Source organism: Furipterus horrens, unplaced genomic scaffold (assembly GCF_987537825.1).
Source record: "Furipterus horrens unplaced genomic scaffold, mFurHor1.1.pri manual_scaffold_5, whole genome shotgun sequence".
Classification (NCBI taxonomy): Eukaryota; Metazoa; Chordata; class Mammalia; order Chiroptera; family Furipteridae; genus Furipterus; species Furipterus horrens.
In genome coordinates, this window is record NW_028327175.1 from 80,660,482 (window position 1) to 80,948,839 (window position 288,358).

Sequence of the window (288,358 nt, forward strand, 5' to 3'; positions counted from 1 at the left end):
TTAGATTTCATAGTTTTGATCTTCCTTTTTCTAAACCAGTCCCTTTAACATCTCATATAACAGTGGTTTGGATCTAATGAACTCTTTCAGTTTTATTTTTTCCTGGAAACACTTTCTCTGCCCTTCTATTCTGAATGACAATTTTGCTGGATAGAGTATTTGTGGTTGTAGGTTTTTGCTTTTCATTACTTTGAATATTTCTTGCCAGTCCCTTCTTGCCTGCAGGGTCTCCCTTGAGAAGTCAGCTGAGAGTCTAATTGGGACCCCTTTGTACATGATTCTTTTCTTCTCTCTTGCTGCTTTTAAGATTCTCTCTTTATCTTTAACTTTTGACATTTTGATTATAATGTGTCTTGGAGTGGTTCTCCCTGGGTCCAGTTTTTTTGGAACTCTCTGTATTTCCTGGACCTGTAAGTCTATTTCCTTCCCCAAGTTTGGGAAGTTCTGCTTTATTATATTTTCACTTAATTTTTCAATTTCTAGTTCATCTTCTTCGCCTTCTGGCAAACCAAAAGGTTGGGCCTTTTATAGCTGTCCCAGAGGTTTCTGATCCTCTCATCCTTGCTTCCCGTTTCCTTTCTCTGCACTGGTTGACTGTTTGTTCCTTCTCTATGTTCTGGTTTGTTGATATGAACTCTGGATTTTTTTCCCTCACCATCTGTCTCATATGTGGTTTTGTTCCTTTCAGTATGAGTGTTTTTCGATTTTTTCTCACCTTTTTCCAGATCTTTTGTTAATTCTGTAAGCCACCTGATAACAATGGCCCTGAACTGAGCCTCTGACAGGTTTCTTATTTGTTCGTCTGTCAGATTCCTCATCTGTTGCCTGGTGAGCTGTGCCACCGGGATTTCTATAGTTGTCTGCCTCGTTTTGACAGATGCGTTTTGTTTTCTTGGGCCGGCTATAGGGGGCAGTGCCTGTGTACTCGTCACAACCCAGCGACCGGCGCCTATCCGCAACCTATTTCACAGCCCTGTGGCGCTTTCTTTGGGGGCGGGGGTCCAAGATGGATTCACACAGTTATTCCACTAGGAGACTGGGATCCGTCCTCCCGCCCTCTGGGCCTCACTGTTCAAGGCGATGTGGTGGCTGCTTTCCCCAGCGTTGGGGTTGCAAGCTGCCGGGGGTTCGACTGCAGCCGGGATTGTTCCCCCTGCTGCTGGGATTCTTCTCTCTGCCGCTGTCCCTGATGCGACCGCAAACAGCACCGCCCCCTTTCGCTCTTACCTGCCCAAAAAGCGCTGCTGGTTTATAAGTTCATACGTTGGGCTTCCATGTAGTTTTATTTTCTGGAATTTCTAGTTATCTTTTGTTTTGAAGTAGTTGTATTCCTCTCTAGTTGTAGAGGGAGACTGAGCGTGTCCGTCTAAGCCTCCATCTTGGCCGGAAGTTCTCTTAGATTCTTTTACTGATAGTTTATTATTGGTATATAAAAATGCAATTGGTATATGGATATTTATTTTGTTTCCTACTACTATACTGAATTTATTTACCAGTTCTAGTAGTCTTTTTGTGGAATCTTTAGGGTTCTGTACATACAGTATCATGTTATCTGCCAATAGTGGCAGTTTTACTTCTTCCTTTTTAATTTGGATGCATTTTATTTCTTGTTCTTGTCTGATTGCTGTGGCTAGAACTTCAAGTACTATGTTGAGTAACAGTGGTGAAGGTGGACATACCTGTTTTGTTCTTGATCTTAAGCTAAATGCTTTTAGTTTTGCCCATTGAGTATGATATTGGCTATAGGTTTGCTATATATTGCCTTTATTATGTTGAGGTACATTCCTTCTATTCTCACTTTGCTGAGAGTTTTTATCATAAATGGCTGCTGGATTTTATCAAATGTTTTTTCTGCATCTGTTGATATAATCATGTGATTTCATCTTTCATTTAGTTTATGTGGTGTATCACATTTATTGATTTGCAGATATTGTACAAAACTTGCATCCACAGAATAAATCCCACTTGATTATGGGATATGATCTTTTTAATATTTTAATAGATCCAGTTTGCTAATATTTTGTTGAGGATTTTAGCATGTGTTCATCAAGGATATTGGCCTATAATTTTATTTCTTTGTAGTGTCTGTCTGGTTCCTGAATTAGGATAATACTGGCCTCATAAAATGAGCTTGAGAATCTTCCCTCTTTTTGAATTTTTTTGGAATAGTTTGGGAAGGATAGGTGTTCATTCTTCTTTGCATGTTTGATAAAATTCACCTGTAAAGCATTTCAATCCAGGACTTTTGTGTATTGGGAGTGTTTTTTTTGTTTGTTTGTTTGTTTGTTTTATTACTGCTTTAATTTCACTAGCTGTAATCTATCTATTCAGATTTTCTGATTCTTCCTGATTCAATTTTAGAAGAATGTATGTTTCTAGAAATTTACCAATTTTATCCAGATTGCCAATTTGTTGGCACATCATTGTTGTTCATACTATCTTTTTTACAATCCTTCGTTGTTGTGTGTGTGTGTGTGTGTGTTTTTTTTTTTTCCTTTTTGCTATTAGTTGTTACTTCTCCTCTTTCATTTCTGATTTTATTTATTTGGGTGCTCTCTCTTTTTTTCTTGATGGGTCTGGTTAAAGTTTGCCAATCTTTTTTATCTTTTCAAAGAACCAGCTCTTGGTTTCATTGACCATTTTTATTATTATTTTTTCTCTATTTTCATGCATTTCTGCTCTCATCTTTACTATTTCTTTTCTCCTCATCTTTGGCTTGCTTTGTTGTTCTTTTTCTTGTTCCTTCAAGTGTAAAGTTAGATTGTTTATTTGAGGTTTTTCTTGTTTCTTGAGATAGGCCTCTAATGCCATGAATTTCCCTCTTAGGATTGCTTTCACTGTGTCCCACCGATATTTTTGTGTTCTCATTTCATTGGTTTCAAGGTATTTTGATTTCTTCCTTGATACCATTGTTAAGCATTCATTGTTTAGTAACATGGTATTTAGCTTCCATGTGTTTGCTTTACTATTTTTTTCTTATGATTGATTTTCAGTTTTATACCTTTATGGTCAGAAGAGATGCTTGATTTGATTTTAATCTTCTTAAATTTATTGAGATTTCTCTTGTGACCTAACATGTGGTCTATTTTAGATAATGTTTCTTATGCACTTGAAAAGAATGTATATTCTGCTGCTTTGGGGTGAAATCTTCTGAAGATATCAATTAAATACATCTGCTCTAGTGTCTCATTTAATGCCACTGTTTCTAGTTGATTTTCTGTCTGAAAGATCTATCCATTGATGTCAGTGAAGTAACACTGAGAACCCCTTGATGTCCATCAAGATTTGTTTTATATATAGGTACTCCTATGCTGGGTGCATAAATGTTTACAAGAGTTTTATCCTGTTGTTGGATTTCTTCCTTTATCATTAGGTAGTGTTCTTTTTTAGTCTCTTACTATAGCCTTTGTTTTAAATTGTATTTTGTCTGATATGAGTATTGCTACCCCAGCTTTTGTTTTTCATTTTCAATTGCATGAAATATCTTTTCCTATCCCTTTAATTTAGTCTATGTGCATCTTTTATTCTGAGGTAGGTCTCTTGTAGACAGCATGTGTATGGATGATGTTTTCTTATCCATTCAACTATCTTATGTCTTTTGATTGGAGCATTTAAGCCGTTTAGATTTAAAGTGATTAATGATAGATATGTATTTATTATTGCCATCTTATTCTTTATTACTCTAGTTTTTTATTTTCTTTTTCTTCTTCTTCATGTTAAAGAATACCCTGTAACATTTTTTTGTATTACTAGCTTGGTGGTAACAAACTCCTTTAGCTTTGTCTTCTTTGGGAAACTCTTTATTTTTCCTTCATTTCTTGGTAAAGTAGTCTTGGTTGGGGTTTCTTGTTTCTCATCACTTTGAATATTTCATGCCAGTTCCTTATGTCCCGAAATGTTTCTGTTGAGAAATTAGCTGACAGTTTTATGGGAGCTCCCTTGTATAACTGTCTTTCTCTTTCTGCTTTTAAGATTTGCTCTTTGTCTTTAACCTCTGCCATTTTAATTTTGGTGTTGGCCTCTTTGTGTTCATTTTGTTTGGGGCTCTCTGTACTTCCTGGGCATGTGTGTCTTTTTCCTTCTCCAGGTTAAGAAAGCTTTTAGTCATTGTTTCTTCAAATAAGTTCTCGGTCCCTTGTTTTCTCTCTTCTCCTCCTGGTAGCCCTATGATGCTGATTTTGCTACACTCTGTTATTCCAAATATACCTTAAACTAGCCTCATCTTTTTCAATCTTTCTTTTTCCTTTCTGCTGCTCTGATTGGGTGTTTTCTGCTACCTTGTTTTCCAAATCGCTGATTCGATCTTCTGCTTCATCCTCCTATTGTTTACTTCTTCTAGTGTAGTCTTCATTTCAGGTATGTAGTATTTATTTCTGATTGACTTTTTAATGGTTTATTTGTCCTTTATATGCTTGCTATCTTTTTATTGAAGTTGTCACTAAGTTTCTTGAGCATCCTTATAACCATTTTCTCAAACTGTATATGTGGTAAATTGCTTGCCTGCATTTCATTTAGCTCTTTTTCTGGAGATTGCCACTGTTCTTACATCTGGGGCATGTTTCTTTGCTTTCCCATTTTGGCTACCTCTTTGTGTTTGTTTCTATGTATCAGGTAGATCTGCTAGGACTTCCAGTTTTGGTAGGGTGGCCTTATGATGTAAGTGTCCTGGGGGACCCGTTGAAACAGTCTCCTTGATCACCTGAGCTGGGTGCTCCAGGGATTATTCTTGTGTGGGTTATGTGGGCCCTCTTGTTGTACTTGAGTCTAGATTTCTCTCGGCCTTTTCACGTGTGGTGTTGACCTTCAGGCTGACTGACTGTAAGAATTTACTTATACCTCAGTGAACAAGCTGCTCTGTAGGTGCCAACCACACAAAGCAGAATTTGCCTCAGGAGGGTCTGGTGCCTGTTGAGATCTTCCTTTGGACATGCTGCACTTGAAGCTAATTGTATTCTGTTCTGATGTTGTTTGAAGCTGGTCCCTTCGTATGTTGGTTCTGGTCCCTTCGTATGTTGGTTCTGGGGCCTCTTGGGGTTGGCTCTGGTGGAGACAAATGTCAGATGCTGCCTGTGACCGGCATTGGACAACCTGTTTGAAGCTACAAAGTGATCCAGAGTTTGTGGCTGCTTCTGCTTGATCTGGGTGTATGTGAGAAGGTCCAACCTGTGTGCCAAGGACAGCTTTTACCACCTCCTGGCCTGTGGGCAGGTTAGCAGAAGTCCCAAGTCACCCCACATCCACCTCTACCTGCCTCCATATATCTGCCTTCTGTTAGGTTGTCACTGAAAGAGCCTCTGATGATTTTTGAGTAGGTTCTCAGTGAGTCACCAGGTAGGGGTAAGTGGTGTTCACCAAATTGATATAGGTTCAAACTCAATGCCACTCAGCAAATGTCCCAGGATATATATGAAGTCTAGCTGTCACTTGCACACCTTTGTGGTGTGGTGGGATCTCAGGGATTGGTCCGGGTGAGGCCAGCAGAGTTTATCAGTACCAAGCAGACCAAGATTTAACTATGTGAAGGTAGGTCTCTGTACTGCCTAGGTCTATGTGAGGGGAAAATGACCCCTGTCCTAGAGCCACACAACTCAGTCTTTCCAAGATTCTGCCCAGAGCCTGATCTCAGCAGGGTGGGGCAATGGAAATCAGGAGGATGGGGCTAGTAGATCTCCCATCAGGGGGAGTTGCTGGTCAGGCTTGGAAAAAGGTAGAAGGAATGGTCCTGGCCCCAGAGCCACGCATCTCAGTCTGTCCTGGATTTTGCCTCGATCTTATCAAGGTGGAGCCACCAGATTCAGGACTGTTGGGCCACTGGCAGCTTGGAGAGTGGGAGCAGCAGATCTCCTGTGTGGGCAGGTGCTAGTCAGGTTTAAGGGAAAGTGGGGGAATGGCCCCCACCCCAAAGTTACACAACTCAGTTACTGCCACCCCCTGAGTCTGCCCAAAGCTCTACACTCTGGTGCAGGCCACTGGCTCCTCATCAAGGCACAAGCTCTGAATGGTGGTATTATAGGGATTCCAGGTGGTGGAGCTATTGCATTCCCCCAGGCTGATGCCATATGGAGGGGTGTGCTCCACCCAAGAAAGATGGTGTCTGTACTGTGGGAGAGGCACTCAGCTCAGGGATTCTGGCAGCTCTCTTCCTGGAGCCACAAACCCCAGTCTCTCCTCCCATGACTCTAATGTGCTCTGCCCTCCCTTCACTGGAGTTCTGGGTGAATGGCTGTGAATGAGGTTTGTGTGTGGCCCCTTAAGCAGGCACGCCTGTGTCTCTAGTGGACTCCTGTTTCCCCCTGGTAGTCTGAATCCCTGCTAATTTTCACAGCCCCATGTTATGTGGGCAACTTTCTCCAGCTCTGGTGCTCTGGCCTGGGGAGTCCAACTTGAGGTTGAGAACCTACCCTCCTCAGGGGAAACCTTTGCAGCTGAGATATTCCTCTGGAATCTCACCTGCCACCTTTGAAGTGAGGTCAGCCCTTTTTGTGTCCCTGACCAGTCTTGATGTGACTTCTTCTATAAATCTTTGGTCATAAGACTTCTCTTCAGCTAGTCTTCAGTTGGTTATTCAGGTTGATTGCTCTGTATTTTAGTTATAGTTCCAGTTTTGTCCTGGGAGTAAGTGATTGTAACATCCACCCAGTCTGCCACCATCTTGAATCTCTCCTATTTATTATGTGTTGTATTATTGTATATATTAACAACTGTAAACCTGCTTTTTCCCACCCATTTATTAGCCTATATATTTTTGGGCCACTCAGTTTACTTTCTTTTAAATCCTTCAAAAGAGTGTTCCCTTCCCTCATGACATGTGTGCTATGTGTTCAAAATTAGTTATCAGGATTGATTGAAGCATCTTCATTACTTGTCTTCCTGATTAGCTCCATTTACTTTAGAATTATAAATATCTCTAGAGACTTTTGAAAATTTGCACAAACACTCTAGAAAGCCATTCTAACAAGATTTGCTTCTTCAAATCAGGGCTTTGACAGAGAGTGTAAACTTCAGTTGGCAGTGTTCTGCATCGGAGCCTTGATGGAGCCCACACTCCTAGGGTAGTGAGTAGTTCTGAAATGTCCCACAGCACCAAAGCAGAAGACTGTGTGCACTTGGGCTCTCTCTGTGATTTGACACATTTTCCCTGGGCTTCTTCAGTTAAGAACTGTGGAAGGGCCTTTTCTCCCTTGTCCCTCTCCACCCTAAAGCACTAATTCTGACTTTCATCGCCTTGATATTTGAGAGGCCAACTAGTGTTTTGCAGGTATAAAAAGAATTCTGTTTTTATCTCGTTTTTATGTTTTTATTAGACAAGTTTTATATTGTAGATATTTTTTTGTTGTTGTTCAGAAAAAATGACCTAAACTGAGGAAACTTACATCATTTTTTGAAACTTAATCAGATGAAACTAGTTCTTTCTCCAGCTAACAGTATCTATCCTTTCATGCCATTGTAGTAAAAGTTACAGAAAATTTATTTTAATACAATATGAAACAGATGAAATTTTCCAATTCTTACTACTAATACACTTCATTTGTTTCATAGCAACAGATAGAGCGGCAGTTAAGATGCCTGGCATTTCAAAACCCTGGACCACAGGTAGCAGAGTTTAATCCTGAAACACGACAGGAGAAAAAGAGAGCACGGATGTCACAGATGAATGGGTATTTTTCTGTAAAATACAAGTAAGATCCCCATTTATTATATTTTATCTGTGGGATAATAAAATACATGCATTTTCCTCAACAAAGCAAAGTAATTAAAGATTGTCTCTTGTTTATAATTGAAAAATATGTTTTGTAATGTACAATATCACCCCATGGTCTGGAAGTTAATAACTTTAAGAAATAGGCTAGAATCCCAAACTAGAAATCTTTATTTTTTTTAAAGGCTGCAGAAAAGAAAAGAAAAAAAGAAATGCTGCAGAAGCTGTTGGATTAGAGTAACAACTTTGGCAAGAAATATGATAAAAGTAAGAAAGCTATGTCATTTGAAGGAGAAATAATACAACCATGGGAGTAGATTCAGGTGTCAACTGGACATGAAGTATCATAAGTACAGGGATTGCTACTGCATCAAGTATAAATTAAGTAAACCATAAAGAAAAAGGTTGATAAATTCTACTACCTTAAAATTAAGAATTATAACCATTAAGCCCTGGCTGATGTGGCTCAGTGGACTGAGCACCGGCCTGCAAACCAAAGGGCCACTGGTTTGAATCCCAGTCAGGGCACATGCCTGGGTTGTGGGCCAGGTCCCCAGTTGGGGGCAAGGAAGAGGCAACCACACATTGATGTTTCTCTCCCTCTCTTCCTCCCTCCCTTCCCCTCTCTCTAAAAATAAATAAAATCTTTAAAAAAAGAATTATACCCATTAAAAGACATCCTAAAAATAATAAGACACAAGTCACAAGGTAGGAGAAGTTACTAATAATTTAAAAGGTTAGTATCTGAAATATAGAGAGAATTCTACAAGTCAATAAAAAATAAATAAATTTCCTCTGAGAACAATGACCTGAACAATAAACAGGCATTTTATAGAAGAAATGGCTCATAAACACTCAGGATACTGAACCTCATCAGTAGCATATGGAGAAGTTCCCCACTCCCCAGACAGACAAAGAGTTTAGTATAATGATATTAATGTTGATGAAACTATGGGACATGAATTGATTATAATGTGGTACAACCACTATTTAAAAACAGCTTTTTATTACCTATATCACTTATGACCTAACATCTTTACTCCTGGGTATATATCCTGGAAAAACTGCTACACGTGTATTGTACAATAGGAGACATGGTCAAGAAGTTTCATAGCATCCCTGCAATGGCAAAGAAAATAAAGTAGTAATAATCCAAATGCCCATTTATAGTAGAAAAGATAAGTAAGTTATATATTCATACAATAGAATACATAGAAAAGTAAAAATATTTGAATATAGCTACATGCACCATCAGAGAGTAATCTCAAGCCATGCAATAGAATAAATAATCAAATTACAGAAAGAAAAATGTAATATGCTTGGGTATATGTATACATGTGGCATAACTGAAAGCAAAACAAGATGATTTTTATAATATTGAGGTGTGGTTCCTCTTGGAGGGCTGGATAGAGGGATGTGATACGTGGAGCATAAAGAGGACTTTGAAGGTACGATAGTCTTTTATTAAGCTGGGCAGTGAGCACACAAGTTTGTTTTATTTTTCTTTTTTATCTGTGTATGTATGTTTTGTATACTTTTGTATGTATGATAGTTCAGAATTTTACATAAGGTAGCATCAGTGGGCTGGAAACAATAAAATCTGTCTTGATGTCTGAGTTAAGACAAGGGTGTATTTGGGTTAAGGCCAAGGGAGAAGGGCAGAATCTGATCTCTTTTGGCTTTATGGCCACCTGCTCCCATCATTCCCATAATAGATTTTATATTCAACTGACATCTGAATTTCCTGGTGGGCTTGGGAGGGGGTGGGGGAGCTTCCATTCCACAGAAGAAATGCTTCAAATGTAAATCCTCAGTGGACGGCATCCCACTAAAGTGTGATAATCAGGCTGCAAGTATACATGATCCTCAACCTTTCCTGCTTTATTAGGAGAGGGAAGAGGATAGAACAGCATTACTTAACTAAGCAGGAAGAGAGGAGGTGTTATGCCTGCTTGGGAACCCAGGGTGCAGAAGTTCATAATTTCACAGCCTTTTTTGACTTCATCTGGTAATAATGAATACAGGCTGTACAGGCACTTTTGTTATTTTAAGACTTTCGAGTACTCAGTTTTCAAAATGGTTTGGTTTTGAGAGGGTGGTGGAGTTCTTGTGAAACCCTTTTCCTCCTGGGCGTGTTTTAAAGGCTGACAGAGAAAGTGTTGGAACATGAAGCAAGGCGTAGACTGTGGTGCTCTCATCTGGTACAGAAATTCTTACCTCCAATCAGAGCTTCCCGCAGACCCACTGTCTAGCGACCTGTTTTCTTCGCCCTGGGTAAAAAGCAGCATCAGAAAGGGGCAGAAGCAAAGGCACTGTTAGCTAAGGAGTTGTTTTATTTATTTACTTTTTTAATCATGATGGTGTAATAACTGAGTAAGTTTTAATGCCTGACATTAAAAACTAATTGTATTCAAAATAGGGAATTTTTCTTAATAAAGGAAAAAAGTGTGATTTACTAGGGAAAATTCCATGAAGAAAGCTTATATTTTAAAGGGAAAAAATGGGGCATCTGTAGAAGGAGACTTTCATCAGCTATTCTTCATAATTTGCTTAGATGGAGTAAGTGAAATACTTATTATTTTTGGTGACAAGACCGCCTGCATTTGAAATTGGTCATACATTGGCTGAATTTCCCAGAACATTACTGCCATATAGCATCCTAAAGTGTTGCTGGGTAATCTCTAGGGTGGTATTTCCTCGACAAAACAGGATTACATTGATGAAATTCGCTGCATAATAATTTATCCTCAATGTTGAGGAAAATTTCACTGTCATGTTAAAGTCATTTCTTTTCTTTGTAGCGTTATAAAGAAGTATGACAAAAGTGGCAGGCTGATCTGTAACAATGCTGATCTGTGCGACTGCCTGGAGAAGAACTGCCTGGGCTGCTTCTACCCCTGCCCCAAGTGCAACTCCAACAAGTGTGGGCCGGAGTGCCGCTGCAACCGGAAGTGGGTGTACGAAGAGCTCCTCAATGAATGTGGAGAGGTCATCAGCACTCTGCCATTTCATGTCCCCGAGTAGGAGCTGTTACAGATTAACTGATTTGTTTCTTCTTTACATTTAAGTAAACCCCTTTCTTTTGGTGAATTCTAGGGCTTGGGGGGAGATGTTGGACAAACATACTTAGATTCATGTTCTCCAAAGCTGTTAAACAGTGTAGAATGGGAAGTCATTCTAACCTCCTTACTGTGTCCTCCCGCATTCCTTCACTTGGAACCGAAGCGTGTGACAGTGAATGGATCTCAGTTTCTCTCATCAATACTCCCATCTCCACTCTGCCCTCAAGTTAAAAATTTCTTTCCTCTTTGTTGGTAGCTGAAAAAATTAATTTTAAGATTTTCAGAATTCTGTAGCTGAGAGATTTTTTTAAATAGAACTATAAATGTATGATATCTAGTTACCCTGAGAATCATACACATCACAAATTCTAAATCAGAATTGCTATTTGAATTTAAAAAAAAAAAACACCCAAAACTTGTGATTTTGCATTGTATATTCAGTCTCATTTTACAGTTATTGTAGTCTATTAAAATTAAGTTTGGTAATACTTGGTAATGTTTTTATTAAAAATTTATATTTCACTTGTAAAATTGAGGAATTAGGGCTTGCATATCCTAAAAACCAATGGTTTATATTGTTTTTATTTCAAGCTCAGTATTTCAGAAATTTTTTTCAAAAGAAGACAACTTATACAAAAATGTGTTTGTTGTATATGCTTGCTAGTGTTTTGCTATGCAGTTGAATAGATACATGATTTCTTTTTCATATCTGGTACATTGTAGGTTTCAACAATAGAAAGTTGAACTCGGTCTTCTTGGAATTTGTTTCTATAATTCCATTTACCGTAAGTCAGTGGTTCTCTTACTTCAGTGTGCATCAGGATCACCTGGACACTTGTAGTATGGATTTTATCATCCCACACCCAAGTTTCATTAGGTCTGAAGCAGGGCTCGTGAATTTGCATTTCCGAGGTGATGTTGATGCTGCTGGTATGGGGACCACACTTTGGGAACCACTTCTTTAAGTTATGTTAGATACTTAATATTGGAAGGGTTTAAGTAGATACTTTAATAAAAATTTTAAAAAATTAAATTAACCGTATTTAATTTTTTTATCGTTATAAAATGTCTGCTTATCTTCAATAATGCCTCTTTCCTCTAAGTACTTTTTTTTTTCTATTATTATTTGGTTTTTCAATTACAGTTGTCCCATTTTTCCCCCATTGCTCCCCCCCACCCAGCCCACCCCTTCTCCCACAATCATATCCCTCCGCGTTGTCCATGTCCATGAGTCATTTATACACGTTCCTTGACTAGTCCCTTCCCTTACTTATCCTCCTTCTCTCCCTCCCCCCTCCCCTCTATTGACTGCTATTCTACTCTATGTCGTATTTAGTTCATTTGTTTGTGTTGTTCTTTAGTTTCCTGTATTAGGTGATATCATATGGTATTTTTCTTTCTTTGCCTGGTTTATTTCACTAAGCATAATTCTCTCTAGTTCCATCCATGTCGTTGCAAATGGCAGGAGTTCCTTCTTTCTCTCTGCTGCACAGTATTCCATTGTGTAAATGTACCACAGTTTTTTGATCCACTCATCTACAGATGGGCACTTAGGCTGTTTCCAGTACTTAGCTATTGTAAACACGGCTGCTATGAACATAGGGGTGCATAAGTTCTTTTGAATTAGGGTTTTAGGATTTTTCGGGTATAATCCTAGCAGTGGAATTGCTGGTTCAAAAGGCAGTTCCATTTTTAGTTTTTGGAGGTAATTCCATACTGTTTTCCATAGTGGCTGCACTAGTCTGCATTCCCACCAACAGTGCAGTAGGGTTCCCGTTTCACCACATCCTCGCCAGCATTTGTTGTTTGTTAATTTGTTGATGATGGCCAATCTGACAGGTGTAAAGTGGTATCTCATTGTGGTTTTTATTTGCATCTCTCTGATGGCCAATGATGTTGAGCATTTTTTCATGTGTCTATGAACCTTCTCTATGTCCTCTTTAGAGAAGTGTTTGTTCAGGTCCTTTGCCCATTTTTTAATTGGGTTGTCTGTTTTCTTGATGTTGAGTCGTATAAGCTTTTTGTATATTTTGGAGATCAATCCCCTGTCTGTGATATCATTGGCAAATACGTTTTCCTATATGGTTGGTTTCCTTTTCATCTTGCTGATGTTTCTTTTGCTGAGCAGAAACTCTTTAGTTTGATGTAGTCCCATTTGTTTATTTTTTCCTTTATTTCTCTTGCCTTAGGAGAGTATCCGTGAAGATATTGTTAGGTGGGATATCTGAAATTTTCCTGCCTATGTTTTCCTCTAGGACTTTTATGGTGTCACAGCTTACATTTAAGTCTTTGATCCATCTTGAGTTTATTCTTGTGTGTGGTGTAAGTTGGTAGTCTAGTTTCATTTTTTTGCATGGCCCTGTCCAGTTCTCCCAGCACCATTTTTTAAAGAGGTTCTTCTCACTCCATTTTATATTCCTTCCTCCTTTATCAAATATTAGTTGACCATAGAGGCCTGGGTTTATTTCTGGGCCCTCTATTCTGTTCCACTGATCTATATTATATGTCTGTTCTTATCCAGTACCAGACTGTTTTGATCACAGTGGCTTTGTAGTATTGTTTGATGTCTGGTATTGTGATTCCTCCTGCTGTGTTCCTCTGTTTCAAGATTGCTTCTGCTATTCAGGATCTTTTTTGGTTCCATATGAATTTTTGGTGTATTTGTTCTAGGTCTGTGAAATATGTCATTGGTATTTTAATAGGGATTGCATTGAATCTGTAAATTGCTTTGGGTAATATGGCCATTTTGATGATGTTGATTCTTCCCATCCAAGAACATGGTATTTGCTTCCATTTATTTGTATCTTCCTTAATTTCTTTCTTCAATGTTGCATAATTTTCAGTGTACAGGTCTTTTATCTCTTTGGTTAAGTTTACTCCTAGGTACTTTATTTTTCTTGTTGCTATAGTAAATGGTATTTTATTTTTTGTCTCTGTCTCTGATATTTTATTGTTGGTGTACAGAAATGCCTTAGATTTCTGTATATTTATTTTGTACCCTGCTATTTTGCCAAATTCACTTATTATATCGAGTAGTCTTTTAGTGGAGTTTATAGGGTTTTCTAGGTATACTATCATGTCATCTGCATATAGTGATAGTTTTATTTCTTCTTTCCCAATTTGGATGCTTTTTATTTCTTTTTCTTGTCTAATTGCTGTGGCTAGGACTTCCAACACTATGTTGAATAGAAGTGGAGAGAGTGGACAACCTTGTCTAGTTCCTGATTTCAGGGGGAATGCTTTCAGTTTTTGTCCATTGAGTATGATGTTGGCTTCAGGTCTCTCATATATGGCCTTTATTATGTTGAGGTATGCTCCCTCTATTCCCATCTTGCCGAGAGTTTTTATCATAAATGGCTGTTGTACTTTATCAAATGCTTTTTCTGCATCTATTGATATTACCATGTGGTTTTTGTCTTTCATTTTGTTTATGTGGTGTATTACGTTTATTGATCTGCAAATATTAAACCATCCTTGCATCCCTGGGACGAATTCCACCGGATCGTGGTGTATGATCCTTCCAATGTGTTGCTGGATCCTGTTTGCCAATATTTTGTTGAGGATTTTAGCATCTATGTTCATCAGCGGTATTGGCCTGTAGTTTTCTTTCTTTGTTGTGTCTTGACCTGGTTTTGGAATCAGGATTATACTGGCTTCATAGAATGAGTTTGGCAGTCTTCTCTCTTCTTGTATCTTTTGGAATAGTCTGAGGAGGATAGGAGTTAGTTCTTTCCTAAATGTTTTGTAGAATTCTCTTGTGAAGCCATCCGGTCCAGGGCTTTTGTGTGCTGGGAGTTTTTTGATTACTGCTTCAATTTCACTAGCTGTTATTGGTCTATTCAGACTTTCTGCTTCTAGGTTTCTAGGAATTTGTCCATTTCCTCTAGGTTGTCAAATTTCTTGCCATACAGTTGTTCGTAATAATTTCTTATAATCCTTTGTATTTCTGTGGTATCAGTTGTGATTTCTCCTCTTTCGTTTCTGATTTTATTTATTTGGTTCCTCTCTCTTTTTTTCTTGATGAGCCTGGTTAAAGGCTTGTCAATTTTGTTTATCTTTTCAAAGAACCAGCTCCTACTTTTCTTGATCTTTTGAATTGTTAGTTTAGACTCTATGTCATTTAATTCTGCCCTGATCTTGATGATTTCCTTTCTTCTACTTGATCTGGGCTTTGCTTGTTGTTCTTCCTCTAGTTCTTGTAGCTGTAGGGTTAAATTTTTTATTAGATATTCTTCTAGCTTTTTTAGGTAGGCCTGTATTGCTATGAACTTTCCTCTTAGGACTGCTTTCGCTGTATCCCATAGGTTTTGGGCTGTTGTGTGTTCATTATCATTAGTTTCCAGAAACTTTTTGATTTCTTCCTTGATGTCATTGTTAACCCATTCATTATTTAATAGCAGGTTATTCATTCTCCATGAGTTTGAATGTTTTTGAGTTTTTTCCTTGAGGTTGATTTCCAATTTTAAGCCATTGTGATCTGAGAAGATGCTTGATATAATTTCAATTTTCTTGAATTTGTTAAGACTTGTTTTGTGTCCTACCATGTGGTCTATCTTTGAAAATGTTCCATGTGCACTTGAGAAGTATGTATATTTTGCTTCTTTGGGATCAAAACTTCTATATATATCGACTAAGTCCATTTGATCTAGAGTGTTGTTCAGTGCCTCAATATCTTTGGTGTTTCTTTGCTTCGAAGATCTGTCCATTGTTGACAATGGGGTGTTAAAGTCCCCTACTATGAGTGTGTTACTGTCTATATCTTTCTTGGAGTCTTTCAAAATTTTCCTTATATATTTGGGTGCTCCTAAGTTGGGTGCATATATATTTATAAGGGTTATATCTTCTTGATGGATTTTTCCCTTAAGTATTATGAAATGCCCTTCTTTGTCTCTTTTTATGGAATTTGCTGTGAAATCTGTTTTGTCTGATACAAGTATTGCTACCCCGGCTTTTTTTTCATGTCCATTTGCTTGAAATACTTTTTACCATCCCTTTACTTTCAGTCTGTGTAGATCTTTTGTTCTAAGGTGGGTCTCTTGTAGACAGCATATATGTGGGTCATTCTTTCTAATCCATTCAGCTACCCTATGTCTTTTAATTGGAGCATTTAATCCATTTACATTTAAGGTTATTACCGATAAGTACTTATTCATTGTTATTTTCCCCCTTTGTACTCGTGTTCTTCTCTGTCTCTCTCTGTTTCTTTATCTTCTTAGAGCAGACCCTTTAGCATCTCTTGCATTGCTGGTTTGGTGGAGATGTATTCTTTTAGCCTTCTTTTGTCTTGGAAGCTCCTTATTTCACCCTCCATTTTGAATGAGAGCTTTTCTGGGTATAGTATTCTAGGTTGTAGGCCTTTGTTTTTCTTTTTTTTTTTTTTTAATGTTTTTTATTGATTATATTGTTACAACAGTTCCAATTTTCTCCCCCTTGTTCCCCTCCCCCCAGCACCCCCCTCCCCCAGCGATCCCCCCCAAGTCCATACCCCTGGTTCGTAAAAATTAACTATCCCCCCCCTCTCAAATATTAGGACCCTTTGTAATCTTGTAAAGGACAATGGGCGAAGGTCTCAAGCTCCTCTAGCTGCTTCAAGCTGGACATGGTCGTCGTCCTACCTACCCTTGGGTCCAGAAAACCCTAATATGAGTGGGGGTGTGGAGGGGAGGGTGGCCTTCCCACATGGGGAAGGATCGTGCAGACTCCAGGTCAGTTGGCTGCCTCCGGTCAACGGCGTGCTTGGTTCAACAGGCTGGTGTCCTTGTTGTGTTCTGAGGGCAACAGATTTGGCGAAAAGGGTTAAAAGACATCATTCAATCCATAACTACTAGATGACAAAAGGCAGGGATTAATTTTTCAATGTTCCATATTAGGGAAAAAAAAAAAGTTTCTTTGTAAGAAGGTGTGCTAGGCACATCTCGCCTGTCCAAAACCCTTTTGCCCATTATACTTAGTTTGGGCTGAGGTAAATAGTTTAGGTTTTTCCCCCTCTTAGACCTCTGGGCCCTTTCTGTCCAAGCCATTAGGATAGAAAAGAGAAACCCGTTTTAAAGTGAAGCCCACAGACCACCCCATTCTTCCCCAACCCAGCCATTTAGTTCAGCCAAACCGTTGAGTCTCAGGAGGCAGCGCTGCAGAGAGGATTAAGTGAGGCTTATGCGTACAGATAATCACTCAGGTAATGCGATCATAGGCTTATGTCCTTTGAAAACAAAAAACACGTGTTAATTTATGTAACATAACCCGCAAACAAGTCTCTAAATCTGGAGAAGAAACTTTTAAGACGGTTAGTTGCCCTGTTTTATACTCTACTACTGATCATTGTGATTTTCCTTGAATAATAATCTTTCTCCCTAAGGTTACCCTCCTTGTCTTTAAAGGGACTACATTAAGTCCATTTTTAATTTATCCTGTTCGTTTGCATAAACATAACAAGAGCAGCAAATGATCACTTATGATCTTTAGTTCTGCTTTGCTGGAACTTACCCAAGGAATATTTGGGGTGACCTTCAGTCTGTTCTTCAGGGCACAGAAGCTGTGCCACATATCTGGTATTCATCCTTGCCTGTACACACCTGTTTTTTCCAAGTCTTTCTGGTCTTTCCTTGTGCCTTAAGGTCCCTTCTAGCCATCTTTCAGGAAAACAACCTTCGTTCCTTCCCTGGAAAGATTGCTGTGGACCGCACAACCAACCATGGTACCAGGCCTTTTATCTCACGGGCTTTTATTACCTTTGAAAGTCATTCCCAGTTCCTCAGGGCTTTCTGGTAACAATCTGAGCCCAAGTATGTTTCCTTTAGGCTTGACATTCCAGTCAAAGACTTGGTCAAAAAAAAAAAAAAAAGAACCTCTGTTGACAACTGGTCTTATTAGTTCTATGCAAAGGAACTTATGTCATTACTTACTTGTTTAGAATGCCAAACTCTGGAGGGATCAAATAGGGAGAAAAATATACAACGTGAAGGAAAATCTTTGTCCTAATATTCACTGAACTGGCATTTCCATTCTTCATATTTTCATTTTTTCCCCCACTAAAAAATTTTGATTTGTTTTTCCATTACAGTTGTCTCACTTTTTTAGCCCTCTTGTTTCCCTGCACCCTGTCCCTCCCCTCCCCCACATTTAGTCCCCATTCAGTTGCACCTGTCTGTGGGTCATTCATATATATATATATTTTTTAACTTGACCCATCCCCTTACACCTTTCTTTTCCTCCCCCCCGCCCCCCTTGTTACTGTTAGTCTACTTCTTGTTTACATACCTCTGGTTCAATTTTGCTCATTTGTTTGTGTTTTTCATTAGTTTCCTGTAATAGGTGACAGCATAAGGTATTTTTCTTTTGTTGCCTGGCTTATTTCACTAAGCATAATTTTCTCTAGTTCCATCCATGTTGTTGCAAATGGTAGAAGTTCCTTCTTTCTTTCTGCTACATAGAATTCCATTGTGTAAATGTACCACAGTTTTTTGATCCACTCATCTACAGATGGGCACTTAGGTTGTTTCCAGCACTTGGCTATTGTAAATAGTGCTGCTGTGAACATTGGAGTGCATAGGTTCTTTTGAATTGGTGTTTCGGGATTTTTTGGATATAATCCTAGCAATGGAATTGCTGGTTCAAAAGGCAGTTCCATTTTTAGTTTTTTAAGGAAATTCCAAACTGTTTTCCACAGTGGCTGCACCAATCTGCATTCCCACCAGCAATGCACCAGGGTTCCCGTTTCTCCGCATCCTCTCCAGCACAAGTTGTTTGTTGATTTGTTGATGATTGCCATTTTGACTGGTGTGAGGTGGTATCTCATTGTGGTTTTAATTTGCATCTCTCTGATGGCTAGTGATGTTGAGCATACTTTCATATGTCTATGGGCCCTCTGTATGTCTTCTTTGGAGAAGTGTTAGGCCTTTGTTTTTCATTGCTTGGAATATTTTTTGCCATTCCCTTCTGGCTTGTAGTGTTTCTGCTGAGAAATCTGATGATAGCCTTATTGGAGCTCCCTTGTATGTTATTAGTTGTTTCTCTCTTGCTGCTTTTAGGATCCTCTCTTTGTCTTTGAATGTTGCCATTTTAATTATGATGTGTCTTGAGGTGGGCCTGTTGGGGTTCATCTTCATTGGGACCCTCTGTGCTTCCTGGACTTGTGTGACTTTCTCTCCTCATGTGAGGGAAGTTTTCTGCCATTAGTTTTTCAAAGAGGTTTTCTATCCCTTGCTCTTCTTCTTCTCCTTCTGGAATTCCTATGATATGGATATTATTACGTTTCATGTTGTCCTGCAGCTGTCTTAGAACCTCTTCAGTCTTGTTCAGTCTTTTTTCATTTTGTTGCATTGTCTGGGAGTTTTTGTGTACGTTGTCCTCCAGCTCGCTGATCCGATCTTCTGCTTCCTCTAGCCTGTTTTTAATTCCTTCTACTGTGTTTTTCAATTCAGAGATCGTATTCTTCATTTCCTCCTGGCTCTTATTGATAGCTTCTATGTCCTTTTTCATGCTCGTGTAATTCTCTGTGAGTTCCTTGTAGTTTTTCTGGAGTTCCTTGTAGTTTCCCTGGAGCTCTTTGTAGTTTCTGCTGAGCTCATTCAGCTTCTCCATAATCCATGTTTTGAATTCCATATCTGATAGTTCGCTCCCCTCTATTTCATTTAGCACTCTTTCTGGGGACTCTACCTTTCCTTTCGATGGGGGGTTGTTTCTCTGTCTCCCCATTTTTGTGACTCCTATTGTTTGTTGGTGCTTCTTAGAATGATCTGCACTTCCTGGATCTGCCTCTGGTGGCGTCAGATCCTGTACCAGTCTGGGCCTAGGCAGCCTGTTGGAGACTTCCAGGGATCTACTGCCTTTGTCTGACTTCTTTAGTTGTTAATCTATTCAATCTGTGATTAGCTGTCAGGCTTAAGGACCGTGGCTGTGGCAGCTTAATTCCTGTAGGCAGGGCTTTTGCTTCCCCTCAGGCTGACGCCACTTGGAAGGGAATGGTCTACCTGCAGTACTGGGGATGAGTCAGCACTGGGACCCAGTTGGCTGCTCCTCCAGTTCTCCCCTCAAAGCCACCGTGCCAAACTCTCCCCAAGTGTCTCCAGTCCTCTCTGCCTTCCCTCTGCTTGAGCCCAGGGTAAGTGTTGGCCAAAATATTTTCGTATGTGATCCACTTAACAGTTCTTTTTCTCCTGCTGTTTCTCTCCAGCTAGCAAGAAACCCTGTGGCTTTTTGCTTTTCACGGCTGATACTATTTTACTTTCCACTCTGTTGCTGTAGGCTGGGAAGCCCAGCTGGGGGTTTAGACCCTGCCCTTCTCAGGGGGAACCCACGGCTGCTGAGCTGTTTCTCAGTCCCTTCAGCTGCCACCCGTGGGAGCCCAGCCAGCCCTTCCGCGTTTCCGCACTCCCTACCGGTCAAGTTGTGATGTAGCGGCCTTTTCTGTCTCTCCGTGGTTATAAGACTTCTTTCCAGCTAGTGTTTGATTGGTTGTTCCGGATGGTTTCTCCAGAATTAAGTTGTAAATCCAGACTAGTTCTGGGAGGAGGTTAGTGTAACTTCCACTTACTCCTCCGCCATCTTGTATCTCAAGTATCCTTTCAATAAATTCCTTTTCCCCCTTAAGTTAGTCAAAGCTGGATTCTTTTGCTTACCAAATGCAAGTATAACGCAGAAAACAGAGAGATGCTTACATTTAGTTGCAGCCAATTCCTTTTCAACAAAATTCTACAAGAAACGAGTTCCTTTCCTTTCTTAAGGGGTACATACCTAAGGATTGATTCAAGAGGTCTGAGCTAGAGGCCCTTCTTCTTTTCGGCACAACCAGAACCAGTATGAACCAATATGCTCCGGGCAATAGGAACTGAAGTGTTGATACAGCTCACAGAATGTTTCCACTGAAGTAGAATACAAATTACCTAGCTTGGTGGGAGTTACTCCAAACAAGTCCCAGAGAGAGAATGAGAAGAAGGAATTGAGGGAGGAATGCTTCTTCTTTTTACTACTTAAGATTCAGAATTCCATTTCAGCTTTAAGGTTTTCTATGCATTACTTGGAAGCAGAGTAGCATTAAATTCTATGATTTCTATGATTTCTACATATGTTCTTGGAAGATGAGTTTTGTTTGCATTTTGTAGTTTTTAAATCTACTTTCCTAAAAGCAATGTAGAAGTGTCCATGCATGGTTTTGGCTCCCTCTGCTGACCATTAGTATGTACTTTAAGTTTTACACAGAGGAACAAAAAGCAAGACATCACTGTTGAAATAGATTTGGTACCTTTTTTTGCTACAAAATAATAACTGAAAACAAAGGATACATTTAGAAAAAAAATACAGCTTAGGAAGTGCTTCAGATAAAATACATGACTTCCACTGCCTCCTTCTCAAGTTCTCTGTGGTGAAGGCACTCAGCTATACAGACTGATGCTCTCTCAGCTATTCCCACGGCCATGCCTCCCGTGGTTCAGTCAGCTCCTCAGCCATCCTCCACAGCAGTTACTAGAATCTTTAGCCTCTCTAACTCACCACCTCTTTATCATCTCAGCAAGGTTTCTTCCTTCTTAGAAATGTCAACACAGTCATTTTGACATACTTATTTTCTCCCCTGCCCCAAATCCTCATACAAATCTTTATACACCCCTCTTCTGGCCTTTATTCTTCTAGGATAATAGACTGTCAAAGGCCAGTCTATTGGAATGACCCCTGGATCTCATTTCCCCTAATTCTTCAAGAGCTCCACTGTATCAATCATAGTTATTTCTCATCTTCCTTTTTCATATATTTGCACTATTACTCTGTTGGGTTTTCATGATCAGGATATAGACATGCTTATGTCATGTAGGGTGTTTATGTGCAAACAGCTCTGGCTAATTTAACCCAAGAAAGGAAAACGTCCACCACATGTAAGAAAAATGTTGAATCAGCCTTGGGAAGAACAGGTGCCAGAGCAGCTCAGTGGAGCTGGGTACCATTGCATCATGGGCAGTGTTATCCAGGTCCCAGTCTCAGGAGCTCAGCTGAGCTGGGAGAGATTAAGAGCAGAGGTGTCAGGTGACAAAGTATCCAATTAAAGCAAAGAACCAGAAGGAAAGAGGCCTTTAATCACTTACTGTAATGGTATAAGCAAGAGGCTAAAACTAGACAAAGTGCAAACTCCCCTGGTTCTATTTCCCCTCATGGACCAGGCACTGGATGAGGGTAAGTGGATCAGCACCGACAAGCAGGCCATCTCACTGTCTAGGAGCCCTGAGCTAAAGGCTGCTGCAGGTTAATGCACCCTGGATGGGGGAGCCAGGACTGATAAGGGCTAGAAGTGGAAAAGTAGTGGGTATTGAGTCTGAGTGGGAAAAGGTGTCTTCAAATTTTCTTCTTCTTCCCAATAAGGACTCAGGGGTGCCTGAAGAAAACTTCTGCTCAAGGCCTCAGTTAAGAGACTAAGGAATAAAGTCACAGGGGCTAAGAATGCAAATATACTAAAAGCAGGAGCCCAAGGGACCCGAGGCCTTGACTGTACTATCCCCAGACTGCAATGCATGGGCTGTGCCCTAAGCTGGTGTGGTGAGGGCAGCTTTTCCCCATGAGGCCTTCCAGGTAAGGCTTTGCCTAGGATCAGGACTGAACAATCATACATAGGTTTTATAACCAGAGCTGGGTAAATCAATTTTAACCTTTTCTTTTTTTGCCTGGTGTCAATCATTCAAGTTTTGAAGTCCCTGGGGAGAGTGTCAGGCGGTCCTGGGGTAGGTGAGGAAACTGCTCTCGCCAGTTAGCAGTTCCACCTAAACAGCATTGAGGAAGAGGAGAGGATTGCCCCAAATAGAAATCAGGGGCTGTTACAAAAAAAGGTGGAAGAGAAGCGAGGTAGGTCAACTCAACAACCATGTTGCTATGCATGTTCAAGCCTTTCTCTTCTTAGGAAAACCAAAGCAAAACCAATTGTAGAAGTTTCTCTTTGACCTGGGATCTTATGATGACCCTTATCTGAACAGCCAGGCTTCCAGAAATAATAGTCCACATTCGCTGTGTTTGTTTCTCTGTCACTTATTTATTCGTTTCCTGGCTTCTCTTACCAAGATTCCCAAGGACCTCACTTTGGTTAAAGCCCAAGGACCTTTCTCTCTCTATTCTGGTTGACCTCCTCTCCATGTGTGATTCTTCAGGCCACACTCTGCCTTTTGAAACAATCTCAACTCTTGATTCTTCTCCCTCCTCTCTGACTTTCCCGTCACAGGCTCTTTTTTCATCATTTTGTTATGAAGTTTCTGTCTTCAGTCCACTTGCACACTCCTTGTTATAGCCAGTCTCTTAGCAGCACAGTGGTTAAGGGTGCTGGGTCTTGAGTTAGCACATGGTGTTCAAATCCTGGCTTTCCCCATCACTCACTCCTTGGGTGACCGTGGGAAAGCTACTCACACTCTCATGTGAGTTTACTTATCGGTTACAGTGGAACTACTCACAGGATTGTTGTGAGGTTTAATGAAATAATGCTTGTAAGGCATTTAAAACAATGCTGGACACACAGTTAGCAGGGCCTGATAAACGGTGGCTATCACTGCGTATTCAGAGCCCCTGACCTTCTTGTGCTCACATCAATCACAGCACTGTTTTCTAAACTTTGTATTGTCTTTTTCTTTTTTTTTCTCTTGGCCTCACATTAGTTTATAAGTTCCTTATAGGAAAGTACTCTATTGTTAAAATACCAGGTCCCTAGCACAGAGCTTGGCATAGAGTAGATAATAAATACGTATTGAGTGAAGGTGGGAGACATCATGGATTGCATGTTGAGGGGAAAATGAGCGAAGAAGGTCTGCTGGGTTTCCTAGGTAGTAACATTATTTTTTTTAATTTAAATATTTAATTGTCATTTTTATTTTTTCCTTCCCACTTGACAAATATCTTGAGCCCTTGTTCAAATAAAATTCAAGAGACTCAGAAAAAAAATTTTCCTTTCCTTTATTATCCCATCTCTACCAGTGCTACCATCATCATCACCATCATCCTTGTCTTCAAGTACCGTATACAATCATTGAATAAAAACCTTATTGAGCAGCTGGTCCAAGAAAAAAAAAACCCTTTTGGAGGTTAGGTTCCATAGGAAGCAGAATCTGAGCTGACATTAGTATGCAGGAAGTTAGTTAAAGGGTTCTCTTGAGTTCAGAACCTGGGAAAGAAGCTGGATTCTGTAGAGGAAGGGAGTGGGCTGCAATGCAGTCATACGAAGCACTCAGCTGGCCTCACAGGAAGCTCTGGAGTTGAAATGCCTCTTCGATGTTGTCCCAGATTGACTTCAGGAAGACCCAGTGGTGTGCTGGAGCTGGCTCCAACCAGCTTGGGAAAAGCAATTGTATGCATCTCTTCTCAAATGTGCACTTACTGATTAAACATTAGTAGCTTGAAATGGGCTGAGGTAGGAGTATTTATACTAGAAATTGGCAAATGCTACAGATTAAGGCTTTTCTTTTTCCTTCAGAGAGCTGTAGTTAACATAACCAATCATTGGAGACAGGCTGCCCTGAGAGGTCGGTATGACCTTGGACTAGGCGATGCTCTTCAGATGAAGCAATTCCTAAAGAAGACAGACAGCTTAGAGCTGTTGGTCAGCAACCTGCCCAGCAGCTAGGGCAACATTTCCCTCCTTCCTGGAGGGGGGTATGGGTGAGACAGAACAGCATCCACATCTACACAGTCCCCATGATCTCTTTGTGCTGCTTTGAGAAAGCACGGAGATGATGGTATTTCTAAGTTTTAAATGTGTCATCTTGACAGCAGTATTTCCTTTATAATTCAAAAAGTTCCACATAATTTTTAAATAAACTTTATTTTTAGAACAGTTTTAGAAAACAGAAAGATTGCAAAGATAGTACAAAGAGTTCCCATAACCCCCAGTTTCCCCTATTATTAACATATTAGATTAACATGGCATTTCTTACAATTAATGAACCAATAGTGATACATTACTATCTAAAATCAATACTGCATTCAGCTATAGTAGATTTTTTCCCTCATGTCCTTTTTTCTGTCTGAGAGTATATCACAAAGGAGAAGCTGCTCGGCTCCAAACACAGAACTGGCACTGGGTTGACATGTTGTCGGAATAATGAGGAAATGGGGGAAGAGTCAACAAATCTGCATAGTTACCTGTGGCTCTGATGAGGCAGATTATGACCTCTCTGGCTATTTGACTTGTCAGAAGCACCCCTTTATCTTTAATAATTCTATGCTTACTCTGGCTGGAGGAAAGTTACTATGCCCATCTTGTCAATTTACTAATCTAAGCAAAGATTAATGAGAAAAATGTTTTAAAACCCTGTCTAAACAAAAGATAGTTATACTGAAGAGATAAATGAGTACATTCTTTCCAAATGCAACAGTATTAATAATTTATTTTGGACCTTTCTTTCCTTTAACACACAAAAAATAAATTTTGTCAATGATTAATAAATTAATATCATTTACAAATTACCATGAGAGTGGTGCTAATATTTGGATCACCTGAAGTATTTTCATTGATACTTAACCTCTTTTAGCACTGAATTTTAAAAAGTTTGAACACATAACTAATTTACTTTGTGTTTATTATATTTTGAGTAATGACTTCACTGTTTCATAGAAAAAAAAGACATTCTCATTATCGGAAATCCAAGCAATACAGAGAAGTACAAGGTAGAATGTAAATAATATAGAAAATCTTATCAACCAGAAGGAACACTGCGAACATCAGCCAAACCAAATTCTAGTAATCTCTATATGGATATGTGTATCTAGATCTTAATCTATGTGGGACATATGTGACCTACATATATTTATTGAAATTATTTTATTAAACCATATAAGAGAAGGAAAAGAAACTGAAGAAACTTTTATTTTAGATGTTTCTTTAATAAATATATGTGTTCCTAAAATATTCCTCTAAAGCAAAGGTCGCAAATTCAAGTTCCTTCAGGAACAGTGACAATATGATTCACGAAGCAAGCTGTAGATATTAAGTTGCTAGTATTGTTTTCAAAATAAATATCTCTGATCATATTTTCTATATTATCATTGAGTAGGTCAAATAAATTGGGAAAAATATTTCCACAGTACACAAACCATTTTCAGGCTATAGGTCTGCAGATTGTTACCCTTCCAAAAATTTTAAAAGGATTAAGAAGTTACAGTCAATTTATTTTTTGTGATGTATTTACTTTAAGGTAGCATGAAAGATTAAGAAATTAGTACTCAAAACTTTATTTCACTTATTTTGTCCATTTTTAAATTAGTTCTCTTAGCATATATTAATTTTACATTATCAAATATTAAAATATGTATTTAATTTCATAAACATAATTTCTATTTTAACTAAATATTAATTCTATATGGATTTGATGTTCACTACATGGCATAGCACTTCCATTCCTGGGTTTTTTGTTTTCATTAATCTCTTAGTTAGCTTGTTTATAACTGTCAGTTTCCCCAAAAAAGAACTCATGAAAATTATGAATGCAATCATATTTGAGAATATCTGGCTTTTGCTTAATAATTGAATAACATCTTGGCTGGATATACTGCTTTTTTCTTAAATATTTGGAGAAGTCTGAGGCTTGTGATTTTTTTCTTTTTGTAAGTGACTTATGTTTTTAACCTGGATGGCTGAATAATTTTTTCTCTATCCTGGAATTGGATAATTTTTTTCAGAATTTGTCCCAGCATCATCATTCTATATCAGGGTCTTCCAGAAAACAATATGCTCTTTCAGTTTTTCCAACATTATAGGGAAATTGTCTTCTAGTAGATAGCTGTTGTGATCATGCCATAGAAGTGAGATGACTTCCCACCCAAGTTTGGTTTGGTGTTGAGTCTTATGATGCCACACACAAACCAAGAAGGTATGAAAAGGTTTATTACTCACAGAATGAGGCTTTCTGGGACAAGTAGGAAAGGCTCCCAAGCAGGTTCAAAAATGGCTCGAGAGAGCTGGGAAGGTTGCCTTGCTCAGTGGTTAGGGAGTGTAGCCAGGATGAGGATTCTCTCTTGTAGTCAGGGGCTTGTGTGGTTTGAACTCTTGCGTGTGCCAAAGGAGGGAGGGCTTCCTTATCAGATTCTCAAATGTGGAGAGGAAGGGGAGAGGGAGTGATGGGGACTTGAACCATGTCAGAAGTCAAACATCAAAAATGGAGTCAGGTTTTCTTTGCCTTTCTTTTTCCTAAGCTCCAAGGGCCCTTCTTGTGCAATTTTAACTTGTTTCCTGAGCCCAGGCAGCCCAGCTGGCTCACTTCTTCCAGGGATTACTTCTACCACTGTGACTTTCTAAATAAACTTTTGCTTGTATTTGAAAAAAAATGGAGTCAGACTACTTGTTATAGTATTTGACTGTATTTTTGTGTCTATCTGTTGGGTTCTTTGCCTTTGGAACAGAGTTATCTTTAGGTTGGTTTTTCTTTGTTCTCAGTATCTACTTTGTGTTTGTCTCTTTCCTTTGCATTCACTTTGAATAACCCTTCCTTTCCGTCAGTAATTCAATTTGCAATTGCGTCATTTGTTTCTAACTTAAGCATTAGTTAGGAAATGGTGTGATTTTAGACCTCAGTTTCTTTCCTTGATTTCTCAATGGCTTTTACATCTAATTTTGTTGTTTTATCAAATTGTCTTTTAGCTCTTGTTCCACTGAATTTATTCTTATTAAGTTCTATCACAAGGAGCATTCACATGGGATTTTCTTTTGTCTCTTAGGTTATATTTTATTCCAGATTGAATTTTTAAGTTATTTTTTGCATGCTGTTTACTTTTCTTTCATATATTTTTCTGTAGGATGATCGCATAGTTGTCATGCCCTTTCTTCTCACCCTACTGTGTTTAGCATGGACAGCTCTGCCCAGACCTCTGTTTTCTCTGATGCAGTGCCAGAGTCTCCTTAGTTCCACTGCCTTTTAATGTGAAATCTCTTTTTCCATCCAGGACACTGGCTTGATAGCCCAATATGGCATTTCTATCTACTTTTCTATAAAAGTTTAGGGGAAGCTGTGGCTGAAGGTCATATTTGTGGGTGGATTTAATTTTCACTTTCTCAACTCTGAGATTTAGTTAACTGTCCTGTATCACGATTCACTTTACTGGGCCGGGGCACGTCCAGTCCCTGAGGGCGGGTAGATACTCCACACCTCAGCTGAGCCCTTGGTTAAATGTGGCACCCAGAGCCTCTGACTCCTCCTGAGTCAGCCCTGGTTGTTCACTTCCCTATTTCAGCCTTTCGTTTCCACTTAGTGTGGGGCAGGACTAGAGGGCCTGTGGGTTTCAGCCAGTGTTCCATCAACCATGAGTTGGGGAGGCCAAGGACAGGCTTATTTCACTATGGCTTCAAGGTAATCTTTTCTGCAAGCTTTTTGCTTCAGAATTTCTTTTATCTTAATGTTCTCTTCTCAAATTTCTAGATCCTTATCATCATGTGAGATATATATATATATAGTTTTGTTTTTTCTGCCTACTGCTCTACTTTTCCCCTTACCCAAGAGCACCAAAGGAGCAACACCTGGAGGTTCCTCTGGCCTCCACTGCATCCTGCATTGTCTATCACAGATTTCTGTTCTCCAGGGATTCCCCAAAACTTCCCCCAGGCCTACTATTTACCTCCCATTCTGCTCCTCTCCAAACTGAGGGCTCAATAGAGTTCTCATGGCCCCGTGGACAACCTGCAACAGGTTGGGAATAATCACCTTAGACTCCAGCTTAGCCAGTAAGATAGATGAAGTTTCTTCTCTTGGCAGGCACTTTTTCAAGTGTGTTACCAAGTCATGCTTCTTTCCTGGTTTGTCTGCTGTTGATGGATGGATTTTTCATTTTCTATTGTCAATTTGTGTTGTTTACTATTTTTATTTCCTTAAGTAATCATTGGGTAAAAGAGGATCTGTAATCTTGCCTCACTTGATATATCTCTATGGAAGCACCATTTAATTCTTTTCAAACTGTGTTCGTTGGTGAAAATTACTAAAGAAACCATTCAATATCTCTCACATCATATGTGTAAATACCTGTCCTGTTAATGACACAGGCCCCTGGGGGTAGAATAGAGGGAACGTAGGTGCAAATTAAAATGGAGGGGTGATAATTCATGGTGGTTTTCAACTTTAAGTTTGAGAATAGATTAGAAAGGGATCTTTTCATATATCACAGAGTATATTTTTGGTACATTTTAATAAAAATTTACCTCCCATACACTTCCCCATCCTCTATTTGGTTAAGGTAGGCGAACATAAATAATGTTTTTTATGAGCAGAGATGGTCTGAAACTTTAATACTATTATTTCTTTTATTTCCCCTGAGCTTCTTGCTTCCTTTCCACATCACAGCCTGGTGTGTAAATATTCAAAGGATAGATTATATTCATGCATTCTTTATTCTTGATATAGCTTACATTAAATAGAAACAGTTACATAACCAGCTCATAAATAAAAATATGTTATTTTAAAACTTCGTTCCCCTGAGGCTCTGGAGAGAAAATGTAGAACAAACAATTACATACTAACCATTTAAAAGGACATTCTTTGTTTATATCCCAAATGATTCTGTCACACCTATGAGGGAAGTGCTGGCTGCAGAGCTAAAAACAGGCTAAACACTGACTGAGCGATGGTGTGGAGAGTGGGAGGGGTGTGTTGGCCTGGTGGTAAGGAGGAAAACTCGGCCAGTGGCTTCTGTAAGTTAATGCGACAACGCAACTGAATATTAATTTTGTGTTTGATAGTCATCTGGGGAGAGGATATGGGTGGCAGGTAGTTCTAGTCCTCTGTCAGTGTGTGACTCTAAACTACCTTTGATAAATGCACCTGAGAAACTCAAGGTGCATTGTAAGACTACAGACTTTTACAATGTTAAGGACCTGGGCCAGGTACCTATCTAAACCACTGCCAGAAATACCTGGGGTACATAATGAAATGCCTATACCCCTACTTTGACAATCTATATCAAAAGCTTACTTAAAAGGTCATTTCAGCTGGATTGAGTTTCTGGGGCTTAGATGTTGTTCTGGTGGGTAAATAGGTGTTACCCTTCCTCCAAAGATATCATTTTCGTTTGTGGCTGAAATGTTGAAGGATGGATTTGGGCAGGGCTTCTTGGTGTACTCAGGGTTTACTTAAGGGTTGGAGGAGACTTCTGGGGTAAAAAGGCTTAGACCTTGGTCTACTTCATGGAGTGTTGAAGATATAAATCATGCCTGGGGCAAGGAGAGTCTAATTGAGGCTATATTGCAGGAGACTATGTAGAGCCCTTGAGGAGAAACTCACCAAAAGGGAGGGGGTTTAAACAGGACCAAGGTCACATCCAGAAGGGAGTGTCAACTCTTCTGACATAGTGGAGGGCTGTCACCAACCTCACTCCAACCTGTGCTGTGACAGACTTTAGTAAAACAACTAGGCATATGTGAACTGAAAAGCTACATCATTGAAGAGGTGAAGCACTCTGGACCCAAAGAACTCTTGTGTTGAGATTCCACTCAAGAAGTAAAACTGTCTCCAAGTTATGTACCTCCCCAGATATGCTCAGCTTCACTGCATCCCAGGCTTCAGAGGGTTGCTTCACTTTCCCAAAAAAGAGGCTCCTGGGAAAGAATTATGAACTCTTCCCACAGTCTTAAAGCCCCTGCCACTTGCTGCCACCTTTGGGAGAGGGGAGGAAAGGAGACATCTGGAGGTGGATATGGTATCCACCATAGGTATTAGGCCATGGACTCCTCCTATGGCTCCAGAACTTGGTTCCTACTTTACCAGCCTCAAATCATGGAAACTCTAGATTTTCCAGTGCTTGGTTAGAGGCACCAGGTGACACACCCCAGAAGTACAGGGAGGAATGAGCCATAGGACAAATTTTGACCAACAAGAGAGAGAAGATATGAAAGAGTCTGCAGACAAATTTCCTTCCTTCACTCCTACCTCTTGGCTGTTCCAAGACACAATGACTCAACATAGTCTTTCTGGAAATATCCCACAGTATTGAGAAATGAGCTTGGTTTAAAAGTTATAGCCAGCTGAATAACATATGACCTTTTATTTGCCTGCCTTCCTTCCTTCCTTCCTTCCTTCCTTCCTTCCTTCCTTCCTTCCTTCCTTCCTTCCTTCCTTCCTTCCTTTCCCTTTTGCCCTCACTCATATTTCTCTACATTTATAGTGCCCAGTGAAGCACCAACATGTGATCAGGTTGTTTTCTAGAGAACCCGGGCTAACACAGAATTTTTTTAAAAAGGTGCATTTGGTGGAAGTTTAAAATGAAGGCAAGAATATGAAAGAAGCTTTGGGGGCATTCAGCTTGTTTAATAGCCATAATAGATCAGGGGCAGCAGATCTGAGTTCTAAATCCATTATAAAAATGGGCTGACAAGTTTGGGGGTTAGGGATAAAGTGTGATCATGGAATTATATCTCTAGGAGGTACATTTCCTGTTTTCTAGCAGGTAACAAAAGGTAGACAATTATAAGGACTTTTTCATGGCTATATATGCCTATATTCCAGAGACCACAGAAATATTTTGGGTGAGGGTCTCATTTAAGGTGTAAAATTATTTACTGCATCAAGCCTTTATAGCAAGTGTCAATAAGACATGATCACCCCATAGTGAAAAATAGAATGAGAGGCCTCTGTATCCACTGGAGGCTCTCTTTTTCTAAAACCTCAGAAGCCCGTGCTTTGCTTTATAAGGGATGATCGAGTGTTTCTTGTACATATACATCACATTACTTAATTGTCACCACAGTGTAGAAGAGCAGACAGTGTTCTCACCCCCATTTTGCAGATCAGAAATGGGAAACAGTAGAGTTAAATGCTTTGTTCCAGATTATATTGATCCAGGACCCACATAAACTAGCTGCTCTTTCGCTCAAAATCCTAGCTATGGTTTTGAAAGCAACTGAGGAAGATGGGAACCTCACTAGAGATTCAAAGGGTTTTAGCTGGTTAGTGCCTCTACTTCAGGCAGTGAATCAAGACAAATGGGGAATGATTCAAAAGGTGATTGGATTGGGACTCTTAAAGTTTGCCAGGTAGGGTAATGTATTTGTATCAGAACCTATAATTTATGTAGATTCACATACATCTTTTTTTACATATTGCAGCATTTGGAGAGTATGTGGAGTGTTGTGAAACTAAATATATTTGTATAATTGACTCAATTATCCATGTGGGTATTATTGACTTTTAATTTGCAATCTGGCTTCTCCTTTTAGTTAGGATGTTTTTGGGCTGCTCTAAGAATGCCAACTAATTTAAATAATAATTTAAGTAAAACATAATTAGGTAGGGAAATTAACTTCAATCTTTTGCCAGCTCCTGAAGATTCTACAGCTGAGATGTAACTCTAATCTATCCACTATCTTTTTATTCTCCAATGCCATTTTACTACCACAGGATGTTATTGCTTTCCATAGATTATTGCAAGTTTCCTATCTGGCTTTTTTGTTTACCTCTTTCCAATCCAATCATTATTCTGCCGACAGTAATCTTAAAACAAACAAGCAAGCAAAAACAAACAACCCTGCGCTCATTACAGAAATTTCTTTGCTTCAAAACATTTAATGGCTCTCAACTTTTCACCAGATTAATTAAGTGCACCTGCCACACCACATTACTCAAGGCTTCTTCATGTCACCTGCCCTGATCTTACCTCTGAATTCCCTTAATGCACTACAAGTTTTTCTTTGAGGTAAACCAGGGTATTTGTGAACTCCTGTTGTCTCTCTACTTACTCTCTTGTGAAATCCTTAACAGACATCTTTGTGGTGCTATATCGCTCCCACTATGCAGTACCCAGCTTAGTTCTGGACCCCAAAGAGGGAGCAACAAATATTGTCCATTTGTGCTGCTGGCAAACCCAGAGGGCAGAAAAGTTTGGTATTTTGTATCCCAAGTTCCTAGCACAGCTCCTGGCATGGAGTAGGCGCTCAAAGAGTATTGTTGAACAAATGAAGGTACATACTGCAAGCTCCACCTGGCGCCCCGCAAGGCGTATATATAATATGCATATATATATATACACACCCCTAAATATACGTATGCTTATACACACATACTACATACATAATAACACACATCCACATCCAGGTATACATAATTAATAAATATACAAATACAAATAAATTATTATGCATACAGCCTTAACTCCGAACAGCCTAGAGAGGCAGGGCAGTGGACGGTGACCCTCCCTGGAATCTACAGAACCGCAGACTGGACCCGGCGCGGGGCCGTAGGAGGCCGAAGGCCCGGGAGGCAGCTGCGCGGCTTGGCCCTTCCGTGTTTCCGTCGGCCGCGGCGGCCATTGGTTGTGCTCGGAGCAGCTGACAGGTAGCAGCCCGGCGAGGGAGCTTCAAGGATGGCGGCGTCCGTGGCACTGATCCTGCGGGAGAGCCCCAGGTAGCCGTCCCCTGGGTGGCGCGGACGGGGCAGGCACAAGGATACTCCTGCTGTCTGCCGCCTTGGCACCGTCGCGTGGTCCGCGTCGGGAGGGGTGGGCGCGGGGCTGTCCGAGTCGCAGTGCGGGTCCCGCAAGAGTGCGCGGGACTGTGGTCGCTCCACCTCCCGGTGGTGCAGCTGCGCGGGTCACAGTGCGCCGGGCAGCTGAGGCAGGACTGCCGCTTGTGGCAGCTGTCACTGTTCTGAGTGGCGGCAGCAGCACCCAGGCCTCCCTGGAGTGATGCTGAGTGACGTGGGAAGGTATTCCGTTTCCCTTTTAAATTCTCGTTCAGACCCTCTGATTATGCAAAAGACTCCCGTGGGTGCTGGACGGTCTTTAATCCCTAACACGTGTCAGTATCCCTTTTCCATCAAGATAGAATAGACTTCAGGCCAGGAGTTTTTTGAGTTGGTAACATTATGTCGCCGAAATTTGATAACATTGCTTTTATTTTCGTTTTGTTTATTTTTAGTTAATTTCTGTTTATGGTAGGTAAGGTCTGCTGACCATGGTGGTGAGATGAAGTTCTCTTTTAAAATAAAATTATTTAAGTAAAAATGACTCTATGTAATAAAAAGTAATTAAATCATAATGAGGTGGTGTGTGAATGCGGAAAAAGTGCTGAGCTATTATTGAATTGGCCAAAAAGCCTGTCAGCGTTTTTTCTGTAGAGTGGCTCTCGTAGGGCTTAGTTGCCTTTAACGTCATTCAAAACAATTTTGTTAGATTGTGTTGAGACAGCTGTCATATCAGTGTGCATTTTTAAAAAAATTATCAAAGTTGGTGAATTTTTGTGCAGCCATTTTAATATTGAGGATGAAAGAAAATTATGCAATATTTTCAGCGTATTATGCTTTATTATTTCAAGTAGGTAAAAACTCAACTGAAACCATTTAAAAAAAAAGATTTGTGTAGTGTATGGAGAACGTGCTGTGACTGATCCAATGTGTCAAAGTTTCTTGGTACTATTGACATTTTGGCCAAACAATTCTTGGCTGTGGGGCTGGCTTATGCATTGGAAGATGTTTAGCGGCGCCCCTGGCTTCTACCCACTAGAAGTCAAAAGTGAGAGATAGTTGACACACTCGAAATATCCAAATAAATAAAGTTATTGGTGAAAATGAAAAATGTGTCTTATTTTACGGAAATAACAGTATGACTTTTTGGCCAACTCAATATATAAGCAAATACTTGAAATTGGGAAAGAAAAAAAAAAAACAGAACACCTTTTTTGTGCCTGGATTGGGCAGGAATCTTAAAGAATAGAGTTGTCATTTTAGTTTTTCCTTCTTTCTGGATTCCTTGAGTTCTGACAGCCAGTTCCCAATGTCCTGGGAAACAACACACCACATCAGTAAACCATAATAACACAGTGCAATAGAATTGTTCTTATCACACACCTTAAAGCTAATCATTACAATTGAAGCAAGGTTTTAAAACAACTGGATATTTAGTGACCCCCAAATGATTTTTGTATGTAGGTTTTTAAAAAATTCTATTATCTGCCAGGCAGCATGCTTTTCTTTATATTTTTGATGTAATAGCCACTTCCTCCCAACTCTTTTCAGGATTGCATTTTGGGTTAAGTGGATATTTAAACACCTACTGCTAAATTAATGCTATTCCCCACAGAGTGCAGGCTTCTTCTAGTAGTTGTCCTTGCCCAAAAGAAAGACAAAATTTGCCAAAAAGACCTTTACAACAATAGTGCTTTTTGAAGGCATCTTTTAGGAAATACCCTGCCTCTTTTACTGGCCATCATCTGCTTTTTTATAGTTCACTCAGGCTTACCTAATAGCAATCAGAGTTGTTGAAATGAAAACTTACAGACAGTTGCAGTTATAGACAACTGTACTTACAGCAAATACAATTACACTTGGAAAGCTCACTTAAAAACTTTGTTTTACTAATTTATTTAGCATGAAAAAAGCAGTGTCACTGATAAACGCAATAGATATAGGAAGATTTCCACGGCTGCTCACCCGAATTCTTCAAAAACTTCACCTGAAGGTTTGTACTTTTGCATTTCTCTAACTTATAATACTTTCTTGTGATTCCACTGAAACTCTGTGTTTCTACTTAAAGAACTTTTTGCAAAGTATAGTGCCCCCCAGTGTGTCTTTGAAAACACTAGGTCTTTAGAAAGTTTGATAATGTCCTATGGTCAAAAGTTTGGGAAGCTCTGTCTTCATTAAAGTTAATTTTTTTATTATAGAAATTTTCAGAGTATATTATATGGTAGTGTTTATGGTAAATATTTAAGGGTGAATATAGTGTGCAAAATTTTTCAGATGTGTTTGACCTTTGGAACTGTTTTATCATGATATATATTTTGGGACTAAGGTTCTGTGGAACATGCTTTGGGAAAATTCCAATTTTATGACTTCATTACTATTCTTTAAAATAATTCTGTGGTATGGCTATCAATCAGTATTTAATCTTTCATTGACTCTCACTTTTATTTCAAGGGTGTGATTATTTTGTACATATTGATTGTCAGTAATTCACTGCTTGCTCACCAATCTAAATTAACTATTTTATCAAGTTATAAAAAGTTAATTTCATCCTTCACATGTTTATTGAGCACCCACTAACTGTTCTGTCTGGTTCCAGGCATCACCATTAAACAAGAACTTGGACTCTTATTTACTTTTTTACTGGCCAGGAGTCAGCCCCAAAGCTTTTTCTCCCTCTGAGGTGTCTCTCAAATCCAAGTTCTCTTTATAGTCCTAGTTCAGATTCTTCTTATCCCTTCTTTGGGCACAGTAATTATCTTCCAACTGGTATCTTGAAGCCTTTAGTCTCTCCCTTTCTATTGCTTCTTCATAATGCTATCTTTTTTCCTAAAAAAGAGTTGATCATATCAAAGCCATAAGTGGTTTCGAAAAAGTTCAAAATCCTTAACATCATATTATAATAACATTATAATATGGCCACAACCTATATTCTCCCCACTTTGCAAGTACTCTAGTCACACTGTACTGGGCTCTTTTACTAGAATGTGCCGTGAACTTTTTTCCCTCTCTGTGTGTGTATGTATACTCTTTCCTTTACTTACAATGTACTTTTTCCCTTCTTTAGTGAATAAACTAAGTTTTCATGTTTGAAAGATGTTACAGTCTCACTCTCAGCAGTTGTTCCCTCTTCTCTGCCTCTAAAACACTTGGTGCATTATCGCCTTACTTCAGTGCAGCATCATAAGTATTCTTACATACATCATTTATTCTTCATACTGAGGGAGGATCGAACATTTGCAGGGAAAATTGTGACGTGTAGTTTGCCTGTGACCCTGTCAGTCACCTCTGGAGTTGACAATACGTTAATATTTATCTTAGAGTAACTGAGTAGCTGAAGCATTCCAGTGATGCTGGAATGCTATGCCATTCAAGGTAGGGGAGTGAAGGTCAGAGGTGTGGTTATTGAGAGCTGAAGCAGCTGAGGACAGGAACATGCATATGTGAATATTTGCCTGCTAAGAGAAAGTCTGAAAAGGTGCAATTCCCCCCGCCACCCCCCCTCATAGTTTCAGAGAACGTTCTTCCAGAAAGGCTCCTATTGTGATAAGAACTCTTGTCAAGTAAAGTTTGTAGACACATTCAGGATCTGCCTGCTTTCTTTGTTTACTCTTAGCCTGTCCACTTGGCCTTTGCCTTCCAGGCAGAGCCCTTAGAACAGTGAAACCTGATACAGGTAGACTGATGAGGAGGTTTAGGTATTTGGTTGCTATTCTAAATGATACCAGCTTGGCACATTGATTTTAGCAAGCTTAATCTTTATGGGCAGAGAATCTGTTTTGCCTAGACTGGTTCCTTGGAACTCTGGTAAGAATAAGCATGGGGAAACTAAGACAACTTAGGTATGGGATATGAGCATACCTAAGCGTGGGTCTAGGAGTCCTCTTTGAACTGGCCATCTTCCTGACCAGGGAAATGCGCAGGACAGCCCTGCACAAAGAACTGCCCCGTCCATCATGCTCATAGCATCTGCACTGGGAAATACTGAGGGAAGTCAGACCAACTGCCATAGCTGGGAGCTTAGAAATAAACATTCATGGCTTCTGAGTTTCAAAACTAGGTGTCACAACTTATGCAATTAAGAACAAAAAAACCAAAAAACCTCATATACTCTGCTCCTTGGGAGAGACGTTTAGGCCCTCACACAAAGCTGTTAATGTACCAGTGCAGTATGTCTAGTTCTGAGAGGCCAGGTGTCTGGGTTTCTGGCGTGGTAGCCTAGGAACAGTGAACTGGGGGTGAAAGTGCTGCTCTGGTGAACTGTGAGGCAGTTTCAAGAACTGACTATTGATCATGGAATAAAATGGGAGAATGACTAAAATCAGACAGAAGAAATATAAAAGCACAGAAATCTGAGGGGTGTTCTTACTGAAGTGAAACAGTATAGGTGTATTTTAGAAGTTCTTTAGGATACTTCAGCACAGAACTTTGATGCTCGTAGTTATGACCTGAGTCAGCACAGGAATTAATTTAATCCAATGTATGTTGTTTACAGAATTCTAAAATGGATGCCATACATTTTAAAAATATTTTTCTAAATAAAATATAAGTTCATTTATTTGATAGATTCATTTGTGAGTACCATTGTATTTCCCCATTATGATAGGTAGAGAAGTCTCATTAAAATAAAGGACAATCACATATGTAAATTGCAGTATGTAGAAATGCCTGAGGAATTTTTTGGTTGTTCCATTGTGTGGATAGTGCTGCTGGTATTCAGTGCTCTGGGACATTAAATGTCTTAACGTGTGCAGGACGTCCTTCCAAAAGAAATTGGTCTCACCTATATGGGCAAAAAAGGGTAGCTTACCTGTTTTTTGTGTCTTTTTAACTAGAGTTTGCTATACCTGAGGGCATGAATTGTCTATGTAGCACATAATAGATACTCAATAAATATTTTAAATGAGTAAAGATGGAAATTACTATTTATTATTGTTAACATTTTGAGGTTTTACCTTCTAGCTTTTTTTCTAAATGTCCATTAGTTACAGTTATTTTTCACCTCCATATATATTTAACACATGAACTTTATTTGGCAAGATCCAGATATTGAACTGTGCTGTGATTTTGAAATACTGAAATTTACAGACACATGAGTTTCTTTTACCTAGGATTTACTTTTTCAGGTTTTCATTTCATATATGACTAAATGAATCTTTTGAGTATCTGAGTTTTGAATACCTGAATGTATGCTAACATATTGCTTTTTGTATTGCAGGCTGAGAACAGTTTTAGTGAAGAAGAGGAAGAAAAGCTTCAAGCTGCATTTTCTCTAGAGAAGCAAGATCTTCACCTAGTTCTTGAAACAATATCATTCATTTTAGAACAGGTATTTTTATTGCCCCAAATTTTCTAACCATTGTTGTTTAGTACATGTTTGTATTGCTATGATATATATAATATTTTTTACAAGTGTGCAGATGGAACCTGTAAATATATTTTAATCAAGAATTTCAATGTAATAAAGAACATTTGAATGTTTGATTCTCATCTCCCCCTCCATTGTATTGCATTCTGTAAAACAGTCTTTTTTTTTTTAGTATATTTTATTTATTATGTTGTTAGAGTAGTTCCAATTTTTTCCCCTTTGCTCCCCTCTACCCAGAACGCCCCCCCTTCCCTCTAGCATCCCACCCTCCTTAGTTCATGTCAATGGGTCCTGCATATAAGTTCTTTGGCTTCACCCTTTCCTATGTTATTCTTAATATCCCCCTGTCTATTCTGCACCAACCAATTATGCTTCTTAGTCTCTGTACCATTTCCCCATTTCTCCCCCTCCCCCCTCCCAGCTGCTAACCCTCCAAATGATCCCCATACCTATGATTCTGTTCCTATTCTGGTTTGCTTAGTTGGATTTTGTTTTTATTTTTTAGATTCAGTTGATGATGGTTGTGAGTTTGTTGTCATTTTAGTGTTCGTAGTTTTGATCTTCTTTTTCTTAAGTAAGTCCCTTTGACATTTCATATAATAATGGCTTGGTGATGATGAACTCCTTTAGCTTTACCTTGTCTGGGAAGCACTTCATCTGCCCTTCCATTCCAAATGATAGCCTTGCTGGATAGAGTAATCTTGGTTGTAGGTTGCTTTTCATCACATTGAATACTGCTTGCCAGTCCCTTCCTGCCTGCAAAGTGTCCTCTGAGAAATCAGCTGATAGTCCTATAGGCAGCCCCTGTGGGCAACTCTCTATCTCTCTCTTGCTGCCCCCAGGACTCTGTCTTTATATTTCACCTTTGGCATCTCAGTCATGATGCTTCCTGGTGTGGTCCCCTCTTGTAAAACAGTCTTAATATTGAATAGTGTGAGTAAAGTGTTTTGACAATATGAATCAAGACTTTATTTACTTGAGACATTTATAAATGATTTTAGTTCATTGTTACTTGGTGTAATAACTTGGAAAAATGAATGCTCTTTATTTAAAAATTTGAATACATGATTTTGGGGGATTTGACTGAGATGAAACATTTAGAAAACAAGTAGTTGTCAAAGGACTTTATGTCATACTATTTCTTCATACTGAGCTGTCCTTCTCCACCTCTTCTTTTCATCTAAATTCAGTTTATTTTATAACTTCCCTTGAAGTCACATCTCCTTCCACTGTAGCCTTTAGCTCTTACACTTGCAGCCTTCCCCCTATTTGGATTCCTTTCATCTTTGGCTCATCACAGTAGAGCACATTGTTTGTCTTTCATTATTTCATGGTGTCAGTGATACCTTCTTCACTTTCTTTTGAATTTGTGGGGAGCCAAGATCGTGTGTGTGTGTGTGTGTGTGTGTGTGTGTGTGTGTGTTATAAACCTAGCACATTGCTGGGCTTGAAATAGATTCTTAATAAATTTCTGTAGGTTGATTAAATAGAATACTTGTGAAATTAAGTTTTAAATGGTGCTGTAGCTTCATGAGCATTCTAGTGACAGATATTGTTAAAAGGACAAGCTGCCAGGCAAACTTAAACAGATTACAGGTATTATCCTTGATGGGCCTTCAGTAGAAGAAAAGGATAATCAAATAAGACAGAGCAGCATGGAGTTTATTGAGGAAGTTGTTCCAGAATAATGTAAGTAATAGAACACATATCACTGTTAAAATTTTTACAATATATTATCTAGGAAGTTGATAGAGGAAACATAGTTCTGAGAAAGTGCTTTATGGAAAATGTTAGTTGAGAAACAAAACCATTGTACACTTCTTGGAAATAATTAAGTGAAATAAGGAAATGAAAAAGGTTTTTCTTTCATAATTGAGATTTTATTGGTTGTTTTGAGGATAAGTAAACAGACATTCCAATTTGTACGCAACTCTTAACATATGTGTCAAAAACCTAAAGCCATGTAGTTGTGATTCTTTTCTAAAGAATTATTCTAGTAACTTCCCAGCTTAAAATTTGGAGGCTAATTTTCCTTAAAAGAGTATCAAGTACTATTATCTTCAAAGGTTGATACATCAGAGTCTTGCTAATTCACAATTTACTATTATATATAATATATAATCAAATTTTCAGTCTTCCACAACACATTAACAAAGTTACTAGGAAAACTGCTACTATACCAAAGATGACAGGGAGTGCACAAAATTCTGACAGGGAGCCAAGATCAAAGAGTGGTTTCCTCGAGGAAACAATTCTACCAAAAACATAAGAATAGAAGTAATTAAGAATGTTCAGGACGTATGAAATGTACGACTGACTTCAAATTGCCATTTAATGTGTTTTGTACTGTATCATAGGATATAAAAACTAACCCCATCTATGGAATGTTAAGCTGACACCCAGGACAGTTGAAGATTCTCATATTTAATATCCCACTATTTTCTGGTTGGGCCAAAAATAAACAAATAGCAAATGATTTCACCTCTTAAGAAAACCATTTACTCTTTAAAAAATGAGATGAGGTATAATTCCCTCCTTAAAAATCTTCCTAGAGCTACTAAAAAACTTGCATTTACAAAATAGTTGATAAAAATATTCCTCTGGATTCTACAAGAAGGGGGAGAGGTACAACTGATAAGGCATGGTATATGATATTAATCAGACTCAGCTTCTTTCTCTTCTGCTTCATCGGAGGCTGGACTCTCCTCATTTTTAGACCCTCTGTTTTCTGCAAGTAGATCTTATTTAGGTTCAAGGTTAGCCACTTCGGCCTGTTTTCCCTTTGCTCCCCCTTTCCCTTTTGTTTGTACTTTTTTGTCTGCATATTTATTCTTTCCTGCTGCCTTTTTTGGCTTTCTTTCTACTTTTGGAGGAGCAAGTTTATCTGACAGCCTTGCTGATCTGCTCTTGGGCCCCTCCTTTGCTATACCTTCGAGGGAGCTGACCTTCCTCCTTCCATACCTGGGCTGTCTAGTTGCTGCTGCTTCTCCTGCTGCCCAAGCTGCTTGGACCTGCGATGGGGGTGGTGGGAGAACCCAGGACATAAAATTTTAATTAGGGTACCATTTACATAGCTAAAGCAAAGAACTTTTTTAGTTAGGTGGATTTAGGATTGCTTAAACCTCAGGTAAAACTGAAAAAGTTTAGTCTGAATAATTTAGGCCACTTTATCCTAAATCTTTCAGTCCTTGGAATGGTATATTATTTGCAAAGTAATAGAAATGTTCTGCAATAGAAATATAAAATATTATTTTGATTTAAATTATTTAATATTTATTTTGTGTTTGATAATGGATCAAGATCTCTGTATGAATATTAGAGATATATGTAATTTTTTTCTCTTTAATAGGCAGTATATTACAATGTGAAGCCAGCAGCTTTGCAGCAGCAGTTAGAGAACATTCATCTTAGACAAGACAAAGCAGAAGCATTTGTCAACGCTTGGTCTTCCATGGGTCAAGAAACAGTTGAAAAATTCAGACAGAGGATTCTTGCTCCCCACAAGGTATTGGTTATGGTACATCAAAGGCATTTTTCAGTAATTATGCCATAGATTATTATACCTGAAAGTTTGTTTTTTTTTTATAAATCTTTTCTATGCCTTAGTGAATGAATTATAAACTCCTAAGTTTGGATCAGCTTCCAGCATTTTATCTTCTGTACTTTCTTTTTTTAAAAAATTAATTAATTTATTTATTTTGAGAGAGCGGGGAAAGGAGAAAGAGAGGGAGAGAAACATCAATGTGCAGTTACCTCTCACGCGCCCCCAACTGGGAACCTTATGTGCAACCTAGTCATGTGCCCTGACTGGGAATCGAACCAGCGACACTTGGTTCACAGGCCGACGCTCAGTCCACTGAGCCACAGCAGCCAGGGCCCCTGAAAGTTTTTAAGGTGATAATATTTTGTTAGAGAGGTGGTGTCAGGCAAAAGAAAATATATAGACAATATTCTTGTAAAATTACTTTCATACATGTTTGCTACCACAATGTCATTTAATTTTAATTTACAGTTTAAAATATATCCCTATAACCTTTAGTCACTCTTAATGGAGGTTAAGATGATCATTTTCTGAATAAACATAATTTATTTTCAGATTTTCAGTCAACTTTGTATTCCTGGGTTAAATCCTGGTTATGAGGTATAATCCTTTGTATATGTTACTGTATTTGATTTATTGATAATTTTTTAAGTGTTTTTCTATCTGTGTTCATGAGGAATATTGGTCTCTACCTTTCTAGTGATGTCTTGTTTCTATCATGGTGATACTGGCCGTGTAAAATGAGTTGGAAAGTGGCCCTTGCCCCTTCTGTTTTTGGAAGAATTTGTGAAGGGTTGGTACTATTTTACATTTCAGCAGCATTATATGAGACTCCAGTACAGTAGATCCATATCCTTGTCAGCAGTTGGTATTGTCAGTTGTTTTCATTAAAACCAGTGTATTAGGTTTGTAGTGGTATTTTGTGTTTTTAATTTGCATTTTCCTAATAACAAATTATATCGATGATCTTTTTATGTGCTTATTTGCCATTTATTTATTTATTTTTTGTCATATCTATTCAAACATTTTGTCTTAACTCTATATCCACATTATGACAAAAAAGTCCCATAGTGGTAATATAAAGGATGATTACAAGTGCAAATCCCAGCATATAGAAATGTATGTGCTTCCTTTTGTCTTTTTGGTTATTACAATGTGGAGGGTTTTTGTTTTCTTTTTGTTGAGTTTTGTGAGTTCCTTATATAATCTATGCATGTCCTTTGTCAGATATGTGATTTACAGATGTTTTTCCCTAGTACATAGCTTTTCTTTTCATTTTCTTAAGTGTCTTTTGCAGAGCAAAAGCCTTTAATTCTCTTTTTAAAGTGCTTTATAGGTTTATGTTTTACATTTAAGTCTAAGATCCATTTTGAGACAATTTCTTGTAAGGCATAAGGTGGAGGTCGAAGTTCTCTTTTTCTGCATCTGATGTTCATTTTTTCCCACATAATTTGTTGATAACATCATTTTGTCACTGAATTGCTTTTGCTCCTTTGTAAAAAATCATTTGACATATTTGTGTGGATCTTTTTCTGGACTCTCTATTTGGTTCTATTGATCTATTTGTCTATCTTTATGCCAGTGTTACACTGCCTTAATTACTGTAGCTTTATAAACTTTGTAGTAAGTCTTAAGATCAGGTATTATGAGTCTGCTTTGTCTTTTTCATCATTGTTTTGGTTATTCTAATTTGCATTTTCTTTCTCTTCTTTTTTCTTTTAATCCTCACCTGATGGCATTTTTTCATTGCTTTTAGAGAGAGATGGGGGGGGGGAGAGAAAGAGAGAGAGAGAGAGAGAGAGAGAGAGAAAGAGAGAAAGAGAGAAAGAAACATTTTTGTGAGAGAGAAACATCAGTTGGTTGCCTCCCATATGTGTCCTGACTGGGGATCGAACCTACATCCTAGGTATGCGCCCTGACTGGGAATTGTACCCAAAACCTTTTGATGTACTGCATGATGCTCCAACCAACTGAACCATACCAACCAGGGCTCTTGGTTTTTTCATATAATTTGAAAATGGGCTTTTCTATATTTATAAAAAAAATTCTGCTGGCATTTTGATTGAGATTATGTTTAATTTATAGACCACTTTGTAGAGAAATGACTTCTTAACAGTATGGAGTATGTCCATTTATTTAGGTCCTTTTTTATTTAATATGTCAGTGTTTTACATTCTTCAGCACACAGATCCTGCACATATTTTGTTATATTTGTATCTAAGTATTTTGTGTTTTTTTTGAGTTGTAGATAGTACTGTTTTAAAATTTTGGTTTCTAACTTTTTTTGATAGTATATAGAAACAATTGATTTTTATATATTGATCTTGTGTTCTATGTGCTTGGTCAGCTCACTAATTAGTTATAGCATTTTCTTGTGTGGATTCCTTGTGGTTTTCTTTGTAGACAGTCATATTGCTCATGAATAGAAATGGTTTTATTTCTTTCTTTTCAGTCTTTTCAGCTTTTGTTTTTCTTGCCTTACTGCACTGACTAGGACTTCTAATATGATGTTAGATTAAATAGGAGTGGTACATTCCAAACATCCTGCCTTATTCCCAGTTTTAGAGAGAAAGCATTCATTCTCTCATCATTAAGTAGGATATTAGCTGTAAGTTTTTAGAAAATGCTCCTTTGTTTTCATCCCTTTCCATTTCTTTCTTTTTTTAATTACATTTTAAGAACTCTTGTTCTCCATCACTGTTTCATTTTAAATTTCAGTTTCTACTTTTTCCTATATCCTGTACAGATTTTAAGTTTTCCATTTTGTGTCCCTGAAATTCTTTCTTTTTTCAACCATCTCCATTTAAAAAATGGTGTTTCGAGATTCTTTGGGTATATTCCCAGCAGTGGAATTGCTGGGTCATAAAGCAGATCCATGTTTAGTTTTTTGAAGAAATTCCATACTGTTTTCCACAGTGGCTTCTCCAGTCTTCATTCCCACAAACAGTGCAATAAGGTTCCCTTTTCTCCACATCCTCGCCAGCACTTGTTATCTGTTGATTTAATGATGGCCATTCTGACTGGTGTGAGGTGATATCTCATTGTGGTTTTAATTTGATCGCCCTGATGAATAGTGATGCTGAGCATCCTTTCATATGCCTATGGGCCTGCTGTTTGTCCTTTGGAGAGGTGTCTATTCAAATCTTCTGCCCATTTCTTGATTGGATTGTTTGTCTTCCTAGTGTTGAGTCTTGTGAGTTCTTTATATATTTTGGAGATTAAACCCTTGTCCAAAGTATCATTGGCAAATATATTCTCCTATACGGTGGGTTCCCTTTCCATTTTGATGATGGTTTCTTTAGCAATGCAGAAGCTTTTTAATTTGATGTAATCCCATTTGTTTATTTTATTTTTTCTTTATTTCCCTTGTCCTAGGAGATATATCAGCAAAAATATTGCTCTGTGGGATATCTGAAAGTTTATTGCCTATGTTTTCCTCTAGGATTTTTATGGTATCATGACTTATATTTAAGTCTTTTATCCATTTTGAGTTTATTCTGGTGTATGGTATAAGTTGGTGGTCTAGTTTCATTTTTTGCACATACCATTCCAGTTCTCCCAAAACCATTTATTAAAGAGGCTATTTTTACTCCATTGTATGTTCATGACCCCTTTGTTAAATATTAATTGATCATAGAGACATGGGTTTATCTCTGGGCTCTCTATTCTGTTCCATTGATCTATGTTTCTGTTTTTATGCCAGTACCACACTGTTTTGATTACAGTGGCCTTGCAGTGTAGTTTGATAGTAGGTATTGTGACCTCTCCAACTTTATTCTTCTCTCTCAAGATTGCTCTGGCTATTTGGGGTCTTTTTTGGTTCCATATAAATTGTTGAAGTGTTGTTCTAGATCCGTAGAATATGCCATCGATATTTTAATAGGAGTTGTGTTGAATCTATAGATTGCTTTGTGTATATGGACATTTTAATGGTATTAATTCTTCCTATCCATGAACAGGGTATATGCTCCTGTTTATTTGTATCTTCCTCCATATTTTTCTTCACTCTTCTATAGTTTTCCCAGTACAGGTCTTTTTTACCTCCTTGGTTAAGTTTATTTCTAAGTACTTTATTATTATCTTTTGTTTCTAAAGTAAATGGGATTTTTTCTTAGTTTCTCTTTATGATATTTCATTGTTGGTGTACAAAAAAGCCATCGATTTCTGAATATTGACTTTGTATCCAGCTGCTTTGCCAAATTTACTTAAAAGAAGTTTTTTGGTGGAGCCTATAGGGTTTTCTATGTAGGCTATCCTATAGTCTGCAAGTATTGACTATTAATTCCTCTTTTTCAATTTGAATGCCTTTTATTTCTTCTTCTTGTCTGATCACTGTGGCTAGAACTTCCAGTACCATGTTGAATAGGAGTGGTGAGAGTGCACAGCCTTGTCTAGTTCCTGAGCTTAAGGGAAACATTTTTAGTTTTTGCCTGTCGAGTATGATGTTAGCAGTAGGTTTTTTTGTATATGGATTTTATTATGTTGAGGTATGCTCCCTCTATTCCCACTTTGCTGAGTGTTTTTTTAATCAGAAATGGTGCTGGATTTTATCAAATGCTTTTTCTGCATCTATTGATATGATCATGTAATTTTTGTCTATCATTTTGTTTATGTGATGTATGACATTTATTGATTTGTGAGTATTGTATCATACTTGCATCCCTGGAAAAATCCCACTTGATCATGGTGTATGATCTTTTTAGTGTGTTGTTGGATCTTATTTGCTAGTATTTTGTTGGAAGATTTTCGCATCTATGTTCACCAGTTATATTGGCCTGTGATTTTCTTTCTTTGTATGTCTTTACCTGGTTTAGGGATTAGGATAATACTGGCCTCAAAAAATGAGTTTGGGAGTCTTTCCTCTTCTTGAATTTTTTGGAATAGTTTGTGAAGGATCACTTTTAGTTCTTCTTTGAATGTATTCTCCTGTGAAACCATCTGGTCCAGGGCTTTTGTTTGTCAGTAGTGTTTTGATTACTACTTCAATCTTGCTAGTTGTTACCAGTCTGTTCAGGTTTTCTTCTTTTTCCTGATTCAGTTTTGGAAGATTATATGTGTTTAGAAATTTATCCATTTGCCCAGGTTGTCCAATTTCTTGGCATATAGTTGTTCATAGTAATTTCTTCTAATCCTTTGTATTTCTGTGGTATCAGTTGTTACTTCTCTTTCATTTTTGATTTTATTTATTTGGATCATCTCTCGTTTTTTCTTGATAATTCTGGTTAAAGGCTTGTCAATTTTGTTTGTCTTTTCGAAAAACCAGCTCCTGGATTAATTGATCCTTGAAATCTTTTATTTTTATTTTTTAGTCTCTATGTCCTTTAATTCTGCTCTGTTCTTGATTATTTCCTTTCTTCTACTTACTCTGGGCTTTGTTGTTGTTCCTATAGTTCTTTTAGATGTAGGGTTAGGTTGTTTATTTGAGATTCTTCTATCCCTTTTTAGGTAGGCCTGTATTGCTATGAACTTCTCCCTCCGGACTGCCTTCGCTGTGTCTCATTGGTTTTGGGTTGTTGTGTGTTCATTTTCATTTATTTCCAGATACTATTTGATTTCTCCCTTGATCTCATTGTTAACCCATTCATTATTTAATAATCTGTCATTTGGCCTCCATGTATTTCAGTGTTTTTGAGTTTTGTTTTGTTTTTTTCTTGAGGATGGTTTCTAGTTTCAAGCCATTGGGATCTGAGAAGATGCTTGATATGATTTCAGTTATCTTGAATTTGTTAAGGCTTGTTTTGTGTCTTACCGTGTGGCCTATCTTTGAGAATGATCCATGTGTGTTTGAGAAGAATGTATATTTTTCTTCTATGGGGTGAAGTGTTCTATAAATATCAATTAAGTTCATTTGGTCTCGAGTGTAGTTCAATTCTGCAATATTTTTGTTGATTTTCTGTTTGGATGACCTTTCCATTGTTGACAGTGGGGTGTTAAAATCCCGTATAATGACTGTATTGCTGTCCTTCTCTTTCTTAAAATACTCCAGTATTCTCTTTATATATTCAGGTGCACCTATATTGGGTGCATATATATTTACAAGAGTTATACCTTCTTGTTGGACTACCCCCTTAAGTGTTATGACGTGATCTTCTTTGTCTCTTTTTATTGTTTCTGTTTTGAAGTCTTTTGTCTGATGTAAGTATTGCTACCCCAGCTTTTTTTCCCATGTCCATTTTTGTGTAATATTTTTTCTGTCGCTTCACTTTCAGCCTGTGTATTTCTTTTGTTCTTAGGTGGGTCTCTTGTAGACAGCATATACGAGGGTCATGTTTTGTTATCTATTCAGCTACCCTATGTCTTTTTATTGGAGCATTTGATCCATTTACATTTCAGGTTATTATTGATAGGTATTTATTCATTGCCGTTTCTTCCCTTTGTACCTGTGTTCCTTTCTCCTCCCCCTTCTTTCTTCATTTTCATAAAGCAGTCTCTTTCACATCTCTTGCAGTGTTGGCTTGTGGAGATGTATACTTTTTTAGCCTTCTTTTGTATAGGAAGCTCTTTATTTTGCCTTCCATTTTAAATGAGAGCCTGTCTGGATAGAATAGTCTTGGTTACAGGTCTTTGCTTTTCATTCCTTCAAATATTTTTTGTCAAATCCTTCTGGCTTGTAGAGTTTCTATCGATAAATCAGCTGATAACCTTATCAGAGTTCCCTTGTGTGTTACTACCTGTTTCTCCCTTGCCACCTTTAAGATTCTCTCTTTGTCTTTAAATTTTGCCAGTTTGATTGTAATGTGTCTTGGAGTGGGCCTCTTTGGGTTGATCTTGATTGGGACCCTCTGTGCTTCTTGGACTTGCGTGACATTTTCCCTCACCAAGTTATGGAAATTTTCCAGCATTATTTTTTCAAACAGGTTTTCTATCCCTTGTTTCTTTCCTCCTCCTTCTGGTATCTCTATGATGTGAATATTATTACATTTCATGTTTTCCCAAAGCTCCCTTAGACTAGCCTCATTCTGTTTGAGTCTTTTTTCATTTTTTTGCATTGTGCATTTTTTTTCCCACTTTCCAACTCGCAGATTCAATCCTCTGCTTCATCTAGCCTGCTCTTCATTCCTTCTAGTGTGTTCTTCATTTCATATATTGCATTCTTCATTTCCACCTGGTTCTTGTTCAAGCTTTCTATATCCTTTTTCAAGCTGATGTAGGTCCCACTATGTTCCTATAGTTCTCACTAAGTTCCTTGAGCATCCTTATAGCCATTACTTTGAATTCTTTGGTCTGATAAGTCGCTTGCTTCAGTTTTGCTTAGCACTTTTTCTGGATATTCCTCCGTCTCTTTTGTTTGGGTTTTTTTTCTATGTCTCCCATTTTAGTTGTCTCTTTGTGCTTGTTTTTATGTATTAGATCAATTTTCTCTGACTGTCTTGTGGAGTGGCCTTTTGTGTTAGGAGTCCTGTAGGACCCAGTGGTGCAGACGCCTTGGTCTCCTGATCTGGATGCTCTAGGAATGACTTCTGTGTGGGTTATGTAGACTTTCCTGTTGTCTTTGGGTTCTGATTATTACTGGCCTATTCATTGGTCGGAACTCCCCTCTGTCTGGCTCGCTAAGAGGCTCAAACCCCACCACGTGTTGTATAAGTGCTTGCAGAACAAAGCAAACCAACACCAAAACAAGCAAACCCCCTTGCCCACTACAGCAGTATCAACCACAAGAGAACAAAGAATAATAAAAGTGAAGAGAGAAATGAAATAGTAGGGAAAGGGGAAAAGGAAAAAAAATACGAGAAGACCAAAGGAATGAAAAGTGACTATGAGGGGAGAAAGTAGAAGAGAGCTACTATTCGTAATGAACCAAAATAGGAAAACAGGGAAAAGGAGTACAGTAAAGGTAACAAAAATAATAAATGGAGAGAAGAAGGGGACAGTGGAGTACCCTTAAGAGGAGTAGAATAGATCTGAAAGAAAAATTAGAGCACCAAAAAAATAAAAGAAAAAACATATTAAAAAGTATAAATAAAATGGCTATTAAAAAGGAAAAATAGCTAAGATAATGAAAAAAGAACCAAGTGGATTTGTCCCAGCACAGTTTAGATCTTGCCTTCTGGTTTCTCCCTTTGGATACTGCTCTGATGTCTGAGTCTAGTATAAGCTAATGTCAGCTGCTGTTCATGTCTGGCCCTCAGCCTCCTTTTTGAAGCTAGCTGAGCTACAGTTTGTGGCTGATTCGTCTGGGCTTGGCTGCTCCCAGGTTTGTCCAAGCTGCTCTGCAAAGCTGGCTTTTGTCAGCACTGGGTCCAGGGGTGTGTCAGCAAATCTCCCAAGTCACCACAGGATCCTCTCTGTCTCTGCCTTCTTGGCTGCTGGCCTGCGGTCAGTGTTAGCCTAGTTGTAGACCAGACTGTTTCTGGGAGGGCTCTGGCAAAAACAAGGGGCTGTGATTCCTGGATCTCCCATGGCAGGTGCCTTTCAGACTTCAGGGAAGATGGAGAGTTTGTTTCCCCTCCCCTGAGCCACCAGTCTGAGTCAGTCCAGGATTATCTCCCTGTACTCAGCTGGGTGGGGCCCCTATTAGGGTTCCTGAGCCCAGATTTTGGGTCTGCCGGTCACCAGAAGGGTATTTCTGTGGCTCTTCCATGAGGGGGGAGCACTAGTCTGTTTTCCAGGATAGTCTATGGATTGGCTGCACCCTGCCACCAGCCTTTGAGGACCCCCTGAGTCTGTTTATGTGGCTGTCTCCTCAGCAAGGGTTAAGATGCAGAATGGGAGAGAAGGGGGAAAAAAAGAGAAAAAACAAAACAGAACACCAAGACAGAGCAAAACTGACAAAAGAGAAAAAAAAAAGTAATGAGTGGAGCTAACAGATTTACAGAGGTTGTGGGGAGGGGATTTCCAGAGGGTGAAGGGGGAGCAGTATCCCACAGGGTAAAATGATTGATTTTCCTCTGGGAGGAACTCGCTTTTCTCAAGGGAGATGGTTGACGTGGAGCCCAGGTACCTAGGGCTCGGAAAATCCCACAGCTGCTCCCCCAAGCTCTCCCTAGTGACTCCCACTCTCCCTAGTGACTCCAGACTGCACTACCTTCCCTTCATTGGAGCCCAAGGTGGGTACCCACACACAAAATCTGTGCTTTGACCCTGTAAGGGAGGAAAAAAAGAAACAAAGAAAACAAAGATGGTTTGTCTCCAGGAGTTTTCTCTTCTCCCCAAAGCAGAGAGCCCATTTATTGGTGGCTGGCTAAGAGCTCAGCCCCTGCCCTGCCTGTTTCTGCCTTGAGAGGGCTTCTAGGTGTGGGTTGAATCCCCAGTTGGAGCACTTACAGGAGGCCACCGATCCATACTTCTCTCTCACATGCACGCCTCTTCCCCTCTCCCAAATCAATAAATTATATCCTGTATGCCTCATCTTCTTTCAGGTCTCAGTATCATCCTGATGGGGTGGGGGAAGGAAGGAAAGAGTCCAGCGGCTAAATTATAACACGGGGCTGTGGCAGGGGGTGCTCTCACTGCTTCCCTCCAGTTTGCAGCCTTGGGCTCCTGCTGCGAAGCCACTTTGGCCCACACTGCTCCCAGGGTGGTCTCTGCAGTCAGCCTCATCCTGGCTGCCACTCGGCCCAGCTCCCAGCTGGGTCCTGGCCCCTGGGCTGATCTGCAGCCTCCTTAGACTCTGCCCCATTCATGGTTTCCAAAGGGCTCTGGGTTGAGGAGGTGACAGCTCCCTCCCCAGTAAGTACTGCAGTCCCCTGACCCTGGTACCTGGTGGCAGCGTGGTGCACAACCCTGCCCAGGGCAGAGGACACAGAGACAAGTCTGGGTGCCCAGGTGCGGGCTCTCCAGAAGCTTCTTACTGAGGAGGATATTTTAAATTCCTCAAAATGGCTCCTGTCCCAAATCTGCATCACTAGAGGCACTGAGCTGGGCAGTGGCAGCTATTCCGCCAGGAGACCCAGGCCTCGCTTTCACAGGTGCCCAATGCCCTTGCCTGTGTGCACACACACTCGCCTGTGTCCACGCTCACTCAGTCAGGCTGTCACTCACACTCAGCTGGAGTTTTGAGTTGATTGCTCTGTGGTTTAGCTGCAACGCTGATGCAGGGCTGGGAGCAAGTGGATGGAGCTTACAGCTACTCTGCAGCCATCTTGAAAATCTTCTACTTACTATTTTTAGACATGGCAAAGGGAGGGAGAAAGAAAGGGAAGTAAACATCCATGTGTGAGAGCAACATCGATTGGTTTCCTCTTGTACACGCCCCAACTGGGGATCAAACCTGCAACTCCAATGACCGTTTGCATTGCAGGATGATGGACAACCAGCTGAGTCACACCAGTCAGGGCAGTGCCTAGTTTTGATTCTCTTCACCTTCACCATCATTTCCCATCACCATAAATTATTTTTGTTTGAATTTATCCTTTATTTCTTTTATTGGTAATTCTTTTGTTGCTGAGTAGCATTTCATTGTATGAAAACACTATTATTTTTATCCATATTTTGTAGATGGGGGTTTGAGTTGTTTCCAGTTTCTGGCTATTATAACTATTATAACTATGAACACTTTTGTACAGATGTTTCTGTGGACATATGTTTTTATTTCTTTTGGGTAAATAAGAATGAGATTTCTGACCCCTCAAGCCAAATCTGAAATGTTCTATTTGAGTTTTAGCCACCCCATGCTGTATGGATTGGGAAAAATCATATAGATATGAATCTCTCACCTTGCAAGGGTTTCCTTTTTTTGAATCAAATTCCCTACCTGGAGAATTTAGTCATTCTACAATGCTTTAAAATTACTGTTTTTTTAATATTTGTCTAGAACTTATCATTTTATTTGCAAGGAGGTTTACTATAATGTAAACTACTTCTTGACATTACCAGTTAGGAACTCTAAAAGTGATTCTTTTAAATTGTTAAGTCTTATTTTACCAAAGGCTTTCCATGTCACTTCCAATCTTACAGTTGCCTTTAAGGCCTTACCTGATCTATAATTTTCCTTGGTCCACTGTGTATTATCTTGACCTCCACCTCTTAACATTCCTACACCTGGTTCAGTTTGGATACCTGAATCTCTTTACCACAGAAGTTCTTTTCCTGGATTTTCATATGGCTGACTTCCTTATTTTCATCAGCTCTTTGTTCAAATGTTACATTGAGCAATGAGTCTTGCCCTTATTATCATAACAAAAAGTGCCTCTACCTCTATGGTACTTTCTTACTTCATTTTTCTTTATAACATTTTTTACTTGCCCAGTATATATTTTACTTATTTATTTTTATTGTCTGTCTCCACTACTAAACTATAAGCTCCACGAGTACAGGAATTTTTGTCTTTTTTGTTCACTACTATATTTTCACTGCTTTCAATGGCCATTGAGATATAGCGAGTTCTCAAAAATAGTGGCTAAATGAATAAATGCATGATATCTGTAATTTACAAATTGTGCTGTTTGGAGTTCAGTCTGTTAGGTTTTTTTTTTTTTTTTTTTTTAATTTATTTATTGACGAGAGAGATGGAGATAGAGGCAGAGAGAGACATTAATTTGTTGTTCCACTTATTTATTGGTTGAGTCTTGTATGTGCCCTGACCAGGAATCGAAACTGCAACCTGGGTCAACACTTAAAGCAACTGAGCTATCTTGCCAAAGCTTAGGTTTTCTTACAAAATGGATATTTGTATTTATTGGTAGAGAAAAAAGAAAGAAAAAAAGAAACAGTAAAAAGAGGAGGATATAAACTGTTTTTGTATTCCCTAGTTTAAAAAAAATTTTTGGCTGTACTTCAATCCTTCTATTGGTTCATTTATTTCATGACTCTTGAGTCTTGCTGGAATACTAGACTCAGTTTTACAGTTTTTTCTCTTTAAAAGTAAGAGTATATAGAGAATTGCTTTAGTTTGAAACAAATTCTCTAGGGTAAAAAAGTGACATCATTAGCTGTTGATGCAGCAATCAATTTAAAGTGCTTTAGATCTGAGACACCCTTGATCAGCCTTAGTTGAAACAGAAATGTATTATCTGTTTTATAAATAATTAGCTAAAACCAGAACCATTAACAAATTAAATAAAGGTTTTACTAATGCCAAAGAACTGTGCTGTTAGCAGAATTACTCTTATGTCATAGTATTCAAAGATATGTACTTGCTAAAAAATTTTGATATACCTTTTCAGAGTGTTGCCAATTGCGAGTATTAGTTGAATTACATTAGCTTGTACTATCATCTTCATATATTCTTGGTATGCAGAGAGGTGGCAAACAATTTGAAGGTTGGTTCATTGATGTTTTCCCTGAACACCTTACAACTTGGCTATGAAGACCATGATTAGGTACTTTGGCAAAGTTTCTGGGTTAAGGAGTAAAATTACATTCCATGCCACCCTAGCAGTAAGACTAGGTTGACTTCTGTGGCATCTGAACTTCGGGGTATTTTTAGGGAGTCTCCTTAAGTTGTGATATTTGTAGTGAAGCATTTGTACCTCTTATGATTTAGTATAGCAGCGACATTGAAGAAGGACATTGGTTCAGTTACTTTTGGATTTTTTATGTCCTCTGGAGACTGCCTAATGGGTAGCCCTATGCAGTGTGATTTGTACAGTATACTTTGTGGAGGTAGGCAGTTACCTGGGTGCTAGATAACTCCAATATTGATTAAAGACGTTTATTTGTTTGCAACTATGAGTTATATGGTAATATATACATCTATATAATATGGATACCATATTGCATAATGGTCATCTCTGAGATCATGACATTGTCTTTATATATTTACAGATGTCACAGTAGAGGATTCCTTCTCTAGGACCCAGGTAGTTTGGCCTGGTCTTTGGAGGCTTATTGCCTTCCGTTCTTGCCAATGACTGACTAGAGGATAACAAAGAAGGTGATTAGTAGCAGGCTGATGAAGATATTTTCGTATTGCATGTATACATTCTTCTGTCATAGCCTTTACTATATTGTATCTTTTAAAAAATTATATCCAATTATTTATTTGGTGTAATTAGTATCCTTTTAAATTGTGCATTTCAGTGAATTTTGATAGTTGTATACCCATGAGATCATTACCATAATCAAGATAGAGCATTTTCATAACCCTCCAAAGTTTCCTCATGACCCTGGGCAGTCCCTTCCTCCCCTAATCCTGGTCCCAGGATCTGCTTTCTATCAATATAGATTGTGTTTTTTCTAGGATTTTATAAAAAATTGAATCATAAAAATGTGTTTTATTTCTGTCTGGCTTCTTTGAGTATGATTTTGAGGTTCATACATGTTGTTACATGCATTAACAGTTTGTTCTTTTTTATTGCAGGGTAGTATTTAATCATATGGACATACCACAGCTTGTTTATCCACTCACATTGATGAATATTAGGCTATTTCCAGTTTGCAGCTATTTTGAATAAATCTGTTAACATTCATATACACACTTTGTATGGTTATATGTTTTAATTTCTTTTGGGTAATACTTAGGGTTGGACTGACAGGGTTGTAGGGTAGGTAGGTGTATTTATAAGAAACTGCCAAACAGTTTTCCAAGTGTTTATACTATTTTACATTCTAACCAGCAATTTCTTTACACCCTGGTCAGCACTTGGTATTGTCATTCTTTTAAATTTTAGCCATTCTAATGGGTATATTAGGTAGAGCTTCTTTGACTCCCTGTCTTAGTAGTGTGGCCTATTGTAGAAGAATGGACCTGTAATTATGTGGGGCAGAGACTTAGATGATCACCAGGGCAGGCCAACCTGTTTCACTTCTGTGTGGCTCTGTGTCAGGGGAGGGCTCAGAGAGGGAACAATGCTGTTGTCCAGCTTCTGGAGGCTTGCCTGGGAGGAAGCTGCCTCCCAGAACTTGTCCTGTTGCCAGTCTCCTCACTTTCTCCTCATATGCTGCTTGTGCCCCTCCAGCTGTTGCCCTGATGCTGAATCCTAGAGGGGGTAGGTCTGCATGAGTCCTAAGTCCATGTGGGCACTTTAAGAGAAATCTCCTGATAATCCGGCAGTTTCTTCTGCCACCCCACCCCCACTGGTTTTTACAGCTAGAAGTTATGGGGATTTATCTTCCTGGTGCTGAAAGCCTTGGCTGCTGGATGGTCTGGTTTTGGTCCATTTCTCCTGGGGAATCCCTCTCAATTTTTATCCACCAGTTGTCAATGTGGGGGCCACCAATTCCTCCGCCTCTCTATGCCACTGCCTTGGCTCCATGCCTCTCTAGCCTCTCCACCTCTCTCTGCATCTCCACCCCTCTTACCCCTCTGGATAAATGTGGCTTCTTTAAATCCTTCATTGTTGGACTCCCATACAGCTCAATTTACTAATGGTTCTGGGTGATATTTGTTTTGTAGTCTAGATGTAATTTTTTCTGTAGTTGTGTAAGGTGGTGAAGCATGTTTATCTATGCCTCCATCTTGACTGGAAGTTTCCTTTTTCTTAATGGTGACTTTTGAAGAACAATTTATACTATTGATGAAGTCCAGTTTATATATTTTTTATGGTTCATGATTTTAATGTTCTATCTAAAATCTTTATCCCAAGATCATGAAGATTTTCTTTTTTGTTTTCTTCTAGAAGTTTGATGGCTTTAGTACTCATATTTAGGTCTGTGATACATTTTGAGTTCATTTTTGTGTTTGGTGTTAGGTAGGGTTGTTCATTTTGTTTCTATATAGGTATCTGATCGTTCCAGCATCATTTACCTTGGCATCTTTGTCAGGAGTCAATTGATGACTCTATATATCTGTTGTTTGCCTGTGCCACATTGTCTTTACTGCTGTAGCTTTATAATAAATCTTAGAGTTAGGTAGTGTAGCTTCTCCAACTTTAAAAACAATTGCTTTGGCGTTTTTAGGTCATTTGCATTTCCACTTAAATTTTAGAATCAGCTTGTCCATTTCTCTAAAAAGTGACTGCTGGGAATTTAATTGGATTTTCCTAAATCTATAAATCACTTTTGGAGGAACTGACATCTTAACAGTATTGGGACTTTAAATTCATGAACATGGTATATCTCTCCATTTATTGATATCTTCTTGTAGCACAGGAGCCCCCAAACAGGGAGTTGCCTAAGTGTTCATGATACTCCTAAAAAACCACCTGTAGGATTAGCAGATGTGGATGTTCCATTTATTACTCACATTACAGGGAAGAACACAGAGGGTGGCTGGTCGGTATGAGAGAGACCTCACCTCCACTGGTTTGAGGCTTATTATAAGGGGTCCCAGACAAAGGAGGCACATGTCTTATGTTTGACTGTAAACTACATCACCTCAGTGTGTACGTGCAGAAAGAAAAGGTCAAGAAGCAGTCACTGGACAAGAAGCCACTCCCAAAAGGAGATAAGGAGTGAGTTACAGTCCATTCCTAAAATGATACACATTCCTTCTGGCCAGTCATCACCATGGGTGGTGGGAGAGCCATGTATTGACCCCACACTTCTTTGTTTTATTTCAGTAATGTCTGTAGTTTTTCAGTGACCTGTTTTGCACAGTTTTTATTAAAGTTATCCCTAGGTTAGACTGAATGTTTATGTCTCCCCAAAATCCATATATTGAAACCTAACCTCCAACATGATGGTATTAGGAGATGGGGTTTTTGGGTAGGTGATTAGGTCATGAGGGCAAAACCCTCATGAGTGGAATTAGTACCCTTATATAAGAGGCCCAACAAAGTCCCCTTGCCCCCTTTCAGCATATGAGAATAAAAGAACTTTGTAACTCAGAAGAGAGCCCTCACCCAACCATGTTGACACCCTGATCTTGAAATTCCCAGCCTCCAGAACTATGAGAAATAAATGTTTGTTATTATTAAGCCATGCAGTGTCTGGCATTTTGTTATAGCAGCCTGAATGGACTAAGACATGTATTTGCATGGTTTTGGTTACTACTATAAATGGAATTGCATTTTATGTATTTTCCAGTTGTTTGTTTCTAGTATATTGAAATAGTCTGGCTTTTCATATTAATTGAGTCTACCATACATTTCCTAAAATCACTGTTAGATTTAGTAGCTTTTTTGCAGGTTACTTAGGATTTTCTACATACATCGTGTGTTATATCATGATTATTTTTGTACATGTTTGTCTTCATTACTAGACTTGGAGCTTTTTGGACAGAGATTTTTATGAGGGGGGAACCCAAAAAACCCCAGAATTACCTTATGGAGGGCAAGCCCCTTGTAGTAGAGGCTTCCCCCACTAGGTGGTTCCAGGCACCCAGCTGTATCAGCGTACTATCTGGCATTGTGAGAGGCTGCGTTCGGCTTCAGTGAATTTTTTTGAAGACTCTTTCAGTGTGTTTGCCAATTTCATGATGGGCGCTTTATAAGGACACCTACCAATACCATGCTGAATGTTTAGCAGTATTTGACCAAAAACAGCGTGTCCCCTGTGCCCCATCCTCCCAATTCACCTGATCTTGCCTTGAGTGACTTTTTGTTTGTTTGTTTCTGCAATGAAAAAAGTCCTCAAAGGGAAATGTTTTGCCGATGTGGAAGATGTGAAACAAACAAAGGCAGAAGCACTAAAAGGCATCAAAATCGATGAATTCAAAAACTGTTTGAGCAATGGAAAAAATGTCCTTCTTTTTCTTCTTCCTGCCTCCCTCCCTTCCTCCCTTCCATCCGTCTTTCTTCCTTTCCTTTCTTTCTTCTTCCCTGGCAATCACATCTAGGCATCAGGGTTTCAATACTACTTTTCTCTAGCCAAGATCTGCCTACTTGATAATTTCATTAGCTGTCTAATAGGCATCTCAAATTTAACATTAAAAAAAAAAAATGCTCTTTGGATCATTCATCTTGAAACTGTTCTTGTTTTTTCATATCACTTAAGGGTAACTCATTTTTATTTTTCCATTTGCACAGGCCAGTTTGTATCATTTTGCATTGTTATTTCAAATGACTAGAAAAGTAGTATGAAAGTCTGATTCTACTGATAAATGTAGGTTTCATAACCTTAGTGAAATATACATAAAGGTGGGAATCGTTAGTATCCTGAAAGCACACCAGGCTTTCTCTCAAATTGGATGCTTGGTGCATTAAGGCTGATACCTATGTACACTAAGTCTGTACTTAATGTTGCCAGTAGGTTCTTTTCTTCAGTAACTGTAAGTGTATTTTTTCTTCTTTATGATATTCTTAGTAACATTTTCTTTCTCTAGCTTTTTTTGTTGTAAGAATACATGTAGCATATATAATAAAATGTGTTGACTGTTTATGTTATCAGTAAGGCTTCTGGTCAACAGTAGGCTATCAGTAGTTAAGTTTGGGGGAGTCAAAAGTTATATACAGATTTTTGACTATGTGGGGGTCAGTGCCCCTGGTCACTGCCTCTTCCTAATTGAAGGATCAGCTGTACTTCTTTCCTAAGCTTTTCTTTGTCTTTTAGGACACTGACAATTTTGCAGTGTACGTGCCATTTATTTTATACAATTTTTCTAAATATTTTTGTTATTTCTTTATGATTAAATTTAAGTTATGTTATTTGGGTAGAAAGCTGTGTAAGTGATATTGTGGTCTTTGCAGGATATCACACCTAGAGTCATGTGATATCCATTTGCCACTTTTTGATGATCTTAATTTTGATTTCTTGATAAAGATGCTGTTTGTTTTCTCCCTTGCATAATTACTTTTTCTCTTCTGTAACTTAAAAGCAATTGTGGGTAGATACTTTGTGATTCTGCATTCCAAATCAAATTTCACCAGTTAGGTTTAGTATCCATGGCTGATTCTTACTTAACTCAATTTCTTGTAACGTTTGATTTTGATATAATTTCAAATGTAAAAGAAAAGTTGCAATAATAACATAAGGAGCCTCCCATATACCCTTTACTCCAATTCAATAATTTCTTAATTTTATATTTTAATCTGTAAAGTGGAGAAAATAGGAGTAGCTATCTCAAGTAGTGTTGGTTATGTCTCCCAGTTTCACTAAAAAGAGTTTTTCTTATTGTTCTGTGTATTTGTAAAATATTCTTTTATAACTCCAGGTATTCTTCCTATATTTCTTCTTCACTTAAGGTTTCTGAATACTGATCATTTTTTGTAAATTATTTTGTGGTGTGCATATGTATATATACTTACATATGAGCTTAGCAATGTTATTTACTTTTTAAATTAATCTTTCATGTGGTCTTGGGACACATATTTTTTAAATCACAACATTCAATAGAAAGGCTATGTGATTAAAGAAAGCAAATCCACAAACTTTTCAGTCATGACACTTTTAAAAATTACCTTGTCTTGTGAGTGTTCTTTGATTTATTTTATTTCAATTCAATCTGTATATAAAATGCCTACTCTGTTTAAAAGATACTATAGAAAAAATTTGTTGATCAAAATACTTTATATTTATAATGCTTTGCAGTGTCCAGAACACTTTGAATATGCATACTTTATTTGATGTTGCCAATTACTCAGAAAGGTAGATAGTTCAAATGGATTTATTTCCATTTCATATGAGGGAATTGAGACCTTAGAAGATCGTGACTTAACCAGGGTTACACAGCTAGTGACAGATTAAGCACGAACCAAAGCACAAGCTTTAAGTTCTTCATAATTCTCCCACACCACCTCTATACAGTGACTAAGCATGCATTAATTTATGCAAAGGTCTGACCACAATGGGGGTATGCTTAATTTATTTACTTAAAGCAATATTAATCTTCATCAGTTTTCTTTAGTGCTTACAGGACAGGGATAGAATCAGTTAAATGAGATCAGAACAGTGTCTTATAGGTTCATATAAATTTCTAGAGGTGACATGTATATATGCTTGTGTATATGAGAGTGGTTATGTCATATTTTTTACCTGTTTTATTGGATGGTCTATTTTATGTGACTATTGAAAATAGTGGTGGGCTGGTATTAGAGACTATGCTTACTGTAATCAGTGTTAAAAATCAATACATTAAAAATCCTTACTTAACATGCTGTATTAAATTGATTTTTTACTTGTGGTATTATAGGTTATGTTTCTACAACACCTTTCCCCATCTTAACCATTACTTCTAAAAGCTTCAGCGCCAGAGAGAACAGAACTGTATCTTTATTTTCTCATCACATCGTCTCTCGAATAGATAATACTTCCATTGCTCTCTTTCCAATTTGGCTTTGAGGCACTGCTGTGATTCTAGCTGTTGAACAGGCTTTCAAGTTAGCAATTAGTATTCTGGTTAAGTAAAAATTGTTGTGAGGCTGCCATTCTTACCAATGTAACTAAGGTAGTTCTACTAAATCAATTATTAGTGTCACGTTGTCAGAGGCATATGACAATTGCATTTCACAATACTTCCCTAAATATTGATATGTGAGGTTTACTAGAAATTAAATCTAAAATTTTATACTCATAGTTCTGAGGTTGGTGAAACCAATAATCTTTATAAAGTCCAATAAAGCCACATTTACGCTGCTTTAGTCTGCCTTTACTAATTTTGCCTTAGCTGATTAAAATTTGTTCTGTTAATTAATAAATTCAAAGGAAATGTTCTAATTAGTTCTGTCATAACTGGGAACCATGTTAAGTTAGAGTATTAAGAAAGCACAATGGCCTATTGGATAACACCTGCTAACTAGGAGATAGGAATTCTTTGCCTGGCTCTATTCCAGTCTCACTAACTGTGTCTAAATGTGTGAACCTCTTACCATCTGGGTACTTCAATTTTCCTCTAAATTAAAAACAAAAACAAAAACCCTCTGATTACCTAATACAAGGAATTTTGAAAGATAATGGAAAGTCATTGAAGTGATTATGATCAATATGTACTATTTATTAGTTAAAATTTATAGCTGCTTAAAGTCATTGGCTTTAAAATGTACTATTTTAAAATAGTAATGTACTATTTAAAAACCATTGACTCCCTTAGTGCACTTTATTGCTTAACCTTAGAACTTTTATTTTTAGAACAGATTGTATTTAAAGACCAGTTTTACTGTTGAATTTGACAGGCATGGCATGAAGCCAATATAATGAGCCTAAAGGAAGAATTTGCAGAGTATGCAGGTTCAAGGAGCTCTGGAACTGACTCACCATGAAGTCCAGGCTATCCATGTTCATTCCTGCTGAGTGGAGATTTGTTTAAAGTTGTCTGTTTTCTTCCCTCTGTATCACCTGGTTCTAATATGTACTTGTCTTTTATAGCTAGAGACGGTCGGATGGCAGCTTAACCTTCAGATGGCTCACTCTGCTCAAGCAAAACTGAAATCTCCTCAAGCTGTGTTACAGTTAGGAGTGAGCAATGAAGATTCAAAGGTAAGACATAGTAGCCTATTGAAAGGATTTCTTTTTTTTTATCAAGTCTTGTACTTTATTGTTAGAAATGTCTTTGTTCTCTGTATTGAAATTTTAAACACAATTCAATTAAAATTAAACAAGGCTTGACAAATTGATAAATCTTTATTTGTGACAGGTTTTGATGTCACATTTGCATATCACTTTGTTGTTTATTTGAAGAAATAGCTTATCTTGTAAGGTGCCTTTCTTGCAAGACCATTTCATAATGTCCTCTTTTAAATTCTGCAATGGAAAAAATTGGTAGTAGCTATATAAAATTATGATTTTAAGTGTTAGATATTTGTGGATATTCCTGGGTATTTTGTGGTTTAGGCTGACTACACATGGTAGAGGGAATATTGTTGTTGTTTAGCCAATGCTAGAATATTAAGATGACCTGAGTTGTGTTTGTGCTTTTGTAGTATGTGTGTGCATGTGTTTAAATTCCAGCTCTTACAAAATAGAATTTTGCACTAATTTTGTACTGCAGAGTGATTTCTTCTTTAATATTAATTTTAGAAAACTTGAATGTGTTATCAAAGGTAAAAGAGTTTTATGGAATAGTTTTTCTTACAGTAGCATATAGAGAAATGTATATTTCATACATCAATAAGCTATTTTTTATATTTTTAAATTATAATTATCTTTTTAAAATAGAAAAGGGAGAATGACATTTTTTCCCCTAAACAAACGAGACTTTCTCTCATTTTAAGACATGAAATAGAGGTGAGAATGAGGTAGAAAGGTATGAGGAAGGAGAGATTACTATGGCTGGATGTGATCACAGCATAATGGATGATTTTATTACTTAAAACATTTGAAGGATGTTTAAGGTTGGAAATATTGACTTTTTTGTTAACATTTTTACTATTTATTACAACGGTTCTCAGCCTGTGGGTCGTGACCCCTTTGGGGGTCAAACGACCCTTTCACAGGGGTCGCCTAAGACCATCAGAAAACACATATATAATTACATATAGTTTTTGTGATTAATCACTGTGCTTTAATTATGTTCAATTTGTAACAATGAAAATACATCCTGCATATCAGATATTTACATTACCATTCATAACAGTAGTAAAATTACAGTTATGAAGTAGCAACAAAAATAATTTTATGGTTGGGGGTCACCACAACATGAGGAACTGTATTAAAGGGTCACAGCATTAGGAAGGTTGAGAACCACTGATTTATTATATCATGCACATTTCTGTCTTAAGAACTTGGTCTAGTGCCTAGCTCAGGTTCATGTCAACAAAATTTTAGGCAGTTAAGTTGGGTCCTTTATTAAAAAATATATATATATTGTATTTATTGGGATGACATTGGTTAATAAAATTACATAGGTTTCTGGTGTACAATTCTATAACATATCATCTGTATATTGTATTGTATGTTCACCACCCAAAGTCAAATTTCCTTTCTTCAACATTTATCTCTCCTTTACCCTCTGCTACCTCCCTCCCCTTTTATATCTGGTAATCATCATACCGATGTCTTTATCTATGAGGGGTATTTTGTTATTGTTGCTTAATCCCTTCACCTTTAATTTCACCCAGTACTTGAACACTCCTCTCCTCTTACAACTGTCATTTTTTTCTCTGTATTTGTGTGTCTGTTTATGTTTTGTTTGTTTATTTTGTTCATTTCATTAGATTCCAAATATTAGTGAAATCATATGGTGCTTTTCTTTCTCCGACTGTCTTATTTCACTTAGCATAATATTCTCCAGGTCCATCTATGTTGTTGCATAGGGTAAGATTTTCTTTTTTAGGGCCAAGTAGTCTTCCATTATGTAGATGTACCAGAGCTTTTTAATCCACTAATCTATGTGATGGGCTCTTGGGTTGCTTCTGAATCTTAGCTATTGTAAATAATGCTGCAGTGAACATAGGAGTGCATATATTCTTTAGAATTAGTGTTTCAGGGTTCTTTGGATAAATTTCCAGAAGTGGAATTGCTGGGTCATAAGGCAGTTCCATTTTTAATTTTTTGAAGTGACTCCATACTGCTTTCCACAGTGGTTGCACCAGTCTACATTCCCACCAACAGTGCATGAGGATTCCCTTTTCTCCACATCCTCACCAGCACTTGTTTGTAGACTTATTTTTTTTTTAAGTATATTTTATTGATTATGTTGTTACAGTAGTTCCAATTTTTTCCCCTTTACTCCCCTCCACCCAGTATCTCCCTCCCCCAGCATCCCCCCCCAAGTCCATACCCATGGTTCGTAAAAAATAACTATCCCTCCCTCTCAGATATTAAGACCCTTTGTAATCTTGTAAAGGACAATGGGCGAAGGTCTCAAGCTCCTCTAGCTGCTTCAAGCTGGACATGGTCGTCGTCCTACCTACCCTTGGGTCCAGAAATCCCTAATAAGAGTGGGGGTGTGGAGGGGAGGGTGGCCTTCCCACATGGGGAAGGATTGTGCAGACTCCAGGTCAGTTGGCTGTCTCCGGACAACGGCGTGCTTGGTTTAGCAGGCTGGCATCCTTGTTGTGTTCTGGGGGCAACAGATTTGGCAAAAAGGGTTAAAAAGCATCATTCAATCCATAACTACTAGGTGGCAAAAGGCAGGGATTAATTTTTCAATGTTCCACATTAGGAGAAAAAAAAAAAAAAAAAAAAAAAAGGGCTTCTTTGGAGGAAGGTGTGCTAGGCACATCTCTCCTGTCCAAAACCCTTTTGCCCATTTTATTTAGTTTGGGCTGAGGGAAATAGTTTATGTTTCCCCCCTCTCAGACCTCTGGGCCCTTTCTGTCCAAGCCATTAGGATAGAAAAGAGAATTCAGTTTTAAAGTGAAGCCCACAGACCACCCCATTCTTCACCAACTCAGCCATTTAGTTCAGCCAAACTGTTGAGTCTCTGGAGGCAGCGCTGCAGAGAGGATTAAGTGAGGCTTATGCGTACAGACAATCACTCAGGTAATGCGGTCATAGGCTTATGCCCTTTGAAAACAGAAAACACATGTTAATTTATGTAACATAACCAACAAAAAAGTCTCTAAATCTGTAAGACTGTCTTATTGGGAAGACATACAGTTGCAAGGCACTTGACATTCTACTTGCCTGCAACTTGAATCTCTTTGGTGATATCACAGATATGGTTTAATTTTCAAGTGAAACCATTTTTTAAATGAGAAGAAACTTTAAAGACGGTTAGCTGCCCTACTTTACAGTCTGCCACTGATCATTGTGATTTTCCTTGAATACTGATTTTTCTCCCTAAGATTACTCTCCTTGTCTTTAAAGGGACTACATTAAGTCCATTTTTAATTTATCCTGTTCATTTGCATAAGCATAACAAGAGCAGCAAATGATCACTTATGATCTTTAGTTCTGTTTTGCTGGAACTTACCCAAGGAACATTTAGGGTGGCCCTCAGTCTGCTCTTCAGTGCACAGAAGCTGGGCCACATACCTGGCATTCATCTTTGCCTGTACACACCTGTCCTTTCCAAGTCTTTCTGGTTTTCCATTGTGCCTTAAGGTCCCTTCTAGCCATCTTTCAGGAAAACAACCTTCGTTCCTTCCCTGGACAGATTGCTGTGGACCGCACAACCAACCATGGCAGCAGGCCTTTTATTTCGCGGGCTTTTATTACCTTTGAAAGTCATTCCCAGTTCCTTAGGGCTTTTTGGTAACAACATGAGCCCAAGCATGTCTCCTTTAGGCTTGACATTCCAGTCAAAGGCTTGTTCAGAAAAAGGAACCTCTATTAACAACTGGTCTTATTAGGTCTATGCAAAGAAACTTAAGTCATTACTTACTTGTTTAGAATGCCAAACTCTGGAGAGATCCAATAGGGAGAAAAATATACAACGTGAAGGAAAATCTTTGTCCTAATATTCACTGAACTGGCATTTCCATTCTTCATATTTTCATTTTCCCCCACTAAAAAAAATTTTTTTGTTTGTTTTTCCATTACAGTTGTCTCACTTTTTTTTTTTTTCCCCTCTTGCTTCCCTGTATCCTGCCCCTCCCTTCCCCCACATTCAGTCCCCACTCAGTTGCCCATGTCTGTGGGTCATTTATACATGTTCTTTGATTTTACACTTCCCCTTCTTACCCCCTTTTCTCCCTCCCCCCTCCCCCCTTGTTACTGTTAGTCTACTCCTTGTTTACATACCTCTGGTTCAATTTTGCTCATTTGTTTGTGTTGTTCATTAGTTTCCTGTAATAGGTGACAGCATAACGTATTTTTCTTTCGTTGCCTGGCTTATTTCGCTAAGCATAATTCTCTCTAGTTCCATCCATGTTGTTGCAAATGGTAGAAGTTCCTTCTTTCTTTCTGCTACATAGAACTCCATTGTGTAAATGTACCACAGTTTTTTGATCCACTCATCTACAGATGGGCATTTAGGTTGTTTCCAGCACTTGGCTATTGTAAATAGTGCTGCTATGAACATTGGAGTGCATAGGTTCTTTTGAATTGGTGTTTCAGGATTTTTCGGATATAATCCCAGTAATGGAATTGCTGGTTCAAAAGGCAGTTCCATTTTTAGTTTTTTGAGGAAATTCCAAACTGTTTTCCATAGTGGCTGCACCAGTCTGCATTCCCACCAGCAATGCACCAGGGTTCCCGTTTCTCCGCATCCTCTCCAGCACAAGTTGTTTGTTGATTTGTTGATTATGGCCATTCTGACTGGTGTGAGGTGGTATCTCATTGTGGTTTTTATTTGCATCTCTCTGATGGCTAGTGATGTTGAGCATATTTTCATATGTCTATGGGCCCTCTGTATGTCTTCTTTGGAGAAGTGTTTGTTCAGGTCCTTTGCCCATTTTTTAATTGGGTTGTCTGTCTTCTTGGTGTTGAGTCGTATGAGTTCTTTATATATTTTGGAGATCAATCCCTTGTCTGAGATGTCATTGGCGAATATATTTTCCCATATGGTTGGTTTCCTTTTCATCTTGCTGATGTTTTCTTTAGCTGAGCAGAAACTTTTTAGTTTGATGTAGTCCCATTTGTTTATTCTTTCCTTTATTTCCCTTGCCTTAGGAGATATATCAGTGAAAATGTTGCTACGTGGGATATCTGAAATTTTCCTGCCTATTTTTTCCTCTAGGACTTTTATGGTATCGTAGACAGCATATATGTGGGTCATTCTTTCTAATCCATTCAGCTACCCTATGTCTTTTAATTGGAGCATTTAATCCATTTACATTTAAGGTTATTACCGATAAGTACTTATTCATTGTCATTTTTCCCCTTTGTACTCGTGTTCTTCTCTGTCTCTCTCTATTTCTTTATCTCCTTAGAGCAGACCTTTTAGCATCTCTTGCATTGCTGGTTTGGTGGAGATGTATTCTTTTAGCCTTCTTTTGTCTTGGAAGCTCCTTATTTCACCCTCCATTTTGAATGAGAGCTTTGCTGGGTATAGTATTCTAGGTTGTAGGCCTTTGTTTTTCATTGCTTGGAATACTTTTTGCCATTCCCTTCTGGCTTGTAGTGTTTCTGCTGAGAAATCTGATGATAGCCTTATTGGAGTACCCTTGTATGTTATTAGTTGTTTTTCTCTTGCTGCTTTTAGGATCCTCTCTTTGTCTTTGAATGTTGCCATTTTAATTATGATGTGTCTTGAGGTGGGCCTGTTGGGGTTCATCTTCATTGGGACCCTCTGTGCTTCCTGGACTTGCGTGACTCTTTCTCTCGTCATGTTAGGAAAGTTTTCTGTCATTAGTTTTTCAAAGAGGTTTTCTATCCCTTGCTCTTCTTCTTCTCCTTCTGGAATTCCTATGATACGGATATTATTACGTTTCATGTTGTCCTGCAGCTGTCTTAGAACCTCTTCAGTCTTGTTCAGTCTTTTTTCATTTTGTTGCATTGTCTGGGAGTTTTTGTGTAGGTTGTCCTCCAGCTCGCTGATCCGATCTTCTGCTTCCTCTAGCCTGCTTTTAATTCCTTCTACTGTGTTCTTCAATTCAGAGATCGTATTCTTCATTTCCTCCTGGCTCTTATTGATAGCTTCTATGTCCTTTTTCATGCTCACGTAATTTTCTGTGAGTTCCTTGTAGTTTTTCTGGAGTTCTTTGAAGTTTCCGCTGAGCTCATTCAGCTTCTCCATAATCCATGTTTTGAATTCCATATCTGATAGTTCGCTCCCCTCTATTTCATTTAGCACTCTTTCTGGGGATTCTACCTTTCCTTTTGATGGGAGGTTGTTTCTCTGTCTCCCCATTTTTTTGACTCCTATTGTTTGTTGGTGCTTCTTGGAATGATCTGCACTTCCTGGATCTGCCTCTGGTGGCGTCAGATCATGTACCAGTCTGGCCCTAGGCAGCCTGTTGGAGACTTCCAGGGATCTACTGCTGTTGTCTGTCTTCTTTGATTGTTAATCTATTCAATCTGTGATTAGCTGTCAGGCTTAAGGACTGTGGGTGTGGCAGCTTAATTCCTGTAGGCAGGGCTTTTGCTTCCCCTCAGGCTGACGCCACTTGGAGGGGAATGGTCTACCCGCAGTACTGGGGATGAGTCAGCACTGGGACCCAGTCAGCTGCTCCTCCAGTTCTCCCCTCAAAGCCACCGTGCCAAATTCTCCCCAAGTGTCTCCAGCCCTCTCTGCCTTCCCTCTGCTTGAGCCCAGGGTAAGTGGTGGCCAAAATATTTTCGTATGTGATCCACTTAAGAGCTCTTTTTCTCCTGCTGTTTCTCTCCGGCTAGCAAGAAAGCCTGTGGCTTTTCGCTTTTCACAGCTGATACTATTTTACTTTCCACTCTGTCGCTGTAGGCTGGGAAGCCCAGCTGGGGGTTTAGACCCTGCCCTTCTCAGGGGGAATCCCCGGCTGCTGAGCTGTTTCTCAGTCCCTTCAGCAGCCACCCGTGTGAGCCCAGCCAGCCCTTCCGCGTCTCCGCACTCCCTACCGGTCACGTTGTGATGTAGCGGCCTTTTCTGTCTCTCCGTGGTTATAAGACTTCTTTCCAGCTAGTGTTCCATTGGTTATTCCAGATGATTTCTCCAAAATTAAGTTGTAAATCCAGACTGGTCCTGGGAGGAGGTTAGTGTAGCTTCCACTTACTCCTCCGCCATCTTGGATCTCCTGTTTGTAGACTTATTAATGATAGCCATTGTGACCAGTGTGAGATGATATCTTACTGTGGCTTTTCTTTGATGACTAATGACATTGAGCATGTTTTCATATACTTGTTGGCCATCTGTATGTCCTCTTTGGAGAATTGTCTGTTCAGGGTCTTTGCCCATATTTTAATTGGATTGGTCATTTATTTTTATTTTTATTTTTGGTGTTGAGTTGTGTAAGTTCTTTATAAATTTTGGATATTAATCCCTTATCAGATGAATCATTGGTGACCATATTCTTCCTATTCAGTGGGCTGTCTTTTGATTTTGCTGATGGTTTCCTTTGCTATGCAAAAATGTTTTAGTTTGATGTAGTGCCATTTGTTTATGTTATCTTTTGTTTCCCTTACCTAAGGAGATATATCAAAAAAAGTATTGCAGCAAGAAATGTCTAAGATTTTCCTGCCTGTGTTTTCTTCTAGGATTTTTATGGTTTCAAATCTTATATTTAACTAATACATTTTGAGTTTATTCTTTATGTATGATGTAAGAAGTTGGTCTAGTTTCTTTTTTTACCTGTATCTGTCCAATATTCCCAACTCCATTTATTGAATAGACTACCATTACCCCATTGTATGTTTTTGCCTCCTTTGTCATATATTAATTGACTATAAAGGTGTGCATTTATTTCTTAGTTATCTATTCTGTTTTTATGTCAGTCCCATCCAGTTTCAATTATATGAACTTTGTAGTATAGTTTGATATCAGGTTGCATGATTCTTCCAACTTTGTTCTTCTTTCTCATGATAGCTGTTGTTTTTTGGGGGTCTTTTGTGGTTACATATAAATTTTTGGAATATTAGTTTTAGCTCTGGGAAATGTGCCATTGGTATCTTGATAGGAATTGTGTTGAATATATAAATTGCTTTGGGTAGTATGGGCATTTTAATAATGTTAATTCTTCCTATCTATGATAACTGTTTCAAATTCTTTAGTTATAACTGATCAATTCAGATTTTCTGATTATTCCTGAATCTGTTTTTGAAGATTATATGTTTTTAGGAATTTATCCATTTTGTCCAGATTGTCCAATTTGTTGGCATATAGTTGACATAGTATTTTCTTACAATCCCTTGCATTTCTGTGGAGTCAGTTTACTTCTCCTCTTTCATTTCTTATTTATTTGGGTCCTCTCTTTTTCTCTTGGTTAATCTGGTTAAAGGTTTGTCAATCTTGTTTAACTTTTCTACGAACCAGATCATGGTTTTATTGGTCATTTGTATTGCTTTTTTAGACTCTATTTTGTTTATTTCTGCTCTGTACTTTATTATTTCTTTCCTTCTTGTTTTGGGCTTTGTCTGTTCAAGTTCCATTAAGTATAAAATTTAGATTGTTTATTTGAGATTTTGTTTCTTGAGATAGGTCTATAATGCTATGAGTTTCCCTCTTAGGACAGGTTTTGCTGTGTCCTGTAGAATTGGGTTGTTGATTTTTCATTTTCATTTGTTTCAGGGTATCTTTTGATTTCTTCTTTGATCTCATTGTTAACCCATGCATTTTTTTAAGTAACGTGTTATTTAGGCTTTGTGTCCTTGTGTGTTTTTTTAGTTTTTTTTTCTTGTGATTGATTTCTAGTTTCATACCATTATAGTCAGAGAAGGTACTTGATATGATTTCAATCTTCTTAAGTTTATTGAGACTTATTTTGTGTCCTAATATGTGGACTATCCTAGAAAATGTTCCATGTGCACTTGAGAAGAATGTATGTTCTGCTTTGGGGGTAAAATGTTCTGAAGATATCAACTAAATCTGTCTAGGCTACTGTGTCATTTAAGGACACTGTATACTTATTGATGATCTTTCTGGAAGATCTGTCCATAATGTCAGTGATATGTGAACATCTTTGATTATGACTGTATTACTGTCAACCTCTCCCTTTAAGTCCTTAAGAATTTTTTCATATATTTAGGTGCTTCTGTGTTGGTTGCATAAATGTTACAAGGATTATACCCTTTGTTGTATTGTTCCTTTTAACATTATGTAATGTCCTTCTTTGTCACTTGAAATTAATTTTTCTGATTTTAAATATTGCTATCTCAGTCATATTTCCTTTCCACTTACATGAAATAGCTTTTTCCATTTCTTTAGTTTTAGTCTGTGTGTATTCTTGGTTCTGAGGTGGGTCCCTTGAAGATATTATATATATATGGGTCATGTTTTCTTATTCATTCAGCTATCCTATGTCTTTTTTTTTTTTTCAAAAACCTTACCTGAGGATATGTTTAATGAGTTGACAGAGAGAGGAAGGGAGAGAGAGATATAAACATTGATCTGAGATCCTGTACACGCCCAACAGAGGATCAAACCTACAACCTAGGTATGTGCCCTGACAGGTGATTGAACCCACAGCCTTTTGTTGTATGGGATGATGCTCCAACCAACTGAGCCACCTGGCAAGGGCTTCCCTGTGTCTTTTGATTGGAACATTTAAGCTATTTACATTTAAAGTGATTATTGATACATATGTATTTACTACCATTTTATTCTTTATAATTGTGTTCCTTTCTTTTTCTCCTTTTTCTTAAAGAAGACCCTTTAACAATTCTTGTAATACTGGTTTGGTGGTAATGAACTCCTGTAGCTTATTTCTTTCTATGGAAAGCTCTTTATTTCTCCTTCAATTTAATTTAATTTTATTTTATTTTTTTAATTGAAATTTTTATTGAAATAATTGTAGGTTCATGGAGAGTTATAAGAAATGATACAGAAAGATTCCTTAAACACTTTTCCCAGTTTTTGCCAATGATAACATTTTATGAAACTATAATATATCACAAATATTTCAACATTGATAAAACCCACCAATGTTATTCAAATTTCCTCAGTTTTACTTGTACCAATTTTTTTGTGTGTATTAAGTTCTATACAGGTTTATCACCTTTGTAGTTTTGAGCAGATACCACCATAGTCAATATACTAAACAGTTCAAAAACCACAAAAGTCCCTTGAGTTTTCTTTTTATTTTTTTAAAGTATATTTTATTGATTATGTTGTTACAGTGGTCCCATTTTTTTCCCTTTGCTCCCCTCCACCCAGTACCTCCCTTTCCTCAAGCAATCCCACCCCACCCCCCCTTAGTTCATGTGCATGGGTCATACATATAAGTTCTTTGGCTTCACCCTTTCCTATGTTATTCTTAATTTCACCATGTCTATTTTGTACCAACCAATTATGCTTCTTAGTCCCTGACCATTTCCCCATTCCTGTCCCTTCCCCCTTCCAGCTGATAACCCTCCAAGTGATCCCCATACCTATGATTCTGTTCGTATTCTGGTTTGCTTAGTTGGATTTTGTTTTTATTTTTTTAGGTTCAGTTGTTGATAGTTGTGAGTTTGTTGTCATTTTAATGTTCATAGTTTTGATCTTCTTTTTCTTAAATAAGTCCCTTTAACATTTCATGTAATAATGGCTTGGTGATGATGAACTCCTTTCGCTTTACCTTGTCTGGGAAGCACTTCATCTGCCCTTCCATTCTAAATGATAGCTTTGCTGGATAGAGTACTCTTGGTTGTAGGTCCTTGCTTTTCATCACATTGAATACTTCTTGCCAGTCCCTTCTTGCCTGCAAAGTTTCTTTTGAGAAATCAGCTGATAGTCTTATAGGCACCCTTTTGTAAGTAACTCTGCTTTTCTCATGCTGCTTTTAAGATTCTCTTTATCTTTGGCATTTTAATTATGATATGTCTTGGTATGGTCCTCTTTGGGTCTCGCTTCTTTGAGACTCTCTGTGCTTCCTGGACTTGTATGTCTATTTTCTTCATCAAATTTGGGAAGTTTTCCTTCATTATTTCTTCACAATTTCTTGTTCTTCCTCTTCTTTTTCTCCTTCTGGCGCCCCAGTTTTCTTCCCTTCACCATTAGTTTTGTGTTGATTTTCCTTTGTTTCATTTAGCGTAGCCTTCACTTCTTCCCTTATGTGTCTGCCATACTTAATCATATCTGTCAAGCCTGTGAGCATCTTTATCAACAGTGTTTTGAACTCTTCACCTGTTAGGTTGGCTATCTCCTGGTCACTTAGTTCTCCCACTGCAACCTTGATCTGTTCCCTCTTTTGGGCTATACTTCTCTGTCTCCTCATCTTGACAGGGTCCTGTGTTTATTTGCCTCTGTGTCTTAGGTAGAGCTGTCAAACCTATTACGTTGTAGGGGGCGGAACCTTAGGTATTAGTCAGTATGGGTGACCAGTTTCACCACGTTGTGGCGCTGTATGTGGGGGAAGGGTCTGAGAGGGAACAATGTCGCTTGCTCAGCACTTGTCCCTTTTCCAGGCAATTCTCCCATTTTCGTGTGGAACTGGCAGCTCTCTAGCTGTTGCCCTGGCTGTCGTTCCCAGAGTGTGTGGGTCTGCGGATGTTCTAGGACCGTGGGGGCCCTTTAAACAAGCAGACTCCGCTGAGAGACTGGCAATTTCTTCCTCTGTCCCAACCCCCTCTTGTTAGCACAGTCAGAGCAATGAGACTTTATTTTCCCTGGTGCTGGAACCATGAGCTGTACAGTCTGATCTGGTGCGGGGAGTGCCCCTCTGGTGTCCCTCACTACCTTTTAAAACGTGTGACTGTATTTTCCATTGTCCTGTTGCTGCAGCCACTGCTGCCACCACCACACTGCATCCTCTGCCCTGGCTCCACTCCTCCTACCTGTCTGGATGAGTATTTCTTCTTTATATCTTTGTTTGTTGGACTTCCATGCAGCTCGATTTACTGGAACTTCTGGTTGTTTCTAGTTTTGAGGTAGTTGTATTCCTTCTTAGTTGTGGAGGGAGATGCAGCATGAATGTGTAGCTTGGCTAGAAGTCTCCTTCAATTTTAAATGATAGCCTTGCTAGTAAAATAGTCTTGGTTGTAGTTATTTGCTTTTCATTACTTAAATATTTCATGCCCAGTCCCTTCTGTCCTGAAATGTTTCTGTTGAGAAATCAGCTGACAGTCTTATGGGAACTCCCTTGTCGGTAACTTACTGTCTTTCTCTTGCTGATTTTAAGATTCTTTTTTGGTTCTTAACCTTTGCCATTTTAATTATGATGTGTCTTAATGTGGGTAACTTTGAGTTCATGCTGTTTGGGACTCTTTGCACTTCCTGGACTTGTGTGGTTTTATTTCCACGTTAGGGAAGTTTTCAGTCATCATATCTGCAAATAGGTTCTTGATCCTTTATTCTCTTTGTCTTTTCATTCTGGTAATGTGGATGTTGTTATGCTTTGCTTTGTCCCAAAGGTTCCTTAAACTATCCTTAGTTTTTAAAATTCCTTTTTTTTTTCCTGCTGATTGGGTGTTTTCTGTTACCTTGTCTTCCAATTTGCTGATTTGATTCCCTCCTTCATTGAATCTACTTTTTATTTCTTCTTCTATGTTTTTCATTTCAGATATTGTATTCTTCATTCTAACTGATTCTTTTTTTAATGGTTTCTATATTGTTTTTATGCTTGATGTTTCTTAGTTGAAGTTCTCAGTAAGTTCCTTGAGTTTCCCTATAACAATTTTTTTGAACTCCATACCTGTTAAATCACTTGCCTCTTATTTCATTTAATTCTTTTTCTGGATATTCCTCCTGTCCTTTCATTTGGAATATGTTTCTTTGTCTCCCTATTTTGGCCTCTTCGTGTTTGTTTCTGTGTTTTAGGACGATGCGCTATGGCTTCCAGTCTTGTCAGCATGGCCTTATGTAGTAGGTGCTGTGTGGGACTCAGTGGTGCCATCTCCTTGATTACCTGGTCTGGGTCCTCCAGGACAATCCCTTTTGTGTCCTCCTGTGTGGGGTCAACCCTCAGGCTTGCTGACTGAGGATCCATCCAAACCACAGTATACGAGCTGCTGTGCAAGTACTGACCACATGAAGCAGAATATGCCCCAGCTGTGTCTGGTGCCTGTGATATCTCTCTTTGGCTATACCACTTGTGAAGCTAATTGGATTCTGCTTTGATATTGTCTGAATATGACCACTTGGTGTGTTTGTTTTGGGACATTTCAGGAGGGACTCTGGTGCAGCCTCATTTCCAGTACTGCCTGTAACTGGCCCTGGCACACCTGCTTGGAACTACATTGTGATCCACAGTTTGTGGCTGCCTTTATTTGGCTTGGGTGTACATGGGAAGGACCAAGCTGTGCATAAAGGCTGGCTTTTTCCAGTACTGGGCCTGGGGCCAGGTCAGCGAAAGTCCTAAGGCATCCTGAGATCTGCCTCCACCTTCCTCAGCTTGCCTGCTGCCTAACAGAGTCAGTCACTGAAAGAGCCTATAGCAGTAGTAGAATTGCATGAGGTAGGTTCTCAGTGAGTCACTGGGTAGGGCAAGTGGTGTTCACCAGATTGATACAAGTTCAAACTTGACTCGGTGCCATTACTGGGTCTGAGGTCACTCAGCAAATGTCCCAGGGTGTACCAAGTCTAGTTGCCATTCACTGGGTGCCTCCAGACCTTTGTGGTAGGTCGGCTCTCAGGGATTCATCAGGGTGAGGCCAGCACTGTTCATTAGGCCCAAGCACACCAAGATTTGGATGTGTGAAAGGGGGGCTCTGCACTAGTTGGGCCTACAAGGGAAACAATTGTCCCTGTGCTAGAGCCACACAACTCTACAAGATTCTACCAGGAGTCCAAGGTCAACAGGGCAAGGCTATCGATGTCAGGAAGCTGTAGCTAGTGGATCTCCTGTGAGGGGTAAGTACCACTCAGGCTTAGGGGAAGGCTGGGGAAGTGGTCCTTGCCCTAGAGCCACACAATTTAGTCTGTCCCAGATTTTGCCCAGACCTTGAGGGGGCAGAGCACCAAGAGTGAAGAGGATGGAACCACCTGGAGGGTGGAGGGTGGGGCTAAAGGATCTCCCACGAGGAATAGGTGTCAGTCAAGTTCATGGGAAAGTAGGGGAAATAGCCCCCACCCCAAAGCCACACCACTCAGTCACTGACACCTTCTGTATCTGCCCAGACCTCTATATCTCATCCCAGTCAGCTGACTCCTCAGCACAGGGAAAGCTCCTCAGGGTGAGGTGACAGGGAGTCCAGAGAGTGGAGCTAATGCATTCCCCCAGGCTCATGCCATAAGGAAGGGTGTGCTCCACCTAAGAAAGATGGCATATGCAGTGTTAGAGAGTTACTCCCCACCAGGATCTTAGTAGCTGTTCCTTCAGCTTTCTTTCCAAAGCCACAAACCCGAGTCTTTCCTCAGAATATTCAATTCCACTTTTCCCTCCCTCCTCTGGAGCCCAGAATGAGTGGTTGTGAACAAGGTTTTATAGATTTTGTGCTTTGGCTCTTTAGGAGGGTGCCTGTGTCTCTAGCAGACTTACATCTCTCTCTGACAGACTGAATCCCTGCTAAGTTTTTGTAGCTGGGTATTATGTGGGTGCCTCTTCCTGGCTCTGGTGCTCTGGGTTGGAGACCAGCATGGGTTTGATACCCTACACTCCTCAGGAGGAATCTTTGCAGCTGAGATATCCCTCTGGAATCTCAGCTGTCACACATGGCATTGGGGCCAGTACTTTTTCATGTCTCCAACCTTCCTACCAGTCTTCATGTGGCGTCTTCTATAAATCCTTGGTTATAAGCCTTCTCTTCAGCTAGTCTTCAGTTGGTTATTCAGGTTGATTGTTTTATATTTTAGTAGTAATTCCAGTTTGGTCCTGGCAGGAGGTGAGTGTAACATCCACCTAGTTTGCCACCATCTTGGATCTCAAATTGAGTTGAGTCTTATTAAATATAATTTGTTAATTTATTACTGTGTTTCAGAAGTATTATTTCACACATTTTCACCAGAAAGTAATATGAGCTTAGTAGTAAAGAATCAAACTGACTAGAATGTTAAATAAGCTCTGCAATTTAGTAGCAGCGTAATGTTGGAAGAGTTACTTAATCTTTATGAGTGTCTTGATTTTTCCTCTGTAAATGGGCATATTACCTGTTTCACAGGGTTTTTATGAAGATTAAATACTCAGTATATGTAAAGTGCTTAGTTCAATGCCTGGAATTATGATAAATACTCAATAATTTTGGGCTGCTACGATCTCCATCATCATCAATAAAACTTCATTGGGCAAATAAATAAATAAATAAATCTCTTTGTGTTAAACCAAATCTGTCATTTCTGATGAAATTAATCTTTACTTTTTTTCTTTCCTTGCATTCTTCCTTTTTTTATTTCATATTTTTCATATTTCTTCTTACTTGGAGTTAGGGAGGCAAAGGACAGCCTGGAAGTACTTTTTCTTGTTTTTTTTTTCTCCTGTGAATTAGGGAAGGCATTCCTTTAGGTTTAGGATAATAATCTGGAACTCCCTAGTGTATACTGGAACTATTCCATGAGTAAAAACACATACATACGTACATACATACATACATACATACATGCATTCGTTCTTCAAGTAGCTGTATACCTTCACAGTTGCATTTGTCTTGACTACCATTGAATTAACTAAATGCAATTCATAGGTTGATAGGTTGGAAGAATACTATTTTGACCGTATACTGAATATGCTTTAAGCATCATTACTTTGGCAGTGCTTTAGTTTGGAATGCTTAAGTCCTCCCAGCAACTTTATAATGTCTTCAAGGTATGTCTATGTCTCTGTTATATTTTTAGGTAGTAAGAATAAATGAGTAACGCTTCTCGTAAAAGAGTCCTGTTTTTAATTTGTATTATCCAGGAAATTTATACAGATGTGAGATCCAACTCATTTGAGATTATGGTTTGAGTACATCTAGGTTTTGTATTTTTCTGTGTTGCTTTTCTGACATTTTGAATGGATATTTGGTTACCCTTATAATTTTCAGAGATAAAGAAGCATTTTGATTAATAAATAGATACTCGGGGGAGGGGGAGCAGCAACACACAGATGTAAAGGATATTTTCCTTCTGTGAGTAGATTTAAGTAAACCTCTTTGTCTGTATTGCCTGTCTCCCTTATAGATTGTGTGGATTTGGTCCCTGTTTTTTTCTGTCTCCTAAACAATAGACATGTGATGGAGTGTGCAACCACTATCAACGTGGACAGAAATATACCACCTCCAAGTGATATGCTGTTCCTTAACTGAAAGAAACAGTTCCTCTTAGTGAAATGCCGCCTGGAATTTTAACTTTTTGTTTGTTAGTTTCCATTCTCCCTACTTAGATCGAGTAGTTTATTCTTTGTAGTTTTATTATATCTGGTTCCTGGACATTAATTATTATGTAACTCCTGTTATTATGGACCACAAACTACTTTCTCCTAAACATTTGCTCTTTCCTGCAAATGAGAATGTAGGAATTCTTGACAGATTGGAATATTAGGTAAAAAGAATATGAATATGGAAGATGTTTTAAAAAGAAACTTTGCTAAAGGAAGGGAGAGCTATTATTAAAAGGAAGATTAAAAGTTAATCACTGGTGAGCGTCAGCCTGCGAACCAAGTGTCGCTGGTTCAATTCCCAGTCAGGACACATGACTAGGTTGCACATCAGGTCCCCAGTTGGGGGCAAGAGTGAGAGGCAACCACACAGTGATGTTTCTCCCCCTCTTTTTCACCTTTCCCCTCTCTCTAAAAATAAATAAGTAAATAAAAAAAATTTTTAAAAGAAGTTAATCACTGGTTAGTTTATGATGCAAAGTACCATAAAGTACAAAGTTGTCATACTTGTGAAATTGGTACTTGTTTAAAACAGGAAGCATTAAGTAAAATTATTTTAAAGGTATATTTTACAGGGTAGGTATCTTGAAAATATACATATTTCGAAATTATTCCAAGAGGATTATAGCCAGTGCAAATTTGAGAGAGTATTTTGGTGGCATTTACTTTTGATCTGCTGAACTGAGAACTTACTTTAATTCACTGACGAGTGTGATTTCTAAGAATCTCTTTCTTCTCATGTACTTCCAACATACACATGAAAAGTGTAGCCTGCAGTGAAGCTTTAATTACTATCACATTTGATAACATTGTACTGGTCTCCTTTCTTTTAGGACATTTCTGTCTCAAGGCTTTCCTGTTTTGCTACTAATTTTATCATGGAAACGGGGTGATTGTAGTTTTTCCTACAGTATTTGATATATAGTCTAGTTGTTTTCAGTTAATTGTCTTCATGTTTGCCTATTGCATTTAGCAAAGTAAGATTATTTTCCTGTTCCACAGATACCTCACAAGTTTTCTGGGGTTTTTGTTTTGTTTTGTTTTTGTTTATTTCATTAGGGGGCAGTAGAGTTCTTTGCTTTCCTAACCTCTGGCAGCCACAGTATTTAAAATAACATTCAAAATAATTTGTGAAGTCAGTAGTTGTGGGAAATGCTAAGTGTTTACATTCCTAATCTGTATATAACAATAGAATTTGCTTGTTTCCATCAACAAAATTAATGCCTATTAATCAAATATGTACAGAATAAATGAAATCATCATGATTTCAACGTTTAATTTGTATGTGGCCATTTGCCAAGACAAAATTTATTAAAAGCCTTCTACACTATTGACTTTTTTGTTACATTCTGTCACTTTTATTAATTTCTTTTTGACAAAAGGGAAGAAAAATCGCCAAGATAATTGAATGGCTATATTAGGCTATAGTGTAAGTTCCATGCTGATCATAGACAGTTGAAGTTTCTTTATTTATACAGATAGCAGTTTTATATGTAACAAATGTTGGTAGTTTTGAATGACAACAAAACATTAACTCTGAATATCATAAAAACACTAAAATATTTAAATTTTGCTATTAATTGTGTTTTATTGCCTTTTCCCCAACAAATTTGCTGTTCAGGACAATTATGTTTTGTTAGTATGTGATTCTAAATTTTTTTGTACATTATTTAAGAAAGTCCTGTGTTTCACTGGTTTTTTTCTTCAACTGGGATGAAATCACCTTAACATGAGAACTTTCATTTATATTAATGTTAATGTAGATTATGCTCAGTTTGCAGAAAGTACTTTATACATGGGTAATTATAATTTCAAATGAAATTAGGGTTGTCAACACTGCTTTTCTGAGATAAATTATTTATTTAAAAAAATTTTTATGACAAATTCTATGTAGAGTGAGAAAAAATGGTGGAGGGAGTTTTTTTTTTTCTTTTCTTTTTTTAGTGCTTACTTTGTGCTAGACATGGTATTGCCTCCTTTAATATTTAAAACATCTCTATCAGGTATGAACACTTATTTCTTGCTCTATAGATAGATGGAGAAATGGAAACACATAGAGGTGATTTTCTTGTTATATTTTTTACCAATTCCTCTACTATTAATTAATGTTTTTTCCAGTATTCTTATTATATCATGATAAACATCTTTGTATAAATTGTAGGCGCTCAATAAATGGTTATTGAATAAATGAATGAGTGAATGAATGAATGAGTGAATGAAGACTCTTTGGTGTATAGGTTATTCCCCAGGAGTAGTTATTGGGTGAAAGGGTGTAAGGGCTTAGTTTGATAAATGGCTTTCCATAGTCATTTTGGGAACACACACTGAAATTCAAAGTTTATGTTCAAAGGACTTAAGAACCTCTGGAGAAAGGTGTAACACAGATCTCAAAAATAGAACCCTCACGCTAAGATGGAGGCATAGGTAGACATTGCATCTCCCTCACAACTAAGAAGGAACTTACAACCACTTCAAAACAAAAAACAAAATACCCAGAAGATCCAGAAAAATCAAACTACATAAAAGTTCAACAAAGAAATAAAGAAGAAAATTAGGAGGGGTGGAGTCCAGACAGAGAGGAGGAGAAGTGGGGCTGCCACGGCTGCGGGGGCGGGGGGTTGAAGAGCTTGGCAGTGGCAGCAGGGCTGGCGACAGCAGCAGCAGCACAGGGATGGTAGCTACAGTGAAAAGCAAAGTCATACATTTTAAACCTGCGAAGTCATCCCAATCCCATCCCACACCCATCCCAGACCCAAATAAGACCCTGCAGCACACAGTTCCAGCATTGGGAAAAATAGAGACACATTGCTTCTGACTGTGAAAGCCAGTGGGGGTTAGGGTGGAGGAAGAAACTGCCGGTCTCCCTAAGGAGGCAGCTTGTTTAGTACAGGAAGGGGGAGAAGTTCCTGGAAAAGTGGCAGTGACCGTCACTGCTCCCTCTCAGACCCCTCCCCCACATACAGCACCACAGCATGGTGAAACGGGTCACCAGCACTAATGAATACCTACCTAGGCTCCACCTTTTTACCACATAACATGAGGGACAGCTCTGCTTAAAACACAGAAGTAAACACAGAAAGCTGTCAAAATGAGGAGACAGAGAAGTATGGCCCAAAAAGGGGGGCAGATCAAGGTTCCAGTGGGAGAACTGAGCAACGAGGAAGTAGCCAACCTCACAGACAATGAGACAGCCAGCCTAACAGACGCACAGTTTAAAGCACTGGTGATAAAGATGTTCACAGACTTGACAAAAGATTAAGCAGGAGAGGGAAGAAATGAAAGCTACACTAAGCGAAATGAAGGAAAATCCACATGAAACTAGTGGTGAAGGAAAGGAAACCAGGGTTCAAATTAACAAATTGGAACATAAGGAAAAAATAAACAGCCAACTAGAACAGAAGGAGGAAACGAATTGAAAAAAATGAGGAGAGGCTTAGAAACCTCTGGGATAGCTTTAAACTACCAACATCTTAATCATAGGGGTGGCAGAAGGAGAAGAGGAAGAGAAGAAATTGAAAAAATTATGTGAAAAAATAATGAAGGAAAACTTCTCTAAATTGGGGAAGGAAATGAACATACAGGTCCAGGGAGCACAGAGAGTCCCAGAAAAACTAGACCCAGGGAAGACTATACCAAGACACATTATAATTAAGATGCTAAAGACTAAGGATAAAGAGAGAATCTTAACAGCAGCAAGAGATAAGAGAGTTACATATAAAGGGGTACCTATTAGACTATCACCTGATTTCTCAAAAGAAACTTTGCAGGCAAGAAAGGACTGGCCAGAAGTATTCAATGTGATGAAAAGCGAGGACCTACAATCAAGATTACTCTACCCAGCAAAGCTATCATTTAGAATGGAAGGGCAGAGAGAGTGCTTCCCAGACAAGGTAAAGCTAAAGGATTACATCATCACCAAGCCATTATTATATGAAATGTTAAAGGGACTTATTTAAGAAAAAGATCAAAACTGTGAACATTAAAATCACAACAAAATTGCAACTATCAACAGAATCTGAAAAAATAAAAACAAAAACAACTTAAGCAGACAACCAAAGTGGAAAGAGAATCAAATGTATGGGGAACAGGTACAGGAGTGTCAGCTTGGAGTGGGATGGGGGGAGAAGGAGCGAAATGATGCAGGAATTAAGAAGCATAGTAGGAGGGTGCAGAATAGACAGGGATGTTAAGAATAGTATAGGAAAGGGTAAAGTCAAGGAACTTATATGCATGAACCATGAACACGAACTAAGGCGGGAGTAGACTGCTGGAGGGAGAGGAGGTGCTGGACAGAGGGGAGCAAAGGGAAAAGAAATTGGGACAACTGTAACAGCATAATCAAAACATACAGAAAAAAATCGCAAAATTAGGTTCTTTGATAACTAGTTAACTAATTTGGGTAATTTTAGGAGGCCAGTTAAAAGCCCAGCTATTTTTATAATATTATATAACCCTCCTTTTTATAATTTTTTATTCCTTTAGTGTATATATTAAACAAGCTTTTGTTAAATGTGCTCACTATATTACAGAACATGCAGAAGTAATCTGATCAAATATTCTGGCAGTTAGAAAAAAATAGAAATAGCACTTTTAGATAATTACCCAGCTAATTTGAAAACAAAGCCTGAATCTTTGGAATCAGATATATTTAAATATTCCTCAGACTTTGTGGCTCTATTTTCCAATTCTTAATTTTGTTTTGTATTTTTTTCCATTATGATCTATTTTTCAATGATAGTGTCCTTCAAGGTGTTATGTTTTCTAACTAAGAGCAATACAAAAATGTCATTTCTCAATATAGTATATTTTTTTAGATATATATGACTTTCCAAGAGACCTTATGTATTCAAGTATACCGAAATGTTCAAATCATATTGTATAACTCCTTAATATCGCAAAGTGAACTGAGCCTTCTTGTATGTGTGAGTGTGTGTGTGTGTGTGTGTGTGTGTGTAGGTAAGCTTTTTTTTATATTTTAGGCTGCCTAACAGTATATATTGATCCATAATAAGACTTTATTAACAAAAATATTGCTTCAGACACTATTTAACTTTGATGAGTAAAAACAAACAAAATATTAATATACATTTAGAATGAATTAGAGTTTAATATTTATGTGGAGATAATGAAAAAAGAGTCTCCAAGGAGAACATTCTTTAAAGAAATACTCCAGAAAGTTTATGCATTTCACAATTTTAAAATCTTTTTGCTAAAAGTATCTTAAATTTTTTTGTGGAATTCCAAAGTAAAAAAATAAATAATATTACCCTCTCCTGTCCTTCCTAGCTTCTGAGTTTTTAAAATTTTTGAAATCCAGAGGCAATTAGTAATTATAGAAATATTTTTTAATCATTAACTATGCATGAAGTACTAGACAAGGTATTAGTGATATAGACAGGTTTTATTTTCCATCATGGGCAAAAGTTGGTTTACATTTGTGAGCATACAAAAGAGTTTATGCTTGGACTTCCAGAGGTGAAGGTAAACACTGCTTGCCTCCTCACAGAACTGCATCAAAATTACAACTAAACTATAGAGTAACTATTATTCAGAACCATTAGAAATTGAGCTGGATGGAAGTCCTACAACTATAGAACAACAGACAAAACTACATCGTGACTGGTAGGAGGAGTGGAGACGTGGAATGGGCTGGTCCCACGCCCATGTCTGGTGTATAAAATTCAGGAGGGATATCTAAGGAGCGAAGGATCCCAGCCACACACCAGGTCCCCTAGCCCAGGATTCCAGTGCCAGGAGGAGAAAACACCATAACTTCTGAATATAAAAACCAGTGGGGATTGAGGTTGTAGAACACATGAAAGGTTGGACTCCCTGGCAGTTCTTCATAAAGGGCCAGTGCACAGACTTACTCAGACTTACTCCCTCTGAGCTCCAGCATGGAGGGCAGCAGATTGAAAGACATCAGAGGCATATAAGGAGGAACTGAATTGTCTGGCATCAGGGTGAGAGCTATGGGGCAACTTTCTCCCAGACAGAAGTGCTAGAAGAGGTCACTGTTTCTTTTCTGGGCTCTCTCTCATAGAGACCCAGAGCCAGCAGGCGGGAGCCATATCTGAGACTCCATTAGCCTGGCTCACATGGTCTTCCCCCGACCCCAGCCTAGTGATTCCCTTATGCCCTGCCCCACCCGACGTTTGAGCCCACCCAAGCTATTGCCAGGGACTTTTCCATATGAATGGCTTGTCTTGGCTCATGCTTCACATTTTCCTAAATTTTTTCAAACAAGGAGCATCTGGTTTCAGCAAGCCCTATACCTCTCACTAAGTTGCCCCAGGCCGGTGTTAGCAGCAGCCGACCTGTTTCACAGATTGGCTTCACCTGGTACTTCCAAGCTGAGCACAAGTAGCAGCCATCTGCAGATCACTTTGTAGCTTCCACTGTGTGACCCTGGACAGAACACAAGTGATGGCTGACCTTGCACTGGCTAATAGCAATTAAGGCTGAACTATAACATGAGGGTGTACACAGCCCACACAGTGGGTGCGCCAAAGTGCCCAGTTTGGATAATAGGGGGGACTGTGCCACTGGACACTTCAGGACACCTACTGTATATTAGGCCATTCTACCAAGCCTGGGATATGTAGCAGCTTTACCTAATATATAGAAAAAAACACAGGGAGGCTGCCAAAAGGAGAAGACAAAGAAACATGGCCCAAATGAAAGAACAGAACAAAACTCCAGAAAAAGAACTAAACAAAATAGAGACAAGCAAGATACTAAATGTGGAACACAAAACACTGGTTTTAAGGATGCTTAGTCAACTTAGTGAGAAATTTAAACAGCATATAAAAGGGCATGGAAACTATAAAAAAGAACCAGTTAGATATGAAGAATATACTCATTAAAATAAAGAACAATATACAGGGAATCAGCAGTAGAGTGGATGAAGCCTAGAATCAAACCAGCGATATGGAATATAAGAAAGCAAAAAACACCCAATCAGAACTGGAAGAAAAAAATAATCCCAAAAAATGATGACAGTGTAAGGAGCCTTTGGGACAACTTCTAGTATACCAATATTCATATCATGGGGGTTCTGGAAGGAGAAGAGGGAGAGCAAGAAATAGGAAAATCTTTAAAAAAAAAAAAATGACAGAAAACTTCCCTAACTTGGTGAAGGAAATAGACATACAAGTCCAGGAAGCACAGAGTCCTAAACAAGATAATGCAAGGAGGCCCACTCCAAAACACATCATAATTAAAATGCCAAAGATTAAAGATAAAGAGAGAATCTTAAAAGCAGCAAGAGAAAAGCCATTAGTTACCTACATGGGAGTTCCCATAAGACTGTTAGCTCATATCTCAAAAGGAACTTGGCGATTTAGAAGGGATTGGCAATAAATATTCAAAGTTATGAAAAGCAAGGACCTACAACCAAGGTTACTTTACCCAGAAAAGCTACCATTTAGAATCAAAGTACAGATGAAGTGCTTCCCAGACAAAAAGCTAAAGGAGTACATCACCACCATACCAGCATTATATGAAATGTCAAAGTGTCTTCTTTAAGAAGAAGATAAAAAATAACACAATAAAGTGGCAACAAATACATATCTATCAACAATTGAACCTAAAAAACAAAATAAGCAAGCAGAACAGAAACAGTATCATAGATGCAGAGAACATTTTGATAGGTGCCAGGTGGGATGGGGATCAGGGGGACAGGTGATAAAGGTGAAAGGATTAAGAAACACAAATAGGTAGTTACAGAATGGTCATGGGGATGTACGGTACAGCACAGAAAATAGAGTAGCCGAAGAACACATACACATTACCCATGGACATGGACCATGGTGCGGGGAGTGCCTGAGGGAGTGGGGGCTTGCTGGCTGGAGGGGGGCAAAGGGAGGAAAGTTGGGACAACTGTAATAGCATAATCAATAAATATAATTTAAAAATAAAATTACTATATTATTTCCCATATGAGCAACTGTAAATCTACTTTTGCCTACTCCGGTATGTTATGCCAATAAATATAAGCTTAGTGACTTAAGAAAGAGGAAATATATGGAACTATGGAAACTGACAGCAAGGAATCAGAGACTGGGAGGGGCAGATTAGTTTCAGATGGAGGAAAGATTGCATGAAAATATGTAGAGACATATTTTGAGTATGTTGACTATGAAGTAGCTGATATATCTAGGTGAAGATTAATTGGCAGTCTGGACTTTGGAAAAAATTATAGACTAAAATTGAGATTTTAATATTATTGAAGTTTTGATTAAAATGTTAGTCATGAGAATGGAATAGATCGGTTACTTAGGGAGAGAGTGTAGAACCTAAATGAACTCCCAAATGAAAAAGGGAAGTACATTTGGAGGAGCTTATGATAGTGATGGGAAAGAGCATCCAAAGGCCAAAGGAAAAGAGCATTTCTTGGAGGACAAATTATGTCACATGCTGCTAAGTAAAAAAAAAGGGGGGGGATATTTATGCCTCACAACTATGAAATAGGTACTAATATTTTCCCTAGTTTGTAGATCAAGATGTAAAGGCTCAGTGGTTAAGTATCTTGTCCTAAATTAGATAGTAGAAAATGATGGAGCCAAGATTTGAATGCAGGTCCATTCTGACTCAATAGCCTGAACTTATAATCACTATATAGTGGTAAAAAGATAAATTTAGTGACATGAAGGTGATCACTGTGTGGGGCAAGAGGAGACATTTTAAGATTGAGGGCAGTATTGAATGTTATTGAGAAGTTAGGAAAGAGAACTCATGTGTCTTTTGGATTTGGTAGATGGACTTCTCTAATGACCTTGACATAGAGTAACCTCAATTACAATTGAGTGGAAAAAGAAACCTGACTGATTAAACTACATAAAGAATATGAGGAGAGAAAGTAAGAGCAACCATATTGGTTACTATTTCAAGAAAAAATGAATAGGGTAGCCAGTGTAGCAGAATGTGAGTTCAGTGACTGGAGATATTAGAGAAGGTTTGTATTCTGATACCACAGATCCATTGGGGGAGAAATTGATGATGCAGGACAGAGAGGGATATAAGTTTCTTGAGAAAGTGAGAAGAGAATGCAGTCCAAAGCACAAACGGGAGGTTGAATTTTGATGGGAATTGGAACTTATCATTTGTTTTAATAGGAAAGAAGGAAGAATACAGATTAGGTAGATCATTTTGGTAGTGGGAAAAGATAGTTGTGTCTGATTGCATATATTTTCTCAATGCAGTCATTAGTTGGGGGAGTGGGTAAGTCTATGAAGTTTGAGAACAGAGGCGAAAGTACGAAGCAGTTATTTTAGATATTGGGAAGAGGAACAAACTAGGTGTTTGAGGATAGTTCACGGTTACTAACCAGTGATGATTGCCCATTTCATATTTGTGACTATGAATGTGAAATGAGGGTTGCTGGAAATTTGTACACTTGTCTTCATTTATTTTTAGTCGCTCTAATGCAGACATGGAGAAGGTGGATAATTGGGTTTAATCAGGGTTTCCTCTTTGCTAGGTATATTGGATGAAGAGAGAAAGGGACAAAGGATTAGCTATGTACACAAGGGAGTGATTTTAGTGTTTGACCATGGATTCCAAATTGGGTCATGTGGAAAGTGAAGATAGTGTGTGTTGGGAATGAGGGTGTGATGGAGAATGAGAAACTGACTCAGAAAAGGTAGAACTGGATTAGCCACAGCCACCCTTGAGCACTGTGTGGTACAGTGCAGCCTCAGACAGACAGATTAGTTCCAGGATCACTGAAGGATGTTTTGAGTCTTCAAACATCTGTGTACAGGTATATAGAATATCTTTTAAGATGGAGAAGTAGATGCAAATAAAAGCTAATATCTGTATGTTTTGAATTTCTACATCAGATTGGAAACTTAAGTGGTCTACATAAGTGAAGATTTGTTTTTCATATCCTAGGATTTTTCAATGTACGGCCAGTGGCTTCTTGATCTCTTCTTTCCTTGGTTGATAATACACCAGCATCTGCACCCCCTCCCAATAAATAAATAAATAAATAATAAAAATTTTTTCACAAAGATACTATAGACAGAAATCAGTTAAAATGTGAACATTTTTAAATCTCATTTGAATGTATTAACGTTGAACATTATTGGTGATTTTCTGAACTGGTTTTGTGAATTTAATATTGTGATTTGGACATGGTACTATAAATTTTAGATTCAAGATAAAATGGCTCATTTAAGTTTTCTCATGAATACAGTGCATTGATCAATATTGAATTCAATCCCAAAAATTTGGTCAAAGTGAATTGACAAACACTTTTCTGGCCTAGTTTAAATGAGATTTTGAGCATGTCTAGAATTAAGTAGCATAGTAATGCTTAAATATATATTAATTGGATTCTTCCAATTATGTTTCTTTCACACTTTGACATTTTTCTTTCCTTTATATGAAAATTACTTAGAGTAAAATTAAACATATGAAGAAAAGGAATCACTTTTACTATCTACATAATGCATTTCTCTTCTTAGAACAAATTATTGGGCACTGTTGGCTGTTTTTATGGTATTGGGAAAAGAAAATATTTTTCTAATAAGTTCACACACAAAATATTTGTGTGGTTTTGGTTTTCTTTTCCTTTCCTCCCTTTCTTTCTTTCTTTTTTTTTTTTTTTGAGCTTTTCAACTGTCTTTAATATTAATGACCCAAAATTTTGTAATCTTTTAAAAATTTTTGTCTCTGTATAAAGTGTTTTATGGGTTTAGTCAGATCTTCAAGTCTTGCATCACCTGACTTCCTAGTTGGGCTTGTGGCCATCCTAAGATGCCTAAGAATTGTGAGTCTGGTTTGGCTATTTACTTGTTTGTATTTAACATGAGCTCAGCATCTTTACTTCTGTGCTTTCTGTCTGTATGTAGATATATGTTTAAGGGTCTGATGATAGCTATTCAGTTAGTACACAGAGAATTGTGTATTTCAATCACCTTATCATATAGGGGGTAATGATATCCTTAGACAGTGGGAACATATCATAACTAGGATCTAGATGAACAGAAGGATAGAAATAGGGTTGATGAAGCAGTGTTGTTCTTATCTTACCACTTATTTGACCCCTTGCTACTAACAAAAATAACAGAGCTAATATAATTAATTTTTACAAACCCTGATAACTTCTTGATACAAAAAGTTTTAATCCCTAAGTCTACTTAATGAAACAACAAACTATAAACAACTTTTTAAATGTCATATTTTAAGTTTTGAAAAATTCTTTTGTTGCAGATGACATGATACTATATATAGAAAACTCTAAAAATTCCATCAAAAGTTAGTGGAACTGATGAATGAATTCAGGAAAGTAGCAGAATACAAAATAAATATCCAGAAATTAGTTGCATTTATATACACCAACAACGAACTGTTTGGAAGGTAAACTAAGAAAACAATCCGATTTACAATTGCATTAAAAAAAAAAAAAACCCGACTTCCGGCCAAGATGGAGGCTTAGACGGACACGCTTGGTCTCCCTCTACAACTAGAGAGGAATACAACTACTTCAAAACAAAAGATAACTAGAAATTCCAGAAAATAAAACTACACGGAAGCCCAACATACAAAGATATAAACCAGCAGCACTCTTTGGGCAGGTAGGACGAGCGAAAGTGGGCGGTGCTGTTTGCGGTCGCACCAGGGACAGCAGCAGGGAGAACAATCCTGGCTGCAGTCGAACCACGGTGGCTCGTGACCCCAACGCTGGGAAAAGCAGCCACCACATTGCCTTGAACAGTGAGGCCCAGGGGGGCGGGAGGGCGGATCCCGGTCTCCTAGCGGAATAACTGCGGGAATCCATCTTGGACCCCCACCCCCACACAAAGCGCCACAGCGCAGCAAAATAGGTTGCGGATCGCCACCGGTCGCTGGGCAGTGACGACAAAGGGCCACAGCGCGGCGAAAAAGGTTGCGGATCGGTGCCAGATCGCCTCCGGTCGCTGGGTTGTGACGAATACACAGGCACTGCCCCCTATAGCTGGCCCAAGAAAACAAAACGCATCTGTCAAAATGAGGCAGACAACTATAGAAATCCTGGTGGTGCAGCTCACCAGGCAACAGATGAAGAATCTGACAGATGAACAAATAAGAAACCTGTCAGAGGCTCAGTTCAGGGCCATTGTTACCAGGTGGCTTACTGAATTAACAAAAGATCTGGAAAAAGATGAGAAAGAATCGAAAAACATTCATACTGAAAGGAACAAAACCACATACAAGACAGATAGTGAGGAAATAAAATCCAGAGTTCAAATCAACAAACCAGAACACAGAGAAGGAGCAAACAGTCAACCAGTGCAGAGAGAGGAAACAGGAAGCAAAGAAAATGATGAGAGTATCAGAAACCTCTGGGACAGCTATAAAAGGCCCAACATAAGAATCATTGGTTTGCCAGAGGGCGAAGAAGATGAACTAGAAATTGAAAAATTAAGTGAAAATATAATAAAGCAGAACTTCCCGAACTTGGGGAAGGAAATAGACGTACAGGTCCAGGAAGCACAGAGAGTTCCAAAACAACTGGACCCAGGGAGAACCACTCCAAGACACATTATAATCAAAATGTCAAAAGTTAAAGATAGAATCTTAAAAGCAGCAAGAGAGAAGAAAAGAATCATGTACAAAGGGGTCCCAATTAGACTAGCAGCTGACTTCTCAAGGGAGACCCTGCAGGCAAGAAGGGACTGGCAAGAAATATTCAAAGTAATGAAAATCCAAAACCTACAACCACGAATACTCTATCCAGCGAAATTGTCATTCAGAATAGAAGGGCAGAGAAAGTATTTCCAGGACAAAATAAAACTGAAAGAGTTCATTAGATCCAGACCACTATTATATGAGATGTTAAAGGGACTGGTTTAGAAAAAGGAGGATCAAAACTATGAACACTAAAATGAAAACTGTATCACAAGAAACAACAACAGAAGCTAGGGAATTGAAACAAAGGCAAACTAAACAGGCAACGAGAGTGGAAAAAGAACTATAGGTATGGGGAGCATATTGGGGGGAGGTCAGCAGGGAGGGGGAAGGGGAAGAGGGAGGGAGATGATATAGGAATTAAGGAGCATAGTAGGAGGGAATGGAATAGACAGAGAGGTTGAGAAGAACTATATGCACAACCAATGAACATGGACTAAAAGGGGGGGACAACTGGAGGGAGGGGGGCCACCGGGTGGAGGGGAGCAGAGGGAAGGGAAATTGGGACAAACGTAATACTATAATCAATAAAACACATTTAAAAAATTAAAAAAAAAAAAAAGCAACAACCTTGGAATAAATTTGACCAAGGATGTAAGAGACATGTACTCGGAAAATTACAAGACACTGAAGAAAGAAGTTGAGGAAGATACAAATAAGCGGAAGCATATGCTGTGTTCATGGATAGAGAGAATTAACATTGTTAAAATGTCCATATTTCCCAAAGCAATCTGTAGAGTCAATGCAATTCCTATTAAGGTACTGATGATGTATTTCAGAACTAGAACATATATTCCAAAAATTTATATGAAACCACAAAAAACTCAGAATAGCCACAACAATCTTCAGAAAGAAGAACAAAGTTGGAATAATCATGCTACCTGATATTAAACTATGCTACAAGGCCATAGAAATTACAACAGCATGGTACCGGCATAAAAACAGCCATATAGATCAATGGAATAGAGTAGACATCTCAGAAATAAGTCCATTCCATTATGGTCAATTAATATTTGACAAAGGAGGCAAGAACACACAATGGGGTAAAGAGAGTCTATTCAGCAAATGGTGTTGGAAAAATTAGATATGTGCACAAAAATGAAACTATCCCACCTTCTTACACCACACACAAGAGTAAATTCAAAATAGGTTAAAGACTCGAATGGTAGACTCAAAACCATATAAATCTTAGAAGAAAAACATAGGCAGTAAAATCTCAGACATCTCTCATAGCAATATTTTTTCTGATATGTCTCTTCAGGCAAGGGAAACAAAAGAAAATGTAAACAAATGGGACTTCATCAAACTAAAAAATTTTTGCACAGCCAAGGAAACCATCAACAAAATGAAAAACAACCCACCAAATGGGAGAACATATTCGCCAATGATACAGCTCATAAGGGATTAATATCCAAAATTTATAAAGAACTTACACAACTCAACACTAAAAACCACAATGATCCAATTAAAAAATGGCTAAATGACCTGAGCAGACACTTCTCTCAAGGGGACATAGATATTGCCAATAGACAGATAAAAAGATGCTCAATATTGCCCTGACTGGTGTGGCACAATGTGGTGGGCATCCTCCCACAAAACGAAAAATTATCAGTTTGATTCTGGGTCAGAGCACACATGTGGGTTGTGGACCAGGTCCCTGGTTGGGATCGTGCAAGAGGTAGCCAATCGATATTTCTCTCACACATTGATGTCTCTCTCCCTTTCTTTCTCTCTCCCTCCCCTTCTTTTCCTAATAAATAAATAAATAAATAAATATTTAAAAGATACTCAGTGTCACTAATCATCAGAGAAATGCAAGTTAAAACCACAGTGAGATACCACCACCCACCTGTCAGAATGGCCATCATCAATAAATCAATAAACAACAAGCTCTGGTGAGGAAATGGAGGAAAGGAAATCCTTGTGCACTGTTGGTGGGAATGCAGATTGATGCAACCACTGTGGAAAACAGTATGGAGTTTCAGTGATGCCACTTCTAGGTATATATCCAAAGAACCCCAAAACACTAATTCAAAGTATATATGCACTTTATGTTCATAGCAGTGTTATTTACAATTGCCAGGATTTGGAAGCAGCCCAAGTGCCCATCAGTAGATAGATGAGTGTATAAGACAGCTGTGGTACATTTACCCAATGGCATACTACTCAGCCATAAAAAAAGAAGAAAATGTTACTTTTTGCAACAGCATAGATGGACCTGGAGAGTATTATGCTAAGTGGAATAATCCAGAGAAAGATAAATATCATATGATTTCAATTATATGTGGAACCTAATGATCAAAATAAACTAACAAAATAGAAACAGACTCATGGATACAGAGAACAGATTAACAACTGTCATAGGGGAGGAGTTTGAAGGGCTGGGTATAAAAGGTGAAGGGATTAAGCAAAACAAAAAACAAAAAACCCTCATCAACACAGACAACAGTGTAGTAATTACCAGAGGGAAAGGGGAGTCAGGGGAGGTGAAGAGGGGATAAATGGCGAATGAAAGAGACTTGACTTTGGGAGGTGAACACAATACAATACACAGACCATGTATTATAGAATTGTACACCTGAAACTTACATAATTTTATTAGCCAGTGTTACTCCAATATATTCAATAAAAAATTGTTTTGTTGGTATTATCTGGAATAAATATAAAATTTGCTTATACTCAATTACTGTACTGTTACGTCAGTAAAATGCTCTATATATTGGGTTGGCCCAAAAGTCTGTTACATTTTTTCCATAAAAAGACACATTTTTCATTTTCACCAATAACTTTATTGATTGGGGTACTTTGAGTATGTCGGTTATCTCCCACTATTGGGTAGAGGCCAGGAGTGCTGCTAAACATCTTCCAGTAGCCCTATATCAAAGAATTATTTGGCGTAAAGATCAATAATACCAAGAAACGTCACAAACCACTTTTGACATGTTTGATCAGTCGCAGCACCTTCTCTATACACTGCACAAATCTTTTTTTGAGTTTCAGTTGCGTTTTTACCTTTCTTGAAATAATGCATAATATACTAAAATGTATATTTTCTCCCATTTCCAGTATTAAAATAGCTGCACAGAATTTCACCAATTTTGATAAATTTTTAAAAATGCACGCGGTTACAACAGCCATCACAGTACAATCTAACAAAATAGTTTTGAATGATGTTAAAGACAGCTACGCACTGCTGGAATCATCATATGGTAAAAACCAAATGAACTTTTTGGCCAACCCAATATTTTTTTTCTTATTGTTATGGTTAATTAATCGAAACATATAGGTGACAAATTGCATCTACTGGGTGAAGAAGAAACATCATAATAAGTGAATGTGTAGAAATAAATTCTTGTTTATAAATTTCACTTTTAAGAGTTGGTGTTATCTCTTTTACAAAATTAAGTTTTGCAGTTTTCTAGATTTACCCAAGTAATTTATATTATAGAGAAAGCAGAAAATGTGAGAAAATAGAATTCACCTATAATTCTACCTAAAGATGATAACTTTGATTGACATATTTAATCAGTATATAGTTTTTCAATTCTATCTATTATGAGTTTTTTCTCCCATAGAGCATTACATTGTAAAACACCTTTTATAATCAATAAACAAAGTTCTGTTCAGCAATATTAAATGGCTGTATTCTGTTCTTTGTATGTAAATTTATTATTATTATTATTATTATTATTTTGTAAGAATGGTTTATTTTTCTAGTAATCCTTCAACAATACCTTTGCTTTTAAATTAAAGCCATATTTATGAGGGTGGACTCAAAACAAACCCTGGAATTTATTTATAAAAAATCGTGTACTTATTCTTACATGTTTGAACTTCAGTCACCTCCATTTGATGCAATACACCTGTTGAGACTTTTTTCCACTGCTCAAAAACAGTTTTTGAACTTGTCGATATTGATGCCTTTTAGTGCTTCTGCCGTTTTTTGTTTTACCTCTTCTACATTGGCAAAATGTTTCCCTTTTAGGACTCTTTTCATCCGTGGAAACAAAAATAGTCAACTCGGGGTGAAATCAGGTGAATAAGGAGGGTGGGGCATGGGATCATGCCATTTTTGGTCAAAAACTGTTGAACACCCAGCGCAATATGGGCAAGTGCGCTCGTAAATCACCCATCATGAAATGGGCAACAATGTTGAAAGAGTCTTCAAAAAAATTCACTGAAGCCCTGGCTGCTGTGGCTTAGTGGATTGAGTGTTGGCCTGCGATCCAAGTGTCACTGGTTTGATTCCCAGTCAGGGCACATGACTAGGTTGCGCATCAGGTCCCCAGTTGGGGGCACAAGTGAGAGGCAACCACACAGTGATGTTTCTCTCCCTCTCTTTTTCCTTTCCCCTCTCTCTAAAAATGAATAAATAAACATAAATAAGTAATTTAAAAAAAATTCACTGAAGTTGAACGCAACCTCTCACAACAGCACCAGCTGGTACACTGATAACAGATGGGTTCCTAGAACACTCATCTAGCAGGGGGTAGCCTGTACTACAAGGGGCCTGCCCTACAGAAGATAATTCTGGGTTTTTTGGGTCCCCCCTCATAAACCGTTTGATAGATACTAACATATTGCCTAGTTAAAGTGAGGGAAATAGATCTTAGAAAGAGAATTCTAGTACTGTGAAGTATTGAATTTTATTGCAGGGTAAACTATCTTTTCTAGTAATTAACCTGTTTTTGACATATAGTTTGGAATATCTTTATAAATTGTGTGTATATGTTTATTAATTTGGGATTCTCAAACAGAGAATTTGCTCCCTACCTTTTGTTTGTCTTCCCTCTCTCTTTTCCCTTCTTCCTTTTTTCTTTATGATGATGAATATAGATCTTTGAGAGAGAACCCATTTTATCTTAAGGAGTTACAACCCATGTGTCTTAAAAGGGTAATTTTATTCAAACTTAAAAGTGCTTCTATTTCCTTGGTAAAGGCAATATAATAAATACTCCAAAATAACCCTTTTGTAATTCTCAGCTTTATCTAGATACAATTTTATTCGTGAAATGAGCAAAGAGTAATAGAATTTTTTCAGCAAAAAGAGATCTTAGATGGGTTTCGCAATGAATTCTTAGGTATGACATCAAAAGCACGAACAACAAAAGAAAATAAATTGGACTTAATAAAATTTAAAAATTTTGTGCATCAAAGGATATTATGAAGAAAATGAAAAGGTAACCTAAAGAAGGGGAGAAAATATTTGTAAATCATATATCTGATAAGGGATTTGTATCTAGAATATGTAAGAACCACAACTCAACAACAGAAAGACAACTCAAATACAAATTGGGCAAAAGCCTTCGATAGACTTTTCTTCAAAGAAGGTATGCAAATAGCCCAGAAGCACATAAAAATGTACTCAACGTGATTAGTCATAAGGGAAATGCAAATCAAAACCACAATGAGTTATCACTTCACACTCAGTGGGATAGCTGTAATTCTTTTAGAAAAAGGAAAATAAGTGTTGGTGAGTATACAGAGAAATTACAACCTTTATACATTGCTGGTGGGCATGTAAAATGGTTCTGCCACTACTGTGGGAAATAGTTTGGCAGTTCCTTAGAATTTTCAAATATAGAATTATCTGATTTAGCAATTATACTTCCAGATATATACCCAGAAGAATTGAAAATGAGGACTTAAACAAGTATGTGTACCTTATAGCAATACCAGTTACAATAGTGAAAAGGTAGAAGCAACTCAAGTATTCAATAGTAGATGAATGGTTAAACAAATTATGGAATAATACGTGCAATAGAATATTATTGAATCATAAAAAGGAAAGACGTGTACTGATGCATGATATCTTGTGGGTGAACCTCAAAAGCATTTTGCTTAATAAAAGGAAGTGGGTACAGACATTCACATATTATATGATTCCATTTATATAAATGACCAGATTAGGCAAAGCCATAGAAACAGCAAGCAGGTTAGTAGTTGCCAGGGCCCTGGTATGTGGGGCGGTGGGAAGAAAATGGGGAGTGACAGCTTAAATGTTAGGAGTTTCTTTTTGGGATAATGAAGATGTTCTGGAATTAGTGGTGATAGTTCCAATGTATTCGAAGCAACTGAATTGTATACTTTAAGATGATTAAAAAAGTAAATTTTAGAGAGTGATGGAGGTCAAGAGAGAGAATGGGAAAGACTGACTTTAGGAATATTTCAACCCTCTTAAGTTTAGTGATGGGAATATTCAGGCCCAGTGAGGTGAAATGATTTTAGTTGATTATTAGCACAGTCAGAGAGACCATAATTTGACACAATGGAGGGAACATTGGAAATAAAGTGAGAATACTAATTTTAAATTCTTAGACTGTGGTCAAGAATCTGAATCTTTCCATGAAAAATTTCCCAATTTGAAAAAATGGCTAATGATACCTGCCTCTTAGGATTATTGATAGAATTAAATGATATAATATCTGTAACATGCTTACTGTAATGACTCTTACATAGTAGGCACTTAATGTTAATTGAACTTGAATTTGCAATGCTGTAATTTAACCTTGTGTTAGGAACATAAATTGCTCAGGAAGATAGTTTTAGGAATATACTATCTTAGACAGTAGTTGAGTACTGACTTGGTGGCTTGTATAATAGTTTGCTCTTTAAAAAAATATTCAGTGTTATAATATTCTACTTTGTAACTGGGCTATTAGAATTGAGATTGAATTGTCTGAGCCATCGATTTTTAACAAATCATTTTACCTTTTCTCTTAATTAGTAGAAATGACTCCCAAGTAAATACAGAGGAAGAGTACCACATCCTTCATTACTAGTATTGTATTGTAAGCTACTTGATTTCCCTGTGGGACTTCCTTTTTCACCCTCAGTGACCTTTCATAAAATATGTGCTCTAAAAGAACAAACCCAGAGGGGTAGTATGGCAATATTCCAATTATAAATGTAATTTTCTATTATATTAACTCATCTTTCATTTATATCATTATTCTCAATTTTAATATTTAGTATGTATATAGTAACTTTCAGCTACAGGTCCTAACACTCTACAAATATTGAGTTCTTTGAGGCAGGCATACTGTAATCTGTTTTTGTTAAGAGAGGAGGAAGATAGTTTTCTTTATTTGCTAATGCTATAATAAGAGAAGCAATAGTCTAATAAAAATATTTTGCTAGTTAGATGGTCTTATTTTAAAATCAGAAGCCAAAAGTTATCCTTCTTCATGTAAATAATGCTCATATTTTTCCCCCATTTTAATTTGATTAATTTTTCTGCTTTTCAACTGATTGTAATGTATGTTGACTTATTTTAATGCTAAAATATAGAAAATATGAAAATTGTATTTACATAGAGCATTTTTTCTGTGTATATGTAAGTAGAATAATTTATAGATTTCTTGGCTTTGAGAGTGGATATTGTATATTTATTTATGCAAAAGTTACATAATAGTCACCTCCTCCAATATTGTAGGTAGGCATGATAACCACTATTTAATAATAAGACTACTGTTACATAATAGTGTGTTTTAAGTTTCTCTTTGATAATACACATTCCCTTTATGAATAAAGTACTATCTTGTCGGCAGCCGTCCGTCTCGAGAGACGATGGTATAGCTTCTTAAGAGTACTATCTAATCCTATATATTTTGGCTGTCTATTCCTTAAGAGTGGTGATTTTTGGAGATGCGGCCTACTAATAGTAATTCCTTAAAAAAGATACATATTTCTCCTAAGAAAATTTTGTTTATGTTAAGAAGTAAACCTATAAATTGCATTGGGCAGTGAATATGGGTCATAACCCATCTGGAAGCCGAGGGGATATCTAATTTCTTCATAATATTATATATAATTTTAGGGGGCTGAGATACCTCATTGTCTCTTCTGTAAGTGCTACCACCTTCTCTTCTTAAATTCTAGTCAGACTGGACGGGTGGAGCTCATCAAAGCTGAGTAACTCCATAGCTGCAGTGCATGGACAGTAACCACTATGTCTGACACTACCATATTTGAACAATCAAGAAGATAATGATGATAGATAACACTTATTGACCACTTATTATGTGCCAGGTATTATTTTATATACTTTTATGCTTTGTCTCATCAGACCCTTGAAATTAATAAGCAATGTGTCACTTTTTTATTGTCCCAGAAGGGCTGAACATTAGATACAATTTAATAAAGTAGCTAACCATCCTTTTACAGTGAGTACTTTGCCATCTGTCTTCAGTGAGGTTCATGGCTAGTCCACTAAACCCTAGCCTCACAATCTTTACAGTTTTATCTTGCTCTTAAACATTTCATTTTGATGGCTGTGAAACTCTCCTGAGGGTAAGTGATTTATTTCAATTTCCCAGATGTGAAGAGTGAGAGAATGACCTTGATAGAAGATTGGATTGTAATTTGTTCCTATTATTTTCTGGTGGGGCTAAGTGTTGAAGTGCTTATAGTTCTAAAGAATCAGAATTTCTGATAGTAGAATAGAGTCTATACTGGATTTTTCTAGAGAATAATCAACTGAAGTGTAAATAAGGAACAGGTCAGCTGAGATACTGGTTGACCTCTTTAGCCCCTGGGGCAGCCTAGCAGTGTGTGAGTTAAGATTATGAAACATAATTTTCTCAGGAGTGGAAAGAAGTACAAAATGTAAAATATTTTTAAACCTAACTCTCTCTCTCCTATTGTTTAATTGCTGGCATGATATTGAACTTAGTGCTTGACATTTGTACTTGGCAGCGTATTGCTAACAGTAGTGACTTACATGAAAGGATAGACATTTTGTGACCACTACATGTCCACCAGCTGATTGTGTGGGTTGACAGAGGGTAAACTTGAGCTGCTTTCAGAGAGGGCCTTTTACTTCCAATATTCTTTTGGGGGAAGTTTGGTTTACTAGTAGTTTCAGGTGATTATTGAAGCACTTATATAAAATTTTTTTCAAATAGTTAAGATTTAGTTTGTAATTCATTAACATTTAGCAGTTCATATAGTAAGTTGGCCAAATTACATTCAAAGTTACTTTTATTAGTCTAGTCCCACATAGTTTGCCCTGTGTGAGAAAATCCTCATTTCTGCCAGCCTTTCCCACGAAACTTCTTAGTTTTCTTTTTGCGCGTTAATGTTAAAAGAGTGACGGCCATTTAAAAAAAATTTTTTTTACACACAGTGGAATCTCATCTTATGTAGAGATGGGTTTTAGAGTCTAACAGTGCAGAAAATTATAATCTCATAGAGGCAAGACTATTCTTGGAAGGAAGGGGGAATCCTTTTGGAGACTACTATATTGTATCCTAACATAACATTTCTAAATAAGTTCATTTCACCCTTATTATTTTTCTTTAGCAGTTTGTTGGAACATTTGCTGTTTCTTTAGTAGAACATTTAGAGTACATGTATGTCTTTTAACATTAGAATCACCCTCCGCACAGGAGTCCTCAGCATGCATTGACTGAGAAAATAGCAGATTCACATTTTACATAAAAAATGGTGGACATAATTGCCTGCATTACTTAATTATTCTATCTCCATTTTCAAAGTGTATGGTTGAATTCATATGTGAATTATAATTACATTCACACAAATTAAGTTACTCCACTGTATTAACTGATGACTTGTGTTGTTTGTGCAGCGTTCCTCTTATGTTTTACTTATTTATGCCTTCAGAATGTTCAGATTCTTTTTTCTTAGAATTTAAAAGTACTACTTAAAGAATGTGTTTATTAATACAGTTTCTAATCTCAGGATTTGAGCCTGTTAGGAGAGAGAAATAGTTCTTAAATATAAACTTATTGGCATTCTGTATTTTTTTAGATAAATATATTTTTTTTTAATTTTAAACTTTATTTGTATTGTTGACAATATTACAAATGTACATATTCCCTTTCCCCCCACTCCACCCAGCCCTTGTACCCCCTCTTCCATCAGGCCATCACCAAACTGTTGTCTGTGTCTTTGGGTTATACATATGTGTTCTTTGGATAATCTCTTTCACTGTCTATTATCCAGCTCTCCCCTCTGCCCCGGAAGCTGTCAGTCTCTTCCATGTATCCATGGCTCTATTTCTCTTTCGTTCATCAGCTTATTTTGTTCATTAGATTCCACATATAAGTGAGATCATATGTTATTTGTCTTCCTTTGACTGGTTTATTTCACTTACCATAATAATGTCGTGGTCCATCTTTGCTATTGCAGAGGGTAAGAGTTCCTTCATTTTATTGCTGCATAGTATTCCATTGTGTAAATGTACTGCAGCTTTTTTATCCAGTTATCTACTGATGGGCACTTGGGCTGTTTCCAGATCTTGACTATTATAAATAGCGCTGCTATGAATATAGGGGTACGTATATTCTTTTGAATTGGTGTTGCAGGATTCTTAGAATATATTCCCAAAAGTGGAATTTCTGGGTCAAAAAGAAGTTCCTTTTTTAGTGTTTTGGGGAAATCCCATACTGCTTTCCACAGTGGCTGCACCAGTCTGCATTCCCACCTACAGTACACGAGGGCTCTCCTTTTCCAGATCCTCACCAGAACTTTTTGTTAGTTGATTTGTTGATGGTAAGCCATTCTGGCTGGTGTAAAGTGATATCTCTTTGTGATTTTAATTCATATTTCTCCGATGATTAGTAATGTTGAGCATTTTAAAAAAATGTCTGTTGGCTATCTGTATGTCCTCTTTGGAAAAGTGTCTGTTCAGCTCCTTTGCCCATTTTTAAATTGGATTATTTGTATTCCTGATATTGAGTGCATAAATATATTTTTGTAAAAATCTTTAAGATAAACAAGCATTTTGTGTATCCTAATTAAAAAAAAAGGAGAGGATAAGAGGGTAAGTGTGGAAGGTGCTAACTTTCAAAAAAATTGACAGGGAAGGATGAAAGTATATTGACCTACTTAGTGCCAGTTTGAAATATTCTTATTTTATTATAATTTTCTGTTTTTCTCCAAGTATTTTGAGCTAGGCTCTGTTGTTATCAGTCAAGTTATTTTAATTGCATTTTACTCTTGTAGGCTATACTTATGCTGTTTTATATGATATGAGTTTGCCTTTATTTATATTAACAACATTAATTATCTATTACTTTTTTTCCATTTTAGGTTATTAAAACATCATACTCACTAATATAAGAAGAGTTATAAAAGTCAATTACCCTAACAAATTAAAGACCCCAAATTTTTAAGAACTATAACATATACTTTATTATATTTTAAAGGTTCTGGCTAGAGATTTACCATGGTTTCTTTTCTGTATTTTTTTCCATATTAATGTTGTAGAAAGGGCTTAGACTTTGTTACTAAATAGTAGTGTATCCTGGGACAAAGCATTTCACTTCTGATCTTAGTGCTTCCATGTACAAAATAAAGGGATTGAGTTAAGCGATTTCTATCATCCAGCTAAAAAATTACTTATATTACACATTTTGACAGATAGTAGAAAATGAGGTGAATGGCTTTGAGCATGGTATTGTTATGTAGTAAAGACAACACAGGCCTTGAAATTATGCTGTTTGCCTCTTAGGAAGTAGCTAAAAAGCTTAAGATGGTTACTCTGGTAATTTGGGCAGTAATAGCTATATCACAAGGTTTTTCTGAGAATTAAATATGATAGGAAATGTCAAAGTATCTATTACAGCACAGTTTTAGTTCATTGATATTTTCTTAAAGAGGTCTTTCCAGGTTAGGGTAGGAGAATGAAAATGCCCAGCTCTATATAAGGTCATCGGCTGAGTTTTACCAAACATGAAACTAGCTGTGAACATAAAAGTCATAAAGAAGATATTTCTTCTGTTTTTTCAAATAGTCTTTCTAATATTTTTATGGTAAGTTGCTATTTAACAGCAAGTGGAAGAAAATATTTAGGGGAAGATGAGGCCTGTTAAAAGACCTTACTAAATTTTGCTCTTTTGGTGTTAGTGACTTTTTCTTTAAGCATTTGATCTTAAATCAGAAGAGAATACTAAGTAAATATTCAGGCAAAAAGTTGATCCAATTTTGTTAGTTTTTGAATGACTGAGCTAGTCATTCAGTTATCTCAATTTTAGGGGTACTAGAATATATGTAAAATTTTGACCATTTATAGAAAATTTGTTATATTTAGAAATATAAAATCAAAGAAAAGGGACTTTCAGAACATTTTTTTTGTGTGTTGAAATGGCACACTCAAACAAAAATAGTAAAAGACTATGAATTTGTCAACGCTTTCTGTTAGTACCTTAATGGTGGAAAATCTTAATGCGGTGGACTTTCTTTGGAACTTGTGGCTATTCTCTTGTTTTTAAAGTTGGTATCTTTTTAAACAACTGGATATTTAATTATAATCTGGTTTGCATGTAGCCTTGCACTGAGTGTATTGAGTAATTTATACATTACTTTATATGTACCAATTTGTTAGGTATGTTCTTAGGATTCATTTTGTTATTTTCTATTAGGATTGCAAAATTTTAACTTTTGTCGCTGGGGTTGGGCTAACAGTTTTGGACACATGATGACTGTTTGAACCAAGTGGAAAGTTAGTAAAGCTCTACAATAAAAAAAAAAATCACTGTATATAAAGCTGTATACTTAATAGAAATCCTATCTCTTTGCTTAAAACAAGTGGGAGAAACTTTGAATGTTTGATAAATGTAAAACTTTACACCAGAATAAATTCAAAGTGGGTTAACGACTTAAATGGTAGACTCTAAACGATATAAATTCTAGAAGAAAACATGGGCAGTAAAATCTTGGACATTTCTCATAGCAATATTTTTTTTCCGATATGTCTCCTTGGGCAAGGGAAACAAAAGAAAAACAAATGGGACTCATCAAACCAAAAAGATTTTGCACAGCAAAGGGAAGTATCAACAAAATGAAAAGACAACCCACTGAATAGGAGAACATATTTACCAATGATACAGCTGATAAGGGGTCAATATTCAAAATTTATAAAGTACTCATACAATTCAACACCCAAACTCCACAAACAAGCCAGTTAAAAATGGACGAAGGACCTGAGCAAACATTTCTTCAGAAAGCATATGCAGAGGACCAATAGGCATATGAAAAGATGCTCAATGTCACTATTCATCAGAAAACTACAAATCAAATTAAAACCACAATGAGATATCGTCTCATACCTGTCAGAATGGCTGTCATCAATAAATTAACAAGTGTTGGCAAGGATGTGGAGTAAAGGGAACTCTCATGTGCTGTTGGTGAGGGTGCAGACTGGTGCAGCCACTGTGGAAGGCAGTACAGTTTACTCAAAAAATTGAAAATGGCGGGGGGGGATTGCTGGGGGAGGGAGATGCTGGGTGGAGGGGAGTAAAGAGGAGAAAATTGGAACTTTTGTAACAATATAATCAATAAAATACATTAAAAAAATAATAATAAAAAAATAAAATAAAAATAAAAAAATAAAAACAATTGAAAATGGAACTGCTTTATCACCTAGTGATTCCACTTCTGGGTATATAGCCAAAGAACCCCGAAATGCTAAATCAAAAGAATATTTGTACCCCTATGTTAACTACAGTGCTTTTTCAATAACCAAGATTTATAAGCAGCCCAAGGGCCCATCAATAGATGAGTAGATAAGAAAGCTATGGTACATTTACACATTGGAATACTACTCGGCCATAAAAAAAGAAGAAAATCTTTCCTTTTGTGACAGCATGGATGAACCCGGAGAGTATTATGCTAAGTGAAATAATCCAGTCAGAGAATAACAAATAGCATATAATTTCCATTATATGTAGAATCTCATGATCAAAATAAACTAAAAATATAGAAACAGACTCATTAATACAGGAACAGAATAACAGCTGTCAGAGGGGGTTTTGAGGGCTGGGTGAAAAAGATGAAGGGATTAAGGAAAAAAAGTAGATACAACAGTATGGGCATTGCCAGAGCTAAATGGCCTTGGAGAGGAGGGGGAAGAGGCCAAAGGGAGATAAATGGTGGCGGAAAGAGACTTGATCGTGTGGTGAGTGCAAGATGCAATGTGTAGATGGTCACTTGAAACCTGTATGACTTTATTAACCAATGTCACCCCAATAAATTCATTGAAAAATAATAAATAAAAATTTAAAAGTTAACTTAGAAATGAATCACCAGATAAGAGTTTTAATTATTGTGGGAAAAGTATATAGCAAATAAAATTTAGAGAGTTCATAGACATCCTAATTTAACTTTTGTAATGCAAATATGAAAAATTAAATGAAGTATATTCAGATTTAGAAATTTAACCTATATTTAGGAATGCATCTATTTACCAGAAACAATTACTGACTTGGTTCTTATATATTGAGACTCTTTAAGTCCTGTAGAAATTTCACCTGTAATAGTTTTACCAGCATGCAGTATCAATAACTGTAATATAAAATCAGCATGATGTTTGGACCTTTTAAAACCAGATCAGGAAATTTGCTTACTGCAATTTTATTAAAATGCCTAAGTGATGAGAACTTAAACAAAAATAATAGCAGTCACAATGGTTTCCTGTGAAAGAAATTTCAGTAAACTCAATCTAATTTAAAATTACAATCGTTACTTGGGCAAGAGAAATTGTTTAATATGGCATTTCCCTCAATTGTAAATAACATAAGCAAAAATTAGATTTTAAAAATATTATTGATGAGTTTGCTTTGATTAAAGCTAGGAAAGTAAAATTATAACATTATTTTCTTGACATAAATAAATATTTAAACTTAAAACATTGTGAGTTAAAAATTTTCCATGTATATTCTGGAAAATATTAACTATTAAAATATACATAAAACATGTGAATAGGGGCACCAGTTTTTTCATTTGCCTCAGGTTCCAAGCACTGATAAGAACGTTGCAGTAATATACTTCAAATTTTCCTCTCCTGACCTTTTGTTGTTGTTTTCATACATTTTTCTTACATATTTTATAAGTGTCACACTATGTCATTATTTTCGTTCAAACAGATAATCTTTCGAAGAGATAAAATTAAAAGTCCCAAGTCAGTTGGCTTAAACTATGGAGATTACCTGGGTGGGCCTGACCCAAATAAGTATGCTCTTTAAAAGCAAAATGTTTTTCTGGATGTTAGCAGAAGAAAAAGTCAGAAAGATTCAAAGTGCGCAGAGGACTTCATATGCTGGTTTGAAGGTAGAGAAATTGGTGAGGAAGAATGAGGACAACCCCTAGGAACAGAGTGTCTCATAGTTGACAGCAAAGAAACAGACCATCAGCTGCAAGATATAGAATCTGCCACCAACCTGCTTTGAAGCAACTCTTCCCCCAGCCTCCAGATCAGAGCCCAGCCTGACTGACACCTGATTACACCCCTGTGAGTCCCGAAGCAGAGAGGCCAGCCAAGCTTGTCTCAACTTCTGACCTACGGAACCATGAACTAATAATTGGATGCTGTTTTAAGCCCCTAAGTTTGTCGTAATTGCTTATGTAGCAGTTAAATACTAATACGCTTTAAAGACCTTTTGTCAGTCTGAGCGTTTCTATGAAGCTCTGTGTTAGATCTTTCTGAAGTCTTAATGTGTTCTTACAGCCTGGATTTGATCTTTACCTGGAAGCTATTTTATTATATGAGAATCATTTTGTCATCTGGAGGAGCTTGTTACTGCACATTGTTTTATCATTTAACTCAGCAAGTCCTTGCCTCTTTAGATTTAATAGTTCATTCTTTAACTCATCTGTTTCCTCTCATATATTATCTTATGAAGCCAGAAGAAGCACAGTGGCACCTTCAGTCAATCATTTTATTAGGAACATTTTTTATTTAAAATTTTCATGCCAGTATCAGTGTTACCAAACATTCTTCCAAAATAAAACAAGGATCCCCTTTACTGCAGCTTCCAATCACATTTCCTTATTTTCTTTTAAACCTTTTCCAACAACCCTATCCTCAGTTTCCTTTAGGCTTTAAGTAGTAGCCTCCATCTAGTTCCAAAGCCAATGGAAGCTAAATTCTAAGAGTGAGCATCCTAAGACAGAAGTGCATGACAATTTTATGACCTAGCTTCAGAAGGCAAACAGCATAATTCTTTGTCCTATGTTGGATGAAGCAATCACAGAGGTCTGCCAGGTTCAAGGGAGAAGGATATTGAACCCACCTCTCTATAGGAGAAGTGTTTTAAATTCATATTGTAAGAGGGGTGTGTGGGATACAAGATATTATATCTATATTTGAAGAATTAGGTATGCCACAGATCTCAACATTTTAGCTTATATTTAAAATTTTCGTTTTGACTGATTTGTAATGCTCTTTCAAAATACAATGCTACTAACCTGTAACCCATTTCACGGTTATAGATTCATAAGAAAATTTAAAGTTTTACTTATAATAATAGTCTTATGATGTATACAATACTAGTATCAGCCAACTGGTACATTCTAAATTTAAAATTGTTATTCAGCTGATTCAAGCTGAATTTCTTCTTTTTTCTCGTTTAATGAGTTTACAGTTTTAAAGAGAAATACTCTCGTAACTGAATCAATCTATAACCCACTTTTATGCTTTGTGTTACAGATTGCAAAACCTGTAACAACAGAATATGAAGTGGACAAATATGAGTTATGAATCATGATTTTATAAACATTTGTTTTATAGTACTGCCTTTTTTTAAGAGAAAGTTCTAATGGAATTTAGGTAGTATAGCATATATTGTGCTATACATGTCTCATCACATACATCAAGGTGACAGTCAGCAGAGGTACAGTATCCAGGCCTTGAGAGAGGTCAGCTCTTGTGGGCTCTCAGCTCTGGTGTTTCTCTGGCAGAAAGGGACTAGGTCTTGTGCTTTCAGCTCTAGTGGGGCCAGGAGGGAGTTCTACTCAAATAGTTCCCATCACAGTAAAATTTTCATTTCTGAAGAGCAGTTAGATAAATGATGGAGAAATAATATTTTATCAGGACTCTTTGAATTGCTATTGAACACGCATCGTAATAAACTATTATCGAAAGTGAATGGTGCTCCTGATGAGAGACCGTGGTGTTCCTCTCATAATATACTACTTGCTAGATTTTATTGAATGATTAAGCAAACACAGGGAATCCTTTTTTTCTTTTAGTCTTACACAGGCTGACAGAATAAATCAGTGTTGCAATTATTACATTGAATAAAATCTCAACAGAGCATATCATTTTAAAGAAATAGTTCTATTCCAAAATGCTTATGAACCTGGACGTTTAGTTCTTTGGCTACCACATCTGACCTGTAGCCTCACTTATTCACATCTTTTACCCATGCTGAATTATGTCTATACAGAAGAGTTCAGAAAACACAGATGTGCAGTTAATCACAAAGCTAGTGTCTGTGTAACTACCACCCAGCCCAAGATATGAAATATCAGAATGCCAGAAGTCTCCTTGGCCTCTTCTAAATAACTTCCCCTTCATTCCTCTCTCATGTAATCTACTTTCTATGATAATATTTTCTTGGTTTTCTTTATAGTATTTTTACCCTGAGTCTTACATTTTTAAACACCACGGTTTAGTTTTGACTTTTATTTTTAAACTTATTTTAAAAAGAATCATTTTATGTTCTTGTGTTTCTGGCTTCTTCATAATTATCTTTGTGATATTATCCTTGTTAGGTATAGCTATAGTTTGTTCATTTTTATTGCCCTGTAATATTTTATTATATAAATATACCGCATTTTATTTATTCATTATAATGTTGACAGGCATTGGGATTGTTTCCAGTTTTTAACTAATATGAATATATTCTTGTACATGCCTCTTGTTACATATGATCGCCCATTCTGATTGGTTATCCACCTGAGAGTGAAATTGCTGGGTATTACTTTATGCCAAAAACCACATGTAGATCTTTTTTTAGGTGTTCCTCTTTCTCTACTTACTTTGGATTTATGAGACTGCGGTGAGATAATTTCTTTAAGTCTGTAGAAGACCTTTTATTTAATTGAGAAGGTCTAGCATGCCCCTCCATAATACTTTTAGAGGCATTAACAAAGGGTTTTCATCTGTTCCCTTGATTTCGTCTATAGTCCCAGACTTTACTGTATGTGGAGAATGTTTTGCCAGCTGGGAGGGTAGAAAGGAGAAGCAGTTGTATATTCTAACCCAACAAGTCCTGGCGCTTCTTAATTCCTTCTAAATTTTGCTTGTAAACGAATCAGTTTTTTTCTTTAGGTCATGTCATGTCTTTATTGCCATATTACCTTATCATAGACAGGAAGGAACAACTAGCTGACTTTCAATATTTGTTTAGAGATCTCAGGCAAATCCAAATGTTTATTTAGTAACTTTTTCATCTTCTGAGTTATCTTAGCATAATTTTGCCACTTGTTTTGTTATTACAGAACATAGGTCCTGTTTTTCAGCCTCCATTGAAAATTTTCTTACACTTCTCCAGCTTTCGCTAACAGTTTGCTCACCATTTTTCAAGTCTTAGGCCACTGTTTGGTTCCAAAGCCAGTACCACATTTTTTTTTTTTTAAAGGATGGTACCTTACTTCTGGTACCATCGATCAGCTGTTGCTGTGTAACGAACAACTCCAAAATTCAGTGCTTTAAAGCAGGAAACATTTATTATACTTCATGAATCTGTGAGTGGGCAAGGTAGTTTACTAGCTGGGCTTGGCTGATCCCAGCCAAATTTGCTCATTGTGTGAGCAGTTTCCTGAGGACAGACTAGCCTAGGATGGCTTTTATTCACTACGGCACTGGTTTGACTGGGCTTCATGTTTCTTATCATTTCACAAGTTAGCATAGGCTTGTTTACTTGATTCTGGGGAACCATGAAACAACACAAGGTATATTGAGGCCTAGGTGCAGAACTGGCACACTGTCATTTTTATCACATCCTGTTGGCCAAAGTAAGTGAAAAGGTGATGGGCAGAGGGAAGGGGAAGTGGGAGCTGGGTGGAGGTGGGCAAAGTGGCGGGGGAGGATGGGGACATCTGTAATAGTGGCAACAATAAAAATAAAGTTAAAATTTTTTAAAAATAGTTCTTGAAAAAATAAAGGGCAGGTCAGATTCAAGGAATAGGGAAACAGATTTTAATTACTGATGGAAGATGCTACTGATTCATTTCAGAGGTAATATCTTTAGTAAAAGGTGAAGATTTGGGGTCATTTTTACAATTTATTAAAGTAACATGTATACTGGGTTGGCCAAAAAGCCTTTGGTTTTTTCCGTGAGATGGCTCTAGTAGCACTTAATTGTCTTTAACTTCATTCGAAACAATTTTGTTAGATTGTATTGTGACAGCTGTCATATCAGCGTGCATTAAAAAAAAAACATCAAAATTTGTGAATTTTGTGTTGCCGTTTTAATATTGAAGATGGAAGAAAATACACAAAATTTTTAGCATATTATGCTTTGTTATTTCAAGAAAGATAAAAAATACAAATGAAACAAACGAAAAAAAGATTTGTGCAGTGTATGGAGAAGGTGCTGTGAATGATCGAACGTGTCTAAAGTGGTTTGTGAAGTTTCGTGCTGGAGATTTCTTGCTGGACGATGCTCCACTGTCAGATAGACCAATTGAAGTTGATAGCGTTCAAATCGAGAACAGTCAGTGTCCTACCATGTGGGAGATAGCTGACATACTCAAAATATCCCAATCAATAAAGTTATTGGTGAAAATGAAAAATGTGTCTTATTTTATGGAAAAAACCATATGGACTTTTTGACCAACCTGATAATATGTGTGTGTATGTATAAATATATATTATATATATATGTTTAATTTTAAATTAGTTGTACAGTTTATATCTCGTCATCTCGTCAGCAGCCGTCCATCTCGAGAGACGATGGTGTAGCTTCTTAAGAGTCTATCTGCACCGCCGAGAATGGTCGTGCAGTCCGACTCGGGAGTGACACGGTATCTGTCTCCTCCCGTGTTGAATCGACATCTTGCGATGACGCTGGAGTGTCCTCTCCAGTGAAGCTGAAGCTACAGAGCCTGGGCAGGGTGATATGGAGGGTCTGCTGTTGCCCATGCAGCAGACGCCCCCTCTCTTCGCAGCTGAAGGGTCCAAGGGAAAGACGGAGTCAATACAGCTTGGCTTCAGGTGCGCCGCAGGAGTTGCCAGTGTTGACTACAACGTCAAACCGCCTTCGGGACTCCGGCTCCGGATTTTCTGTCGGGGTTTACTCCCTTAGCCTTTCCCCTGAAGAGGTATGCCGCAAGGCAGCGGAGGTTTTTTGGAGTCAGAGTTTTCCTTCTCTGATGTGCCCTGACTGGAAGATCGAACCAGCGACACTTAGCTCGCAGACCGACGCTCAATCCACTGAGCCAAACCAGCCAGTGTACAGTTTATATATACAGTGTATAAACGTTGTGATTATTTCACATCATTACCAGAACCTAGTAATGTCTTTTTAGTTTTAGCCATTTTAGTGAGTGTCCTGTGGTATTTTATTGTGATTTTAATATTTATTTTCTTAATTGCTAATAAGATGGATTACCTTTACTTTTTTTTTTTTTTTTGACATTTTAATATCTACTTTTGTTAAGGAAGAGGAATGCTTCCAAGGGGTGAGTTTACTCCAAAGGGCTGTCCCTGGATCCTGAACTATAAATCATTACTTTGTTGTTAGGCCTTAACATAGCTTATGAGATCCTACATGATATTACTCCCATGCCTTCAAACAAATATTTTTTTAATTTTTGTTTTTAATTATTTTTTGTCTAGTTCTTTTGTTAATCCTTAGTAGGAGAGTTGGTGCTAGTTTGCTATTCCTGGAAGTAGAATTATTCATTCCTATCTTTGTAGTTTTGACTTTCATGAATCTGACAGATTTGGGCATACACATCTAAAGCTTTAAGGATTAGTGTACATTATGGAAAGACTTTTGTAAATGAAGTGTCATTTATTATGCAAACAATTATGTTTTTCCTGAGGTCTGACTAATTTGTTGGCAAACAATTTTGTTGTGTTTTACATGTAACAGGTGCTAACATCTTTTGCAATCTTGTCACAGGGAATAGAGGGTCCGGGTCACCGTGTTCATTAATTAAATCCAGGAAATTTTATTTCTCCTGTGGCTAATCATTTACATTTGACATGAATCTGCCATCTGTGCCTTTAGTCTCCCCGCTTCTACCTTTGTTTTCTGTAGTTTATTTTTCACAGAATAGTCATAATTTTAAAAACAGAATTCAGATTATGTTATTTCTCTGCTTAGTGTACTCTAAGGGCTTCCCATATAACTCAGAGTAAGACCTAACCTAGCCTGTGAGATCGTACATGATATAACCCCATGCTGCCTGTTAACTCTATCTGTTACGTTCTACCCCACCCTCCTCCTTCCCTTGCTCACTCTTCTCTAACCATGGAAGTCACCTTGTTTTTCCTGGAATATTTCAAACATGCTCCTGCTTCATGGCCTTTGTGTTTTCTGTTTCCTCTCCTAGAATGCTTCTCCTTTTCATATCCACGTGGATTGCTATTTTCCCCTCTGATAGGTCTCTGCTCAAATAACTTATCAGAGAGAAGCCTTCCCTGAATACATTAAAAATAATTGCAGCATCCCTCCTGTGACTCTTTATCCACCTTAACTTAATTCTGTTTTTCTCCATAGAAGTATCATCCTCTAACACATTACATACTAGTATGTTTATTTGTTTACTTTTTGTTCCCCTCTCCTAGAAAGTAAGTTACTTGAGAGTAGGAATATGCCTAAAGCAGTGCCTGGCACATAGTAGACCTTCAGTTGTTATTTTTAATGAATGAATCTGTGGCTACTGCAGTATTTTTATTTCACACTTAGAGACTGAAATAAAATGCTGAACTAAATAGCTTAGTTGAACACCAGTAAAACATAGAAACTTTTACCAGCAGACAGGACTGAGACCTTTCTGACACAGTAGAAAAGCAGCTTTGAGCCCTGAGCACACCTGACCATGTGATAATGTTCAAGAATTCTCTTCATGCAGTGACAGTGATGACAAGAGGATTGTCTTTCTGATTTTAAGAACAAATAAACACCAAATTAGGAATAGATATTAGAGGGAAAATTTTTTTTTATATAAATAATCTTTATAAGGATTTTAAAAAAATACATTATTTTAATTAAGAACTTATTGATAAGATTGCTGGTTGTATAAACAGATATTTTGTTGAATAATACCTGTATTTTAATGAATATAAAAAATTCAAATTTGGCATTTTAACAAATGCAACATTTGTAATGAACACAAGGTTAATAAATTTAATATTGAAAACAGTGATATCAAAGTCATCACGGGATAGTTTTCTGTGTTCCTGTACCTTATTTCCCTGTCCTTCCACCAATAGAAAAATCTCAGAATTAGATGTTAAATATCACTTGTATTTTTATGAGTTACACAAGTGTTTTTTTTGTTTGTTTGTTTGTTTGTTTGTTTGTTTTTTGTTCTTTGTTAGACATACCTGTTTGAGTACCAGGAGTCTATAGGACCATAATCACTGCTGGAGTAGGGCTAAATCTGTATCACAGGGACAACAGCCTTCTGTCTACTGAAGGTTTAGTATGTGCCAGTGCTTAAAACATGTTCTGTAATTTATTCTTCACAATAGCTCTAGGAAACTGTATTTATTGTTTTGATTCTATGAGTGAAGAAACTAAGCAAGATCATATGGCCAGTAAGTAACTGAGCTGAGATTTGAACACCAGTCTGTATGACTCCCATGTAATAAAGCATTCAAAGAATAACTCTCCTGATTAGAGATAAAATTATGTCAGTAATTGATTTTTCTTTGTAAAATAAAAAAAAAAAGTCAGGACTAAGAATGAGACATGTGGAAAACATACTAATGCCAAGCAATTATTTATATCAATTTCAACTGTAGAGGAAGGTCAAGAATCAAATTTTGCATTGGAGTAATAAAACTTGAAGATGTTAATCAAATTATAGTTGTTATATTTTAGGCAAGTACAGTTATATGCATATTTCTGTTAATAAAATTTATACTTTTAATAAAGTGTGGCCATATGTTTAAAATCTATTTTCTACCAACTTCTGTGATAGGTATTGAGTGGATAAAAATGTATATTAAGGTTCCTTGTAAGTCTGGACAGTCTCACAGGGATGTGAGGAAAAAAGGCTTGGAAACAATGCAGTTAATTGGTACCCAACATACTAGGTACTTACACATGGTATTGAATTATGGATTCTTATTCAAATTGCAGCAGGAGCACGCAGATGTAATTTGATTGATCTTATCTAAATCCATAGGGAAGGCTCCACAAAGGAGTACATATTTTAATTAGGTCTTAAAAAGTAAATGAAACAAAGGAATAGATAGTCTGAGTAAGAGGAGGAATTTATGCAGTGACTAAAATCAGTAAGGTTAAAACCTAAATAGATTGCCCAGAAAAAAATGCTTAATTTACCTCCCTCGTAGGTCTTTTTTTTTTTTTTTTTTTTTTTTTTTTTACAGCTAGAAAGGATGTCATTTACAATAATAAGAGTAGATTGTTCCAATAACATTGTATTATCATCTAAAGGGAGTCAGTGACAAAATCAAGACTATTTATTTTTACTTTCTTTATCTTTGAGCAATAGATACCTAACCTAACTGTACCATATAAAGTGTGGTAGATCAATCAGAATACTATTTAATCCTTAAAAGAGAGAATTTTGCAAGTATTTTGGCCTAAAAGAGTTATTCCATAGAACAATGAACTTTATTTCCAACTAATGAGCTGTAGGGGTTAGTTTCAAGTACAGATGTACAGCAAACAGAAGGTTGTTTTCTGTCTATTTGCTTCCCTCCCTAGATCATTGATCCCACTCACTGCTAAGTAAATACTCGTAGATGAAATTAGAAATACAGATGTGGAATAGACCGTAGAGAATAATTAGATATATATGTCTCAGAATTGTTATGACTTGTTGCTAGTCACTGTTTTGAGGACAGATTATGAATTTTTAAAGTTTAAATTTATTCTGAAAACTTAGCTCAAGTTTATATTTTATACTTTCTCTGGCATGTCAATGGGCTAATAAATGTATTATATATTGACCATCAAATAGTAATTTAGCGTCCTAATATCAGATCAAAACATGAGGAAGACAAGGTTCTTGCTCTTTTTTAAATTAAACGCAACAAATAAGGCTGGGAAGACAGGTTGAATCTCTCAGGTACAAGGTAATAGAGCTATACTCTTCACTCTTTTGATTGCATCAGATGTAAATATTTTATTTGAAGAAAAAATCTAAAGAAGCACTACTGTCTGTGAAAATACAAGTATATATAAATATAACAACTGTTGTTGGGTTAACTGGAGTGAGGGAGTCAGGCATTATTAGTAATTTGACCTGCTCATACTTCTTCCTCAATTCCTAGAAACCTCTGTATTACTGTTTGCTACTTACCACTTCCTTAGAGGTTCAAATAAGAATAAGCTAAAGGGAGATAATTATTTACCTCAGTGAAAACTTTAAAATAATACAGCAGTTAACTAGATATAAACAAATACTTTTAATGTCAAGAGATAAAACTGTCAGTACCTCTCATCTAGAGCTGCTTAGATCTCTTTAAAGCACCTTATAAAATTTATTTTTTAAATGCTGTTTTTTTCTTTTTGAAAAGACTTTATAATTAAAAAAAAACCTCAAAATCTAACACAAGGAAAGTATCAAATTATTTTGTAAATAGTTTATAGTTTATGGTTAGATTTACTTTGTTGCATTACATTCTTAAATCAGTAAGAGATTATACTTGTTACTATGATTTAAATAGCGATATTTTACTTTTAAAATCATTTTTTATATAGAACACTTTCTACATTTTCCAGAAAAGATTAAATGATATATGTATTTTAATTTAAAAACTAAATAATGTACAAAGAAAAGACCACTCAATTTTTATTTGAAATTTATGTGTAAGTTTTGGTTATATGAGTAAATAAACAGTTTTTTTTCCTTTCTTTATTGAAGTTATGGGTTTGCAGCTACACAAGAGTGATGGAGATGACTTTGTGTAACTGTTTTCCCTAACCAATAGAAACAAACTCTGGATTGGTCTTTACTTTGAATTACTGGTTAACTTTTAAACATTAATTATAAAAGCTAACTGTCATGGTTTAAAAATAACCACATAGATTTTATTTCAAGGAGTTTTGGAATACTTCATTTATTTACTCATAATATGTGAAGTAGCAAAACAAAAAAGTGTGGTTCTAGGTTTTATCACTGAGACTCAGGTCCATATTTTTGAGGAAAAAGTATAACTTCTTTCAGAGGGGTTGTTGTACAGAAAAAATATGATGTTTTATATACAGCTACTTAATAAGCTGTAATGTGCTCTTGGCAAAATAAAATGAACAGCAATTACAGTCTGAGCCCTGGAATCTGTTTAAAGTCCTTGGATGTTAGAGTAGAACACCCTTTAAAGACTCAAAAGTAGAGAAAATGCTTTGCCCTCTGTGAGTTATTTTGTCTATACACAAAATGAATCATGGCCAAGATATGAAGTCAATGATAAAGTCTATAGCTTAGGTTTTCAATTTATTAACATATCTAAAGAAAGTGTGTGCCTGTTGGCATTTTGAGCCAGATAATTTGGGGGCGGGGGACTCTCCTGTGCATTACAGAACACTTAGCAATATATCTGCTCTCTACTGCTACTCTACCTACTATATGCCAATAACACCTGCTCTCCCCAGTTGTGACAACCAAAAATGTCTTCAGACATTGCCAAATGTCCCGTGGGAAACAACATTCACACCCAGTTGAGCATGCTGGCTTAAAGCATGTCCTCAGCTGGGCATTATCCCTTCCTTCTTGACCACCTGGCCTTCCCAGAGGCATTCTGCCTTTGACGCTGGGCAACAGGTTGACAGTGCTTCCCTGAGATCAAAGTAAGGGTAAAGAGTTGCTCCCCAGAGAAACTTGGAGAGACACTTTGCAGGACTTGACAGTAAATTGTCCATGGAATATAAGAGAATAGAGGAAATAAAAGACAATGACAAGAGTTTACCTATTTAAAAACAAAAAGAAATTGTGTGCCCCTTTGAAGTTGGTGAAGTGGTCTTGTGCTGCTGAAGCCCAAAGAGAGTCTTAGACAGCACCAGAATTGGCAGTGCCTGAAGAAAAGAAATTTAACTTGTAAAAGCGAATGATCAGGTTGAGGAGGTGCCTATGGTGAGAAGGATATTTCAGACCATTAAAATATTATATTTATCAAGCCACCTTGATTTTGGTTCTTGGCTCCAAGCACCAGGGAATACAACTGACTATATTATATTTTTGGTAATTGTTCTTTCTTATTGTAAATTAATAATTAGGCACTCTTATAGATCATATTTACATAGTATGTTAGTCTGCTAGGGCTGCCTTAACAAAATACCACCGTTTGGATGGCTTAAACAACAGACATTTATTTCTCACAGTTCCAGAGGCTTGATCAGTACCAGCAAATTCAGTTTCTGGTGAAGGCTTTCTTCCTGGCTTGCTGACTGCTGCTTTCTCACGTGTCCTCAGAGTGTACACTCAGGGAAAGTGAGTGAGTTCTCTGGTGTCTCCCCTTATAAGGATACTAATCCTGTCAGATGAGATCTCCATCCTTATGGCCTCATTTAATCTTAATTATTTCCTTGGAGGCCCCATCCAGGTACAGCCATATTGGGGGTTAGGGCCTCAACATGTGAATTTTAGGGGCACAAGCATTCAGTCTGTTAAGACTTAGTTACTGTGTATCTGTCCCCAAGAGAATGCCTCCTCTTATACTTTTTTGATCAAATTAGGTTTGGGGGACTTGCATTGCTGCAAGTGTGTTATGGTGGCTAACTCACTAAGCATGTTATTCTTTGCTTTTGGGCAACTATTCTGCTTCCCTGTGGCATACTTGGACATTGTATGGTTGATAAAGATAGGACATTAAAATATCTCTGTAGTTTCAGTTCTTAACTCTGGCACATCTAACTCTGTGGACTTGAGTCAGTTTCTCTGTAAAATGGCAGGGACATTATTGGTCATGATTCTGTAAGGGAAAATATGTTGAAAACTATAAAGTAAGATGCAAAGAATAGTTATTTTTATAAAGATATGTAGTGTTGTTTTATTATTATTTGCAAAGCTTAAGGAATTAAACCCAGTTCTTCTCATTTCAAGTTTAGGGCTCTATTGCTAGACAAACATGCCCATTTTTCCAAAGTAATTGTAAACCTATATGGACAGGTACTCTGGGGAAAGTCCCAGCAAGTTTTATTTGCACCATGTCATGTGAATTATATCTAAACTTTGTTTCGGTTGGTGCCCCAAATAAATCATTATGCTTAGTGATATGTCTAGAGCTTATAGAATAACCCAAGACTGGAAAAATACATCTCTTAGCCCAGCCACTTTATATATTACATATTAAGAAGTATGCAAAATGTTAAGTAAACATCTCATACAGACTTACCAGCTATTATTTTTATGGAGAGAAAATCTAATATAAGTTAATATCTAATGGGGGTGGGGGAGTGGAGAAGAGTTTTGGATTATCACAGGAGTGGGAGGATATTATTAGCACTACCTCAGGGTAAGAGGTAGGAAAAAAAAGAGTGAGAGAGCTTATATAAAGAAAAATTCTATGCCAATGCTAATTGTATTTTTTAGAAATGTTGATGTTGCCTCTTCTTCCTACTCTAAATTTGCTACCCTGAATTATCAGGTACCTTTTAGGTTTTTGGTTCTACAAAAGCATAAGAGATCCCTCAGACTTGGAGCATTACTAATTTAACTTGCTCATTTGAAATAGTGAAGTTTTGGGTCTTGAACTCTCCATGCTTTTTAACTTTTTGAAAAATTGTTTAATGATATTTCACTGTTGTTTTTCTTGTAAAAATTTGAGTAATACATAGACTGCATTAGTATAAAAGGACATCTTTAATAATTTTATGCAATATAATAAAATCTTTGTCATTCTTTTGTTTGTAAAGTTTAAACTGAAATTATTGCAGTATTAGAGTCTTCATTGAGGTTTATAATAATGTGAATTAATATATATAATCCTCTGTTTTGTATTCACATTTTATTTTAACATATAATGAAAATATTTAGATAATGAGTTAAGTTCAAGACAATGTCATATAATCTAACAGCTGCCTCTTGCTACCCATTTACTTCATTTTTAAAGTAATTTACAAATGGAAAAAGCCTTGGCATTGAACATCATTTCTTAGAAATCAGGAAATTCCTAAGTTATACTTCCTCTAGCAGCCACAGTTCAACATTATTTCTATGAGTGTAGTAATTATCAATTTTCCTGTTATATATGCCTTCCAAATGCTATATAAGCCAAGGTAAACAAGTTAATATTAGAGTAGGAGTATAAACTTTGGAATTTCCTGACTTTTAACATTTTAACTTTTTACATTGCCTGACATGCCAGATCATGCAATTTAATTCATATAGTTAGTATGGGTATATTATATTTAAAAATTTAGTGGTTATTTTCAGCCATCACACTGTGAATAGCTTTTTAAAGAAGACTAATGTACATCCTAGATAATGAGGTACTTGGTGTTTGCCCTTCACTTTTGGTAGTTTTCTATTTCCACCACTCTAGCTATGATCAGAAGTCATTCCAAAAGTTACAGTCAGTTCTTTGTTTTCAGTAAAGGAGTTTTAATTTCATAAATCACCCACCTTCTATAGAAATTTTTGTACAAATACAAATAGAATTGTGTGTTCTAACTGAAGAAGCCAAAGCATTGGGTATTAACATCCTTGTTGACTTTTTGAACTATCTGCCATTCCCAGGATGAGAACAATCAGAATATTAGAGATAGGGATTCCTTCATTCCTTCATTCAAAAATCTGTTGAAAGTATACCATGTGCCAGGCATCTCTAGGTGTTGGGGATATGGTAGTATTCAAAGGAAAGTCCCTGTCTTCTTAGATATTTCATTCTACAGTTGGAGAAAGAACATAAACAGATTAAGTGTATACTCTGTCAAATAGTGATAAAGCTGTGAAGAAAAAATAAGTGTAGTATATTGACAGCATGTAATAATGGGGTACTATTTTAAATATGGTAATCAAGGAAGGCCTTTCTTTCTGATAAGGTAAAACCTAACTGGAGACCTGAAAGAAGTGTGCATATCTTGAGGAAGAGCAATCCAGTAAGAAGAAACAGGAAGTGCAAAGGCTCTGAGATGGAAGGATGCTTGTAGTCTTCCTGAAATAGTGAGGACGCTACTGTGGCAGGAGTAAGGTGTGTGTGAGGACGATGAGAATTTTAGATAATCAGGTGAGAGTAATAATAATGAAGGTGGGAGGAGATGGAATCCTGTAGTGCCTTATAGGCCTTGGTAAAAATTCTGAGTGGGTGATTTTGAGCAGAAGAGGTGCATGATCTGAATTATAGTCTACAAGGATTACTACAGCTACTGTACAGAAAATAGATTGCAGGGGAGTAATAGTAGAAGCAGAATAACCAATTAGTAGATTTGTATGGTAATTCAGTCAAGAGATGGTGGTGGTTAAGACCAGAATGACAGTGGTAGAGATGGTGAAAGAGGGATTCTGGAATGCTTTGAAGGTAGAGATGGTGGGATTTGTTGGTCAGATATAGTGTGAGAGAGAGTGAATCATTAAGGATGACTCCAGAGTTTACCTGGATAGCTTCCGTGGTCTCACTTTCCTATTGCTATGTTTTTACAGAAACCCTTTCCTTACAATTCTGGTCACTACCAAAATAACAGCTACTCTGAATCAATGTTTATCAAAACTAGGAATCTTCCTATAAGTCTGTTGATGTGTCCCATTTTAACTTATCTATAAAGAAATGGTCATATTCTAAACGTTTACTAAAAGTTTGACATTCTTCTAAATGATTTAAAATAGATTAACTTTTATCTTTTAAATAATTATACATTATGGTAGATATGTTAAAATATAGCCTGCTGATTAGAAGAAACAAAGAGATATGCTGGGGAGCAAGTCTGTTTTGCTCATTTTGGTCTCTCATAGCTGTTTCTTTCACTTCCATCAGGCCCCTTCTCCATTGTCACTATTCAGAGACATTCAAACACTTTCGCATTGCTTTCTATCTCCTTCCTTTATTTCTTTCCATTGAATTTATCATCATCTGACATGTATTTGTTTCTTATTTGTGTCTTGTGGTACCACAATGCAATATAAACCCTGAAGGGGAGTGCCATATTTTTCACTGCTGTGGTCCCGGGGCTGGAATAGTACTTAACATGCAGTAGTTACTCAGTAAATAACAATATAGGAATTGAATGAATGATTACTTTTAAGTAGATGTCTTTATGTGAAAATACAGTACATGGCATAGAATGGGTATTTATTAAAGGGTAGCATGAAAAAAGAAAGGTCGTCCTTGTGCATTGCTGGTTGGAAGGTAAAACAGTGCAGCCACTATGGAAAACAGTATTATGATTCCTCAAAAATTAAACCTAGAATTACTGTATGATCCAGCAGTTCCACTACTGTGTATGTGCCCAGAAAAGTGAAAGCAAGGACTCCGATATTTGTAAACCCATGTCCATAGCACCATTATTCATAATAACAAAAAGGTGGATGCAACCCAAGTATTTGTTGGCAGATGAATGAATAAAAATATAATATATACACACGATGGAATGAAATTCTGACATTCGACAATATCGATGAAGCTTGAAGACATTATGCCAGTCATGAAAGGACAAATATTGTATGATTCCCCTTATGTAAGGTGCCTAGAGTAGTCAAATTCACAGAGAGGAGTGGTTGCTTGGGGCTGGGGGAAATGCGTTTATTGTTTAATGGGTACAGAATTTCATTTGGGGAAGATGAAAAACTTCTGTACCACAAAGTGAATATACTTAGTGCCATAAGATAATACAATTAAAATGGTTAAAGTAGTGACTTTTATGTTATGTGTATTTTACTACAATAATAATAGTTTTTTTTAAATAGGAAAAACATGGACCTAAAGCAGGCTGTTATAAATTTGAATCTCACATTGACCATGTCAGCTTTCTAGACTTCTCAATGATTGTACTTTGGGCTTTAAGAAATAGAAACTGAAGTATTTAACATAATATTCACTTACTTGGGATCTTGACCATATTATTCTGATGCCTTTAATTTTGTACTTCCTTATTTCTAGGTTCTTATTAAACTCAATTTTATTTATGGTATTTTCCAATATATTTTTTATTTTATTATGTATCTGAAATTCTTATTCTAATGCCTTAAATTCTGGGTTTTCTGTTGTTTAGGCCCTATAAGTTTGTATTCTTAATAGATGGTTTACTTCCGTTTCCTCATTTTATTATTTGTAAAGAATTTCTTAGTTATTCTCATGTTATTTATTCTCAAGTAACCAGCTATTAATTTTGACTGTTGTTGTCAGTATCTCTCTGGATCCAATCAGGAGGTAGAAACCACAAAGTAATTTAAAGAGGGGAGGTTTAATATAAAGAATTATTAAGCTATGTTAGGTGAGTAACCATAAAAATGTGAAGAGAACTAAAATAGATACCCTCTGGCTGAAGGAAGGAACAACTCAGAAGAGGGGACCCTTCCCCAAGGTTGGAGTTCAGACCTTTTAGGAGAAGATGTGATTGTAGCCTACTGGATGGTGGAAAGTTTGCTTGGTTGCTGGGGCCAGAGTTAGTCCACAGTTGCTAGGCCAGCAGGAAACCACCCCTTGGGTCATTGTGAAGCCGGGGCTGGTGCTGTACCTACAGGAGTAGTCAGAGTGCCACTGACTGACAGCATGAGGCCTAGAGCACACAGCATCTATGTTGAGAGGGCCACAGCAAGGTGATCAGGGACCCTGTGGATAAAGAATCCTAGTAGATATGGAGAACCTAGGAGAGGTTGATGGTATTTGGAAAAGAAGCAGAAAGAATCTGGGACATTTGGAATGGGGAATGAAAAAGGAAAGAAACAGACTTAAGAGAGAGCTTCATTTTTCTCTTTTGTTTAATCCTCATATATTTAAAATTCATACCAAGTACTGTAAATTCTATTTCCATTAATATCTTTCCATCTTCATTGCTTTAGCTTAGGTTTTTACCATCTCCATCCCGTGGGACTGCATTATTCTCCTAGTTTATCATCCTGCCTTCAGAATCTTCTTCTCCTAATTTAGTTTCATTTTTTCTAAAATAAAGATCTGACATCATTTGCCTGTTACAATTCTTTAGTGACCTCTAACTACTGAGGACCTCCAAACTCATATGGTGACATATAAGGCCCTGTAGGGCGGAATTCTGCTTCAGCCAGCCACTCTAGGTACCTTCTATATTAAATTTCCCAAAGATCTTTAAGCATCATTTTATTCTTTTTTGCATATTTTATTCCCTGTACTGTCCCTTACTCATCTTGCAATCTGGAAAATATCTACTCATCCTTTAAAACTTAAATGGCACATATTCTTTTCCTCTTTTTGCCCAAGTCTTTCTCAGTGCTAGGTGACCATTTAACCTTTTTAAAGATTTTTTTAAATTGATCTTTTTTTGTCTATTACCATTTAGTCCCCTTATACCCTTCTCAACCTCACTAACACCACACTGTTGTCCATGTCCATGAGTCCTTTCTCTTTCTGCTTGATCCCTCTCCTCCCCACTTAGTTGTCATCCTGCTGCTCTCTGTCTATGAGACTGTTTCTGTTTTGCTTGTTAGTTCAGTTTGTTCATTAGATTCTACATATGAGTGAAATCATATGGTATTTGTCTTTCTCTGACTGGCTTATTTCACTTAGCATAACGTTCTCTAGGTCCATCCATACTATCACAAAGGGTAAAATTTTCTTCTTTTTTAACGGCCGAGGAGTATTCCATTGTGTAAATGCCCCATAGTTGTTTCATCCACTCATCAACTGACAGACACTTGGGCTGCTTCCATATCTTGGTGATTGTAAATAATGCTGTAATGAGCATAGAAAATAATTACCATAGACAGAATATCTAACATTATGGTTGAAATATTAAATGTTAGCATTCAGACTTCTAGTCAAGATTGCAGTGTAGGCAGACATGGCTCACCTCTTTACATAACCACATCAAAATTACAACTAAAATATAGAACAACCATGACTAAGAACTGTCAGTAATTTAATTGAATGGAAGTCTGACAACTACTGAATTAAAGAAACCACATCCAACAGGAGGGGATTGAGTCAGTGGAAGAAACTGCTGAGTCCCAAGTGGTTTCTCTTAAAGAACCCACGCATAGACTCACCTACTCAGACTCACTCCCTCTGAGCTTCAGCACTAGGGTAGTAGTAGCTTAAAAGGCACCAGTGGCATACCGAGAGAAGCTGAAGTGTCTGGCATCAAGGTGAGCAGAAGCCATTGTAATTTTTCTAAACCCTCGACCTGTAGAGCCATAGAGCTGGCAAGCTGGTGCCACATCTGAGACTCCATCAACTTGGCTGACACTATTTAACCAAATTTGGAGGTTCCCAGATACTCCGTCGTACCCAACTTATGGACCCATCCAAGCTGCTTTCCCATATAAATGGCTGGTCTTGGCTCATACTACACAACTTACTAAATTCTCTCAAATAATCAACAGCTGTCCTCAGCATTAGCAGCAGCCAGCCTAGATTTACAGCTTGGCTTTGCCTGGGAATCTCCAAGCCCAGCACAAATAGCAGCCATCTCATATTGCTTTATAGCTGAGCCATGGTAGCCCTGGGAATAACACAGGTGGAGGCTGATCTTGACCTACACCACCCAGGGAACCCCAGGGCCAGCGCACCCAGTGGACAGCTACAGACCACATTGGAGCACCGCCACCCTGCCTCTGCACAGCTGATCCTCCATAGAGGGCGGAGGGTGGTGGTCAGTGATCACAACCAATCCTTGCAGCTGACTGGCCTGGGAAAATCCCTCCCATTGATCTGCCAACAGAAACCAAGGCTCAACTAGAAGCGGAGGGTGTACTCAGCCCATACCACATGAAGGGCACACCTTGAGTACCTGGCTTGGGTGATAGGGGAGGCTGTGCCACTGGACCCTACAGGACATCTACTACACTACCACATTAAGGCCACATTACCAAGACATGAAGTCAAAGCAGCTTTACCTCATACATAGAAACAAACTCAGGGAGTCTGCCAAATTGAGGAGGCAAAGAAACATGGCCCAAATGAAAGAACAGATAAAACTCCAGAAAAAGAGCTAAACAGAATGGAGATAAGCAATCTATCAGATGCAGAGTTCAAAACACTGGTTATAAGGATGCTCAAGGCACTTAGTGAGAACCTCAGCAGCATAAAAAAATCCATTCAGAAATGAAGGGTACACTAATTGAAATAAAGAATAATTTACAGAGAAACAACAGTAGAGTGAATGAAGTTGAGAATCAAATCAATGATTAGGAACATAAGGAAGCAAAAAAACAATCAGAACAGCAGGAAGAAAAAATAATCCAAAAAAAGTGAGTATAGCATAAGCAGCTTCTGGGACAACTTCAAGGGGTCCAACATTCGCATCATAGGGGTGCCAGAAGGAGAACAGAAAGAGCAAGAAATTGGAAGTCTGTTTGAAGAAATAAAGAAAGAAAACTTTCCTAGTTTGGTGAAGGTAATAAACATGCAAATCCAGGAAGCACTGGGAGTCCTAAACGAGATGGATGCAAAGAGGCCCACTCCAAGACACATCATAATTAAAACGCCAAATGTTAAAGATAAAGAGAGAATCTTAAAAGCAGCAAGAGAAAAGAAGTTAGTTGCCTACAAAGGAGTTCCCATAAGACCGTCAGGTGATTTCTCAAAATAAACTTTGTAGGCTAGAAGGGATTAGCAAGAAATATTTAAAGTCATAGAAGCAGAGACCTATAGCCAAGATTGCTCTACCCAGAAGAGCTATCATTTCGAATCAAATGGCAGATAAAGATCTTCCCAGGCAAGAAAAAACTAAAGAAGTTCACCATCACCAAGCCATTATTACATGAAATGTTAAAGGGGCTTGTTTAAGAAAAAGAAGATTAACACTATGAACAATAAAATTGCAAAAATATAAGTCTATCAACAATTGAATCTAAAAATCAATAAGCAAACAAGAACAGAGAATCATGGATACAGAGAATGTTTTGATGGTTGCTAGATGGGAGGGCAGATGTAGGGGAATGAGTGAAGAGGTGAGGGGATTAAGAAATACGAATAGATAGCTACAGAATAACCATGGGCAGTATAGGAAAAGGAGTAGCCAAAGAACTTATACACATGACCCATGGACATGAACAATGGTGGGGGGATTGCCTGAGGGAGTAAAGGGGTGCTGGGTGGAGGGGTCAAAGGGGGAAAAATTAAGATAACTGTAATAGCATAATCAATTAAATATAATTTAAAAAATAAATGTTAGCATTCATAGAAGATACTAAGGGAAAGTGCCAGAATTGGAAGGAAAGAAGTTTCTATAGTATCTAAAACCTAAAGAATTTAGCAAACTCCTTGAGAATAAAATTTAAATGCCTGAAGTAGTTTTAAAAATCTGGGTTTAGCTAACTCATGCTCTAGAATTTCAGTGACTACATGGACTATAAACTCATTAAATGAAAGTCAATCTTGTTTTTATTTTTAATGTGATATTTCCCAGTTCTCCAAGAGCCCATTGGAAAGACTTAAATAATCCATATCCATATGAAAGTGAATTATAGGTCTCCTTGAAAATAATAAGGGTAAATACTGTCAGAGTAGTATTCAAGTTGTAACTTGGGACTTTCTTTCAAAAGAAAGCTCTGTTCTTGGAGAACACTGTTTCTTTACATTTGAAATAGACCTTTTGTGTCTGGTCACCAATATATGGCCATACTTAATAGCACTGTGCCAGACACATAGTGAGAATTTAGTAAATACTTGTTAAATGAATGATTGAATGAATGGATATGGATTTTACAATGAGTTTTGGGTTTTCTGTAAAACTGATAATCTACAAAGCAGTTCATTTATGGTGCCTGAGGAGATCTCTCTACCATTTGCATTCAGGTATTGCACAGAAGCAGAGCTATACCTAAATAGTATTAGTGCTGATTAGAAATGGGGTAAAACGCTTTTGATATAATGTGTTTCCATGCATTACAGAGGGTGCTGATGTTATTTTAAGGCAAATATAAATTCCTATTAGCATTTGTGTGAATTTTAATTATTTTGTTCCAGTTCCTATTTGTTCTTAAATTCCAAATACTAAAGGATTGTGTTCATGATGCTTTTGAGACAAATACTACTAATGACTACTGAAAGAAGTTTTAAGGCGGACTGATGAGATACCCCAAGATCTCATTTTACTTGGTTTTATTTCTGGAAGCGCAGGAGAGGTACTCATTACTGTAGTCAAATGCAGAAAATGACAGACATATCTCTCTGGTCCATAGTTCTCTATTTTTAAAAATCTAGTATGTCATTTCTTTTGTATTCAATACTAATTATATTTCCATACTTTATTAGTCTTAATTGTGTATCTGACCTTTTCTTTTCTGAAGCTCTTGATTAAAATAAACATTTCTCTACAATAACTGAATTGATTTGGGCTTTTTTTTTTTCATGATCCTGTTATTTAGTAATTATTTTCTTAAATATTTGTTTCCATTCCCTTTGTTACTTTATGTAGATATATTTTAGTGGTTGCAGTTTAATCTCCAGCCAACCTATTTTGATTAATAATACCAGTTTACACTAATTCCTACGATAGAACCTCATCAATCGTATAGATGTGGAATTAGGACATAAAAATGAACACTAAGGACGTAACATCAACTTTTACTTGAGGAGCAGTGGAAAGAATCATTATTTACCCCTATCTCCCACTCCCCCTCCAAAAAAACAGATTGAGCAGAGATCTGTTAGAGTGACTTTGTTAGGTACTATTACTGCAAAAACAGTTATAATTCTCAAGGGTTAAGCTGTTCTTAATGCTATGTTGACAAAATATTTTATGGGATTTTAGCCAGAGAATTTTGTATATAAATGGTAATAGAGGAACAACATAGCATTTATGAACTTGGAGGCAATGTGATGTAATGGACTGTGGGGCTTTGGGATAAGATGCTTGAATCCTGACCCCTTCACTTAGTTTTGTAACTGCTGGCAAGTTACTTAACTTCTCTGGGGCAAGTTACTTAACTTCTCTGGGCCCCAGCTTCCTGTTTTGCAAATGGAAATAATATGACTTCTTGACAAGAATTTTGAGAGAATTGAATGAAATTACATACACCAAATGTCTAATGAAACTTCCGGCCCATACAAATTTTTCCCCAAAAACAGATAAATCCTACTAAGTATAGAAAGGGAGATGTGAAAAGTTTCATCATAATTTGCTAGAGCTTTGTGTGTGTAGATATCTGTATTGTCTCACCCTAAGTGATCCACAATGATTCCAACAGGTGTGTGTTTTAAGAAGGTATTGAATTTTTATTGTTTTGTACTTTCAACAAAAGGTTACTTTGGGCTCTGAGATCCTAGGTGCTTGCTAAATATAAGGACATGGAAAGGAGAGGGAGTGAGCCAAAGGAGTTTAACAGACCCTTGGTCCTACTTCCAGCAGAGCAATACACTTTTCTGTTTTACCTTTTGTATTTCCATGGAAGATATTGATTGACTAAAAGAGGCTGTATTTTTAAAAAAGTTTGAAAACCAAAAGCAGGCTCAGATACGCTATTCTCTGACTTCTTTTTATCTTTTCTTGTTTTGAAAAACTAAATTTATTGGGTTGACGTTGATTAATAATATGTAGGTTTCAGGTGTACAATTCCATAGTACACCTTCTGTATACTGTATCATGTGCTCATGTTTCCTTCTGTCACCATGTATTTGACCCCTTTTACCCTCTTCTTCCTCCCCCAACCCCCTTTCCCTCTGGCAGTCACCAAACTGTTGTCTGTGTCTCTGAGTTTCTTTGGTTTGGTTCGTTTATTTTTAAGTCTCACTCTGCTTTTTCCTTGGCCTTCTAAAGTTTGTGGAAATGGGTAGGAGCGTAGGAAGGGAGGAGTTCTAGGCCCTCTTGTTGATAGAGTTCTCAGTGAACAAAGCATCATAAAAGGATAAGGGTACTATGCAAAAAGGATCCTCATGAAGAAAAATTCCTTGACTTCCTTAGCTCTAGCATTGACCTCGAGACATACAAAGCCACATTTTGAGCCATCATCAAAAAGTTTCCAACTTCGAAATAACAAATACACCTGGCCTCTGATTACCTCCTTTTATTCGGTTTTATTGAGATCTCTTTCATTGAACCTTCATATTTTCATTTTGTTCTTTATTTGTCTTAGAGTCTGATTCATCACTTGATGGATTTTTTCAGTGTTCTGAAGTTCTTTCTCCATTAGTCTTCCCTCCACTCACCAACAAGAACTCTGCATCTGGATGAATCTGTGTGAACTTGGCCATCAAGCATTATTGAATTAAATAACAAACTTTGCTGATTAGTTGCTTATTATTTCCTGAGCTTTAGGTTCCATTTCTTTTATCTTATCTGAGTAATTTCTCTCTCCTCCATCTTCATTATCTTCCTCTCTCTGGACCTTTACTATCAATATAAACATGCTCAAACAAATCCAAGCATCAACTGAAATTAACCAATGACTCCATCTGTTATTTGAGGTACAACACTCTCTCTCATCTTTTTTCATACTTTTCAGACAAGCTGTTTATTTTCAGGGTGTTTAGCCTACATCAATACAGTTTCTGCTCCTATAACCAAAACTGCTTTTGTATATTTTTTTCACTTTTATGCTTAATATTGTTTAACAGCTTTCTCCTCTTTAATATTCATACACACTCCCATCATTTCAGCAATATACTTAAATTTTTTTTTTTTTTTTTTTGCCTTTTTGGGTTTTTACAGGCTCTGTTTCTTATATCTGGAAAACATTCTCCTCAACTACCCCAACTCCTCATACTTAATGTTCATTTATCAGTGTCATCTCTTGAGAGAGATTTTCCCTGACCTGACCTGACCTGGCTTAGTCTTCCTACTTTTCATCCTCTTCATAGCATTTATCACATTTGTAAAAAACATTATTTAATATCTTTCTTCTAATGTCTTTTAATGTTAGTTTCCAGAGAGTAGGGATCTCATTCATCATAGGGTCTGATACTTTTAAGAAGCTCAAGAAATATTTGTTGAAGAAATAGCTGAATAAATGAACGACTTTATCCCTCCCTAGCTCAGAAGGACAGTTCTATCTTTGACCTTATGAGAACTTCTTTTCCTTGAATTTTCAGTGGAGGTAAAACTATTAGTTTCTCTAATAGTTATTAAGTAGTGTAATAGCTCCATGGCATAGTCTAATTATCCTCTGCTCTACTTTTTAAAAAATTTATAAAATTTAATGTGTAATAATATCAAACTTTTATATTAGTAAGTTATTCCTATAGCATTTTGAATTAAATCACATATTCATTGAAATGAAAAATTAAAATGTAACCATGAAAACACTCTGTAATAGCATAATCAATAAAATATAATTAAAAAATTAAAATATAGATAAATTAAATTTCTTTTAAATATATACTTTTTAAAATAATAAACTAGCATTCATTTATTTTCTTGATTATTATCATTATCAAATATATTTTTTCTTTTACTTTTTAAGATTTGTTTATTGTTACTCTGTTAACAGTTGTGCCAACTCTTTCCTCTTTGTCCTCCTCTGCCCATCCCATTCCATCCCCCACTCCCATGGTCAGTTCCCACACTGTTGTCCATGTCCATGGGTCATTCATACATACTCTTTAACTAGTCTCTTCCCCCTTTTCCACCATTATCCTTCTTCCTCCTCCCCTCTGGTCACTGTCAGTTTGTTCCATATTTCCTTTCCTGTGGTTCTATTTTGTTCATTAGTTTATTTTTTTCATTAGATTCCTCTTATAGGTAAAATCATATGATATTTGTCTTTTACCAACTGGCTTATTCCACTAAGCATAATACTCTCCAGTTTCATCCATGCTGTTGGAAAAGGTAGGAGCTCCTTCTTTCTGCTGTGTAGTATTCCATTGTGTAAATGTACCACAATTTTTTGATCCATTCATTTATTGATGGACACTAAGGCTGTTTCTAGCACTTGGCTATTGTAAGTAGCACTGCTATGAACATAGGGGTGCATAAATTCTTTTGAATTGGTGATTTGGGATTCTTAGGGTGTATTCCCAGCAGTGAAATCGCTGGGTCAAAAGGCAGTTCCATTTTTAGTTTTTTGAGGAAATTCCCTCTTTTCCACAGTGGCTGCACCAGTCTGCATTCCTACCTATAGTGCACTAAGGTTCCCTTTTCTCCACATCCCCATTAGCACTTTTTGTTTGTGTATTTATTAATGATGGCCATTCTTATGGGTGTAAGGTGGTATCTCATTGTGGTTTAAATTTGCATCTCTCTAATGGCTAGTGATGTTGAGCATCTTTTCATGTATCTATGGGCCATCTGTATGTCCTCCTTGGAGAATTGTCTATTCATGTGCTTTGCCATTTTTTAATTAAATTGTTTGTCTTCCTGGTGTTCTTTTATATATTTTGGAGATCAAATCCTTGCTCAATGTATCGTTGGTAAATATGTTCTGATATATGGTTGGTTCCCTTTTCTCTTTGATGATGGTTTCTTTAGCCATGCAGAAGCTTTTTAATTTGATATAGTCCCATTTGTTTATTTTTTCCTTTATTTCCCTTGGTCTAGGAGATATCTGAAGTTTTCCTGCCTTGCCTGTGTTTTCCCTTAGGACTTTTACGGTGTCATGACTTATATTTAAGTTTTTTATCGATTTTGAGTTGATTCTGGTGTATGGTGTAAATTGGTGGTCTAGTTTCATTTTTTGCATGTACCATTCAGTTCTCCCAACACCATTTATTGAAGAGGCTATTTTTACTCCATTGTATGCTTATGCCCGCTTTGTCAAATATTAATTGACTGTAGACACATGGATTTATTTCTGGGCTCTCTATTCTGTTCCATTGATCTATTTGTTTTTTCTTATGCCAGTACCAGATTGTTTTAATTACAGTGGCCTTGTTGTATAGTTTGATATCAGGTATGTATTGTGATCCCTCCAACTTTGTTCTACTTTCTCAAGATTGCTGAGGCTATTCGGGGTCTTTTCTTTTAAAAGTAATACATATATTTAGAGGAGACCCCAGGTTATTATTTTTTATACATAGTAAGTGTATTAGCTATCAGCTTCTAATGCTCTAGTAAATAAAATATTACAAAACTTTTGTAATTAAGAACTATTTGATAACTAAAATTACAGCTAAAAAATAAGACAAATTAATGAATATATAAAGGAACAGATACCAGTGAGAGTGTATTCATTTTATAGAATTCTCATTTACACACAAAATAATATATGCACTTAAATAAAATCTAATGCTACACATATGCACAGCTACTTTGTTAACGTAAAAAATCACCATCAACCTATCTAACATGGATATGATGAAGAGTGACAGAATGTGGTCTAGCACTACAAAGTAGATCGGATTGAATAATCTCTTAATTACTTTATGTATTAACATTTACATGTAAATATATTCCAGCATGTTCTAATTTAAACTTACAACAGAAATATAGAAATGAATGTAGTTTGTATTTAACTGTAATGAGAAAACATATTGTAATAATTAAATTGTCTTTTTTTTTTTTTAAAAGAAAAGCTTTTTAATAAATAAAATTGCTGGCTTCCAAGTACTCGTATTTTAATTAAAACAATAGCTGTATGTTTTAAGCCAAGTTTTCCTCTTAAATAATTACTGTATTTCTTATACTTCATTTTCTTAAGCCTATAGCTCTGTTACTTGGTTATAATTCTAAGAGAATAATGGACTTTACCTTACAATCACAGAAGCAGTTTGGTAATAGAGCCACCAAATGACAACTTTTTCCTTCTAAGTATAGATCCACTGTTTGGACAGGAATCTTTAGGATTGAGCTAACACATCATTCCATTAGTTTACAATAGAAGATTGACTCTGTTAGTTTCCAACAGGTATATTGAAAACTAACTTAGATGAGCATTGGTACATACTTTGCAGTAAGTGAATGTATTTACTTGGCTAATTACCACTCATGGTGAAAGAAGTAACTTGTTCATGACCTGCTATAATCTACCCCATAATATCAAACTTGGATTGCCTCCAAGGGTTTTTATTACCTTATTAAGCCCATCTGACTTAAATTATATTCTATAGGCAGGATACATTTGGGGAAGAGGGAGTGGAGTTTATTTTTAAGGAATTCTGTCTGCTGGAATTAGAGCTGAAAGTGTTGATTCAGAGTAATGATATTTTGCCTATTTTCTACCAATAATTATGTGATTTTGGAAATACCTTTGTTTTGTTTCTTCTTTAATGAAGTTGATGCTATCATTATAGTGTCGTGGCGAAAACGTATCTTCCACATAATTACTTAAACCATGCTTTTATGAGAATAATAAATTATATTTATTAAGGGCTTATTGTGTGTCAGGATTTATTCTAAGTGCTTGAGGCCCCACTTTCACTGTGAAAGCCAAATGGGCAGATATAGCTAGAGGTTTGGGCACATGACTTCTGCTCAACTAGTTAGAAATCTGTTTGAAGCTTCATATCTGAAAAAAAAAATGATGCAAAGAAATGGGGGACAGTTAAGAATTCACTCATCTAGCTGCTGTAGCAGCATGCAGTGGAGGCACTGGTGCCAGCAATGGTGGTGGGGCCAGCACCCTCAGCAGAGGCTTGCTAAGCTGGTTTTTCCTCCAGCATGGCTCTGATTGCAGTTCTTGCTTCCTAGTCTTTAGTTCCAGCTTGTTTCCCAAGTCTGTTTCTTCAGCTTCATCATTTCTGTGTGCTACTTGAGTTCTTTTCTGCTTAACAGAGATTGTTTTACTCTTTGCAACCAAAAACTCTAATTAGTACAATTATTCTTAGCAAAAAAAAAGAAAAGTATTAATCTCTAGCTATTTGAAAATATATTCTAATTTCAATTAACATTAAAAAAGGAATTTGAAAGCAGTAAATATGTTTTAATTATTTAAGTAGTGGTATCCGAAAGAAACAATAATGAAAATCTAATAAAGAATGCTGTTTTCAAGAAATTGTTTATAATTTTCAGCAAATTAAAAAAACAGTATTTGTAGATGTTATTGTTTGTTCACATAATCTTTATTATGAAAGAATGTAATTTGTATCGGGCATGTATTTCTGATATTCTGAAAAACATCCCTTTATTTTCCTTTGAAGAATCCATCTCTTTCCTGCTCTTAGGGTAACATCACACATACCAGCTCAGAGATAGTGTATGTCACCTATATGTAAGCAATCTGCATATTCTCTCCTTATGCACATGGATTGGTTCAGATTGCGCAACTATATATTAGTAACTTTGAAAGATGACTGCAGCAACTTCAAGTACCACAGCCTTTCGTATCACATGGAGCTTGAAAAGGAGGCCAACACATCAGAAACTGGAACTGAGAGGAAAGTGGAGAGAAAGAAACTGAGTCCTGATGATATATTTTAAAGCCAAAATCTAGTGATGTCAGAAGCTGTCCTTACTCTTACACTTTTAATCCTATGAGCCAATGCATTACCTTTTTGCATATGCTAGTTTGGGTTAGGTTTTCTGCCACTGGCAACCAAGAGTTCTAGTTTCTTTGGAATGTAAATGCTAAATCATCTTGAATTGGTATCATGCTATATTGCTACCACATTTTTTAGGATTAACTTTTTATTTATAACTAAGTTATTTAGAACTTTGTATCTGAAATATTAAAAAGGAAAAGCAACTAATATTTGAAGGTGAAATATTTATCCAAAAAGAGAAGAACATGAAATTTAAGTTTTAAATTTTACTGAACTTTCAGATAAGTGTATTTTTACTTTCTCTATGATTTAAATCTATAAAATACAAGTTGGGAAACAAAAAGTTAAAAAGAATATTTAAGTCATGTAAAATGTGTTTAAAAAGTCAAATTCAACAAACAATTTAAATACAGTAGTCCCTCTCTATATCGTGGTTCACTTATCGCAACCTCACTGTATCACGGGATTTTTAAAAAAATTATATTTAATTATCGTGGATTTTTCAGTATATCGTGGGATTTTGAGGTACTGTATACGTATGTTGTTAAAGTTACCTAGGTTTAAGAGTGTAGAATATGTTTAAGGTTCCTACTTCGCGGGGGCGGGGGGTGTCTAGAACATAATACCTGTGATAAGTGAGGGAATACTGTACTTGTTGTATATATTTGATTTGTGATAAGCATTTTCCTACATTTTATATTCTGTTGTTGCCTTATTTAACTTTCTATGGTTGACATTGTAACATTGTGCTTTTTTTAATCAAACACCATGACTGAAAATATGAGTTTATAGGTTAGAATCATGCTATTTTCAGATTTTGTATATAGATATTTTAAGTAGGAAAATATATTTATTAATACTGCCTTTAACTGCCCCAACTTCATTCTGTATCCCTATATTTACCATTTACTAATCATCCTTGATTTGAAATTGATTTTTATTTTCTTTCTTATTTACCATATTCTTGGGTATTGAAGTAGATGAGGGGAAAAAAACTAATGAAAGTACTCCTGAGGAAAGATGACCTCTAGAGCAAACTCTGAAACCTGTGTTAGTCAGGGTTCTTTTGGGTGCTAGTGTCAGAGACATAACACAAATTAACTTAGTCAGTGTTGGCTGGTCAAAGAGCTGCTGTGGAGCAAGAGGTGAACCTCTGGCTTCAGTCATTCGCAGGATCCAAGGCTTCAAGTAATATCAACCACAGCAATGTCTCTGCATCTTTCGATTTTGCTTTCCTCTCGTTGGGTTTATTCTCTTGACAGGTACCCTCTATGGCCTGCATGTATCCAGATGTATATCATTCTTACAGTACCAGATTTCAGATAAGTGTGATTATTGTTTTCCCTGATGAATTTACAGTTGCTAGGGTGGTGGGGAAGGGAATGTTGGTTCTGCTTGGTTCTCTTGGCCACCAGTGATTGGAGAAAGAAAAGCACATGTGATAGCTATATCAGCATCACACTGAATGAAATCGTTATTTCCAAAGAAGAAAAGATGCCAGATGAGTATAGATGTCTCCTTCAGTGTAGCTGATCTACTTTGCTTTACAAGCTGTTCTGCTTGCTTTTGTTTCACTACCAAATGTACTATTCTTGAATTCAGTTAAGTTGCCTCTTTTAAAAGTAGGAATTCTACTACTTCTGTTAGTATTTAGCTATTTATTTCCAGTCTACATTTGAGTAGAATGGTTTCTTCCAATACGTAGCTCAGATTACCTATATTGATAAATTGGGGATTTGGGCTATGGAAAGGAAAGTGGGTATTTTGAAGGTTGGCAATATAGTAAAGTGACAGATAGCATAAACCTTGGAAGTCATATGGGCCTGAATATGATTTAACCGCTTCCCAGCTCTCTGTCACTGTAGAACTCCTGTTACAACTTGCAGCCCTTTACATTGGTGGGCTTAGTGACTCAATATGAGGAGCTGTGGTTATAGTAAACAGACACAGAATTCTCCTCTCCTCCCTTTCCTCTTCTCTTCTTTTATCTCACACACATAGTATTGGTTATTTTGGTAATTTTTCTATCACATATATGCACTCTGCACACACAGTTTTTAAAACTAATCAGAAGTTGTCCTCAGAAATGTCCTTTTTACCCTTAAAGAGAAAGATTTAATATTAGTCACTAGCAGAGAGAGAAGAGAAACCTAGAAGGAGCAGTTTAGTTATTAAGTATGTTTTGATTTTCTCTTTGCTGTATGTTACAGATGGAGGCTTTTAGTAGATGTTCACCTTTAGAAGCTAATCTGTTGCCTTTGACTGATACTATGAAGATTCCTAATACTGTGTTGATATCAGTTGGTTGCTTTGTAAGCCATTGTAATTCCATAAACTGACACCCTGACTACACAACAGCATTAAATGAAGAGAATAAGAAGTTGCTCTTTGCTTTTTTAAAAGTCTATAAATGCTAGGAAGGATTTTTTTTTTATGTGCCCGAAGTTACACAGTTGTAAATGACAGTGAGAGGATTAGAGCCTAATAAATATTTGCACTCACAATCAAATTGTCTTTCTACTTGCACTAAACTCCACTTTTCTGAAAAGTAATATAAATGGCTCATCTAGGGAAACATTACGATGAGGCTTAAGTTATTATTTCTGATATCATATTCATTTAGGTGTTTTCCTCTCCTGTCTAACCCCCTTTCAGTACCTTCTTTATTAATTTCCCTTTTGGATCTGGTTCCTGATTGTGCTGAATATTTAGAATACTTGCTATTTTTGAGGAGAAAATATCTTATAATGTAACCCTCTTTTTCTATACTATGGGCAGAAGGGAAACTAGAGCGTAAACCTGTCTTCTCTTTTATTCATTCGAATTTACAGAATATGTTAAAATCAGTCCTACTGTGCAAACAAAAATACCATGCAGTAAATCTACTTACATGTTTAATAAGAATTCGGCACCATAATTAAATCGTGAAGTTTAATATCATTGTACTTCATTTTAATGTTAATATTTGATTTTCCTTATAATGGATGTCTGCATGTAAACTTTTTATTTACTATGAAGGTTGTAGTATAGGATATTAAAGACGACGTTCACCTAAAACTTGATTTTCCTTATGAGCTCCCAGGTTTCTATAACAATTTTAGACAACACATGCTGTTTTACTGGAAGAGTAACTAGAGGATATAGACTGATCACTTTACCTCCCATAGTAAGCCTTCTGTTTGTTCTGTGAATTTAGTAAAAGGTGCATGGTAACACTTGCCATCTCTGTTAGATGCTGCTTAATCAGGCAGTAATAAAATGGTTGCCAAGCTCCGGCAGCTCTGCTTTTCATTCCAAATTAAACATTGTTTTCCTAGATGGACAGACATTTGGTGTGTCCAAAAATTCTACTCTGAGCGCACTAAAATCTACAACATAAATTGTAAACTCCAAATGAAAGGGAGGATTTAGAGTAATGGTACTTATACATAAGTGTAAATATTCCTCAAACAAATGAAAGAAAACATAAATTTTCATGGAAATTTATATTTCATTTTGCTAACTGTTATATGATTTTTCTAGCAATATAGAACAGTTCCCTGCAGTCCCTCCCATTTAATTGTTGAAGCAGAAAGGTACATTAAATCTTAATTAGCCATACAACCTATAGTAGCATCTGGTGTTACTGAATTTTTCCTGGCATCTAAAAGCAGTGCAGTAATCATTCCTTATCTGTGGGGAAAGATTACAGCATTCTGTTTCATTAGGCAGTTTCTAGTCTTTCTTTCAGTTACATGATTTGTTGAAAAAAAGTATATATATTTTTTCAGTTATATGATTTATAAAAAATGTATGTACACATTATATACATTCACATGTGCATATATGTGTATTCATATATGCATATACACATGTGTATGTATGTATTATGTGTTCCTTTCTATTTCATACCTTGGAAAAATATAAAATAATGAAAAAATAATGTTAAGAAAGTTTCTTTGAAGAAACTAAGTTGTTAAACCAATTTCTTTCCACTTCATATCACAGATATTAAGAAACTTTGAAGACTTTTAATTTGGTTTAGACATTTTGGGCACTTATTTGATTTTTTACTTTGTTTTCTTGGTATTCTCAGTTATATCTTTTCATCCTATTATTCTCAGTATTTTTCATTTCTCTACAACACTGTGAATTTCATCTCCACTAAAATCTGAGAACCGTGAGGGTGAGGATTTTGTCTTTCTAATTAATCTAATGGTCTCCAAATGTAGAACAATGGCTGGTACACCTTAGGTGTCAGGAGAATGAAAGTAGGAAGGCATGACTGCTGTGGCAATAAAGGGACTCTGGGCTGGTCATTTTCATCACTGTCAACAGTAGTGCCTTAACTCATTTTTAAAAAATTAGGGAATGAATGAATGAATGCAAAAATCTGCTTTAGTAACCCACTTTGGAAGACTGTTTGTAAGCATCTACTAAAATTGAACATGTATATACCATATAACCCAGAAATTCTACCTCTAGATATATACCTAAATGAAATGCAAATATTTTATTTACCAAAAGACAACAATATTGTTCATAGCATTACTATTTATGATACTCCCAATATAGAAACATGCAAGTGCCCATGACCAATAGAATGGATAAATAAATTGTAGCATTGTCCTAAATGAAATATAACAAGGAGAATATAAGAACTACAGCTATATTTAACACTATGGATAAATCACATATAATGTTGAGCGAAAGAAGTAGAGGCAAAAGACACATATTGATAATTATATAAAGTTCAAATCTATGTTGTTAGATGTCAGCATAGTGTTTACTATTGAAAGGGCAGCACCAAAGGACATGAGGTTGTGTTTTTAGGGTGTTCTGACGTTTTGTAACTTAAAGATTTTTTTTTCTTAAAGATATTACAACATGACAATCTCAGTGAAAGATAAATACCACATGATCTCACATGTTAATTTATTGTGTGGAATCCAGTGCACACAATAAGTTAACAAACAAAATAGTAGCAGAAGATACATGGGACAGACTGACAGCTGCTGGAGGGGAGGGCCCAGGGGGCCTGAATGGAAGATGGTGAAGAACTAAACCAGATAATACTTATGCATGACCCACGGACATGGACAACGGTATGGGGATTGACTGAGGGAGGAGAGAGGGTAGGTCTGGGTGGAGGTGGGAAAAGGGAGAAAAAAACAAAACAACTGTAATAACATAAACAATTAAAAAAAATAAGTTAATGAAGGAACAACAAACTAAAACTAGGCTGAGTCAGATAAATGATGTATTAATAAGTGCTTTGAATGAGCAGAGAATGAAATAATTCTATTAATAAAATATAATTCTATCTTTTGAGAAGTAGGAGTAAATGTACCCACATACCTAAGCCAATGGTAATGGCTCTTATTGCCAGGGCTGGAGCTTTTTACAAAGTGGGCCTTGCAAGGGGATTGAAGATTAGAAATGAGGTTCCAAAGACAGAAGGTGCCAGGGGAATGGGTGTTGGCATGGGGCAGGGGCAGATGGTTGAAGGAGAGTGTAAAGTGGTAGGCCAGGATGATAGATCTAATAGAACTTCTGATTTAAAAAAAAAAATTAACATTTAAATTACTATTTAATCTTTAATTTTTATTTTTAAGTATATTTTATTGATTATATTGTTACAGTAGTTCCAATTTTTTACCCCTTTGCTCCCCTCTGCCCAGTACCCCCCCTTCCCTCCAGCATTCCCACCCTTCATAGTTCATATCCATGGGTCATGCATGTAAGTTCTTTGGCTTCACCCTTTCCTATATTATTCTTAACTTCCCCCTGTATATTTTGTACCAACTGATTATGCTTCTTAGTCCCTGCACCATATTCCCATTTCTCTTCCTTCCACCTCCCAGCTGATAACCCTCCAAATGATCCCCATACCTATGATTCTGTTCCTATTCTGGTTTGCTTAGTTGGATTTTGTTTTTATTTTTTAGATTCAGTTGTTGATAGTTGTGAGTTTGTTGTCATTTTAGTGTTCATAGTTCTGGTCTTCTTTTTCTTAAATAAGTCCCTTTGACATTTCATATAGTAATGGCTTGGTGATGATGAACTCCTTTCGCTTTACCTTGTCTGGGAAGCACTTCATCTGCCCTTCCATTCCAAATGATAGCCTTGCTGGATAGAGTAGTCCTGGTTGCAGGTTGCCTTTCATCACATTGAATACTGCCTGCCAGTCCCTTCCTGCCTGCAAAGTGTCCTCTGAGAAATCAGTTGATAATCCTATAGGCACCCCGCTGTGGGCAACTCTCTGCCTCTCTCTTGCTGCCCCCAGGACTCTGTCTTTATCTTTCACCTTTGGCATCTCAATCATGAAGAGTCCTGGTGTGGTCCCCTCTGGGTCCAACTTGCCTGGGACCCTCCATGCTTCCCGGACCTGTATGTCCATCTCCTTCGCAAAATTTGGGAAGTTTTCCACATTTTTTTCAATTCTTGCTTCCTCGTTTTGCACTGGTTGACATTTTTTTCTTCCTTATGTTCCAGATCATTTATTTGAATCCTGGTTTCCTTCCCTTCACCATTGGTTTTGTGTTGATTTTCCTTTGTTTCACTTAGCATAGCCTTCACTTCTCATAAGCGTTTGCAATATTCAAGCATATCTCTCAAGCCTGTGAGCATCTTTATTACCAGTGTTTTGAATTCTGGATCTGTTAGGTTGTCTATCACTTCATGTGTTAGGGTGGCTATCTCCTCATCACTTAGTTCTCCCGCTGGAACCTTGATCCATTCCCCTTCTGGGACATACTTCTCTGTCTCTTCATTCTGACAGGCTGCTGTGTTTGTTTGCCTCCGTATCCCAGGCAGAGCTGTCGCTCCTGTTACGTTGTAAGGGGCAGAGCCTTAGGGATTCGTCAGTACAGGGTGACCTGTTTCACCACATTGTGGCGCTGTATGTGGGGGAGGGGTCCAAGAGGGAACAATGCCATCTGCCCAGCATGCGCCCCCTTTCCAAGCACCTCTCCCACTTCAGCATCGGACTGGTGCCCCTCTAGCTGCTACCCCAGCCGTTGTTCCCAGAGTGGGTGGGTCTGTGGACATTCTAGGACCATGGCGACCCTTTAAACAAGCGGACCCTAATGAGACCGGCAGTTTCTGCCTCCACCCCAACCCCCACTGGTCTGCACACTCAGAAGCAATGAGGTCTGATCTTACCCGGTGCTGGGACCATGAGCTGCAAGGTCCCGTGAGGAGCTGGGAACGCTCCCCAGGTGTCCCCCCCCCCGATCCTTCAAAATGTGTGACTTCACTCTCTGCCGGCCTGCCGCTGCCACCACCACTGCCACCACCACACCACATCCTCTCCTCCCCGGCTTCGCCCCTCCCACCCGTGTGGATGAGCATTTCTTCCCTATATCTTTGTTTGCTGGACTTCCATGCATCCTGAGCCTCTGGAACTTCTGGTTGTCTCCAGTCTTGAGCTAGTTGCATTCCTTCCTAGTTGTGGAGGGAGACGCAGCATGTCTGTCCACGCCTCCATCTAGGCCAGAAGTCTCTGTATACTATTTTAGAAATTACTCTTGGCATTTGTTAAAATTTGATAATTTATCACATTTTATGATCCCAATCATGTTTATTTTAAGAAAACTAACTGGATTTTTAGTGGTTTGTTTTAATATGAGAGTGGTGTATAAGTTAGTACAGACATTGAAGTCTATCAGCAAACCCAGGTAAGAACTTTAAAGATTATAGTAATTGAAGAATATTATAAATATATCACCCACATAACTACTTCTTTTAGGGTGATTATACTACAGCTTTGGTCATGGGGTCCTTTATATTCAATGTTTTCAGAAATAAGCAGTGCATAATATTGTTCTTAGAAGACTGGATCTCTATCTTTTATCTCTGAACTACACAATGGCTAGGAAGTAACTTCTATAAAATAGGGATTTAATAAATATGTTAATAACTGACTATTTGTGGAGATAATATACTTTATTTTTTTATTGGTTCGTTATCTTTTATAAGCCTTTTTTTTTTTTTTTTTTTAAAGAATCACAATCTAATTTGCCAGGGAGCCTTAGTCTATGAAAGCAATGTACTCTTTTTATTATGAGAAGGTCAAAGACCTGAATATATTAATGATTACCACTAAAGCACTTCTTCATAATTATTCTACTAATGATGAGTTGTAAAGATGCCAGAGTTAAACTGGCATGTGAATGCCAGACTCCCTCACTAGCTGGTAACCTGCTAGTTCGCATCAGTCCTTCAGCTTAGTTCGCATCAGTCCTTCAGCTTTATTTCAGGGTGATTCAAACGTGTGCCTGAGCAAAAGAACAAATTATCACAGGCCCTGGACCTTTTGGTCGTGGTGAAAGTACTCACTGAATATTAAGGGTCCATGTAATGATTTTTAACCTCTATGGGTTCTGTCTTCAGAAGGCCTATGAAGCTCATGGAATTGTCTGCTACATTTTGTATGTATTTGTATACATAATTTTTTCTGATGTCTGTAGCATTTATTAATACTATCTAGTCTATAACCCAAGAAAGGTTAAGGACCAATATATTTGTAACCTCCTTAGAAGTATTTTTACATTGAGTAAACATTTGCCATCTTATTTCCTTGATATACAGCATATACCTCTGGAGGAATAAAAAGACCATGTGTGTTTATTCAGTTTTATTTTAATTGTACAGTCTAGAAAATTTGTGACCTTTGCATAATACAGTGGTATTTTTATGTGAGTTAATATTTTAATGCAAATATGGTGTCACTGAATGAATGTGACTGATAAAACATGAATGATGATGTACATGGTTTTATTATTTATATACCTGAATTCATTATTAAAGGAGAAAAGAAGGAATTTTTCATATTTTACATGCATCTCTTTTTATGAGGTAGAGTGTTGTAAAATAAATTTTGGATTGAATTTAAATGTTCATATTCAGAAAATATCTCATTATAGAAGTACCTAACCTTAACTCATTCTGTAGAAATAAGATCTTATCATACAGAAAATAATATTACAGTATATAGAGTAGACCAAACAATGGTTATTATGAGTGTTTGTAAATATTCTATTTGAACTTGACTTTATGATAGTCAGACTTCATCTTTAAAGTTTTAGCTATTGCTTCCAGGCCTTTTGTGTTGCCTAAAGAAAGTAGATTTCCTAGAACATGGAACCATAGAGAGTTGAAAATGAGCAAGAGAGGAATTAAGAGATGTAATTACAATCTAACATTGATTAATATTTTTGAATTAGACAATAATTTATTCCAGAATTCCAGCACCCACAGTTATGAAATTTATCACTTACATTAATGTGCAAATATGGAGGTGTTTTACTAATTTTGGAGTTAAATTTTGAAAACAAGAAATATTCTGTCACCAAATAAAGGAAGCATGTTGGTTATGTTAATAAAGTTATTAGGAGAAACAGCTATTTATTGGGTATTTACCCTGTTACAGGCACTTTTACATATCACTTTATTTGATCTTTGCAACTCTATGGGATAAATAATACTGCCCTTTTTATGTGAATACCAGAACACAGAGTAACTTATTCACAGTACTCTTTGGGACCTTCAATATTTGTTAAATTGAATTTTACTATCTGTGAATCTCTGATCCTTTTCTTTTTTAGCATCTCCATGTCCCTATTTACCTATGGTTAAATTATGGCCTGAGGATCCCCAGACCTTGATATACATAGCATGGATATACACTAGTGAAATAATGTCCTACCCTGTTAGCAAGCTTTTATCATAATGTTTAGGAGAAATATGATTCTATTTTATAATCCTATGTAAAGGGTATGTGAATAGATTTCCTATACCTCCACTTTGGGTTATTAATCAGCAACTGCTGGGCTAGAGATTGGTTGAAATATAGTTGTGCACTGGATAACAACATTTTGGTCAACAACAGATCTTTTATATAATGGTGGTCACATAAGATACAGTAGAATTGAAAATTTATTATTGCCTTGTGATGTAGTCATTGTAATATTGTAACTTAATGAGTTACAGTTGCCTATACTATTTAGTACAGTAACATGCTGTATAGGCTTGTAGCCTAGTAGCAATAGGCTATACCATGTAGCCTAGGTGTGTACTGTGGTAGGCTATACTGCTAAATTACTGATGTTTAAGTTTGACAAAGTATGGATAACTATCTCTGGACCATGGGCCCTGCATAGATTGAAAGTTATAGGATAGCTCCTGTTTTTATAAACTTGTTCTTAATTTTTTTTGTGCCTTCAATTTAGTAAACTATTTTTGAGGTCACCCTGAGGTGGCCCTGCTGATTGTTTTTGATGTTATGTTTTAGTTCTAGTCACTATTCTTTGTTTAAATAGGTAGTAAGTCAAGAAGAAAATAAGGGTAGTTAGTATTCCTTTGTTTATTTTTTCAGATTTTTTCTTGATAGAGGAAGAATAACTAGATAGATAGATAGATAGATAGATAGATAATGTAGATAGAGAATACAGATAATTCAACCAGAAAAATAAAATAAAACCTATGTAGCAGGCTGTGAGAAGATGGACTGAACCCATTGATCTGTGCATGTTCTGTAGTGATCAAGTAGATGTGGGTAAGCATTGATGAGTATGTGCTATAGTCCAAATAAGGATGTGATGAAAGGAGGAAAAGCGTTAATGTTCTCTGAGGTATCAAGGACTGGGGGGAGGGCACAGAGCACTATTAAGAAGAAATTGTGATGTCTTACTCTCTAGTGATAGTTAAGTCCAATTTAAGCCTGTTACTCTATTTTCATAAAAATATTAGCCAAGTTGAAACTCCTGAGAGGAAGATGGTGGCAAAGTAGGTAGCCGTGTTGTCTGCTTGCTCCCATTGTGGAAGGACTTGGAGTACAAACATGGAGAGGAGTGAGTGAGTGCAGATTTCAGAGAGGGTGAACAGGGACGGGAATCTCAGAGCAGCATAAAAGAGGACAGAGAGCTTGGGCTGCGCTCTCCAAGCAGAGTCAGAGGGCTTCATAGCCTGGCACCTCTGCCGCACCGCACCTGAAAGGGGCAGATGCTGACCGGCTCATTAGCCAGGATCTGCTTGGAAACATCCCCCTGCCATAGGCGCCCTGAACACCAAAGTCCAGGAGGGAGTCAGCGAGAAGGTTTGGTTGAAACAGCTGGAGGCGTGGGAAGACAGTGAACAGCCCGGACTGTGAGAAACTGTATGAACTGAGTCTAGGTGGGGACTCCCTGGGCTGGCAACACTGCACCCCGGGCCCTTGCTTCAAGGCTCCACCAAACAAAAAAGCAGAACTGAGCCATGGAGAGGGGCCCATATGGGAAAGCTTTGGCAGAACCCCAGACTTGGTAGGGACCCCAGGCAGGCAAGCGTTAAACACAGGTGCACAAAAAGGCCCTGCCAGACAGGTATGCAGGCCTGTGCTGCAGCTTGGAGGCAACACTGAAACTTTTGTGGAGGAGGAGCGGAGACAATACCAGAGGCTGGGCAGGGACTACGGGTATGAGCACTGGCCCACCAGCAGAACAGAGTTGCAAGACAAGCCTGAGGAGGGCTGGAGGGTGCTGCAGGACCAGTAGGGGGACTCAATTCAGTGAGGCTCACAGCAGAGAGCTGCGGCAGGCCCACGAGGAAGAGAATAGCAGCCTCTGAATCCAGCTAGATCTCCTCACAGCCAGCTAGAAAAAAGATTTGAAACCCATGGAATTTTGACCAGGGACAGATCCAGAAAAAGAAGACAACACCCAAAGGTTTTATGGGGGAAAAAACTCTTTTTTTCTTTAATTTGTTTTTACCTTCTCTCCCTCCTATTCTTTAATTTATTTTTTTGTTTGTTTGTTTAGTTTATCCTCCCTCTCACACTAAATATGCAACATATAACTCCTATATAAAGCTAATACTATACACTTCCACTTTGTCACTTAATTCTGCATTCTTCCCTCCCTTTTTAGCATACAATGTAAATATTTCTTACTGTCTCACATAACCTTGACCCTACTTGCTACTATTATTATTCTAACATCTCTCTCAAAAATCATCTTTCTTTCAGTCAAAACAACTCTTATCTGTTTTTCATATGGTATAATAGTCTTAACCTCTTTACACTTATATTAATACTGGCTCATTTGCTGCTGATAATGTGATTGTGGGGGGTGGGGGATATTTTAGAGGGTTTGGGTTTCTTTCCTGGGTTGTGTATTTGTGTTTTAACAGCATCTCCACAGAAGAAATCAAGATGTGGTGGGAAGATTGACTCTCAGTTAACTAGCCAGAGGGAACGTTCCACCAAAGAGTAACTGAAATACAACAAGGCAGCTTAAACAAACAGTATAAAGGGCATCCCAAGAGCATCAAGCTCAGGAGATCAAAGAGACTGCAACACTCAATCCCCCAAGTCTCTTATACGGAATCTCATACCACGAATATGGAAAACCAAAACAGACAAATCTAAGAAACAAAAACAAACAAGAAGCATCCAACATGGGGAGACACAGAAACAACCTCCCAATGAAAGGAAAAAAGGAATCTCCAGAAAGAGTGCTAGATGAAACAGAGGTAAGCAAACTATCAGACATGGAACCCAAAAGAATGGTTATATAGAAGCTCAATGAACTTGATTGACAAACTGAGAGAAAACGACAATGAATCCAGGGGAATTACAAAGAACTCCAGGAAAACTACAGAGAATCCCAGCGGGGCTACAAGGAATTTATGGAGAACTACACCAGCATAAAAAAAAGACATCAAAACTATCAATAAGAACAAGGAAGAAATGAAGAATACAATTTCTGAACTGAAGAACACATTAGAATCAATCAAGAACAGGCTAAATGAAGCAGAGAATTGGATCAGTGAGTTAGAGTACAATGTAGAAAAAAATTCTCAGACAATACAACAAAATGGAAAAAGATTGATAAAGAATGAAGAGGGTGTAAGAGAACTGCAGGACAATGTGAAAAGAAAAAACATTTGTATCATAGGGATACAAGAAGGAGAAGAAGAAGAGCATGGGATAGAAAACCTGATTGAAAAAGTAATGACAGGAAATTTTCCTAACATGATGAGAGAAAAAGTTGTGCAAGTGCAGGAAACACAGAGGGTCCCAATTAAGATGAACCCAAAAAGGCCCACTCCAAGGCACCTCATAATCAAAATGGCAACATTCAAAGACAAAGAGAGAATCCTAAAGGCAGCAAGAGAAAAACAGCAAGTAATAGACAAGGGGGCTCCAATAAGGCTATATATTTATTTCTCAACAGAAACACTATCAGCCAGAAGGGAATGGCAAAAAATATTTCAAGCAATGAAAAACAAAGGCCTACAACCAAGACTACTCTACTCGGCAAGGCTCTCATTCAAAATGGAAGGTGAAATAAGGAGTTTCCCAGACAAAGGAAAACTAAAAGAATACATCTCCACCAAACCAGCATTGCAAGAGATGCTAAAAGGAATGCTTGAAGAAAAAAAAGAAAAAGAGAGGAGAGGAACACAGGAACAACGGGAAATGAATAAATACCTGTCAATAATAACCTTAAATGCAAACGGATTAAAAGCTCAATCAAAGACAGGGTAGCGGAATGGATACAAAAACATGACCCACAAATATGCTGTCTACAAGAGACACACCTCAAAACAAAAGACTTACACAGACTGAAAGTGAAGGGAAGGAAAAAAGTATCCCAGGCAAATTGACATGGAAAAAAGCTGGGGTAGCAATACTTATATCAGACAAAACAGATTTCACAGCAAAGGCCATAAAAAGAGACAAATAAGGGCATTTTGTAACATTTAAGGGAACAATCCACCAAGAAGATATAATTCTTGTAAAGATATATGCATCCAGCATAGGAGTTCCCAAATATATAAGAAAAATATTAGAAGACTACAGGAAGGATATTAACAGCAACACACTCATAGTAGGGGACTTTAACACCCCATTATCAACAATAGACAGATCACTGAAGCAAAGGAACACCAAGGCTATGAATACATTGAACAACACACTAGATCAAATGGACTTAACTGATATACATATAGAACTTTTCACCCCAAAGGAGCAAAATATACATTCTTTTAATATGCACATGGGACATTTTCAAAGATAGACCGCATGGTAGGGCACAAAACAAGCCTCAAAAAATTCAAGAAAATTGAAATTATATTGAGCGTGTTCTCAGACCACAATTCCTTGAAACTAGAAATCAATCTCAAGGAAAAAATCCAAAGACATCAAACTCATGGAGAATGAATAACATGATATTAAATAATTAATGGGTTAACAGTGACATCAAGGAAGAAATCAAGAAGTTTCTGGAAACTAATATAATGAACACACAACAGCCCAAAACCTATGGGACACAGCAAAAGCAGTGATGAGAGGAAAATTCATAGCAATACAGGCATACCTGAAAAGGATAGAAGAATCTCAAATAAAAATATCTAACCCTACAGCTATAAGAACTAGAAGAACAACAACAAACAAAGCCCAGGGCGAATAGAAGAAAGGAAATCATCAAGATCAGAGAAGAATTAAATGACATAGAGACTAAACAAACAATTCAAAAGATCAACAAAAGTAGGAGCTGGTTCTTTGAAAAGAAAAACAAAATTCACAAACCTTTAGCCAGGCTCATCAAGAAAAAAAGAGGACTCAAATAAACAAAATAAGAAACAAAAGAGGAGAAATAATGACAGATATCACAGAAATACAAAGGATTGTAAGAAATTACTACAGACAACTGTAGGGCAAGAAACTTGGCAACCTAGACGAAATGGACAAATTTCTAGAAACATATAATCTTCCAAAACTGAATCAAGAAAAAGTAGAAAGCCTGAACAGACCGATAACAAAGAGTGAAATTGAAGCGGTAATTGAAAAACTCCCAGCACGCAAAAGCCCTGGACCAGATGGCTTCACAGGTGAATTTTACAAAACATTTAGGGAAGAACTAATGCCTACCCTTCTCAAACTATTCCAAAAAATCCAAGAAGAGGGAAAACACCCAAACTCTTTCTATGAAGCCAGTATTACCCTAATTCCAAAACCAGCTCAAGACACAACAAAGAAAGAAAACTACAGACCAATATCGCTGATGAACATAGATGCTAAACTCCTCAACAAAATATTGGCAAACAGGATCCAGCAACACATTAAAATGATCATACACCACGATCAAGTGGGATTCATCCCAGGGATACAAGGATGATTTAATATCTGCAAATCAATAAATGTAATACACCACATAAACAAAATAAAAGACAAAAATCACATGATGATATCAATAGATGCTGAAAAAGCATTTGATAAAGTACAACACCCATTTATGATGAAAACACTCAGCAAAATGGGAATAGAGGGAGCATACCTCAACATAATAAAGGCTATATATGAGAAACCTGAAGCCAACATTATACTCAATGGACAAAAACTGAAAGCATTCCCCCTGAGATCAGGAACAAGACAAGGATGTCCACTCTCTTCACTCCTATTCAACATAGTGTTGGAAGTTCTAACCACAGCAATCAGACAAGAAAAAGAAATAAAAGGCATTTAAATTGGAAAAGAGGAAGTAAAACTGTCATTATTTGCAGATGACATGATAGTGTACATAGAAAACCCAATAGACTCTACTAATAAACTACTTGACACAACAAGTGAATTTGGCAAAAAAGCAGGGTACAAAGTCAATATGCAGAAATCGAAGGCATTTCTGTACACCAAGAATAAAATATCAGAGATAGAAACTAAAAAAAAAAAAAAAATCCCATTTACTATAGCAACAAGAAAAATAAAGTACCTAGGAATAAACTTAACCAAAGAGATAAAAGACCTGTACTCAGAAAACTACATAACACTGAAGAAATTAAGGAAGATACAAATAAATGCAAGCATATACCATGTTCATGGATGGGAATATCAACATCATTAAAATGTCCATACTACCCCAAGCAATTAATAGATTAAATGCAATCCCTATTAAAATATCAGTGACATATTTCACAGATCTAGAACAAATACTTCAAAAATTTATATCAAACCAATAAAGACACTAAATAGCCACATCAGTCTTGAGACAGCAGAATACAATAGGAGGAATCACAATACCTGACATCAAACTATACTACAAAGCCAATGTGATCAAGACAGTCTGGTACTGGCATAAGAACAGACATATAGGTCAATGGAACAGAATAGAGAGCCCAGAAATAAATCCAGGTCTATATGGTCAGCTAATATTCGACTAAGAGGCACTAAGAAGTGCCTCTTCAACAGATGGTTCTGGGAGAACTGGACAGGGACATGCAAAAAAAATGAAACTAGACCACCAACTTACAGCATACACCAGAATAAACTCAAGATGGATCAAAGACTTAAATGTAAGCCATGACACCATAAAAGTCCTAGAGGAAAACATAGGCAGGAAAATTTCAGATATCCCATGTAGCAATATTTTCACTGATACATCTCCTAAGGCAAGGGAAATAAAGGAAAGAATAAACAAATGGGACTACATCATACTAAAGAGTTTCTGCTCAGCAAAAGAAAACATCAGCAAAATGAAAAGGGAACTAACCATATGCGAAAACATATTTGCCCATGGTACCTCAGACAAGGGATTGATCTCCAAAATATATGAAGACCTTAAACATCTCAACACCAAGAAGACAGACAACCCAATTAAAAAATGGGCAAAGGACCTGAACAGACACTTCTCCAAGGAGGAAACACAGAGGGTCCATAGACATATCAAAGAATGCTCAACATTACTAGCCATCAGAGAGATGCAAATAAAAACGACAATGAGATACCACCTCACACCAGTCAGAATGGCCATCACCAAAAAATCAACAAACAACAAGTGCTGGAGAGGATGTGGAGAAACAGGAACCCTAGTGCACTGTTGGTGGGAATGCAGACTGGTGCAGCCACTATGGAAAACTGTATGGAATTTCCTCAAAAAACTGAAATGAAACCGCCTTTTGAACCAGTGATTCCACTGCTAGGATTATACCCAAAATATCCTGAAACCCTAATTCAAAAGAACTTATGCACCCCTACATTCATAGCAGTGCTATTTACAATAGCTAAGTGCTGGAAACAGTCTAAGTGCCCATCTGTAGATGAGTGGATTAAAAAACTGTGGTACATTTACACCATGGAGTACTATGCAACAGAAAGAAAAAAGGAACTCCTGCCATTTGCAACAACATGGATGAAACTAGAGAGAATTATGCTTAGTGAAATAAGCCAGGCAAAGAAAGAAAAATACCATATGATATCACCTAATACAGGAGACTAATGAACAACACAAACAAATGAACAAAATTGAACAAGGAACAGAATAACAGTTATCAGGAGGGGGAGAAAAAAGGCGGGTAAATGGGAGAAGGGTCTAGTAAAGGAACTAGTATAAATAACCCATGGACAAGGACAACAGGGTGGGGAATGACTGAGGGAGAAGGGGTGGGCTGGGTCAAGGGGAGCAATGGGGGAAAAAATGGGACAACTGTAGTAGAAGAACAATAAAAAAAAAAGAAAAAAATATTAGCAAAGTTGAAAAGGATAAGTAGTAAGACATTTTATGTGAATCTAAAGGAAAGTTAGTTTTGACTGTTGGAATTAAATTTTAATTGTTTAATTTGGAAATCTAGTCATCCTGAAATCTCTGTTGGTAAAAACATGGAAACTTGTAGTATGGGTTAGGATTATTTTGGTTAACAATGATACTTTCTGTACACATTAGGCTATCAAACTCTTATATTCCAAATAATATTAAATTGATTTATTGACTCATCTAGTTAAATGGAAACGTGCTTTTAGAAGTAGAATAGAGTCTACTTGTAAAGTTCACAGTGTTTTATGAGTGAATTTAATATTGTGTTCAGGAACATGAGGCTGTTCAGAAAGATAATCTTACAAGAATTTATCTCAGTTATTACTTTTGACCTTTTCACAAAAACAAAACTAGAGTTCAAAAGGAAACAACATTTAACCTCTTTTACATTATCATTATTTTAGTTGGTTGATATATGAAGATTGTCCTTGATTCGTCGGCAGCCATCCGTCTCAAGAGACAATGGTGTAGCTTCTTAAGAGTCTATCTGCACCGCCGAGAATGGCTGTGCAGTCCAACTCGGGAGTGACACGGTATCTGTCTCCTCCCGTGTTGAATCGACATCTTGCGATGACGCTGGAGTGTCCTCTCCAGTGAAGCTGAAGCTACAGAGCCTGGGCAGGGTGATATGGAGGGTCTGCTGTTGCCCATGCAGCAGACCCCCCCTCTCTTCGCAGCTGAAGGGTCCAAGGGAAAGACGGAGTCAATACAGCTTGGCTTCAGGTGCGCCGCAGGAGTTGCCGGTGTTGACTACAACGTCAAACCGCCTTAGGGACTCCGGCTCCGGATTTTCTGTCGGGGTTTACTCCCTTAGCCTTTCCCCTGAAGAGGTATGCCGCAAGGCAGCGGAGGTTTTTTGGAGTCAGAGTTTTCCTTCTCTGTCCTTGATTAGACTGTATAAAATATTTAATAGTATTTTGTGTTTTTTTAGTCTTATTTGTCTTTATTTCTTTCAAGTTGACATCTTTCACTGTATTTTTGCTGCTCATCTATAAATTAGGCATTGCAAGTGTGTACAGGAATCAGATATATTCTATATCAAGTGATATTTTTCTTAGAAAGGTTTTAAAAAAGGATAAAATATGAGGAAATTAAATCTCAGAACTACTTTAGAAACACCAGTGCACTTCTACTTATTCAGTGATATAAAGTATAAAATAAATATATATATATGTACACTAGAGAAAAGATTTTTTCCTTTTTTTAAATGTCACAAATTAATTTTATTAGCAGTAATGGGAAGATATTCAGTCTTTCAAAGGCAAAAAAATAAAGGAATTTAAGGAAAGTCACTTTTTCTCAAAACATGAACATTTTTGACACAGGTATAAGTGAACTACTGCCAGATTTTACTTAAAATGCCCAGTTCACCCAGAGAATAATTAATTGGGTATTTCAGGTCACTCCTATTCAAGACACATTCTTCTCTGCAGTGTCAGACTTAAGTCTTCATTCAGTTCTTGGGAAGACAAAAATAACAGGAAATTTACAGGAATCGTGGGGGACAAAATGAATATTACCTGCTCTTTAGTTAGAGAAAAGATTTTTCGCTACATTGTAATGTGAGGCAAGAAATAATGAGTATGTTTATTTATGTTTTACCTCAATGTCATTTTTCCATTAAATACTTATTGAGTTCCAAACTAGGTGCCAGAGAATTTCCTAGGCTCCAGGAATATATTTGCAAACATACTGGTGAATCAATTATTACATTCATAGTTAGAAATTTTAGAAGTTCTAAAAAAGAAAAGCTTGTGGTGCATTCAGAGCAAAGTCCGGGGAGCCTTAACCTATTCCAGGGAACCTCAGGAAAGGTCTAAGATTGGACATGAGCAAAAAGTGGAAGACTGAGCCAGAGCCAAAGGGAGAAAAAGGGTTTGGGGAGAATGTTATTTAGGCAGTGGGAATAGACTATAATATATTGTAGGGATTTCTGGAAGATATTCATGATCGCTGGAATGGAGTGAGAGGAGGTGAAGCCAGACTGTAATGATTTAAGAGGCAACACTTGAAAGCATCTGATTAAAATAAGGTAGTCAACATAGCCTTAAGAATGAAGATATTCTAATTGGTGCTCCTTGACTAATTGCTTAAAAGCATTTTTATGTTTCTAAGTGCTGAATTCATTTTACATATTTTAAAAAGGAAAATGTGTTAGAAGCAACATTACAAGCCCATGGAAATGGTTTTACTATTAATACCTTCTTTTGTTGTACATTTTTAAGAACAAAGCATTTTAAACTTCCATCTCCAATTCTGTTCACTTAATTTTCTGTCCTTCAGTCCAGGTCCTTAAAGAAAACTTAGTTTGGAAGTTTAATTTAAGTCATTTTTATAAATTGAACCAATATGTTTTCATTGAGAGATAGTCCATAACTCTTACTGCTCAACTATGAGGACTTTAGTAGGGAAATTGCTTAGTGTTTGTTCATTAGGATTACACGTAAGATACCAACTATCTCTGTTTTTATTCATCATTGCATCTCCAATGCTCAGCCATTGCCTGGCATATCTTTGATGTTCTATAAATATTTGTTGATTGAATTAACACTGGATTTTATTTTTAAGTCTGATTGAATATTTGATAGTTCCATGGTTCTATGATAAAATCTAGGGCCAAGCTGAATCAAGCATTACAGAATGATTTGAGTAATCTTCTTTTAAATTCAAATATAGGATAGATGAGTATTATTTTAGCATTTTATATGTTACTTAAGAATCTATGTGTGAATCTTCAGTTTATGAGACTCCTTGTGCAATTAGAGTTTGATATTAAAAAGACAGTATTGTATGCCCTGACTGGATGGCTCAGTTGGTTGGAGCGTGTCCTGTACACTAGAAGGTTGTGAGTTTGACCCCTGCTCAGGGCACTTGTGGAGGCAACCAATCGATGTTTCTCTCTCTCTCTCTCTCTCTCTCTCTCTCCCTCTCCCTTTCAATCTAAAATCAATGAACATATTCTCAGGTGAGGATTTAAAAAAGAAAGACATGTTGTGGACAAAAAGGAATAAGAATGGGATTTTCATGAAATTTTAGACTTTAGTTATATTGGGAATCAGAGTAGTTATATGCTGAATCATATAATATATGGTCTTTTGTGTTTGAACTCTTTCACTGAGTGTAATATTTTTAGGATTCCTTGATGTTGTAGAATATGTCAGTGGTTACTTTTTATTGTTTAATAATATTGCATTGTATAAATATATCCTATTTTGTTTCTCCATTTAACAGTCCTAGATTTTTTCCAATCTAGGACTATTTTGAATAATGCTTCTGTAACATTTATGTGCTAGTCCTTGTATGGACACATGTTTTCATTTCTCTTATGGTAGAGTAGAACTGGTGAGTCATGTGGTAAATTTATGTTTAACTTTTTAAGAAATTGCTGAACTCTTCCAATGTGGCTGTACTATTTTACCTTCCCACCAGAAAAGTAGAAAACAAAGTTTTTCTTCCTTAGTAACACTTGATATCATCAGTTTTTATTATTATAGCCATTCTAGTAGATTTCTTGTAGCATTTTATTGTGGGTCTAAATTTGAATCTCTTTAAAGACTAATGACAGGTTTATTTTTATGTGGTCAGTCCTCTTACATCTTAAATCAGATTTGCAAATGTTTTCTCTCAGTAATATGTCTTTTTCTTTCCTTCTGATGTCTTTTCTAGAGCAGAAGTTGTTTTTTTTCATGGTCCAGTTTATCAAATTTTTTTTGTATAGATTATGCTTTTGTTGTCATATCTAGGAAATCTTTGCCTAGATCAAGGTTTTCTCCTTCATTTTCTTTCAGAAGTTTTATAGTCTTATAGAGGAAAGGCTAGTCTTTCAACAAGGGGTACTGGGGCAATTGGATAGCCACATGGGCTATCCTTTACTCCATATAATAGAACTCCATAGTGGCACCTGGTTCTAAAATCAATTTGTCATAAATGGAAGGGTTTATTTATTGACTTTCTATTCTGCTGCATTGATGTATATGTCTGTCTTTAGACCAATATCAGACTGTCTTGACTATTATACCTTTATAGCAGGTTTTTGAATTTGAGTTTTATAATTTCTTCTACATTACTCTTTCAAAATTATTTTGCCTACTCTATATTCTTAGCATTTCCACATAATAATTAGCATTAGCTTGTCATTTTCTATAAAATATTTATTGGGATTTTAATGTAGATTACAATTGCTCTATAGATGAATTTGGGAAATTTTCCATCTTATTATTTGAGGCTAACAATTTATAAATATGGAATGTAGCCCCATTTGCTTTAATTTCCTTTAAATTCTCTTAGTGATATGTGATAGTTTTCAGTGAATAGGTCTTGTACTTTTGTTGCTAAAGATTTCATTATATTTAAAGCTCTTATGAGTGAAATTATTTTCTTAATTTCACTTTTGAATTGTTGGTAGTATATAGAAATATAGTTTACTTTTAATATTGGCCTTGTAACCTGTAACTTTGCTAAATGCATTTATAAGTTTAAGTATTTTTAATTTGTTAGGGTTTTTTAGATATAAGATCCTGTTGTCTGAGAATACAAACATTTTACTTTTTTCCATTATTTATTTATTTATTTACTTAATTTACAGAGGGGGAAAAGGAGAGAAACATCTATTGGTTGCCTCTCATACACACCCTATCTGAGGGGACCAAACCCGCAACCTAGGCATGTGCCCTGACCAGGAATCGAACTGGTGACCTTTTGCTTTGTGGGATAATGCCCAACCAACTGAGCCACACGTGTCAGGGCTACTGGTTTTTTTTTTTTTTTTTTTCAAGAGTGTTTGCTTTTCATTGTTTTTCTTGCCCTATTGCACTTTCCAGAATTGCCCATACAATGTTGTGTAGAAGTGTTTGGAATTTACATTCTTGCCTTGTTTTCATACTTATTCAAAAAGCATCCACTCTTGCATTATTAAGTATGATGTTAGCTGTAGGTTTTTTATATACAGTCATGTGCCACTCAATGATGGGGATACGTTCTGAGGATTGCATTATTAGGCAATTTTGTAATTGTGCAAACATCATAGAGTATACTAACCTAGATAGTATAGCTAACTACTAAATTATATGTGCTGTACTTTTATATGGATCCCTGGCTGGTTTGGCTCAGTGGATTGAGCGTCGGCCTGCGAGCTAAGTGTTGCTGGTTCGATCTTCCAGTCAGGGTACATCAGAGAAGGAAAACTCTGACTCCAAAAAACCTCCGCTGCCTTGCGGCATACCTCTTCAGGGGAAAGGCTAAGGGAGTAAACCCCGACAGAAAATCCGGAGCCGGAGTCCCTAAGGCGGTTTGACGTTGTAGTCAACACCGGCAACTCCTGCGGCGCACCTGAAGCCAAGCTGTATTGACTCCGTCTTTCCCTTGGACCCTTCAGCTGCGAAGAGAGGGGGGGTCTGCTGCATGGGCAACAGCAGACCCTCCATATCACCCTGCCCAGGCTCTGTAGCTTCAGCTTCACTGGAGAGGACACTCCAGCGTCATCGCAAGATGTCGATTCAACACGGGAGGAGACAGATACCGTGTCACTCCCGAGTCGGACTGCACAGCCATTCTTGGCGGTGCAGATAGACTCTTAAGAAGCTACACCATCGTCTCTCGAGACGGATGGCTGCCGACCCGACTTTTATATGACTGGCAATGCAGTATGTTTGTTTATACCAGCATCACCACAAACACATGATAATGCATTGCACTATGATGTCACTAGGCAATAGAAATGTTTCAGCTCTGTTATAATCTTATGGGACCACCATAGTATACGTGGTCTGTTTTTGACCGAAATGTTGGTGTATGGCACACCTATATGTCCTTTAAGGAAATTCTCTTTTATTTCTACTTAGTTTGTTAGGTGTTTTGTTGTTGTTTTTAAATGAGTTTGTTTAATGCTAGGTTTGCTATTATATCAATTATTCAAAAATTAGAGTTATGGTATAATTACTAATATATTACCTTATGTTAATAATGAAAGTTTTTATAGCATTTATTTTTAGAACAATTTAAGTTTTACACAAAAATTGAACAGAAAGTACAGAGTTCCAATCTATCTCTTCTTACCCTGCATAGTTTCTGCTACTATTAACATCTTACTTCACTGTGTTATATTTATTACAATTGATGAACCTATGTTAATACATTATATTTATTATTATTGACATGAAGTTTATACAGTTGTATAACTTCTGCTTTAAGTAATCTTATGGGTTTTTTAATTAGGAGAAGATAGAAACACTTCATATATTCTTTATATTATGCATATGTTTACTCATATCCTTCTTTTCTATAGATCTGAGTTTCCATCTAGTGTCATTCAGATTGAAGAATTTGTTAGCATTTCTTATTATTCAGGTCAGCTGACAAATAAATTATCTTGATTTTGTTATTTGAGTATGTCCTTATTTTACTTTTATTATTGAGGGAGGGACTTTCTGGAAATAGAATTTTTGGTTTCTGTATTTTAAATCTGTCTCAATTTCTTTGGCTTCCATAGTTCTGAAGGGAATTCAGCTGTCAGTCATTTTCCCCTTTATGGAATTTTGTGGTTTCTTTCAAGATTAGTTTTTTATCTTCAGCTTTCATTAGTTTAACCATATTATTTCTTGTATAAATTTTCCTTGTGTTTATCCTGCTGAGATATTACTGAATTTCTTGAGTCTTAACCTACTATTTTCCACCAAATTTGGGAATTTACTAGCCACATGTCTATCAATTTTTTAAATTTCCCTTTATCACCTGTCCTGCTAGGATTCCATTTACAGTGTTATGATCATTTTACTTCAGTCTTCCTTCTCTCTCACCTTTGGACAGGGAAATTTCTATTAATCAAACTTCAGGTTTACTGATTCTTCTTCTAGCTCCAATTTGTTGTGCTCATTTGGTGACTGTTTTGTTTTAGTTACTGTATTTTTCAGATCTAGTCTCCATTTTTTATTTTTAGTTTGAATTTTTCTCGAGATTTTCTCTATGTTCACTCACTGATAACATGTTTTTCTTAAATTTTAAAATATATTTATAATAGCTTCTTTGAATTATTTTATCTGCTAAATTTAGCACCTGAGCTCAATTAGTTATTTTTATTGACTGCATTTTTATGAGTATAAGTAACATTTTCCTTTTTTTTTTTTTTTGCATGTCTAGAAATTTTGGTTGAAAATTAGACATGGTAGATTATACATTGAAGTAACTCTGAGTTTTGTTATATTTTTTTGAGGGCTTTGGTTTTTTGGTCTGGTACGTAGTTAACTTGCTTGAATTAAAACTGCAAATGTTGTCTCTGTGCAGTGTACAGCATATAGCTTCCCATTGCCGATATTTTTTAAAAAATTAATTTAGCCTGAACACCTATAGGTCTCCCTTGTGCCTGCAAAATTTGGCAGTTAGCCCAAGGATTTAGGCTCTTTCATTCTATTGTTTCTTTGCTTCTAAGGATTACTTCCTAATTGATAGTAACTGTGCTAGCTTTGGATTCTATTTTTTGACAGTCAAGCTTGTTCAGGTTCATCTTTCTTCCCATTCATGGTGCAGATAGCTGATGAATTAACTCAATTAATAGCATCACAATTAAAAAATATATATTTTTCCTTTTATTCACCAGACTTTATGGATCTCCCTTCATCATGTGTAATTTTGCTATCATCCAGAAATTTGTGTAGTTATGCTCTGATTTTTGAGTCTTATGCCTTCTGAGGTTGTCTTGCTGCCAAGATTTCCCCTTTAAATTTTCAGCCCTGAACTCCAATTTTTAGAACCTTAACCAGTATGAATGTATTATTTTCCTGCATTTTCTGCAGCTTGTAGAAGTGGAGCTTAGGTAGTGCCCCAGGACCATAAGCCATGAATTCTCAGTTCTTACCATTTTACTTTAATTTTTCAAAATTAAACACTCTGGCCTTGTGTCTGCTTTTGAATGCTTGTGAGTATCTTTATGTAGTTTGCTTGTTTGTACTAATCTAATATTTTATGCCTGTTATCTTTGGCATTTTGTGTGACTAGTCATTCACCATGACCAGAAGTGAACTTATTTATCCTTATTGAATTTTCATAGTACATTTTTTTTAAAAGCCTATAAAAATTCAGTAAAATTTAAGCTAAGTATTTAGATACTAACTTATACCTGAATTCTTCCACATTCATGTTGACAGTTTATACTTTTTTTTAAGGATGGCAAATTTGTATTTTTCCTGATGGGTTCTCCTCAGTTTCTGTAAATTTGTGTGTGTGTTATAGAGTGATTAAAGTCACTCTTCATTCTTTACCTCTATAAGATTTCTAAGCATTTGGTTGGAGAATAGTGGCTCATTGGACTTAGTGATGTTATTGGAGAACTTGTAATTAAAAGGCTATGCAAATATTTTTATTCTCAATGGAACCTTTTAATTCATACTGTGATGTTGGATACTTTATTTCATTGTAAGCTAACCTGTTTTTATGTTTTCTATAATAGCTAGCAGTGAACCTTATATGCACTCAGAATTTATTGAATTGCTTCTAGTTTAAATAAATAAACAACATGTTATTGTTTCTTGTATTACATGTGGACTAGTACCCCCTATTCACATGTGGAAATCTGCTTTCTCTGATGAGACTGGAATTATGTTTCTTTAGCTTTTCTAACATATTACCTCTTTAATTAACTATTCTAAAAATAGTTTCATGAAATTATTGAATTTTAGAGCTGGGAGGGAAACAAATTATTAGTACCACAATCTACTTTGTTTGTGAAAAACTAAAGTACAACAGGTAAAGTAATACTATAATTAGTTAAATATTAATATGTAGTATCAGAACTAGTTCTTCAGCCCAACCTTAGTCTTGCTTCATTACCTATTCTACTACATCTAATTCCCTCTCCTCTCTCCTCAAAACTATAGTGATGTCATTTTTAAGAAGCTTTTGTGTCCCTCTCAAGAAACCATTCCACTGAACAATTATAATATAAAATTTTCTTAATCTGATTATCTAGATATGACTAGCACATATAGCTTCTTTTGTTTCCTCAGGTTTCAAAGTATAAAAGGCAAAATACATATGTAAAAAATTACTCAGAATGAAACATCAGTAAGTATGTAGGTGTGGTTTTTCTAACAGGTATAAAAGAAATTATTTTCACTATGAGTTTTAATGTTAGAGCATGCTTATTTTATGCAAATTATCTATTAAATGGAAAATAATTCTGAGATGGGCAGAAAAATACCAGGAATCAGCTTAGGGAGAAAAAAGGAATCAATTTAAGTTTATTGTATAATACCTTATCCAGTCTCCATCTTGAGGTCAACCCGGGCGATAGAATTCTAGTGTTCTGAGTAGGGCTGTGTAGTACTTTAAAGTATTTCTGCAAAATGCTGGAATTCTCCAGTTGTTTTCACCTATACCAAGAAAAGCCATTGATTTTTCAGGATAAGATGAATTCCCTCACATTCAAGTGGCTTGGAGTACAATCACATCAGGCTGATCTGTTGTTTCCCCTCAAACTGTAGGAACCCAACATTCCACACTTCACGAATAAGAGTGTGGATTCCATAGCTTTAAGATTCTCCCCACAACCTAAGCACATTAATATGCCTGGTTGTCTGTAATTCACTTAGACTCAACCACTACTCAGCTTCTAAAAAACTTAGTTGGTTAGAAAATTCTTTTCTACTGAATTATTCAACCTCTCTGCATATACTCTATAGGAAATAGACTACCTAAATTCCCCAAAATAAGTAATAAAAAGAATGCATGATAAAAAAAAAGTCATAGATATGAAGACCAAATACATAAGATCAAACTACTTTATGTATAATCATTTAAGAATGATAAATCTTTCACCTGTAAGCAAGAAAATATTTCAGTTGAGAAGTAGTCTGGAACACTAGCACTTAAAATTTTAAGACACATTTACTGTCTAATGTTACATACTACTGTAAGTGCCAAATTTAAGGGTGGCAAAATAAATTTATGACCACATTTAAAATGCAAGACTAGATAAAATAAATATATTTTACAGTTTTCTTCTCCCTTCCCCGACTATTTAGCTTAAGCTGAACTACTTGTCCCAAAAATTGTAACTTCCATTCAAGCAGCTGGTAAAAACTGAATGCTTATTTTGGCCCAGACAGTGTGTTTAATATCTTTTACCCTCGTAAAATTTAAATTTTAGAAAGACAAAAATACAAGAAAACAGGCAAAGTAACTACAAGCTGTAATAAATAGTAAAAAGGTAACCAACAATGGACTGAGATGGTTATTGTGTGCATGGTATACTTCTCCAAGGACACAACATTCGAGTTGAGAAAGAGGAGACAGCTATGCACAAACCTGGTAAAGGAGTCCCAGACAGATTTAAAAAATAAAAATAAAAATAAACTCTAGCAAAAAAAATACTAGTGTCTGATGAATTATAAGGACATCAGTGTGATTGTGGTCAAAGAATAAGACCTAGCTAGAGAGCTAGAGTTGGGGCAAATTAGACAAGGTATCACAAACCAAAGAACTTTTTTTACAAAGTACAATGAAGAGTTATTAAAAAGTCTTTTAAGGAAGGAATAATGTGACCCAAATAGCATTTTAATAAGGTTAACTTTAAATTGTGTAAAAAACGGATTAGAGAGGGTCCAGTGGGAGTCAGGAAAAGTTAAAAACTAATGACACTTTGAAATAGGTGGCAGTAGATATAAAGAGGTGAGAACAGATTCAAGATGGAATATGAAGAGTGCAGCAATAAGCTAAAAAATAGATGGAGAAGACAAAACAGGAATTAAGGAATGACTCCTAGGTTTCTGCCTTAAGGTAATGTTACACCAAAAGTTCTTCAAAACAAGTATCTGAATCTTGGCACACTCAAAGGGCCATTTAGAAAAAGAGCTATGATATAGACAAGTATTTAAAATATCCCAGTAATTGAAGAAAGAAGGAAAGAAGAAAGGGAAGGAGAGAGCGAGAGAGAGAAAGTAAGGTATAGAGGAAGAAGTAAGATAGAGAGGGTGTAGAAGAAGGAGAGAAGGAGGGAGGGAGAGGAGTGAAAATCCCTGCCATTCTTTTAGGCAGTCCAATACCCCAGCCATGGCCCTGTTGCTACTTCTAGTTTTGTCTAATGATCCTCTCAGGTTTCCACTTGGTGCACTCTCGGCGGAACTGCCATACAGAATACTTCTTGAGCAGAGGTCTTGCTAAAATGTTGCTAAGCTGCTGCCACCACTTATTTTTCATATAACCTTGGATAAATTCTAAGCTCAGTGAAGTGAAGTTAATAATAACGACACCTACCCTATAACACTATAGTAAGAATTCATTGAGTTAACGAATGATTGTTTTTCACAGTAGCTGGCACTGGGCAATATAATTTGTTGTGGTCATCATCATTGTTAAGAAAACCTCCACCCCAACCTCAATCAACACTACTAAGAATGCTATAAAAAGGGTCATAAGGGATAAGACTGCTTTTCTGAGAAATCTGGAATAAGTCAAACTTAGAATATATATTATTCTCCTGACCTCCACTCTTTTCTAAGTCACTCTTTTTCCCTCATCATGTCTGTCAGAATAAACATTCTCAGATTATCAAGATTCATCCTGTGCCTAACCTGAGCTTCTCCATACCTCACATTTGGGGGTGCATATACAGTCACATTAATAGTAATAACTCAGTTATTTTTGTTCAGGTCCTACCTGCATAATGCAAGGCTTCCACCTCCCTGTACAATATACCCCCCGTTTATTCTGATAGTCCTCATTGCTATTTCGCTAGTGCACACAGGCCCCACATTTTCCCTGACTTTTCTCAAGCAGTCAGCACAAGGGCAGACCCTCACTGCTACCTCTGTAATGTATGTCCTGTGTAGCTCCTTCTTTATTAGAGATACTGTCTCTTGGTATTCTCACATGCAAATTTGGAGCTTTCGAAATGGCATTGCATTCACTTTAGTCATCACTGCTGTGGTTGGACATCATGTCTCACAAAATCCTTTCTGAAAACAACTTTTGTCTATAGACCTTCCTTTCCATAGGGCAAGTTTTAGTCTTTTCTTTATTCTCCCTTCTACCCACCCTCAAGTCAACTGCTCTAGGTTTCCACTCCTTGGGCAAGTCAGATCATACACATAGCTGGTGCATGTTACCAGCTCCACTACCATTCTACTACAGATAATCCAGGTATTTCTGAATCCCAGGATAACTCCAGCAGCACTTAAATTCCATATTTAGTCATAAAAATAGTAGTTACGATTTATTATAACCCCTAATATGCTACTAGGAGTTTTACATATAAGTAAGTTGCTGATCTTGACATTTTAAAACATTAAACACTGTTTTTCAGACTTCTCTAACTTCACTTTCATTTCTTACAAATGTATATTATTTTTGTGCCCCAGGCCCAACATGTAGCTAAGTTTACTGCTCTAATGTACGCTGTACCTAAATCATACTCTCTTTTGTTTTCCTGGTTTGTAGGGGTGGTAAACAGGATCTGTTACTATTAGTACTACAGGCTCACTATGACTTAACATTTTAATGTAAACATGACTTGGCACTTTTTGGCAACCATGACCTGGCATTTTTTCTGTAACCATGAATTAGCATCTTTAATGAAACCATGGCCCAGCATTTTTACATAAACATGACTCAGCATTTTTCATATCCACAACAGCATTTTATGTAACCATGACTTAGTGTTTTTTCATAATAGTGACTCCGCATTTTAGCGTAACCATGACTTGGTGTTTTGCATTAACACGACTCAGCATTTTTCACAAGTATTACCCAGTGTTTTTATATAACTATAGTTTGGTGTTTTTACGTAAGCATTACTCAGCATTTTTCATAACCATGACTTGACATTTTTATGTAAGCATGATGGCATTTTCAGGATAGCATGGCCCAGCATTTTTACATAATTATGATTCGACATTACTCATCACCATGACTTGGCGTTTTTAGGTAAGCATGACTCAGCATTTTCCATGTAGCCATGACTTGGCATTTTCATATGAGCATAACTGCATTTTTAGGTAAACATGATTCAGCATTTTTCACATAACTGACTCAACATTTTTAGGCAACCGTGACTTGGCATTTTTACATAGCTATGGCCTGTCATTTTTGTAACTGTGACATGGCAATTTTAGGAGAGCGTGGCTCAGCATTTTTCTTACTGATGACTCGGCATTTTTATATAACTATGATGTGGCATTTTTCATAACGATGATTTTGCACTTTTGGATAACCACGACCCAGTGTTTTTCCTAACCATGACACAATATTTTTTACACACCCATGACTGTATGTAAGTACTGGATTCAGCCTACTGGCATTTTTTCTTTTTACTTTTCTTTATTTCAGGGCCAGGACCCTCTTACTAGTAATTTCCTTAATGGAAATTCTTATTTTTAATCAATATAGCTCGGATTCTTTGGCAGACATTATTTCTACCAATAATTTTTATAACTTTTTGGTAAATTGATTGTGATTGACCATTCACTTTACTCTCCATCAGTTAATTTGTAGGTACTCTTCTATTTTCCTTTTTTTATTTTTCACAGTATCTTTGTAAGATCCTTTATTTTACATCATTAATCTACCTGCAAAGGATTTTATTCAGGTAATACTTCCTGATTGTTTAATACAGAATAGTACTATCCTTGAAATTCCACTTTTATGTTTTGTCTTATATGCCTTCCAGCTGCCAGTTCACTATTACTTGTGGGAAGTAGGGAACATGGCCAGAAATACTGAGACCACCAATTTAGTTGATTTTATCCCTGTTATCTTCATTTCCCAAAGTATCAGCTTCAGGATATATATATATATATATATATATATATATAGGCTTGCTTGTTATTCCAGGGTTTAGTTTTCTTACTTGATTGGTGATGCCTAGCATTCACAGCTTTTCAGTTTCTTAGTTTGGAAGCAAGGAATTTTAAAAAGTCACAATTGATGCCTTTTATCATAAAAAAAGACAAATAGAAGAAATTAGTCTCTCTCACCGAGGGATGTCAGTGTGTGTGTATACCAGTGGGAACCAGACAGCATATCTAGGTAAAATTACTTATCACAATGCAGCTACTTTTTCACTATGGTAATTTTAGCTGAACGGGGTCATGTTATAAAAGTCAACAAGGCAAGAGAGGGAAGAAAATGTCATTAGAATAATGCACATATGCTTACCTTTCAATGGAACTTAAAATCTTTTATAGAAATCAGGATTAGCAGGGTGTTTTTTGTTTTTGTTTTTGTTTTTTTCATTGTAGCGATAAATGTAAATACAGTTACTCACATTATAACTCTTTCTTAGGTGTTCATTTTGGCCATTTCCCTGCTTTCCTTAAATTAGAAAAAACATCTTAATAATTTTGAAACTAACATCATTTATATTTTAGGCCACAGTTATAAAAGATTAAAAAATAAAATTTTGTTTATTGTTGATTTTGCACAACACAAATGAATTGTTAATTTTAACTTAAATTCATTTAGGCAATGTAATTAAAGTAAGGAAAATTACAATTATTATGTTTGTATATGGTAATTTTTATATCAAGAAAAAGAAATAAAAATATAGCAGGTATAATAAAATGGATTTGTCAAAGAACTTTTACTAGGCTACTGGTTTTTTTCCTTCAAAGTTTCAATTAAACCTGAAGAGATAATATAGTCCTGCTATGATTTTAAATAAACATTTTCCTGGTTGCATAAGATGTGGTTTGTCATTATAGTGACAAGCCTGAAGTCTGATCCTTTTCCTCTTGAGCTTATTAAAATAGGACCTTTTAGGATCACTGTGGCTCTGTCCTTATTAGTTTCATGTTATAACTTAGCCCTGATGAAGCAAGTTTTAACTACATCTTAATTCAGTTTAATCTTTCTACATTGGCAAAGAAAAATTTCTTCATTAAATAAGCATTGAGACAAAGTGTCATATTTGGAAAATTAACTTACTGTAAGAATTATATTTTTGATTTTAACTTTCAGCTTGTGAGATAATTAAGATAGATTATTTTATCTTCTTATAAAATAGTGTAAAATAGGACTTCTGGCCAAGATGGAGGCCTAGATTGACATGCTCCATCTCCCTCCACAACTAAGAAGGAATACATCTACCGCAAAACCAGAATTAACCAAAAGTTTCAGAAAATAAAGCTACATGGAAGTCCAACGCCTGAAGTTATAAATAAGTGGTGCTGGTCCAGACTGGTAGGAGGGGTGAAGCCAGGGCAGAGAGGTCAAGCTGTGCTGGCAGTGGCAGCTGCAGCGATGGTGGCGGGATGGCGGTAAGCACAGACACCCGTACTTAAGGGGAGGCGAGAAGAGCCTGGCCAGCACCCCCGGCTGCAGACCAGACCTGTCAGCTCGCGATTCCAACGCTGGGGAAGGCCTTGGACTGTGAGGCCCAGAGGGCTTGGGGATGGAGGAGGAGGCTCCCGGTCTCTCAGCAGAGTGTAAAAGACAAGAATCCATCTTGGAACCCTGCCTCCACACAAAAAGCAACAAACAGTGTGGTAAGAAGGGTCACCCGATAGTAATGAGTGCACGGGGCTCTGCCCCCTATAGCATAGGAAGTGTGTCAGCCCCACCCAGGAAGCAAAGGTAAACACAAAACTGTCAGGATGGCACAGATTATGATAGAGATCCCAGTGACACAGCTGACCAGCCAGCAAATGTCTGATCTAACGGATCAGCAGATAGGAAATCTTTCTGAGGCACAGTTCAGAGCTTTGGTTATAAGAATGCTTACAGACCTTACAGCAGATCTTAAACAAGACAGGGAAGGAATGAAGTCTAGTCCTGCTGAAATGAATGAAAACACGTACAAAACAAGTGGTGAGGGAAAGAAAACCAGGGATCAAATCAACAAATTGGAACATAGGGAAGAAACAGTCAACCAGTGGAAAAAGAGGAAATGAAAAGTGAGGAAAATTAGGAGAGGCTCAGAAACCTATGGGACAGCCATAAGCGGGCCAACATCCAAATCATAGGGTTGCCAGAAGGTGAAGAAGAAGAACTAGAAACTGAAAAATTATGTGAAAAATAATGAAGCAGAACTTCAATAACTTGGGGAAGATAATAGACTTACAGGTCCAGGAAACACAGAGAGTACCAAAAAGACTGGACCCAGGGAGAAACACACCAAGACACATTATACTCAAAATGTTAAAAATAAGGATAAAGAGAGAATCTTAAAAGCACCAAGAGAAAAGAAGAGAGTTATGTACAAAGGGGTCCCAAAAAGACTATCAGCTGATTTCTTAAAAGAAACTCTGCAGGCAAGAAGGGACTTGGCAAGAAATATTCAAAGTAATGAAAAGCAAAAACCTACAACCACAATTACTCTATCCAGCAAAGCTGTCATTCAGAATAGAAGGGCAGAGAAAGTGCTTCCAGAACAAAGTAAAACTGAAGGAGTTCATTAGATTCAAACCACTGTTATATGAAATGTTAAAGGGACTTGTGTAGGAGAAAGAGGATCAAAACTATGAACATTAAAATGAAAACTGTATCACAACAGCCAACAGCAGAAGCTAGGGAATCGAAACAAAGGCGAACTAAGTAGGCAACAAGAGTGGAAAAATAATTATAGATATGGGGAACATATTGGGGGAGGTCAGCAGGGAGGGGGAAGGGGGGAAAGGGAGGGAGATGGTACAGGAATTAAGAAGCATAGTAGGAGGGAGTGGAGTAGATAGGAAGATGTTGAGAAGAACTATATGCACAACCAATGGACATGGACTAAGAGGGGGCAGACAACTGGATGGAGAGGAACAAAGGTAAAAGAAATTGGGACAACTGTAACAGCATAATCAATAAAGCATATAAAAATAAAATAAAATAGTGTAAAATATCTGCCTATAGACATTACAATTTAAAGTGGAGGAATGTCACTTTAGAAGAAACTAATTTGCCTTCACATTTGGGCATAAAAATGCCAGTACGTTAAGTACATTTATAACCTATCTACTTTAAAAATAATTATTTTTATTATTTTCCTTTCTGCTGTTTTGTTTTTCTCACTAATAGAATTAAAGATACTTATAATTAAGGTTGATTGTTTGGTTTGAGTCAGGTGCAGACAAAAAAGACTAAATCTGATACAGGTATTTGGGGTTCAATCTCTAGATGACAGGTATTCATGTGTAATAAAACTTACCACTTGAATGGGCATTGATTGTCATTATTGTTGATAATCCTGGCAGGAGCAGCATTGATTGAATTATTGTAAAGATTGCATTTGTTTTCTTCTAGGAAGGTGGTCACAGAAGCAGGATGAAATATAAAAGCTGACAGTGCTGCAGCATTAAATCTATTCAACTGTACTTCTGGGAAAAGAAATGGCAATGATTAAGGGGACTGTTCAATTCGATAAGCAGTTATTGAGTAGTTCTATAGCCCAACACTGTGTTAGCTGCTAACAGATAGAAACAGAGAAGACAATATGATTTGCCTTAAAGAAGCTTATTATCTAATTTGAGAGATAAATGATTCATATATGAAAAAGCTAGAGAGCAAAATATGACAATATATAATCAAGTGGGGCTTTGTTTGTGCAACAAAATACAAGCACAGTTATTTGTCCAGCAAGTCAAAAGCCATATCTCTATGATTTAAAATTTTGTGTGGTAATGTTAAATAACATTGTCAGGATTATTTGAGATTTTGGGTTATTTAAAATGAATAAGAAAAGTAATTTAAAGGTGTTTATTTAAAATATCCTTTAGCCTAAACATAAATTAAATACATGATCACTTTAATATGAGACACTAAATAAATTCAAGAATACTTTTGATGGCTCAATCCATTGAATCTAAATTTTATTTGATTTTATCCAATATTCTTTTTTTTTTTTTGCCTCTTATATCCTAGATTCATTCATTCTATTTTGTAGATAGTTTCATTTGTATTCTAAATGCAGTTTGTTTTTCCCGTATTTAAATATTCTGAATGTTTATTAGAAAGCAGACCTCAAAGAGCTTAGTTACCTGCTTAGCTTTGTGAGGAGAGCCAATGTGTTAAAGCAGCTGCACTGCATTTATTTATTTATTTATTTGGTTTTTTTTTTTTTTTTTTTTTCTCCCTTGCTTCCAGGGTGGTAATGGTCTAGGTGTTTCTTTCTTTCTTTTTTTCTTTTTATTGTGGTAAGAACAATTAACATGATTTCTACCATTTTAACAAAATTTAATTGTACAGTATTGTTAGCTATAGGTGGTATAGTGTTGAACAGCATATCTTCAGAACTTAAATTATCTTCTATAACTAAAACTTTATACTTATTATATAGCAACTCACCATTTCCCCTTCCTTCTGACCCCTGGCAGCCACCAATCTACTTTATTCTTTTATGTGTTTGACCATTTTAGAGATCTCATATAGGTGGAATCATATAGTACCTGTTATTCTGTGACTGGCTCATGTCACTTAACATGATGTCCTCAAAGTTCATTCATGTTATTGTATATGGCAGGATTTCCTTCTCTTTTGTTAAAGGGCTCAATAATATTTCATTATATGTGTATACCATATTTTCTTGATCCATTCATATGTTGATGGACACCTTAGGTTGCTTCTACATCTTGGCTCTTGAGAATAATGAATGCTGCAGTGAACATTAATGCAGATATCTCTTCAAGATCCTGATCTCAATTCTTTTGGATAAAAACCCAGAAGTGTGATTGCTCGATCATACTATATTTCTATTTTTAATATTTTGAGGGGCCTCTATACTGGTTTCCATAGCAGTTAGCAGTTACACCATTTTACATTCCCACCAACAGTGTAAAAGAATTCCGATTTTTTCACATCCTCACCAACATTTATTATCTTTTGTGTTTTTGCATGTCGAGAAAATACCCATCCTAACATTAATCCAGTTAATAAATTTACTCATTATTCATCTGGAACTTTTAATGTTGCAGTTTCTCACAGTAGAGCTTTTTAATGCCAGCTAGTTTATTTTTGACCAAACTATTTTATTATTTATGTGCTTAAACACCAGGATATTTGGAGAATCATGCTCTATCTGCAAATAGGAATTCTTATTTATAGTTTATTATTTTGACCTATTTTCTTCAAAGTGATTATTTCAGTAATCAATGTATAGAAGTTTTTACTTCTGTAGGTGATATTCCTGGCAATGAATACAAGAAATTTTCCAGTTCAATTTAAAAGAATGAAATCTGAAGTTTTTGATTTTGTTAACTAGGCTTTCCCTGAATACCTGTTTCAGTTGCAAATAGCAACAGTCTGGTTTTGGCTTTCTTCTGATTATAGTCTGATAGTCTTACAAGCAGTGAAATCATATCTAGAATGTTTTATGTTTCAGAATGTAGTACCAACACCTGCACATTTCTATAGTCACAGTGTTATCAGTATTTACCATAATTTAAAAATATAATTTTTTTCTGTTTTCCATTAGGAGTACTTCTTGGACAATTCAGTTACTTCAGGAAGTGCCCTTAATTCATATTCAAAGCATTATTTTATAAACATAAATGTGAGGATTAAAGGAAAGATTTTAATTGGCATTTGAAAATTCAAGGTGTTTCATTACTGTGACTCCAGATGAATTCCTTCAACTTAACCAGAATTTTTTTAAAAATTATTAAATTTATTGTGGTTACATTGATTAATAGAATTATACAGATTTCACGTGTACAATTCTATAATATAATATATCATCTGTATATTGCATTGTATATTCACCACCCAAAGTGAGATATCCTTTGGTTACCGTGCATTCTACCTCTACCCTTTTCTGCCCACCTACCCTCCATCTCTCTGGAAACCACCATACTGTTGTCTGTGTCTATGAGTTTTTGTTTGTTTTATTCATTTGTTTGTTGCTTTCTGTATCATATCCCACATATGAATGAAGTCACATGGTTCTTGACTTGTTCTGTCTGACTTATTCTTAAGATCCGTCTGTTATATCTACTTGTGAAGGTCTACCTCAAATGTACTTCTTTAAAGGCTTTCCTTTTTTTTTTCCTCTTCTCCATTCTGTTTTCTTTTTATCCTACTAACCTTTCTTTTTTCTTATATCCTTCACTTATCTGTCTTCTTTTCCCATGTTATCTCTTCCATTTCCTTTCCTATTTTCTGCACTCACCTGTGTTAGGGCCAGAGACCCCATGTTGCCTGCCCCGTGACCTGCCATGTGTGTCAGACTTTGCAAAACAGGCCATGGCCAGTGGTCACTGTGTTCTCTGAAACTGTGGCCTGCAGTCACGTGGGAACTGTGGCCTGTCGTCATCCAGGACCTGAGCCACAACCTGTGCTGAAACAAAGACAGTCTGCATCACCTGCCGTGCACCGTGCACCCCATGACGATCACAAGTTTCCCTATTAACAAGTGACTAAGGCACAGCCGGTGTCCTGCTGAGAGCTAATTACACCCTCATTACCCCTTCCCCTCTCCTTAATCATCTCCCAGAGACAAGGACCATAAGTCTCCTGACAGCCATTCCTAATCAGGGGACATTGTTCTTTCACAAACACCTATACCCTGGACTCTGGAGCTGACCAGCAGGGTGACCCCTCCCCCTGAGGGTTTGCTCCAAGCCCTTAAAACCCCCCTTATCCTTTCCCTTGGTGCTGCAGTCCACTCAGACTCAGCCGCCTGCTTGAACATCCCTCAATAAAGGCTTTGAACTGGTCCACCCGACTCCTTCCTTCTCTCAGGCACAAACCTAACAACCTGTATTCACTTCCTTTCTCATGTTTATGTACCTTTTCACTTGGCATTCTGCCTTCCCTTTATTGAATCTAAAAAAAGACATACCCTGGCCTCATGCAGTAATTGCTTGTTAATTTTCCTGTACTTACTTCTATGAAACAAAGTAGAAGAGAAATAAGAGTTTGAATGGGAGAAGTGGAGGGTTTTTTTTTTAAAACAATTGTTTTGCCCTGACCAGGGTGGCTCAGTTGATTGAGAGTCATCCCGCAAAGTGGAAGGTCGCCAATTCGATTCCCTTTGAGGGCACATGCTTGGGTTGAGGGCCCAGTCCCCAGTTGGGATACCTGTGAGAAGCAACCAATCAATGTTTCTCTCCTTTTCTTTCTCCCTCTATTCCCTCTCTCTAAAAATAAATAACATCTTTTTAAAAATTGTTCTTAAATCTTGTTAGAATTGTTGATTGTGTGTGTAAAAATCCACTAATATCCTCCTGTGAAAAGAGTTATGTTAATATAGCACTCTTGGTTAAAATCCATAATTTAAATTGAGTATAAATTTGTGATTCACACTTTAGCTTTGCTGTTCCCTTCTCTTCAGTTGAATAGGTAACAGTTAAGAACATTCCTCTCTTCAATAGAAGACATTTTTACATTTTACATGTTGATGCACTATGTTGCAATCAGTTGCTAGAATTACTTTAAGCTTGACGCAGAACCGAAAACAAAAACTTTGAAAGCTAAATGCAAAGGCTTCAGAGCAGTATAGCGTCATCAACTGCTTTGTTTAAACAGTTGAAGACATCGAACTGATCCATATTGGTAAATGACAGAAATTATTAGTGGTGTTAGGTATTGTTCAGTGGTACTTTGTCAAAGCTCAGTCTCCCTCACAGTCCAGTGCTTTGCTGGGCTCATTCCCTGGGGGTTTGTCTCATATAAGGGATATGAGTTGGAGTTTTCATATTATTGCCAGCAGACGTGGGTTTTTATGAGTCAGGTAGAATTGATATTGTTCAATTGAATATAAACGCCTGAGGAGCCTACACATTAAAAAATTTTCAAATCCAACTGTTAGATTAATGTTGATATATACTACTAATCCTGTTATAGCATAGAGGGTACTTGCTCATGAGGTTCTCAGAGTAGAACCTGAAGTTTGCTAAAACTTAATGGGAATTTAAGCTGGTTTCTAACTATTAACACATGTGACATTTAGGGAAACTTTTAAAAATTACATTAAACTTGTTAAATGTAGTCAAGACAATCAAAGATTTGAAAGCTCCCCAATCTGCATTCATTGAAAACTCCTGCCTTTAAACCTAGTACTTGTAAAAATGTTCTGTTCTTAATTGTCATGTGGTCCAGTAAATATGAGCAGTTTTATCTGTCTCACCAATGCTGTGAGCAATCAGGCTGATTATTTCCTGATAATGTTTTATTGTGGTGGTTACAAGTAATTCTGGAAATAGTATTTTAAGAAATGTCTTGCTCAGAATCATCATTTCTTCCAGGAAATAGCCTTTCATATTGGTCTAAAAAGTTCAAGGATATGGTATCCTGTTGGAGCCCTGGGGTGCTACTATTTTCAGACCTTGTTTGTGTGCAATATGAGCCACATTGATTTCCAGATAATATGAATGTATTCGAAACAGGAGATTGTAATGTTCTAGGAGCAGAATTTTTTATTTTTTTAGTTTTATTAAATTTGCTTTGATTACAACTAAGAAAATTACTTTGAAGCATCCATGACATTATATTCTGACTCCTTAGTTTAGCTATTATTTAATCGTTCCCAAGGTTTCTGTTGTTATCCTAACTCTGCTCAGTAGGAGTTGACGGTACCAGTACAAATCAAGAGATGTAAGACTGAACAACACTGTTGACTTGCAAGAAAGTAAAATGTGTTCAATGTGTTGTTTTTTTTTTAATGAATATAACCAAATGAAGCTAAGTAATAATATGACCATATAATAAAAAGCATATTAGAGATAACTACTTATATGACTGAAATATTTTGAGAGTACTTCAGCTTATAAATCTTGCATATAATTTTTTTTCTGTAACACATTTTATCTGTATGTTGTAGTATTTTTTTTCAAAATTTCTGAGCTTGCAATAGAAATAATTAAAAATAAATCATGTAATTTTTATAACAAGAACATTAAATCTATAATACTACCAATCAAAGAGGAAGTGCTGAAATATACCCATTATTGTTCTACTTTGCAAAGACTTCCATTTCAATCAGACTGAGAAATCTTTGCATTAACCTGAAAAATCTTAAAATGATGTGGCCCCCTTGAGGTTTCCTCTCTGATCTTATTTTAAATTTATTTTTTAAAATCCTTACCCCAAGATATGTTTATTGATTTGAGAGAGAGAGAGAGAGAGAGAGAGAGAGAGAGAGAACCACAACCTAGGGTATGTGCCCTTACCAGGTATCGAACCTGCAACCCTTTGGTTTATGGGATGATACTCCAATCAACTGAACCACCTGGCCAGGGCTCTGATCTTATTTTAAACTACTATGTCTCCCTCAGTCATTCACTTTAGCATCACTAACATTCTTACTCTTCCTCATACATCCCAAGGGCTTTCTGCTTTAGGGCCTTTGTACTTGTCTGTACTTGAAATGTTCTTCCTTCATAGCCACATAGACTTTTCTTAGTGCTCACATGTTAGCTTCTCAGTGAGACCTACCTTGATTATCCTATTTAAAAATCACAACCTGTACTCCCTCCCCACTCCAACCTCAGCATCTGAACTTCCTTACAGATGAATAGCATCTATCACTTTCTATCAAACCAAATAATGTTCTTATGTTTTAAGAACATAATGTGTGAAATAAAACACAGGAGGGTGTTCAGAGATAATGGATGGGCACAAATAATATATGTACACTACAGACTGGAAGTTAAGGAAATACTAATAAAAATAATTTAAAAATTACAAGATCTAAAGATGAATATCTTCAAATAAAAGGGCTGAGCAAGCATCAAGCAGAATGAATGAATAAAGTACTTCCACATACATACATACTCTTGGAGTTTCAATCCACCCAAAATAAAGAAGAAAATCCTAAGATTCCAAAGAGAAAAAAAATTGGTTACCAACAAAAGAACATGAATCAAACTGGTATTACACTTCTCATCAGCAACCCTGAATTCTAAGGCACAATGGAGAAATGTTGTTAGGGTGATTCTGACACCAGAGGTTTATATACCTAGCCAAACTCTCCATGAAATGGGAGAGCAAACAAAAATAATTCAGACATGCAAGAACTCTCAAAATGCATCTCCAATAAAATCATAATAAGTGAAGAGGTGATAGCCAAGAAACAGTGAATCTAACCCAGAGGTGTAATAGGAAAATGAAATACCTGAAATACATAAATGGTAGCTTTGCAGCTATCCAAGAGGGCAACTAATTGATACTGGAACTCCAAATTTAACAAGCAAGCAGCAGTCCTACGGTTAACAGACAAAAGGAATTACAGCTTTTATAATTCTGATTCCTGAAGCACCAAAAAGAGGCCTCAAAAGAATTAACAAGTATTCATTATCAACCTGTTCTCCATTTAATCTATGTTTTTCACTGATGAGCTTCCTATTATTACCCCACACTCTCTTTTCTTAATTATTATCAGTGTTCTTTGTTTTTGTTATATATATTTTTTTAATAGATGGGTAGATTCGGGCACATTTCACAAATGGAAAAAATAAATAACAATATTACATAAAAAGTACAAATCTGGAATTATAGTACAGAAATGATTGATTTCTATGTCTACTTACAAATAACACCCTTTTGGTCGAAGTTCATTGGTCGGATGTAGACAGTTGGGTAGACAAGGTGAGAGAGTTTTCCAGCAAAATGAAAACCCTACAGAGACTGCTGTGACTCCAACTCTTTTCTGAGTGGCTGTTGTAGAGCTGTTGCCCTTTTCCCTCAGCACTCCTGAGGCTCTAACTCAGCTGTTTCCTGTGCACTGCCAGCCATTTATACTGTAAGGGATCTCTTCACAAAAGGGACTCTGAGACCCTTTTAAAATCAGCATTCTTTCACCTTAGAGACCAAATTATTCTATTGGGTGTTTTTAGAAGTCATACTATTTTTTAGCTAGTTCATAACTCTCTCTGTGTGTAAATTATTTATAGATGAATGCAGCTACAGCCCAATTGCCTTATTTCAATGCATCATCACTGGACACTTCAATAGCTTCTCTATTTGAACACTGACTTTTACTTCATTTCAAATATATTTGTATAAGCAGCCTATAGAACTCCTTATTAGTCTGTTTTATTGTATTAAAGTAATAATTTTACCCATCTTCAAAGCCATTGCGTTAGATTATTACTACAGTGAGGATTTATGTATGAACTATAGCTGTTTTTCCTGTTCATATCACCTTGTTTTAATGATTTTTGCAAAATTGAAATTATTTTCCTTTCAGTGATATCCAGCACTTTTTGTTTGTTTTTAAAATAGTGTTTCAAATTTCTGACATAAGTGTTTATTAATTAGTAAAGCTACCCTAGTTGATTGGCAAAGCTATCCAAATACATTCTGTGTCTTTTCCTGTGAATATTTGTATGAGGTATTCATTATATTACTGTGATTCTGCTGTGAATTTCCCTACCTTCTTTTGTTTCTGCCACCTGGCTTTCATATAGATGTTGATTCAGACTCCAGTCTTTCCAAACACAGTACCAGTGAAAATTTTAGCTTCTACTCACTTCCTTTTACACTGCCAAGTAAAGACCCTTACCCTTCAGACATGTTAACTTTATTGATTGTGATCCTATTTTTATTACTCTTACCCCTTCTGTTTGTGCATGCAAAACCTCACTTTTCCAGTTACCAGGGATTCTTCTAGATGCCTTCAAGCCTAAAATGCTCTGAAGTTTTGGTTTTCTGTGCGAGTCCCTCAAATGGCTTCCTATCCAAAAACAATCGCCAAAATCCTCACTACTTCTCTTACCTAATCATGTACACATATTCTTCTCCCTCTTGCTTACTGTCTTCCAGTCACACTATCTCCTTGTTGTTTCTCGAAGACACCATGTACACTTTCTCATCAGGGACTTTGCACTTGTTGATTTCTTTGTCTGTAATGTTCTACTGCCAGATATTCTCCAGGTTTATCCCTTCACTTCTTCCCGGTCTTTACTCAGACGTCACCTTATCAATGAGATCTATCTTGTTCAGCTTAGGAAATAACAATTCACCATATTTCTAGCCTGCCCCATGTCTTCAGACAAATTATATATTTTACTTCTTTATTGTCTGCCAGCCTCCACTGGCGTGCAAACTCTACAGGGGCAAAGGATTTTAGTTTTGTAAACTGTAATATTTTGGGCAGCTAGAATAGTACCGGGCTTGTCATAAACATTCAATAAATGTTTGTTGAATGAGTATAAATGCTGCTGTGCTCCATATTTTATTAAGGTGTACATTTTAGCTCGACTTGACCAAGTATGATCATGGAATTACAGTCAGATTGCCTGGGTTCAAATGTCATTCATGTGACCTTGCTCAAGTACTTAACTTCTGTGTCTCATTCTGCATCTCATAGATTGTTTGAGGATTAAGTGAGTTAATACATGTAAAGCAATTTTAACAGTATCTGGCTCACATAAGTAATCTATAGTTTTATGTCTAAGGAAATATTTAACGTCATCTGGTTTGCTATTGTCATGTCTTTCAGCTTACTAAGCATTGTTATTTTTGAATATTTATCCTAAGGTTCTTTTGAGGTATAGAGTTATGAGTCCCACCACTATAAATAAACTTCTTTTGAACTCATTTGCTTATCTTTTTAAATCATTATTTTAATACTAAAATATAAAAACTTTCTTTAAGACAGAGATATTTAACTTCTATGTCTACAATATTATATGTACCCACTTCTGGGCCCCCACTTGTAACATATCAAAGCCCTCCATTTCTAATCAGCTGCTTTAGTTCAACCCATTTTGCCAGTATGCCAATAGATAAATGACAAAAGGCAGGTTACTTGCTGCTAATAACAAAACAAATATGCAAATGTAACCTGGACATCTGAAATAAATATACTTGCAGTCCTGACATGCTCTTATTTAGAGTCAAAGACAAGGTTTTTTTCCTTCAGAATGTGGCAGTGAAGTATGTGGCTCTCCAGCTGGTATATAAAATTCAATTCACTGTGAAGTGGTTCATTAGTTTGACACAATTTAGTACAACTGATATTAGACAACCTGTCTACCTTGAGGTCGTGTGAAATAATGTTGTTTAGTTCAGAAGTACTTGCTTTCATATTTCTCTTAAACAATTCTTTAAATACAACATAGCTTTTCTTTCATGTTAAAAATATTCCATTTTATTCTGTTTACCTGTAGGTTTCTGGATTGTATTGAAATAACTACTCTAGTATTCATGTGTAACTGTTACTTCCCAGTTGATTTCTTTAAAGACTGTTAAGTTTCCAGTGACAGTATATAAAAATTAAAATAAATAATACACTTGCTAATGATGATTTTTAAAAATGAGACCATGTTAGCTAGTATACTAAAATAATTTATCTCCCTCTGTAGTAAGTAGCATTCTGTGAAAAGTTAAAGAAAAATTTGCCCTTTTATAAAAATTCTACCTTTATTGTATTTATTTCTATTACCATTTAGTCCCCTTAAATCCCCTTCCCCCCAGCAATCACCACACTGTTGTCCATGTCCATGAGTTCTTTTTCCTTTCTGTTCAATCCTGTCACCCCCTAACCTCTCTCACCCTGCCACTAGCTGTCATCTGCTCTCCATCTATGAGTCTGTCTTTGTTTTGCTTGTCAGTTCAATTTGTTCATTAGAATACACCTATAAGTGAAATCATATGGTATTTGTCTTTCTCTGACTGGCTAATTTCACTTAGCATAATATTCTCCAGACCATTCATACTGTTGCAAAAGGTAAATTTTTTTTCTTTTTTATGGTCACGTAGTGTTCCATTGTGTAAATGTCTGATAGTTGTTTTATCCACTCATCTGTTGATGGATACTTGGGCTTCTTCCATATCTTGGTGACTGTAAATAATGCTGCAATGAACATAAGGTTGCTTATGTTCTTCTAAATTAGTGTTTTAAGTTCCTTCGGGTATTTAGGATAGCTGGATCAAAAGGCAGATCCATTTTTAGTTTTTTGAAGTAACTCCACACTGCTTTCCACAGTGGCTGCCCCAGTCTGCATTCACACAAACAGTGCCAAAGGGTTCCCCTTTCTCCACAGCCTTGTCAGCACTTGCTGTTTGTTGATGTATTGATGATGGCTATTCTGACAGAAGTGATACGATACCTCATTGTGGTTGTAATTTTTGCCTCTCTGATTATTAGTGGCATTGAGCATCTTTCATATGTCTATGTACCATCTGTATGCCCTCTTTGGAAAAGTGTCTAATCAGGTCCTTTGCCCATTTTTTAATTGGGTTGTTAATTTTTTTGGTGTTGAGTGTTTAAGTACTTTATAAATTTTGAATATTAACCCCTTATCAGATGTATTGGCAAATATGTTCTCCCATTATGTGGGTTGTCTTTTTGTTTTGTTGATGATTTCCTTTGCTGTTCAAAAAAATTTTAGTTTGATGTAGTCCCATTATTTTTCTTTTGCTTCCCTTGCTTAGGGAGATACATCAGATAAAAATTGCTACGAGCAATGTCTGAGATTTTGCTGCCCATGTTTTCTTCTAGGATTTTATGGTTTGGGGCCTACCATTTTTTTTTTTTTTTTCTTATGTGTGGTGTAAACAGGTGGTCTAGTTTCATTTTTCTGCACGTATCCAATTTTCTCAACACCATTTTTTTTTAAAGCTATCACTTTTTAAAGATTTTATTTATTTATTTATTTTTAAAGAGAGGGGAAGGGAGGGAGAAAGACAGGGAGAGAAACATCAATGTGTGGTTGCCTCTTACGCATGTCCAAGTGGGCACCTGGCCCGCAACTCAGACATATGCCCTAACTGGGAATCGAGCTGGCCACCCTTAGGTTCACAGGCCTATGCAAAGCCACTGAGCCACACCAGCCAGGGCTCAACACTATTTATTGAATAAGCTGTCTTTAGCCCATTGTATGTGTTTGCTTCCTTTGTGGATTATTAATTGACTATAAGAGTGTGGGTTTATTTCTGGGCTCTCTATTCTGTTCCATTGATCTATGTTTCCGTTTTTATGCCAGCACCGTGCTGTTTTGATTACTATTGCCTTATAGAATAGTTTGATATTAGGTAGCATGATTATGCCACTTTGTTCTTTCTCAGGACCACTGCTCTGTAGGGCCTTTTGTGGTTCCATATACATTTTTGAAATATTCTAGTTCTGTGAAATACATCTTTGGAATCTTAGTGTGAACTGTATTTAATCTATAGATTGCTTTGGGTAGTATGGACATTTTAATAATGTTAATTCTTCCTATCCATGAACACAGTATGTGCTTCCACTTATTTGTATCTTCTTCAATTTCTTTCTTCAGTGTCTTATAATTTTCCTTTATTCCTAGGTATTTTAATCTTTTTGAAGCAATTGTGAATGGGATTTTCTTAGTTTCCCTTTCTGTTAGTTTGTTATTGACATATAAAAATGCAACTAATTTCTGTATATTAATTTTGTATCCTGATACTTTGCTGAATTCATTTATCAGTTCTAGTAGTTTCTTGGTGAATCTTTGGGGTTCTCAATGTACAGTATTATTACCATCTGTGAATAACGATGGTTTTACTTCCTTTCCAATTTAGCTACCTTTTATTTTTTCTTCTTGTCTGATTGCTGTGGCTAGAACTTCTATTACTATGTTGAATAAGAGAGGTGAAAGCAGACATACCTATCTTGTTCCTGATCTTAAGGGAAACACTTGTAGTTTTTGCCCATTGAGTATGATGCTGGCAGTGGGTTTGTCATATATGGCCTTTATTAAGTTTAAGTATGTTCCCTTTATTCCCACTTTGCTGAGAGTTTTTAATCACAAATCAGTGCTGGATTTTATCAAATGCTTTTTCTGTACCTCTTGATAGGAGGATCATGTGGTTTTTATCCTTCGTTTTGTTTATGTGGTGAACCACATTTATTGATTTGCATATGTTGTACCAACCTAGCATTCCCAGAATAAATTCCACTTGATCATGGTATATGATCTTTTTGACACATTGTTTTATCCAATTTGCTAATATTTTATTGAGGATTTTAGCATCTATGTTCATCAGGGATATTGACCTATAATTTTCTTTCTTTGTAGTGTCTTTATCAGATTTTGGAATTAGGATAATGCTGACTTCATAAAATGAGTTGGGGAGCCTTTCCTCCTCCTGAATTTCATGAAATAGTTTGAGAAGGAAAGGCATTAGTTCTTCTGGAAATGTTTGGTAAAATTCAACTGTGAAGCCATCCAGTCCAGGGCTTTTGTTTGTTGGGAGTTTTTTTTATTACTGCTTCAGTTTCACTAGGTGTAATCTGTCTATTCAGATTCTCTGATTCTTCCTGATTTTCTTTTGGAAGATTGTATGTTTCTAGGAATTTATCCATTTCATCCAAATTGTCCAGTTTGTTGGCATATAGTTGTTCATAATATTTTCTTACAATTCTTTGTATTTCTTTATTGTCAGTTCTTAATTCTTCTCTTTTATTTCTGATTTTATTTATTTGGATCCCTGCTTTTTTTCTTGATGAATCTGGTTAAAGGTTTGTCAATCTTGTTTATCTTTTCAAAGAACCAGCTTTTGAGTTTATTGATCTTTTGTATCATTTTTTAATACTCTATTTTGTCTGTTTCTGCTCTGATTTTTATTTTTTCCTTCCTTCTACTCACTTTGGGCTTTGTTTGTTTTTCTTTTTCAAGTTCCTTTAAGTGTAAAGTTAGATTGTTTCTTTGATCTTTTTTCTTGTTTGTTTGTTTGTTTGAGATAGGCCTGTAATGCTATGAATTTCCTTCTTATGATTGCTTTCCCAGTGTCCCACAGATTTTGGATTGGTGTATCCTCATTTTCATTTGTTTCAAGATATCTTTTGATTTCTTTATTCATCTTGCTTGTTGTTGACCCATTCATTATTTAATAACTTGTTATTTAGCTTCCATGTCTTTGCATGTTTTTCAGTGTTCTTGTGATTAACTTCTAGTTTCATAGCATTGTGGCAAGAGAAGATGCTTGATGTAATTTCAGTCTTCTTAAATTTATTGAGACATTTGTTTTGTGTCCTAGAAAACATTCCATGTGCACTTGAAAGGTATGTATATTCTGCTGCTTTGTGTTGAAATGCTCTGAAGATATCAATTAAGTCCATTTGATCTAGCGTGTCATTTAAAGCCACTGTCTCCTTGTTGATTTTCTCTCTGGAAGATGTATTCATTGAAGTCAATGGGGTGTTAAAATCCCCAACTATGAATATATTTCTGTTGATCTCTGCCTTTATTACCATTAAGATTTGCTTTGCATGTTTAGGTGCACCTATGTTGGGTGTGCAAATGTTTACTAGGGTTATATTCTCTTGTTGGAGTATTCCCTTTCGTTATGTAGTGTCCTTCTTTGTCACTTACAATAGCCTTGGTTTTAAAGTCTATTTTGTTGGATATAAGTACTGCTACTCCAGCTTTTTTTCCTTTTCCATCTACATGAAATATATTTTCCCATCTCTTTATTTTTAGTCTGTGTGTATCTTTTGATCTGAGATAGGTCTCTTGGAGGTAGCATATATATGGGGCTTATTTTCTTATCCATTCAGCTACCCTATGTTTTTTGGTTGGAGTATTTAAGCCATTTACATTTAAGGTGTTTATTGATAGATACATAGTGCCATTTTATTGTTAGACTCTTTTCCTCTGTTTCTTTTTTTTTCTTTCTCTTTTTCTTTTTCTTATTAGTTTAACAGCTAAGGTGGAAAATACAAAGAAACTGCCAAAATGGAAAGAAAGACAAAGAAACATACCACAAATAAAAGAACAAATGAATTCCCCAGAAGTAGAATTAGATGAAATAAATGCAAGCATTTTATCAGATAGAGAGTTTAGAGTAATGATTATAAAGATACTCAGCAACATGAAAAAAGACATAAAAACCATAAAAAAGGACCAGTCAGAAATAAAGGATGCAATATCTGAAATAAATAATACAATGGAAGGAATAAACAGCAGGTTAGATGAAGCAGAGGACTGAATCAGTGATTTGAAAGCAAGGTAGATAAAAACACGCAGGCAGAGCAGCAAAAAGACAAATGATTTTTTTTTTTAAATGAGAGCTTACGAAACATTTTGGACAACATAAAGTGTAAGAACATCTGCATCATGGGAATACCAGAAGGAGAAGAGAGTGAGCAAAGGATCAAGAACCTATTTGAAGAAATAATGACCAAAAACTTTTCTAGTCTGGTAAGGGAAGACACACAAGTCCAGGAACCACAGAGAGTCCCAAACAAGTTGGACCCAAAGAGATCTACACCAAGACACATCATAATTAAAATGACAAGGCTTAAAAACAAGGAGAGAATTCTAAAAGCTGCAAGTGAAAAGCAGGTAGTTAACTACAAGGGAGCACCAGTTAGACTGGCATCTGATTACTCAACAGAAACATTTCAGGCCAGAAATGAGTGGTGTGAAGTAGTCAGGGTGTGGTAAAGCAAGGACATACAACCAAGGCTACTGTACTCAGCAAGGCTGTCATTTAGTATTTGCCCATTGCATAAGAAAACAATAAACTCATCTTTAGACTAAAACTGCTCAAGTTAGCCTTTGGTCTCCATTTGACTTATTGAAGTATGACATACAGACAACTCAATGAATTATCACAAAATGAACTCATCTGTGTAACCACCACCAATTGAAGATAGAAAACATCATCAGCTTCCCCAAAAGCCCTCTTACTGATTCCTAACCACTGTCCCTTCTCTACTCCCCAAAGTTAACAACTCTCCCAACTTTTCTAATATGATGAAACAGTTTTGCCTTTTTTATAAACTTTTTATAAATTGATTCAGTCAGCTGTGTGAGTTGTGGTTGCAACACCTCTTCTTCAAAAGTGGGTATTGTCAATGTTTTTAATTTTAGTCATTCTGGTGATTTTGTAGAGGGGTATCATGCTGAGTTTTTAGTTTGCATTTCCCTGATTATTAATGAGTCAAGAACTTTTTGACATATTTATTTACTCTTTAGAGATCCACTTATATGAAGTGCCTTTTCAAGTCTCTTGTCCATTTATATAACAGGTTGTCTATTTTTCATATTGACTTGTACGTATTCTAAATACAATCCTTTGTTGATTATATATGTTGAAATTATGTTTTTCCCACTCTATGGCTTGCTTTTTAACTGTCTTAAGCTGTCTTCTGAGGAAAATAAATTTTTAATTTTAATGTGGTCTAATTTATCTGACTTATTTCTCATCATTTTTCTTCGTAGATTCTACTTTCTGTGACTATTTAAGAAATATTTTTATTTTAATATCATGAAATAGTCTCCAATACTATTGTCAGAAAATTTTATTGTTTTACTCCAACCTTCCTTGCTTGTATATCCTATCAATGAAAATTGAGGCGTATGCATCCTCTATATAGGTGTAATTAATTTATATGTATTCTGTGTGCAGTATACACACAGTGGCTCAGTGGATTGAGCGTCGGCCTGCGAGCTAAGTGTCGCTGGTTCGATCTTCCAGTCAGGGCACATCAGAGAAGGAAAACTCTGATTCCAAAAAACCTCCGCTGCCTTGCGGCATACCTCTTCAGGGGAAAGGCTAAGGGAGTAAACCCCGACAGAAAATCCGGAGCTGGAGTCCCTAAGGCGGTTTGACGTTGCAGTCAACACCGGCAACTCCTGCGGCGCACCTGAAGCTAAGCTGTATTGACTCCGCCTTTCCCTTGGACCCTTCAGCTGCGAAGAGAGGGGGGGTCTGCTGCATGGGCAACAGCAGACCCTCCATATCACCCTGCCCAGGCTCTGTAGCTTCAGCTTCACTGGAGAGGACACTCCAGCGTCATCGTAAGATGTCGATTCAACACTGGAGGAGACAGATACCGTGTCACTCCCGAGTCGGACTGCACAGCCATTCTCGGCTGTGCAGATAGACTCTTAAGAAGCTACACCATCGTCTCTCGAGACGGATGGCTGCCGACGACACTCATTTTTATATAAAACAAGAAAACATAAAATAAAAAATAATTAGAAAAATACTTATATGTCCTTTTCCATTCATATAATATTTATGCATTTCCTGATTTACACACCACACTTTATGTCAACCTTTTCCAGAATCAAATAATGTTGTCAAGTAATTTATTTGAACTGTCAAGTGAGAAACCTAACTCACTGACAGTCCAAGCTGAAAGCTTTTATTTGGAAATTTTTACTTGATATTAATTTGAAAAAGTACTCTATAAGGCAGAAGTACCCAAACTTTTACATATTATAATTTAGGAACAACCATAGTCTCAAATAAGTTAGGTGTATTACAGACATTGGCAAATATTTGATTTTTTATAATGCAGATTTAACCATTTTGTTTTCCTTCTTTAAATCTTCAAATGATTTACCAAACAACTCCTTACATTATACATTTGTCTAAAGATGTTCTTACTTTTTATAAGATATGCTTAGTCAAAAGGCTTGAACTAACCAAGAAAAGTTAAGAAAGAAAATTGCACAGTTCTCTTTTCTTTTTTTAATAGCTGAGCAAAGACTTTTTTAAACGAATTGTTCTATTTTCCAATACATAATTTGGTGCTTTATGATGAATTTAGTAACTAAGCCCCATAAATGTCCTCCAACTCTTTCTCTCCCTCTTATAAACTTCTTATATGTGGGTTCAGCAGTCCCTAAATTAGGCCATTTACAAATGGTGTTTTGGAATAAAAGCACATTCATATTATCTACTTTCTTCAGGAATTGCCATGTATTAAAAGAAATCTCAGCTTAAAACAAACTCAGATTTGTCTGTGTTCGACCTTTTAATCTATTCATTTCTTAGACACTTAATTTGGGATCTTTACCAAAAAAATAGAAAATAAAGGTTATTTTTGGCTCTTAATTTATTATTCTTTTAATGTATAGTATTTTTCCTGCATCAAAAATAAAATTCTATGAACTTTTAAAAAAATATGTATGTGAAAAATCTGTATGTAAGATCAAAAGAAAAACAATTTAAAGAATACTTTAGTATTAATTAGGTTTTAAAACAATCAGAAAGGAGATAGACTTCCTGGAGTTATTTAAGCTTCTTGTTTCCTAATAACCTCCATTGTGGTAGCTATTAGTTTTTAAAGGTGATTGATTACATAGTTATCAAAAAGTTGAATTCTGATGAGCTACAATTTTGATGTTTTTGAGTTAGATAAAAAGTTTTAAGTTTGTATATAAAGAATGTAAAACAGAGGCAAACGGCTGATGTAGTTAAATTTATTGTACTCAGGGCAATTTCTGGAATATAATGAATTTCATTAACATACATAGTCTGAAGATTGGTAAATTAATTGTATGTTATCATCATAACGTATAATAACAGTTATTGTAATATTTATATGAACTTACTAATTGCAGAATACTTAAGAAATTAGAAATTATTAAAGTAAAATAAAGTGTTGGGAAAGCATTATAAGCATGTAAAAAAATGTTCAAAAATGTAAAAGAGGTTGGAGACATGAATTTCAAACTGAACCACAGTACATCTAACCATTTCTAGGCCACCTAATTTAATAAATCCAAACAGGGGTGAGTTCTTCCCAAGGCCACTACAGTAGATCCCTGTAATAACTGATAAAGGCTTCCTTATCACTGAGATTGCTTTTGACCAAAAGATTATGAAACTGTTTTATCCCTCAGATTACTGAGTTACAAATCACCCTACTTTGGGTACTGAAATTTGCCAAGTATAAACTGATATAACTTTAATTCACTTGCACTGCTCTTCACCAGAAACTCATGCTATTTGTCATGTGTTGCTTTTCTTAAGTTCATTAAATGATCAAAACCTGAGTATTTTTTCTTATGCTTTCTACTACCATGTGCTGACATTAGAATATTTGGTAAACAGTCAACCTCTGTGACCTGAATTCCCCTTAAATAAAGTTTTAAGAGTATATAAATTGACTTCAATGCAGCTTTTGGGCAACATTGAAAGTTTTAGTTCTGGTATAGATGAAGTGCATGGCAACCCTGTGGGGAATAATTAGAAGTGTAACATGAAAGTTGGGAAGATAAACTGGAGAAAGAATGATTTTACAACAGACTTAGTTAGGGAAGGTAAAGGAGGACATGAGAAAGTGAAGTTGGTCTGTGCCAGACCTCAGTTAGGCATCACAGTAGCCTATGCAGATTTATTTTATTTTATTTTTTTATGCAATGTTGTTCCATTTGTTTTCGTACATCAGCCCTAGCCTAAAGATATAGAGAACCTTTGGGAGTAACCCTGACCATAGAAAGATTTTAATAGAAGTCCTTATTGGTTCTGTTAGAGCCAAAGTTGAGAACTACTGTGGCTTCGTTGTGCAGATAATCTTACTTTTATTTACTTTCCCACCAATCTTTAAAAACAACACTTAAATAAGAACCAAAAATAGTACAATATCCATTATTACAATTTTATGCTGTGTTAAATGCCAATAATATTTTCTTTAACAATTTCTGTTATTTTTAGTGAGATAAAAAATATTTATTACTTTCTTAGTTCACTTCAAAGCTTGGTTATCAGCTATACTGTTCCTTTAAAATCAAAACTTTACCATGTATTTACCTTGGTATATTTAGGACTCCTGTGGTTGAGGCTATTTCAAATATATAAATGACTACAAGTAAATATTTGCTTTTTATTTAAAAAATTCTTTACTTGTTGTTGTATGACAGAAATTAGGGAGGTTCCCAACATTATTCCAGTGATTATGGTGAATTAGCATTGGGATCTTTCATCTGTCAGACATCTGGATAAATCAAATGACCTGTCCATGGCAGACCAAAAACTCTGATTTTCTAGTGTTCATTTGTCTTAAGGTAGAGTTTTAATTCTAAACACATTTGTCTAATATCTGATTTTGAAGTTACAGTGATACTAAATTAAAAGTAACTTTTTAATGGCAATAAAGCATTAGATTATTATTAAATAATAAAGAATTGCATATGTGAAATTGACTAGATAATTTAGAAATGAGAAGAGATAGTTGAGGTCAGTTTAGGTCCTCTCTCCACTCCTGTCATGGCCCTCCTCTTCCACTACATAAAATTTGAATTCTCAAAAATTAGAAGATGATGCCAATGTGGCTGGGATGTTCTGTGGGTTTATATCAAATAAATAATACAGCACATATTTTAAGCTATCTTTATATAACTTGTGCTTCTTGTTATTTTTTTTTTCCTTTGGAAATTCTTGGCTAGGGATCTGTTCTGCATCTGACTTTATGATCCAACAATGAGACAATGGCTGTAAAGTAATAAATAGACATAATAATTCAATTAATTGTGACTCACAGAAATCACTTAACAGTCATATTTGTTATTCAGTGATATGTTTGTCATAAATGTAGTGTTTCCTAATTTTTAAGGATTGTTCTCTTTATTCAATTTGATTTTATAAATAATGGTAATTTATGTTCCCTCAGACTTCCATAGATAGTCTTGTGGATCCTTTTCACTCATTGCCTTCTTTGGAGAAAATGAGCAAAATTTTTACTTTCAAACATCTAGCTTTTATTATCTTGCAGCTAATTGATAATTATTCAATTGCTGATATAATTGGAAAAATACATTTTATTGTAAGGAAACCTTTGAACTTGAAATATAAACTGAACTTTTTTTGAGATGTACTGGTTGGATTGGGTTTTCTTAGTGAAGCATTGGGTATAAATAGTAATGAGAATTTGCTATCCTTCATGTATGAAAATAATTGATTTCCCATCTATATACAATTTATATTAAATTGAAATACTGTGGATTTCTGAAAATTTGTTTAGATTTTAGATAAGCTAGCTGTTCTACAAGTTAACAGATAAGATTTTTTATAAATAGTTACAGGGATTAGATGGAAAGTAGTCTGATTAAACTTTTTAAAAAGTAGCCTTACTTGGTAAAAGATGGAGGCCAGAGCATACATGTTGACTTCTTTTCCCTCCTGAGACCTCACTAGGATAGAAGCATAGAAGCACATAAAGAAATAGGCCAATGCAGCAAAGAAAACCAGAGATTCATTAAAACTACTGGGAGAGGGAAGGATGGGATTGAGTTGACTGATGAAACAAGCTGTAAGAGGGCTGCAGAAAAGGTGAAAGGAAACTGATAAGCCTGCCTGAACCAAAGAGAGCCTCTGGACTGAGATCTGCAAATATGAATAGCAGGAAAATGATGTAGAGCTGAAAACTGGAGGATTAATTAAATATGTTACACGAAACTAGGACAGTTGGCTCCATTACCTCACTTCTACATCCCCAGGCTAGAAAACCAGAGCCTCATCTCAAAAGAAAGGGAATGAACCGTATGGGAAGGGATAAGGTTTCTTTTGTACATCTTGGCACTCCACAAATAAGCCTACATTATTCTAGCCTTTGAGGGGCTGCAGCCTGACAGCTGGCTTCCTCCCTGCTCACTACAGCTCCTACCTAAATTGAAGCTTGCCTGTGTCCAAGCCTGTCTGTGTATACAGAGCTCCTAGGTAATGCTTCCAAGTAGACAAGAAGACAGATGAAACCTGTTTTCACTATTCTTATGCCTTATTTCTGAAGTAGTTATATTATTACAAAGGCCTAATTTCCTGTTAGGTTCTTATTTTTGTTTTTATTGGTCGTTCAGTGTCTGTTCCTCATTACACAGATTTTTCACAAACTGCAGACAACTCTACTTTCAAGAATAATTCACTGTTGGTAGTTCAATCTTGGGAATCTACCAGAAATTATTTTAGTCCATTGAAGACATCTTTATTTGCTAATATATTGATGGGATATGATTTATAAATAATTAGTATTTATGTTTTATAATCTTAGTTTGAACTTAATGATAGCATGAGTCAATATTGATATTTAATAGTATACGTATATGCTAACAGCAAATTCAAAATTATTTAGTCTCTGGGGGTGTATCTTTTTTGCCTATTAGAGGTAGAATGCTTTATTAAAACATTCAGAAAGGTTGATCTCATTAAGTGGAAGAGAAGAACATAGTTCTTGTTTATAAAACATTTAGTAATGTGAATTGTAGTGTTCAGAAAAATTGCAATTAGAACTCAATCTTAATTTTTTTCATTTCCTTAAATTATCATAGATATGCATATGAAGCTATTTTTTATTCATTCTCAGCTAAATAAATTAGCTCAAATATTCATGACTGAAATTACCTTCTATAAAAATTTCCAAAAGCATTTGAAAAATATCCCAAGAGTGGCAAGTCCATGTTTTACTTTATTCAAATGCTGTGCCTGGCTTCTAAATGGTATGTGGTCAGAAGAAATAATCTAAATGTAATGAAAACTAACCATACTGTTGTAAAATCCAAAATGATCTTGTATCACTGAATGAGACACACCTTGGAGACTAGTGAAAACTTCAAGTAGTAAAGTTCCTAACTTCTACTTGATTTGGAGTTATTGAGTATATGAAGAATACTATTCTACCTATTCCTGAAGGTCAATAAATTATGCTGAAGTAAATTTGGGTATTGTTTATTTAAGTCTGTAATAGACTTAATGTTTTGTACTCTGGGTGCTATAGAAATTACCATACCCATGCATTTGTATGACAGTTGAGTTCAGAAGAGTCTTGATTAATGATCCTTAGATTTATGTCTCAAGAAGCCATTTTTTCCTCTCACTTCGACATTTCAAACAAGATATACAAGGAAAAAGTCCTGCCATTGTTAATATAATGAGAATGGTTTGCAAGACAGCAGTGTAACCTGGCAGCCAAGGAGAATAGACTGACTGGAACACACATGTGTGAACAATGACAACTTCACTGTACTAGTCAGTGGGGGTAGTAGACACCATTGAGTGAACATGTGTACTGTGTGGCTATCACATTCAAAATGACTGAGCAAGTAGAGCAACGAATTCTGCATCAAATTTTGCTTTAAGCTTGAACATTCCTCTGCAGAAGCTATTCAGATGATTCAGAAGACTTTTGGGGAAGATACAATGAGTGCAGTGCAAATAAAAGTGTGGCACACATGCTTCAAAGATAGTTGAGAGTCTGTTGGAAGTGATCCACATTCTGGAAGGCCTGCAACAAGCAGAACACCTGAGAATGTTGAACATGTATGGGCTGCAGTCAACAAAGATCAGCTGCTGAGAGTGCGAGAACTAGAAGCTGATCTGGGGATTCCAAAATATACTGTGTCCAAGATTTCGATGCAGAATCTTGGCATGAAACATGTTGTGGCAAAATTTGTTCTGTGGCTTCTGCTATCAGAGCAGAAGGAATATCATGCTGCAGTTGCTAATGACTTGATTCAAACCACTGCCAATGAACCATATTTCCTCAAGAAGGTCATAACTTTGAAGGGGACTGAGGTGTCATTGTCCTATGGACAATGTTTCTTGTACTTTGAATCTTCTTCAATAACTGTCTCTATTTTTCATATTACATGGATGGGTACTTTCTGGACAGACCTCATAAACAATCTTTTAGATCTTGCACAGATCCTTTGTAGATATTTATAATGTATAACCTGTTCTTGGCAACTGAGTAGAAAGATAGGCTTGTTTTCATTCTACTTAATATTTTAAACTTCTGTATTATCCATTTCCAGATGCCCTGTGCTATAGAAACATTTATTTTTATCTGAAATTTATAAAAGGAAAGTGCACAAGAAGGCATTTTTAAAAATTCTCATCCAAAAATATGTTTATTGATTTTAGAGAGAGAGGAAGGGGGAGAAAGAGAAACATTGATGTGAGAAACATCAATCAGTTGCCTCCCATATGTGCCCTGACCAGGGATTGAACCATGATCTTTTTGGTGTACGGAATGACACTCCCAACCAACTGAGCCACCCAGCCAGGGGCACAAGAGATCATTTTTAGCAAAACAATGAAGCCAAACAGCTTAGACCCTTGGTTTGCTCTTAATGAGTACATTGTAAATTAAAGGGTCATTTAGATCCTCAAAATTAATTTCCATGAGCATTCTTAGCATGATTTGCCTGAAATCATGGCACTAGTTTACAATTTTGTGTTCTTTTTTGCAAATACCAGTTTATTTTTTTTTAAATAAGGTAAATTTACCATAAAGAAAAAGAAGACATCAAACTTATTTACTGAACAAAATGAAGACTGTATTGGTGGGTTCAGATCAATTTTAATTAGAACATTAGCAGAAGGCAATTTGAAGATTCTCAAATATGGACTTCTTTTATATAATGTAACTCCAAGATAAAGTTTTCTAAGCATTAATACTGAAGATTTCTGAGTCACAATTTTGTATGCCTGATTTCATTATTTGATTCTCTCCATATGGGACCTTCAAGGCCATATATTAGGTTGGCCAAAAAGTTGTTTTTTTTTTTTTTCTGTAAGATGACTCTAGTAGTGCTTAGTTGTCTTTAACTTTATTCAAAACAATTTTGTTAGATTGTATTGTGAGACCTGTTATATCGGCATACATTCAAAAAAACATCAAAATTGGTGAATTTTTGTGTAGCCATTTTAATGTGGACAATGGAAGAAATACGCAACATTTTCAGCATATTATGATTTATTACTTCAAGAAAGATAAAATGCAACTGAAATGCCATAAAAGATTTATGCAATGTATGGAGAAGGTGCTGACTGAATGTGCCAAAAGTGGTTTCCGAAGTTTTATGCTGGCAATTTCTCGCTGGATGATGCTCCACTGTCAGGTAGACCAGTTGAAGTTGATAGCAACCAAATCAAGACATTAATTAAGAACAATCAATGTTATACCACATGAGGGATATCCAACATATTCCAAATATCCAAGTCAATGAAGTTACTGGTGAAAATGAAAAATATGTCTTTTACTTTACAGAAAAGCCATGCGAACTTTTTAGCCAACCCAGTATGATTATTTTTGTGTAACTAGTTTTAAAGAGGGTTCAGCAGTTCCAGGAGAAGTATGGTGGTGATGTTTATACACCAGTAAGGAGGTATTGATGTACAAACATGGGTATGTATGGAGAAAACCAAATTTATATTAAATCTAAAGGCACAGAAATTGGCTCTTTTTTAAAACCATTGTCAGGTAACTTTGTATAACTGAATAAAGGAATATTTTGAGGACATCCATAAGCTTTTCTCTTACTAAATGTTGGTATTCTTTTCTAACGATCTCTATAGAGTTTTTTTAGTATATATGTATTTCCTCCTCCCTGATAGTCATTCAAAAATACTTTGGTATTTTAATTTTAGGTTGTTATTTTTAAACATTATATGTATTTGAATTTAGTCTTACTAAATGTAATCTAGTAAATTTAGTTTTACTGGGTTTGGACATCACAATTTACTTCACATCTTCCTCACTGATTTTTTGTTTGTTTGTTTGTTTTACTAGAATTAATCATTTAGTAATTTTTAAAAAGATTTTATTTATTTATTTTTAGAAAGAAGGGAGGGAGAAAGAAAGAGAGGGAGAGAAACATCAGTGTGTGAGAGATACATTGATTGGTTGCCTCTCGCACTCCCCCAACTGGGGACCTGGCCTACAACCAAGGCATGTACCCTGACCAGGAATCAACCCCAGTGACCTTTCAGTTCTCAGGCCAGCCCTTAATCCGTTGAACCACACCAGTCAGGGCTAGTAATTCTTTTATATTGTATCTGAAGGTCTTAAGCTAGTCTGAGTCTTTGCGTGATTAAAAACATGTCTTTACTCTTTCACTTGATTGCCATTTAGGCTTGACAGAAGTCTGCATTTAAATAATTTTACCTTAGAATTTTAAAGCAACTGTTCTATTGACTTCTGTTGATATTTGCTAAAAAGAATTCTGATGGCAATATGATTTTCATAACTTTGTAGATAACTTGATTCCTTTCCTCTCTCCATCTGCCCTCCCACAATTCCCCCAGAAGATTTTGAAATTTGTGTTCACAGAGTTCTGATACTACGCTAGGATGTGATTAAGTGTCTCTTTTTATTAGTTTTCTTCTTGGGTGCCTCTGCTCTCCTTTGCCTAAAAACCTGAATTTATATTTAGCTAAGGGAAATTTTCCTTTTTTATTTCTGTGGTTACTTTTTTACTCAGTTCTTTCTGACCCTTCTATTAGGTAGCTACTGGAGCTTCTGAATTTGTCTTCCATTTCTCTTCATGTTTTCTCATTTTGTTGTGGATTATGGAGAATCTCTTATTCTTATCTAGCTCAATAATTTGATCCTTAGCTGGGTCCTTAAAATATTCTGTTCATTTTTTAGGCTTTGCTTGGTTAAACAAAAACATGCCTTTATTTTATCAGGCATGTTTTTAATTTTGTAGAACTCTTTTTCAAATTAGTCTATTTTTGTTGTTGGTTATATGCTATGTTTTTTCATCTTACTGAGACTGTCAATTATATTTAAAGTGTTCTTCTGTTTCTTTTACTCTGCCTAACTATTATTTCTTCAGTATAAATTCAGTGCCTTACTAATTTTTTTCTCAAATGATTGTTGATTCTTGGTTGTTAGTATGTATAGTTAAAAACTGAAATTGAATGGTTTTGATGGCTGGAGAGTATTAACTCCTCAGCCCAAATGAACCCATCTGTTTTTATTTCTTAGGGTAATAAGATTCTTTTGTTAAATTTTTATTGAATTTATTTGTGTGACATTATGTAGTTTTTAAGTGTGCATTTTATAATACATTATCTGTATATTGCATTGTGTGTTCACCACCCAAAGTCTAGTATCCTTCCATCACCCTTTATCTCCTCTTTACCCTCTTCTTACACCCCCCCACTCCACTTCCCCTCAGGTAACCACCATACTGTTGTCTGTGTCTATGAGTGAAAATTCTTATTACAGAAGCTTTCGTCCAATGACTTGCAGGGCAAAAGGAGGGAGTATGAATGGGCAGGGTGTTCCTTGTTGCAGAAGATTCATCTGGGTCTGAGACTCCCTTTTCATAAACGACCTGCCACTTTGTTTTGTTCCTCTAATCCCACTACCTTACTCCAGGACTCTCCACAGTCAGAAATTACGTTTGAGAAAATATACTCCTGCCTTTGTTATTTATTGACAATGAAGTCTGTTTTCTCCGAGCCTCTACAGTAGCTTCTCCTTTGTTTGTTTTAGCTACAGTTTTAGCTGATTTGACTTTTTTTCTTTAATCAAATATCCTCAGATTTTTAGTTTATAAAACTTTCTCAGATTTTCTGGAACACAATGGTATTATTTCTTTCTTACCTGAAGTATTAATGTATCTTCTATTTAAAAATATACTCTATGGGTATTTGAGAGGAAAGGGAAGAGGTAAATGTATCTGACTCCTTTGCCAACTTGATCCATTTTCTCTTCAATAAAATGTAAAAGTACAGATTTTGAAATTAAGAGAAACTAAAAAGATTTTGAAACCATTGAAGGAGGCTTAGCATCAATTTTAAAAGAGAAATATGTTCTAAATATAAATAATGCTTAATTAGTTCACAAAAGTCATTTATTTAGCATTAACTTTCTTCTGCATTCTTTTTTTTCCCTGCAAGAAAGCATATTTAAACTATTGATTTGGAAGATATTTCTTGGGCAATATTTACTGTTAATCATCCTCTGTAAGAAGAATTTGCTTAAGTGATATTTTTATTTTATGATAACAAATGGATTATTTTGATATATTTAGGGTTCAGTATTGACCTATTTTATTAACTTGGCATGTTATTTTCAAAAGTAGCATGACATATCAGCATTTTGATTGGTAAATTTAAACTTACCAATGTTTAAAAAATGTAAAGAGGATTATAAAGAATTCACTACCTTATTCTAGGCAAGGTTCAATAAAAAGAGAAAATCAGGTATATTAATATTCATGCAAAGCAATAGCCAATCTGTACAAGTAAATTAAAGTATTAAAGTGGGCAGATTGATTTGTTTATAATCTCATTTTAATTAATTGCATTTTGGGAAGGTGAACATATTTAAAATTAGACCTCGGGCTTGAATTTGTCATATTTTTCACAATTGTATTTTGAAACAAAGTGTGCTGATAGGTATTTAGAAGAGAATGAAGAAATATTTTAGTTTACATAGTTCTGGTTTATTTATGGTATAAGTATTATGTTATTTCCATTAAATTATTCAAAAATAGCCTTTGTGAAAGTTATAAATTATTAATAAATCAGTAAGATTGCTTTGTATACGAACTACCTCATGGAGACATACAAAATTTGATTTTATTTTTGTCTTCTACTTTTTTCTAGCAAAACCAGTTCCTACTTTAGAAAAATCAGTATCCCATGGAAATTTGTTGATTTTCTTTTAAAGTTGCACCTGCATCCAAAACTGATTAAAAACATACTTAAAAAGAAAGCTACCATAATGAAATACATTTCTCAGTACTACCTAATTTGCCAGTATGACTAGTTTTGATTAAAAAGAAGTTGATTATAATGTTCAAAACTGTTTATTGAACAGAAAAGTTGAATGCAATCAGAAATCAAAGGTGTACCCCTGGAGATACTGAATCTGAAAATCTTGATGTGACAATTGCTTTTTCCTTTTAAAGTTTTCCTAATTTGCCAGGGTAATACTAAGTAGTTCTACAGATATTTGGAGGATTTTCTTGATTTTTACTGGGGAGGGTATGGGTGGAGTGATGGTGATGTTCCTTGTGTTATTTTTATTTTTTAGTAAGGTTAGAATGGTGTTGGTGTACATTCTTTTCATATATTAGTAAGGTTCTTTATTTTTAACCTGACAAATTTTATAGTCTAAAAGATAGAACATACAGGAAAAACTAAGTGGGTCACTATCACCTGAAGTTTTTCCTCCCAGTATTTCATTAGAGACATGTATTATATATGTCTGGGTCTGAGTGTTGTGCATATATTAGAAGCACTTCTCAGAAATATATATACTTCTCATACATTTTAGCTACAAAAATGTTAATATCTTTTCTGAGATACTATCACCTTTATATTTGCTTGTTTGTTTGTTTTTATTGTTGTTCTATTACAGTTGTCCCACTTTTTCCCCCATTGCTCCCCACCCCACCCAGCCCACCCCTTCTCCCACAGTCAATCCCCATCCTGTTGTCCATGTCCATTGGTCATTTATACTGGTTTCTTGACTGGACTCTTCCCCTTCTTTACCTCCTTTTCCCCCTTCCCTGTCCCCTCTGGTCACTGTCAGTTTGTTCCTTGGTTCCATGCCTCTGGTTCTATTTTGCTAGTTTGTTTTGTTCGTTAGGTTCCTGTATTAGGTGAGATTATATGGTATTTATCTTTCACCACCTGGCTTATTTCACTTAGCATAATACTTTCCAGGTCTATCCATGCTGTCACAAAAGGTAAGATTTCCTCTTTTGTATGGCCAGGTAGTAGTCCATTGTGTAAATGTAGCACACTTTTTCCCACTCATCTACTGATGGGCATTTGGGCTGTTTCCAAATTTTGTCTACTATAAATAACACTGCAGTGAACATAGGGGTGCATATATTCTTCCAATTAGTACTTTGGGTTTCTTCGATATATTCCCAAAGTCGAATCTCAGGGTCATAAGGCAATTCTATTTTTACTTTTTTGAGGAACCTCCATACTGTTTTCCACAGTGTCTGCACCGATCTGCAATCCCACCAACAGTGCACTAGGGTCCCCTTCTCTCCATATTCTCACCAACACTTGTTGTTTATTAATTTATTGATGATAGCCATTCTGACAGGTGTGAGATGATATCTCATTATGGTTTTAATATGTAGTTATCTGATGATTAGTAAAGTTGAGCATATTTTCATATGTCTAGTGGTGATCTGTATGTCCTCTTTGGAGAAGTGTTTATTCAGGTCTGATGCCTGTTTTTTAATTAGATTTTTGGGGATTTTTTGGTATTGAGTTTTATAAATTTTTTATAAATTTTGGATATTAACCCCTTATCAGATGGATCATTGGCAAATATGTTTTCCCATTCAGTGAATTGTCTTTTAATTTTGTTGATGGTTCCCCTTACCTGAGGAAATATATCAGAAAACAGGTTACTATAAGCAATGTCTGAGATTTTACTGCCTATGTTTTCTTTTAGGAATTTATGGTTTTGAGTCTTATATTTAAGTCTTTAATCCATTTTGAATTTATTCTTGCACATAGTATAAGAAGGTGGTCTAGTTTCTTTTCTTTCTTTTTTTTTTGCACATATCTGTCCAACTTTCGCAATACCATTTATTGATGTTCTTGTCTACTTTGTCAAATAATAATTGACCATAAAGATATGAGTTAACTTCTGGGCTCTCTACTCTGTTCCACTATGTCTGCTTTTATGCCAGTACCATCCTGTTTTGATTACTGTAGCCTTGTAGTATAGTTTGATAATCAGGTAGTATGATTCTTCAAGCTTTGTTCTTCTGCACTTTGGAGTCTTCTACTCTGAAATAAGCTAAGGAATAAATGCCTATGTATTCTGTTCTTTATATTTTCTACTAGTAAAGTGAAATTTTTAATAACTTTGTTACTCATTTTCAAAATAAATTGAAATAAAATTAGGCTTATTTGTACAATACTGGGCAATATTTCTGTGTAAAATATTTTTCAATCTTGCATTTAAAAATGGCCAGTGTTTTATCAGGCACCATTGTTACCTTTTTAAAAATTAGTATAAGATTTGAAAACAGTAATTTGGAAATGCTCACTTTAGTCTTTGTAATAGAACAGTTAATCTAGCAAAGAAAAAACTTGAAATTAGGTCAGATATTTGGTTGTTGTTACTAAAAATGTATATAGTTTTATAGGAGTTCTTCACTAATATGTATGCAAGTTTCTGTTTATACACACACATACATTATCAAGAATAAATAGTTTTTATTTTGCTCATAGGGGACTTAAAAAAAAATACACACATGTTAAACACCAAGATGTATTTAAATTGCAGTAATCCATAATTCCTGTAAAGATTAAATGTTAGAGAAAGTTAAGACTTTATCCTGGTGTTTTAAAATACCCATGTTTCAGAGCCTTTAACTAATAGTGTGGCCCCTACATCAAGTCACATCGTTCCAGGTTCCAACTCCATCTTGCCATAAAGGATCCATCTAGCTCTGTGTTCTCAGAGAGGTGTACATTTTCCTTCAATGAATCCTAGTAATTAAAGTAAAGACCATGGTGCTGGGACAAAGAGGTTTTATTTTGCAGGTTTATTCAACTGTAATTCAGATCAAATTTTGAACATATATATGAAGCCATAATACTATTTAATATTCTGGTTCATTCCCTTAAGTAGCTACAAAAGTTATTGCTCAGTGAAAGTCCAGCTAATCAAGATATCCCTTCACTTAGATACAACTGTCATTTTACAATTCATTTCATAGCACCTAATATTACTGTTACATCCACTATAGCACTTAACATACAAAGATCTGACTTTTTGCAATTCTAAGTCTCCTCTCTTAACAGAAGGTGGAACATTAACTACAGTGTCCATGTAAAAGACAAATCAAGGCCTAATTTGAAAATAGAAGCCTACAGTTTTGACCCACCTGTTGACATAACAGACATATCATTACAATCTCCTTTATGACTGTTGGGTGTGAATCCTTCATCATATTGCTAATTTCTCATTTGCCCTTCTTAGCATGGATTTTTCCTAGTTAGGAGCTTGATGAAGAGAGATATACCACTTCTGTCAGGCTTTGCCAAATGTCTTGAGCCCCTTTGAACGTAGGTGTTATCTAAATGCAAAGGTTGGTCAGTTCTTTTAGTGTCAGACATCATTTATTTGCCTTGCCATTGAGAATAATATTTACTTCTTTAAAGGAAATCTGTATTGTATAAATGGCATATAATGTTTACCATGAATAAGTTCATGTCTTGAAAATCTCAGATACCGACTATATTCAGAGTACTTGGAATTTTTTTGTTTTGTTTTCATGTGTTCATGCAAAAGAGTAGTAAAAATATTTCTGATATTAATATTGAGGCTTAATCTATAGATTAAGTCACCAGTGAAAGTGAACTTCTTAGACTCATTCTATTAAAGACATTTTATCTACTTCACAAAACAGTTAACAGTTTTGCATTATTTGGTGGTCTGTCTTCAAAAGACACATCTAAAAATAGCTTGAAGTTGCTATTTTAATATGAAGCCATGTTATGTGGGAAAGGAACCCAACTCTGCGCGCTCTCTGCCTAGAACATAATATTCTGCGTACTAGTTTCTTTTTTTCACTCTCCTTGAAATTTAGGTTTTTTCATACACTTCTGATACTATTGACATCAACCTTTACTATATACAGAAAGCCTCTCAGACAATCTATATTGGTATGAAAATAGCTTTCAGAATTGTAGTCATATTTAGGTTATTTTGAGGCAGTTTTTTTACACATTTTCAAAAAAATAATTTATTTGGACATTTACAAGACTGTGTATATACTTTTATCTACTTAATTGCTTATTTAAAACACTACATTTGACAGAGTTTTGTTTTCCCTCTAAGCATTTTACATGTGGCTTATTTTCCATTCAGTTTGAGAAGTCAAAAAAAATTCTATTCAACTTTGCAAGCATTTATTAAATTCAAGTCCCTGAGTTAGGTATAGTGGAGCATAAAAATGATGATGTTGATGATAATGATTGTAAACACTTGCAATCATTGACTACTTCCTGAATACTAGACCAGGCCACTAGCCTAAGTGCTTGAGTGCTTCTAAACATAATCCTGTTTAATCTTCATATCAGTGTCAAGTAGGTGTCATTATCTCCATGTTACAAATGAGGAAACTGAGGCATAGTACACTTCAGTTTGCTCAAGACAGTGACTTCCGAAGAGGTTAAAACACAAGCAGTTTGACACCAGAAGTCATACTCTTAACCACTGTGTTAAAATTTCATTAAACTAGAAAAATGATGCTGTATTCAGAGGGAAAAATGCAGCACAGACCGAACGTGTTTGGTGCTGCACTATTGGCTCAGAAGGAGCAATGTGTTCCTATTGAGAGATGGTGGAAGGCCTCACGGAAGAAGTGTTTTAGCAGACTCTTGAAGAATGGCAGAATTTGCCACGTAGAAGTTAGTTAAAGGAATATATTCTCATTGGAGGGGACATTGGGAACAAAGGCATTGTTTGGAGAAAATACAGAAGTATTCAAGGTTAGTAATGAACAAATCTGTATAGCATCCTTGCAGAGGTATTAGGGAGGAGATAATTCAACTTGAATTGTGGAAGGACTGATGTGCAACCTAGGGTGTTTGAACTTCTGCGAGAAATGAAGACTCGTTGAAGGGTCTAAATTCTAGAAAAAGAAGTCCATGATCAGTTGGATGGATTGAAGACAAAGAGAATAGTGGTCCTAAGACTTCGTAAGCTTGGACAGAGAGCATATTTAATAATTGCATCAAATATTAAAGTATATTTTACTCTGTAAGTAAATGAAACTAGCGTGGCCAAAGTTAATTTGACTATATGGAAAAAAAGAATCTTTGTGCTTACACAGACCCTTCAATATAATGCATATGTTTTCATTTATAATTGGAAACTTTACCTCATTTTTGTGGTATTAATACATTACAGATCCAAATTATATATTATTTTAAAATTGAGTTGTTACATTTTTCTTTTTTAGCTGTAGGAGAAAATTTCAATGGAAAGTAGTTATCTAAACTGGATCTGGTCAAGGTCATAAGAATTAAGATCACTTTCTTATAAAGGCATTACAAAATATTTTATAGATTTTAAGTTGTTTTATATCTAATCTTAGAAGACATTATCTGTAGCTGAACTAATAAATCTGAGTTGATGCAACATTTAAACCTACCTTCTAAAGAACTCCTATTATACTCTTTAATCTAAATCTCTTGCCATAACCTGTCAATATTTAAAGTACAACATTAAGAAGAGTTGCAGACAACAGAATTTCATTTTTACTGTGATGTGAATGGTTGCATATGAATACCTTATTTTAAAGTTCTGTAATAGTATTCTCTGAATATAATATTTCTAGAGGAAAGACTTCCTACCAGGCCTGTCAGGGGAAAGCTGATACACTTGGAGAAATCTTGGGCCCCCCACCAAACCTGTGATTCACTGCCCCAATTTGTGAACCAAGTTTTATTAAGGTCATTATGCAGACTGTGATTTCTCCTTCTGACTTTCACATTTTACTTCATAGGCGATATTAACTTTCTGATTTCAGGCAGCAAGTAAAATAAAAAATCTTACTCAGTTTAAGTTAGAAAAAATTGGATTAGTCTGAGCCATATTTTTGCCTGATACTTTTTTCAAGCATTTTCATGTTAAATTTTATGGCTTTATATAATAATTTATATATTTTTAATTTTAGGGTTATTTATCTTTTTCTAAAACCACCATTTATATACTATACTGATTCTCTTTCAGATATTTTAGCCTCTTCTTAAACAACTCTTCCCTATTTTTCCATGAATGTAATTATATGTGGATAAATGATTTTGTCAATTATTTTGATTCCTTAGATTGTAATACATCTCATTTGCACCCATATACGTTATTAAAGAAGATAATTGGCTCTCATCCCCTCTTATCTATGCCTTGCCAGTTTTCTCTACCTTTTGTTAGGGGAAAAAGGGATGGAGGTTGGAAAATTAGTAGATCCTCTTTACCCCATTCCTGAAAATTCAAATCCTGTCTCCAAACTAGGCCTAATTTTACCTCTAACACAAATTTGAAATGAAGGTAAAACAGGTATTAATTGCCATTTTATTTTTATTTTCTTATTTTCAACTTTCCAGACTAAGATAGCATTTAAAAAATTATTCTTCTAATCTTGGTGTAGTTAATAATTATATTTTTACATGTGTAAGTCTTTTGTTCATTGTCTAATTTTTTACTTTTTATTTTTATTTCTAGGAAGTCTTTTATCCTTCTATTAAAGGGGAGGAAATGGGATGAATGGTGGCAGATTTTAACTGTATTCCTTAAAGGCAAAATGTTAATATGAGTTATATCTAAGTGTTGGGTTACATAAATATCTGTTATACCAGTCCCTGTAATTTTAACATTTTAAATATTTTATAAGTAAGAAGTAAAAGGTACACTGGGACCAGTTTATGGAAAGTGTTGACTTCTAGACAAAAGAGATAGAACTTCAGTTGTTGGTAATTGGGGAGATATTGACTATTTTTAGTAGAAGAGCAACCTAATGAAAGTGGCACTTTAAAAATTGAGTTGGCATCTGTATTTAGAATGATCTAGAGAATGATGAGACTGAAGAAAGAGAATTTAAGCAAATTGAGCATTCCAATTTTTGAGAAATAAGTCTTTAGAAGAGGTGGTGGTATAGAGGATAAAAAGGAAGGGAAGGGACTGCTTTTTTATGTAATCATTTTGGTAAGCATTCCCAAATGAAGGTTAGGGTTTATTACTAATATAAGCTCTCTCTGCATGAACTGGGTTAACATTCCAAATCAAGACCAAATTGACATCATGATCAATAATATGGTTATTACTCCTAAGCAACCATCTGGAGGACCAACTTCTAAGAAGCTCTGTTACCAATAATTCTGGTTTCAAATAAGTCTGGCCCACCTACAAGGAGCCTGTGTCTCTTTGGAAGAGTTCTGGTTTGCAACCCAGTCCTTGGCTGCTTCTACAAGTTTCTGCAAACTTGTATTTAAGCCAGTCTCTTTATAAATGTCTAAAAGGTAAACCCTTAAGTCATTATTTAATCCTACCTTAAATAACATTGCTTCACACAAACATTCTTTTTAAAATTATCATTGACTTTTTCTTACTTTATGACACAAATGAGTAACTTTTTCACAATTATTTGGGTAAATTTCACCAACATTTTCAATTTTATATTTCTTAACTCAGATCTAACTTGAAAGTAGAAATTACTTGTAATCCCCTCGGGGTTAAATAGATTTAACCTGTTCTCATATTCAACTATGAAATAATCTATGTCTTAATTCCCTAATCTATGAATCTATGATTTCAAAGCCCAATGTAACCTGTAATCAAAAAGTGATGTTTGATCAATGCCCTCACAATTTTGTCATTTTTGTTTTCCTTTTCAGGATGGGAAATGCCCTTGAAACCCTTCTTTGTTTTTCAGCACTGTAAAAGAATTTTATAAAGTAACTTCAAGTTCAAAATTATTATTGAGAACTTCTTAATAGGATATTAAAGATTTATTTTATTAAGTTGGCGTAGGTCACAATACTCACTAATATTAATGACTAGACTAGAGAGGCATTTAGCCCCTCTAATCATCAACAGATACCTAATATTAAACCAAATTGTGTAACTTTATTATGTTATGAGTCATTCCAGGGAAGGACCACATGTAACAAGCAAAAGCTGAACAGTCCAGTTTTAATGTTTCTGATTGAAACCTTTGGCTTCTTTTTAATGGAGGTAAACTGGAGTTTTAAAGCTAACAAACAAAATTTTTATGGAGTTTATATGAATATCTGATTCATTAAAATGAAATACTTGCAATTAATCATTGAAAAAGAACATTTAATAAACTTTGGAAAAGAGATAAAACTTTTGGCAAAATTTATTTTTAATATCAATTTTTAAATCTCATTTGTGTTCTCTTACATAAACTTGCATGAGGTAAGACTTTACTAATCTTTGAAATTTTATATAAATAAGAACTGCTAAATGATGTATTCTGTTTATTTCAAAGATATGATCTAATAGCCTCTGTGGCTGTCACCAGCCTTTCCTCTAAAATAAGAGTGCATCAGATGGTAGTGAGGAAGGCCTGAAATTTCAACCTTGACATGAGTAGTTATGCTGTATTCAACACAGCTGACTTTATTGGCTTCCACTAACATGTAAACAACGGGTCCTTTTTAACTGGCAAAAGTGAACAAAATGTGGAATATGGATGCTTATTAGGTCACTTTTGGTAAATAGAACTAATAATTTAAGACCTTTGTCTACAAAAGAAGTTGGCAAACTTTTTTCTGCAAAGGGCCAAATAGTAAAGTATTTTAAGCTTGCAGACAATACAGTGCTGCTATTATAACACATGGCCATGGACAGTATATAAACAAATGAGTGTGGCTGTGTTTCAATAAACGTTTATTTACAAAAACTGACAGCAAGCCAGAATTGGCCTGTAGACTGTAGTTTACCAACCCCTGGTCTATATTCATTTGACTTTCTCACTTTATATTCACCTCTCTAATCAATTGGGGTTGCCTTCTCCCCACCAATCCACTAAAAATACTTCCTCCGATGTCAGTAATATTCTCTTGTCATTAAATCTAAAATGAAAATGAATTAGTCCTTGTCTTAGCTAATTCTTGGGAGCCTTTGAAAGTTGAATCACCCTTTTCTATTTAAAACTTTCTTTCCTTAGGGTCCATGATAGCACTTTTCTAGTTTTTATCCTACCTCTCAAGGCATTCCTCAGCTTTTGTGTTTGCAGAGCTCCACTTCTTTATAGCTGATTTCTTAAATAATGCTGTACATTAGGGAATCTGTTTAAAATTTATATTGTTTCCCAAATAGGGAAAAAAAAAATTATAACTATGAGTCTATTGTATGCATGCACTGTAACTTTTTTTTAAATAATTTATTTGTTTTTATTTATTTATTTATTTATTTATTTATTTATTTATTTATTTTTAGAGAGAGGGGAATGGAGAAAGAGAGGGAGAGAAACATCACTGTGTGGTTGCCTCTCACTCGCACCCCCAACTGGGGACCTGACGTGCACCCTAGTCATGTGCCCTGACTGGAAATCGAACCAGCAACACTTGGCTCGCAGGCCGACGCTCAATCCACTGAGCCACAGCAGCCAGGCAAATAGGAAAATTTACTGGCACAGAAAGTATATTGCTGGTTGCCTAGGACAATGGGCAAAAACAAGTTAGAAGGATTGATAGATGATAGATAAAGGGTATGGAGTTTCTTTTGCGGGCGATAGAAATGCTTTCAAATTAATTGTAGTGATAGTTGCACAATCCTGTGAATATACTATAACCATTGAATTATATACTTTAAATGGGTGAGTTGTATGGTATATTAGTATTTCCATTAATTCATCTGTTTTAAAAATTATAAATTAAATTCTCCAGTTTATTCTTTTTCTTAAATTGAAAATAAATTCATACTCTACCATATACTCAAGCACACTGAACTGTCTGCCAATACTATCTGTGTTGAATGCATAGTAATAGTCCTCAAACACTATATTTCAAATGTAAAATAAAAACCTTATTAGCTCCTAATATGCTCAGGATTATTAAAAATGCCAAACTCATTAGAATCGATTTGTTTTTAGAATATACATTATTAAGTCATTTGATGATTCCAAGAGTATTTTGCAAATTTAATCCAATAATTAGGTTAGCAGGGAACTAACTAATATGGTTGAAAAAAGAGCTCAGTCCACATTAGTCAACATTGCCAATTAAAAATTTGTAGTGGAACAACATGATTACAAGTTAACAATTACTTTTATGCAGTCACTACCTTAAAATAACCCCATAATCAACTTTTAGTTATTGTACCTGCCTGTCTTTCAGATTCTTGGTCCAATGTGTGTTGAGGGTAAAATAGGGGGTGTCCCATTATTATGTTGCAGGTTCACAATGGATTTGCAGGTGTCCACTTGTATAATAAATTCACCACCCTTCATAACATGAAGAAAATGCTGACCTTACCCTTTTTAGTTTGCAGAAACAGTTTTCACTTAGCTTAGAAGAAATGTAAATTGTAACTAAATTGAGAAATTAATACTCATTAAGGTACACATATTCGTCCTCTTTTCCTTGAACACTGACATGACAGCAGAAAAAAGAAAAAAATTAAACCAACATGTTTTTTATTACCTTTTTCTTAACTCTGCAGATTATGTTAGGTTATTTAATTTAGAATGCAAAATGCATAGTAGCTCTTGAAAGTACACTCACATCATCCAAATTTCTGTGTTATGTATACAATAAAGTGATTTTATGAACAAAGGGCATTGAGCTCATAGTCTTTAAAACTGTACACTAGAAACATAATATGATTGCAATTTGGTATCTATAGGTTAGCTGGAATTCCTCAGCTAGGATACTAACACACATTTTGAGAAGTTAAGTAATACAGCTATTTTAAATCTGTAATGATAATGCTTCAGTAATCAGATAAGTACTTATAATTAGAATAAAGTATAATTTCCAGAAAAAGATAGCATCACCTATAATATTTATTACAGAAAAAGAAGCTTCATTTTTTAGCTGTCATTGCTGTTCTTAACATAATTTCTCACTATATTTAAGGAGCTTCATGTAATCATATTCAAAACCTCTTATCTTGATTATATTCAGCAACCATAGCTAAATATTTCAGCACCAAAGCTGAAAATCGTAATGACATATCAGCATACACGTAATAAATTTCAGTTAATGAATACTTTAGGAGACGCATTTTGATTGGCTCCAAGTTTGTGATCTGCTCATGCATAGAACATTATAATTTTTAAGATGACAGAAAATATGGTGATGATATGACTGCCAAACACCTTCTACAGTCTTTACAAGAACAAAGTAATATTTTAGCTGAAATGAAAAGGGCATATACAGATAACAGGGTAAATGTTTTAACAGCTGAAGTAAATACTTCTGATTACACATTTAGTGACTATATTTCTGCACAATTTTACACAATTTTTATGTTGAATAAATTTTTATGATAAAAATTGTTTTGTTATATCAGCAGTCAAGTCAAAACTATTGTCCTTTAGCTAAATATGTTCAAAACTGCAAATCTGCTTTCACCAGCTTGAGGCAGGGACCTTCAAGTATAAGAAGCCATTTTTCAAAGCTAACTAGGGAGTCAGTACCTGGAGTTCACTTACTGTGATATTTAGCCCACATATTTACTAAGTAAACAAGAGTTATGAGACCTATAGAACTACTGTCATCATTGGGGCAAATACTGCCATGTAACTGGAAAATATTGTCATCATTTACACAAAATCTATTTATTTTAATACTCTCCATATATTGTATTCTTTTCCCTGTGGGGGCAAAAGCAAATTTAAATTCAGCAATCTCCTTTTCTTAAAACTAAGCTCAATAAACATATGTTATTAAGTACTAAGATTAAATACCATACTAGGTTATTGGAATATAATAATGAAAATAAAGCATACCCTCTCCCCTGGAAGAACCTAACATTTGTGGTACAAAGGTAGGTAATTCCATATAGTGTAGTAGGGAAAGTCAGTAAGAGATATGCAAAGGGTGCATGATGTCAACTAAAGTATTAGGACAGGCAAAGGAAATAGATGGTACATGTACACATGTATGTGTACATACACTCATAAGAGCAGTTGGGAGCACTGCCGGGAGACCACAGGAACAGCATTGAACACAGACCCAGAGTGCAGTGTGCAAAGCACCCTGGCCCTGCTGGTCCACAGAGTGCTTTAGGATGCTAGAAGTTGAGGTTGTAGGGAGGGGTCATGGGCCAGACTTTGGAACTTTTGCATGCCCACTAATATGCTTGAAATCTTCTTTTGCTGTTTACATACTGACTATATTCTTAAATAGATAAGCATTTTGTCAAACTGTATTTTTCAAAGGTTGAAAAATATTTGGTTCAATTAACCCTAGGAATTGCCCTTTTTGGCTTTTATTGTGGCAGTTGTCCTTTTGTAACTTTTATCAAACCTTGATATAAACTCAGGGTGTTCAGTTTGCTCATTGCCCTCTTTGAACAACAGGACCACCTGTACCTGTGAGGTTTTGGGCCCTGCTGGAATCGCAGAGCTTGACAGAAAATGAGAAATCTGCTCCATAGTCAGATGAAAGTAGTTATTTCTGTATGCAGTACATTCTCTGGGCTGACATATTTTTGTTTGTAATTAGAATTTTAAGCATGGCAATGGTATTGTGCTAATTTTTGTGAATTTTTTTTACAGTGAGTTTTTTTTTTTAACTAATGTAACCAAGACAGATTTGCTTATATATTTTCCTGGAAAAAAATTTTTTGTGAGAAATTAAAGACTTTAACCTTACATTACACCTCTATTATTTAAAGGTTGGCACCTCATCAGTCATATTTACCAAAATATTTACCCTCAGCATAACTTTATGTATTTCTGTGTAGAATGAGTTAGAGAAGGAAAGCAATTATGCAATTTTTTTTTCTAAATTGGCTTGATATACAGGTGGAAGTGCTGTTTTATCTTGTGTTTCTATACTAATGAAGTGCAGAGAACAATAACGAGTCCCACCGCCACATACTTTACGTGAGCTAGTTCATTTTTGTGGGACCAGTTTCCTCACCTATTAAATAAGAGGGCTGAACTAGGTTATTGCTAAAGCTCTTTCTCACTGATATCAGTGGTTCTCTACCTCAGTGTACCAGTTTTATTATATTTTCTTATGTAGGTGTGCCTTTCAATATCCTCAAGTCATAGTATTCGAAAGAATCTTGGGAAATCATGTAATGAAGCTGCCTCACAGAAAAGTGGAAATTTGCCCTTACCCTCTACCCAGAATGCTTTTGCTTGCACCTCTAAAGCTGGCACCTTCTGAGGCAGAGCTATTTGTTAACATGTTACCCTGCTGGTTACCAGGATTGATTCCATTGATCTGACAGATAGGCAGAGGATCCCTTCCTTCCTACTGTCCCATGTACATTTCTCCAGTAGTTGGGAGCTTAGCTATAAAGGGCAATCTGCCTACCTAGAGAAAAACCTTTCTTTGGTCAAGAATATATTCCTCCCCAGGACTTATTTATTTTTTTATCGGTACTCTATAAATGTGTATTGAAATTGAATATTATGGGTGACAAAATGACTAATGCTTGTATGTGTGAGTAGAGTTTCATAGTTTTTTCAGTCTATGATGGGAGCTTAAATTAGATCCCTAGTTTTTAAAACAATAATAATTAGTAGATACTCAAAAAATAATAGCAAAGATACTGGACTATCTTTACAATATAGTTATAGAGAATATAATTTATAGGTATATTTATTTCATAAGCAGTACCTAATGATTTTTGTTTTTTGAATTCATTCAGTGGAACTTGAAATAATGTTTAATTTTATCTCTGCCTTTTATTTCTATAACTTAAGAGGAGAAAACTTCCTCTTTAAGTACTTAGCAAAATATTTTTATTTAGATTCAACTAGGACAAGATATTAGTAGTTTTTTCTTTTACTAGTATCCTCCACTCATAATTTTCTGGGTGAAAAGATAATTGTTTCATTTCTAATTCTGATATCCAATTAAGTTTGAAAGCTAAGCAATTAAATTTGGTTTAATTCTTATTTGGTTTATATCTGTATTATTTAGAGGATATTTCTGGTTGGATAATTTGTGAAGAGACTAATGCATTTCTCTCTTGGAAAATGTATATATGTTCCTAATTCCTAACTAATGGGAAAGCAGAGACTATTTTTACTCTTAGCTTTCATCAAGTTAGAGCCCTCTGAACACCTCTAAATTCTGTTTTTATTATGAGCACCATTATCCAGGTACTCATGAACAGGATTACAAATTAAAAATAAAAAGGAATGGGTGAACAAATACATCTTCTCTTTTAAGATATTGTCAGGATGTTAATCTTTGCACTTTAATTTTTACTTTGCAGGGTTTTCAATAGGATGCAGAAAGTTTGTCTGGTATTAATGCATGAGATCAGCTTAGACAATATAAACAGTTAATTTTCTAAGTGAGTTCTTGGTTGTAATCTTATATATATATAAGGCAGAAGAAAGAGAGTAAATCTTTTAATCTGTGTATGTTTAGTTAATAATATGAATGATTCTAATAGGTTTTACTGGAAAATGGAAGATTGAAGGCATATTTGAAAATAAGACACAGTTTTATTGCCTATATACTTACTAAATTAGAGAAGGAAAACTCTGACTCCAAAAAAACCTCCGCTGCCTTGCGGCATACCTCTTCAGGGGAAAGGCTAAGGGAGTAAACCCCGACAGAAAATCCAGAGCCGGAGTCCCTAAGGCGGTTTGACGTTGTAGTCAACACCGGCAACTCCTGCGGCGCACCTGAAGCCAAGCTGTATTGACTCCGTCTTTCCCTTGGACCCTTCAGCTGCGAAGAGAGGGGGGGTCTGCTGCATGGGCAACAGCAGACCCTCCATATCACCCTGCCCAGGCTCTGTAGCTTCAGCTTCACTGGAGAGGACACTCCAGCGTCATCGCAAGATGTCGATTCAACACGGGAGGAGACAGATACCGTGTCACTCCCGAGTCGGACTGCACAACCATTCTCGGCGGTGCAGATAGACTCTTAAGAAGCTACACCATCGTCTCTCGAGACGGACGGCTGCCGACGACGACTTACTAAATTATTTTGACTCATGTAATAAATGCTGACCATACATTAGCACATACCAAACAGAAAACGTATTAAGCTAGTGATACTCATCATTTTTGGAACACCTACCTACCTTAAATATTGGCATTCCATAGGGTTAAGCCTCAAGCTATCCTCTTCTCATACTGCCTTCTTTTCCAAGGCAATTTCACCTACTCTTACAATTTTAAACATCAATATATCAGCAACTCCTGAGTGTTTATCTCTTACCTAAATCTCTTTTCTGGCTTTCCAGAATTATTTTGCATATTTACAGGGATATCTCACAGACATCAAGCTAATTATGTCTGAAACTGCACTTTTGATTCTCCCCTTCAAACCTTCTCTTCTAAAGAGTTTCCTGTCTCAGTTATATCCATCCAGTTTCTCTTGCCAGAAACTCAGGAGTCATTCTTCACTCCTTCTATTCCCTCACCTACCCCACCAACTCAAATCTGTCACTAAATGCTACCTTTTCTACCTCTAAACCACATCAGTTTTTTGCTTTTCTTTATCACTGTTGCCATTGCATTAGATCTTTTGCCTGGACTAGTGCAGTAGCCTGCTACCTAGTTTATCCATCTCCAGTTTGGCCAACTGCAATTCATTTAACAAACAAAAGCCAGAGTTATTAATATGTGTCAGGTAGCCTTGCTCTGAGAAATCACGCAGGATCTTACAGTAGGTTTATTGAAGGACGGCAGGGCAAGGTGTTAGAGGGAAGAGGAAACTCCGGATGGACTGACTTGAGGGCCCGTAGAAGCAAGGGAAGGGGGAAGGGGGGAAGAGGAAAGAAGGAAGGGGAAAGGGGGAAGGAAGGGGAAGTGGAGACTCTCGGTTACCTACGTGGCCCCATAGGAGTCGCCCACCTGTGTGTTTGCAGGTGCAGTCTCCACATCTTTCCAAATATACATTTCAGTAGGGTGAGTTTACCCATCAACACATTCGGCGGGTTATTTACATCTCCCTGCTTTTCCCCCACCAGGCCAGTGAATATATCATGCTTGGTCTATCAACATTTCTTCTGGGAGCAAGCAAAGTCCATTTTCGTTTCCTATGGGAGGGGCTGGGATCAGTTTAATTTACATACAGTTCATTTGCATACACCAAAAGTCCTGGCAAGCAGTCCAGCTGCCACCATGTTCTGATGATATGTAAACATATTTATATCATTCTTATATGTAAAACTCTCCAATGACTTTTCCACTGTTTTGAAGACCTCTCTGTCCATCCCAGGAAAGGTGATGAGGTCTATATTAGTTTGCTAGGGCTGCACAGATTGGGTAGCTCAAATAACAAATGTATTTCCTCACAGTTCTGGAGGCTAGAAGTTTGAGATCTGGGTGATGACAGGATTGGTTTCTTCTGAGGCCTCTCTTCTTGGCTTGTAGTTGGCCATCCTCCTCCAGTGTCTTCATATGGTCTTTTGTGTGTGTCCATATCCTAATCTCCTTTTCTGGTAAGGTTACCAGACATATTGTGTTAGGGCCCACCTCATGACCTCAGGGTATCTTAATTACCTCTTTAAAGACTCTGTCTCCAAATACAGTTACATTCTGAGGTTACTAGGGCTTAGGATTTCAACATACGAATTTTGGGGAGACACAATCCATTATATAACAGGCTTAAACTGATGGTTGATGGAAGAGTAAGCATGTACAAAATACACTACTCTGAGTATCATCTTGATATTCCTTGCCTCCTCCGCCATCTTTTAATCAAAATATTTCCATCAAAATGCCAACATATTGCCTTAAATAGATGTTTAAAAGATGCTATAAACATTGGTGTACAAGTATCTTTTCAGAGAAGGAAAACTCTGACTCCAAAAAACCTCCGCTGCCTTGCGGCATACCTCTTCAGGGGAAAGGCTAAGGGAGTAAACCCCGACAGAAAATCCGGAGCTGGAGTCCCTAAGGCGGTTTGACGTTGTAGTCAACACCGGCAACTCCTGCGGCGCACCTGAACCCAAGCTGTATTGACTCGTCTTTCCCTTGGACCCTTCAGCTGCGAAGAGAGGGGGGGTCTGCTGCATGGGCAACAGCAGACCCTCCATATCACCCTGCCCAGGCTCTGTAGCTTCAGCTTCACTGGAGAGGACACTCCAGCGTCATTGCAAGATGTCGATTCAACACGGGAGGAGACAGATACCGTGTCACTCCCGAGTCGGACTGCACAGCCATTCTCGGCGGTGCAGATAGACTCTTAAGAAGCTACACCATCGTCTCTCGAGACGGACGGCTGCCTACGACAAGTATCTTTTAGAGTCTATATTTCAGTTCTTTTGGGTATGCGTGCTCAGGAGCAGAATTGCTAGGTCATAGGTAATTCTGTTTTACCTTTTTCAGAAGCTGGTAGTGTTTCCCCTAGTTGTTGTGCCATTTTACATTCCCACTAGCAATGTATGAGGATTCCAATTTCTCTACACCCTCACCAACAATTGTCTCCCCCGCCCCCCCCCCATTTAAAAGAAAATTAGAACCTTTCTATTAGGTATAAAGTTGTGTTGAATATCTTTTCATGTGCTTATTGCCATTTATGTTGTATATCTTCTCTGGAGAAATATCTGTTCCATTCTTTGCCCAATTTTTAATTGGTTTAATTAGGTTTTTAATTGAGTTTGTCTTTTTGTTGTTGAATTATAGGAATTATTTATATTTTTTGGATATTATACTTTTTATTAGGTAATGATAAACAAATATCTTCTTTCTTTTTTTTTTTTTCCAGATTTAATGTGTTTTATTGATTAAAATATTACATTTGTGCCACTTTCCCTTCCCTCTGCTCCCCTCCACCCGGTGGCCCCCTCCCTCCAGTTGTCCCCCCCTTTTAGATTATGTCCATTAGTTGTGCTTACAGTTCCTCCCAACCTCTCTCCGTCTATTCCATTCCCTCCTACCATGATCCCCAATTCCTATATTATCTCCCTCCCTCTCCCCACTCCCCCTCCCTGTTGGCCTCCCCCCACTATGTTTCCCTTACCCACAGTTCCTTTTCCACTCTCGTTGCCTGTTTCGTTTGCCTTTGTTTCATCTCCCTAGCTTCTGTTTTTTAAACCAGTCCCTTTAACTTCTCATATAACAGTGGTTTGGATCTAATGAACTCTTTCAGTTTTATTTTGTCCTGGAAACACTTTCTCTGTCCTTCTATTCTGAATGACAATTTCGCTGGATAGAGTATTCGTGGTTGTAGGTTTTGGATTTTCATTACTTTGAATATTTCTTGCCAGTCCCTTCTTGTCTGTAGGGTTTCCCTTGAGAAGTCAGCTGATAGTCTAATTGGGACCCCTTTGTACATAATTCTTTTCTTCTCTCTTGCTGCTTTTAAGATTCTCTCTTTATCTTTAATTTTTGACATTTTGATTATAATGTGTCTTGGAGTGGTTCTCCCTGGGTCCAGTCTCTTGGGAACTCTCCTCGCTTCCTGGACCTGCAAGTCTATTCCCTTCCCCAAGTCTGGGAAGTTCTCCTTTATTATATTTTCACTCAATTTTTCAAGTTCTAGTTCATCTTCCTCATTCTCTGGCAAACCAATGATTCTTATGTTGGGCCTTTTATAGCTGTCCCAGAGGTTTCTGATCCTCTCATTGTTGCTTGCCATTTCCTCTCGCTGCATTGGTTGACTGCTTGTTCCTTCTCCATATTCCAGTTTGTTGAAATGGACTCTGGATTCCTCACCATCTGTCTCGTATGTGGTTTTGTTCCTTTCGTTATGAAAGTTTTTCGCTTCTTTCATATCTTTTTCCTGCTCTTTTGTGAATTCTGTAAGCCACCTGATAACAATGGCCCAGAACTGAGCCTCTGACAGGTTTCTTATCTGTTCATCTGTCAGGTTCTCTATCTGCTGTCTGGTGAGTTGTGTCACCGGGATCTCTATAGTTGCCTGCCTCATTTTGACAGATGCGTTTTGTTTTCCTGGGCCGGCTGTCGGGGGCAGGGGGCAGTGCCTGCGTACGCGTCACAAATCAGCGACCGCCGGCGCCTGCCTGTCCGCGACCTATTTCGCAGCCCTGTGGTGCTTTCTGTGGGGGCGGGGGTCCAAGATGAATTCACACAGTTATTCAGCTAGGAGACCGGGATCCGTCCTCCCGCCCCCCTGGGCCTCACTGTTCAAGGCGATGCTGCGGCTGCTCCCCAGCGCCGGAGTCGGGCACGCCAGGGGCTTGATCGGAGTCGCCTGCCTGTCCGCGACCTATTTCGCAGCCCTGTGGTGCTTTCTGTGGGGGCGGGGGTCCAAGATGGATTCACACAGTTATTCAGCTAGGAGACCGGGATCCGTCCTCCCGCCCCCCTGGGCCTCACTGTTCAAGGCGATGCTGCGGCTGCTCCCCAGCGCCGGAGTCGGGCACGCCAGGGGCTTGATTGGAGTCGCGCACTGCCAGGGGCTTGATTGCCTCCAGGATTTTTCGCCGCCCCGCCCGCCACTCCGCAAACAGCTTTGCCTTCTTTAACTCTTACCTGCCCAAATGGCACCGCTGGTTTATAACTTCATATGTTGGGCTTCCGTGTAGCTTTATTTTCTGGAATTTCTAGTTATCCTTTGTTTTGAAGTAGTTGTATTCCACTGTAGTTGTAGAGGGAGACCTAGCGTGTCCGTCTAAGCCTCCATCTTGACCGGAAGTCACAAATATCTTCTTTCATTCTACGTGTTATCTTTTTAATCCCTCACTTATTTTAAATATTAATTCAAATGTCACATCTCAGCGAGACTTTTCCTGACCACCACTCACAAGCGCAAGTTCCCTATCCCTGCTTTATTTTCTTCCTCGCACTGACGACTTACAATCATTTCTATGTACATTTGATTTATTATTATTATTGTTATGATTATGTATCTAGTTTGTTGTCTGTCTTTATCAACTACAATGTAGTGCCAATAATAGGCCTTGTAAGCATTTAATAAATAATTATTAAATAAAATGAATAAATGAATTTCATACATAACAGTGCTGTCCTTTGTTTATTTTTTATTGGGGAAATATAGCACACATACAGAAAAGGAGCACAGTGATTTGTAATAAAAGGAAAATCCTTTTACCCACCACCAATATCAAGAAATAAATTGCTGCCACTAACTCAGAAGCTGTTCTTATGTCTCCTCCCAATTATTTCCTCCTCTCTCCAATCATGCAGAGGTGATCACTATTCTGATACTTCTGGTAGTATCTTTGTTGCTATACTTTATAGTTTTATCACCTAAGTATTTTTCTCTAAAACCTTTTTGTTATTTTTTAACTTCATGTAAATGAAATCAATCTGTATGTTCTTCAATTTCTGTCTCTTGACATTCAACATTATGTTTCTGAGAGTCATGCATGATGTATTTAACTGTAGTTTATTTTAACGTCTGTATAACATTTCATTGAATTGCTATACTACAATTTACTTATATAGTCTTCTGTGGAAAGAAATTTTAGTTACATCCATTTTTTGTTCTTTGAATAATGTATTATCAATATTCTTGTACATCTCATGGTGTTTAAATGTGCACAATTCTATTGAGTGCAGTATTATACTTAAGAGTGAATTTCTGGGTCATAAGGTATACGTATACAGTAGTCCCTCGCTATATCACGGTTCACTTATCATGGCCTCACTGTATCGCAGGATTTTTAATATTATATTTAATTATTTATCGTGGATTTTTCGCTATATTGCAGGATTTTGCAGTACTGTATATGTAGTTAAAGTTACGTAGGTTTAAGAGTGTAGAATAAATGTAAGGTTCCTACTTTGCATGGGGGTCTGGGGGGGTCTGGGGGGGTCTAATACCTGTGATAAGTGAGGGGATACTGTATTCAGTTTTATTGCCAAGAAGTTTCCAAAATGGTTGTACAAATTTCCATCCCTTCCAGGAGTATGGGTGCTAATATATTTTTGTAAGTTTTAGCTGTTTGGACATCCTCCTCTGTGAAGTGTCCGTTCAAGTCTCTTCTCTCTCTCTCTCTCTCTCTCTCTCATTCTTTAATCAGAGCAAGTCTCAAGTCCGAGGCACTCTTGGGCAACTTGTATGTACCTCCCTCAGCTGGGGAAATTGCCAGGAAATCTACCCAGAGAAGGGCTATGTCCCTAATTGTTAATTCCTACCCCTCTTGCATTCCACCATGCCAGGCCTCCAGATCAATTACATTAGTTGGAGTTCCTTTTAACCTTTTAACAATCTAATCTGGCATGATAAGAATCTGATAGTTTCTTCCTTCTCCCCAGCAAAATACTACCACCAGGTGGCTTTTTTAAAAATTGAGGTATAATTGTTATGATATTGTATTACTTTTTGGTGTACAGTATAACGATGTGACATATGCTCTTGTCCATTTTTAAATTTAGTTTTGTCTCTTTTATTGATTTGTATAGGGGTTTTATGTATTCTGGTTATGAGTCTCTGTGGCTAACCTTTTTACTCTTCTGATGATGTGTTCTGATGAATGGAAGTTCTGAAATCTAATGTATTTTAATTTACCAATCATTTTCTTTATAGTAAGTGTATTTACTAACAACTTATATACTAACTAAAGATTACATAGTATATTTTCATGCCTTTTAAAGGAGTCTTTATATACCTCAAGGTAAAGGAGATACTCAGTTATATTTTCTTCTAGCTTCTTGTTTTACCTTACCTATTTAGAATCAAATTCCTCAGATATGTGGGATTTGTGGGAGATAGTGAGTACACTAGTTTGGTTGGAGCACAGGTTTTTGGAGGGTCTTGTGGGAAATAAAAGTGGAGAGTTAGATTAAGGAAGATTGTGTAGATCCAAGAAGACTTAAGAAAGATGTTACCCTGCTTTATACTCTATTCTCACATGAGCAGGTATCATTAGCAGTAGCCTCCAAAACATCTTATATAAAGGTACTTTTGTCTCAAAAGGAATCAAGCAATTGTGTGGATGAGTCGGTTCAAATCAGCCACCCTCTTCATCCCAACAAAACAATAACAACAACAACAAAGCAAAATAAAACAGAAATCTGTCTTATCTGATGACTTTATTTTTATGTTTAAAAAATTCTTCATTTATGTGGAAGGGAATGTATAACATTATCTTGGCCTAGTTAGCTATTATTAAATTACTTCTTTTTTTTTTTTTTTTAACAGAATATAGTAAATGTTTCCAGTGAGTTATGCTAAATAATAACAGTATCCACTGATAACTCCTGTTAAACAAGCAACGAGAAGTCCTTTGTATTAATTATCTAGTCATTATATTCCTTTGGAAGACAATATAAACTCTCTTTTAGAATTATCATTTTATTTCTTTAACATATTTTAGCTTAAAATACAGTTTTCCTTGTATGAACATATTCTTTGTACCTGATTACTAGAAGAAGGGGGATATAATATTCTTGTAAATTTTTTTCCTAAACACTTGACTGTGTAAAAATGAAGTACCATACTATATGAAGGTTTTTGTATACATCTGTAGAGATATATGTAAAATATATGCACATGTATATTAAAAACATGTACTTAATTGGTTTCATCAAGTAAGATTAGAGAAATTTAATTCAAGTTTAAAATAGTTTTGGTATATGATTGACAAGATGATGATACATTTGATAACTTACAACCGGAGTTTCATGCTACTAAGATATTTCTCTTATTTAATATGGCATAATAGGCTACATCTTATTATCCAGACTATCTTTCTGACTCTTTGTGGGGGGAGGGGGGGGCAGGACCAACTAGTCGTCTCATTATCTGTTAACAGTGATAGACAGGAAGCACATAGGTAATTAAATCCATTGTGAAATTCAGCCTATGGAATGACTTTTGCCAGAATTTTCTATACCTTCCTCCAGAAAGCCTATCATTAGAGTTGCTACTGGTAGTTGAGATAAGGAGAGTTTGAATTTCAATTTATTTATTTACTCCTGTTCTTCTCTTAACAAACATACTAATAAACCATGGGTTGGGGTCAAAGTCCAGGAGTATATAAAGTAAAGGAAGATGTATAAAGAGCTATACATTCCAAAGAGAAGTGCTCCTTAAATACTGATAATTGGAGTTTCAATAAGCATAATTCTTTTTTTAATTCTTGTTGGGCCTGGACTGCAATTGATTTATGTCCTGACATTAAGCTGAAAAGAAATTGTTTGAAAACATGCTTCCTTAATGGACAGAGCCTTCCATACATTTTTGGAGGAGCAAACAATGAAGTTAGAGAGTTGATTCTGATTTGAGAAGCACAGTTGTGACTTTCTAGTTATATTCTCAAGAAAAGCTGAGTCTTTTCCTCCTTAAAATGTCATGGTCTCAGGAAAGATTTTGATCAGATTCATTCCTAGTATTTGCAAGCCTGAAGTAAGAGTAAAACTGGAGGCCTTGGACTATATGTCTACATTTAGAATCATAAGTAAAGCTAGCAAACTGTTTAAAACAATTGATCTTATACTCCTTTCTGGATAAGATACCTTAATAATGTACTAGAAGACCAGTTGAATTTAAAATTTTGTACTCTGTGGGGTTTCAGGTCAGAACATGACAACGTGCGGAGCTGGCCAGCTCCCCTTCCCTTTTTACTCTTATCCTAAGCTCCACAGTTAACCTTCCTAAAAAACTGCTGCCCTTGGCCACCCTGTGGATGAACTGAGATTCTCAAATTCTAAAGATAATCTCTTAAAGCCACTTCCATATTCTCCTGTATTCTCATAGTGTCCTCTGGCATTGTGACTTGAATGGGAAGTGATAAGCTTAACTAGCTACCAGTGATTAAACTGGTGTAGGTTCTTTGCATATTTTATCTCAAGTTTCAGCATTTTTTCTTCTTAGGGCTAAGCATTTCAGCAAAGCATGACATTAAATTAATACATACACACACAAATTATTTCAGCTATTGCTATTTTAAGAAGTAAATTTTCAAAGTTACTTTTCTTCTTTTTCCACAATGTAACATTTTAGGAAAGGCTACCTTGAAACAAAACAAAGTAAAATTCAGGAAATAACCTAGTTTGGCTGCTACCTCCAGGGGACAGCAAATCAGTTGTTGGCATACTTATTTAGTCTTCAGTGTCTCCTAACTTTTCACTTGTGAAGTGATGAACTTGCCTTGCTTTTCCCTAGGGTTAAACTTAGACCTGTCATCTCCCTTTAACCACTAAATAATGCTGATTCAACCTTTGGGGGGTTAATGATATATGTCAGTCAACTAAGTTTTCTAATACCATTTGAAAAATTCATAGTTTTACATCATTCTTAAAGGATGAGGCTTTAAAAAGATATGCTTCTTCATTCATTTTAAAGCTTAAATACCTAGGTGGTTGTTTAAGAGACGATGAAGTATAGAATTTGGTCATATGGGCTTAGGCTTTATGAAAAGGGAGGTGCCATAGCTCTATTGACTCTCCTGGATTAGCTGGGGATAAGTTGTTTTGAAAATGTTGGCTTTGTAAATAGAAATGGAAATAATTTTAAAAATATAAAACAAAGGAAGTCAACATAGACACAAAGACTAGAATTACTAGAATGTTGGAAATGACCACAACCAATTAAGTACAGGAATCAATGTCTGCCACAATTCTCTACTTCTTCAGTCATGCTGCCTTTTAAATGCCATGTGAGCATGACAGTGTGGTCAGAGCAGGTAGCACATTCTTGGCATTTTCTCATTAACTTTTATTTCCCAAAGGCACCTTGGATAAAATAGACATGTTTCAACAATCTCAGAAACTTGTTTGTTTCCTCAGTTTACAAAATCAGCCCAAAGCCAGTTGGAGAGGGGTGGGTTCATGTTGCACTTTACTACACCACTGCACATACACGATCTGATTTAGCATCTGTAGCATCCATAAAGGTTTCTCTATACAGCATGTGAGGTAAAAGGAAGGAGCTTGTTTAAGCCCTAGCTTTGAAGCTGGTGCACTAATTGTTAACTTGTGCTGAGTCTATACATTTAAAAAGGTAGCCATCTCAGCATGTTGAGATCATAACTGTTAGATGCTTGGAGGCAGCAGCTGTGCTGATGTGAGACATTAATGGCTGGATGGATTCAATCAGATATGCCGCCTCCAATGTCTTTATGTAATGGCATTTTCTAGATTTCAAATGGACTGCTGAGAAAGGTGAAATATAATCTCATGTATTATCTCTGTCTGGAGAAAAATAAATAATGAAATTTTCTCTTGCTGGCATATATTTTATTAACTTTTGTGGAGTCAACTTAAAGACCAGGTGTCCCTATAGTATTGAAACCTTTTGCTAAAATGGAGTGTTCTTAAGTGCATTTGTGAGTTCTAGGAACAATGGTGTTAAGTAGAACAGGTATCTTTTTTTAAACGACTTCAGAATAATATGGTATATTAGGGGGCTAGCTGGAGAGAAAAAATGTGATGTAAATTGTATACAAATAAATTCTTTTTGCTTTTGCTTTCTTACAGAGTCTGGAAAAAGTTCTTGTGGAATTCAGTCACAAGGAGCTGTTTGATTTCTATAACAAGGTTAATATTTAAAAAGTTTCTGATCAGTAGGTTTTAAATAATGTTTCCTTCATTTCATGATTTTTTTCTAAATGCCCTGTTATGGAACTAAGTTCTTTAAACTTCCCTTGTAAACACCTTATGTTTCACAGTAGGAAGTATTGCTGAGATGATGAGAATATGACGAACTAAATCTGGAAGAAGATAGAAATGGTTTTAATTAAAGCATTAAGTAATGAATTATGTGGTACCTAGCCACACTGGCACTTTAGATATGAAGCAATGTTAAATATTTTAATTTCTGGGTGCAAGGACAGAGGGAGGTGCCAGTCCTTAAAGATATATTTTTGAGCATATTTTTTTATTTTTTCTAAATACTGATTTTTGTGATCTAGGAAACCAACCTCTTCCTCCTTTAAAAATCTTATATAGTGATCATTTAAAATGAAACAGCTGGGTGTATTTGAAACAGTAGTGTTTAGAAATCATCCTTTACAAATGTAAAAACTTAGCAAGCACAAATTCTAGTATTTTCACATAAAAATTTTTAAGTGGTGTATTTATTGCTATGTGAATGGATTTAATATACATAATAACCAGTGCCATTCTTTCCCTTTGATTTGCATGTTTCTTAACAGCACTTCATATTAATTTCTCTCTCTTCACCAACTTTCCCTCTTTTTTTGTCTTTGTGAATAGCTAGAGACCATACAAGCACAGCTGGATTCCCTTACATGATGCTCCTGAAGACTGGTTTCTCCAGCACACTCCTGCCACCTCATTATTTTGCTTTGAAGATAGACTGCCAGGTTGTGTTTTCTGAAGGATTCAGTAGTTTTCTTCTTGTAAGTTATATGGTTTATCACTTCTTAGACAAATGATAGCTAAGGGAATTCATTTCTGAGGACTGAGATTCTAATATACATTCTCTAGTTCCATGAGCCAACAGCAAGCAATAAGTAAATATCATATTGTTTACTGTCCTGTTTTTGCTTTATTGCCTAACACTTTTTTTTTTTTTTTTACATTCTTAATGATACATATAGAATCCGTGGATACAAGGTATAATGCGTACCATAGAATACAGAACTTCAGTAATCACATTAATAAAAGTAAGAAAGCAGCCATATACAATCACAGTATAAATATAATTAGTATATTTTGCTTTGGAAATAATATAAGAAAGCAATTAAAAATACAGTAGTAGAATAGCAGATAATTTCATTGTGGATTTCTCTGTGCACTTTTATTTTTTTTCTCTGAGTTTAATGATTTAATAGTCCAAATTTTTGTATGCTTTTCTTTGTACTGCAGATTAATAATGATTCACTTCATAGTATGGGAGACAGATTCAGATTAAGAATAAAAAGAATTGTAATGAATGCTAAATGGGTATCCTTAAAATTTCAAAACATAACTTTTACATTCTCTTTATGTATGTTAATTTCATTAAAATTTTTGTCTTAGAATTACTACAGTACTTTATGCTATGAATATATATAAATTTGAGTATGTTTACCTGAAAAACTAATATCAATTGAATTTTTTATAAATCGGATATTCTATATTGTTTTCAGATAGGGAGGGAAGGAGGAAGGGTAAGGAAATGTGAGAGAGAGAGAGAGATTGACTCATACATGACTTTTCTTCACTTTAAGGAATTTGATTTCAAAAATGTCCTAAACAAACAGAGCCATTGATTTTAAATCACATTCTTTATATTAGGTATCCAAGTAATATAAGTGGTAAATGTCTCCCAAGTAAACGTTCAATATATAGAATTTATGCCCTTATTTATACATGTGTTCTACTCTGTTGCTTAGAAAGATTGGGAGTTTGGATTATTTCAGAAAGTAAATGTAATAGTTACTGTTCATAGTTAATCTATTTGAAAAGTTTTTAAACTCAAATCTCCACTGACAGGATATCTGGAAGACACATTGATAATATGAGATTTATTTCCATGTGTGTCTTGTGGGATCTGTCTTATTTTTTTTTTTTATGCTCTGCTCTGCCAGACTCCAGAGGGAACTACCTATTATAAACACTTTGATAAATATTCTTTCAATCTTCTTATGTATAGATAAACATATATCATCTCAAGTTGAGTTTGTTAGGCCTTCCTGACCATGTAGATAGATAGAAGTTTTCATTGGTTTAATAAACAACTTAACTCCCAGTGTAGGTATCTAAATTAAATGTGACAGTTCAAAATGAATTTTCTAATAGTAGCTCATTTTATGCCCCCTAAAAGACTGGTTTTATATTCTCTAAGAGTATATAGAAACCTATACAAAAATATGGTAAATAGTTTTCTCTCCATTAGTCTAGTTCAAGAAATTCTGATTAAAGGCATTGAAAAAAGGTAAAGTAGAAGATCTAAGTCCAACTAAGAATATAATTTTTCCTGAAATATATTTAATTGTAGATCATTTCATTCCATAAGGCACCATTGTTGTTTTGATACACAAGTCAAAGGAGATATCATTTCCAAAGAGTATTACATGCATGTTACTTTTTAATAGAAATAAGATGGGTGGAAGGACAAGTGTGGACTGGAACCTACTCTCTTAGGAAATAAATATGTCTTATATGAGTGTTTGATATGAGGATTGAATAAAAACAGAATTACTTGTTAGAAAGGAATCAATGTACAATTCTTATGCCTATTACAACTAATACCTGCTATTCTTCAGTTATAAAATATGATTTTTATAATAAGGAAATACCAAATGTTATAAGGAACCTAAATTTATAGAATCTCATCATCCAGAAATGTCCATTAATGACATTTTGGTAGGTGTCATTGAAGTTTTTTTTTTCCTATCCATATGCTTTTTTTTCTTTTTTCTTCCATTCCTGACAAATTGGAGTAATGCCATAAATACAGTTTCACACTTTGCTTTGCTTATATAACATTATAACATTAGCATTTTTTGTCCATACTGTCTAAAACATAATTTTAATGTATATATTAAATTTGAGTTGCATTTTATTTAGTTATTCAATTTATTGTTGGGCATTATTTTCAATTTGTTTTAATTGAAAGAACTAAAGAACTCACTGGTGAATATCATTATATATAAACCCTAGACCAAATCTTTTGTTATTTTATTAGTATAGATTCCCAGAGGTGGGATTATTATGCCAAAAGTATGAAGATTTATTTTATTTTTTTAAATCCTCACCCAAGGATATGTTTATCGATTTTAGAGAGAGAGGAAGAAAGAGAGAGAGAGAGAGAAAGAGAAACATCAATGTGAGAGAGAAACATTGATCCATGTGCCCCGATGGGAGATAGAACCCACAACCTTTTGGTGTACTGGACAAAGCTCCAGACAACTGAGCTACCTGGTCAGGACTGTTTTCTGTTTTTATCTTTAATGGAATTTTATTATAAAAAGTAATTTTCCATTGTAAAAAGGAAAAAAAATTTCTCTGTTTTTACCATCTTACCCCCCCCTAAAGTACCTACCAACTACTTTGAAATATGTGGTTGATATAGTTTTAGACATCTTAAGTAAATGCCAACACACACACATACACATACACACACACACACACACACACACACACACACACCTCTTTGTGTGTGTTTTATTTACTTATATTTTGTTTAAGGCTATGTTTGCATAATGATAAATTGTTTCTCCAAAAGTTTGTATCACTTTGTACTCTTACCAACAATAAATGATTATTCACATGCCTCAAACTGACTTCAGTAGCCCCTTCCTACTACTGTGTGTTTCATTCCCAGTATTCTATTAACCAGGGATCAGGTTTTGGGAAGAGTGTGGGTGGGGGGTGAGGGTGGGTTGAAGACTAGAATACAACTAATTATTTTGTATATGTTATGTAGATAGCTCCAGAGGGACTGAAGAGGAAACTGCCTCTAAAACCAGCAAATGTGAGAAACAATAGCACAGTATTTAAGAATAAGGGCATTGAAGTTAGACATTTGTCTCCTCAACAAATATTCAGTGAGTTTCTGTGGTACCAGGAGCTATGTACTCGAGGCAGTATGTTAACACTGATGAGCAAAATAAATATAGTCCAGGCTTCTTGAAGTTTAGTATGTTAGACAGTCAATTTTTTAAAAGCAAAATTTGAATAAATTGTGAACAACAATAGGATGAAAAATAGTTGAATTCTATTAACATAAAAGGTGGGACCTCGGGGCGTCAGGGAAAGATTCTTTAAGGAAATAAGATTTGAGCCAAGTCCTATAGCATGAGTTAGAGTGAAACAATAGAGGAATAGAGCAAGAGCAAAAAGCACTCTAGATAAGGAGAATGACTCAGGCAATGTCCCCAAGACTGGAAAAGGCTTAGCACTCTTCCAGAACCAAAGAACGTCCAAGTGGCTAGAATGTAGTGAACAAGGGGATAGCAGAGTGCGATGTAGTTAGAGAGGTAATCCTGTCACTTCTAACACCAAAATATCTTGCAAATATAGCTCGAGGACATCAACTCTGCCCTGTACAACACTGCTTCCACTATAGCCCTGCTTCAGTCTAGTCTTCACCCAGAGCTAATATTTTTAAAACATTAGTCATATTAACTACACTATATCTCTGAGATGCTTCGCCTCCTCACACAACCATAGAAAGAATTACAATCAGATCTCAAAACACAAATAACAACCAGAACCGTCAGAAACTTGAGCTGTATGTAGGTCTGACAACCAAGGATTTAAATAAGCCACATTCATCCAGATAGGTAGGAGGGGAGGAGTCAAGGAGACGGGACAGAGAGGTGGTGTGGCTTGGACAAGTGGTGGCAGTGGAGTCAGTGGCAGAACAGATGGTCCCACATTCACATGTAGTGGATAACAATCAGGAGAGATAACCTTGTAGCAAGTGATCCTAGCCCCAGGCCAGACAACACAGCCCTGGGAAGTTAAATCACCATTACCTCTGACTGAAAACCAGTGGAAATTGGGGTGGCTAAACAAACTGCTAGATTTTAACCACTTAAGGGATCTGCATGGTCTTAGAACATACGCAGGCCCCAGGACAGCAATGGGAAGGGCACCAGTCACATATGGGAAGTGGGTGAAGTGACAGGAAGTGGGTGAAGTGACTGGAAATGGGTGAGAGCTGGGAAAATTGCCAGAAGCCAGGCAGTGGCATTGTCCTCCCTCTGAACCCCCAACACAAATAGGGCCATAAATGGTGAAGCAGGTAGCCCCCCCTGGCAATTACCTAAGGCTCCGCCCCACACAATGTACAGGTGCCTTTGCTATGTAGGCCACACTACTAAGACAGGGAGTAAAAGAAGCTCTACCTAATTCACAGAAACAAACATAGGGAGGCTGCCAAGTTGAGGAGGCAAAGAAACATGGCGCATTTGAAAGAACAGAACAAAACCCCAGAAAATGAATTAAAGGGACAGAGATAGCCAACCTATCAGATACAGTGTTCAAAACACTGGTGATAAAGATGGTACATAGAACTCATAGAGTATGGAAAAAAAAAAAAAGAAATGAAGTTTGCACAAAGTGAAATAAAGAAAAATATAAAGGAAACCAACAGTGAAAAGAAGGAAGCCAGGATTCAAATTAACAATCTGGAACAAAAGGAAGAAAGAAACATTCAACCAGAACAGAAAGAAGAAACAAGAATGCAAAAAAAAACAACCAACCAAAAACAAACAAAACAAAGAGAGGCTTAGGAACCTCTGGGACAACTTTAAATGTACCAACATCCAAATCATAGGGGTGCCAGAAAGAGAAGAGGAAGAGCAAGAAATTGAAAACTTACTTGAAAAAATAATGAAAGAAAACTTCCCTAATTTGGCAAAGGAAATAGACATACAAGTCCAGGAAGCACAGAGTCCCAAACAAGTTGGACCCAGAGAGGACCACACCAAGACATATCATAATTAAAATACCAAAGGTTAAAGATAGGTAATCTGAAAAGCAGAGTTACCTACAAAGGAGTTCCCATAAGATTATCAGCTGATTTCTCAAAAGAAACTTTGCAGGCAAGAAGTATTTAAAGCTATGAAAAGCGAGGACCTAGACTACTCCATCCAGCAAAGCTATCATTTAGAATGGAAGAGCAGATAAAGTGCTTCCCAGATAAGGTAAAGCTAAGGGAATTCACCATCACCAGCCATTATTACATGAAATGTTAAAGGGACTTATTTAAGAAAAGAAGATCAAAACTATGAACATTAATATGACAACAAACTCACAACTACCAACAACAATGGAATCTAAAAAACAAAAACTAAGCAAACCACCAGAACAGGAACAGAATTATAAGTATGAAGATCATTTGGAGGGTTATCAGCTGGGAGGGGAGGGGGGTAATGGGGAGGATTAGGGAATTGGTGCAGAAATTAAGAAGCACAATTGGTAGGAACAAAACAGGGTGGTGTTAAGAATAGTATAGGAAAGGGAGAAGCCAACGAACTTATATGCATGACCCATGGACATGAACTAAGGGAGGGGGTTGCTGGAGGGAAGGGGGTACCAGGTGGAGGGCTGCAAAGGGGAAAAACTGGGACAACTGTAACAGCATAATCAATAAAATATTCTTCAAAGACGTCCCATTACACTTCAAATAAAATTTCAGTGTCTGGACCCTCTGGACAGAGAGTCATATCCTATTTCTACTATTTTTTGTGTTATTTAATTTACTAAAGTTCAGTTTCCTCATCTTTCTAATGGAAATGATAATCATCAAAATAATGTGGGATGTTATGAAGATGCAATGAGATAATTCATGTTAAATATTTAGCATAATTCTTGATATGCAATAATAACATAATAAATGTTAGCTGTCATTTTCATAATTAAAAAAAAAAAAAGACCAAGCTTTCTGTTGAAATTGTTTTAGGTCAGGTTTGAATTAAGGTCAAAATTGTAGAAAGCTTGCTATGAAGCTCCTTCACTTTGACTTTACTTGGAGTTCCAATAATAACTCCATCTTATGACCATTGAATTCAAACATAATGCTAATGTATCCCACTCTTAATTTTATATTAATGAAATAACATAGTGGGTATGTTGTGGAATGGGACCAGAATCAGAAATATGTTTTTTCTGTAACTGTCTTTCTACATAGCTCTTCTGGTTTAAAAAAAATCTAACTTTAACTCTATTCAATGAGTTTCTGTATCTTCTTACCTTAAGCAATGTCTTCTTCCCCTTATTCAATATAACAGGGGCTAGCAAACTATGGCCTGAAGTCCTAATTTAGTTCATCACTTGCTTTTATAAAGTTTTATTGGAACAAAGCTATGGTGGACAGGTTCCCAATCATTCCTGCCTTTTGTTATTTTCACCTAGGTATAATACTCTCCCCTTGAGTGTGGGCAGCAAGCACCTGTTTCTTGCTTCTAACAAACTGAATATGGCAAACATACCATGATTGTTACATTATGTAAAATTCTTTTGCACTACCAAGCTCTAGAGACTTTCTCCTTTCTTGCTTTGAAGAAGCAAGCTGACATGTTGAAAGGGTCTATGGACAGAACCACATAGCAAGGAACCAAGTGACCTCTAGGAGCTGAGGATGACCAATAGCCAGCAAGAAGCTGCGTCCCTATGCTCTCAGCCCTACAACCACAGGCTATAAATCTGTGAACAACCTGAGTGAGATTAGAAGTGGATTCTTTCCCAGGCAAGCCTCCAAATGAGAACATAATCCAGCTGGTCGTGATCGCAGCCTCGTGAAGTCCTGCATGAAGGACTAAGACTCCTGGTTCATGGTAATTGTGAAATAATAAATGTGTGTTAATTTAAACATCTAAATGCATAGTAATTGTTATGTTGTAATAGATAACTAAAACAACAGTCAAACTCTTTCATTTATATAGCCATGTAGTCTACTGCTCCTTTGCACTACAACAGCAGAGTTGAGTCGTTGCAACAGAGAGCATATGGTCCAAAAAGCCTAAAATATTTACTGCCTTGCTCTTTACAGGAAAACTTTGCAGACCCATGCCTTATATCATGCTTCAATTGGGCATCTCCCAAGGAATATAGCGGTTCATAGGGGATACATAAATCTATAAGATGGGTGTGGTATATACTTCTGTAGCATCACTTTTACTTCAATTTTTCCAGTCACGTGGAAATTGGGAATTATGTTTTCCATCCTCTGCAGCTACTGCAGTCATGTTACTAGATTTCACCCATGGTCTATAAGTGGAAGTGATACTCATCTTCATTTTTCTACGTTTCCAAATCTGAAACATAGATTTGGAGCTTAGTGAGCTTTGACTGAATAGACAGGGATGATGATGCTTTAAGGGGTAGGGAGCGATCACATGGGTCCATGAATGTCTTCATGGGGCAGTACTGCTCTTAACAAGCTGCTATCTCCAGCTTGTTAACATAAGAAATAAAACATCTTGTTTGAGCAACTGTATTTGGGATCTTATTAATACATCAGCTTAGCCCATAGCCTAATTAATATGGGGATAACATGATTTTAATTAGCCAATAATTTAGAGCATTTATATTTTTACAGATAATGAATATTTTTTGTCATATAGTTCAAACACATATAAATATTAAAGAGAAGAGGGTCAACTTCAGGCTAAATTCATAGAGCTACTAGGGAAGATATATTTACCTGTGTGGCTACATGGAAGGAAAAGTTTGAGAAACCTAGGTATATATTGTAAATTTCCCCAAAAATCTTTACATAATCCCTTTTCTACTGTTGAAGAAGAATGCCAGAACACTTCTGACTTGTTCAGGCTCATTAGTCAGAAGTCGCTAAGGAATTAGAATTTAAGTTTCAGATGAGTCAATTTTGCTTTCCTAAAACTTTTATTTTTGTCATTATTATGGAAATAGTTCTACTCAATACACCAGCCTCATTTAATGCTAAAACTAGGAACAAGTTAATTTGAGGGATTTTATAGTAAAGCTTAATGGCATTTATAAATTTGGAGAATTTCAAGGATTTTAATCAGTGCTCCCCCATCCCTCAAAACCTCCTGAATCTTTTTAAATGTCTCTTGCTTTTCTCTGAATTACAAGGTTGTACTGGCTGACTGAAAGCCTGTGATTCAGATTTAAATGAGGTCAGTTTTCATATTCTGCTTTATTTGTGTTATTTGAAATGGAAAGTTGTTAGTTTTTGTTTCAAAAGAAATAGTCTGCGAAGACAAAAAAGTTGAAGTAGGGCCAGTCTATAAATATGTAGGGAAAAGGATGCTACAGGATTAGAGAAAATGTTTTAATCTCCATGGCAGGAAAAATAATGAATAAAAATAATGTTCCCTTAATAAAACAAGAATGCAGTCATTTTTAACATCTTTTAATGAGAATTTGAGAATCCCATTGTATAAAAAGACTTGGTTTTTAAAAAATGTTTTTTTTTCAGAGGAATCTAAGGGAAAGAAGGGAAAAGCAGTTAGTAGTAAATATGATAGTTGCATTTATTTCTGAAACTGAGTTTTAGAGAATACAATATATCCTACCTGAATAGTTTAAAGAAAACCCAATAATAATTTTTTTCTCATCTATAATAAATGTAGATTTGCTGAGAGGAATGGATCTCAGTGATTTCTCAAGGTCTTTCCCATCTCCCTGCTTCTGAGATAGGGTGCCATATTTCTTTTGTGCTGTTTCTAGTCCACATTTAAGACTGTTCCTACAGGTTCAACCAGGCTACCCATTAACATAGCAAAAAACTGTCCCCAGAAACAGGCTGCTCTAACACTTCAGCATTGGAAGCTTCAGCATCCCTTCCTGTCCAGGAATGTGGTTATGCTTTGGCAGCAGAGCACAGTAATTTTCCAAATGATTGGAGAAAGTAATGACTCATACATCCCAGACCATGTGCTCAACTTTGTAATCCAGCCTCTCCTCTATTACATGCTGATGTAAGTAGTCCTGTGAACATCAGGGTACTTAAGAAATATTGGCTGGATGAATTAATGGAGTGCATAAGTAGTTTTTCTCTCTCTGCCTCTCTTATTTGCACAGTACCATGTGAATTCTAAAAAATGACGCCATCATAAACCTCAGATTTACAAGAGTAGTTTTCAAACTGCCTTAGCTAAATACATTGGTAAGCCTATTAGGGAATAGCCACATCTCTACTGGGGGGGATCTCCTGATGTCTTTGATCCTTTCATTCATGGAGCAAGAGATACACATGTGGAGAGTAAAAGCCTGAGTAAAAGCTAGAAACCCAGATTTCTCAAAATATGTTCCGTACTTTACTTGTCCAGAAAACTACAGCACGTTCCCTCACTGCTCTGAGATTTATGGTAGTCATGAAGTTGACCTAGACATGCTTCTGGTGCTAATGCTGCAAAGACTGCAAACAATTGCATTCCTACCAAATTCAGAGGAGATTTATATGACAGGATTGAATGAAGTGCTCCAGAAAGACATCTCAATATATTGTTATGTTGAGATGTATGTTTTACACATACAGATTTTGTGAGCTCATTACCCAGATTTTAATTTCCTGTAGAAAAAAAAGTATGTCTTGATTAAAAACACACACATATATACACTGCCTACAAAGAGGCTTTCCTCAATTCAATGACAAAGTTTTAGAAAGAAGTCTCCCCTTATGAGATTATTCCAAGTTATCACAAATATACAGGCTGGAAAAAAATATAAACCAGTTCACATAGATAATGCAGAATGCAAGCAAGATGCAGAGAGTCAGGCAGAAAGCTGTTCAGTGTCATTTTACTTAAAAATTTCCCTATGCAACCAAGGCCATGTTTTTAAAGAAATATTTTTTAATTAAAAAAATTGTTTTTTTATTTTAGAGGGGAAGTGAGGGCAAGAAACATCAATGTGGGAGAGAAACATCAATTGGGGGACCAAACCCACAACCCAGTCACGTGCCCCAGCTGGGAATCAGACCAGCAGCCTTTTGCTCTACAGGACTAAGCCCAGCCCACTGAGCCCCACATGACTAGGGCCAAGACCATGCCTTTAAATGTAGATTCCAGCAGGATCGGTACCTTCTCAATACAATGATGACTTATAACACCTTTCTACCTCCTGGCAGAAAAGGCCTTCTTTATCAGAGTTTTGGTGTTTCATACTGAAAATTATGTTCTGTACTTTGCTTGTGACCCTGGCTGGTTTGGCTCAGTGGATTGAGCGTCGGCCTGCGAGCTAAGTGTCGCTGGTTCGATCTTCCAGTCAGGGCACATCAGAGAAGGAAAACTCTGATTCCAAAAAAACCTCCGCTGCCTTGCGGCATACCTCTTCAGGGGAAAGGCTAAGGGAGTAAACCCCGACAGAAAATCCAGAGCCGGAGTCCCTAAGGCGGTTTGACGTTGTAGTCAACACCGGCAACTCCTGCGGCGCACCTGAAGCCAAGCTGTATTGACTCCACCTTTCCCTTGGACCCTTCAGCTGCGAAGAGAGGGGGGGTCTGCTGCATGGGCAACAGCAGACCCTCCATATCACCCTGCCCAGGCTCTGTAGCTTCAGCTTCACTGGAGAGGACACTTCAGCGTCATCGTAAGATGTCGATTCAACACGGGAGGAGACAGATACCGTGTCACTCCCGAGTCGGACTGCACAGCCATTCTCGGCGGTGCAGATAGACTCTTAAGAAGCTACACCATCGTCTCTCGAGACGGACGGCTGCCGACGACGACTTTGCTTGTGTGATCTAAACTGACTAGAGTAGTAATAAAAAGTCAGCAAGTTTAGGTACATCAACTTTCTGGACTTGCAAATTACCCAGAGCAGGCTTGAAGGACTCTGGGAGTAGCCATCTTTGCTATTAACAACCTTGTAAAGGAAGGTCTTATAAAGTTCTGCTGAGTAGGTTCCGATGTGTTGATAGGTTCCCTGGACTGATGGACCAGTAGAGTGTGACCACCATCTGCAGGGTTGTTCCTTCAGGCAGTAAATGAGAATCTGCCCAGATGTGCTGACTTTCTAGTGCTATGGTTTTCCTTTACTAACTTCTGGGAACCTCTCCTTCCATCTCTGATTTATCCTGGATCATTCTTCTTGGTTAATGCCATTCCCATAAATTCATTTATACTTTTGGGCCCTTTTTCGTTTGATTACATTTTCAGTTAAATCTGTTGACAGGATAATCTCAAAACATTTAAGTTTTTATATTTACCTCTGTAGTCTATGCTGGGGGTTCCAGGACTTCAGAACTGTCTGCCCAAAAATGTTGGACCTCACCATAAGAACGGAGTCACTCAGAAAACCATCAAGATGCAGCGAGCAGAAAAAGATATTTATTGAGGGAATTAGCAAGCAGGCTAGGAGCCATGCCACAAGTGGCTCCGACTCCAGACTCCTAGGGAAGGAGGGGGTTGTTTTATAGGGGGAAGAAAAAAGAAACTATTGAATTTTTAGTCGCCGCCTGCTTATCTCACAGCTGCAAGCATGTCAGGCCGATCAAGGCCAAACGGGGCTCGACTTGACGCACTCCGCTATCACGGGAAACTTCTGACCCAAAACATCACTTTCTCCCAGGCAGCTGCAAGCAGGCGGGGGTGGGGGGAGAGGGGAGGGCATGGGAACCGAGACTGTCATTCTAGCCTTTTTGTTTTAACAAAAGGAGATGAGGGGTGGGGTGTGTTTTTTGGGGGAGTGGTAGAGACCAGTTGGGAGAGGGGTCATCTAATCTTTCTTCTGTAACAACTTCCTGCTGAGTTAGGGCAATGGTAGGTGGTTGACTACCGGCTTGGGGGTCGTCTCTTGCCACGGGTTGATATCTGAAAGATCTTAGTAAGAGTGTATTATGGATGGTAGAGGCTGTTATGGATTGAGCCATTTTTTGAATAAAGTTAATTAATAGTTTGAGGAAGCAAGGGCTAAGGGTGAGGAATAATAGGAAGAGAAGCAGTGGGGTTATGAGAGGCACTAGGATCGCTTTGAAGGCAGAAGAGAAGTATGAGAGGAAGGTTCCAAACCAGGATTCTCCGTGTGCCTGTTCCCTAGCTTGGGCAATAATGTGAATGTGTTTTTTAAGTATTTGTAAAAATTTTATTATGCTTGTATTGTTAATGTAAAAACAGTAAGTTTCATTTAGTATGGCGCAGGTTCCCCTGCTTTGGCTGTGAGGATGTCTAGGGCCCTCCTCTTTTAGAGAACTACATCTGCTAGGCTGTTTAGGGATTTTTGCTGTTTTTCAAGAGCTTGGAGGGCAGCATTTCAAGTTTCTTGAAGATATAAAGAGAGATTTAGTACTGATTTTTTTTAATTGGGGTATTTCTACGAACCAGAGGAAGCTTTTATACATGGAGTGCCCTATTTTCAGTTGTTTAAGGATAGAGTTGCTGTACATATGTCCGCTAAACTCAGACTATTGCTCATCTTGTTTGTGTTGGGGGCGGGACAAGAGGGAGGTCTTGAGGAAGGAGCCAAGGTTGGGGATTGCCTCAGAAGTGGCTGTTTGCTGGGAGCTTAGTATAGAGGCATCTAGTATTAGAGTGACTACCATGCAGGTTCCAGTCTAGTAAGGAGGAATTATTAGGTATGCTTCCGTGCTTCATAGGAGGTGATATCCCGTCCCTTGAAGGGAAATAGCAGTGCTATGTTTTGCTTTGGTGATGGTATTGTAACTGGTGAGTTTTGTTTTTTAATGACTGGTACTAAACATTATGGAGGATTTTGTGAAGAAATGTTTGGCTGTTAAATTGAAAATCTGTGATTTATGTAGGGGTAGCAGGAAAATTTGGAGTGTTGGTATGATTGTGAATTTGGGCTAATATGTAAGGACGAGTAGAAGTTTTTGGTCGGCCCTCATAGTGTATGAAGGCTAGGTCTAGGGTGTGGTGGCAGAGAAGGAAAGGGTTGAGTGCGCCTAAGGAGCAAGGCTAAATGTAGGTGCCGTTGACATGCCTGAAGCGGATGCAGAGAGTGGCAGGACCTATAATATGAGTGACAGTGGCTACTGGCTGGGCTGCTCCAGGGAGATCTGCCAAACCTGTGTAGTAGAGGGATGGGAGAAAGGGGGCAGTACGGTTATATAAGGTGGTGAGATTGGGTGGGAAGGCGGTTACCTCAATGTCTGGGTGGTGGGAGGAGTGGGGCAGATTTAGTAGTTGGTTTTGTTGGCTAAGTGCACTATTCGCTGTATTGTGGGGGCTAGAGGAAGTTGATATTAGGTGGCAAAGGTTAGAAGGGCGATAACTGTAATTGTGAGGGGAGTCAGCGTGGTTACAGTGATTCGAGTAAGTCAACAAGGGATAGAACTAGGATGAAAGTGTAAAAAGTAAATTTCGTCAGGGGTGTAGTCTCTGAGAGGGTCCTGCAGCCAGGCATCCAAGATGCGTTCTAAAAACTGAGGGATAGTCAGGGGGGAGCTTTTCATGTAATAAAAATTCTTGTGAGATGAGATGAGTAAAGAGTAGGGCCCATGGAAGGCTTATTTAGAAGAGGGTTGGGCTTGGGTAATTTTTATGTGTGAATGTATGATGTGATAGGTATATTTGGAGCTAGTGTATATATTGACCTGACGATTTTTTGCAAGGGTCAAGGCTCGCATTAGGGCAACAAATTATGCCTGTTGGGAAGAGGTACCAGAGGGCAAGTGTCCCGACTCAATGACGGAGACAAAGGTAGTGATGGCACTCACAAAACCAAAACTTTCTTTCTATAGAATCATGTATTTTGAGAAGTGAAATTTTCTTCGATAATTAAATAATTACTCCTTATTTCATCAGCTTTCTAAGACTGAATATGTATTTTACATTTTACTGAAGAAGCCTCTTCTATTTTATAAGCTTGTTTGTATAGGATTTCAAATACAACATTTTTGTGAGGGGAGGGTGAATGTTTTATAGGCAAAGGGATGCTTCTGTTTTTCAAATACTTTCCTGTTTCTCTTTTTAGCTCTCCCATGTCTCTTCAGGGAGAACAAGTTGGTATTCTGTTTGACCAATTATAAAGTATTGGTTGGCTATGTTTACTGATAAAGTACTATAAAAAGACCATGTCTACTCCTGGGGGTCCTCTGTTACACTTCCTGCTTTTACTCTAGGGGTTGGAATTGCCAGTAGAACCAAGGGCTATAGGGCCTAGCCATCTTTTTCTGTCTCAATAATGCATCATTTTTTTAGTTTCATAACATGTGGCTGGAAGGGACTTGTTATAATCCAGAATTTGAGATGAAGCTGAGTTGTGTGGGGGAGGAGAACAGGAGGGTCCTTCTTAGGCCCTAAGTAAACCAGGGTCTCTAAACCTAGCCACAGGCAGTTTTAAGTTCTTAGGTTTCAAGCTCTGAAAGGTAATAATGAACTGTCCTTTGTTTCTCATTTGTTATTAGTCTTTCTGTATGCAGTTCCCTTGGGAATGTTAAGGGCTGAGGAATGATTGGCAGGACAAGATTTGGACATTTGAAGGTTTTTTAGTCAAGTGCCATTAAATGCGATCACAATTTCTCCTCTTCCCTTATAGCTCTTCTTAGCAAATCTGTTGTTATCTTTCTGTGGTAAATGTGTTGAGAGCTATGAACAAAAATATCAAAAGCATCATTCATACCTTTCAATCTCAAGTGGGCATTGAGTAAGAGACGAAGACTTTAAAATCAATGAGTCCCACTCCCTCTGAAGAAGATCAGCCTGACACTTGTAGCCACCCATCCTAAATAAGCAAAATATCCACTTCTCTGAAAACAGAGGAGAGACATTGCTTAGTCAATTTCAAAGGCTCAGTGAATAACTCACCTGCTACAATAGACCACTGAGACCAGTTCCTGGCAGGATGGAAATTGACCTCATAATCACTTTCTTGTACATTTCTGAGTGAGAACTTGAAATTTAACTTCTCCCTCCAGCTCCCTAGGAAGCTGAGGAGGTATGAATGTACCTTTGGTAGCCTGACATGATTCTGCCTTTTGACCTTTGCTGAATTTGTAAAAGGAAAAGAACAATAAAAAATAATGCTCCTCCTCTTTCCAGAATAAGCACTTACAATGCAACACAGCTACTTAGGAAATGGAGAAAAGGGGGATGAGATTAACTGACTTATCGTTACCCTTATGTGTTCCAGTAACAGACATCCAAGCCACTTCAGGGCTACTTTTGTGCCTCTTTTTCTAAATGTGTTTAGTTATCCGCAAGTGGGGCTGACGCAGCATTTGAAACCCACAGGATTAGCTTCAGACAGGGGAATGAATGAAAGAAAGACTTCTTTCATGTGTTAGTTTCACCCCCGAAATATTTACCCATCCCAGTGTGTATCAAAAGCAAAGCAAACAGATTCTAAAATGCCATGTTGTTTCTGCCTCAAACAATTAAACTATCATGCCCAAATCTATGTGCATATTGGCTGAACTTCATTCACAAAATGTGTTATAGGCAGGACAAGAAATTTTTCTCTTAATTATTTATGATGTTTAGCTTTAAAGAGCACTTCAGTCCCCTGCAGGGAGCTTTGAAATGTCCCAGGATATGTATCAGAGTAATTCCATGTGCTTGTCTTTTCCTGCCTCTCCTTCAGCACTGCCATTGTTGGGGAGGAGACCAGATGGCAGAGGTCCTCTCCCAGACCCATCAGCATGCTCTCAGTTTTTGCCTCCTCCAGCCACAGCTTGTTCCCAGCTTTCTCCCTACATCAATCAGCAGCAGTCCCAGGACAGGCAGAGTGGGAGCCCAGACCACCAGGAACTTGCCTTTCACGCAAAGACTTCAGAAATCAGACAGTTTCATACCTTAAACAGCAGTGCCCAGATGCTAAGACAGAGCACTGCTATGTTCTACTATGAGGCTTCTACTGCAGAAATACACTAAATAAATGAATAAGTGAGCAGTTGCTTTGCCTATATGTCTTGATTTCTTCATTTATTTTTAAAAAGGCAATAATGGAGAAAGAAATGGAAAAAGATATGTGTGTGTGTGTGTGTGTGTGTGTGTAAGACATATTTAAGGAAAAATGCATTTTGGTATTCTTATGATTATCATATTCAGATAGGATGCTGGGCAAGACCTTAGCTGGACAACTCTGCTTATTCATTCACTCATTTGTACATTTGTTTATTCATCAACTAGGCCAACAAGTGAGGTCCTGATGGAACTCTCTTGCTTTGCTTGAGTATAGGGATCTACAATACAGGTATTGCCCTGGGACCTCAGGAGAAGGCTTATGAGGCCAAGCAGAGAAGCTCTCCCTGCTGACGCCTCCAGCAGCTTTCAATAGTGGGAAGAGATGAGAAACCTCCGGTGGGCAACTTCTAAGGAGCTACCATTGGTCATGGTCAGGCACAGCATTATCTTCAGCTTCAGCTTCAGCTCCTCAGTTACTGAGACCATCAATAAATGAGTAAAGTAGTTCTGGTAGCATTGCAGGCTTTGGGGGCAAAGCAAAATGTTCCCTGTCCTACCCTCCTCAAAGCATTACTGCTTCCTCTGAGGTGGTCTTACACCCCCACATAAAGCCTTTCCAACATCTGCAGCATAGTTGTCTTAATGATTTTCCTTTCTCATGTTGGTTTACTGAGTAGGACATTTAGCTATTTCTGATCAAATGTTTTTCCAAAGAGCCAAGGCATGGAATATTTTATTAAGTGGGGAGAGTCTACAGAGCCTGTTCCACATACTCCTCTGAAGCTTCCCCAAAAGCATGACTTCTAGCTTGAATCCTACATTGAACGTATGGGTATATGTGACACACTGTGTGTCATTAATTTTTCATCAACAGATGGGTTACATATGAGCCAAGGAGGAGTGTGGATGAACCAAGAGCTGTGAGAGCTACAGCAAGCCATGTTTAGAATGTCTTTGCTGGCTGTCATTGAGAAGGAACTCATGCTGATTAATTGATTCAGGATGTGTATACACCTCTGTGGTGGTAAGAGACACATGGGTCCAGAGAAAACAGGCCTGCCTGTGAGCATCCTGGGAGAAGCCAGATGCTCCACAAGGAGTTTTAGTGAAATGAAAGTCACACTTTACAGGCGTGCCATGGCTGGAGATGTATCTTGTTGGGAGTCACAGGTGCACAGGAAATAAAATTTCCCTCACTAGGAAATCTGCTACAATGGGGTTTGCTCTATTCACCTGACCCACTGAAATCAGTGAGGAAGGACACTGCCAGGGTTTGCAAATACTGACGTTGTGCACATCATAGCTTGGGCTTGTTGTAAAAGCCAGTATTAAGGCACTTCCTGGCCTGATGGTTTTTTTTCAAATCCACTGTTTTTCTCCCTCTCCACCCCTGACTCTCTCAGTCCTTACATATGTACTGTTCTAGAGATCTAAGGTTTCCTCTGGGAATATTCTTTTGCCTTTGTCTCATTCATTCATTCAAATGGCACTGTGCCAAGCTCTGGTAATTCGATAGTTCTTCATGGGTCTTCTTTGTTAGCCAAGACCTCATCATCATCTCCTAACACCTAGGATAGGATTCTGTGAACAGAAACATTCAGAATAGTGGACATCTAGTCTGAGGATATCATTGAATTTGCGAGGAAGTTGGTCCCAGGGCTCTGGTCCAGCAAATGGCTAGAGCCTGAGTCTTGGAATGTCATTGCTTGCTCCATTGCAATGCATCATCCTGGATGTAGATATCCAGCTAAAACTAAATATAAAAACTACAATTTATTTTTTTATTTTTGGTCAATGTTGTTGAGGTTTAATTTGCATATAATAAAATATATTCATTTTCATTGTACAGTTCAATTAAGTTTTCACAAATGTATACATAGATCCATGAGATCTCCATTGCAGTCAAGATATAGAACATTTCCACCATCCCAAAAGCTCCCATGTACTCCTTTCCGGTCCATCTCTTCCACCCCTGCCCCCAGACAACCACTGATGTGTTTTCTGCCATTATAGATTAGTTTTGCCTACCCTAGAATTTTATGTAAGTGGAAAGCATACAGTATGTTCTCTTTTGTGTTTGGCTTCCTTTGTTCAGCATATTCATTAGATCTATTCATTTTGTTATTATCTGTTAAAAGTTTGTTCCTTTTTTGTTGCTGAAGAGTATTCCATTGAAGCTCTTATGAACAATTGTACCTGTCTTTGGGAGGGTACATGTTTTCCTTTTTCTTATGGAAATACCTAGAAACTAGTGGGTTGTATGGAAAGTATTTATTTGTAGCAGTGGATATGGTGTGAGCCTACGAATACAATCTATGCTGATTCTAGCAGGAATTTGAATCTTGCACAAGGAGTAAAAACAATTGGAGCTCCTACCTTATATGTGTAAAGTATATGAAGGCTCCAGTAGCCACATAGCCACCGTCCATGTACATAGGCCTGAGGGACTCACAGCAGGAATTAACAGGTTTTACTCATTACAGATGATAGATAACAGGAAAAAATATGTCCTTGGAAGATTAGGGTGAAGTCATTGAATTTTTCTCCAAAGGTTTCAAATAAATTCATTTCAGTTCAATAAATATATATGAAGCAAGCCCTTACCCTGGGCCAGGCACTGTAATAGCTACTGAGGATATGGCAGCACACAAAGCAAGGACCCTGTTCCAAGACTCTGTGGTCTGTCTTCCTCCCACAGTCCAGGAACTGGGATGCAAATAGGCTTCCATTGCACATTTTTATACTACTAAGGTAAGTGAGTGGCACACTGGTGGGTACAGAGAGCCAGATTGTGAAACGGTAGGGGTTTGGGAAATTATTGATGAATTAATGACTACAACTATATTCCTGAACCCTCTTTCCAAAACTGGTGGCAGCTCAAGTCAAAAGAGGGTCCCAACACATTCCTGTTAATGATCAGATCCTGCGATAATCCTGACATCCCACTTGACCTCAAAAGCTGTAATATGGAAGATCATACTTATTAATAATTAGACTCAAATTGCATACTGTCATGCCTGTGGTGTGTGGTGGTTTGGTTCAAGGTCTGGTTTGTTTCTAAGTCTGCTTATATTAACTGTTTTATCTCTTCATTATCAGTCACTTTCCTGCTTCTTAACTCTAGTTTTATTTTATTCTATGCTGAACTTTGTGGATTTGAAAATTTTAGAGATTCCAAATGATGTCTTTCACCCAAGTTGATTCCTTTATGAGGCTTACACCAGATCTGAGACAAGAAAATACTTATATGCCATTTCTCTAAGTCTACATCTACCTCTGGTTCATCCCTGCTCCTATGGTATAGTCTTCCAATCTCCCTGGTATGGTCATTGGAACCCCCATCTTGGTAAACCCTGAACTCTATTCTTTGTTTCATCATTATTGTGAGACCATCCAAAGTGCTTTTCAATAGCCTTCTGCTTATCTTTTACAATTAGTGTAGCTCCAGAATTTGGCAAATATATTTAGGAAAATATGAGGTGTGTTGCAACCATTCAGGTTTCCAGTCCTGTGAGACTTCCAGAAACTTCTGGTTTCTCTTACTGTGCTCAGATAGAGCCCAATTCTCAGGTTTTTGCCCTTTGGCCAAAATAACAAATGCCTCCAGAGAAGATTTAGCTATGGAGAGTCTCAGTTCACTCCTCTTAACTCTCTCCAGGATCTTGACCCCTGTAATCCCCTCAGATGTCTTTATACAAAGGATTTCTAGGGAGATAAAAAGTGGCTTTTTATTACAGATATATATATATATATATATATATATATATATATATATATATATATGAAAGAAACCTGAATTGGCCAATTACGATAATAGTCATGAACAAAGGAGTATGATTCATACCAACCTCTGAACTCACTCTGGACAGCTAAAACAGGAAATTTTTAAAATTAGAACAGTTTCTATACATACTACACAATCTTCTGCCTCCTTGCTTTGTCACATGCTGTTCCCTTTGCTGGAAATATCCTAATTCTCAAGATACGAGAATAGTTAAAAACAATAAGACTTCACATTTTGGCCATAAATATAAGGTATGAGTACTTCAGGGAACACAAGTGTTTGCAAAGAGGAGAGAGTTCCATCTGGGTCCATTTCCTTTGCTTCACCACCATTTCAGTGGGGAAAGGGGGAGCGGCACATTCCTGCTCGGAGAGAGGGGGCTCCCCTGGGTTCTGCCACTGGTCATGTATCACATGTGTTGAGCTTCTGCTCTGTCCAGCAGGACACTAGGCACCGAGGATATGGGAATAAAATGAAGCACACTTCTGTACCCCAAAGGAGCTCCCGACTCCTCATTACAGCTTTCTCCACATTTTTGAGGGCCTACCTAGTGGACCCTAAGGGAAGAGTTTTAGTAATGTTTTCAAAGAGATGTGCTTTGGTTCTCCTCCCTGCTTGTATCTTCTGCCAACTCTGTCTCTCCAGTTCATGCCAACCAGGCAGAAAGTTGTAAGCAAGAGAAATGAGAAAGTTTCATGCTTCTCATAGCTTTAAACTGACCCCACAGGCCACTATCTTCTACTAAACACTTTAATGTCATTCTCAGAGATTTGCCACTGTGTTGGAAATGGGAAGGAAAATCTTTTATAAGGATTATTATACCAATCAGATCCAATCATGCCTGGGTCCTTTTTTGATAAGGTAAGTAGGGAGATTACTATCTAATGACTTTCAGACAATAGTTGAATTATGAATCTGTATCTCAATAAAATGTTAACATGCAGATATTATGGGAATGTAAATAGTATCATAAGAAACAGTTCCCATTATGTAGCTTAAAAATTACCAAATTCTATTTGCAATTATTGTCAGAGACTTAAAAATTAAGTTTACTTCCCTGGAGTAGTTTAACTGTTAGAATAGTTACTTCCATTATCTGCCCATCCAAAATTATTCAGTTGAATTAATCCCCTCAACATTAGGGGATTTTCACTATGGGATTTAGCCAGAGGATTTTTCCAGCTCTGCTGATATCAACATTCAAAGTGATTATGTATAATCTATTTCCTTTCCACTAGTTCATCTCAGAAAATGCTTTTTCCCCAGTTTTTCTATCTTCAACAGAAAGGAAACCAGGACTAGCTATGTTATCAGGATTCAGCCCTTGCCATTTATTGGAGAAAGAAGCTGTACAAATTGCTGTTTAGGTCTCTTTGGCAGTAGATTCTCTTTTCAAAATCATGATATGCCCCAGCCAAAGCTGTTCAGAGCTGTTTGGTTGTTGATCTAAGAAGGGTTGGATAAACCAGGTGACATTTGGAGATATGGTCAGAGGTCTTTGTAATAATATATTCCCTGTGAACATTTCTGTTCAGAGTGATAGGAGACAAGAGGAGGGAGTGGGGAGTTGTTGTTTTGTATCCCTAAATTTTTTCAATATCATTAATTGGTGGGAACTGATCCAACTACACAGGTTTAAGTTTAAGCCCTATTCACAGAGGCATAGAGTGCACAATGGATTTTACATAACTTTAAGAAATTGGGCCATTTATTGTGCTCAAGTGGTACTAACCTCCTTCACCACATATTCGCTGCTTTATTTAAACCAAAGGTCAGAAACTGATGTTGGAGATAAAGCAATTTAGATATGGCCCTAAATGGCCTATTTTTAGGAATAATGTCTACATCTTTAAGACAAATATTTTGGTTTTGGGAAATGTAATTTTGAGAGCAAGAACATGGTACAATATTTCTGTGTCTCCCTCCATCTCCATTAAACATAGATAGAGCTTCTTCTGTTCTGTCCATGAGGGACTGACTGCTATAGAACTATGCATAGGTGTCCCTTGAACCTCTGATTGATTACCAATCTGTGCATGCTCTGTTTGCTAAAGAATTAAAGGGAAGCATGAATATAAGAAGGAAAGAGATGAAAACATCCCACAAATCTGAGCAAAAACAATTTTCAAAATAACAACAGGGAAACTGTAAAAGAAATAATTCCCAGAGCTCATACAGGACTGGAAATTGTTTGACTGATGTCCATCCAGAGTGAAGAGACATTGTTAAACTGAAGAACATTCAGTAAAGACCTCAAAAAGGCTAAATCTTAGAAGTGAGGCAAAATAGCTCTAAACAAGAGCTCTTTGAGACCCTCTTAAAAGAGCTTTGTAAAAATACTTTTAAAGGGTCAAATTAATGTTGAAAGCAACTTAACTGCCTGCCAGAAAACGTTTAACACAATTTAAAGGAATACAACAAAATGAGTGCTCAACAATGTTAAATTCACAATGTCTGGGTAACCAATAAAAATTGTTATATATACAAAGAAAGAATTAGAAAAAGCAATTCATAACTGGGAGGAAAACCATCAATAAAAATAAGTTCACACCAGAGCCCAGAGAGGGAAGCATCCCAGAAGGACCCTGCAGCCCAATGAAACTCTAAGGAAATCCTACCACCGGGTAGACACTATCTGTCACCATGGCTAAAGGAGACCCCAACAAGCCAAGGGGCAAGATGTCCTCATATACCTTATTTGTGCAAACCTGCTGGGAAGAGCACAAGAAGAAACACTCAGACTCTTGTGTCAGCTTTTCCAAATTCTCCCAGAAATGTTCAGAGAGATAGAAGGCCATGTCTGCAAAGGAAAAGTCAAAGTTTGAAGATATGGCAAAGAATGACAAAGCTCTCTGTGAAAGGGAGATGAAAATTTATGTTCCTCCCAAAGGTGATAAGAAAGGAAAGAAAAAAATCCCAATGCTTCTAAAAGGCCTCCATCTGCCTTCTTCCTGTTTTGCTCTGAACATCGCCCAAAGATCAAAAGTGAACACCCTGATTTGTCCATTGGGGATACTGCAGAAACATAGGGTGAAATGTGGTCTGAATAGTCAGCCAAAGATAAGCAACCATATGAACAAAGAACAACCAAGCTAAAGAAGAAGTGTGAAAAGGATTTTGCCACATACTGTGCCAAAGGCAAAAGTGAAAGAAGAGTCCTGGCAGGCCAACAGGCTCAAAGAAGAAGAAGATGAGGAAGAAAAAGAGGAAGAGGAGGAGGAGGAGGAGGAAGAGGATGGAGATAAAGAATAAAAAGCTACCCTGTAATGATGTGTGTGGAGTATGTGTGTGTGCTCAGGCAATTGTTTTGCTAAGAATGTAAATTCAAGTGCAGCTCAATATTATTAGCTTCAGTATAATAACTGTGCAGATTTTTGTATAGCTGGTAAGATTCTTTGTAGAGAAAATACTTTTTTCAAAATGCAGGTTGTAGCTTTTTGAGGGTCTACTACATATAGTTAGATTTTAAAGCTTTGGGTGTTAAATGTTTCTAAATATTTAATGGTTTCTTTAATTTCTTGTGTACGGTAGCACAGCAAACTCATAGCAATTAGTATTAATAGTAAATTTTGGGTTTTTTAGAATATTGCATTTTAAAAATTTTGTAATGAAATTATGTATATTAAAAAAATAAAATAAAAAGACATAAACCTGGAAATGATAGGGATGTTAAAATTAACAGGATTTAAAAATATCTATTATAAATATGTTCTGCTTGTTCAAGTAATTAAAGAGAAACAGGGACATAATAAAGATGGCAATGGAAGAAATAAGAGTTAAATAGAATCTCAGACAATGAAAAATACAATATCTGAAATGAAATATACTGAGTAGGTGTAAGAGCAGATTAGACACTGCAAAAGAAAAAATCAGTGACTAGAAATTATAGAAATCGTCGGCAGCCGTCCGTCTCGAGAGACGATGGTGTAGCTTCTTAAGAGTCTATCTGCACCGCCGAGAATGGCTGTGCAGTCCGACTCGGGAGTGACACGGTATCTGTCTCCTCCCGTGTTGAATCGACATCTTGCGATGACGCTGGAGTGTCCTCTCCAGTGAAGCTGAAGCTACAGAGCCTGGGCAGGGTGATATGGAGGGTCTGCTGTTGCCCATGCAGCAGACCCCCCCTCTCTTCGCAGCTGAAGGGTCCAAGGGAAAGACGGAGTCAATACAGCTTGGCTTCAGGTGCGCCGCAGGAGTTGCCGGTGATGACCACAACGTCAAACCGCCTTAGGGACTCCGGCTCTGGATTTTCTGTCGGGGTTTACTCCCTTAGCCTTTCCCCTGAAGAGGTATGCCGCAAGGCAGCGGAGGTTTTTTGGAGTCAGAGTTTTCCTTCTCTGATGTGCCCTGACTGGAAGATCGAACCAGCGACGCTCAGCTCGCAGGCCGACGCTCAATCCACTGAGCCAAACCAGCCAGGGGGAATTATAGAAATACAAATTTAAATATAAAAAATTTTACCCAAAATGAAACAGAGAAAACAGGCTTGAAAATAATAAACAGAGCATCCATGAGCTGAGGGGCAATATTAAGCAGCCAAATGTATGTGTAATTGGAATCCCAGAAGGAAAGGAGTTGGGGGAAACAGACAAAAGTGAAAAAATGGCCAATTTCTTTTTCAAGTTTGACAGGGACATTAAGCCCACAGTTCCAAAAAGCTCAATAAACCTCAAGCAGAAGAAACATACCAAAAACCACAACAAGACACATCATAATCAAATCGCTGCAAACCAGTGATAAAGAGAAAATCTTGAAAACATCCAGGCTTCTAGTTTGGTATGTAAGGAGCTTGGAACTCATCACGCAATCCTAACAATGATTTAAAAACTGAACAAACAGAAAATACAGCTCTTCTTAGATTTGTCAGAGAGGTGAGGTCACAGGGCAAACCACGGTTCCCAAATTGAAGAGACATGCGGGTACAGAGAATCACAACTTGCTAGAGCAGAAACTTCTGTGAGAACCAATACCAGGTAGAAAATCTATACTGTGATTGATAAATTGCTAGAGGCTCAGTGTTGACAAGTCTAAGAGCTAAAAACTCCAGAGGGGACAAGTATAGAGGAACCTCCACACTTTAGTTGAGTTTTTACCTCTAGGAGCCCCACCAGGTTTTCATGGTGACTATTGGGGATAAGCCCTGGCTGGTTTAGCTCAGTGGATTGAGCGTCGGCCTGCGAGCTAAGTGTCGCTGGTTCGATCTTCCAGTCAGGGCACATCAGAGAAGGAAAACTCTGACTCCAAAAAACCTCCGCTGCCTTGCGGCATACCTCTTCAGGGGAAAGGCTAAGGGAGTAAACCCCGACAGAAAATCCGGAGCCGGAGTCCCTAAGGCGGTTTGACGTTGTAGTCAACACCGGCAACTCCTGCGGCGCACCTGAAGCCAAGCTGTATTGACTCCGTCTTTCCCTTGGATCCTTCAGCTGCGAAGAGAGGGGGGGTCTGCTGCATGGGCAACAGCAGACCCTCCATATCACCCTGCCCAGGCTCTGTAGCTTCAGCGTCATCGCAAGATGTCGATTCAACACGGGAGGAGACAGATACCATGTCACTCCCGAGTCGGACTGCACAGCCATTCTCGGCGGAGCAGATAGACTCTTAAGAAGCTACACCATCGTCTCTCGAGACGGACGGCTGCCGACATTGGGGATAAACCCTCTCATGCTTCTGGTAGCAGGAGGGGAAGGAACTATTTGAAATGTGCCAGAGCATTTCCTTTCTTAACAAGTCCTGCCCTTAAGGCAATTGGGGTTTTATTAGAGCCTGGGGGAAGGGAAATACCCAACTCCAGCTCTCTCTAGCCACCCTGTGCCTCCTAAGAGGGGAAAAGAACCGAGAAGCCCTTCTGAAGTTCACAGCCCAGAGGCACGGGGTCACTAAGACTGAGACCGAATCATGGAGTTATAGAATACTTTCCCCTTCATCATGCCTTACCACCACATTACTAATGGTAAATTACATATTATTTACCAGAGTTTCTTTTATCCAGTACAGTTTCTGGCTTTCAACAAAAAATTACAAGGCATATAAAAGGCAAAATAACACAGTTTAAAGAGACAAAACAAGCATTAGAATTAGACTCACATACAGCGGGAGTGTTAGAAATATCAGACATTAAACATTTACAATATGATTAATATGCAAAGGGTTCTAATGGAAGAATTAGACAACATGTAAGAACAGATGGGTAATGTAAGCAGAGATAGAAAGTCTAAGAAGAATTAAAAAGAAATTCTAGAATTCAAAAACTAATGAAGAATGCCTTTCATGGGCTCATTAGTAAGCTGGACACAGCTGAAGAAGAAATCTGAGCTTGAAGATACGAGAATAGAAATTTTTGAAAGTGGAAAGCAAAGACAAAAGACCCTGGAAAAAAGAATGGAACAGAATATCCAAGAACTATGAGACAACTACAAAAGGAGCAAAAGGAGCAAAAACAATATTTGAAGCAATCATGAATAATTTGCCCAAATTACTGTCAGATAGCAAGCCACAGATCCAAAGCTCAGAAAACACCAAACAAGATAAATTAAAAACAAAAAAACAAACAAACAAAACTATACCTAAGCATATAATATTCAAATTGCAGAATTTAAAAGATAAAGAAAAAATATTGAAAGCAGAGGGATGAAAGGACTTTACCTATAGAGGAACAAAGATAAGAATGCAACATTGCCTTAGAAACAATGCAAGCAAGAAGAGAGTAGAGTGAAATATTTAAAGTTTTGAGAGAGAGAGAGAGAAACATCAACCTTCAATTCTGTGTCCTGTGAAAATATCTTCAAGAGAAAAAAGTAAAGACTTTCCGAAACAAAAATAGAGGGAGTTTGTTGTCAGTGGCCCTGCCTTACAAGAAATGTTAAAATAACTTATTCAAAGCGAAGGAAACTGGCATATATCAGAAACATTAAAAAGGAAGACCATTAGAGAAGGTAAAACGACTGTGGAGTAAAAATAAATATTATATGTAGAGAAATACAGATTACATCCATCTCCTCAGGAATACATTCAAATAACAACTCTAAAGTGCAGGGGAGAGGGAGAGAGCTGTCAGCCTAGAATCCACACCTAATGAAAACACCATTAAAAAATGAAAGTAAAATACTTTCAAACAAATGAAAGCTAAGAAAATTCGTCGCTACTGGGTCTGCACTAGAAAGCAATGTTGAAGGAAGCTTTTCAGACTCAAGTGCAATGGATTTTCTGATGGAAATTTGGAAACACACATACACACAAATGAAGAGTACAGGAAATTGTAACTATGTGGGTAAATAGAAAAGAAATACTTTTTCCAATCATTACTGCATTGTAAATATAATTGACTGTTTAGAACAAAAATGGTAACAATGGTCTGGGGAGCTAATTATAAATGTAGATGTAGGTAATAGTAAAATATTTGAGAACAGAGGATGGGAAGAGGGAAATGAGAGCCTACTGTTTTAAGGTTCTTCAACCATAAGCAAATTTGTACAATATTATGTGAAGGTAGATTGTGAAAAATTAGAGCCATGAATGGTAAACCTTAGAGCAAGATATAGTTAATAAGCTAATAGAGATAAAATAGAGTACTAAAAATTATTCAGTTAATCCCCCTAAAAAAGGTAGGGAGAGAGGAAAAAGAGAACAAATGTGACAAACAAAATAAAAAGCAACATGTTAAATATAAACCCAGCTATACTGATAATTAAATTAAACGTAAGTGGTCTAAGCACTGCAATTAAAAAACATTATAAATTTAAAAATAAGAACCAACTTTATAACAGCTTACAAAAACACATTTTCAATATAAAGACAGATTAAAATAAAAGAGGAAAAGATGTCTCACATAAATACATAGAAAAGAAACCTAGAGTGACTATATTGTATAAGATAATGTAGACTTCAGAGCAAGTATTACCAGGAATGAAGAAAGCCAATATATTATAATAAAGGGGTCAAAATATCAACAAGAAATGAGTGTTATATTCATATGCACCTAATCACAGACCTTGAAAATACATTGAACTACCTCCCCCCAAAAAAGAAAGACAAACCCAAAAACAGTGTTGAAGATTTCAATGAACAAAACCGGTAGGAGACCTGAGCAGTACTATCAACAAACTTGGCCTGATGGACACTTAGAGAATGAAACACAGACCAGAAGAAAATGTTTCAACAATTTTATGTATAAAAAAAACTAAATTGTAAAAGTACAAGAGGAAATCATATGAGAATTACCCTCGTATGTTTTGATTTTAGAAAAGGGAAGACCTAACTATAACTTGCAACTCAATTAGTTTTTTTCCTCTGTTTTAAAATAAATTTATTGTTGTTAGGTTACAGTTGTCCCATTTCCCCCCCTCCCATTGCTCTCACCTGCCCCACCCACCCCATTCCCTCTCCCACAGTCAAGTAGTTTTTTAAAAATTTATAAATACAATTATATAAAAGTAAAGCAAAATTCTTCATGGCAAAACCTTCATAAGTAAATTCAAAATATAAATAAACTAAGGAAAACATTTGCTATTCCAGTCATACAAGAAACTGATGGCCATAATATGAAGTGCTTTCACAAATAAGAAAAGGACCCCTACTGCAATAGAAAATGAAAAAGGGACATAAACAGCTCCTAGCAAAAGAAATAGTCTTAAGTATATGAAAGTATACTCAATCTCATGCACAATATCATTTTTCAGTCAGGCGAGATTGAAATGTTTGCTAATACCCTGTGTGGACAGTGTGAGGGCTGATTGTGCACCTCTCTGCCCAACGCCATACACAGTGATTTCATGCTGATAGTTTACAATCAGCCATGATGAGAGTGTTTATATTATGGAAATGGAAAAAGCCACAAATCAAGTTTTTTTCTCCCCTGAAAGCCAGTCAGTCATTTACCAACACACCACCAGGTGAGTGTGTGGGCAAACAGGCCCCTCATACTCGGGCTTTGAACATAAAGCCGCACAATCTCCACATGGCATTGTGTTAATATCTAGCAGAGTTGTCGATTGCACACACTTTGTGAAGCAACAATTCTACTTTTAGGAACATGGGCTAGATATTTTTGCATATATGAGAAATAGTATGTATTTTTTCTGGTAATATCACAAATGTCTCTTGATAGAGGGTCGATTAAAAAAATTATACATTTTATACAATGGATGCTATGCAGCTGTTAAAATAGATGAGAATACCCTTTATGTCCTAACATAGAATGAAATCCATGAAATATTTTCAACTGAAATAAGCAAGATTTTGAAGTCGAGACTATATTTACATATATTTGCTACCCTTTGCACAGAATGTCTTTGAAAGTATTCACAAGTATCAGTTGCCTCTGGCATGACGAGGGTCCTTGGAGGATAAGGGTGAAAGGAAAATTTCACTGCATTTATTTTTTTTTTTTGAATTTTGCCCCATACACAGTATTAATAAATAAAGTTAAAGTTTTAGTGTAATAAAAATTCTTACAAATCTGTTGTGAGATAGGCTGTTCTATAAATGCTGATAATATAGTTGGATAATCTTTCTTGAAAGCAATTTGATAATATGTAACAAGGACCTTTAAGTAGTTCTAGTCATTCATATAGCAATTATAGTTTATGTTATCTATCCTAAGAAAATAGGCAGAGTTGAAAAGAAAGATTTATATATAAGATGTTCATTGTTGTGTTATTTATAACAGTGAAAAATTAGAAATAACCTAGATATTCAATAAAATGGAAATACTTAAATTTGGTTCAGTCATACATCTGGAGGAATAGCCATTAAAAATGAAGTTTTGAAAAATTTTAATAATGTGCTCAAAATATTATAAATAGAAAAGTAAAATGCAAAATTTCACACGTGGACCCTGCCTTTGTGGAAAAGCTATGTGTAAACATTAACATGCTTATACACACATACAAACACAGGAAAAATACACAACATATGGAAGGTTGTCTCTGGATAACTTAATATCATGGAATTTCATTCTCTCAAAATGATTTTCAGTATTTTTAAATAATTACCTCTATTTTATAATTTTTCTATAATGAGCATATATTGTTTTAAGTCTGCTTAAAGGGTATTTAGAAAAATTGAACTCTAATGTTTACATTATCTTAACCCTAAAGAAATACCTTGCATCCTATTGTAGCCTCCTCTCAATCACTCTACTCGTATACATTGTTACCAAATAAAACATGTGGTGCTACAAAACCTTTATAAAAATAAAGACAAAAATACAAACATATCCACTACTACCAAATTATGTTGTAAAAAGTAGGAGTTCCAGAGAGAGAAGAATTCTCTGATCAAATAAATTAAAGAAACATTAAGCTACATTTTATGGTCTCATCCTTTTAGGGATATGTAATTAATATTATCTTATGAAAGCTTCTGAGTGATCCTGCAGTAAAGGAAATTGTTTTAACTATTAATATATAGTTTCTTTCTCTTCCTCCCTCCCACTCTCTAAATATCTAAATATGGCTTAGTGTTTCAAAGAACATAGTTTAAAACATCATGAGCTCAGGAACTTTTGAGACCCCTCTCTAATCGCTAACCTGTTTGGCGTCTTGACGTGGCTCACTGTATCAGTGACACCTCATGTGAGGGCTGTCCTAACTCTCCCCTCTTCCCCAAGGCAGCATGTCACACCCAGTCATTTCACTGACCTGCCCTCCCCAGCCCAGCAGTGCACCATCACTCCTGCCCATTAGTGCATCAGAAGGAAAGGTACTCGAAAGGACTTGAATGCACATTAGAGCACTGTGCACTTGTGTTTGTGGTAGGACAAAAAATGTTTACATATAAGTTATCTATTTTCCACCATTTCCATTTCCTTTAGAAGAGGAATCTGGTTTTCTAGTTTTCTCTGTTCAGTTTTTTCTCCTCCCTTAACCTCAAAGGAAGCCTCTGCCAATTTTAGAGGTATCCTTTGAGCTTTAGAGGTGGCAGGCAAACTGTAGGGTGGTATTTGGAAGAGTAATACAAAGTGAAGGGATATATGAGAGAAGCAGAAGGAAGAGGAAAGTGAGATTTTATTAATTGTTTCTGTGGATGTGTATTGTCTTCATGGTGCTGAGAAATGATAAATAATAGAATGTGTGAGGAAAGAAGGAAAGAAAGAAGGGAGAAGGGGGTGAGTTACTTTGAAAATTCTGGTTTGATTGCTAGATTGAAGTTCTTTGACCATAACAGCTCTTCGATGGACCATGTGAGTCACCTCTAATAGTATAACAGGTTTAAAAGCCCACACTTCATAAGTATAAGATTATATGGGCTCAGAAAAAAACTTCTGGGATACTGCCAATTAGCTCCTAAGAGAGGAAGTTGAACAGATTCTGGGGCATAAAGAGGGTAAAGAATAGCAGTTCTGAAATTAGTGTCTTAGCACTCAGGTAATTGCATTCTAATCAGAACACGTGATTTAGGAGAGACTCTGAATGATCCTGCATCCTGGAGACTGCTTTCTGTGCTGAAAGGGAAACATACCCAAAAAGCTGGGCTTACCATGGGACAGACTGATGAAGAGAAAAACAGAATCAAAGCCAAGGCTAAACAGAGGAACTGGGGCACATAAGGATCCAGATAGCTCATTAGACAATAACAGTTCAATAAGCACCGTTTGAAAAAAAATAATAAAAATTAGATGCCTGTTCCTCAATGCTCAGAGCATCAAAGAAGGAAAATATTGACAAGAGTCAGTGCTTAAAAGAATGCCAGTGGATCGGCACTTTTATAAACTGAAACGCAGGCAAGAGCACCACATCTAAGGGATGTGGTTAGGCTGTTATTAGAACCAAGTTGCGTAAACAGACCAGAAACCAGGGAATGGTAGCAGGTGGCACTCATTGATCAAGAGGGGACTAAAGCAACTGCACAATAATGACACCGAACTCTCAATACTGAAGCAACAAGGTATCTGTGGATAATTATGGATAAACAAGACCTAGATTTTTAAATATAAGGGTTTTCTGAGATCATATGTGGGAAAACATGAGTTAAGAACAGTTTATGTTAGAAGGCATTTCTTTGTACCAATGAATAATTATCAGTAAAATCTCACTCGATATCCACGTTCACTCACCTCTTAGAGATTAAAATTAGCACGAATGTCTGCATTACAGTGGTTAGGAAACGTTAGGTGTGTTTAGAAAATGTTGCACTAGTTGACAGTAAGGGTGAGATGATGCTCATTTTAGCCCCATGTTCCTTGGTGGCAGCTACTCACTCTGCAGGCATATTGGGGGTTTCATAGGGACTCTTTCTATAGGGTTTATTGCTGACACATTGTATTCATGTCTTGGCTTTGTAATTCAAATATTTCTTCCCTATCTCCTGCCCTCTGCCTCCCCCTTCGAAGTTCAGGTGATATTATTTTCTAGCTTGTGAGAACAAAGAATTTCACCTTTCAGTCAGTTTTAGTCAGGGAGAATTTCCCTGAAACATGTCTTAGTGCAGGTAACTCTCACTAAGAGGTAGACAACCCAGCTAACTTGCGCTCAGCAGAGAATTAGTCCCCAAACCAAAGTAGAGGGCCAGCTGGGAAACTGGCTGTGTGCCTGGCCTCAGGAAAGGAGGCTGTAGTTCGTGGCCCAGAGCCCAGCTTTTCCTCTAACACCAGCGCAGGGGAGGCTGCACACACCAGCGGGATGGGAGAGGCCAGTACACCCACCATGCCGGGTGCCAAGCGGTTGCATCTTGGGCAGCACTGAAGTGGCAAACAGCTGTTCTTTGCTAGTAGTTGCTGGATTAGAAGGGCAGCGATAGGCTTGGTAGATAAGTAATTCTACTGGAAATTCCAAAATCTGATCTTGCTTCTCGCTTCTCACTTCTCGCTTCTCTCTCCTCTCTCCTCTCTCTCTCTCTCCTAGAAAGAATCTAACCCATTGTCTGAAGTGCAAATATTTTTTTCTTACAAAGCTTCCAGGTGTTTCTCCTTTCATGTAGGGCTTTCAAGTATTTTTCCTTAGCTAAAGAAGTGAACACTCTTAGAGTTGCAATCTTCTCTCCATTCCTTGCACCTTATATTTTATCAATTCCCTCTTTCTACATACCTTCCTGTATACAGCTCTGCCACTCTGAGTTTGAAGCCCCATGGAGCAGAGTAAAAAATACCTACCTGTGATATCTCTTTCCTTGGAACTGTCTGACTGACCGTCAGACCCACAGCAAACCAGAGGAGTTCAGTCTCACAGATGTTTACTGAGCACCTTGTAGGTGCCAGGCATTGGGGCAGATACTGGAGAAATAATGGTGAATGAGACAACTCCCTGCTGCTGTGGCACTTGGCTTCCTCAGCTATTGCTCTGAAACAGGTGGCCGGCTTTGTAAGAGGTTTGGGGAAATTCTGCCTTGAGCCCCAGAGTAACTGAAGGACTTAGAAGGATGTGCCAGCCCAAAACGCAATGTGACTGTGCTTTATTCAGGCAGTCCAAGGGGCTGTGCTCTATGCAGTCACTTAGGGTGAGCGACACAAAATACCAGCTCTGTGAAGTGCCAGCACTTGGCCTGGTTTGCCCAGCTTCCAGCCACGTGGCTCCCCCTCCTGCTCTCCCTGAGAGTGCTCGAGGTCCCCAGCTCTGCTCAGCTCTGAAGGAGGGTTCCCAGTGGCCGCTGGCTGCACTCTCGGGGTGTGGGGGTGTCAGACCCACGGACAGAGGTTGTGACCATAGAGGTCAGTCAGACCAGCTCCTGGGACTGGGCCACAAAAACAGCCCCTGCAAGATCCTGGGAAGCTTCCTTTGCAGGTGGAATCCACCCCTTTCATCTGGTATCATTTCTGTAACAAAGGGAGGGTGGATGGGAAAGAGGAAAGACAGCCCTTGCAAGTGAAATGCTTGGGAAAGAGGTGGGGAGCCGGGTCAGGCATCACGCAAGGCTTTGGAAGTGGAAAAAAAAACAGCTGGGAGATAAGTTCCACCATGTCTGATACAGTACAGTTGATGTCTGCTCAGGCTGGTTTGGTTTTTAAAATAGAACACTTATTCTTCTAATAAGCTGGCAGAGGTCTGCTCCTCTTTGTATGAGAGGGTGTGGATGATGTAGTTCTATCAACACTTTCCTGTGTTTTTTTCAGCTGTAGCTCTTTCATCTCTTCACACCTCTGAGCTACAGATTTATTCTTCATCTTCACTCTTCTCTCTCCCCCCTCCTTATTTGTGTAGGTGTTTGGGTCCTTCTAATAAGCTCAGCAAGCAACTGCTTCCATTTTTTGAGTGTCACCATGTGCCAGATATGCGTTCAGCACCGTATAGCACGCATCTCACTTAATCTTCCTAGTCACTTTGGGTGCATCTCCAGTTTACAAATGAGAAAACAAGCCCAGAGAGGTTCAGTAACTTGCTGAAAGTAGCAGTTTCATGAAAGCAGTGGAACTAAGATTTGAGGGTATGTCTGTCTGATCAGAAAGACTGCTCTGTGAGGTAAGAGGCAGCTCTGCACATCCCATTTTGGTATCTGGGATGTTGGTGGAGGGTGAATGAGCACTGCCTTCAGCTACTGCTTCCAAGGAGTAGCTGGACCATAGCACCTAAGGTTCTGGGTATTTGCTGTTGGCAGAAGACCCTCTAGGCCTGCCTGATGCTCCAAGCAATACATCAGGGGACCCTCCCCCAATCCCTGCTCCCCCAAGGAGGCAGCTGTTATTTCTACCTTGGTGATTTGAGCAGACCTTCCAAAGAAAGGGCCTTTCGCCCTCCCTCTTCCAGTGATTGCAACTCCTAGGTCTGGCTGGAGGTCTAGATTGCAATATAAGGAAGGAGCTGAGCCAATTTTCTGGTCACTTCTTGGCACTGAGCTCTCATGTTTTTACAGCAGCATAGGCCCTACATCCTTCCTGGAGACTGTAGCATGGAACACAAGCAAACTCACCTCCTCCCACTTCCCCAGCCCCTGGCAGGGTGGCTGTCTTGGTTGGCTGTGCTCAGAGCTTCCCTTTGAGGGGCAGGGACTTCCATATGGCCCCCATTAAAAGTGGATAGTTTTTGAGGGGCTCCTGGAAATGTGTTGCAGGTGGGCTCCAGGATGCTTGGCTTGCCTGCCATCTCTTCAGCTCTGTTTGCTTTGCCTAATTGTGTTTTCTCTGCTGATTCGTCTGAGTAAAGTTTTTCTTTCCCACTTTGTCCAAGGTCTGCACAGTGCATCTGGCACCCATTTGGCTGGGGGGAAGGCAGAAGCAGGGTGGTTAATTGAGCGCTTGGCACAGGGCTGCCAGAAGTAAACTGAGGAGAAAGGCAAGGACTGGGAGAACTTGGAGATGTGGTTGGCTGGAGCCTTTGCACAGTGCACAGTCTCCACAACCTCCATCCTTGCACTTGGCTTCTGTCCAGAAACAGAGCCTCGAGAAGGCCAAGAAAGACTTGGATGGCATTCTGAAACTAGATTGTATCCTGCTTCGGTATAAGCTCCGCAGAAACCCGTCCTTCTTTCACAGAGCCCATGGCTTCTCTGCAGGTGGCCAGGGTGCCACGAGCCCATACCTGCAGGGAAGGGAGAAGGGAAAGGCTGGGAAAGACCACCTGTGTCTCCATCCTTGTATCCACCTAGTTTGGAGTCAGGCCTGTTGTTCTGCAGCAGGAATTTTGGCTCTGCACCCTGGGTTGGTTCCAGGAGGCCAAGTCGAAGTAAAAACGAAGTAGTGCAACTTGGAGTCCCTATTTCTGGCTGGGGCCCGGGGCTGGCCCAGCTGCGGCAGCGGTTCTCTTTGCCTTTTTACCTGCCTGCCTGTCTGTGCCTCTGACTGAGACTAAAAAAGAGCATGGAGTTTAGAGTCACAAAGTTTGGGTTTCAAATTGTAGTTCCTGCTCAATTGTGTCATCCAGTAAGGGCTAATTCATTTTGGAGCCTCAGTCTCCCCATGTGCACCTCTCTAAGGATTCCACACACATTACTTCTTTCAATCCATAGGGGTCGTATTATCACCATCACATCCTTGTTTTATGGAGGAGGAAACTGAGGAAGAGAAACACTAAGTGAGTTGTCTCACAGCAAGGAAGTGGCTGAAGTGGTAGAGCCAAGACTCCGGGCAGGGAGTCTACTAAGAATCTACAAACCTAGGCTGTGCTCTCCAGCATTCTGTGAAGTGAGGAAGCTCCTGGCCCCACCTGGCGGGAGAAGGCACACACAGAACAGGAGCCTTTATTCCTACTCCCTCCCAGAGGCCGGAGCTGCTCAGAGTGTACACGGGCTGCCAACTGGAAGAACAATGACTTGGGAGCCAGCAAACAGTACAAGTATGAGACTTAAGAAGAGGTGGCTGGGTCAAGTAGGACATGCAAGGGTGGAGGACCAGGGGCAAGGGAGCTGAGGTCAGCCCACTGCTCCAGAATGCTCCGCTCAGGCACAGCTGTCCTCGTCTGGCACTCTGGAACCCTGCGCGGTCTGTTCTGAGGCTCTAAGCGGTCAGCAGCGTCAGACCCGACAGCCTGCCCTGTGCTGTGCTCCTGTCTTCTCCAAACAGCTCCAGATTCAGGGCTCCTCCATCAGACTGCTCTGCTCGCGGGGCCGGGCACTCTCAAGTGGGCCTGGCACAGTCTGGGGCTTGGCTGCTGTCCCTGCCTCTCCTTGATGAGACAGAGCCTCTCATTTGGGTCCTGCCTGCACCCCTCCCGCTCCCAGCCGCATGCTGTCAGCTGTCATAACTGTGGTGTTGCTGCTTCCAGCACAGACCCAAGTTCCTCACCAAAGGAGGAGGCCACAGCACTCGCCAGCTGCCCCGTGGGCTTTATGCAGCCCAGCCAAGGGTGACCTACTTGGCTGTTGGGAACAGAGAAGCTCGTGAGAAGAGAGTGACTTGAAGAAAGAGATAGTTGCATTCATTAGATGTATTTGAAGAAATCACACTTCTTGGTCTGCCCCAGACACCCCACTCCCAGAAAACAGCAAGGAAAGAAGCGAGCAGCTGCAGCAAGGAAAGCCTGGAGGGAGCGAGGCCTCGGGAACTGTGCCCTCACACACGTCTAATCAGGCTGAGCTCTCCAGGCCTGGAAGGAATGTCCTCATGTGTCACCTCATAGAAACACCTTCCCAGAGCAGAGGCATAGGGGTGAGAACAGAGGCTTCAGAGTCAAACCTGGGGGTGAGCTCTGGCTCAGCGAGTTAGTTCCCTGATCTGAGCTTCAGTTTCTCCTATGGAAACAGGGGAGATGTTTTTGTAACAAGAAAACAAGTCACCTAAACTGTCTGCATGTAGTAGGTACTCCAGAGAGGGCAGGCCCTTCTTATGAAGGTGATGAAGAAGGTCTTTGGCATCTCCTCCCACTCCTGTTAAAACTTTTGAAACTTCTCACCTTCTAACCTCTTAACTTTTCACCTCTTAGGTCTTCCCTTCTGCTCAGGCCAGTGCCCTCATGCTCCATGCTACTCTCAGCCCCACTGCCGTGAGCGCTGCATCACTGCTGGACAGCCCATGAGGGCAGCGAGGTCTATGTCTGAACCCAGGGACCTACAAGAGTGACTTTCAGTGCTTTCTTTCCCAATAGCTATAGCAAATGGCCAACTCAGCAACCATGACCTAGTAAGGGCAAGGCACTGAGGATCAGACCTCTTGGGGAATAAACATCTTTGTTGCTGTATAGAGCAATCAACTTACCCCAGCTACATGCTGGCTGAGAATGAGGAAAAGGGAGACTGGGTGATAGAAATAGATGATGAATATCGATTATGGCCTTGATGTCACCTGGGGCAGGGGAATTGGGGCTTGTTTAATTCACTCTCTTGTGTTGAGTCCTGGCAGAGGTTGCAGCCTGGAATAAAGATGCAGTGGGACTCAGTGGGTCCATGGCAGGCATGATGGTGCAAGGGCCCTCTCAGCCTCACTTCTTGCTTTATGGCTGTTGCAGAGACCGGTTCTGAACAGGCTTCAAAACAGCTCTGCTCAGCAGCAATGTAACCTGTCTGCGCAGGGTTTCCCTGAACTGGTTGTGCAAATGCCCACAGAATCCACTGGGCCCCTCCAGGGACAGCATGGGGATGTAAGGGAGGTAGTGCAAGGGCCACCCTTGACCAATAAAAGAGAGAAACCTATGGATAAATGCTCACCCACTTCACCATTCCCTGAGCAGAGAAATCTGAGCTGCAGCCCATCACATTCTTCAGAAGACCCCGTGGGACTGGTCCTCTGTTGCTCATAGGAGCAGCCAACTCAGCCATGCTTCTTTGCCTTTTCCAGTTGTCCCACTTCACTCCTTGGGTCCCCTCTCTGGATCCCTGGGATCACGTCCCATATAAACGACCTTCAAGTAAGACTGTATCTCAGGCACAGCTTTTAGGGAACTCAGGCTAAGACTGCTATGTATGGGTTTAAGGAGGAAGGGAAAGGTATGAAACAATCTTCACAAAGTGCAAAAGCGGGCCCATTAGATAAGTACAAAATTGTCAAGCGTGCTGGGTTCCTATTTGGTGTGTACAGCAATGTGTTTAAGGTTAACCTCCAGCACCTTGCATTTCCTGCCACAACTTGGAGCATCTGAGGTATAATCACAAAATATGGATATAGATGTAATCTTGAATGTGTTCTCACCATTTCATGAAAAGGAAAAGGCAAGAAAAATAAGAGAACTCACAAAACAGTAATTGTTATGTTACACAATGGAATGATGCAAAATAAGAAGGCAAGTGCGAAGACTGTGCAGAATCTGTGTCTCTGTTTTGTATCTGTATAAAGATATAAAGGCAGTAGAGTCAGTGGACTGATATCATAGAGTAGTGAGGGCAGGGTTAGGAACACAGCACAAGACTATAGCTGAGATGATATAGAGATTAAAGATTGTTGGAGGTAAGGCAGTCACCAAACTCAGAGGATGAGGTATTGAATGGGTCACTCTTCTACAAGGTGAAGTCATCAAGAATAGTGACAGGAATAGGGGTGGAGAGCCAGGTGCCAAAGTCATTAATGAATGAAGGAAAGGAGGTTGTAGATATCAGTAGCAAACACAGGTGGCAAGTGATTTTCAAAGGATCTGGCGGGGGGCGGGGGTTGAAGGAGGAGGGAATACAATCGAATTGCAAGTTCAATGGGACACCTATGCCACCCTCAAGCCCTCTAATAAAAGGAGGATACAGAGCCGTAGCTGCTGTGGCTCAGTGGATTGAGCATCGACCTGCAAGTCAAGTGTCGCTGCTTCGATTCCCAGTCAGGGCACATGATTAGGTTGCATGTCAGGTCCCCAGTTGGGGGCGCAAGTGAAAGGCAACCACACAGTGATGTTTCTCTCCCTTTCTTTCTCCTTTCCCCTCTCTCTAAAGATAAATAAACAAACAAATAAGTAAATAATTTTTTTTAAAAAGGAGGATAAAGGTGTTATTTGCATGGGACAGCCAAATTTCCATTAGGGCAAGGTAGGAAGTAAAAAACAAACAAACAAAGATATAGAGGCACTTGATGATGATAGATTCCTAAATGTCAAGGTATACAGTATGCAAAGGTTAGGAACTTAGACAGAAAGTGAGAAATGGAAATAATACTTGCCTTGTAGGATTACTGCAAGTTTGAGAGATAATTTTATGTAAAGTGGCCAGTAGAGTGTTGGTGACCATGGTGATGGCAATGAAGATGATGAAGGTGACTGCCAGAAGAGCAAGGATTAAAGGTGAATTATAGGTAATGTCAGAGGATTCCCTGGTCTAGGAATCAAGTATTCTTGAGTCTCATCCTGGCTCCACTACTAACTGTGTGGCCTTAGACAATCAATCACCTGTCCTCCAAGGGCCGTATTCTCCATCTATGAAACGCCAGGGTTACATAACACCAGCAGTTGTCAACAACAAGGTGGCAGAGTGTCATACATAAAATAGGAATGATGATTTCCTAAAACACTTTGTCAAGACATGTATTTGCTGCCCACTCTCTACCTCTGGTCCCAAAGAAATCACATCTTATTCTCTGGGGGGAGGACCCAGAATGTGCATTTTGAAAACATCCCCAAGGTGATTTAATAAATCCTCCCCAAACCCCAGCCCTATTTTCTTTCTTCAGGGAATCACTTTACCAAGAAGCTTGCCTTTCCTCTCCCAAATGTCATCACTCAGAAAGTGATGGTGAGAAGCATGTGCTTTGTCAGTCAGAGCTGGGTCAGAGTATTTATCAGAGGTACCAGATGCACGGAGCTCTGCCTTTGGTGGGCAGATGGCCAAAGAGCAGGCAGCATTATTTTTACAGCTTCATTCTCTGGGCATTTCCAAACTATTCAAATGCACAAGAATGGGAACTGAATCAGCACAGCTCAGTTTTGTTGCTGTTGATTATCGTTTTGTTGTTGTTGTTGTAGTTGTTGTTCAATATCAGACCACACCATCCCGTTGACCAGGATAGGCACTGGCGACCCTTGAGGTGGGTAGCCCATTGGCCAGTCATTGGGGGAAGCACAAGTGCAGTGGCAGGGAGTGGACCCAGCACACTGAGCACAGGCCTGTGTCTTAGTCGTCCCTATATCCCCAGCACCTAGAAATGTACTTGCCAGGTAGTAGGGACTCAACAAATACTTGATAAACTGAAATCTAAGGAAAAATAGCAGTAGACCAAAGCAATAGCCACTTAGGGGAATTGATTGGTTTTCAATTACAGGAAAGAAAATAGCTGCAGAAAACTACAATTTTATGCTCAGCCAAACTAACATTAAATTTGAAGAACAAAATAAAAATCACTGACATGCAAAGATCTGGAAGATTACCACTCACAGACCTTCTCTAAGCAGAGATACTCAAGTGTTTCTTGCAAGAAGAAAATGAACCTAAGAAAGTGATTGACAAGTAATAAGAAAGTGGTAAACCAATAAACTTGTAAAATTAATAATTAAATATAAAAAGTTTTTTATAACAATATAAAATAATTACTAGAACTAAAGTTCAAATTGATTTGGTGTGAAGAAAATGAAAGCAGACTAGTAATTGTAATTGTATCAAATCAATAGATAACCTTTCAGGGAAAATATAGTGATATTGACAAATGCCAAAAGTCCATATAAAAATAATATGGTTAAATTGTGTTAAAATGCAAAGATAATCAGAAAAAAACATAGAAATAAGATGTATAATGTCCAAACTATGGGAGGAAAAAATTCAAAGAATTCAAAATCAATTTTAAATGATAGCAAAAAAGAGAAAACTAGCAAAGACTTTTTAAAAATTAGGATACATGGGAAACAAAATAAGGTTGTAGAAATACATCCAGTCATATTAGTAACCACAATATTTATAAATGTATCAAATGTCCCCTATTGAAAGACAGAGATTCACATATGGGGTAAAACCAGGGTGGGTATATAATGTGAAAAGGTTGGAAAGCACTAGTTCTAAAGTATATACCCAGGAGTTAAAATTTTGAGTCAGAGTATGTGCCCATTTGGTTTTGCTAGATATTGCCTCTCTGCTATCCAAATTAATTGTATTAATTTGCCTTTAGACAAATGTTAGAGTTCTCATTGCAAAATTGTGATATGTTGGACTTTAAATTTTTCGCCAGTGTATCAGGTATAAAATTTTATCTCATTATAATTGCATTTTGTGTTATGTTGCTTATTACTGAGGTTGAACATCTTTATATGTGTGGGTTTTTTTTTTTTTAAGTTTATTATGTGAATGGCCTGTTTCTGTTGTCTATCCACACTTCTACACATTTTGGCTTGTTCTTAGTGTTCTGTAGAATTTCTTTATAAATTTGGATAGTAACTGCTTGTCAGTCCTATGTACTATAATATCTTCTCCTTTTTAAAAATTTCTCTTTGCATTTTGTTTATGGTATTTTTGAACTACACGAGTTATAAATTTTAATGCAATCAAATGTCATGGATTACTGTGACTTGTTGAAGAAATTATTTTGTACTCTAAAGCCAGAATCAGATTCTCCTCAGCCCAAATATTACTTTCTTAAGAAGATCTTCTCCAATCTCTCAAAACAGATTATGACCCATTGTCATGTGCTCTTATGATACTGTTTTCTCTCTTATTATACTTATCCCAGCTGTACTTATACATTTATTTGTGTGATTAACAAAACATCTGACTTTTCCACTACAGTATAAGCTCCATGTAGTCTCAGACCATGCCTTGTATTTTTCTCTTTCATCATTATAGCTCCAGGGCTTACCATAGTCCCTGTCATATTATAATTAACAGTTATTAAGTTCTTACTTACTATATGCAAGCATTATTCTAGGACTGCACATGTAATCATTTAATACTCATGGCAAACATGTGAGGCAAGTACTATATTATCCACATTTTAATGACATAGGAACTGGGACACAGTGGGGCTCAGTAGTACACTCAGTGTCACAGCTAGTAGAGAGCAGAGCTAGGATTCAAACTCAGGTGGTTTCACTCTATACCCTCTGCTCTCAACCCTTAATGTATATGTCCTCAGTGGGTAGAAACTCAACAAATGTTTACTGTGTGAAATGAATGACAAATCTACAACTTTAGCATGTTTCTCTCAGAAATAGAAATATTTTATTTTATTTTATTTTATCCTCTTCTGAGAACAGTCTTATTGATTTTAGAGAGAGGGGAAGAGAGGGAAAGAGAGATGGAGAGAAATATTGATGTAAGAGAGAAACATTGTTGCCTCTCATATGCCCTGACTGGGGACTGAACCCACAACCTAAGTAAGCATGTGCCCTGACCAGGAATTGAACCAGTGAACTTTCAGCTTACATGATGAGGCTCTAACCAACTGAGCCACCTTGTCTAGGGCAGAAATAGAAATATCATTTTAAAACAAGAAAAGTAATATATCTGAATAACAAATTACAAGCTGTATCTTTAAAAAATTAAGTTATTACTAATGGAACAATATACAGTCTTTCAAATATGCATGGAGCAATAACAAAAATCTACTGTGATTCAAAGAAAATCTCAATAAATAGTAAGAAGCTGAATGTATTTAATATGTTTACAGTACTGGCCAAATGAAAGAATAATATAAATTAACAATTGAAGGAGGGGGAAATACACGTTTTGTTTTTGATTTTCTCCTTTTAACTACAATTTACATAGTTAAATGCACAAGTATGCAGTGTACAGTTCAAAGAATTTTCATGTATACACATACACAGCCATAATTCAAATCAAGATCTAGAACACTTTTGTCACTTCAACAAGACTCCTCATGCCCCTTTTCAGTCATTCCCCCACTCAGAGACGACCACTGCCTGTTTTGAACTTTATGTAAACGGCATCATGCATCATATACTCTCTTGTACCTGGCTTTTTTCACTCAGCATAATGTTTTTTACAATTTATCCATGCAGTCTGTTGTGTGTAGCAGCAGTTCATTCCGAATGTATGTATGTATGTATGTTTGTATGTTATTACCTTAGTAGTGTCTCTTTGTATAGATATATTACTATCTGGTAACCTAGTTTTCAGTTTTGGGTTATTGTAAACGAAGTTATTGTAAACATTTTTGTACAAATATTTTTCTGAACACACGCATTCATTTCTTTGAGTATATACCTAGTAATAGAATCTTTGGTTTATAAGATAGAGACATGTTTAACTTTTTCAAAAACTGCCCAAAACTACCATCTTTTCCAAAATAGTTATGCCATTTTGTTCTTTCATCAGCCATGTACAAGAGTTTTGCTCTCTTTTCTAACTAACATTTGATAATTTACATCTTTTAAATGGAAGTTTTTTGTGGCTGTCAAGTGGTATCTTATTATAGTTTTAATTTGCATTTCCCTAATGACTACTAATGTTGAATACATTTTCACATGTTTATAGGCTATTCAAATATTTTCTTTTGTAGGTTGCCTGTTCAATTTTTTGGCCCATTTTAAATGGGTTATCTTTTTATTATTAGTTTATATGAGTTCTTTATATATTACATATACATCTACTGGGAAATTTTAACACAGATTTTTAAATAGCTCCTGGATTAAAAAGAAAATTATTCTCAAATTATAAACAACTTGGGAATAAATGAAAACATGAGCAGAGTATTAAAACAAAAAGCTTGTGGGATGCATATAAAATTATACTCACAGAACATTTTATAGCTTTAAATGTCCTAATTAGACAATAAAAAAGATTTTTAAAAAATGAACTGAACTTATGAATCAAGAAGCTAAATAACAAATTATAAGCCAAACCTCCAAGAAAGCAGAAGGAAAGAATTAATAAACATGTAAAAATGTAGGGGTTAATTAAATAAAAGCAAAAAAAAAAAATGATCAAGACTTTGCAACTCCAATTATAAACAAGAAGTAAAGTAAGGAAACATCAGAAATAAGAAAGAATGATCACATACAAAGATGGCGGTGTAGGCAGATGTGGTCTGCCTCTTTGCACAAGACATCAAAATTACAATGAAAAATATAGAACAACTATTAATCAGAACCATAAGAAATCAAGTGGAATGGGAGTCTTGACAACTACAGAATTAAAGAAATCGCATTCATTCACACTGGTGAGAGGCGCAGATGTAGAACGGGCTGGTCCAACACCCATGTGTGGTGGATAAAAATTCAGAAGGGACATCTCCAGAACAAGGAGTTCCAGCCCCATACCAGACCCCACAGCCCAGGAAGACAAGTACCCCCAACTTCTGGATGTCAAACCAATGGGAACTGAGTTGGTGGAAGAAACTGCTGGAGGCCCAAGCAGTTCTTCTTAAAGAACCCCCACACGGACTTACTCAAACTCATTCTCTCTGAACTCCAGCACTGGGGTAGCAGCTCAAAAGTCACCATTGGTATACAGGGAGAAACTCAAGTGTCTGGCATCAAGGTGAGTGGAGGCCATTGTCTCTTTTCTAAGTACTCCCTCCCTTAGCACAGAGCCAGCAAGCCAGTACATCTATATCTGAGACTTCATCAACCTGGCTACCACTGTTTGATCCACCTTGGAGATCCCCAGAGACTCTGCCCTACCCAACTTATGGGCCTACCCAAGCTGCTTTTCCATATGAATGGCTGGTCTTAGCTCACACTTCACAACTTCCTAAATCCCACGCATGGCACTAGCAGCAACCAGCTTAGATTCAATAGCTTAGCTTTGCTTGGAAAACTCCAAGCCCAGCCCAAGTAGCAGCCATCTCAGATTGCTTTATAGCTCAGTCGAGATTGCCCTGGACAAAACCCAGGTTGGGGCTGACCTTGCCTTGCACGACCCAGGAAACACCAGGGCCAGTGCACCCAGTGGATAGCTACAGACCATGTTGGAGCATCACCACCCTGCTCCTGCATAGCTGATTCTCCAAAGAGGGCAGAGGTTCAGTGGTCACAGCCAGTCCTTGCAGCTGATTGGCATGGGTAAATCCCTCCCATTAATCTGCCAACAGCAACCAAGACTCAACAACAAGAGGTGGGTGTACTCAGCCCACAGAAAGGGTGCACCTCAAATAACCAGCTTGAGTGATAGGGGAGGCTGTGCCACTGGACCCTACAGGATACCTACTACATTAGGCCACACTACCAAGACATGGAGTCAAAGCAGCTCTACCTAATACATAGAAAGAAACACAGGAAAGCTTCCACAAACAAGGAGAGAAAGAAACATGGCTCGATGGAAGGAACGGATCAAAACTCTAGAAAAAGAACTAAATGAGACAGAGATAGCCAACCTATTAGATTCAGAGTTCAAAACACTGGTGATCAGGATGCTCAGAGAACTTGTTGAGTATGGCAAACACAGAAGGAAGAAGTGAAAGCTATGCTAGGTGAAACAAAGGAAAATCCACATGAAACCAATAATGAAGGAAACTGGGGTTCAAATCAATGATTTGGAACATAAGGAAGAAATAAACTGTCAATCAGTACAGAATGAAGAAACAAGAATTGAAAAAAATGAGGAGAGGCTTAAGAACCTCTGGGACAACGTTAAACATGCCAACATCCAAATCATAGGGGTATCTGAAGAAGAGGAAGAGCATGAAATTGAAAACTTACGTGAAAAAAATAATGAAGGAGAACTTCCCAAATTTTGCGAAAGAAATAGACATACAAGTCCAGGAAGCACAGAGAGTCCCAAACAATCTAGACCCACAGAAGACCACACCAAGACACATCATAATTAAAATGCCAAAGGTTAAAGATAAAAAGAGAACCTTAAAAGCAGCAGGAGAAAAGCAGAGCGTTACCTACAAAGGGGTTCCTATGAGACTATCAACTGATTTCTTAAAAGAAACTTTGCAGGCAAAAAGGGACTGGCAAGAAGTATTCAAGGTGATGAAAAGCAAGGACCTACAACCAAGATTACTGTATCCAGCAAAGCTATCATTTAAAATGGAAGGGCAGATAAAGTGCTTCCCAGACAAGGTAAAACTGAAGCAGGTCATCATCACCAAGCCATTATTATATGAAATATTAAAGGGACTTATTTAAGAAAAAGAAGATCAAAACTATGAACATTAAAATCACAACAAACTCACAACTATCAACAACTGAATCTAAAAAACAAAAACAACCTGAGCAAACAACTAGAACAGAACACAGTCATAGATACCGAGATAATCTGGAGGGTTATCAACTGGGATGGGAAAGGGGGAGAATGGGGGAAATGGTGCAGGGATTAAGAAGCATACAAGGATGTTAAGAATAGTATAGGAAAAAGAGAAGCCAAAGAACTTAAATCATGACCCATGGACATGAACTAAAATGGGGGGATTGCTGGCGTACCTGGTAGAGGGGGGCAAAGAGGGAAAAAATGTAAACAACTGTAATAGCATAATTGATAATATATACTTTAAAAAGAAATAAGAAAGGACATATATTCTGTTAGGATATTTAAAGCATAAAAACATGCCATGCTCAGCTTTATAAAATAAATTTGAAAACTTAGTTTTAAAATGGGTGGTATCCTTGTAAATATAATTTCTAAAATTGACTAAAGAGAGAGGAATAATTACAGAAACATTTAAAACTTAGTCATAAAGCTCAGGTCACCAAGAAACAGATAATTTGGGGGTATATCTCTTCTTTGAGAACAAAGAATAAACTTGAAAACCTCTCAACTCATCTACAAAGTTTGCATGACCATTTACCAAGACTAAGCAAAGATATCATTGGAAAAGAAAACTATAGATCAATCACATTTATAAACAAATACACAAAAGTAAAAATTAGCAAATTAATCCATTTATATACTAAAGAAACAATACAGCTTAACTAAGTAGTGCTTCTCTTTGGAATGCAAGGAAATCTATTAATGTAATTCATTTGATCAAGAATTTAAAAGGAAAATTATAACACCATCTTGAAAGATTTAGAAAAAAAATTAATGAATTCAACAAAGACCCATTTAATCATTAAAAAAATACCCACTTAACAAAAGAGAAATTAAAATGAAAACAGCCTTATTTTAATAAAGGAAAGAAACCCTACAGAAACATATCAATGGTGAATCACTAGTGTGAAATCACAAAGACAAGCCACTAGCACTATTATTATTTAACATCCTACCTAATGGAATAAAATAGTAAAAAGAAATAAAACATAAATATTGGAAAAGAAGAGACAAAACTATTTTTATTTGCAGACAATATGTCTACTTAGAATATCCATGCAAATCAACTGAAAAATTATTTGAATAAGAGAATTAAGCAAGTTGGCCAGATACTATACCCATTAATAAACAACTGCAAAAAAAAGTCATGAGAAAAAGAAGATGATATTTATAAAGTTCTAAACTGCCCAGGGATAAATAATAAAAAATGTGTAAGATTTACATGGGAAATAAATCTGAAACAATTTCCTTAAGATTTAAGAAAACCCCATGAAGCACTGCTTAGTTATAAGTGTGAAGGGAGTTATGATGGTACCTAGCTAGGTGAGATAGGCCCACATTGTAATACCTGACCAATGACTTCTCATAGGACTTCCCAATAACTAACTTTTTCTCATCTGGGTTTTCCAAAAATTAAAGTAATAAGTTTATCCACCTGTGAAAATTAGTTATTATTTTAGCCCTTTACTCTGATGACTTCATTATATTTTTTAAAAATTTAATTTATATGTTTTGCAGAACTGAAAGCTTATTCTCAGAATGACCTCTGGTATTCATTGGTTGGTTCATACTGTTGTAGTCCCTAGAAAGAAAGTGGGCTGGAGATGGTGAAGACAGCTTTTGGCTGATCTTCGGGCAGCCGTGAAAGATGGTGATTGGCTGCAGCATGACTGGTAACGACAATGATCAGAGCCAGGGAGTTTATATTATCAAGAATCTAGAGGGGTTAGAGGAAAATCTGTGTTTCTGGTTATGCTTAAATATTTTCCCAACGCCTGTTGAGGACTGAGCTGATGTGCCATTTTCCTCACGACAGAGGCAGGCTGGCATCTAGAAAGGTAGCTGTCAAGCTCTCATAAGTTTATGTGTCAGCCACCCATTTGAAACTGGCCTTGCAAACTAACCAGGGACAAATCTTCTTGTTCAAGCTGGGAAATCCAAGACATCAGGACAACCTTGGGGGTGAATTTTCACAAGGTCTTTGAAGTCTGGGAGGAGAAACAGTGAAAGGACTGTTGTGTTAAAGGTTCTTGGAGCACTGAGCATCAGGCAGCCTGTGTAAAGAGAGCCGAATGCCACCCCAAACTTTGGAACTGTCGGTGTCAGGATAGAGAAGTTTCCCAATAAGTATGTAGCTTTTCTTGAGGTAAGATAGAGTCATAAACACAAGCTTTTCTAGGACTGGGGTGACCTGAAAAAATAATGGTAAAATAAAACATTCTATAAGTTCACTCCTGATTCCAGGGGGAAACTGTTTGACGTGGTTGCAGGATCACGCCTTTGTCTTGTTTCTTCATTTGTGAGTTTATCCAGTGAGTGTGGAAGGCGCGCCAGTCCCAGGAGCACAGTCCAAACTGATGAGTCTAGAAATAAGGTTCCATCAGGGGGAACAGTTACAACTGCTTTGGGGGTTTGCCTCTTACTGTTTAACCACCTTTCTCTACATGGATAAGGGAGCTAAAATGGCGCTAAGGTGATTTCCTGCTGGGGACAGGAGTTCAGGAGAGCATTGCTGACCCCTGCCCTTCCTCAACTCAACTTCTACCCAAGAGCCGAGCAGGAAATCACCTGCCTCCTGCTGTCTGTCTCATTTTGACCTCTGGCAGATGAACGTGGCAGCCGCAGCAGCAGCAGCAGCAACAGTTGTAGACCAGCACAACATCCTGTCTGACTAAACTTGAGGCTGCTGGCCAGCTCTGGAACAGGTGGGTTGTTCAGTTTTCTCCTTTACAACAACGAACTGAGTTTTTGTGTTCTGTTCTGCAAACCCTACATCTGCTGCTTGGTCAGCTGTAGACAACAGCCCTGTGTACCACCCAAGCCAAGTTCTTTTGGGACACCAGCAAGCCAGGCGCGATTTCTGCTCCATGTCAGGTTTTGCGTCTGATTTGGAGTTCATTACTTAGTTCTTCCTTCAGTCAAGTTAGGATAATGACATGCATTGTCTCTGCTTGAAGGTGCCCTGCATCCTGTGGGGGAAAAGGCTGAATAAGTTTCAAAATCTGATGAACAGGTCCATACAACAGAAGGATGAGCCCATTACTCAGCTGTCCAGATTTGTTTTTTGGTGAAATGGAAACCACAGCCACCACCTCTCAAATGGAGACATTACAGCAATAACATCTAAGCACTCAGACATTTAGAAGTCACAGTTTAAAATTATAATCACGTTTTTTAAAAAAAACCAACAAGTTTGACAGTAATGAGATTTTTTTTCCCCAGAATTCTTATTTTGCATATGACCCTTAATATGCCTGCTTCAACTTCTCCTTGGAATATAAATTGTCAGACTGGTCATGGAGTTTGACATAAAGTTCACTTGGCTTAAGCTACCCTCGAAAGGGAAATCTTTTGTTTGGTTGGTTTAGCCTTTTTTAAAAAAAAAAATTCTTCATTTTCTCTGGGGCATTTGGAAAAGGTACTTGAGTGGAATTCATTATATTTGTAAGACTTTTAAAAAATCAAATATCATAGGATGAAAAGGACGTCAACAACAAGGAAATACTGTTTGCATAAAACTGACATTCCCTGACTTTGCCAAATTTTGTTCCAGGGGTTAGTAACCTTCTGTTTCAAAACAGGAAAGAAGCTGAATCACACACAGGGAGTCACCTACACACAAGCTTTGCTAGATAATTATTCAGCTGACAGTTCGGAGAGCTTAACAAACCCTGCTCTGTGGTCTCTGAAGACTGAATTCATTATGTCTTAAACAAGAAAAAAAATTCCCATTGGGGTTTTCAGATCTTAGTACTTTCTTTAAATATGTGGTTTACCTGTTTAAAGACTTGGCAAAGAGGATAAAAATGCCTTTCTTAACAGTTACATCTCAGACTTTAATTATTCCTATTTTTGATCTTCTAGCTGTAGATCTAGAATTAAACAGTCTTCCTTTAATGTGGGTAGCTGCTTTAAAAAAAGAAAAGCCTTTTTAGCTTGTAGACTTTATTTATTTATTTATTTATTTATTTATTTATTTATTTATTTATTTATTTATTTATTTATTTTCCTGCATGAGCAGCTTGGGTGGAAAGAGAAAAAGTGCCAACTCTGGCCTTTTTGTTTTACTGAGAAGCTAATGGGCAATTATTTGGGAATGTCTGAAGTGCCACACAGATTGGGAAAAGACATGAGGAATGTTCAAAGTTACCATGGGAAACAGACACAAGGGCACAGCAAAGGTAGCTTTCTCCACCCTGTCTTTCACCAGCACTTTCCGTAAAGATGGTTTTTGTTCTCAAGCTGCTTGGTGAGCTCTGAGGATTGGGGAACTAGGTAGGGAGAGGACATTGTCTAGGGATTGGGAACATTATTTTCATAACTTTTACCCAAGTGGCCAAAAAGGAGAGGTTTACTTTAGAGAATTATCTCTTGATATTACTCTCTTGTCGTAGCTTTTAAAAAAGATAACTTTGGGTGGGGGGAGGAGAAATGGTGGGAAAATGGGACAATTGTAATAGAAAAACAATAAATAAATAAATAAATTTTAAATAAATAAATAAAAAGATAACTTTTGAGGTGAAATATGAAGAAAAACCAAAGCAGTCTTCAGTGAACCTCCCATGGTTGGAGAGAGTTAGTGAAATAGCATAGCTGCCTTTTTTCACTCATCTTTGGCCATGGTGTGGGGTGGAGAATGCTGGTGGTTGTGTGGTTGACACATTTGGGTATTTTGACTTTTTAAAAATTATGTATATGTTTGTTTATAAAATATATATTTCTCTGTAAGTGGGGAAGGGTGGATATACAGAAATGTGAGTAAACAGATACCTGGTTCCGGAAAAAAAGGAACTGTCCCAAGAACAGGATGGACTGAGTTGTTCTGGGATCACAATAAACAGGCGGAGAGAGAGTCCAGCTGTGTGTTGCAACGTGATGGATTAACTCTGTGTCCTGAATGGGTTGCTGACTGGACAGTCTCTATTCCCTATTTCCTGAGAGATAAAACCCTCTAATTCTGAGTTATTACTGAGGCATATTATGGAAGCAATAATAAAACAGTCAACAGTAACGTGGTGTTTAACATGTTCCAGACACTGTTCTGACTGCTTTACCTGCTTAAACTCACAGCAACCCTATAAAGGAGGAGCTATTATTATCCCCATTTTACACTTGTAGAAACTGAGACACAGAGACATTAAGTCGCTTAGCTAAAGTCACATAAGTAGCAAGTGGTAGAAAAACATTTAAACCCAGGTAGCCTGAGACAGAGCCCATGCTACTAATTACTAAAAGTTTGAAAGTAAGAGAAATAAACAGTAAGTCAAGGAAGGAAATGCTGTGACCAAGATTTGAAGGACATCAGAAGGGGGATGGGAAGTTCCATTGGAAGAACAGGAGGTGTAGTCAAGGGAAAGAGCGAAAGAGGAGGCTTTTCTGTGTATCCTGTCAAAGCCACAATCCCCCAGATTCATCAAGTCCCCACCACATTCCAGCCAGATGTGGACCCTCGGGAGAGGTCAGAGAGCTCTAACAGGAATCAAGTGAAAGTGGTCCCGGCTCTATGACTCCCAGGCTGACACATGTGGATGACAGGGAAACATGCTGTGTTCTGGTGTTGGCTGTGGAATCTCTCAGGGCCATAATGCCCTTAGTGCAAGTTGGAGATGGGCCCCAAGGGAGAATGAGCTGCCTGCTTATGGTTGCTGTTGATGGGGAGATAGCAAATGGTTAACAGAATTGTCTACCAGTCATCAGTGTCTTGGAGAAAAACCCAGTGGACGCAGCAGTAAGAAAATCTACCTACACAACACTGTCTCCAGCAGGACCCTAGGAAGGGGGTTATTATTAGGCTTTTTACCTGCTTCTTCTCATAAAGGAGGAAGCATGGCCTTGGAGAGCTTCAACAACTTGGCCACAGCTCTGCAGCTGCCGAGTGGTAGAGCTAGAATGAGTGACCGATGGCTGTGCCCTTGATTCCACTGGTTCAGCCACAGGTGCCACAGTAAGACCCTGGCTATTCCTCTGGGTGGGAATTATATAACCTCTTCTTTTCTAATTAAGCTTAGGTGCATTTGAGTGCCCAAACCTCAACTAAAAAGTTATTTTATGTTTCCCTAGGAACACTAATGAACATAGGTGTGACTGAAATTATCAGGGTTTGAGCAGGGTGGCAAAAATGACTCATTTCTCACCTCTACCTACAAATGGCAGAGAGGTGCTTTGGGACTGAGTGCAGTGAAATCACAGGTGCAAAAACCAGAGCTGTTGGCTCACAGTCAATGAACTGCCTCATACCTACCCTTAACCCCACCTCTTCTTCCAGATGAGGCACATAAGTCACATCGAATGTAGCTCCTGTCATACCCTGTCCTCAGGAAAGACTTGGGGGACGAATGAAGAATAGTGTTCGAATCCTTGTGATACAACAAAAACAAGAGCTACAAGTTACCAAACCGTTTCTATATGCCACATTCTTGGAATCAATTATCTCATTGAATTAGTACACCAACCTTATAAATTAGGGACTTCTTTTTCTTTTCAATGCAGTTGATAATATTATTTTATATTAGTTTCCAGTGTACAGCGTAGTGGTTAGACATTTATATAATTTATGAAGTGGTCTCCTCTGATAATTCTAGTACCCACATGTTACCATACATACACCCTACCTGGGAACTATTTCTAAACCCATTTTACAGATGAGGAAACTACAGCTTAAACAGATGAAGTCACTTGTCCAAGTTATGTGACCTCAGAACCTAAGAGAGTAACCATTAGTAATATTATCTCTAGCACTTTGATTATATGAGATAACACACATCTGTTGCAATGGATTGAGTATGGGTGCAAAAGCACCGTCTGTGGTCCATAGGGAAATCTGATTCTGCCCTATTTCTCCGGTCCCTTACCCTTGCCTCTGAGGCCGTGGGCATCCTGAAGAGGGGGCTCACTCAGCTCCAAGAGGAAGGAAGCAACTCATCATTTCCCCAAATGAAGCCTCCCACTTCCTCACTTACAAATGGAATTGGAAAAACTCCTGAGTTTGGTCTGGGCTTAGGGTCTCAAAGATAGAAAGGAGTCTTCAAAGCTACTGAATTTCAGGTCTGGTCAGGGGGTTCTCACTATGGTAAAAATGTGTATTTAAAAGCCAAATCTGAGTGATGGACTGGAACCTTCAAGAGCTTTCTGAATCCAGAAAAGAAGTGTATGAACTAGAATTAGCACTGGAGGTAGACTTTCACTCAAAGGCCAAACTTGTAAGGCAAAGTTTGGGATTCAGTCAAAGGTATCTCCTTCTAAAACTTGCCTTGAGTCTAGGGATAAAAGTAAGCTAAGCATCCTCTAAGTTTTCTCTCAAAATGGTGGTACATAATATGGAAATGAGATCATCTTTGGAGATAGATAATTTTATAAATCGACACAAGCTCTCTGTGCTACAGCTGAGGAAAAGGAGCTCCAGGCTTTCCCAAGGTCATTCCTTGACTGACAGGGCTGAGACTTGAACCCATGTCTCTTGATCCCTTTCTAAGTCTCAAGACTTATGGCCAATGGCTCAATCATGCTTTTAAGTGTATGAGGCCCTGGTCTAGCTCAGGAATTTTTGGACAAATCTCTCCTTAGGATCCCTTTTCTCAGAATAGAATGTGATGTTTAGGTTGTTATAATATAGCCTTAAAAATGATGTTTAGGATTTCAAGAATCCAATTTCCTGCTTATATAAAAACACAATAGGAATTTCTCTTGTTGCAAATCTTTCCAAAATATTTGCAGCCATGTACATTCCTTGGTAAGTAGAGTTTAATGAGCTTCACAAACATTTCACATGATTCAAGATGCTACAATAATATTTCAAGGTTATCATGCTGGAGATTTCTATGAGTACCTTCTAAGACATAACCTAGTTTGACATTTTTAATTGATTTGTTTGTGTCACTTGACCTTTTTTGTTTATAAAAGTATAAAGTAATATGTCTAATTAATCAAGAAATTTGGGTTAGTTAAACTCTGGTTAGTTGAGGTCTTTTTATATTACATGGCCTGCTCTACCTTTGTCTTCCCAGCCTCCTCAAATTTTGAAGAATATTTAATGGCATAGAAACTTCATTGTATTTTTAAAAATACTGTGCATTCTTCCAAGCCTAGAGCATAGTCAAACAGAAAAGAATATAAAACACTTAAGTGATTAACACCCAGCCTAGAATATGAATCTAATTAACCCTCCTGTAGCTCTCATCTTTTGTCAGGTTCTAAGAGGCACAACAGGGTTTTAACCTCTTCTCAGGCCTCATATGCTGTGGTGCTGATGTTGCTGGCCCTGCCCAGAGAGAGACCTGAGAGCTGCCTGCCATGGACTTCAGTTTCTCAAGTCTTCAAATGAACAGCTGCTCTGGTGGGAGAGATCAGACACCTGTCTTTCTCCCTCTGAGGCAATCAGATTACTCAATCTGTATAAACAGCACTGCCTTTGGCCGCCTGGATCATCCTCTCTGGATCTGGTGATTGCCTCATAAATCAGGGCTTTTGTCCTCTTTCCTTTAATCAAATAGGATAGCAACAATTAAATGTGTTCTTAATATAATTATTCTTTTATTGTTGGGCCCTGAGAAACAAGTCTCCTCAAGATGACTGTTGTTTTTTCCAGGTTTGTTTTTAAGAAAGGAATAGATACTTGAAGTTAGCCTAAGTAAAGGGGAGTTAACGTGAAGGTATATGTGGATCAATGAGGAAGGACAGAAACCAACGTATATAGCTAGGTCATCTGGAAATGAAACAGAAGGATTCAAGGAGGCCCTCGCAGGGTCCTGACTGAAGCACTCCACCATTAAGGCCAAATACTTCTGCTTGATGACCTTTCTCTCTCAGTCCCAACCATCAGAGACTCCCTGTGCATGCACATGACTCCAGCTCACCCTTAATTTGGGGTTTTTTAGTTCTAAGTTTACTTAATGAGTCGTCAGAAGTAATTTCTTCTGCCAATAGGAAATTCTTCTTTGATTCATGGTGAAAGAGAGAAAGAAAGGGAGAATTCAATGGGTTCAGTTTTTCTCTCTCTTTTTTTTTTTAAACATATAGGTCATAGGTCATTGGACAGGCATCAACTGGTTCTTTCTGGTATAGGTCTCCGAGCCCTGGTCCAATGAACAGGGCAGAAGGGGTGTGGGTAGGGAGGAATGGTTCAGAAGTAGCCCACCTAAGGAGTAAGAGCTTTACAGGGGTCTGTTTCCCTTTGAATAGAATGTGGTCCAAGCAGGCCTCAAGTACCTGCCAATACAGCCAGTGAACGTGGGCATTTGAGAATCTTTTTAAAGTAGTTATAAGCTGTCCATAAACTATCACTGTCATGGAAGACCTGGTTCTGTAGGGCACCGAAGAAAAACTGGGAGAAGGTGAGAAATGAATCTGGCTCTGACAGTCCAGCACACATGTTTCAATTCAAAGGCAAAGCTATTTCAATGTGGAATGAAAAACGCACATCCGGTCACCGGCCCTGACCGGCGCTCTGAATTTCAAGCCCTGCTCTGACATCAAAACAATGTGCATCGCTAGCACCTGCGGTTGTGCACGCTCCCGCCTGCGTGCGTGTGCGCGCGGCGTGTACATGCAGTGCGCACCAGAAGAAAGGGGCAAGAGGACCTGCGGTGATGGGGAACGTGTCAAACTGCTTTGCATCCTTCAGGGGCAGTCCCTTGTTACTCTCTCTTTGGCCTGAACCGAGAAGCTGGCTACAGCGCCTGCCCTTTCAGCAGAAACGCCTACAGAGCTGCTATTGTTTCCCTCAGGTAACAAATGCCACGGGCCTGGGCGGCCAAGCCCGTCCTGGAGCCCAGCTGCTTCCCGGGCTGTACAATGAGAAGGGTGCTTTGTTCTCATTGTCACTTCTGTTATTTGGAAGGATGCTCTTTGACTATGGAGTTTTCTGGGTGACCTTTCCATAAGAATTGCATGCAAATGTCTCAGCAAAAGGTTGTGATTGGTTTGGAAAGGTTATCTCCATTCGTCTAGACTGCTGTCTTCACAAAAGAAGAAAGTTAGGGCGAGGAGCCCAGGGTTCTGGTGCGGCAGAGGAGAAAGGTCATCTGGGCTACACCCCTCGGTTAACTGGGCCCGGCCAGCAGGTGGCTGCTCCCATTCGCTTCTGGCCTCCCACGTTTTACCCTGGCCTGAAATAACCCTGCAGGCCGGGGCGCCACCCCAGAGCTTCCCCCAGGTCACCTGTTTCCTCAGAACAGGCTCTCTTTGAGCAGGCGTAATAAGTAACACATCCTCCATTTGCCCTGAGATAAGCCAGGCAGAGGAATCACCCCTCTGAACAACTGAGGCTCTGTTAATAAGTTCTTAAAGCATTTGTTGAGGGGACAACGTATTAATGGTTCACCCTCCAAAAACCTCTATTTAAATAACTGCCCTTTATGAACAAAAACAAACAAAAAAAAAACAATTTTCTTTGGAAATTCAGATGAGATTAACGTGTTCCTTATTACCACAGAACAGTCTGACTAGCAATGGGAGAGATTTAAACTGTGGAAGAAAAAGACCTATGTGATTTATTTGTGTGCGCGCCCCTGTCCGGTCGCTCCCAGTAAAAGAAGACTGTTTCTTTTCCTTCTGGGTGGGAGCCTTGTGGCAGCATAATACCGTAGAGGTCACCTGGGGCCAGGGTGGGAGAGAGGGAAGGCAGGGATCTTGGAACCAGTGGCCTGCACTGTATGTGAGGGATAGCCGAGAAGGGGAGAGAGGCATGAGGGGATTGCAGTGGAGTGTGAACTTCTAATGAATCATGTCAGCTGTTGACTTGGGATTCACACAAGCAGCTGCAAGTACAAGCCTCAGTCCCGTCTTTAGGGAAACGTGCTGGTGATGTGGTGGCCGGCCTGCCCCAACCTGCCTCCATTAGCTGTAATTATGATCATGACTTCTGCTCGGGGGCAGCAAGGAGCCATCAAGGCCTGCCGAGACTACTGGGGACCCACATTTTTAGCCGGTGGTCAGTCAGCTGTAAAAATGGGCCACAGTTGGCAAACAACAGAAGGAGTCTGAAGCCTAAAGCTATTTTTCTTTGAAATCAGCTCTAAATTGCGGGGAGTCCAAATATATTGACACATTTACTAGCCCGAGCTCCTTTTCCATTCCTGCTTCATTGCCTCAGCTGGGCCTCTCCGTGCTGGAGCAGTTCTGGGTGTGGAGGTTTGTGGGTGGGCTCCCCCCAGCACTGATGGGACAGGGCTCTGATCTGGTTGGAGGTGGTCACAGGCTTTTGCTTAGGTGATGATTTCTCTGTGCACATACATTTTCATTACTAACATTAATGAGTGCATTTCCACATACAAACTGAAAATTTTTTTTTTTTAAACGAAACAACCTATCATCTACAGGGGGGAATCCCCATAAAATAAAAAGCAAAGTGCATACTCTAAGATAAATGCATATTGTACCACAATGTCAGCTTTCTCTCCAATCCACCCTCCTCGATAAAGTCACCTTTTAGGAAGGAGAATTCTCTTATAATTTAGCTAATTTAAATTCTGGATGTTTTCTTCCAAAATCAAAATGGATATGAAATAAGAGAAAAAGGCTCTCATGAACTTAACACTTGCTTGATCACTTAGCATTTATAGCAACACCTTCATCAATAGGATTTTGAACTGCAGGCCTAACTGGGCAGTCCTGACGTGGTTATGACGGAATTGTCATTGAGAGTTGACTTGTTTATGTGGGTGGAGGGCTTAGGGGCAGAGTTGTGGGTTCAGTCATCCATTCAGATCCTAGTTATACCACTCACTAGTTGGGTGACCTTGGACGAGGACCTTCATCCTTCTAAGCCTTAGTTTCCTCATCCATCAATGGGGATAATAATAACTACCTAATGATTAGGTTGGGATTAAGTGTTAGATATAACAGCACTGGCATATTGTAAATGCTTAGTGAGTGTTCACTATTTTTAATTATCATTGAAGATCAGTGTGGTCACATTTTCCATTCTTAGTGCTGGGAAAGCTTGGGCAATGGGAGGATCATCCTTGATGTGAGCCCCAACTTTCTGTCCTCCCATTCTCTACAGTGTTAAAAGCCATCCAGGCTGGGACCTCATGCTGCCCTGCTGCCCTAAATGGGCCTTTCGAACTTTGACTTTGCTCCTTTGGTATTGTCTTCCTCCTTCTCCCTCTCTTCCTCTGGGAAGCCTTCCCTGATCTGTTACCCATAAGGATTCCTAGAATATGCATTACCATTCCCAGCCTCTTACCAAATATAATACTGATATTAATTAGCTTTAGATGAATCGTGTCAACTCTTAAGCCAGATGACTGCAGTTTTGAGGGCATGAATGTTTTTTGTATTTCTTTGCATTTTCTTCAGTACCAGCCCAGTGTCTGGTTCAAAACAGGTGCTGCTCAGTAAATGCTTGTTTATTATTAGACTGGTGTAAAAATAAAAATGGGCAGAAGACTTGTGCAAAGATCAGAGTTTGTTCTGATTGCCTCTGGCAGTGAGTCATTCAACCAAAAGTAATTGACTAACCTCCTTATAGGCACTGGGATAGGGCAGTGGGCAAAACACAACATCCCTGATTTCATGTGCCTTAGAGTCTCATGATGGGTGTTGAGGAGTATGTATGCATTGCATTGGGATTAGTATTTCTTCCACAGGTGGGGCTGGGGGAAATGGAGATGGAAGGTCACAGATCTCTTAAGTATTATGGTGATTTGTATGGTAGCAACTTAGCTGAACTAGAGCTATAGTCCCCTGAATTACCTTCCCATATGGTTCTGGGTGAGCATTGGCTGCACATGATAATTTGAATAAAATGTGGAAAGTTGAGGTAAAGCAGGAGCAATAGCCCTTAAACTCTGAATGTGGGCACAGGGTGCCATGCATTGTAGCGGCTTGCACACATCAGTGCGGATCTGCTGGCTCACCCAGGTTGTCAGGGCAGCTCCTGGCTCTGCAGATCTTCTAGCTCCTACCAGATCTCCTTCAGCTTTTCTGAGTCCTGGGCCAGGTGCACATGTAGCTCTGTAGCATGGCATTCCAGCTTCTCCTGCAGGTCATTCATAGCATTGAGGTGGTGAGAGACAGAAGAAGGTTCCAGTTTTTCCCCAGGTGCCATGTGAGTCTCAGTTCCTCATCGCAGGTTCCAGTTTGTCCTTTCTTTCACCCACATCTCATTTCCTTCTCAACTGGTGATCTGGATGGTCTTTAGTAACTGCAGGTCCAACACTAGATGCAGAAGCAGCAGCCTGCATAGGGTGCATCAGTAAGTAGTTTGCAACCTCCATTGCAGAAGGTCTGACTCCTACAAACTCTTAACAAATCGTGTCTAAATCACCCACAGTAGTTTTGCTTCTCTGATCAAACCTTGCCTGATCCAGAGTATAGCAGATAACATTTGTGGAGCCTCATTATGGGCAGGTACAGTCAGTGGGCTAAGAGTTCGCACTACCTGATCTTTGAATGACGTGCCTCAGGGGCTAGCTGCGACTGCAGAGGTTTCTGTAGGGGTGGTGCCGTGAGACGCAGTGCCGGAAAGCCACTCCCGGAAAGCCTCCTTCTGCACCACGCAGGGACAGACATGCAGCCATCAATGAGCAGCAAAGCTGCACAGTTCTGAGGTGGGACACAGTGAGGAAAAACGTCCAAAACTGAAGTAAAATATGTGACAGTGTACATATTCATGTGAGGAAAACATGGGGGTGAGGAGAAAGAAAAGTAATGGAAACAGCAGCTCTCTCAAGGCGCACTTTTATAGTGATGAAATGAAACCTCAATGTCTGTCACCATTCGAAGTGCCACAATTTTATCATCCTTCCCACAGAATGCTGTGCTATTTTGGGTTCTGTTATTTTTTTCCCTCTCTCACCTCAGAGTGTCCAAGATGCTGAGATGTCTGACAAACGAACATGTGAGCAAATGCTTTATTTTCCCCAGCACAGGATGGAAAATTTATTACAGGAAGCGCATCTCAGAGCATGCTGCTTCTTCCCTGTTGTCATGCTTTGTCCTGCAAAAGATTTCAGCTCCAAGCAGAAGGCCAGTTAATTTGCCTGATGAGGTCTTGTGCCCAGGGGCTGAAACCCTGTTGCTCTTTGCTACTATGACTCCTTTCCTTAGCTACATATCCAAGCAGAACAGAAGAGAATGTTAGCACCCTTTTGCAAAGACAACATACTTCCCCTCTCCCTCACACAGTGTGCCAAAGATTTCTATGTTCTGCTTTGTCTAATTTCCTTTGTTGAAAAACAAAATAAAACAAAACAAAACAAAAAAACCCTTGGAACTCTTAAGGACAAGGAAGGGGAAGCCAGAGGAAATGGAAGCATCTGATGTTATCTTAATACCATCTGTTCACCTAAGTTGGATGTTTAATCAAATGAACAATTGAGAGCCTGTATAAACCAGGAGACTGATCAGCCTCATCCATCCCACTCCTTCCCTCACTGCCCCGTCCGGCCACTTCAGTTTGGCTGAAACCTTCATCACTTGCATACACCTTCCTGCTCGGGAAGGCCAGAGCCACAGGAAGGGCCCAGCCAGGCCTGATGTTGTGTCACTTCCAGACCCGTGTTGTCTGGGCTAGTGAGGTGCCAGCTCTATTTGGTGTAAGTCACTCTGCCTATAACCTTGGGGCTGGGACAGCCCTGAACAGGGCATCAGGGGCCCATGTTGCTTTGGAATGGTTTTTGCAGCAATGGGAGAGGACACATTGTTTTGAGAAGGGCATTTTCAGCAATGGGACAAGCCATTAAACGTAAGGAAAGAAGCTGCCAGCCCTCTCTAGCAGAGCTTGCATTGACTGAGACTCAGGGTATAGGCCATGGTCATAAACTGGTCACCAGGGAGCTTGAGCAGCCGTCTGCTGAGATCAAGTCATTTCTCTTTGGAATTTGATGGCACTTCACCTTAAAAAGGGAATTGTGCCAATTTGGTGCATCACTTTGGATCTATTCTAACTAGGATTAGAAAACATATGTTTCCCTAGGAGAGTTTTGCAGCAATAGCAAAAGGGTGACTACTTGGTTTTAATACTCCACTGCCAGGTGCCCCCCAGCCCCCTTCTCTTTTCCCAGCACTTCTAGGCAGATGGTCCTAAATCCTGCCATTTATATGCTACTCTGTGAGGGAATCAGACCTAGATGAGCCCTGTAATGCTTGGAAATCTTATTTTACAATATAGTATGCATGACTTCCTCTCTCTGAACCATTTTCAACCCTGTATCACATGATTCTCCTTTAATTTCTCTGTTGGGCATTTTACTGTTGTTGTGCAAGTCGTGTGATTCTCTGTTGCTTCTAAGACCACATCATTTCTACCTGGAAAGCTTCTCCAATAAGTTGCAGTTTTCCAAACTCATACATTCTTGGGTGATGGAAGTATCATGGCAGCTGAGTTATACTGAAGCACTCATAGTTCTTCTCTTTACTGATGAAAAATTGCAATTGTTACACTGTGGCAGAGCAAATGGAACTGTGACTTATGATTCACAATTTATGTAGTTTGACAGTTCTCTCATGTTTCTCGCCAACACAAAGCTTTATTGCACTCAGCCTTGTGGAGAGAAGCCTGCAGAGGTGACGGTCTCCAGGAGGGGAGCCAAATAGAGCCCGAAGCAGCAGCCAGCCACCCATGGGCTTCTTTTAGTCTGCTATCAAATCCATGAATATGGGAGATGCCTATTGCAAACAAATATGATTACACTGGTCTAAATAATTTAAGGACCAAATAGAATTTCAGAGTTGGTTGAAGTGGTAAGCAGAAAAGTCTCTCAAACTGGCAACTGATCGTGACCCAGAGTAAAGTGGGAGTGGGCTGCATGGAAGGCACCATGCCTGTCGTGTCCTGCTGGTGTGCACAACGGAAGGGCCTATCCCCAACTTCCGGGGGAAGATGAGACCACCACGACTTAACTTCTTGCCAGTGCAGGTCAATGGGAAAGGAACTGTGTTAGGGGCTGAGCTCTGAAGCAGCCTGAATACTCACTGCAGAAATCACCTCCCTAGCTAGGCACTTTGCTCCCAGGCTAGAAAGTTGTGTTCAGTTTGTTCTGGGAACTGCCTTCTCACAAACTGGAGGTTCCAGATTGTGGGGGAGGTGTGCCAAGTCCCACACCATGGCTGAGGTCATCCCAAATAGCATTCCCTCTAATGGTCTGAAAGCTCCTCACCTAAGATGCAGGGTCCCCTTCCTTGCCTGAAGTACTGTCACAGAGGGCCATCTCTCCGCTTACTCTGCCTAAACAGGGGCACACTGGCCCATTTCAGGGCTAGGGACACCCTGGTCACCAAGAGAAGACCCCAGATCCCAATGACCACCTTGCCCCTAGCCTAGCAGCTAGTCACATGACCCTCAGGAGGTATAAGATTAAGCCATTTAAAGAGTAGTTAACCTGTTTCTTATGGGGTGACAGACTTAGTTGGGAATGCAAAATGGTGGGGCATCTGGCAATGTCCATCTGCATGTTAAAGATATTTACCCTTGGACCTAGCAACCCCAGTTCCGGCCATCTATATCGAGATACACCTGTTCAGGTATTCAGTGTATGCAGAAGGCTATTCACTGTGGTGTTACACTAGGCAGAGATTAGAATCAACCCAAGTACTCATTCATAGAGAATTAGGTAAAGAAAGAATGGTACATCTACACAATGGAATACTACACCTCTATAAAAAAAATAATGAAGTAATTATGTATGAATTAATATGGAAAGGTCTCTAAGATATACTGTAAAGTGAAAAAAGCAAGGTGCAGAACAGTATACTGTATATTGTATACTATTTTTATAAGTGTTTCTCAACCTTTTAAAATTATCACCCCTCCAAGAAGCCTTTTTACAATACCATGTGTATCCGTTTATGTTTTGTATGTATAATGTATATCTGTGACTTATATATAAAGGAATATTTTTCACTTCTAAAACCCAATTTTCACCCCCTTGGGGATGATCTCACACACACACACACACACACTCTCACACACACACACACACTCACACACACACACACACACACACACACACACCCTGTTGAGAATGCCAGTTCAATACGCAAGGGAGAAAATAAGCGTATTATGTAATAAACTGAAAGGAAACCTAAGAAACTAATAACTATGGTTGCCTATGAGGAAGGGAGAGAATGGGGAGATGAGGGCAAAGCTGTAAGCAAGATTTCTCCATGTATTAATTTTTATGTTATTTTTTTATTTTGAATCATGCAAATGTATTGGCTATTCAAAGCGATTAAATGAAAAGATAAATTCATTTTTTCTAAAGTCAAAGAAATAAACAGTCAAATAAAGGACATCAGAGGAACCATGGAACAAAACAAACAAGCAAGCAGAACACGCGGCTCTGTTAACACTGTGCTCTAAACCCAGCAGAGCCCCGTGTGGAGGTTGGATCTCTATGCCCACCCCCATCCCCTGCACAGCACTGCATCCTGCCCCACCACCCAGGGGACTTCCACTCCTCAACAAGAGTCTTTTGTCCTCCCAGCTTCATTTTTCAGCACAAAAGGAAATCGAGAGTATATATTCTGGATCCTTATAAGGGCTCTTTGGGCATGAATTAGCTTTGAAGATTGTAGCTTTTACTTTAAAACCATTAGGGTGTTTCAAAGCTGGAAGAAGAGGCTGCACAGGAGCTGTGACAAGCACGGGCCAGCCTTTCCCAGAGAATGTGAAATGAAGGAGGAAATTATTCCTGCCTTCTCTTCCTCCCCCGGCACACACAGGCTTTCACCAGGAAAGGGACAGGATGGGGCAGCACAGCTCTGGTGGTGAGAGGTAAAAGGGCAGAGGTCCTGGGCTCACTCGGGTTCCAGTCAGCTGAAGCTGGCCAGGTCAGCCTCCTCCAACGGAGTGTGTTTTCTCCTTCCAGAGAGATCACTGTGGAGGAGGAGGGGCTGTGCTTATGGTTGATTAGTAGACCAGAAATTCCACTGTGGGATTAGCAAAACAAAACAAAATAAAACCAAAAAATTAGGTTCACACTTCAGTGTATCAGCAACTTTAATTTGACTGTGTAATGAGGCAAGATGATAAATAAAATTTGCTTGACTGTGCCCTTTCCTTTACTTAAATATCAAACATTTCAATGCATATTTAGAATAAATGGCTGCCTTTGAATGAGTTTTGTATTTAAAATGCTCTAATAGTGTAAGTTACCTGGGGAGGAGAGAGTCAGTACATTTAGGTCAAGTCCTGGTTGTTCCCCCTAAGCCTGTTTCCCCATCTGTAGAATGGGTATAATATGATGATACCCATCATATCTACATGATAATGCTGTTGTAAAGAGTGAATGACTGGATTTAAGAAATGTTTCATAGCAGTAAGATACTGCTCTTTGAAATACACACTGGGAAATGTAACATGTCTCAGGAAACAGAGCAACATTTCTTTCTGCTAGGCCACACCAATGCTGTGTTCTAGACTGAATATTAGGATGCTCCTTTCAGAACTGCCTTGTCCCTCAGCATCATTTTATATCATAGCAAATTACCCTCATGTCTGTCCACCCTACTAACATGGGTTCCTGGCAAAAGAAGCTGAGCTTTCTTGTTTTAAATTAAAGAAAAAATTATATATACTTATTGTAGAAAAAGTTATAAACATAAAAAAGTATGCAGAAGAAAATAGACACTACTCATAATCCCACCATTGAGAGATATGGAATATTAACATCTAAGTGTATAAGACATCTATGTATTATTTTTATCTATGCATATATGTGTGTTTACATCATGTGTGTATGTCTATATTCATCTATCTATAAAGAGGTGGATAGATAGATAAATAGAAAGTATGCATATACATACACATATACATGTGTATACTCACAGGTATATTTACTTACATGTTTGTGTATTTAGGTTTATATAGCCTTTGTTCATTTTACTTTTATACATGAATGGGATTGCAATGTGCAGACTGTGGTGTGATCTGCTCTGTACCTTTAAAAAACATTGCAAACAACCTTCCATATTAATAGACATATTTCTTTTGCATTATTCTTGGTTCTCATGTTTTAAAAGACTTTAACTTTTTACCATAAGCTTGATATTATGAAAATCACACAAAGTCTTTGTTCAAA

General features: G+C 37.4%; 2 protein-coding genes and 1 pseudogene across 5 annotated transcripts in view; 2 read left to right on the top strand and 1 right to left on the bottom strand.

Moving 5' to 3' along the window:
- ARL14EPL (ARF like GTPase 14 effector protein like) overlaps window positions 1-10,723 on the top strand; it is a 13,690-nt gene extending 2,967 nt beyond the window's left edge. Inside the window, exons 2-3 of the mRNA XM_090279035.1 lie at window positions 7,540-7,679; window positions 10,501-10,723. Coding sequence (XP_090135161.1) covers window positions 7,540-7,679; window positions 10,501-10,723 — 363 coding nt within the window. The remainder of the gene's footprint in view (window positions 1-7,539; window positions 7,680-10,500) is intronic.
- Window positions 10,724-32,993: 22,270 nt separating this feature from the next.
- Window positions 32,994-223,358, top strand: COMMD10 (COMM domain containing 10). 4 transcript variants are annotated; one of them, XM_090276604.1, is made up of 7 exons: window positions 32,997-33,095; window positions 35,055-35,145; window positions 38,368-38,478; window positions 41,867-42,022; window positions 62,120-62,230; window positions 222,369-222,428; window positions 223,111-223,358. In XM_090276604.1, exons 1-7 carry the CDS (start codon window positions 33,055-33,057, stop codon window positions 223,228-223,230), a joined length of 690 nt encoding a protein of 229 aa, XP_090132730.1. In that variant the 5' UTR covers window positions 32,997-33,054; the 3' UTR covers window positions 223,231-223,358. The 4 variants fall into 4 exon arrangements, with proteins under 4 accessions (XP_090132733.1, XP_090132732.1, XP_090132730.1 ...); XM_090276605.1 differs by having other exon boundaries at window positions 33,000-33,095; window positions 223,107-223,213; XM_090276607.1 differs by lacking the exons at window positions 222,369-222,428; window positions 223,111-223,358 and adding an exon at window positions 206,306-206,627 and having other exon boundaries at window positions 32,994-33,095.
- LOC150008855 (non-histone chromosomal protein HMG-14 pseudogene) lies at window positions 41,172-41,561 on the bottom strand (annotated as a pseudogene).
- Window positions 223,359-288,358: the final 65,000 nt, after the last annotated feature.

What these genes read in the sequence shown, in the direction of transcription:
- COMMD10 (XM_090276604.1), top strand. Translation starts at nt 33,055, where the DNA reads ATGGCGGCGTCCGTGGCACTGATCCTGCGGGAGAGCCCCAG. An exon ending in TATCATTCATTTTAGAACAG is followed by an intron (nt 38,479 to 41,866) that starts GTATTTTTATTG and finishes TCTCTTTAATAG; the next exon opens with GCAGTATATTACAATGTGAA. An exon ending in GGATTCTTGCTCCCCACAAG is followed by an intron (nt 42,023 to 62,119) that starts GTATTGGTTATG and finishes TGTCTTTTATAG; the next exon opens with CTAGAGACGGTCGGATGGCA.